Source organism: Rattus norvegicus, chromosome 4 (genome assembly GCF_021556685.1).
Source record: "Rattus norvegicus strain SHRSP/BbbUtx chromosome 4, alternate assembly SHRSP_T2T, whole genome shotgun sequence".
Lineage (NCBI taxonomy): Eukaryota > Metazoa > Chordata > Mammalia > Rodentia > Muridae > Rattus > Rattus norvegicus.
Window position 1 is genome coordinate 68,160,071 of NC_141537.1, and position 288,358 is coordinate 68,448,428.

Sequence of the window (288,358 nt, forward strand, 5' to 3'; positions counted from 1 at the left end):
CCATTCTAGACCCCACTGTGAAGAATTTGAGGATGAGACCAAGTTCATTGCAAACCCACCAGGCTCTGGTTCTGCCTGTCTCTAAAAGGTTGATGCTTCTAGAAGTTGACTGCTCTGGGGAGGGTGGACACCAAGCTACATGGCAGGCTGGAGACAATGGACATCCCTAAGCTGTTCAAGGTAAAAGCCTCAGGAACCTCATAGACCTGGGAGGATCAAGTTTTCTGGTTCTGTCTGGCTTTGTACTTGGCTGTCTCAGGCTGAACCGACCTTGTATACCCAATCCCTGGCCTGTGTCAATCCTGTAACAGCCTGTCCTTGTTCCCAGCCTCTACTGCTGCTTCAGGATAGGTGGGTTGGCTTCCTTAGATGGGTACAGTTATGAGAAGAGCCCCAAATACTGAAGAACTTGTCCAAGTGTCAGAACAGAAGATCTATTTAAAACAATTCAAATTTTAATTTATATTTGTATTTTGTATGTATCATTGTTTGCCTGAATGTTTGTATATGCACCAAGTTTTTGTGTGACAAAACATTTTCTGGGAGAGGGAACACATGTCTTATTCACCCTAGATAGGGAGCTCATGACAGACCAAAGAATCGCTAGTACCGAAGTCTAATTTGGTGAACCACGAGTTTTACTGGGGTTACTTACAGCAGAAAAGTCTCAAAGACAGCTGCATCACCAAGGTCCACCCTAGTGTGGGTGACAGTTCACAAAGCTGGGAACCTGGAATACACTGCACAGCCTTCAGGCAGGCCAACAGATTGGAGACTGCCCTTTCCAAGTGGCTCTGGTCTAAACCCCTTCCAGGCAGCTGGGTTGCTTTCTGCTTCTCCCAGGCCACTCACTGATTTGGTCTCAGAGTCTTTTTAACAATTTGACTTGCAACTCAACTCTGCCTTTCTAAGAGATATTCTCAGCTTTTATTACTTACTCTGGCAAAGAGGGACCTAGTGAATCTGCTCAGCTTTAGGGACTTCCTGAAGGTGTTTGTGTTGTTTACCTTCATGTTTAAGGAATTTCTCTGAAGGATGGAATGTTTCAATCTCAGAGGAAACTTACTCAGCACATGTGTATGCAGTGCTTCAAGAGACCAGAAGGTCCCCTAGAGCTAGAGCAGTGGTTTTCAGCCTTCTTAATGCTGTAACCCTTTAATGCAGTTCCTCAGGTTGTGGTGAAGCCCAACCATAAAATATTTTCATTGTTACTTTGTAACTGTAATTTCACTACTGTTACAAATCCTCTTGTAGTTATATGATATTTCCTACTGTCCTAGGGAACCCCTGTGAAAGGGTCATTTCATCCCCCAAAGAGGTCAAGACCTATTAAGAACCACTGAACTAGAGTTAAAGTAATAAGCTTCCATGGGGGTGTTGCCAACTAAACCCTATGTCTTCCAGAAGAACAGCAAGTGCTTTTAATGACTGAGCTGGCTCTCCATCCCCTTAGACAGGATGGTCTTACACTACTATTGTGATCTCCCAGGGACACCAACTACACCAATAGCACTTGAATGTAGAGGCTGGACTGGTATTTCAGTCTGGAGGTGTTCTGAGAGCAGGGAAATGAGCCTCACTCTTGGAGAGAGGTGTGAGGAACCAAGACTGAGTGTGGTAAAGATGCGTCAATGCCAGCCTTCCACAAGAGAGCTGACCATAGTTCCCAGACGTGTCCCTAGTGGGCAGCAGAACCTGGACAAAGTAAGTCTATCCAAGCCTAGCTAGCTAGTATCCTGGGCACTTTGGAGAAATTTCTACCTATGGAAAGACAGGGGGTAAGGGGCCTACACTGAAGCGACATTAAAACTGGAGCAGTCAGTCTGTGCCCTTTTGAAAACTGGAAAAAGAGTAAGAGTTCCTGACACACGCATCTTCTTACACACACACACACACACACACACACACACACACACACACACACACACACACACACACCAAACAAACAAAACAACCGTCATTAGAAAACAGAGCTCCTTTCTCCCCGCATAGCCTCTCACTAGCAAGTGTAGCTTTGTTAACAGGTCAGGGATGAATTCCAGATCCCCATGACCCCTCGGCCACGAGCCTTGTGCAGTGAGTAGTAACTTGTTCGGCCTTATGAGGCAGTTGCGGTGAGGTGCTGTTCACGGCTCGCTTCTGTTGATGCACTCAGCACGTCTGAGTAAAAGAGTCCCACTGCCCAAGAAAGGCAGCTGCAAGAGACACCGAGAAGATCTTTCTCGGTGGATCTAAGGAGGCAGGATTCTGGTCCTGCTGTTTGTGATGGGTGCCAAGGGGCTTGCTCTTTGGATCTGGGACAAGAGGGGGTGCTGGGTTGAGGTGACTGTTGGAGGCAGTTTTAGGGACCAGGAATCTTCAGCCTGTAATGGGACTTGGCTCAGGGAGGGTAGGAGCCCTCTGCCACCTGCAGCCCGCAGCAGGCATTGTGGTCCTCAGTCAAGGCTCTTTCAGACATGCTGAATGTGCGCCCTCTGGGCAATCCTCAGCAGGGCAGTCACCACGACAGTCACCAGAAAGCTTTATGGCGATATTTCCAGGCTTCGAGTTGTCAAGGAGGGCAGCAGGGTCATCAACCACGCTCCTTAGAAGGGTCTATCAGCTGACCTAGTTCCCATCATAAAGCTGTGTGCATAAACCAGAAAGTTCCAACCCGATAGAGGTGCCAGTCTTCTCCAGTTCATCAGATTGCAACGGTACTCCCTTCTTGTCACTAGAGGGCGGCCGTGTGCAAAGGGAAAGCCGAGAGTGCAGACAGCCTTGTGCCTGGGGACAAGGGTCTTTTCCCGATTTGGGTCCTCAAGAAATCAATGCAAGGTCATGACACTTCCTCTCATAACCAGGCCCAGTGGGGTTAGATTTTGCATAATTAAACAGTAATTAACATTAGGTAAATTATTTTACTCTAATCTTAAAATGGGCTATAGTGGTGGTGGGCTTGCTGGGAGGAGATGGTTGTGAGGTGTCTCTCGGGTCTAGTTCTTTCTTTTAATTTAAATGGTTTTACTTTTTTGAGAATTTATATATGTGTCAATAAGATAGGGATGATGTAATCACAGTTGGGGTAATTCCAGATTATTTTATATAAGGAATTTAGATGGTTACAGAAAGGATCAAATAATCCTGAATTTTTAGTTAAAAAACAAAACAAAACAAAACAAAAAACCCTAACCATTTACTTTTAGAGACAGAGTCTCGGGCAGTACAGTGTGTGTAGTCAAGGACGGTTTTAAATTCACAGTCCTCCTGCCCATCTGGAGTATTGGAATTACAAGTGTCCCACTGTGCCCTTGAAGTACCAGGGATCAAACCCAGTGCTTTGTGCATGCGAGGCAACCATTGTACCAACAGATCTACACCCACAGCCCAACCATATATTAAAGTACTTAAGGGCTGGAGAGATGGCTCAGCTGTTAAGAACACTGATTGCTCTTCCAGAGGTTCTGAGTTCAATCCCCAGCAACCACATGGTGGTTCACAACCATCTGTAATGAGATCCAATGCCCTCTTCAGAAGAAAGCAATAGTGTACTCACATACACAAAATAAATAATTCTTAAAAAAATAAAGTACTTAAAAGCCTCTATACAGTATATTAAATTAGAAAGACATTGATTTAAATAACGCATGTGTTATTTACCAAAAACAGCCTATCTACGTATCTGTTTTGTAATAAGAAACCCAGTATTTATTCCTGTTGTTAAAAATATACTTATCATATCAGATTTGAGTTTTTCCTCTGCTGGGGTGAGCTGAGCTTCCTGTCCCTTGCAGGTTCCTGTTACCCTCTGGGAGAGACTAATGCATGAGGCAGCGGTTTCTGGCAGGATCATTACTGAGAGCATCACTTCCACCCAGGAGCCGATCACTCTGCAAGAACCAGCTTTTCTGGACTGCAGACTGTCCCTCAGGAAATGCTAAACTTAGTTCCCTGCAGACCAGGCTCCAGAGGAGCTACCCTTCCTCCCCCCACTTCCTTCCTTCCTTCCTTCCTTCCTTCCTTCCTTCCTCTCTTTCTTTCTTTCTTTCTTTCTTTTCTCACTGATAACTTTTTAATTTATTTATTTTATGTGTATGGGTGTTTTGCTTGTGTGCATGTCTGATGCTTGTGCAGGTCAAAAGAAAGCATCAGATCCCCTTGAACTGCAGCTGTAGACATTCATGAGCCACCATCTAGGTGCTGGGAACTGAGTCTGGGTCCTCTACAAAAGCAACCAGTGTCCCAAACCCCAGTGCCATCTCCAGCCCTGTTCTGTGGACGGCACTCTTTCCCTTCTTAGAAGAATAACTGGGTGGTTGACTAATTTTTCTTCCTCTCCCCTCCCCTCCCCTGCTCTCTCCTGCCCTCCCCTCTCCTCCTCCTTTCTTCCTCCTCCTTTCTTCCTCCTCCTCTTCCTCTTCTCTCTCTCTCTCTCTCTCTCTCTCTCTTTCACACACACACACACACATACACACACACACACACACACACACACACACACACACACACTCATTCTTTCTTTCTCCTGTAGTGCTGGGGATTGACTTGGGACCCATCCTTATCCATGACAGGAAAGTGCTTTACCACTGACCTTGTCCCTGGTGCAGTAACCTGGATTTTCCTTGGGAACTGTTTCTTCCCACTTTCCTCCTCCTCCTCCTCCTCCTCCTCCTCCTCCTCCTCCTCCTCCTCCTCCTCCTCCTCCTCCTCCTCCTCCTCCTCCTCTTCCTCCTCTTCCTCCTCCTCCTCCTCTTCCTCCTCCTTTCTTTTTTCTTTTGTTTTTGAGAAAAGGTTTCTCTGTGTAGCCCTCACTGTCCTGGAACTCACTCTGTAGAACAGGCTGGCCTCATATCCATAGATCTACCTGCCTCTGCCTCCCGAGTGCTGGGACTGAAGTCATGTGCCACTACCGCCAGGCTCTTAGCACTCCCAATCTCACAATCAGGATGGCCCTGACCCCAACTCCAGGGCTCCAATACTTTAGCCTCAGTCACCGTCACAGAAGATGATGTATGTTGGAGAATTTGATGTCAGCTTGACAGCAGCTAGAATCATTTGAGAAGAGGGACTTTGAACTGAGAAAACGCCTCCATAAAATTCAGGACGTGGGTTGTGGATGGAGATGGCTGCATGGGGTATGATATGCTGAGCAGCCTGAGCTGGTCAGTTAAAAAGGGGCTGAGATGGTACATTTTTATAGTGTGTGTGTGTGTTTTGTGAGCATGCATATATGTGTATATATGTGTATATGTGTGTGCATGTGTTTGTATGTGTGTGTGAGTGTGTGAGAGTGTGCATGTGTGTGAGTGTATGTGCATTGTAAATGTGTGTGTGTATATATGTGTGTGTATGTGTCTATGTGTACATGTGTGTTTAATGAACATGTGCATGTATGTGTATACATGTGTGTATATGTGTGTGCATGTGTGTGTGTGTGTGTGTGTGTGTGTGTGTGTTGGGCTACAGTTTTACAAACAGCACACAGCATAGGGGAAAATGCAGCTTTGTATAAAAGGCCTTTTTCCATGCAGCTTGAAATCTAACATGGTTCAGGGTACAAACTAAGTTACTACACAAGGAAAGAGATAAATCTGGAACATAGGGCAATAATGGTCCTTATTAAAAATGTCCACATTGCCTGTGTTTCCACATATAAACTCATCTACTTATGGCACAATGGAGAAGGTATGTGCCTTGTATGTGTGTGTGTGTGTATGCGTGTGTATGTATGTGTGTGTGTGCACATGTGTGTGTATGCGTGTGTATGTATGTGTGTGTGTGCACATGTGTGTGTGCGTGTGTGTACAGTATGACTATACACATGCTTGTGAAGGCTAGAGGACAACTTTGGGTCATTCTGCAGGAGCTATCACCTATTTTTAGTGGAAGTTTTGGGAGCTGGAAAAATGGCTTTCCTATTAGAGGCTTGGGTTTACACTTAAATAGATAGTGTTTTATTATGTAGACTTATTTGTGAGTGTTCATGTGTGCATGTGCCACAACACACATGTAGAGGTCAAAGAATAACTTGTGGGAGTCAGTTCTCTCCTTCCATCATAAAGGGTGGAGCTCTTGGTCAGTAGATTCGGTGCCAAGAGCTTTTACCATGGAACCACCCCAGCAGCTCCATTTAAACACTGTTCGAAATGGAGTCTCTCACTGGCCTGGAACTTGAGAATTCGGCGAGGCATGCTGGCCAGTGAGCCTTAGTCCTTTGTGCTGAAATTACAAGGGCATACCACCGTAATGGGTGTTTTGTTTGTTTGTTTGCTTTTTAATGTTTTTAAACTGTGGGCTCTGGGAATCAACTCAGATCCTCATGCAGACACTTTATCATTTTACTGACTGAGTTATGAAGTGTTCCCCGCAGGCTCGAGTGTTTGCACACTTGGCTATCGGCTTTGAACACTGTCTTGGGGGCCGTGGAACCTTCAGGAGGAGGAGCCTGGCTGGAGGGCGCTGGTTGCTGGTTATGTTTAGAGTTAATACTCTGATTGTGCTTCCTGATCTACGGAGACGAGGACAGCCGCCTCCTGCTCCTGCCTGTTTCTGAACCTCTTCCACAGCCGTGGTGGTTTATACCCCCAAATGGCAAACTCAAATCACCCCCCCACCTCAGGTCTTTGGTCAGAATGATGAACAAAGGAGCTAATACAGCAATGAAGCGGGAGACAGGGCTGGGAGTGACCTAAACCCAGCTTCTAACGTCACAGCACTAACAGCCAAGCCTCTCTGTCTCTCTGCCTTACTCTTCCACCTGATCCTCTAGAGTCACACGTAGCCCAGGCTGGTCTGGAACTTGCTGTGTAACTGAGGGTGGCCCTTTTGCTTCCTCTTGAGAGATGGATAATATGTGCTTCCAGGTCCAGTTTATAGGACGGGAACCCAGGGCAAGCACCCCACAGATGTGCTACACCTCCCACCTCCCATAGGCTTCTCTAACCCATTCCTAGAATCCAGTCCCCCTACCAGAGGCCACAATGGAGGTCAGAGCACGGAGGCCCTGTCCAGTGGATGACATTTCCAGGAATAGAAGCTGATCCCGCCGCCGGCGTCTCTGGCTTTTTGATTGCTCCATGCTGTGCTGTTTGTGAGCTCCTGAGATGAGGGAGTAGCATCTGCCTCACAAAGGCCGGCTTGCTGACTTCCTGGCAACCCACAGGCCTATTCACCAGGGAGGAGCAGAATGTGACTTAAGACACCAAGTGTAGCAGGACAGGCTGCCTTGCCCCTCACTGGTGGCCCTTTCCTCCTTCCCGTGTCCTTTACCCACAGACTCTTCCTGCCCAAGAACAGCCTTCTGGTGCACTGAGGGAAGCATTGACTTTGTGGTGTTGCCTGCTGCTTTCAGCCCTCCTGACAAGCGTCCACCCAGCAGCTCGGCCACCCCAGGCTCACCTCATAGGAAAGGGCACCTGTGGTCACACGCATGGCCAGCTCTGGGGCTGGAAAATATCTTGGCCTCATCGATGAGAACCCCGTCCTTGCTGCTGTGGAAGATCCCTGTGTGTGCACCTCTGGGTTGCACAAGGAGGCTGCGTGTCAAGGGCAGGCTGAGCATAAATGTTCGGTCACCACCTGCATGGAAGGAAGGTAAGAGGAACGTGTTCGGAAAACTCAAATTGCAGGGAGCATGTGGCCCAGAAGAACCAGACGAAGGTGTGGTTGCTAGGGAGACTCGTTCCAGCAAGATGAGTTATGGACCAGAGAAAACGAAGGCAAAGCCTCCTGAGGCTGAAAAGGCAGAGGCAAGCCCTCCTAAGGAGAGGTCTTGACTGGAGCAGGAATTTCCTCATCAGAAGAGGCACTTCTATTTCAGTGCCTGCCCAAGAAAGGAGGAAGGAAGGACCTTGGAGGACCAGGGTTCCAAGTACTGTGTCATTCACCTATAATCACAGGGACTTGGCAATGGGCATTTGATAGTCCAAATCAATTAATCCTAAATAGACAAAGTATAGTTGTATATGTTTATGTGGTACAAATAATGTTAGAATACATATGTATATAGTTTGAAATATTTTAGTCAAATTAATTAGCATATCAAATCCCTTAATTATGTGTTCGTCTTTTAAAATTTATTTATTTATGTATTTTATGCATGAGTGCTTTGTCTGCATGTTTGCCTTCATGCCAGAAGAGGGCATCAGATCCCATTACAGATGGTTGTGAGCCGCCATGTGGTTGCTGGGAATTGAACTGAGGACCTCTGGAAGAACAGTCAGTGCTCTTAACCGCTAAGCCATTTTTCCAGACCCCTTTCACGGGGGGTCATCTAAGACCATTGGAAAACACAGATATTTACATAACAAAATTTTTACATAGCAAAATTACAGTTATGAAGTAGCAACAAAAATAATTTTGTGTTTAAGGGTCACCACAACATGAGGAAGCATCAGGCCGCAGCACTGGGAAGGTTGAGAATCATTGCTCTAAGGGAAGCTTTGTACTCTTGACCAACCAACAATTTCTTGTTCTTCCCAGTCCCTGAGAATTTGATTAGGAGCAGTCAGAGAGTATAGAATTGTCCCCACCCATGACCACATCATAACCATCCTCCGAGTCTCCATGAGGCTTCTCTTTGGCTTGGTTTCCCATCTTCCTCCTCTTCTTAACTTACAGGACACACAATAAATGATTTCTTTAGATTTTGTTACGTGTGGGCCGCTCCTGGCCCTCTTTCTGCCCACAACTAAGACCTGCGTGGTATTCTGTGGAGGAGACGAGTGTAGTAGAACAGCATCTCCTGGAAGGAAGGGCAGCCTGACGTCTCTAGCCCTGTCCAAAGGGGAAAGCCTGCAATCTTCCCACCTGCACAGTCCTCACCCAATGTGGACACACATCTCCTGATGTCCCCTTCTTGAGCATTTTCCCCAAAGCCAGTCCTTATTGTCCCTCGGTAAGCAGTGAGGTGACTTGAGGTCTCACTAGGACACGTTTGTCCTCAGGATTTCTTCCAGTGACCATTTTTCCTGAGACTTGTGCTATTCGAGGCTGTTCACACTTTGACTTGTGTGCTGTTTCAGTCAGACATTGTGACCTGGCAGTGCAGGACCTCCATCTGCGTGTTTGTTCTCATATAATATTGTATATTAAAATATGAATTATTCACCAGCAACAAAAATGAGTCATTTCTCACCTCGTCTCATCCTCTGGAAAACTGGGGCACATTGACCCCACTGGAGCAGTTGCCACCCAACGAGCTCCCCCGACCTGAGTTGACTCCTAGTGTCCTGTCTGTCCTGGAAGCTTGGGTTTTGCCAATCTGTATTCTCCATGGTCCAGCTAACAGAGGACTATCAGAAATGTTCAATACTCACAGAAAAAGATGAACCAGGCTGGTAGCAAGTTAGTGGGCCGAGATAAACACTATTCACTGCTTTTGCAGATTTGTGGATTATAAGCAATTCTTTTAGCGGGCTTTGCACGCAACTCCTTCCCTACAGGATTTTGGTGGGACAGACAACAAGACAGCATGGAAATTGGGTTAACCTGTGCTACCAATATAAGGTTCTGAAGGGATTATAGAGGTGTTGGGGAAGGAAGGGGAGGGTCCTGGAGGCTCTGCTGATGTGAGGAACGTTCATTCTGTCTGGGGAAGTCAAGAGGTCTGGGGCTTCTTAGGGTAGCAGGGCCCTCACTGACATCACACACACACACACACACACACACACACACACACACACACACACACACACACACACACACTTCATTGACATTCAACTGAAGTGGCCATGGTGCTGGGTGGCTGAGCAGCTGGGAGAGGCAGAGTCTGAAAAAGAGTTTTGAAAGTTGAAATGGAATTTCCTATCATCCCAGTAGGACAGTGACCCAAAATTATACTTTAGTTGATTTCAAAGAAGACAGGAAATGCCTTCCCCTGCCCCCAACTCTGGGTTTGTGGGCCAGGACTCACAGTTACATAACAGTGGAAGGAGACAGTCATCTTCTGAGACACAAAGAGGAACATAGGGACGTCTGGCACAGAGCCTTCTAGACACAGGGACGTGCCTCTGAATAGAGAGCAGTAGGAACCTGCTCTGGGCAACAAGGAGTGAGGCTGGGGGATACATTCCTAGTCATCTATGTGTGTGTGCGTGCAAATGTGTGTGCGTGTGTGAGTGTGCATACGTGTGTGCATGTGTGAGTGTGAGTGTGTGCATACGTGTGTGCATGTGTGAGTGTGAGTGTATGTGTGTGAGTGTGTGCATATGTGTGTATGTGTGTGCATATGTGTGTGTGCACATGTGTGCATGTGTGTGAGTGTGTGCACATGTGTGTATACATGTATGTATAGGTGTGTGTATGTGTGTCAGTGTATGTGTGTGTGAGTGTATGTGCATGTGTGTGCATGCATGTGTGTGAGTAAGTGTGTGCACATGTGTGCATGTGTGAGTGTGTGTGCATGTGTGTCAGTGTGTGTGTGTGTGTGTGTGCGCGCGCGCATGCGTGTGTATAGGTCAGAGGATAACTTGTGGGAGTTGATTTTCACCTTCCACCACATGGAACTGAACTCACATCCTCAGCTTTAGCAGCAAGTGCCTCTACCTGCTGAGCCACCTGGCCAGCCCACTTAGACTCTGCTCCCTCGGCTCACCTCATTTCTGATCAATCATGTTTAGCAGTATGTGATATAAACATGGAGACTCTGTGTTCAGTGCAGGACCCTCACATCTGCCTCCTCCTACTCCTGTGGGCCCAGGCCCACAGTATTCATACATATGCTTGCTCTGCAGGGCCAGTTGATGCTGATTTAGCCTCCCATGTCCCAGAGAACCAGCTTAGGAACTCCGTGTCTCATCAGCATCACCTCAGTGGATGTGGCCATCACAAGGTGGTCTCTGTGATCTCGGCAATCCCTCACTGGCTGAGGCCTTGTCTGAACACCCTTGTCTGAGTTTGGGTGCCTCAGAGCAGTTGATTGAGATCAAGCAGTTTTGGGGCAGTGGTCCCCAAAGGCACTGGGATGAAGGGGGTCCATTAGGGGTTGGGAGGACTCCAAAGGTTGGGTCCTGGTTTGGAAGTCTGAAAGTCATGGCTGGAATGCTGCAAAGTCAGCCCCCTGCCTCAGCTGAGCTACTCTGTTTTTGTCACGTCTGTTTAGCTCAACTATTCACAGCAAGAGCTTTCTTGCTGACCCTCTGCTCCGAAGCAGCCTTGTGCCTGGCCCCAAAGCTAACTGTCCTACAATTGTGGTCATTACCTACCCTGCTCTAATGTCTTTGGTGCTTCCTGTACCAGTGTGATGAGGTTTGCAGCTTTGAGGTTGGTATTCTACTTAGGTGCTTCTCTAGAGAAGTAGACAATGTTCCCAGGGCTAAAGTAGAGGAAATGGCCAATCTTACTTAATCCAGCAGGCTTAAGAGGCAATGGCTCCTGTGCCTGACAGTTACTCTCCACCTCCTCCTAACACAACTCCTACACCACCATCACCACCATCACCACCACCATCACCACCACCATCACCACCACCACCACCATCATCACCACCACCACCACCATCACCACCACCACCACCATCACCACCATCACCACCACCATCACCACCACCACCACCATCACCACCATCACCACCACCATCACCATCACCACCACCATCACCACCACCACCATCGCCACACCACCATCTTCACCATCACCACCATCACCTCCATCATCCACACAGGGTCTTCAGCTCTGACTGCCCTTGAACTTACTGTGTAATCAAGGATGACCTTGAATGACACTCAGTTAATAAGGTGTCAGGGATAGAAGCCAGGGCCTTGTGCATTCCAGGTATCTTAGTTATTTTTCTATCGCTTGAAAACACAACTTTTCTATCATGACCAACACAACTTAGAAGAAAGAGTTTATAGGGATCTTACATTCCAGGGGGTTAGAATCCAGGGCCATCATGGCAGAAAGCAGGGCCACAGGTAGGCATAGTGCTGGAGTTGGAGCTGAGAGCACACACACACACACACACACACACACACACACACACAGAGAGAGAGAGAGAGAGAGAGAGAGCACTAAGGTTGGCCCATGCTGGAGGCTGAGGCTATGGTACAGCACTAGAGGTCAGAGGTTAGGAAAGGTCACAGAGGGCATCTCCCTTGGCCCTTTTGATTGGTTGTTTCTTGAGACAGGACCTCGCTATACATCTCAGTTTGGCCTCTGTCTATGTAGCCTACCCAGGCTGAACTTGAATTCTCAATTCTGCTTTGTGTCCCAAGCAGCCGGATGACAGGCTTGGGTTCCCGTGCCCAGCTGTGCTCTGGGCTTCCTTAATTCCACTTTCAACTCACTGCCAGGGTGTCAGCTACTGTCCGACAAGTGCCTGCAGCTTAGCTGGGTTGTGATGACACGTAATTGTAATCTCAGCACTTGGGAGGAAAAGGCTGGGGGACAGTTGCTGGAGGCTAGCCTGGTCTACTGAGTGCTCCAGGCCAGCCAGAGTTATACAGTGAAATTCAGTCTCAAAAATCCCAGAAGAGAGGCAGAGGGAATGACTCCGTAGGTAAAGTGCTTGTGGCACAGGCCTAAGAAGTTCAGGTCCCAGCACCCATGTAAAAGTTGGGCTGGTGTCAAGCATCTAAACCCATCAGTGGGGGCAGAGACCTATCATTGGAGCAGGTTAGCCAGCTCGCTTTAGCTAAATTGGTGGACCCTAGGTTCACTGAGGGAAAAGACGGTATCTGGTATCAAGTGCAGTGGTGTATGACCTTAATCTCAGCACTTGAGGGCCAGAGGCAGGCTAGTAGCCATCGTAGGTCTACATAGAGAGTTCTAGGGCTAAAGAGTGAGATCCTAGATTTTAAAAAAAAGTGGAGAGTGAATATACCCAGTGAAGACCTCCGGCTTCCATGTGCAAACGTGGACATTCATAATAAGCCAAAAATGTGGAGAAAAGTCCCTGAACTGTAATAGATGGTCGGCGTGGCTCTCTGGTTGCAGCGCTGCTCGGCCCTGTCCCCTTAGACCATGGCTTCAGCGGTGCGGAATGTTTCTCTTAGCTGCTGAGAATCTGGGGGGCAAGTCCCAGCCCCCATCCGTCTTCTCTGCCTCCAGGGAGGGCACCCCAGGAGCAGCCTTCCCAGGGCCTTGTCTAGAGAAACTCCCCCCACTTTACAAGACTCCGGAGGAGTGCCTTGGCTCACAGCTGCGCGGGAGCGGGTGGCGGGGCTGGTGACCTGAGCTGTCCTCTCTCTCCGCAACCCCGCCCGCGGTCGCGGCTCCCTCGCAGCCCCGACTCCTCCCCCGTGCGGGGCTCGGCGCGCAGGCTGCGGCGCGCACGGCGGGGACCGGAGCGTCTCCGGCGCGGGGAGCCGGGCTCAGCCCCGGCCTGCGGACGCCGCGGCCCCGGAGCACCAAGCCGGCCTGGGGGGCCCGCGGGGCGCGCGCAGCGCCGAGTGCGCCTGGGGCCGGGCTCCGCTGCCGGGTGCAGGAGCGCGCGCGCGTCGCGGAATGGAGCCGGCCAGAGAGCCCCCCGCACGCGCTCGCCCGCCGCCCCCGGCCGCTCGCCCCGCGCCCGCTGCGCCCAGGCCACGCTCTCCAGCCGAGGCAGAGGCCCGAGGCCCAGAGGGGCTGCTGAGGCGATCCGGGTCTGGCTATGAGGGCAGCACCAGCTGGAAGGCGGCCTTGGAGGGTAAGCGCGCAGCCTTCCATCCTCCGGTCCCCGACTCAGGACCTAGGAAGTGGCCAGTCACCTTGACAGCTCGCAGAGGGGCGATGTGGAGGATTTATTCGTACCAGAGCAGGCAGATGTCGCTATGGGAGGGGGAAGAGGCCCCTGGGGACCACCTCAGGTCACTGCTTTGACAAATCTTTACTGCCAAATCCCTCTTTGACCTTGGAGCACGCTTTATGCTCCAAACCTTAGTTGGGTCCGACGTGAAGCACCTGCGTGGCGGCCTGAATCTCTAGTAGAGAAGACACTGAGGGCTTCATAAAAGCAAAAGCTTTGAATCTCGGAGGTGGTGCCTCCACCCCGTGGGGTGGGAGGGCCGCACTGCTGGTGATGGGGCCAATGGAGAAGAAACCCCGGAGGACCTTCTTAAAATGTTGGGATGCCACATTCCTTCTTGTTATCCTGGCTCAGGGAGTGACCTCAGTCTGTCTAGAAGACAGTACGGGAAGAGACTTCATTCAGTTCACCTGCTCTTTTAAGAAACTTGGATTGGTGTACCTCTGGTGTCTGGTGCTCCGGGAGATACGGGAGTTGGACACAGGGAGGGTCAGCTTCCAGGCACTTCTCATGCTCCTACCTAGTAGGAACTGGGTAGCACTAACTAGGGGTAGAGTCAGAAAAGGGCATCTCAGAGTAGGTGATCTCTCAGGGGTGTGAAACAGACAGGAGGGAGTGCACCAGGTCAATTAACAATAGGAGGTGGGTGTGGAATTAGCCAGTCCCTTGTGGATAACTGAACCCTATGGTGCTGGGTGCTGATGAGGGCATGAGAAATGAGGGATGGAGGGAGAGATAGAATACGAGAGGGATATCTGAGGGACCACCCAGGACAGGCTACAGAAGTTTGTTTTTTTGTTTGAAGGAGCTGTTGAGGGGTTAAGACAGCAGATGTGCGTGGGGAGGGCCTGCTGAGGAAGGTTGGTCAGTGAGGAAGGTGGGTGGTGGTCTGGAAGGGACAAAGCCACCTGTGCCCAGTTAGGTGATGGGGCAGCAGGGCATGAAGCACCTTTGGCTGAAGTCTGTGTGCCAGGGCCAGGTACTGTCTGTGGAGGGCAGTTCAGACTCTAAGCCTAATAGTGGTTAGGAACCATGGAGGTAAAGACAGTTTCCTTAGATGCAAGGCTTTACAAAGGACGACCAGAAACTTGGGTGAGATAAGGCCAACTAACCGTCTTCCTGGGATGTGTGTTTCTGGTTAGTGGTTGGGTTTTCCCTGTGACCTAAGCTTGCCTCCTACCAATAGTATTTCTTATATCACTCCCTCCCCTAGTCTATATTTCTTCATGTTTTGGTAAGTATTTGAAAGGGCCAGCTCTATTAACCTTTACTGGGTAGTGTTATTTCAGGGAAGTGTGGCTCGCTTGCTGGCTCTGGCCTTACCTCTGACACTGAATATATTGACTCTTGTCTTTCCCACTGTCAGTGTGGCCGACTGACCCTGCCCATCCTCTGAAGAAGAGGGCACACACTGGGATGGAGGAAAGCAAGAATGGTGGTGGTCCAGCACACCACCGTTCTTGGCATCTTCTTGTGGTCCAGTCTTGTGTCACCTGAACTGGCATGGCTCCCTACTGATATCACCATTGCTCCTCTTTTGGTCTCTGGGCACATAAGAGCACCCCGCCCCCCTACACACACATACACCATGGCTCTTGGGTGCTTGGTGTCTTGGCTTGGTGACTGTTATGGGACTTTTTAGTTCTGTTGGTGCCCGACCTCCATCCAAAGAGGAGAGCCCAGGGGTTGGGACTTGTTCTCGCCAGTGGCTACCACCATATGGGACCTTTGAGCTGACTAGCTCTTTCTGTGGTGCTAGGCCCTGTGGTCTGTGAATCACGGCATGATTTCCACCTCACAGTGCCAATCAGAGAAAGGTCCAGAGCGTAGGTTTGGTTGTGGCGGCTTTCTTTCCCAGCCCCCTGAACACAGAACCCGAAAGCTTGGGCGGGGAGTCCAGGGAACAGGGAGGACTGGCTACTCTGATGGAGTCCTTTGAGTTGAGGTTGCCCCTCACTTCAGTTCCTCTCCACCCTTAATGAGCGGAGCAGCCCTGGAGAGGATGTGGAGAGTGAGAGCTTCAAATATCTCACTCAAGGACTCCTTGGCCACTAACACATGAAACCGCCAAGGGATTTGCTTCCCTCTGCTAGGAAAGCTTGTCCCTCTTCCTGTGTGACCAAGGACACTGGGCTCAGAGGGGCTGACTGGAGAGACTCTAGTTCCCTTTTTCGAGCACACAGCTCTCCTCTCTGGCCCTCTCAGAGGAGTGTGCTATGCTCTGGAGGATGCTCAAAGCTTGAGAGGATTGGAGAGCAGCAGTCAGAAGGCTGGGGTCCAGGCGACCATCCTCATTGAGTAACTAGTTAGCAGTGCAAACAGAAACCAGATGGGTTGTCCTGGGGAAGGTTGTGAGCGTGAGTCTGTCCTTCCATCCAGTGAAGGCTGATAAAACTGACCCAGAGTGGCCTGCTGGGGTCTGAAAGCTCTGAAGGTGATTCAAGAAAGGGCTATTTCTAGCTTTGGAACTGAGAGTGGGGCACAGTGTTCTGGGTAAGAGAGGGGACAGAGTGACTCTGCATACCTCAAGGCTATATAGATTTCTCAGTGGTCGCCAACTCTGAATTTTTAATGTTGAAAGTTTTTTTTTATTAGGCACAAACCCACAACTTCCTGATCAAAACCACACTCATGCATTTGGCAAAAGCTACCTAAAATTTTAAAAATTACCAAGCTCCACATCTGAGCATTTTTAAATAGGCAGGATTACTTTGGGCAGGCTGTGTCCCAGATGGTTTAGACATCAGCTATGGGTCTTTTTTAGGATGTGGGTAGAGGGGGCGGGGGATCTATCTGGTATGAAGAACCTATGTTTTTCAGTCTTTCTTTCTAATGCTAATGCATTTAAGAACCCAGATGACCTGCACATGTAAACCCTAGATATAGGCGGGCCACTGCACGGTGGGGTGGTTATCCAGTTAGATGCCTGTGAAAAGTTGAATTATCTTCACAGCACAAGAGCCCTGGTGAGACCTAACTCCTAGAAGATCAGGATGTGCCCTTCGGTGGGATAGTAGTTCTGGCTGGCATGATTAGTTAAGAGGAAGACAGAATGGAATCAGTGGGCCCCGGCCCAGTATGAACGGGTGTCCTAAGACAATCACAGCCATGCCAAGAAGGCCGTCTGCTAAGAATGAATGAGGATGGAGTGATAAAGTCACGAGCCGTGGGCTTTCAGCAAAGCACCAGAGGCTAGGACGACTCTAGCGAGGCTTTCCTGAGGCTTCAAAGGCAGTGCGGTTCTGCTAACACCTCCACATTTGCACTTCTGGGTCTTAGAACTACGAGAGGACACCTTAATTTTGAAGCCACCCAGGTGATGGCACTTAGTTATGAGGTCTTGGGAAACAGGCACCACATTGACTCCAACTGCCTACCCCAGGCCTCAGGGAGGCAGACAGTGAACAGTGTCCAGACTCCTGGGGTGTCCTTCTGTCCACACTGCAGTGTTGAAGGAGGGAGGAGGCTCTTCAGTTGTGGTGGCAGTGGGTGTACGTGTACACACCCTCCTTTCTACTGAGTTCCTATAACCCACGTGAGTGGTAAGGCTGTTGGAGGATACTGCCTTCCGAGTAGTATTTGCAATTTCAGTCTGAACTGTGCCAAGCAATGGCCGAGTCCTACTTTAGGAACCCAAAGGGACAGTTCTTTTTTTTTTTTTAATAATTATGACAGTTTATTTTATTTAATAACTATTTTCCATATTGTGATCAACAAAGGGACAGTTCTAATACAAGGGAACTTAAGGCGGTTGTCATAGCGGTGGTATACAGAACTCACCATGTCGAGCACATCTGTCCTCCCTCAGCGGTCACAGTGTCAGTACCCGGAACCTTCATCAGACCCCGAGATCCAAGAATACTCGTGCTCGAGTTAAAATGTCATGGAATCCTCTCACATCTTACAAGCTTTAAAGGTCTCCAGATTCACCGTAATATCAAACGTAATGTAAATGTTCCTTAGATGCCATTCTGAACTGTTGAAGGAAGAGCAACATGGCGTCAAAGTCTGTACGTGCTCAGGACTGATGCCCCTTTGTCTCCTCTCGATCTGGAGTTGGTCGAGTGTGCAGTCGTGGACCCACAGATAGGGAAGGCCTTGTGATATCTCACAAAAACCCTGAGAGGTTTATTCTGGGGTGAAGAGCGTGGGACAGAATAGACGCTCAGAAACTTATGTCCACACCCAGAAGGGCAGAGTATGGGTATGAAGCCCAGGACATGGTTTCAGATGCTGTGTCCTCGTCCTCAGTACGTGACCCATGGTGCCTCCTCAGTATGCCCTTGGTATAGGTTTGAAAGAGGAGGAGGAGGAGGCCTGTGCGGCCCTGTGCTCTGCACTGTGGCATTGTATAGTTCCAGGAGGGGAGGATGTGCTGGGTTTGCTCTGAGCACCGAGAGGCAGTAAGCAAGAGCTCTGGGATCCAGGAGCCTCTGCTCTCGCACTGCCTGAAGCCACCCACCAGCCTCCCTGCGTACACGGCAGAGTTTCAGGCTGTAGCTCAGATTGGCCTCTATAGGAAACCGGTGTAGACCCCTCAAGGAATCCAGTGCAAACTCCAGTGTAGACCCCTGAAGAACACCAACGGAAAACCTAGCATAAACCTCGGAAAGAATTCAGTGTACTTCCCTGGAGGAACTTAGTGTAGACCCCAGTAGCCTCAGCATAGACCCCCCAAGAGATGTAACTTAGTCCCTGAGAGGAACCCAGCATAGTCTTCTGGAAAAACCCAGGGTAGATCCCCAATGGATCCCAACATAGGCCCCCAATGGAATCGAGAATAGATCCCAGGAGGAGCTTAGTGTGGATTCTTGGGGAAGCCTTGTAGGCCTCTAGTGGGTCCCAGCATAGAATCCAGGATACAGTGTAAACCCTGATGGATTCCAGGTCTCGAGATGAGTCCATTGTAGCCCCCTAGAAGATCCTAGTGTAGATCCCACTGGTGGAATCCAGTGTAGATTTCTGGGAGAGACAGCATACTACTGCTGGACCCTGATGTAGCCCAGTGTGGAGTGCAGAGCCTCTCCAGGAACCAGAATACGTGTTTGAAAGGAGCTCAGCCTCTGTGTGGAGGACGGACATTCCTCCCACCTCTCCTCTTGTCAACTAAGTCTCAGTAGTGTCTTCAGAGAGAGCACTACGTCACTACAACAAGAACTGGTTGCTTTAAGAGAGGACAGCCATGGCACAGCTGGATCGAACCCTAGACCCCTTAAATTATATCGCAGGAAGGAAAATCCCGGTAGGAGGGTAAGAGGATGGATTTGAAGAAGTAAAGAGACAAGAAGAGGGGGGAAGGGGATCAGGAGGACGAGGGGGAGGGAAGAAAAGAAAGAGGAAGACCAATCCAATATCTCAAACATTTGAAGACTTTGACTTTCAGAAAGAAATCAGAGAATGAAAAAGAAGGAATCACCAATAATATAATTAATTTTTCTTTCTGTCACTGAAGGATGTGAACGTCCAGGTTGAAGGGCCTATCAATGCCCACTAGAGTAGATAGAAATATCTGTGACCGACAACCGTGTGACATGCGAGATGGAATTCCTGGATAGAAGCAAATTAAGTGGTTGAAGTAAATGTCTCATGGTGAGAACAGAGCCAGGCCTTTCAAAGGAAGGTCTTTGTGACGCTTGCTAGACGACACAAACACCTTCAAAGTTCTGAAGAAACTGTAATACTACAGCCAGAACTATAATACTTAGCCCAGGGTACTATTCACCATGGGGATTAATAAAATTTGTTTGGAGTTATGGCACACAACACACACACACACACACACACACACACACACAGAGGGGGAGGGACAGAGGGAGAGGGAGGGGAGGGGAGGGGGAAAGGGAGAGAGCGGGAGCGAGCATGCACATGCAGTACCTACAGAGACCAGAAGAGGGAGTTGGATCCGCATCTGGAGTTGCTGGTGGCTGTGAGCTGCCTGACTTGGGTGCTGAAAGTGAATTCAAGTCTTTTATAAGAACATTCACACCCTTCACAACGGAGTCATCTCTCTGCCCCTGTGTACTTCCTCTGGGGGCAGGCACTAAGATATATGCTTTATCAAGATGAAGAAGCGGGGTTGGGGATTTAGCTCAGCGGTAGAGCGCTTGCCTAGCAAGCGCAAGGCACTGGGTTCGGTCCCCAGCTCCGAAAAAAAAAGGAAAAAAAAAAAAGATGAAGAAGCAAACTGCAAACTACGCAAGAGCAGACATGGGAGAGGGAGGGGGAGGAGGAAGAAGGGGAGAGGGAAGGGGAAGAGGAGGAGGAGGAGGAGGAGGAGGAGGAGGAGGAGGAGGAGGAGGAGGAGGCCCCAACATAGGATTGGAGCAGAGAAACTCTCAGGCCACTGGTTCTGGGTGAGAGCTGGCGACCAGTCAGATTAGTGCAGGTCAGAAGGGTCCAGATGCCACATCTTTGAGACAATTGCTGTGGATCGAATGTAATTTCCTCCCAATATTCATATGCTATGTTCATGAGCACCAATGTGAGGTCCACCAATGTATCTGTACACTTAATGGTCAAGACAGTAGAAAAAGCCAAGCCAAAACATTTAGAAGAGGTGACTGTACCTGCAAGTACGTTATAGATAATGGTAACAATAACTAGCCAATAGGGAGAGGACGGAAAACAGCAGGTGCTGGCATGTGGGGAAACAGGACCCCTGTAGTGTTGCTGATAGAAATGTGAAATGCTATATCCACTGTGGCAAACAGTTTGAGGATTCTTCAAAAGTTGCACAGAATTACTATGTAGCAGTTCTGCTCCTAGGCATGTACTCTCAGAGAACTGGAAGCAAGGGCTCCAACAGATTGTCCGCCATGTCTGTCATTTACTGTCTTCTGGCCTTTGCAGTTATGAACTACATGCAAACACATACACACACACAGTCAGTCAGTCAGACAGACAGACAGACAAACACAATTAATCTGCCATAACTCCTGGTGAAAGGGATTTGTTTCCCCTCACAGCTCAGGTTCTAGTGCATCATAGCAGGGAAGTCAAGGCAAGAGCTTGAAGCAGATGGTCACATCCACAGCCTAGGGCAGAGGGAATGCATGCCTGCTTATCGCTCAGCGCACGGTCTGTACTCCTGTACGATTGGAGCCCAAACCAGGGAAGAACGCCACCTATAGGGCAATGGTGAACACAGCCATTAATGAACACAGGAGGGCTGTTCCTCCACAGACATGCCCAACCCGATCTAGACAATCCCTCAGTCTCCCCAGGTGATGCAGGGCGTGTCATGTGGCCCCTTGAAGCTAACTGTCACAAATGGATCGAACATAAATGAAATGATGAACCACAGAAAGGAGTGGGGTTCTGTTCCACCACACAGCAGGGATGAGTCTTGAAACCATGTTAAATGAAATGGGCCTGATACAAAGGAGAAATGTGAGATTCCACTCGTGAAATAAGCGTGACGGCCAAATGGGTAGGCACAGAGCAGAGTAACGGTGGCTAGGACGAGGGCAGAGGAGTTACTGTTTAGTGGGTGAAGAGCCTTTGCTTACAGAGGTGAAAGTTTTGCAGACAGATAATGGCTACCTAATGCTATTCATTGAGCACTTAACTTGCTTTAAAAGGCAAATTTAATGATGCGTTATCCCACAAGATACATACCCCAATCAAATCTTAAAAAGAAGGTCCTGCGTTTTAGTTCTAAAAGCCTTCCTTTATTAAGATAGAAACTATCAGGTCAGGCAGTGGTGGCACACACCTCTAATCCCAGTCCTTGGGTGGCAGAGGAAGCCTGGTCCACAGAGTAAGTTTTAGGACAGCCAGGGCTCCACAGAAAAAGCCTGTCTCAAAAACACCAAAAAGAAAAAAAAAGATTAAAATGTTAAGTGGAAATAGATGCAGATAAGGAGAACCTGGAGGTGTGGGTGGGTGACAGGTGCATGGTGGAAAGGAGGCCAGGAGGCCTGGGGGGAGGAGGAGGACCTGGGGAGCATTCAAATGAGCATCTAGGTCAGGAAGCTGTGACTGCCATGGAAGAAGGCTGAGGCAGGGGGATGACAGACCTGGGGCCGTGGTCTTGAAACATGACTCAAATCCAGGCATCCTGAGGGCTGCTTCCGGCCGGCCCTTGCTCAGTTCCACCCTCTAACTTTTTTTCAAATCCTATTTTTAAAGATGGTTCTCAAACGCTTTAACTTCCCTTGTAACCCACCACCCACTAGAGGTAGTGGGAAAGAAAGAGGGAAGTGGACCTGTTTAGAAAGGTTCTTCGGAGCAACTCCCGTCTGTGTTGTCTGGAAATTGGCAGTTGGGTTCACAGGTTATCAGACAGTGGCAGCGTGATCCACTCTCAAACATCTCATGGATACACCAGCAGTCCAGTTTGGTAGAGTCGGGTTAGCAAAAGAGGTGACATGACCTAGCAGAGACAGCCAGGCCTCAACCTCGGCTCGAGTCAGCAGGAGGGACCAGGAGAGAAGCCAGGAGGAGTTCTGGGCTGTGCCTCTCTCAGGGAAGAGAAGATCAGTGAAGACATGAGAGCCTCGGCTTTGCACAGCTAGCCGTACCAGCAAGCCAAGCTCTGCCTCCGTCACTCTGGGCAGCCCTGTTTATACCCTCGAGTGCTTGCTTTAGCAGAACACCCTTTCTGTGTCTGCTTCAGTGAAAGGTCCCTTCAGGAGTCTGCCTTAGCCTTTCCCACTGGTGTTCACTTTAACGAACGTTCCTTCACGTGTTTGCCCCAGCAAAACACCACCCACCTGACTCTCCAAAGGACCCTAGGTTTCCACGTCCCCACCCCAGCAGGCAGTTGCTGTCAGACTTGGCAGCAGGGTGGCAGCCAATACTGATGCGTTTGTCTTCTCCTTAGACACCACCACACGCCTTCTGCTGGGAGCCATTGCAGTCCTTCTGTTTGCCATTCTGGTGGTGATGAGCATCCTGGGTGAGTGTGCATGTCAGAGTGTGTCAGAGTGTGGTCTCTGCACACCCAGTCCCTGTGTGTCTAGTTAGGTCAATCTCTCCACATATCAGGAATTTGTGTGTGTGTGTGTGTGTGTGTGTGTGTGTGTGTGTGTGTATGTGTGTGTGTACAGTAGATTAGAAATTGAGTGGCAGGTTAATAATTGTCGTCTAAAATAACACAGCCCCACGTGACTGTCCACACCCCCTTCCCCGTCCTCATAGGAAGCGATGGTACCAAGGAATTAGTTCGTCAATGCTGTGGGCATGAGGAGCTACGTTAGGCTACGGTGCCTCTTGGAGGTGATAATTTGGAGATATTTATTCAGCAAACACTTATTGAGCCTTGTTACATGTAAGATCATAGACTAATGCTGTCGGAGGGGCTAGCGAGGGGTAGGTAGGTGGGGAACAGGGTGGGAGGGAAAGGGAGCTTCCCCTGAATCTGTTGCGTATGCAGACAAATAACCGGTGACCCGTGTGCCAAAGTGGCACACTTCGGACTGGGACACTCTGGTTGCTAAACAGGAAACATTTTAAGGGGGAAAGGCTTGTAAGCGTGGGGGCTGGGCTGTCTGGTGCTGGACTCCAGAGGCAGGCAGGACATTGGAGGCTCTGAATGGGGATTTGACCGACCTTGAGAGACTTCTGGAACCGTGTGGGGCCTCTGTGGGGTTTGTAGAAGTGATGGCAGTGTTGTTGTTGTTGTTGTTGTTGCTGTTGTTTTGGTATGTGTTTTTTGGGGGAGAGGGCCGGAGGCAGGCTCTGATGAAGCTCGTTTAGCCTTGAATTCCCTGTGTTATTGTTGAGCCTCACCCTGAACTCCTGGTCTGGTTGCTTTTACCTCCCAGTGCTGAGATTAAAGGCATTCTGTGCCGCATAAGGTCTGACTACCGTGTGTCACCACGCCTGGCTTACAGAGCACTGGGGGATCAGACTCAGGGCCCCGTGCCTGCCAGGCAAGCACCCATCAACTGCTCTACACCCACACCCTCCTGCCTCCAACCTTTAAGGATTTCGTTTTTATTATTTTATGTACTGATGTGGGGTCTGGGAACCAAATTCAGGCTGTCAGCAAGAGCAGCCTGTGCTTTTAACCACTGAGCCGTCTCTCCAGCTTTCTCAGTCTTTAGAAAGCAGTTGGACCCGGGGTAGGTATCCTCATCAAAGTGGGGAACTGCAGTGACACTGTCAGTTTCTACCTCGGTCTCTCTTGCCCAGCTTGTTTGATAAGCAGAGGGCCTGAGTGTGTTTGTAAACAGATGGAGTAACCACTGGACCAGATCGACTTTGCTTAGAATAAGGCTGCACGAAGAACTACTTTTCCTTCATTCTTGTCCTGGATCAGGAGGTCAGGAAGTGTGTGCTGCCTTGGTTCTCAAATCTCAGTTGTCTCTCAGGAGAACCCAGGGAGGAAGCCACACCACAGCCAGTTTTCCCAGGTAGGCCTGAGTCAGTGAGTAGTGTGCCCAGAGAGTGTCCAGTAGCGAGTCTGTGTCCGTGGGGCGGTAGGTCCCCGGGACACTGTAGCTCCTTGGGTACTGTAGTGTGTTCTTGGCCCTATCTTACTCAGTATTTTAATTATTGATTTGTATGAAGAAAAAAATCAAACACATTCTCATGGGATTCGAAGTTAACACAACTCTATACGATGGATGGGAAAACAGTCAAGGCTAAAATTTACCTTTAAGGCCTACAGAGTGGCATACCCTGTTACCCCAGGACCGGAGATGTATATGCAGGATGATCAGGAGTTTGAGGCCAGCCTTCAAGAATGTAAAGTCAGCTTTGGCTACATGAGACCCTCTCAAAATCCAAAACTAAAATCTACCTTCAAAATTTCAAATGAGTCAGACATTGTGGCTCCTGCCTTTAATCTCTGAGCTTGGAAGTCAGAGGCAAGCAAATCTCTGTGGTTTTGAGGCCAGCCTGGTCTATATAGTGAGGTCCTGGCCAGCCTGGGCTCAATAATGAAACCAGACCTCAAATGAACCCAGGAGACAGAGATACATGTAGAACAAAGCTATACAAACAACTACTGGTTTGGGTTCTGGTCTCCAGGAGACCCAGAGAATAGGTACACATATGAGAAAGGTGTTGGAGGATTGATGAGCATTCTGAACTGCTTGAGAGGGAGGGCGGCTGTGTGTCTTTCTCTCTATATATCTTTGTGTATGTGTGTCTTTGTGTGTATCTGTGTGTGTGAGTGTGTCTGTGTGTGTATAGAGTATGTCTTTGTGTATGGTTATATGTCTCTGCGTGTGCTGTGAGTATGTGTATATGTGCTTGAGTATGTCTATGTTGTGTGTTTGTATGTGTCTGCATACGTGTGTGTATATCTGTGTGTCTATGTTTGTGCATGTGTATGTCTGTGTGCATATGAGTGTGTCTGTGTATGTCTGTGTGTCTATGTCTGTTTGTATGTGAGAGTCTATGTGTGTGCCTATGTGTACATGAGTGTGCCTGTGAGTGTGGCTGTGTGCTTGTTTGTGGGTACGTGTGTTTATGTGTATGTCTGTGTGTGTCTGTAGTGTGTATGTCTGTGGGTGTGAGTGTATCTGTGTATGTCTATGTATATCTTTATGTGTGAGTGTGTATCAGTGTGTCTATTTGTATCTGTGTCCTACTGATGCCTGAAGATGGCTTTGGGGTCCCTAGAACTAGGGTTGCAGACAAGTTTGAGCTGCCATGTAAGTGCTGGGAATTGAAACCAGATTGTCTGGAAGAGCAGCAAGCACTCTTAACCTCAGGCTATCTCTCCATCCCCCAATTAAAACACACACACACACACACACACACAAACACACACACAAACACACACACAAACACACACAAACACACACACAAACACACACACAAACACACACAAACACACACACAAACACACACACACACAAACACACACAAACACACACACAAACACACACACATTCGTATTTAGTGGTGGGGTCATGGGTGTAGAATTCAGGGGACAATTTGCAGGAGTTCTTCTTCTCCTTTCACTTTGCAGCTCAGGGATGTCAGACTTGGGGTCTCTTTACTCATTGAGCTATTCCCTGGCTCAGGACTCAAATTTTAAAAAGAACTTCCCAGAAGTTCAGTGATAAGCAGGTTTCTGCTGGGTTGTCACTAGCCAGTCAGTGAGAGCCTGGTTACGGGAGTGACATGCTATCCCACCAGGTCCTACCCTGGCGGCTGAGATATGGCTTTCAGGTCTGCTCCTGGTCTGAGTATCTAAGGTGAGGAGAGATCTTACCTTGTGTTTTCCCCTGTACTGTCCCCCATGGTGACACACTGGCCCGCTTCCTCAGGGTCCCTTCTTGTCCATTTCATCTGGAGCCCTCCCTGAGGCACAGAGACATGGCAGTGTCTCTGAAGGACATCGAGGTCCAGACAGATGAGAGAGCTGTGAGAAGAGGACTGGGGGGATGCTTGGAATATGGCGGTGGGCAGGCACACTCATGGACCTCAGCCCTTTCTATCTTCCCAAGCTTCCAAGGGCTGCATCAAGTGTGAGACGCCTTGCCCAGAGGACTGGCTGCTCTACGGAAGGAAATGCTACTACTTCTCCGAGGAGCCTAGAGACTGGAATACAGGACGGCAGTACTGCCATACCCACGAGGCCGCGCTGGCTGTGATCCAGAGCCAGAAAGAACTGGTGAGCACGTGGTCAGCCCTCAGGCCCATGGCTGACGCTAGTGGGACATCCACACCCAAGAAGAATGACCCTCTGTGGGCCTGTCTCCAGTCACTCAACCACCTCACAGCAGTATTTCTGTGTCACTTTTTGAGAAAGTTCCAGAAGTACAGGTGGGATAACCTACCAGGGGTGAGATTTGACCAGGAATCTAACAAGTCCAGCGGGCCGCCCTTGAACTCGCAGCTTCCCAGCCAAGGCAAGCTGGGGGTGGGATCCTTTTCTGGCTGTGGACATCTGTGGCAGGCTTGTTCCCGTCTCGTTGCAGCAATGTGACGGCCCAGGATCCTCATCCTCCCATCAAAGTGACACATCCTCTCTACTTACAGTATCTCCCAGTCCAAGCCTTGGTTTTGCCCCAGTGGCAAACGTTCACTCCATGCCCGGGTTTCTCTCTTTTCTTTTGCAGGAATTTATGTTCAAGTTCACACGGAGGGAGCCCTGGATCGGCCTGCGCAGAGTTGGGGACGACTTCCACTGGGTCAATGGGGACCCGTTTGACCCAGACACGTGAGCTGAGGCTCCATTTTCTAGAGAGAGATGAGCTTAGATGGGGAAGGTGTAAGCCCTAGAGGCAGCTCTCAGGGAGAGACACATGGCTTTGTGCTAGCTAGAGAAACCAGATCTCTAGGGGCAAGTAGGGTCTGGGGCTTGATTTTCCTCTAAGTCCAGCCTGGTTTGGTGGCCTTGCTGTACACAGAGCTTCACAGTGAAAGGTGAAAGGTGCAGACGCCCCCTGTCTGTGACTACCCCATCTATGCCACTCGTATTGGCTAGGACTTATTCACATGGTTGCAAGGGATGATGGGAGGTATGGCTTCTGTAGGTAGTGAGCCCCGGATGTACTGTGCTCTGGAAGACAGGAGCTCTGAACACAGTTGCCAACTGCCCACTGTGATAGCATCTTCTGGTGTAGTGCCCTGAAGGAGCCGTAGGGTGCACTGTGGTACTGTTTCTGTATTGCCCCAGTGATGCGGCCATGGTCTTGGGCGGCGGGGGTGACTGAGTAGGCTTAGGGACAGGCAGGTCACTTCTGGAGAACTTCAGCTTCTAGTCCAGACTCTAGGGACCAATGCGTCCTTGGGTACCGGCCCAGGAGGAGCACAGCTGCCAACTTGCTGGTGATGTGAGGGTACCCCCATGGCAGGAGCTGGTGATGTGAGGGTACCCCCATGGCAGGAGCTGGTGATGTGAGGGTACCCCCAATGGCAGGAGCTGAAGAGAGAAGGGGCCTGGCTCAGGGCTGGTGATGAAGGTGGCCGCTGAAGCTAGCGTCCACTGGCTTCCCTTCCTGTCACTCCAGTGCTCGGGGCACCACCCCTTCCGCAGCCTCTCCGTATCTTTTTCTCTCAGCTGCGATCATGGAAGAACCTTTCTTTGCCTTTCGGGAAACTTTCCGCTGTTAGTGTTCCAGAGAGTTCTGGAGTCTAGGGTCTCTCCAGGGCTGACCACTGGGCAAGGACCTTGCACTTGGGTCAACGCCCTCTCAGCTTCCAGGGAGCAGACTGGGTAAACATCATGGTTTCTATGTAATGCATCCAGAGCTGTGTGTGATTTGGTAAATTCTAAGCCGTGCAGCCCCTTTCTTCCAGTGTGACCCCATTACTCAGGTTGTTCTGTCAGTCCCTGAATTAAGATGACTTAATTCAGCCCGAATTTCCTGACACTGTGCAGTCAGGGAGTTTAGATGAGTAGGGTACTGAGTCTGTATCTGTTTAGAAGCTGACTGCCTTGGGGACAGGTAGGGACACACACGGCCTCAAGGGACAATGAAGGGCGCAAACAGGGTCCTGGGGGAGGTAAGGTGGGTAGTGGGTATCTCTGAACTAGGCACCTTAGAGCTGATCCTGGAAGGATAGAATTGGGGCACAGAAGGCAAGGGGCATCGGTGGGTGGGTGTGTGGAGCAGTTCCAGTGGCTGGAGCACAGAGCTGGGTCAGTGGAGGACCAAGCCAGAAAGATCCCCCAATGTCTGTCTTGGAAGATACTGCCACGATGACTTGAGGGAGGGACAAGCCAAAGGGCCCTTAGGACCACATGTGATAGGTTACATGGGAGCACCTGTGATAGCTGCATGGGAGCACCTGTGATGGGCTACATAGGAGCACCTGTGATGGCTGCGTGGGAGCACCTGTGATAGCTGCATGGGAGCACCTGTGATAGCTGCATGGGAACACTTGTGATGGCTGCACGGGGGCACCTGTGATGGCTGCATGGGAGCACCTGTGATAGCTGCATGGGAGCACCTGTGATGGGCTACATAGGAGCACCTGTGATAGCTGCATGGGAGCACCTGTGATGGCTGCGTGGGGGCACCTGTGATGGCTGCATGGGAACACCTGTGATGGCTGCGTGGGGGCACCTGTGATGGCTGCACGGGGGCACCTGTGATAGCTGCATGTGAATACTTGTGATGGCTGCATGTGAATACTTGTTCTTTTTCTACCACAGATTCACCATCTCGGGTACGGGCGAGTGCGTCTTTGTGGAGCCCACCAGGCTGGTGTCAACAGAGTGTCTGACGACCCGTCCCTGGGTGTGCAGCAAGATGGCCTACACGTGATGTGGCTCAGGCTGGAGGTGGCCCCTGTGCCTAGGCCCAAGGGCAATGTCCGTCCCACAACCTGCTTCTAACAGGAGCCGCCACCCTCTCTAAATGGAAGTAGTGGGGAGGGTGGCCTCTGCCTGTCCCCTTTCAGGCTCCAGAGCTCTGCAAGGCCTCTGCCTGTCCCCTTTCAGGCTCCAGAGCTCTGCAAGGCCTCTGCCTGTCCCCTTTCAGGCTCCAGAGCTCTGCAAGGCCTCTGCCTGTCCCCTTTCAGGCTCCAGAGCTCTGCAAGGCCTCTGCCTGTCCCCTTTCAGGCTCCAGAGCTCTGCAAGGCCTCTGCCTGTCCCCTTTCAGGCTCCAGAGCTCTGCAAGGCCTTGGTTTCTTTATCCCCAGGCAGGTCCTGTGGCCTAGCAGTTATATCTCATATGCTAAGTAGTGTAGACATCTTGCCCCATACACACAAGCACACACGTGTACACGCATGTACACACACAACACACATGCAGGCTCTTCTTAGCAGGTCACCCTTCCTTGGCTCTGCCTAGAACCTTCCCCACTGCAGCCCTGGTGCTTCTGGGCAGATGGGGGCTGACATGGGTTGTCTGACTTTTGGCCCAGCCTCCTGCCCTCCCCAGTGGCTTCTCTGAGAAGCTGGGTGAGGCAGGCAGGAACAGCTTCCCCCATGCGTTGGAGAGAACAGCCCGGAGCTGGAGGCTGCTCTATCCCTGCCTTCCCAGGGTCCTCAGGCAGGGCCCCTGCTGTGCTGTGGTGCTGTCCTATCGGTCACTAATGGAATAAAGGCTGCGTCTCTGAGTCTGCTGGCATTTGTTCCGGGGTTGCACCTCGGGGATGAGCAGAGGGGCCATCAGAAAGATGCACTTGTCCCAGTGTGACAAGTGGCACTGTGTGGGTCAGAACCTAGAATGAAAAAATAGACAACAAATATGGAACACATTTCCCAGGCAGGCCTCATTTAATGGTGGCAGTGGCTGTGTGAAGGGTGACTCCACTCTGACTTCCCTCACTATTTGACTCAACATGGCGAACGTTTACTCCTGCCGATTGTGCTGACTAGTTTTATGTCACGTGACACAGACTACAGTCGTCTAAGTGGATGAAGTTCAGTTGAGAAGATGCTTTATAAGATTGGGCTGTAGGCAAGCCTGTAGTGAACTTTCTTAATTAGTGATTCATGGGAGAGGGCCCAGCCCATTGCTGGTGGTGCCATCCCGGGGCGGGTGGTTCTGGGTTCTATAAGAAAGCAGGCTGAGTAAACTATGGGGAGCAAGCCAGTAAGTAATACTCCTCCGTGGCCTCCACATCAGCTCCTGCCTCCAGGTTCTTGTCCTGCTTGGGTTCCTGCCCCAACTTCCTTCAGTGATGAACAGTGGTGTGGAAGTGTAAGTCTAATCAACCCTTTCCTGCCCAGGTCCCTTTGGGTCTCGGTGTTTCATCACAGCAATAGAAACTCTAAATAAGACAAATTGCTACCAGGATTTTGGGGGTATTGCTGTGACAGATCTGTGTATTTAGGGAGGCTTGTGGAAGGACTACGAAACTTTGGGCTGGAAAAGCCATCAGAGGTTCAGAGCTTGGCGAGCTATTCTGTGGGAGCTCAGAAGACAAGAATGGTGAGGGTGACGCAGACAATGGAGGCACGGATTTCCCTGGGGTTAGGTCAGGAGTCCCTTAAGTACTCATTCAGGACCTTTGCCATTTTGAATTAAGAATCTGTAGTCAGCTATGCCTGAAGAGTCCGTCAGCTGGCGGTGATTAGGAAGAGACCAGCACCACTGAAGTGAAACCGTTGCTACGCCAAATTGATGCTGGTCAACTGGCGCCGAGAGATTAGCTGTGATTAAGAAGAGACCAGCATCAGTCAGGGGTCAGGTGAAATTTTCCAGGGTCAGCACACAGAAGCTGTGTTCTGACGGTGGCCAAGGCTGTATCTCTGAACTTGGACTGCAGTCAGAGTCTCTCAGGTGGTGCTGGCACTGAAGGCATGAGGAGCTGTGGAGAGCAGCTAAGCCTTGGCCCTGGGAGAGGCCAGGAGAGGCCCCTGGAGAAGGTGCAGCAGTGGCAATCCCGGGGCTGAAGCAGCCACACAGAGTTGAGCTTTGTCACCATGATAAGAAACCGTGAAAGGCCGTTGGTTAAAGTGTGGCCCAATTGCAGCTGGAGACCCCAGAATTTTAGAGACTTCAGTGCCAAGGGACAGTTGCCGAGGACAGCAGCAGCTATGGAGTGGAGGTGGCCTGGGACTCTGAGGCAAGCCCTCCGGACCCCAGAAGACTGTAAGTGAATCTTAGACATTGTGTGAGTTATTCACACTGTCAGAGTTTGGTTTTGTTCAGGTCGTGGCCATGTTCTGGCTATTCCCTCTTGAAATAAGAAAGTATTTATTTTTTTATTTTACTGGAGCCCACGGTTGAGAGTCTTTGAACTTTTGAAGAGATTTTAGAGTTTCACGGAGACTTTGGATTTTAAGAGACTAGATAAGGGGTTGGGGATTTAGCTTAGCGGTAAAGCGCTTGCCTAGCGAGCGCAAGGCCCTGGGTTCGGTCCCCAGCTCCGAAAAAAAAAGAAAAAAGAAAAAAAAAAAGAGACTAGATATTTTACAGAGGCTGAGCTCTCAAAGTAGTTGGATTTCTAAAGACTGTGGGACTTCTACAGTTATGTTTATATTGTAATAGTTTTATTAACATGTCATCTTTTTTGGGTGGTGGTAGCTTACCCCTTTATGTCAGCACTTGGGGTGCAGAGGCAGGCAGATCTCTTAGTTTGAGCTAGCCTGGTCTACACAGCATGTTCCAGGATGGCCAGAGCTACACAGAAAAACCCTGTCTTGAAAAAAACCAACCAACCAAATGAACAAACAGGAAAACAAAAAACAAAACAAAACAAAACAAAAACAAAACCAAAACCCAAGCAAACAAGTGAGACAAGAGTGGTTCTAACTGGAAAGTGTATGTTCGTGTTTCGAGTTGACAAGGGGTCAGTTTTACTGGCCAATTTTATGTCAACTTGATACAAGTTAAAGTCGTCTAAGAGGAGGGAACCTCAAATACCTTCATGGGCTGTGGGCAGGCAAGCCTATAGGGCATCTTCTTAATTTCTGATTGTTGGGAGAGGGCCCAGCCTAGCCCATTGTGGATGATGTCACTCCTAGTCTGGTGGTCCTGGCTTCCATAAAAAAGTAGGCTGAATAGGTCACGAGGAGGAAGCCAGGAAGCAGCTCTCCTCCATGGCCTCCACATTAGCTCCTGCCTCCAGGTTGCTGCCCTGTGTGAGTTCCTGTCCTGACTTCCCTTGATGATGACAGTGATGTGGAAGTGTAAAAGTCACAAAACCCCCTTTGCTCCCCAACTTGCTTTTAGTCATGGTGTTTCACTGCAGCAAAGACATCTGCCATGTGACAGATGCTAGGTGTGTGGGAATCTGTCGTTATGCCCCAGGACTGTATAGGGAGAAGAGGAACTAGAAAGTTCTAGGGCGTTCTGGAGCATCATAGAGAAATGATTTGCTTTGTTTGGGGAAGGATGGGGTGATGCATGCAAATGGGAAGATTTGGTAATGCCTATGTTGGGCTGGATGAGAGCCCTTGAGGGTCATCTGGTCTTCAGCACCCAGCTCTGCCTGGGAAGGGACTGGAGAGGCTATGGGGGAGCCTCGTAGCTCTAGTAATTTGAGAATCCCATGCAGCCCGCAGTGGAGCCTGACCTGACTTCCTGCTGGTGTCTGCAACTGCATGTGGTATGGACGGACGCTTTGCGGGCAGGTCTTGGCGTTTGGTTCCTAATCCATTTTCAGAAAATACCTCAAAGGCAAACTGCCTCCCAAGGGTTCTGTTCAGTCCTTCTGAGTGCAAGTTTCAGACAAAACTACTCATTTTTGTTAACTTTTCTGCATGTTTTCTAGGTATTTTTTTTTCAATTTTTTTTTTTGGTTTTTTTTTTTTTTTTTTTTTTGGAGCTGGGGACCGAACCCAGGGCCTTGCGCTTCCTAGGCAAGCGCTCTACCACTGAGCTAAACCCCAACCCCCCATTTTTTTATTGGGTATTTTTTATTTACATTTCTAATGTTATTCCCTTTCCCAGTTTCTCAGATGTAATCCTATCCCATCCCTCTCCCTGGTATTTCTTCAAATATGGGTAAGTTGGGTCTTCATGGGAAGTCAGTGTCAGGACAGGATGCAGGACCAGAAGGCTCGGGAACTCTGGGGGTGGCTTCCACTTACTGGAGGCACTCGGTAATATCTCGCCCCAAACCTCTGGAAGGGCATGAGGGTCAGAGGAGGAGAGCTCGTCGCCTTTTACTTACTAAACCCCCACCAAGCCGGCCAGCCAACTTGGTTAAAAGTGCTTATTCTTGCAGTCGGACCTGGGTTCAGGACCCAGCACCTACAAGGTGGCTCACAACAGTCAGTAACACTCTAGTTCCAGGGGATCTGTGGTGGTGTGAATAGGAATGGGCACCCCCACTCTGTCATTAGAGAGTGGCACTACTTGACAGGGGTTAGGAGGTGTGGCTTTGTTGGGGTGGGTGTGGCCTTGTTGGAAGAAGCATATTATGGGAAGTGGGCTTTGAGGTTTCAAGGGCCCAAATTAGGCCTAGTGGCTCTCTCTCCCCCTGCTGGCTGCAGATCCAGATGTACCATATCTGCCCATGTGTCACCATGCTCCCCACCATGAGGACTAAACGTCTGAAACCATAAGCCAGCCCCAGTTAAATGCTTCGCTTCACAAGAGTTGTCATGGTCATAGTGTCTTCCCATAGCAATAGAACATTGACTAAGCCATGATTCCACACCTTTGCAGGCACCATCATGAGATGCATAGATGTACACACAGGCAAAACACTCCTACACATAATTCAAAAATAAATAAAATTTAAAAGAGTTCAAAGTCTAATGTCTGGGGCTTTAAGGCCACTAGACAAAACGCTTTCTTGACTGGGTTTATCTTGGGACCACTGGCTCCTGAGTTACCAATATTTACGAAGAAAAATCCCCACCCTTATCTGTTCATAGCAGGGAAGAAATACTAGGTAAAACCAAACATGTCTAGCTTCCTTCAGTGGCACTGGGACAGAAGGGTGTGTGTTCCATTCACAGGCTACATACCAGCCAGACCAGGACCCCATATATATGTAAGCGATCTGAGGTGGTTCCTGTACCGTGTGCTCCCTATGGCCAAGCAGCCAGACTGGGCAGCATCAAACCAGATGCTCTGCTTCAAACTGGTGGTCTCCAACCCCAAGCTATGGGGCTTACCCACAGCCTTCCCCCAGCCCCACTTCTCACGCTCTCCACTGATAGTGGCTGACTCTCTAAGTTGAGTGCAACCATGATTGTGGGGCTCAGGCTCCTTAGGCCATTTCCAACCTAAACCCAGCCTGGGCCTCAGAATTACCAGAGCAGGCAAGGCCTCTGTGCCGGCAGATGGGCTTTGGGGTGACAGAAGGTGCCAAAGGAAGACTTTGGGAGGGCCAGGGGCAATTCTTATCTTCCTCATGGGCAGAAAGGAGTGCCCCCCCTTCACCTTTGCCAAAGCCCCACTGGAGGGGAACTCAAACTCTCTTTTGGACTTAAAAACCCCATCTGCCCATCTACCATCTTCCCCCCAATCCCCTCCAGACTGGGTTACTCTGAGTAGCCCTGGAACTGGCTCAGTAGAACAGGCTGGCCTTGAACTCAGACACAGGCATATGCCACCATGCCCGTTTAGTGTAGAACAGGCCAGAGGCAGGGTAATTACAAAAGGGAAGCCCATTGACAACCCGCTGGCTTACAGAAGTTCTGAAATCCATTCCCTGGGGTGAAGTCCAGATACGGTGGAGGCCAGGCCAGGAATTTCCTTAGTGGCTGCTGATTCTCTCCCCTTGGGTTGGGGAGGCTCTTCTTCCCTTTCTATTCTGTTGTAGGCTGCACAGCTCTAGCGACCAACCTGTCTGAGGGTTCTGGGAGCCGGAGCAAACCGCAGGAAACATTCCTAAACTGTAGTGCGGGCTGAGGTTGCCACGCAATGTTGTCCCCTCAGAGATGCGATAGGCTCTGACCATTGGCACCCCAGCAGAGTCCCTTTCCAGGTTTTCACGGCTGCCTGTTTTTTCCTTCCTCACTGGTGCTGTCTCTGCTTTGCTGTTTAACCTATTGGTACCGTCTCCAAGGATCTGGAAATGACACAGTGCTGCCATGCTGCAGTCTTGACATGTTTGCAGAGTCCGGTTCAGTTGAGTTTTTCTGCTAAAATCATTTTTAAAGTCTTTCTCTTCCTCCCCTCCTCCTCCCTTCTGCACCATCTGTCCATGGTCTTATGTAGCCCAGGCTGGCCTTGTACTCAGAGAATTTGCCTGCCTTTGCCTCTGCAGTGCTGAGATTAAAGGCATTCAATACCATGTCCAGCTGATTCCTGCTTAATCTTACCTCTTATAAAGTCTTGCTGATAAGAATAAATAAAAATAAAAACAACAAAACAACCTCCTGCCCCCCTCCCCCAGGTCCTTGTCCTTCCTCCAGGACCCCAGTGATTCGGCTGCAGTTTTAGTGTTGGATCTTGGTCCAGGTTTTATTTGAGCCTCACCTGGACCATCTTTCCAGCCTTGTAATTAATGTATTTTCCTGTTCACCCGCTAAGTCAATACCACACATTTTATTTTGTTTTTTTGTTTTTTTTTTTGTTTTTTCTCGGAGCTGGGGACCGAACCCAGGGCCTTGTGCTTGCTAGGCAAGCGCTCTACCACTGAGCCAAATCCCCAACCCCCCACACATTTTATTTTATGTGTTTCAGAAACATTATTGCATTTTAGTGCATGTGTGTAGAGCACATGAGCCTTGTTGGGCTTCTGGAGGTCAGAGGGCAGTGGGGCCTGGGGTCAAACCCAGGTCCTGAGGCTTGGCAGCCGGTGCCTTTAACTGCCCAGCCGTTCCAGTGGCCCTTCTTTTAGATTTTTTTTTTTTTAATTGAAGAAGGAAATCCCTTTCAGGCACTGATTTCTATTTTGAAATAGGCTCAGTAGCAATAATGAACCAATACGTTCAATGAAAAGGGTTTAGGGAGCTGTCTAGCCAATCCACATATATAACTTTATTCCCAGATAATATATGGAGGTACTAGGAGCCTGAAGACTTTCCTTCCAGATTTCATGGGGATAAATAAAGGACAGGTCCTGGAGTTGAACCTGATTTGGACCACCACACAGCCTGCTGTCCATGCCTCAGTGGCCCATGGAAGCTTAAAACTTGTGGCTGTTCTTCCCCCACTCGGAGGGGCTGCCTCCAGGGTCAGCGTATTCCTCTGCCTCTGGCCTTGCACCTACTAAGGGGGAAGTGCTTCCCTCACAAGCAGTCCTGGCCCATGGGTAGAGGTTGAGAGAGCTGCTGCCGCAAGACCCGATATCCTACTAGAACTATATAAAAGACACTTCGGGTCGTCAAGTGTCCAACAAAGTGACTTGGGGTCCAGCATTGTTTTAGAAGTGCCATCAGATGCAGCAACCCATAGAACAGACCTATCTGGCATCCTCTATGAGTTTTAAGTGGGGCAAGTATTTAGGAAATGGCGAACCAAGTCTGTTGGTATATGCTTGTCATTCTAGCTACTTGGGAAGCTGAGGCAGGAGGATCGCAAGTTCGAGGCCTAGTTGGGCTCCATAGTGAGTTTGAGGCCAGATTGAGTAAATTAGCAAGACCCTGTCTCGACATTCAAAAAAAAACAAGGGTTGGGGATGTACTTAGCAGTAGAGTGATTAGCATGTTCAAGGCCTGTGTTCAAATCCAAGTACCCCCCAAATAAGTCAATAAACGAATGGGGGGAGATGGTCTCAGTGCAGGGGTGAGGGGAGAGTTTGGCTCCACTGATCTGCTTCTACAAGTGGAAGCTGGGTTGCTGCTGGGCAGTACAGCTAAGTGGCCAGGCATCGAAGAAAATGCATTAGGAGAGGAGCTGGGGTTGAAGAAGCTGTAGGTGGGCTTCTCCCATTACCCTGGAGAGCAGGAATCCAAGGAAGTAAGGCACCGAAAAGGGGGCCTGTTTCTCACCAGTCCCAGGAGTCTGGAGTACAGGAGACCAGGTTAAAGCCACAGGCCACTTGTCTGCTGAAGAGGTTTGGAATCTAGTATTGAGGGTCTTCCTAGTTATGGGCCTGTTGGCTCAGTGGTCTGCTGGGTCAGTTGTTTAGAGGGACAAGAGTCTGTTCATTCAATGGTCTATAGGATTAGGGGTCTACAGTGTCAGTTGTCTACAGTGTCAGTGGTCTACAGGATTAGGGGTCTGCTGGGTCAGTGGTCTACAGGGTCAGCGGTCTGCTGGGTCAGTGGTCTACAGGGTCAGCCGTCTGCTGGGTCAGTGGTCTATAGGATTAGGTATCTGCCAGGTTAGTTGTATACAGGGTCAGCCATCTGCTGGTCTATGGGGCCAGGGAACCTGCTAGGTATGGAGGATCCAGGGCTGGGGGTCTGCTCCAACAGATCTCAGGAGCTGGGTACTGGGGCCTTAGTTGCGTGTGAAGCACGACAAGTCTTGGGCACACCGAGACTGGCTCCAACCTCTACAGGGCTCCTTTTCCTTCTCATCCACGCAACTCTACTTTTCCATCAGGTGGGTAGTGAGTGGATCACAGCAGGTGCATTGTTGGGAGCAAGGGGTGCAGCTGCAGAGGTCAGAGGTGAGAAGACGGAGGGGGACAGTTAAGGCCCAGTGGTCAGGGTGAGTGGGAGCATGTAAGAGTTGGAGGCAGGAGATCCTGGGGATACTGAAGATAGAAACCAGGATGAGGGTGCCAAGAACATGGAAGCTGCACACCGAGTCACCACGGGGGACACTATGGTGGTCCTTTAAGTTTACATACAGTTGTCACGTGATCCAGTAGTTCCACCTCTAAGAGACTTATCGGGAAGAATTAGAAGCAGGGGTTTGAAAAGCATTTTGCTCTTCAAAGTTCACAGTGGTGTTAGAAACGCCACGGGGGAAAGCAGGCAGATGCTCACACGAAGGGTGCTATGCTCCTGTAATGGAATGCTATTCAGTCTGCAAAAGGAAATTCTCATCCACTCTATAACAAGAATGAACCTAAAAACATTATTCTAAAGTAAGCCAGGCCTAAAAGGACAAGTCATGAATGGCTGCTTGCATATAAAGTACAGGGAAGAGGAAAATTCTCAAGCCAGGATGCAAAGAGTTTGATAGGCTGGGAAAAAGGGAACAGCAAGTTTTGTAGATATTGGCCAAAAACAAAACAACAAAATCACTGAAGCCAGGAGCTGTGGTGAGGGGAGGATGTGGCATCTTCTAGGCTTTCTGAGGTGGGGTGTGTGTGTGTAGGAAGACAGGGAGGTGGAGGCAGGCCTGGGCGAGGCTGCAGTGGGGACAACAGCCCTGGCAATGCGGCTGCCACACCGAGGTTGTCTGCTGTTCAGGGTGAAGAAGCAGAAGAATGTAGACCTGGGAGGAATGTTGCTAAGCTCACAGGACAGCAGTGCCTCAGGGAAGGGATGCAGGCACAGTTAGGGATCCAGGAGACACAGCACAGGATTGGCAGTGAAGTGAAGACAGGCCAACCCTTTCCAACATGCGGACAGCTCTCCTTTCAATGAGTGTGGTGTGTGTGTGGGGGCAGGGGGTGTGCGTGGTCCTGTGACTCCTTTCAGAGACAGGGAGTAGTTTCTTGCAATGGCGCCTTCTAGTTTGGCTCTGGATAAGGAAGCTGCTGGACAAAATTCAGTGATTCCAAACAGTTTAATGTAATTCCAAGACAGTGTGATCACATCGCTACACATATACAATATGCATATGTGAGTTTACAGGGTCAATTAATAACTCGCTTCACCTCAGAGACCGAGAAAATGATCAAAAAGAAACTGAGTAACAAGCTATAACAGTTCACCACAACAGGACCCCCGCCTCACCCTACAGTTAGTAATATTACAATTAAAATAACTATATTCTTCTATAATTTTTTCTGTTAAAATCATCTCATAAATTTACAATGCTATTATTAGTTTCCAAGACTAATATAAATTCACTCCATTTTTCTACAACGAAAATGATGATTAATTTAGAAGCGCACGATGTCATGATGAAAACAAGCATTTTAGTAGCGACAACTTCATCAGTTAAGAATTAGTTTTCTTGAAAAACATTCTAAAGCCAAGTAAAATACCCATCCTTATAACATACCTATAATGAGACTAAGGAACAGGTTACATAGAGTCTACGACACACTGGTTTGTCCTTAAAAAAATTAGACATTTATAAATAAAAAAAAGAGGGACACGTCACAGAGGAAAAAGAGGTACACGAGAATACTGTTGCACGCAATAATCCCACAGATTAACATGGATTAACACTTTATTACAGAAACCATACAGTGAAGGAACACGATGGGCCAGGGCTTCCGAGAGGTTTTGAGACTGAGCTGAGATGACTTGGTAGAGAAAGAGCTAGGTCAGATGACCTGGGGGAGGGAGGGAGGGAGGGAGGGAGGGAGGGAGGACGGGAGGGAGCCTCATTTCTTGGGCTGGGGGATGGGTACTGCCAGGTCTCCTTTCCATGTTCTTGTTTTGGGGAGTGTGTCTTTCTGTCCTGAGCATCCTGAAGTCACAGGCAGCTGAAAGCTAAGCACTGTGACAGACTTCTCTTGCCTTCTCTTGGAAATGTGATATAATTCATCAGGCTGCAGCTCAAAACGTGTGGTCAGAGCAAAAAGGGATGAAGAATTCCAGTCCTTTTGATCTCTGTCTCCTCTCTCTCCCATGCCCTTGTTGCTGGGGACCCAGAGAGAGCAGCAGAGCCCTCAGGGCCTCCCAGCTTTGCTGAGGTGAGGCAAGGGCTGGGGGACTGGGGCCTTAGCTGCGTGCGAAGCACAGTGTGTCTTGCTCATTGGACACACCGAGGCTGGCTCCAAGTTCTACAGGGCTCCTTCTCATCCATAAAGCTATACTTTTCTATCAGAAATTTGGCTTGATATATATACACAAACATATATATCAACATCTCTATCTACAATGCTACTACACTAGGAATCCTGCAGCCCCAACATATGCCTTTTTTGTCAACTTCATTTGGTTAAAAAACACACACAAAGGGGTGAAGGGTGCTTTGGGGGCTATAAATGATTGTGCCCTAGGTAACCCATGGAAGAAAATCAGTGTTAAATGGGCGTTAACACAAGAGAGAGGGATGTGGAAGGGCAGGAAGCCAACAGTCTTGGAGGCAGTGTGAACAGGACCTCTGCTCTGAAGGGCGTATGTGTGTGTGTGTGTGTGTGTGTGTGTGTGTGTGTGTGTTCCCCTCAGAGTCACAGAAAGCTAGAGGACGGCACAGTCAAGACGACTTCCGTGTCCTTCCTCATAACCTGAGCCAGAGCACTGACAGCGACAGCAAATCCATGGACCAGCAGCCCAGCAGGCAGGCAGGGAGTCAGGGGCCTGGCTCCCAGAGCTGAGCTTTCTGGGAGTCCTGTGAGCCTGAGCATGGATGGGTGGGGAGTCGGAAGTGGGGACAGGTCAGCAGAGTCATTTGGAAATTGGCTGAGAGGGAACTAAAGGGAACAGCAGCAGAGCCCTTTTTTAAGCTACAGTGAATTTACTTCAAATGATAATGAAAGCCATTTCTTTCCTCTCACTTTTAAAACCATGGGTTAGCTCCAAAGACAATGAGACAAAATTCATTTGGTTTATTAGTGCAAAGGAAATCACTCACGAACACACGCACACGCACATGCCCACACACTTGCGCGTACACGCACGCCTAGGATATGACGGAGGACTGTGAGGAGAACATTCTACAAGGACATCCTAACAGAACAAGAGCATGCTGTGAGCACAAAGCAAACATGGGCGGTGGGGACTCACCACTGGTCCACACAGGTCCTCCACAGTTCAGTGGTGGCAAAAGAGAAAACCAAAATCAAACAAAACCCAGTTCATGCTGTGAATTCTAGAACAGCCAGGGCAACAGGGTGGGAACCTGTCTTAAAGACACAACATAAAAAAAACAAAAAAACAAAAAACCCAATAAAGACCCAACCCAAACCTTACAAAACCGTCAGGGAAATTGACATTTCCTGTCTTCTCTTGCCTAACAATGGAGCCAGCTCTTGTGTCTAGCCTGTTTCTGTCACTGTGAACCCCTCTGTACCCAGTCTCTGAGGGCCGTCCTGCAATGCCCATCCCAGCTCCTGCAGCGTGGAAGCCACCTTCTAAACTGAGTTTCACACCTTAGCCAGGCAATGGTAAATTAATGTACACATTATTTTACATGGGTTTTGTTTTAACAACAACAACAACAACAACAAAATGACAAAAACAGCAATGTGTGGAAAATCCAGCCAGTGAACGTGGGCGCAGGGATATGGTTCTCCCTCTCCAAATGCTGAACAAGGCCACTGCGGACCCGGAACAGCAACCATGCTGCAGAGCGGCTGAGCGCCAGCACCATCTATTCCCCGGTGAGGGGCCTAGTCGCAAGGGAAGCATTCACACCAAGACAAGGTGGACGGAGCGTCACGTCTCACCACCCTCCACGGTGTCAACAAGCATTGATCTAACCCAGCACAGGATTCTGCCTATGACCCCAGTTCAGGACTCGCCCCTTCCCATTCCCTCCAGACTTCCTTTCACATTCTCTCAGGCTCACTGGGAAGCAACAAGAAGGGAAACACACGCATCAGGCTACGGAGAGCATGAGTGGACCAGGCCTGCCTTGGGAGACACAGCTTCTAACACAAGAGTCAGTCAATCGCTGTGGTTGAAGATGTCAGTTATAAACAATTTTCTTTTTAAAAAGTACCAGGTTAAATGTAAACTATAAAATACTTTAACTATAAAATGCAGCCAGAAGTATGTCTGAGTCTCCACAGTCAATTGTGTAATTTACGTGGTATTGGAGAAGTCAAAGGGCATGCCACAGGAGTGAGATGCACGCCCCCACACACTTCGACAGCATAGAGATTAGGACACGCAGAGTCGTCTCTTCTTGGTTTCACTTCTGGTGTAATGAGAATTCTATTCTCAGAATCCACTTAGACAACAGTGACCAGGGTACATTAATCCTTACTTTCAGCCCACAGAGAACAATTCATAGTCTTTTAAATCACAATCAAGCTGGCTACATGATTTCCAAAAGGCTAGAGCAGGACGAATGCCCACGTGTGAGGTAATTATTGCCATGAGGGTCACAGTTTGTATAAGGTAATATAGCTAAACCCTTCCGAAGACACTGCTAGGTGCTCTGCCCGGGCTCCAGAACACCTACTGACACCCACCAGGATCTCAGATCTACACTAGCTGGGTTTGCTTCCAATGGATTTAAAGTTCTACAAGAATTTAGAACTTGTGTAAACGACCTAAGAATTTAGGCAAACAAGCCTGGAGCTAGTCAGTAAAGACATTTTTAAAAGAAAAGAAAAACAAGAAACCCAACCGAACAGAGTTTGAAGAGGGTAGAGTGGAGGTCTAAAGCATTTCTAGATTTTGTCATCTCTCAAGTGACCCGAAACTGCCTGTATAGCACCCTCAGCCCCATGGCCCCCGCTTCCTCCTCCCCCCCCTCCTGGCTTCCTGTGGCTGCTCTGCTAGGTTCCGCTGTTGTCCCTCTCTTTGAGAAGGGGGTCTCTTGCAAGAAAACTCAATATTGTTCCTCTTCCCAAAAGTTATCTTGCTTTCATCCCCTCCTCTTTTTTTTTGTTTTTTGTTTTTTTTGTTTTTGTTTTTGTTTCTTCATAGAAAAAAAGGTTCCTGGACACAGACCCTCATGGTATTTACAGATTTGGCGTGAACCTGGCTTCTGGTTCTGTGCAGAGCTGAAGAGTGGGTCTATTACAGAGATCAGAGCTGTCATGATATTTATCAAGTACAGTAAAAAATAGCATTTTGGAAAAAAAATATATACTTTTAGTATTGCCTTTCTAGGATTAGCTATAAGAAAAAAATCATCTTTCTGTATTTATTTAGAAGAAAAGAACACGTTCCCTTCACTCTCCTAAGAGTGCAGCAGCACTGAGTGATAAAGCTAGTTGCTGGAAAGAAACCGAAAGGAATTCTAGGAGCCCAGAGAAACCTCCAGGGACCCACTCTGCTCTCCCACCTGCATCCATCCAGGCCGCTCTGCACACACCTGCTGAGGTCCACTGTCACACAGGGCAGGCAGCGCATGACACTCCGCCAAGGACTGTCCTTGTTATACAAGGGAGGCAGCTGAGGCTGGTGTCGGTGGCTCAGCTCCAGAGCCAAGCGGACAGAATGTCAAGCCCTGACTTCCCTCAGTAGCTAAGGTGGCCTGGGCATGTCTGTACAGGTCCTGCACGGCTGGGGTCCTAGGGCTCCTCAGCATTTCTTAGCACAGTGTTTGGCACAGGGAGTGGGAGCATCATTAAATGGCTCATTAGAGACAGGAGGCTGCACCCTGAAGTTAGTTAAACAGGGGAACAAAATTTCACACGAGTAAAGTCCTGATTAACAAAACCAGGATTGGGAAGTTGGGGCTCTGAGATGCATACTTCCCTTGCACACATGCCACTTTCTCAGAGGGCCAGCTTCTCCATCCTCACATAGGGGGTGTTGACTTCTTCCCAGAATGGGTTCTCCGAGAGAACACTGAGAAAGGGCTTGGCATACTGTGAATACTCAACAAACGTCAGTGAGTCCTTACACACGGGTACTGCTATTGTACAGGAAGAGACAGTCAGTACAATGGCTCCTGCACGGGTCTGAGATGAGGAAGCCTGAAAGGATTGGGGACAGGGAGGGTTCCAGCTTAGAAGCCGGGAAGGGGCTACCTCTCCTAAGTCACCCCAAAGACTCGGGAACCAGCCCTCAGGCGGTTACTGCGTGGGCCATAGTGCCAACCTCCAGGAGGTTCCTCTTGTAAGTCAGTCAGTCTTACCTTTCCACCTTTGGTTCTCTAGTGGCTCGATGGACTCGTCTGAGTCTGTCTGTGGAGACTAGGCAAGTGGACCCATAGCCACCCAAGCCCGGGATACAGTGTGGGCTCACCAGGGAAGGTCTGCTGGCTTGTTTTCTAGCTTCTCACAGTAGCATTGGATCAATCAATCACAAATGAGCACTAGAGGGCTATCAACTCCCCCGGAGCAGCAGCATTTAGGGCCACCACTCCACTCCTCTTTAAAGAGAGTGGTTTTGAAGTAAATGCAGTAAAATTAAAAAAAGAAAGGCAGGATAGAAAGGAACGGTGAATGGAAGGTCAGTGAAGTCATCATTGCCCAGAAAGGAACAGGGACTGTGTTTGCCAGTCTCTAGAGGTGTCTCAGAGGGGCTCTTTGGCTAGAGAAAGGGACAGTTTTTACTTCCTTTCCAATTTGGTAAGGACATCTCAGGCTTGCTTAATCTTTAGGCTTCTCCACTGAGAATCTGTAAAGCACACAAGAGGGAAAACAAAAGTGAGGAGCAAAGTCTGTGGGACCCTGGGCTGTGATGCAATGAGTGGTGGTGTGTGTGCACGCGCGAGTGTGTGTGTGTGTGTGTGTGCACGTGAGTGTGTGTGTGCACATGAGTGTGTGCGCGCAAGTGTGTGTGTGTGCGTGTGTGCGCACGTGAGTGTGTGTGCACACATGAGTGTGAGTGTGTGTGCATGTGAGTGTGTGTGCACACATGAGTGTGAGTGTGTGTGTGTGTGTGTGTGTGTGTACACGTGCTTATGCAGTCTCAGACTGGGCCACGAAAGGAGAGCTTGCCTTATAGATTCTGTCTGCTAGCTGAGGGCATAGAGCAATCTTTTTTCTGTCCTAGCAGCTACTTGGCAGGCCAGCAAGAGCCACACCCACATCCTACCCTCCCTTAGCCAGATGTTGAAAACCTGGGGGAGGGAAGGACAGGGCGGGGACCCAGTCACCCTTGTCATCATGAGCCACCAGCAATACTTCCCTAAGCCTCCTCAGTACCTCACTCTGTTTTCCAAGAACATAAACATCACCCACTCACAATCACCCAACCCACTCCTCCACCACACACTGTTCAAATGAGTGTTTGCAACCTCTGAGACCCAGTCTGGGGAGGTCCTGTCTGCGGTGCTAACCTCCCTTCCTGACCTGCTTCGCACTGGTTGGTCATTTCCAGTCCTTAGACAGAGAACAAAGCCAGGCTGGCTTTTACAGCTGCAAACAACTCTGTCACCAGGAAGGGGAGAAACTCAATACAGTCAGGGACACTGGGCCACCCACTCCCTTTTCCTCTGAATCACATCAAACATCCACTTCACAGGGCTAACTGGCACTAACCCCAGCCTTGCCTACTGGCCTGCCCATCCGCCTTCCTAAGACATCACCCTGATGCACTAACAGAGACATGGGTGCCAGGCCCAGTAAGAACCCAGCGAGCAGCAGTCTGCTGACCTGAGGTCAAGAGGTACCACAGACCTATTTCCTTGAGCTGACCTCATCTTCCTCATGCCAAGCAGGTGATCTTCATTGAAGAAGATGCACCAGGGACATGGTCTGGTAAGCACTGAGTGGCCCTCCTTCCACTGAGAAGCATAGTCCTAAGGACAGCAGCCTCCTTCCATCTTCTCTGCCTCCTAGGGAGGCAGCGCTGAGCGCCTTAGTGGGAGCTTAGGTGAGGATGCTAACTAGCTGGGATTCTGTGTCACACCTGATGCATCAGCTCTCAATACAGGACTTGAGAGCAAGGGAGAGGGTTGTGGGATGAGGTTTGCAGAGTGGGGAAGCTATTGCTTTGATCTTTTCTCCATTGGGGCCTGGTTGTTTCTGAGTGGTAGTGGGCTGTGTATACACACCCATCACCACAGCCACAGCTCCGAAGTGGGAGGCCTAAAAGGTCCCACTGTGCCCTTCACTTAGAAGGGTCCTGCAGTGTCTGCACGGTGGCTGCCTTTCTGTGAGACCGTCTGTGTCATCCCTGTTCCTTTATTTGGCTTCCTAGAATTGGGTGCTAGGAGGCTATGCCTGGGGAAGCAGCAGCCGAGGGAACTGTGTCACAGGAGGCCCTGGTTGCCCAGCACCCTCACTGTCTCTGCATCAAGGGAGGTAAGCCACACTCCAAGTACGTTCATGGGAAATAGTGAAGGTGGGGTGAGGCCTACGGAAGCTCTGAGAGGAGCCTTTTTATGCTGCATATCAGATGCGAGGTGGGTTAAGATCTGGTCAGTAGTTCACACCAGGAGGAGAGCACAGAGAATGTGAGAGAAGCTGCCAAAGGGTCCAAGGACATTGCACCGACAGTGGCTTTGTGTCACAGCTGGCCATGCAGACAAGAAGGCCCCGAGTATCTAAACCTCTGCTTTGTGATAGGTCTTTCTTGTAGCTCTTTGCGGGACAGAGCTAAGAGGAACAATTTTCCTAATTCTTGGGCCTTTCCATTTCTTTTCTTTTTTCTTTTTCATTTTCCTTTTCTTTCCTCTGACAAGGTTGGACATCTAATCTATATGTCCCTCCAGTCTACGTATATACACACAGCTAGAATAAAATAAATTTAAATATTATGAAGATACTTGGAATAAATGTATACTTCAAACCCTGACTAGAATAACAATGAGGAGATAGTAATCATAATTACAGTGGCAATAATACAACTAATCATACAACACTAACTTTATGAGCAGCAAGGGACACTCATTCCTGACCTGGAAGAGAAGGGGAAGGACCTGTGGAAGAATGAGAAGCTTCAACGTGAGCAGACAAGAGATGACAGACAAGGACGGCCCTCCCAGCTCTAGAGAGTGCTGCAGCACAGCAGGGCAAGTCTAGGCCCACCCTCAGTTGAGAGAGAGCCAGTCCTGTGGGAAATGCTGCCATCTAGCCGCTGGAAGCTTCTGTGACAGCCAAATTTCCATGCTGCTGGGGCTCTAGCAGCCTCTGGCTCAGAGGCTCCAAAAGCTCCTTATCCCTCTCCCAACTGTCTTGGACAGTTTTCCAGCTATCTCACTTCCAGCCAGAGCTGGTTCTGACCAGGATGAGAGATTCGGAACTCCCTACCATAGCTGGCATCATTCAGTCCACTCCCAGGAAGTCCTGGGCTGCAGTGGTCAGACCACGCCCAAGTCTTAGCGTATCCTTTTTTTTTGGCCCAAGGTGCACTGAGACACATCCAGTTTGGGGACTTGACTTTATAAGAATTAATGGGTGGGGAAGTTCCCAGAGTTTTTCACAGCTAAAAGCTAAGTAAGCTTCGTTACAGAAGGAGGACAGGTATCAGGAGGAGAGTCTTTCACAGTAGATTGATCAGGGTCTAAAGAGGGAGAAAAAGGAGGGGGACTGGAGGATGCTGGACTGCTGACCAGAGACCTCTTTGTACCTGGTGATGTGGATGAGGGGCCAGCTAGGACTCACATCAGAATCAAACAATTCATACCGTGCTACTCTGTCCCATCCTGGACCTGACTGGTCTCTAACATCCATGGCTTCAGAGTTTCTCAGTAGGAAGAGAACTCCTACCAACTCCACTGTTCAAAGCTGCATAAAATATCTAGAACGCAACAAAGGTGCAGAGGCCCCCTCTCGGCAGGTCTCTATGGAGGCTTAATTGCCCATGGCAGTGTTTGTTCAGTGCAGTGCACCCCGGCCACCTCATCAGTGCCCCTCCAGCCCTCTGCCCATTATCTCACTCTCAAAGGCAGCGATCAAACTATCCAGGGAGAGCCAGGTTAATTTCAGGAGAGAAGTGACAGCAGACTTACCAGTGGAGGTCCACAGGGGAGAGAGCTGGCGAAACCAGGAGCCTGACTAGCTCCTGAGCTGGTGGAGAGATGTGGGTTCGCCTGAGACTACTAGGCTTCTTACAGGAGGGAGGGACTGGGGAGGTAGTGTCTCTGCCCTCTCCTCATAAGGCCCCAGGAAGGAGGTGGTGGGCTGAGGCAGCTACCCAGCAAGCTGACATTCCTAAAACTCCAGCCATCCATAGCAGAGCTAGGGCAGGGTGAGGAGCTTGTCTGGATCTCTGCTCTCAAAGTAAAACTCACCGAAAGAGCCAACTGTCACCGGTGTGCCTCAACACACAGCACCCATGCTCCTCCTGAGATCCACGATTCTCCCCCTTCCATTGTGCCAGCTTCTTTGAAATCCTTCTGCTCACAAAGAGCCCAGGAAAGACAATCCACATGACATTAAAACAATGCAAAAACAAAGACCCAAGTACAATACTATACCAGCTCACACAAATGACCAGCCCCGACCAGTTTCTTGGAGTACCAGTGGAAGTAAACCCTTTGCTGTGTCTCTGTCTGTCAGTCATTAAGGCACTAGGAGGGAATGATGTAAAATCAAGACTGCAAGGGCTGTGACGGCGGTGCCAAGGGACACACGGGGAGGGTGGCAGCCCCGGTCACACCCACACGTGCTCACGCACACTCACTCACTAACCTGGACCACCACATTGGTTCCATGCCTATGTTAAATCACTTTGCTTGTGCAATTATACTGAGGAATAGTCTATTGGTATCACTGGAGTTGAACATAAGGTAGGAAACAAGGGTGCAGTGCTACATTCTTCTAGGGTGTCCAGGACAACCACTAGCCCTACGCTACACGACTAGGGGTTGATTCAAAGAGAAGAAAAAAAATCTCAGAAAAGAAAAAAATTAAAGACGGCAACATACATCATTAATGACATCTGAGGACTAACATTGCTTAGGGATTTATCCAGAATGCTCCAAAAGAGGAAACCCGCCTTTCTCTTAGGGATCTTCCACTTGTTTGCCTGACCCCACCGTTTCTGACAAACAAGCTAGAACTGGGCTTTGCCAACCCCAGACCAACCCCCAAATATGAGCCTTTTCAGACCAGGGCCTAACGTGTGAAAGGGATGTTGACCCTTTTGGAGTTCTGGGAAAATCCCTAATTTTTATGTTCAATTAATTAAAAATCTATTGGATTTCCATATCAGGTGTCCCTGACAGCAAATTCTTCAATGACACTTGCTGCCATATGAAAATAATCTTTAAAAAGTTCATAAAGTTCTTCAAAAACTGGGCCTTGCTTCCAGTCTTCCACTCCTCCTCCTTTCCAGTTTGGTGCAGAATGGGTTTGTGAGCTGTGGTTTTTTCTTTTTTTTTCCTCTTTTGTTACTAACATTTTTCTTTTTCTTTTTTCCTTTTTCTTTTTTAAAATAAAAAGCATAGATTTCCCCTCCTTAAACCCCTCCTTTTAAAATGTTCTCTTTTCCGCTCTAAGTCCTCCCACTTCCTAGTTCAAGTTTCATTTGTGCCCCAACTGCCCCCCTCCCTGCCCCATTTGCATTGTTTGTGTGCGGCACCTGCAGTAGAAATTCCCAGCTCCCCAGGTCGGTCTGGGAGCTCCTCCACCCTCCTCCCTGGCGGGCCTCCTCCAGTGTTTATATGTAAGGGTATTGGTTGACCTTGGCAGGACTCAGTGGATATCCAGTGTAGACGGTGGAGGCTGGCGAGGCGCTGATATAGGTCTGGTGGGCAAACTGGGCCGGATACTGACTGGGGTGAATGGTGGGCGAGGGCAGGACCCGGGGCCCCATGCTCACGGGGACCTGGTGGACGATGCTGGCCGGATAGGCAGTGTGCTGCACGGTGTGTCGTGCTGAGCCTTGGGATGCCACCAGGTGGGCTACAGTGCTGGTGGAGCCTAGGGCTGTGGGCGCTGTGTAGGTGTAGAGGTGAGGCTGGGCAGGGAGGTGGGCAGCCGCAGCCAGGTGGGGGTGAACAGTGCCATGGCTGGGGCTGCTGTGCGGGAAGGTGTACGGAGCCTGAGCCATGGTAGGAGTGATGTAGGCCTGCTGCCGACGGTGACTCCCAGTGCGGTCTGCAGCCATGTGCTGCTGAGCCTGGGAAGGAAAAGCAGCAGAGGAACTGCATTAGGGGGAGGAGGGGGAGAAGGACAGAAGGAGAAGCAGGAGTAACAACAGATGCTTCCCTTCAAAAGCAGAGAGCATGAGCATTTGTTTGGGTTGGGGAAGTAATGTCTGTCTGGCCAGTCACCAGGCTAGGGTGCTATCTAGAAAGCCCAGAGCAAAGCGGATACTTGGCTGAAGGGTTAGAAGGACCCTTCTCTCAGTGACTGCCTTCCCACATCTCACTCTAAAACTGGGTCTTCCAGAAACAGTCCAAGCAAAAGCCCTCTCTCCTATAAAGAACCCACATTTCTGGGTCATGCATGCAGGTCTCTGGGGTAATAGCTGAGGACCCTCTGCAGCAAGGCAACTTCAGGGATAGCCTGGTGGGTCAGGGCAATGGCATGCCACCACGTCACCTTTTGCTGGGTTGACCTAGCACCATGTGGGCCCTCTCTGATCAGCAAGTCTGTCCTGGCACCACGTTACTAAGTACTCTGTCACTTTGCTTTGGGCTGGCTCTCTGTGAACAAGAGATACCACCTTTCCCAGGGTTGGTCTAGGGTAGGAGTAAACCAACAAGGCCCCTTAAGGACACTGCCTACTGTGCCTGCTGGGGTTTACCTGGCTGAGATTGAGGGGCTGCTGCTGCTGGAAGTGGGGGCCTGGCCGCTGTTGACGGTAGGCGATGGCTCCTGACGAGCTCCCTGAAGAGTGGCCACTGGTGGAGGTCACGGTGCTGGAGGACTTGGACTTGAAGGAGGATGAATGGTGACCGGTACTGATTGCTGAGGGAGGAAGAACAGGCCATATAGGTCAGTGGCATGTCCTCGACTGTCTAGAAGGTGTGCTTCCCTCCCCTTCCAAACAGCGCCTCCCAGGAAGGACACGTTCCTAAGGCTGTCCAGGCATTAACCATGTATTCCCCAGACATAGCCATTCACTTCACTCTGGAGAGACAGCTGGGCTCTGGCCCTTGGCCACATGTGGGGGTCTATGCTAGCCCCACACTCACTGGTCCACTGAGGGAAGTGTTATAGCAATATCTGGGAGATGTGTGGAAGGAAGGAGGCCTGCCTGGTTCCTTCCCCGCAGGATCAGATGTGATCATGCTAACAGCTGAACGTAACACACAACCAGACTGAACAGCAGAAGTTACAAGAACCATGCAGCTTTCCTGACCCCAGCAGCATGAGACTAACTCTTTCAGGGGTGGCCTGACACAGCCACTGTTCCTACTTACTGACAGGGTGGAGGTTGCTCTATTCTTTGGTCACTGTGATTCCAGCTCTGTAGTTGGGGATGGCATAAGAGCCTGCATTGTAACACATTCTGGGAGCTGCTGCTGCTGTGGGGTGGGGGGACCACAGTCTTAATGGGTAGGAGATTGAGCAGGGGCAATACCCACATCAGATGGCTGTCAAGTACTTGGGCAGGAGAGCCCAGAGCTTTATTAGAGCCTGCTGCCTGCCAGGCACTGTGGCATGGACCACCCAGGAGGCAGTTGGGTGAGAGTGGCAATAAGGAAGCACCTCAGAGCATAAAGGCAAGAGGCAGGGGAAGAGGATTCAGGAGGATGCTAGTGGTTAGTCAGAATAGGCCTTAACTGTCGGTGGGCAGGGTGAGACCTTCACCCTGAGTAAGGTAAGCGCCTAAATGCACAGGTCGTAACCCTCTGCCCTCTTACCTTTGATATGTAACCCAGGCTGCCCTCAAACGGGCCATCCTCCTGTCTCTGCTTTTTCTGTGATGGTTGGTATTATAGATCACCAGACCTGGCTAAGTTACAGTCTCTACTGAACAATACCCAAGAGCCAACAATTGGCAAGCAACAGGCAGGTGCACAGTCTTGAGGAGACACTGCATGTCTCTAGCCCGCACAAGAGCCTAGGCAAATGTGTATGGGAGGAGGTTCCAGGCACCTCCTCTGTGCTCTATGGTCAAATGCCTGACAGAACACATGAGGACTATGAACTGTACTATTGGTGTACAGTTTAAAAGCCAGTTAATATATTCACTCTACTCCTTAAAAGCTAAAGAACAAAGGAGAATTAGTTGGGAAGAAAGTGGCTTTGGTTTGGAGTGGAAGGACAGCCTGCCTCCCACTGCCCCAGGTGCTGGCCTAGGTAGGAACACAATGCCAGCTGGGAGACCAGTGCACAGAGGGGTGTTGATTCTCTGTCCAAGAACATGCCTGAGGAGGGCTTTGCCCAAGGGGAGAGAGCACAACAAGAAAGGCAACAAGCCTTTCCCTCATCCCCACCAGTCCAAGGACATCTGAGAATTCTCTTGTATCATGTAGTTAAGGATTCACTTCCTTCATGGAGTTTCTGGGATTGACTAAAATAAGGTCTGTATCTTATTCTTAGGACAGATGGCATTACACACTAAGGAACATGTATAATAAAAGATGGGGCCTTTGAATGACTTGGGATAGATCAACTTTTTGACAGATTCCAGGGTTATGAAGTCAGGGTTGTGAAGCCCAAGGTAAGCCCTGACAATGGGAGAAGAGTTCCAGCAAAGATCCAGGACAAAGGGAAACTGGAAACCTTGGGGGCAGAAGACAGAGGGGAACATCCCACCTCTCAAGAAACTCCCAGCCTCAAGTAAAGGAAGATTGATTTGATGGGAAGGAGAGGGTGAGTCTTAGATGAGATTCCCCTGAGTTGGAGAGATGGCTCAGTGGTTAAGAGCACTGCCTGCTCTTCCTGAGTTCAAATCCCAGCAACATGGTGGCTCACAACCATCTGTAATGAGATTGGTGCCCTCTTATGGTGTGTCTGAAGACTGCTACAGTGTAATCATATAATAAATAAATAAATCTTTGAAAAAAAGAATGAGGTTCCCATGTCTAACTGTACACTGGCACCCATGGCCTCTCCATCTCCCCATCCTGATTTCCCTCAGGAGGTGCCTGGGAATTGGTGTATTGAACTTCCCAGGTGCCAGTGGAGCAGACTGTTATATTCAGGACCCAGTGCCCAGATTAACCAGTTAGATCCAGTTAGATTCTCAAAGCTCAGGCAAGGCCTGGGTCTTTGAGGACTCGATATGGCGGCAAACAGAAAGCCATGTGCCTTGACTGACAGTAGAGCTCTCTTTCTCTCCAGGCACCAGGAGTTTGTGTGCTGGAATTGAACTCCTCCATGCCTGGTGACAGATCATGGACAGATCTCTGCTCTCATCCAGCATCCTAGAAACTGTAGAGATTATCTCAGAAGAAGAATCAATCAGTCCAAGGGATCTACAGCTTGGGTCTGTCAAGAGACAACGTTGGAAAGACCTCAGTGTTCTACCTATTGCATTATTGTGGTGACAAGATATGGTGACTGGACTATCCTAAGGCAGAGTCTGTGGCCATGAGGGAACAGACACTCACTCATGCAGGGTGTCCATGCAAATGTGCTTAGAGCATGGTGATCTGTGGCAGCAGATCCTGAGAGTCTGGCTGCAAGCACGGCCACTCTGAGAACCTCTGTGCTCTTGCACGGTTCTTTTAATTGCAGTAGCTCCATGTTGAGTTTCTATGAAGACTAGTTATATTAGAGATAGTCCACGTGGGGTTCATTCCATGTGCACACCCCTTAGTGAGCAGCCTCATGTTATTTCTCAGCCAGGCACTGTGGGCCCATACTGCTTCTCACAGTGAGAGTATTGACTGTGAAAACTAGCATCAACTCCACAGACTGTGGGCAGCTAGGACCTGAAGATGAGCAGTGGTGGGTGCAGGCAGATGAATTTAATGAGCCTATTTTCTGGGGAGCACTGTGGTACCCCTAAAGCCACAGGTGGAGTGCTTGAAAGAGGCCCGTGAGCATACCTACCCCACATGGGCCAACCCCAGTCAGATGGTAAAGAAGAAAGAAGCCTGAGCTTGTTTCCATTTCTCTTCCTGGCAGAGTTGCTTGGTGTAGAAAGGGCCCAATCCCAGGCCTGGTGAATACTGGGAAAGTGTTGCAGGCCGGTGGCAGCAGCGGCCTGGAAAACTCCCTACGGCTCTCATCCTAATCAAACCCAGCACACCGAGCAGCAACCTCAGCAACCACCAAAGGAGAGCCCTCATCTCCCAGGGTGCCTCAGGTATCTCCTGTGGCCATGGCCACATCAGGTGACAAACACAAGGTCCCTGCCAAGGAATAATAAATAGCCTATCATGTCTAGACAAAGCTTGACAGTGTGCTCCTTTCTGACGTCACAAAGATGCTGCCCGGCCTGGCTGTGGCTGATGGCAGCATGAAGCAGAAGAGCAGGCTTACAGATCTCTCATGAGCTGGAGTGAAGGAGACGCCAGAGAGCTGCTGCTGAGGAAGAGCATGGCAAGCACTGCCTCCCTTCAAAGGCTAAGTTCAGTGCTTCCTGCCAGGGCCCAGTGTGCAGGACAAGCCTCATGGGATGTTAGTTCTTCAAGTAAAGCAGAGAGAAATGTGCCTGGCTCAGATCTCTGTGCCCAAAGAAGTCCTGATAAAGGGTCCGTGACCTCACATGGCAAGGTCAGATCAAGTACTTCCTTATTAGACACTTGCTCTACCCTGGGAAGATGTCAGGAATGTCCAGACCAGTTGATAAGAAAGTGGGGTGAAAGTGGGGTGCTTCTGTTGTTGATCAAGCATGGCAGAAGCAGGGCCACCTAGAGGACAGTCGTGCTTTCCAAATTTCAAAAGGAAAATATTCTACGTAGAATATGGTGATAATCTATGATATAGGCAGAATCCCACTGTGGCTGCTTGAACAAAACCAAGTGTGCAATGTAGACAACCTGAAATAATTAGGTATGTTCTGTTTCACTAGTACTAACATTTCTAATAGCAGAAAACAGGAAAAGCAGAGAAATGCGTGGTCCCAGGTTACCTGGCCCTAGGCTGTCACATTCTACCAACACTTCACTGGCCTGCGTCTTCAGTGGGGGTACGATGATGGTGCGGGGGTTGCCGGTGCAGTGGTTCTCTAGGCCCCCCTTGGTGTCCAAGGTGTTGGTGCCGTTGTGCCCTGTGCGCTGCTGCACCGAGTAGGGGCTGGTGTTGCTGGAGGAGTCAGAGTAGGGAGAATCATGGACTGTGACACAGCTGATGACATTTTTTCTTTGCTTGGAGACTGTGCTGCAAAGTTAAAGGGAGAGGTTAGAACTGCAGGCTGGCTGTGAGGTAAGAGAGCATGTTCTAGGAAAAGCCCTTGGTTGGGCCCTAAACCAGAGTACATGGGAAGACAGGCAGAGCAGGCTGGACTGGGCCTGGGGCACACTGATGCTTCTGGAAGCTAATTCATGAGGCAATCAACAGTGGTCTAGGCTATCCCCATGTGGCAGAGTCAGTGAGCAGGGTGCCAACCCCTCCAACCACTAGAACGGAGTCTGAATGAAGCAGGCAGGTGGAGACCTGGAACTGGAGGGATGGCCGAGTTTGGGCTCTGGGCCTCTGAGAATCAACAGAGTGTAAGCAGGAAGGGAAGAGGTGTCCAGTGATTCAGGATGCTGTTGGAGGGACAGGGGGTGGATGATGGTCTGAAAATCTTATCATTCAGAAACACTGAGAAACAGAAATTAAGTTGAATTTGAGTGATTATGTTCAGGCCACCCAGGACCCCTGGGTGCTCATTTTTAGGGATGACCTGGCCTTCCTACAGAGTTCCCACCCCTGGGCCAAGGTCAGGAGACAGTACTGTCCTAAGCTCAAAGGACAAGCCTCCTGTGTGCTAATGCCACCAGGGAGTGGCTCCCAAACCCTGGCCTTCATTTCTATCTAGAATTTTACCTAGAAACAGGGAAGAACTAGCTTGGAATGGCTCTTGGCTAGCACTTGCTTTTCATAGAGCTTTACGTTCCTGTGGTTACTCTGGGAACCAGTTTGTGGCTTGGTAACAGGCTGTTGGGATGACAGATGTGGAACTTACGCTGTATTATGCAAGGCTTTAAAGATGGATGTTCACCTATTTATGTACACTGGTCATTTATTTTTAAGAAATAACAATTGCCTAGGCAAGATGGCCACTTTCCAGCTAATCTAATACAGGAAAAAGCTAGTATTTATAGACTCTGGTGGGGTTTCCAATGACCCTCCTACCCCAGGAATATTACCTAATGCCACAGACCCAGGCCAGGATGAGTTTTATTCCTTGAGGGAGAGTGGGGAAGCGGGCGCCTCCAAGAGCAGCTAGGCAGGCTAGTAGTAGCACTGTGGACCCCCAGAGGCTGGAGTGGCAGTCAGGGGGAAGCTCTCGGGGACCCAGCCCTGCTCCTGATAGCCAGCACCAGTGATGCGAGGGATGGACCATCACTGCAGTGGCCAGGCTCCCCATTCTTGCTGATTTAGGGCAGAAGACCCTAGCTGGCTCTGTGGGTCAGAACACGGGCCTCCAGCCAGATGTTTAACTTTAGTGTGTGCTGACGATAGGGCCTTGGGAACTGGTTGTCTACACAATGACAATACGAGCAATAACAGAACCAGTATCAGGGTGCTCTTGGGACGAGGTGAGAGAATAACACTGCACAGGACATGTGAAGGAGGGCATCGATAAAGTGACACCATCATTATAGAGGAGGAGCATCCCTAACCCCAAATCCCAGGGGCCCCCAAACCAAAACTTCCTGAGTTGTGACATGGTAGCATTAGTGAGACAATCCATGTCTGACCTGATATGGTAGGCTGTGGTCAAAAGCAGCTTACTAAGATGAACTGTGTAAAATTTCCTTCAGGAGATATGTACATGGGAAAATTTGAAATTCAAACATTTTTGGTTCAAAGCCTTTAAAAATAATTTAAATTTTATTGAGAATAGATTTTTTTCATATAATGTATTCTGGTCATGGTTCCTCCTCCCTCAAATTCTCCCAGAATTCTCTCTGCTTCAATCCACACCTTTTCTTTCCCTATCATTACACACATACACAAAAGCAGCACAAAAATCCCACAAAACATACAAAAAAATCAGAATAGGACAAAACAAGCAGAAAAGGAGACAGGCAAATGTAGATACTGACACCCCCATATCCACATCGAGAAATCCTACAAAAACAGTCAGATTTTTGAAATCCTCAAAAAACCACAATATATAAGCAAATGACTTGTAAAGTACATTTTAAAAAATGCCCAGACAAATCACTAGGAAACAAAACTTCAAAAATGCCACTGAGGTCATTTTGTGTTGGCCATCTGGTGCTGGGCAGGGGGCCTGCCCATACATGTGGTTTGTAGAGCAGTGGGATTCTTCCTTAGTGGTTATCACTTGAAAATAACTTCTGAGTTAGGGACAGGGCCTTGTGTCCACTACCCCTCTCAGTGCTGGGACCCCATCTAGCTTAGAACTGTGTAGGCCTTGATCCAAGCCTTATTGAAGACAGGATTCCACTACGTAGTCTAGAGAAGCCTCAAACTCAGAGATGCGCCTGCCTCTGCCTCCTGAGTGCTAGGATTAAAGCATGTGTTACCACACTTGGCATCAAGCCTTTTGGATAAAGGACATTCAACTTGTATATATTCTTATACAACACGAGAAAGCGGCTCTGCCCAGAACCCTACCAGTCACAACGAATTTTATGAGGGAAGGACTTACTGAAGAAGTTTCTTCTCTAGTCTGTGCTAAGCCAGAAGATTGATAGGAAAGAAAAAGACAAGTCATTAGTTTGGAATCTTGGAGATCTACAGTCAGTGCCACAGGGAATAGCTGCACAAAGAAATAGAAACACGCCTCTGTCCTCGAAGATAAAAAGCTCAGTGGGAGACTGTATAACAACATGACAAGTTAAACAGTAAAAGCTTTAAAATAACCAGCCAGAATAATGGATGTCACAAAGCCTTCCATGATGAACTGTCAAATGACTCTTCCAGATGACAATTGTTAAGAACCCAACAGAAGGCAAGGAATGAACTGGTCACATAGATTTACAGCTCTTCACATTAACTTAATTTTTAAAAATTGTCTTGTGTGTGTGTGTGTGTGTGTGTGTGTGTGCGCGCGCACGCGTGCGCACACACATGTGTGCAAGTGTCTGCAGAAGTCAGAGATGTCAGGATGCCCTGAACTGGAGTTACAGGCCATTCTGGGAACAGAACTTAGAGCCACTGAAGGGCATTCTGTGCTCTTAACTCTCCAGCCATCTCTCCAAACTCTTGAGTGAAGTTCTCATATGGATCCTATACATCACATAAAATAAGCCAGATATAAACTGTATGAGTCAACACATGAAGCGTGTGGACTAGGCAAACTCATACAAAAGGAAACAGGTTACAGATCCCAGAGGTCTGGGGAACAGGGCAGGCAGAGGAAAACATACAACTATTTAGTGGGTACAGAATGTTGGGTTGGAATGACAGAAAAGTTTTGGAGTAGATCACAGATAATGGTGGCAATTCGCGCCCCTGATGGTTAAATGGTGAAAGTGGCAAATTCCATGTTTTACCATAATGTTAAAAACTAATGTGGAATCTCCCTAGTGAACTGCACAAGGCAAACTGGTGAATTGTATAGTATATGAATTATTTCTAATTTTAAAAAGCCCATAGGTTCATCCACCATAAAAAGCTCCTATGATGTAGCCTAGAGCCCTGTGCAGCACTGCCTTAGCAGACCTCAGGGGCTACAAGTAACTGTGGTTTGTCCCTAGAGTTAGAGAGTGAGTCTCCAGGGAAAAGTCCCGGAACCTGGGGCAGGAGAAGCAATGGAGATGTGGGGGCCAGAGTGAAAGCTGGGACATGAGGAGGACCTGCTGTTCTTTTCTGAGGTGGGAGTAGACACTGGTCTCTGAGCTGAACGGTTTGCTGTCCTGTTGTTGGGGGTTCCCCTCCCAGCTCACCTGCATAGGTGAAAGTGCTTCCGGGACTAGGGGTGGGGCTGGCAGTCCCAAGGGGACACAGAGGGTTGCTACTCTGTTGCACTCAGACTTCTGTCACTGCTAGTACTTGATTAATAGCCCAAGCGCTGTGGCTCCTTTCACAGTTTACTGACATGGGGATATGTTCTGCTGCAGGGGAATGTTCTGTAGCTGCAAATAGTATTCTAGCACTGGCTCTGCTGTCCCTTTCCAGGTGGGACCCTGGAGAACCACAGCCCTATACCATCCATCCAGCTCTGACCAACTCTGAAATTACGAGGGGAAGTGGGAGAGATTATCTGCAGTATGAAAGGGCCCATTTTGAATATCGCCCAGAGATTTATTATGAAAGACATTCAAGATAATCCGGTCTCCTGTTCATGTTCAGTGAGAGGAACTTACACATACACTGGGCCCTGGACATTTCCTGCTGAGCCTCCCTCCCTAGGCCATTGGTCACTTAGAGAGTGAGCAAGCAAAGCAACACACACAGTACTGACTTTGACCAACTGTAGTCTGACCTCTGACACAATTCAAACTGCGCCCACTGGAATCTGTAACTCTTATTTGCAAAGTGGGAAGAAGCTCAGTTTAATGCGGATCAAATTTCCTAGCTGCTGGAACTTTCTGAAGGCATAATACACTACCTCACGGACTAGCACACTGCCACTGAAGAGAGGCTTTCTGCAGAGTCCTGTGGGAGCTGGGAGCTTAGCTTGGAGTGAGTGCTACATGTCAGTGTCTTGTTATCTGTGAGGGAGGTGGGGAGAGAAAAGCTCCCCAAACTCTTCACGAGGCTCATCCCTTTTTCTGTAGCTGGCAAGTCCCATGACTAACAAGCAAAAATCACATGGCAGCCTAACATTGTATCCTTTTGGATTTTTATCTGACAGGTTTGGGAAAGATGAATTAGTTTGATAGCTCTGTTTCTATTCTTGTCTATTGCTAGAAGTAACTGTGCTCTAGGTAAATATACTATCCAGATCAGAGAACAATGGGGAGCTGCTGAATGGCTCACTTAAAACACCCAGCACACATTTGAGATTGACACTGATAGTTCTTCAGGCTCATACATGTCAATACTACAGGGACTCATTCCACCATTGTCTCTAATTATTATTGACAGTTTATCAATCCTATTCTGAGCTGCTTAATAGGAGAGAGAGAGAGAGAGAGAGAGAGAGAGAGAGAGAGAGAGAGAGAGAGAGAGAGAGCGCGAGCTAGGAGTAGAATGATAAGTATTTACTCAAATGGCCTTGATAGACACTGCTTCTGAACAAGAAGCAAAGCGAGAGCTCGTGACTCCATTGTGTTGTCATGGCAATAGATGATTCTCATCATTTTGAAGTGATGAGGGGAAATAAGGAGCTAGGAAGTATAGAAATGAGCCGCAGAGGAGGAACAACTGGCAGAGGAGCAGGTGCAAGCCTCTGACCCCATCCACCCCTGTAGGATCCCGTCTGCAATGGAGTTCTGATTTCTATTTGCTAATCTCAGTCAATTTCATCCTTCAAGATCAAGGTCAAAACTCATCTCCTCCAATAAACTTTCCGTGACTCCTTTGTCTCCACTGACTTCAGAGAAAATACCACATGTGAAAGCAAAAATCAAAACCCTACTCTTCATTCCAACATTGATGGCACACACTGGACACGTATCTAATATGTACCATTCAAAGTGCCGTATTTGTTATTTCCTTCAGTCCTCAGAACAAGGCTACTCGGTAAGAAATGATTACTTTCCTCTTATAGACAATGACTACAGATAAGGAGGGCTTCCGTCCTTTGCTTGCCCTAGGTCAAAGCATCTGCAGTCTTAATCACTACGCTGCGTAGGCCTCTGCACCCCAGAGAGGTTCCTAGCAAACACTGCAATAGTAAAATGAGGCAAACTCTCCCTCTGGAGTCTCCAGGGCCCATTTGTTAAGAGTGGCTTCTTTTTCCCAGCACGGGATGGTTTCCTCCCAGTTTCCCAGCTGAAGGAAATAAGACATGAGGGTTCAGCTAACCTTATTGCTTTGTCCCCATGACCGGAAATACCAGTGGATTACTTTAAGCCTGCTCCTATGAGAAGGATAAGAAGCAGAGCTTGAAGACCACAGTTCTCCTTTTGATGCTATATAGCTTTTAATTTAGCTATTAGAAGAGAAAAGATATCTTAGATTTGTTTGTTTCCTGTTCATGTATGTGTGTTTATGTGTATGCCTAGGCATGAAGGTCAGAGGTCAACCTTAGGTGTCATGCCTCAGGAGATGGCCATCTTCTTTTTTGAGACAAGGTGTCTCTCTGGTCTGGAGCTTGCCAAGTAGGCTAAGCTAGGTTAGTCAGCCACTGTGTCTCAGGGAATCTGCCTGTCTTTGGAATCCAGGGCTGGAATTGCAAGCATGCACTCCCATGCTCAATTTTTTCTTGTGGGTTCCAGGGTTCATATTCAGGTCCTTATGCATGCATGGTGAGCACTTTCACAACTAAGCTATCTTCCATTCTCCACAACTTCATTTTAATATGGTTCATATATTTCATTCAAATGATAACTGCTTATTTGCACCTGTATGTATACACTCACATGTGTGTCAACATTAAGGCCAGCCTTCACATGACTGCTTTGTAGGACATCAGGAATGGGCCTGGAAGAAGGCGCCAGGTTTCCCTCCCCATTCCTCAGTTATCTCTTCCTGAACCAGCTGGCTTGGGTTGCCGGAACATTAAGCCCATGCATTGAGCACTGTAAGCAGATCCAACCCCTCTCTGGTGCCCACAGCTCCACCTATGGAGAGTGAGGACCAACAGGAGCTTGCCATACATCAGAGTGGCTGTGGGACACCAGAGCATCAGGATAAGCTGCTGGGGACAGACAGGTTGCAGTGTTGCCTTTTCCAGATGCAGTCTTAGAGCCTCTCCGCTCCATCCCTGACCTGTTTAAATGGATGCACGTGATGAAGACACAGTGAGGACGGCTGTGTACAGACTTCCACTGCTGGGGTGACTCACAAAACTGAAACAGTTTTCAACCTAGGCATGTGTTATAGCTTAAAACAAGCGTCCCTTACATGGCACCGCGAGTCTGGTTTGTCTGTTCCCTCCCTCTCATTGGTAGTCACTGGCCCAGGAGTGTGTTCTGATGCTGGTTGTATTCTTAACCAGTATAGGAGGGCAGTGAGTTTACACTGTTGTGTCAATGTAAAGAAATTCCAATCTGGGTTGACTTTTTTGCTCAGGTAATAATAAATGGTTGCTCATTTTTCAGGCAGAAGTCATTTGAACAATAGTTTGTAAGTTTCTGACCATGACTATCTGGAACTTACCACTTTTTAAATTTAGTATAAAGAAACAAAATATCTTGTGTCAATTCTTTTTTGGGGTGAGAACTAAATCTGGAGCCTCATGCATTCTGGATAAGCAACTGAACTACAGCCCTAGTCTTGCATTTAAAGATATATGTGAACATTTGAAGAGTTGACTCAGGAAATTGCTTTCTTATCTAAAACCTCCTGTGATATTTATGAACCATTTTCTTAAGAGTTGGCACTATTGGAAACATGAGGTAAACAGCTCTCACGAAGCTACTGTGCTGTAGTGTGGGATGTAAAAGCACCCAACTTCTCTACAGAGATGGACATCCAATGAGTCAGTGATGGGCACGGGAATGGTGGGCCCTGGAGAAGAGTCCTGTGCTAATCAGCTGAATGAATCACTTTGATCACACACTTAAGTGTTTTTTCTTCATGACTGGTGTTTGCACCTCTAAGCTGAAAGCGCTAAGCCTTAGCTTCTCTAAGACCCTGTCTGCATAAGGTGAGGAAGGTATGAGGATTTGGGTAAACAGACACATCTCTGTAAACACTCATCAACAAGATTCCATGTAAAGAAGACACAGAGACAATCAAATGCTTCCTTCATCAAAAACACTTAAAATAAGGCCGGTTCTACTTAATTCTGGGAAATATAGGAGACAGTATGCTTACTGTTTAGCTTTTCTGTTTTTATGCCTAGCCTCTGGCCATGATTAGAAGAGTCCCCTAGTCTATTAGTGAACCACTGAAATAGAGAAAACATATTTATTAAAATGTTATGCAACAATGGCAAGTTTTAAATGTCTGCCCATCTCCTGAGACCTCCACAGCACTCTAGAGCACCTGGTACCCATGCTTTCAACTTCTCATGGCCCTGTCACAGTTCCCTGAACATACTGGATGCCATCATGGGACTGGTTACAGAAGGTGAAGGAGAGACTTAACTCTATAGTTATTGACTAAAGAGAAATCAGTTATTTTGTCAATAATATTATCATTTCATCAATGGTGTAGCACTTCCGGAATGAATCCCAATCCCCTTCCTTTAGTCTTTATTAATCTGACTTCATCACTTGGCTCTCTGGGACCTTAGTTTCCTTACTTATTGAATGGAAACAGAAGAGACAAGCAAACTGCAGTAAACTGTGCAGGTCTTCTGTGATTCCTTTCAGTCCATCCTGCCCCATGTCTTTACATGCTGTGGAATTCTGCTTGGCCATTTGCTTCAGCAACTAACTGCCCATATTTGTGGTCAAGATCTTCCCTTGAAATTCTTTTAACAATTCTAGGCAATGTCATCTGGTCTTGGAGATTGACTGACATTGTTAATAAGGCCTAAAAATGTGGTTTATCATTTATCCTATGTTGATGCTAAAAGACCTCCCATGGTCAGGCTGTTACCCTGTGAGTGTCCTTGACCCTTGACTCTTTAGCTGTTGTGCTGAGGCTGAGCCACACTAGGCAAAAAAACCAGCATTTGAGGACCACGCTGGGCACTACAAATGGTAGATTTGGGGTAAGTAGCGAGTAGAGAATTCAGACAGAACAATCAAGATGCTCCCTTCCCAGGAGAAATGTGGTTTGGTGACAGGAATGACCAGAGTTAGGGACTAATGGTTTGAATGAGATGTCCCTAGTAAGTCTTGAGCATACGAACACTTAATGCCCAGTAGGTTGTTTGTAGAGAATAAGGTGGTGAAACTTAATGGAGGAAGTATGTCGCTGGAGGAAGGCTTTGAGCTTTCAGAGAACTCGTATGGTTTTGAGTTAGTGCTTGTCTTCCCTTGTGGTTTGAGATGTAGACTTTCAGCTGTTCATGTTGCTTACTAATTAGCTCTGCCACCTGGACTCTAACCTTCTAGAACCATAAGTCCCAAGTACACTCTTTTGCAAGTTGCCTTGGCCATGGAATTTTATCATAGTAGAAAAGTAACTGAAAAAAAAAAAAGGAAGAAAAGTAACTGATACAGGGACAGAATGTCTCCATTGCTCTAACAGAAAGAGGGGGACCAGAGATCCTGTCCAGTTCTGGAGCCCTCAGTCAAGGGCTTTCTTGTTTAGGTGCAAATAGACCTTGTTTTCTAGGCCTGATGCTTTTCTTTGAGCTTCTTAGAGCGTTCTGACAAATCCCTCACCCCCAGCTAAGGGGAAATGCCTCAAAAAACATTCCCATGCCCAAACCCATTTCCTCCAACATTCTTCACTTTCTTGGATAAGCTTTGCTACTGGGACACTTCCCTGTTTGCTCCCCTTTGACACTCTGCCACATCAGTTACCTCACTTAAATCTGCAACTCTCTCCTAACTCCCCTGAGACCTTGCTAGCTTCTCTGGAGGAGATGCTCCGCTTCCTGTCAGAGCAATTTGTACGTGTCTTGTCACACTTATTAACTGCAAGCCTCAAGAAGAGAAAGACTGCCTCCTTATTTGTATACTACTTGAAGTTACAGACATTCTGTCTTACAACGGTGGTGGGACAGTAAATAGTCACTGTGTTAAATTTCACGGTAATTGCAATTTCCAGGAACAAGTAATCAAAAGTTCCTTTACTTTAGTTGTTAAATACAGTCACAGCTATGTGATACAATTACACAGTGTTTCTCTAGAAGAGTTACTGGCTTCGGGCAGACCTTCCTATGTTCTTGGGCACTGACCTATTTTCTAAGGCAACAATCACACACCACTGCAGTAAATCCAGCACCGCACCTTCCTCTGCACGCCTGGCACCACCATGGGTAGCTGAGGCCTCTGCGGTTGCTCTGAGGCTCCAGTCCGCAGCAGAGTCCCTATAATTCCTACTGTATCGTGCATGCCCTGTGTTCAGTTTATGGTTCCTCCCATGTCACCTCCCCCCCCCCCCCACCTCTTAGGCTGCCGTCCACCTTTACTCTGAGCCTGAGTCATTTTCATCGAAGTTCTCACAGCTGCCATACATTTCACTTAGTTTCCTCAGTTTCCTCCCAGGGAAGCAGTTCCATGTTCCACTTCCTTCCGCTTTCAGCCCTATGGGCTCCCTGCAGAGACTGCACTACTCGTCATCCTGTGCCCTATCCTCTATGCAAGTCTCTCCAGAGCACTCAGTTCAGAACTGCTGTCGATTCAGATCTCAGACGTCAAAAGTGACCTTGCAATCTAGTTGACAGCTAGGCCTTTGAATTGCTTTTGCATTTCTCCAGCTGTGCTCAAGACTGCTCAGCTTTTCTTATGTCAGCTATAAATATATGCACAGGCTTCCCCAAGCCAGGGGCCAGTCTGGGGTAGGGAGAATCTTCCTCTCTGGAAGGAGACCAAGTCCTCAGGATTCTCAGGTTTGTATAGATGGAACACTAGATCAATTTGGGAGCTATAGTCACAAAGCAAAGGGAGGCCAGTCTTGGAACGAGCAGAAGGCATGTAAAGTAATACTAGGGTATAGAAAACGCATGCCTGGTCTCACCAACCCTCTGTCACTGCAGATACCTAGCAAATGGCAGAAACAGAAGCACAACAGTGTGATATCAAATTACATGGACAACCACACTGAGCCACTCAACAGGAAAATGCTAGTCCTGTTAGTGAGAGCTCAGACCACTAAACTTCACCTGGAAGGCAGAAGGGCTGCATGCTGTAGGAACCACTAGGGTGAAACTGCACTTTAGCCGAACATTTAGTTATGACTGCAAGCATGAAAATTTATTATCTCATCAAAAACATTTGTGATTGAATACAGCAAATACAGAGGCGAATGCCAGCAGCAAACCACTGAACTGAGAATAGGACCCCCGTTGAAGGAATCAGAGAAAGAACTGGAAGAGCTTGAAGGGGCTCGTGACCCCTTATGAACAACAATGCCAACCAACCAGAGCTTCCAGGGACTAAGCCACTACCTAAAGACTATACATGGACTGACCCTGGACTCTGACCTCATAGGTAGCAATGAATATCCTAGTAAGAGCACCAGTGGAAGGGGAAGCCCTGGGTCCTGCTAAGACTGAACCCCCAGTGAACTAGACTGTTGGGGGGAGGGCGGCAATGGGGAGAGGGTGGGGAGGGGAACATATAGAAGGGGAGGGGGAGGGATTAGGGGGATGTTTGCCCGGAAACCAATAAAGGGAATAACATTCGAAATGTAAATAAGAAATACTCAAGTTAATAAAAAAAAATGGTACAAAAAAAAACATTTGTGATTAATAATTAACAGCATTATATCTAATCAGGAACCAACAATTTGGGCCTAATTATGAACAAGGAACTCTGCACCCAGTTGTAGGAGACACGGTGACTGGAAGCTCTGGCTTGGGGAGGCAGACCCCTTTCCCTGGCTTCACTCCTAATGCAAAGGTACTGGTGAGTATGGTTGTGACATTGGATTCTGTGAGGGAGGCCTAACGTCCTAGGGGCACAGAAGGATAGTGCACATCTGTCTGGGCCACCTGAGCTGGAGTCTGGTTGCAAAGTGTAGAAAAGAGGCTCTGATGCCAGAGTTAGCACTCTTGCAAAAACAATAAATATTTCTTCGCTCCCACCAGGAAGCACACACAGAGTAAAATGAATTATTGCCACTTTGGAATAAACAGTAGTGCTCTCTGGGTGTAGAGCCAACTGGTGGCAGTTTGAAGGATTGGGTTAATCAGACATAGGGAAATTTCTACTAACTGGGCAATTACGTCAAATTCTGAGTGAGCCCGGGCAGTGTTAGAGACCCTGACCAGCTGGAGTCAGTTCAGCAGCCGGAGGCTCACGCTCACAAGTGTTAAACTAAACTGGGACTGGGAGCCCAGCTTTCACAGTCTCATATTCCCAAATGTCTAGGGACTGTAGCTATTTTTTAAGGCTAAACTTGCTCAAAGTTATTTTGGTTTTGAACAAGTATGGCAAAACTATTTGCCACTCTCATGAAATAGGTTTAAGATCGAGAATGTGGGAAATGAAACCTGCTCTTTCCTGAGAGCTGAAGTGCATGTCTCACCTGGTGGGGGCGTGCTTCTGTTCCTCCTCCTCATCTGTGTCGCTGCTGATGGTGATGACACTGACTGTGGGGCTCGGGGTGTCGGGGATGACAATGGTCTGCCGCTGTCGGTCCCGGGTGGTGCTGGAGGCCCCGTCACCCCACCCACAGGTGAGTGAGGTGCTGCAAGCTGGGCTGCTGTGTACCATTGCACACCTCGGGGGAGTGTTCTCCTTGACACGCTTGGATCGCTGAGGGGAGCTGATAGCCTGGGAAGAGGTCACTTCACAGGTGGAGACATTTCTGTAATGACAAAATGACACCTAATTACAAGGAAGGTCTGTCTGGTCTTGCGCCTCCATCCAAGGGGCCCAACGTTAAAAAAGCACCAATGTCACCACATCTCCACAGGAAAAGAACCATGCCCATGCCAGTTGACCTCCCTCTGTGACAAAAGTATAGTGCCTCTAGAGGCCTTCATTCAGGACTTGAGGTTAGGACCTCAGCTGGGTCAGCTAGGCCTTCTCTGGGCTCTTGCTTTGGGTCCATATGCTTGTTTTTGAGAGCCAGTCTTCTAGGGACAGCTGTCAGATCCAACTCCATAAGACACTTGTGAGAGTTTCTAGAACCAATGGACATAATTTCAGTGTGTGTGTGTGTGTGTGTGTGTGTGTGTGTGTGTGTGTGTGTGTATGCGCACATGCGTATGTGCACCCTCATGCATCCTAGGTCTTCCTCAGGTTCATCTAGTTGTTTGAGAGGAGACTTTCCTGGTTGCCCAAGTCCCCCAGGATCTGCTGGTGTCTGATGCCAGCACTCGAACTACAGGTGTGTAGTGTTGTGCCAGCTCTCACACAGGTTCTCATGACTAAGCTCAGGCCTCTATGCCTGTGTAGAAAGCATCACACGTGAGTGATCGCCACAGCTCCCTGGTTAGCTTTCCCTTCTTTCTCTTCTGGAAGGGCAATAGCTAAGTCAGATTTGGGAATGTACAATGGAAAACAAAACAAAGAAAAGCAAAACTCTTTTTGGCTCTTGACCTGAGCTTCAGGGGAGACTTATCAATTAATCTGTAGTGCAATACAAAATTGGACAAATGCAAGAGGAAGAAGGTACACTTAAAGAAGGATTTTTAAAAATATGGAAAAGCGGGCTGGAGAGATGGCTCAGTGGTTAAGGGCGCTGACTGCTCTTCCAGGGGTCCTGAGTTCAATTCCCAGCAACCACATGGTGGCTCACAACCATCTGTGATGGGATCTGGTGCCCTCTTCTGGTGTGTCTGAAGACAGTTATAGTGTACTTACATATAATAAATAAACCTTAAAAAAATATGGAAAAGCCAAATCTGACTATTGTATCACACATAGTTTAACTCTTCTAAAATTATCTATTAGTTTTAGATTTAGTCATTATTTCACATGCATGGGTGTTCTGTCTGCATGTATGTGCACCCTGGTGCCCTAGGTTAGGAAGAAGGCATCAGACCCCCTGGGACCAGAGTTACAGATGATTGAGTTACCATGAGGGTTCTGGGAATCAAACCTGGGTCCTCTTGAAGAGTAGTCAGTGCTCCTAACCAGCGAGCCATCTCTCCAGCTCACCAAAAGAAACATTTTAATTTGATTTGATTGACCTGAAACTTTATATTAAGTCCTGGTAACTTTAGGGAACAATTACCTTCTTTTCTTCCTATCAAAAACCCTGTGCTGATCCTGCTAGTTCCGTGCAATAAAGAGCAAAGTAGGAGAGAAGAAACCTTTAGCTCTGCTATGTCCTTACAGAGCCTAGCACTTCTTAAGTAAAGAGGTGGAAGTAAGAGAACTCAGTAACTCAGTAAAGTGAACTTGATTTTGTTCACAGCTACTGCCTTGGTAAACTCCTCTGGAGCTGGTAGGAAGATTTTTCCAGTAAGATCATTCCCTTTTGTATCGGTTACGTTGTGTTACAATGTTTACAGTTCTAACACTACAATATGGCCACTTGTCACGTTAAAGAAAAAACATCTCCTGCATTACTAGACAGGGAAAGCCTTGTGTACTTTCTCACAGTTTTGGTGGAGACTGGTCTTAAAAAGAAACAAATGTATCATACGTGGTGGTGCAGGCTTTTAACCCAGCACTCAGGAGGCAGGTGGTTATATGTGAATTTGAAGCCAGTACTCTTCTAAATAGTGAGTTTCAGGCCATGTAGGGCTACAAAGTGAGACCCTATCTCAAAAACAATAATGAAAACAGAAAGAAGTAAAGTGATGATTTGCACTGTGACTCTATGGATTTTGCCCTGCACACACAGTGTGTCCGCTTGAAACAGCTGGGGGGTGAGAAGACAGGTAGGGAGTCACTGAAGAGGTAGCAGGACCAAGCGTCCTGACAACCTGCTCTGCATGGTGGCTGAAAGCACACTAGCTCAGCTCTGTCTGATGAGCATTCTAGACACCTGGCTGAGCCTGATGGCACTAAACAAAGGCAGTGCTTCTGCTGTCTCTCAATGACAGTGGGATGCAACACAGGGCTGCCACACAAAAGCATTCTGGGAAGCTGCCACTGATGTGGCAGAACTTCCTTGTTTTATCAGAAATACCCCAATAAGGAAGTATGAAGAAGGATGCCAACTTGTGGGGAGTTGGCTCCTGAATTAATTTTTGAATAAGAATGAAAGAAGGAGCTGGAGAGATGGCTCAGTGGTTAGGAACACTGACTGCTCTTCCAGAGGTCCTTAGTTCAAATCCCAGCAACCACACAGTGGCTCACAACCATCTGTAATGGGATCTGATGCCCTCTTCTGGTGTGTATGAAGATAGCAAACAGTATACTCACATTAAAACAAATAAATCTTTAAAGAAAAAGAATGAAAGGCGGCAGACCTAATTTCTAGCACTCGGAACACTTGGAAGAAGAAAAGGATCGCTAGTGTGATGGGAAAAGCCTGTGTCCATCCGCCTGGCTGTGGGCATGTCTGTGGTTGCTAACTGACTTGAGAGGGCCATGGGTGAATAAGAGGTAGACAGCTAAGCATGAGCTTGGGAACAAGCAGTGGTGCCATGGTCTCTGCTTCAGTGTCTGCCTTGGATTCCCTGGATAATGGACTATAACCTCTAAGATGAAATAAACTCTTTCCTTCCCATGTTGCTTTTGGCTAGTCTTTTGACTAGCTATAGGTTGTGGGTTTTACTCGTTATTTAGAGTGGAAACCTAGAAACCTTTTTTAAAAAGTCAGATTTACAAATCCAAGAGCACATCAAAACAATCATCCATCATGATCAAGTAGGCTTCATCCAGGTATGCAGGGATAGTTTAATATACAGAAAACCATCAACGTAATCCACTAAATAAACAAACTGAAAGAAAAAAACACATGATCATTTCATTAGATGCTGAGAAAGCATTTGACAAAATTCAACACCTCTTTATGATAAAAGTCCTGGAAAGAATAGGAATTCAAGACCCATACCTAAACATAGTAAAAGCCATATACAGCAAACCAGTAGCTAACATTAAACTAAATGGAGAGAAACTTGAAGCAATCCCACTAAAATCAGGGACTAGACAAGGCTGCCCACTCTCTCCCTACTTATTCAATATAGTACTTGAGTCCTAGCCAGAGCAATCAGACAACAAAAGGAGATCAAAGGGATACAGATTGGAAAAGAAGAAGTCAAAATATCACTATTTGCAGATGATATGATAGTATATTTAAGTGATCCCAAATGTTCCACCAGAGAACTACTAAACCTGATAAATACCTTCAGCAAAGTGGCTGGGTATAAAATTAACTCAAACAAATCAGTAGCCTTCCTCTACACAAAAGAGAAACAAGCTGAGAAAGAAATTAGGGAAACAACACCCTTCATAATAGTCCCAAATAATATAAAATACCTTGGTGTGACTTTAACCAAGCAAGTGAAAGATCTGTATGATAAGAACTTCAAGCCTCTGAAGAAAGAAATTGAAGAAGACCTCAGAAGATGGAAAGATCTCCCATGCTCATGGATTGGCAGGATTAATATAGTAAAAATGGCCATTTTACCAAAAAACGATCTACAGATTCAATGCAATCACCATTCCAATCCAATTCTTCAGAGAGTTAGGCAGAACAATTTGCAAATTCATCTGGAATAACAAAAAACCCAGGATAGCTAAAACTATCCTCAACAATAAAAGGACTTCCAGGAGAATCACTATCCCTGAACTCAAGCAGTATTACAGAGCAATAGTGATAAAAACTGCATGGTATTGGTACAGAGACAGACAGATAGACCAGTGGAATAGAATTGAAGACCCAGCAATGAACCCACACACCTATGGTCACTTGATTTTTGACAAAGGAGCCAAAACCATCCAATGGAAAAAAGATAGGATTTTCAGCAAATGGTGCTGGTTAAACTGGAGGTCAGCATGTAGAAGAATGCAGATCGATCCATGCTTATCACCCTATACAAAGCTTAAGTCCAAGTGGATCAAGGACCTCCACATCAAACCAGATACACTCAAACTAATAGAAGAAAAAGTGGGGAAGAATCTTGAACACATGGGCACTGGAGAAAATTTCCTGAACAAAACACCAAAGGCTCTAAGATCAAGAATCGAAAATGGGATCTCGTAAAATTGCAAAGCTTCTGTAAGGCAAAGGACACTGTGGTTAGGACAAAACGGCAACCAATAGATTAGAAAAAGATCTTTACCAATCCTACAAGTGATAGAGGGCTTATATCCAAAATATACAAAGAACTCAAGAAGTTAGACTGCAGAGAGACAAATAACCCTATTAAAAATGGGGTTCAGAGCTAAACAAAGAATTCACAGCTGAGGAATGCCGAATGGCTGAGAAAGACCTAAAGAAATGTTTGACATCTTTAGTCATAAGGGAAATGCAAATCAAAACAACCCTGAGATTTCACCTCACACCAGTGAGAATGGCTAAGATCAAAAACTCAGGTGACAGCAAATGCTGGTGAGGATGTGGAGAAAGAGGAACGCTCCTCCATTGTTGGTGGGATTGCAGACTGGTACAACCATTCTGGAAATCAGTCTGGAGGTTCCTCAGAAAATTGGACATTGAACTGCCTGAGGACCCAGCTATACCTCTCTTGGGCATATACCCAAAAGATGCCCCAACATATAACAAAGACACGTGCTCCACTATATTCATAGCAGCCTTATTTATAATAGCCAGAAGCTGAAAGAACCCAGATGCCCTTCAACAGAGGAATAGATACAGAAAATGTGGTACATCTACACAATGGAATATTACTCAGCTATCAAAAACAATGACTATGAAATTCATAGGCAAATGGATGGACTGGAAAATATCATCCTGAGTGAGGTAACCCAATCACAGAAAAACACACATGGTATGCACTCATTGATAAGTGGCTATTAGCCCAAATGCTTGAATTATCCTAGATGCACAGAACACATGAAACTCAAGACGGATGACCAAAATGTGAATGCTTCACTCCTTCTTTAAAAGGGAAACAAGAATACCCTTGGGAGGGAATAGGGAGGCAAAGTTTAGAACTGAGGCAGAAGGAACACCCATTCAGAGCCTGCCCCACATGTGGCCCATACATATACAGCCACCAAACTAGATAAGATGGATGAAGCAAAGAAGTGCAGGCCGACAGGAACCGGATATAGATCCCTCCTGAGAGACACACCCAGAATACAGAAAATACAGAGGCAAACCACTGAACTGAGAACGGGACCCCTGTTGAAGGAATCAGAGAAAGGACTGGAAGAGCTTGAAAGGGCTCGAGACCCCATATGAACAACAATGCCAAGCAACCAGAGCTTCCAGGGACTAAGCCACTACCCAAAGACTATACATGAACCGACCCTGGACTCTGACCTCATAGGTAGCAATGAATAGCCTAGTAAGAGCACCAGTGGAAGGGGAAGCCCTTGGTCCTGCCAAGACTGAACCCCCATTGAACGTGATTGTTGGGGGGAGGGCAGCAATGGGGGGGAGGGGGGTAGGGGCTAGGGGGATGTTGGCTTGGAAACTGGCAAAGGGAATAACAATCGAAATGTAAATAAGAAATACCCAAGTTAATAAAGATAGAGCTGATACTATATACACTAAATGTTTCCCTTCTGCAGTGTTTGAGGACTTACTAATAGATAGTTACAAACTCCACCCATAGTCCAGAGATGGAGCTTGGGAACGTGGGAGAGATTAGCAGCCCAGTGTTAGTATTTGGGAATCACCGAAGGTATACTCAAGCAATTAGCCAAATGTGTACATGTGAGAGCAAGCCTGTACATTCATGATCTAGATCCATCTCAGTAGCTAGAGAGCTTATTTTTTAAGTTAATGAGTTATGTTTCTGATCAGAAATTTCAAAAAAGTACATTTTCTAGTGATTTTAAAAAAAGATATCTTGATAATTTGTAATCAAATGGAAACTTCAGAGGTCTGCTGTTTCTAGAAAAGATGATAGAGACTATGTGGCTAAATTTAGGCAGGACTTTGAACCTTTTCATAGACTCAACTGTGTACTTCTTTATAAAATCTAGTTTTAGCTAAGAATTTTGCTAATTCGATTTAGCTAGAGGACACTCTCCCATGTCTTGATATCTAGAATACCAGACCTAATGTCTGATCAGAGTCCTCTTCCTCTTGTCCCTTAGGTGGTGGCCAATCACCTTCCGAGAATCCCGTGAGGGTTGTGTAGCTACAACCCTCCAGTTTCTGTTCTCTCCATTGTTATTTTTCTCTACATGACCTAGACACTACTCCCGGGGTACAAATTCTCAACGCCATGCTCTGTGCAGGGCTGAGCCGACCTCTGTCCTCCACTGCAGCATGCAGCATCTCTCTATCCATCTCCGTGGTCTCAAGTATAATCTGCCTTCCGGAGCTTCACTACTTTTTCTTTGACAAAAACGAGTGAAGCACACTGGAAACATTAGGTACACCATGACTCTAGGCCTCCACCTTAGAGTGCCAGAGGGACAGGAACTAGGAAAAGTCAAGAGACAAGGGCCACATTTGCGCAGAGCCCAGAGGGAGTGCTTTCAGTAAAGTTCCAGAATGTTCCTTGTGCTGTAAGATGTTCCCAGCTCCTGAAGGAAAAGCTGTTTCCTGCACCACTGGTAAGCCCTGCTTCCAAGCGGTGTTTAGCGTTTCAATCTTCCGGCGTTTCTTGCTGGCTCTCATCACCTACCTCGCTGATGATTGGTGCTGCTTACTCTTCCTGGAGGAGGTGGTGCTGGTTGGTTGCTGTCTCATCACGTGGGCTACACCCACATTTAAGGGCTGGGCAGTTGGAAGGGTCACATGACCAGTCAAGAGTGCAGGCTGCTGCATGATGGGATTGTAATGGCTTCCGTGAGCATGTGTGTTTCTGAAAGAGAAAAGGAAACATAAAGCCCCTTAGTGGTTTTATAGAACTGAACTCTTTAATAGGATGAAGCATCTGCAGAACTGTAGAACGGAAGGCCTGTGTTGAAGTAGGAGGACTGGCTGATGAGTTAGACTTTCAAGAGGGAAAGAATGTCAAGGGTGTAGAGTCAGAGTTTTCAAGCGCTAGAGAAATGGGAAAAGTAGCCTCTGCCCTGTGAAACCCCTGAACAGGTGATCATGCTGAACAGTAAGACATAGCTTCTGTTTTTGGAATTTGCACATATTGTTTTAGAATTTACAAAGCAACTTCAATGGGTTCTTTTATTCTGCTTTGTGAGGTAGACAGGATGTCTTAGATACGCCATTTTATTAATGAGGAAATTGTAGTTAATGTGAAAAACAAACTTTGGCGACTGGGAGCCATATGTTTCTGGCGTTAGGAATCATAAACGTTCTTTTGAATTCCCTCAGTAGCTAACACAATGCTCAGGCATGTAGCAGCTGATCAGTTAATTACACGCTTGCTGAATGAACAATCAGATTAACTGAAGGGTGACTAGACTTGTATAGAGTTTGTATTAAATCAAAATTAATAACAGTCATACATGCTCATAGAAGTATGCTGGCAGCTTGCACCCTGGAAATGGGTTACATTTTAAAGTCTTACTATCTAGGTTGGATGGCTCTTAAAAAAAGTCTTGTTTTCCAACAGAAATGCTTAAAGTGGTGATTAATTCAAATATTTATCTGTAAAAGCCCATTTAACATGTAATAAAATTAAAACTAAAGAAGTATTTATTTGAACTTAAAAAAATCATCACATGCCATGTTTGTAACCTGAAAGGATAAATAGGAGAGAAAGACAGACTTCTCATAGTGGTTTTGATGGTCTTTGAGATGTGTGCATGGCCTCGGGGAGAGGAATGTGGCGCTGACTTTTTGCTCTCTGTCCCCCACAGACCGGCCCAGGCTGTTCCCCAGGCTCTTTGATGCACAGTGAGATGCAGAGACTGGGAGGACATTGAGATCACTGGCCAGGACACAGGAGAGAAGCAGAACAGAAAATGTGCATCAACAGGGCATAGATACTGCTGTGATGTAGGGAGCTCTAACTGCCAAAGACAAAACTGCACTGTGGCAGGCCTCTCAGGAGCACGGGGTGGGGGTGGGGGGATAGTTGGTGGAAGAGCTTGAGGAAGAAAGGCAACCCTGCAGTGTGAGCTGTAATGATTGGTGGAGGGAGGATTCCAGGCTTACCCTGCTGTGTTCAGCACTGCTACACTGTATGTTAAAGACAGGCCAAGTACTGTTCCATTTTAACTGACAACCCTCTATCCCCCACCCCACAATCCTTTGAGGTAAACATCATGGCCCCATTTTATTGAAAAACAAACCGAGGCCATAAAAGTTAATTAAGTAACCTGCCACAGGTCTTGCACAGCCAGACTAGAAACCAGTTTTGCCAGGTTTGAAGCAGAGCGCAGCTGTGGGGCCAAGCATTGATTCTCATCCTGATACTGGTCAGAAAGTAGTTTTCTATGGGAAAGGAGAAAGCTGCACTAGACACCCGATTCCGTGAGCTTATTTAGTCACTGCCTACCTTTTCCTGAGTGAGTGAGTTAGGTAGGTAGGTAGTTTCACTATATAACTCTGACTGGCCTCAAACTTGTGATCCTTCTACCTCAGCCAATGTGTGGAGATCTCAGATATATGCTACCACACTGAACCCAGAATTCTATACTGAAAAGTAACGAGGGAGGCTCTCAGGGCAGAAAGCAGGCGATCACAGTGGAGCAGGGAGTGCTTTCTGCAGAAGGAGGTAGAGCCCACAAGGCCACAGAGCTGGGGACAGTTGGAGGGCTGTCATATGGCTCTGTCCTGGTCAAGGAGGGCATTGTGACAGTGTTGGGAGGAGGGCCAGAGGAAAACTGACAAGTGCTTATGAAAACAGCAGAGCAGGTGTCCATGAGGTGAGGTGCACGGCAGTTTTGGAAATGTGCAGGTGCTGGCAGGTGGTGGCTGAAGTGCCTGAGGTCTGTGAGGGTGAACTCTCATCCACAAGGCAGACTGTTAACTGAAGAGGCACACTTAATAAACACACCAGAGTTCACCCTTCCAAATACGTCTCATCTGTTAAGCTTTCCCTGGGGAGCTCAGACAGACAGGCACCTATGTCTCAAAACTTACTGAGAACACTTTCTAGAATTGCTTAGGGCTTTGGGGACTCTCTTCTGTATTCCTTCACTGGTGACAAATGTTTGCTTTCCGAAAGGAACTTATTTCTGAGAAAACCTAGCTGGGTTTTGTGAATTACACAGGTGTTTAAAAGATGTAACTGAGTTTTGGATAGAAAATGACAGCTAATTGTAAATTAATCAAACTGAATTTTAGGTGTCTGGTATACTGTTTAAACCACCCCCCATTACACCGTAGCCATAGCCTATATGATGTTCTCATCCCAGAAACACTGCTTGAACCAGAGGATTTACTGTTTACCTCCAGTCAGCCAGTTGCTGAGTGCCTGCCATGGTCTCGGGAATCACAGCTGCGTGCTGTACGGATGTGTGGGTAGCCACGCCAGTGAGCTGCTGCCATGCTGGAGGAAGGAGGATCTGTTGGGCCCCACCTGGCCAGGCCTGCTGTAAGACACAGGATACCCACAACCATCACATTTTGTTAATCACCTGACTGGATTGCATGAGTCCAGAATTTAATCTGTGTGGGGGCTCTGCTGGATCTTATGATAGGTGTGAAAGTGTGGACTGGTTTTTGTCTTCAAAAAACCCAAGGGAGACAACAAATGGGGAGGTCTAGGGCTACAGAGCAATATGGAAGAAATTAGGTCATCTTAAAGATGTTTTCTTTATGAATTTGTTCTATTATGCTTAAAGCTCTCTAAAAATCCATCCATTAACTTGTCCTATAAACTATGTGCAAAAGACTGAGCTAACTGAACTGGGTCAGATGAGGATAGCTCTCTGCCCTTGGAAAGCCTTCTAACAAGTGTCCTATATGTGATACTTGGGATTTTTTTTTTTTTTTAGACAAGGTTTCTCTGTGCAGTCCTGGCTGCCCTGGAACTCACTCTGTAGACCAGGCTAGCCTTGAACTCAGAGATCCAATACCTCTGTTTATCAGTTATCATGTAGATGTAGAGTTTTATCTTCTGGATTTGATCCTCACTTTTTACAACTCGGACTATCTAGTGCTTAGCCTACACATGAGAGGAAATGGTAAAAGTGAACTTAGTTGTGACTTTCAGCAGAGAGGAGATAGGAGGAACCACTGCCTCCATCTCACGATGTGAAGAACCTTATGCTGTTGTCCTTTAATAGACATTGGTGGGGTGCTGTGTGCAGTGCTTTAAATTCTCTGCTCCCACCTCTTCTCTGCTGACTTGGTCATCAAATGATTCTCGTTGAGTGCAGCTGAGCAAAGGTGGACATATAAGGTCCACCGTGAAATGCTTCTTGGATGGGTCAAGGGTCAAGAGGTTTGAGCTCTTAGTTATACTTTTCTCTGTCCATGAAGCCAGACATAGCTAACATCTATCTCACATTTTCTAACTCAGGGCTCCAGTGATTGGGCATGTGTTTAATATGTATGTTTTGGCTCCTTTATAAATAATTCTATAAAGAACTTGACTTTCAAGTCAAGACTTACTAAGCATAATGCTTAAGAAAATGCATATTTCAGATCTGCCCCATTTCCCAGTTCATCATTCTTGGGAATCACTGTGGCCTGAGAAACCTCATACACATTCTGATACCGCTTGTTTGTTTACTGATCTGCTGTGATGTAGGCAGAAAGCCCAGAGATCATGGATCACACCATAAATATCTAATGTCAGCTGACAAAATGAAAGTATTTAAGTCCATAAGTTTATTAATAATAGCAAATTGTATTTCAAGTTTACTGAGTTCACTGAAGGGAAATATAATCTAACTAGCAAAACCACTGTAAATTCAAAATATTAAATGAGCCAGGTACAGTGGTGCACACTTTTAGTCTAAGGAGGCAGAAACAGGTGGTTTTCTGTGAGTTCAAGGCCAGCTAGAACACAGCAAGTTCTAGCTCATTGTGAGACCCTGTATATAACAATTTCACCTAGGATTGTTACTGTTTAGTGATCTGGAACTCATTTCCAATTCTATAAAAAGCATGTGTCTTGGCTAATGTCATTAAAAAATGTATGTTGATACTGAGATTAAAGTCCTCTTTTTTCTCCCCTATTTTCCTGGATATTAGCATTTTACCTCAAGGCCATGAGAGAAAAACCTTTTTTTTTTTTTTTTAAACCTCTTTTACTGACTGTGAAAGTGATGCTTACAGAAACAATCAGTTCATTCTGATGATATTACGTCAAGTATCTATAATTTTTACTACTACTAAGAATGAAACTAGTATTTCTCTCACAGATATTACTTTTGTCTGTATGATGTGTGAATGCATACAAACATGCAGAGTTCTGGAGACAACTTCTGAGAGTCAGTTCTTGCTTCTCTCCTCCGACTCTGTAGTTTGGGAGGCTTTTGAGGCAAGCCCTTTTAACTGTTGAGCCATATTGCTGCCCACTCTTCCCCTTTTGAGAAACAGCCTTGCTATGCATGCCAGACTGCACTTGAACTCAGGATCTCCTAGCCTCAGTCTACCAAATGCCGGGACCATGGGTCTGCACCATGCTGGCTAGAATGTGCTGTATGTCAAGCAGTGTTAAGTCACAAATGGATTTTTGGACTTAATATTGTTCCCTGTAGGTAAGGACTACTATTTCTTCCCATTTCTTAGGAGAGTGAACTGAGACAGAGAGGTTAGATGAATTGTCTAGAAAATACGGCAAATTATTCTTTTCTCTGAACCTAACTAACATGGCAGTAAAGAAATAAAACATCAATTCATAAAAGCAAGAGTGGAGAACAGACAATAACAGTTAAAAGGATTTTAGAGGACAATTACCAAGAAAGTTAGCAGATTGAATTACTCTAAGGTAAATCCACATAGGAAACCAGGCCAGATCCCTGGTATGCATGTGTCTACGGTTCCCAGATCTAGAGGCTAGCTAGCTGATTCTCTAGGGAACTAAGAAGTTCAAGAAAAAAGAGCTGCAGGCACGACATTAGAGGATAGGGCGTCTGCCAGTGAGAAGGCTGGGCTTGCCTTTAGTCACCACACGGGGAGCCCACGTCAGTAGCTTAGCCCCTTGTTAGCTTTCTCAGTGTGCTGAGCACTTCAGTGCTCCAGTCTTAACTATGCATGAGCAGTTAAAGGCAGCCCTCAGGAACCATCTAACATGGAAGCGATCAGAGCAAAAATAAAACAAAACTCACAAGAAACAAAAGCAAGATCTATAATGGACTATAATTAAGATCCAGAGTTAAAAATGCATTTTACTTCATATAGATATGTACATATGGAGCAAGATAAGGAGCTCCCAGTAATGGAGAATTAAAAAAGACAGTTAAAAGAAGTGAAATAAATTTCTTAGGAAGTAATGTAGACAGAACACACACACACACACACACACACACACACACACACACACACACACACACACACAGAGAGAGAGAGAGAGAGAGAGAGAGAGAGAGAGAGAGAGAGAGAGGAGAGAGAGGTTGAAAGATTATGTTTGGATACTTAACACCATGTGCATCCCAGGAAGGCATCAGCCTACCTGCACTCCCAGCATTAGGGAGATGAAGATAAGATTTCTGTGGCAAACTATCTAGCTAGACTACAAAACCCAGAGAGGTGTAGATTCACAAGAGAAACAGATCTTGCTTCAATATATAATAGTATCCTGAACCACCAGTAGTGGTAGTCTCTATAATGGACTAGACCCTTCTCCAATCAACATTAAGAGTATGTCTGCTAGAAGATGTGGTGAACGTCTCTAATCCCAGCACTTGGGTGGCAGAGGCGGGTGGATCTCTGTAAACTCAATGTCAGCCTGGTCTACAGAGCTAGCTCTAGAACAGCCAGGACCACACAGAGAAACCCTGTCTGAGAGAGAGAGGCGGGGGGAGGAAGAGGGAGGAGGAGGAGGTAGGGAAGTGGAGGAGGGAGGGAGGGAGGGAGGGAGGGAGGGAGGGAGGGAGGCTTACCTACAGCCTGATTTTATGGGGGCAGTTTCTCAGTTAAGGTTCCCTTCTCTCAGATGACTCTGGCTTGAGTCAAGTTGACATAAAACTAGCCAGTATGTATGTGCACCCACACCTGCCCACCACAAACGTGCATCAACATACTCATATATCATATACACACAAAAACCGAAGTAACAATATACAGCTAATAATTTTGTGAAGAGAAAACACAGAAGATATTGTTAAAGGACCAAGGACAGCAACAAGAACAACAACAATGACTGACAACAACAACAACGACAACAAGGATACTCAGAGGGAGAGGGCAAACGGGTTCAGAACAACGTATGGAAAACAAGCATGAAGTCATAAATCTGGAGACCACTCATGAACAAAGGAGACTGCATAAAAGGCTTCATAAAGACAACTAACATAACATATCCACACCTAAACATGCCAGACACAGATGCTACTTCCAGTTTTAAAATGATCTGGGGCTGAATAATAAGATACACACAGAGTAACCCAGTGGAAAAATGAAACAGCCACTAACCCAGAAGCCATACAAGGAAGTGGATTATCATCAGCACATTGTGAACCTCATTAAGAGCCCTATTCAGCTGATAGTAATCACACAAACATTATAAAGTAGTTGAAGCACGAATTACTTGGGAGATGGGAGAATGAACGAGTGAGGAAAGAGCCTGTAGGGAAGGGTTGGAGAATGAAGGCTTCACCACACAGACAGGAAGTAAATTTCAAATACAACAAATGGGAGAAGCAATGGAAAAGCATTTTAGAATGTTACTTATATGTATTTATATAAGAATGGATGGTCAAGTTAGAGGTTGTTTTACGACAGTAGAAATGAAAGGTGGGGCAGAGAGGACTATATTTTTTAATAAATGTGTGGTATCATATAAACTAAAAAAATATGTACCTTTGGGGAAGCATGAGAATTAAATGTCAAAACAACATCCCCAAATAAGAAAAAAAAAAAAGTCCCGAAGTCAGCAGCAAGTGGTGCAGTGGTGTGCGCCTCGAACAGTCTAATCCCCATGCTGTCAGCCAATACCCAAGCAGGTTATGAAGAACACGAACAGGCAGCCCTGTTTGGAGTCTGGTGTGGGTGTTAGCTGCACGAAGGAAGCATGAACAAACGTTTCCTATCTGTTATCAGCTTCAGTGCCAAGTGAGACAGAAGTAGACAGAGAGACAAGGGCCTCAGACTGATGGCTTAAAGTGCCGTCAGGGGAGGTTTAAGAGAAAGTATCTGGTAGTTGAAGGAGGTCATCTGTCCCCAGGGAAACACAGGGACCCTGACCATAAGACTCACTGGCCAAAGATGCAAAATCTCATCTTGGAAAGTGGAGTCTAGAAGGGACCTGGCATTTGTGAGTTTCTGACTTGATCTTGATAGTGAGGGGGAGTTTTGGATACTGCTCCTTGAAAAAAAATTAAGCATAATACTATCTGACTCAAGAACTGTACCTCCCACCTTCCCACTTTTACATGCTAACTGGGGTTTGGGACTTGGAAAGGTGGCTTCCTTTATAAGGGTTTCTGTACAGGCTGCGCATGTGTGGATAACTGTGCCCTTCTGCCATATGCACATTCGCAGAGTGTGCCAGAGGCTTGTTTCTCTGTAGGGGACACAACGCATGCTACCGGGAGAAAGATGGGAAAGAGACTGAAACTAACGTTGTGGAATGCATTTAAAGGGTCACCTCTAAACCTTTACACAGTCCTCAAAAATGTTTTAAATGTTCAGAAGAAGACAATAGTAAATTTGGGGATACATTTAAAGCACATAATAGTATTCAGAAATCTTATGTCTGATAGTCTAGAAATCTACTCACAGAAAAATGAGGGCCTACATTTCAATATTTAATTATTATCCTAAAGATGACTACTACTTAGTTTTATAAGTTACTATATTTTTGTCCTTTACAAGGGATACATAAGTAGAGGTGATAACTCTATTTTAACAGGCTAGCACACTGGGACAGATTACATGGCAGAAGAAAATACTGGATAGGATATGTTCATTTTTAAAAAATAAGAAATGTGTCTTAGTACTCGAAGGCACACAGGTCTATCGTGTCCATTTTAGTGGGTATGTTCTTTGTTCTGCTCCATTCTGTGTTGTTACCTGTTGATTCAACAAATTCCCTAATGGAGAATACTCAACTTGCTTCTAATAGTTCCCTTTTATAAACACTATACCAATTAAAATCCTACACGCGTAATATTTCAGTTGTTCACAACTGTACAGATTTGGTTAAATCAACTTAAAGGTTTCTAACACTAGACTCTTATGAGGTAAGTAGGAAGTAGGACTCTTCACACTATGATTAAAGGACTGAGACAGATTTGGAAATGTCAAACCTTTGGTTCAACTGAACAATGAGGAAAGTCTCTGTTAGCTAGCACGTTGTGCTTAGTATTTCTAACAGAGCTGCTCCTGGCTTACTTGGATTCAGTGTGAAAATACAAAAAAGGGGAAAGGGGGGGGGTCCTGTAATAACCTTTGAAAGTATACAGGTGCTGCTGTTACTTGAGCAGAGTCAATTTCGACATAGAGAGATACATGTCTAGAACCCATCATCTTAGACATCTTCCATATCAGTTCTACTGCCAGGTGCCAAGGATGGCTTGACCTGTAAGTGCCAATTTTACTTTTAAGTAAGGTAGTTTCCCAAAGGATTGTCTCAAAGTGTTCTCAAATCAGAAAAGGATTCCCTAAGAAAGGGAAATCATGATATTTCTCATTTATGAACACATATGAAAAAACTACTAATCACAATAGTAGCAAACTGAGCTCAAAAAGCTTGTCATCACACCAAGCACGGCATGATCAAATAAAGTTTTTTATAAATACAAGGATAATTTAACATTACAAAATCTATTAACATAACTCGTAGGAAATAAGTCACATGGTTATTCAAATAGATGAGAAAGTATATTTGATATATAGAATATTTAGTTAAAAGTTAAAAGTCTCTATTAATTACTTAGAGGAAATATAAAATGCATTATGGGAAATAGCGTCAACAATTTCCTTTAGAAAGCAAACTGGACAAAAGTAAAAGATCCCTGATTTAATCTGTTATTAAATACCATTTTGAACTGCCCTTTCAGTCCAGGATACATATGCAATAGAAAAAGTACAAAGATTGAAGATTAAGAAACAAAACTATTATTTATAACTACAAAAAAGACTTGTCTACATGGCAAATTCAAAAGGATTCACAAAAACAGAAGGCTAGTTACATGACAATCCCAATAGATCCAAATCCGCTATATGCCTATAGACAAAAAGCAAATAAACGAGTACAAGTATAATTAACAAAACCAACAAAATGTAAAGCATTTACTGCTTATTTTTATGTGTATTAGTATTTTGCCTGGATACATTTCTGGGCAATTTGCATGTGGCAGTGCCCACAGAAACTAGAAGGGGGGAATCATTGGGTACTCTGAATGGGAGTTGTGAATACCCTGTGGGTGCTGGGAATTGAGCCTGGAGCCTCTGGAAGAGTCAGTGCTCTTAACTACTGGGCCATCTTTCTAGCCCACAAGTTAGCCTGCCTGCTTGCCTGACTGTCTGACTCCTCTCTTCCTTTCCTTTCCGTTCCTTTCCTTTCCTTTCCTTCCCCTTCCCTCCTCTTTTTCTCTTTTTCTTTCTTTTTCTTTTTATGGATAATTTATGGTAAAATGCATATGGAAAAGAAAAGAGACTAGAATACCTATGGAAATTTTGAAGAACTGTAAAAGAACAGGGCATTCCCTAGCAGATACCAAGACACAGTTGGTGAAGATTGGATATTAGAGAGGCCAATGGGCTACATGAGAGCCAGGAACAGACTTATTCAATTTGATGTCCTATAAACTAAAACAAGGAAAACCACTTCTAGAAACAAACTATTTGGAGAACAATTTGGGGAAGTCTTTTGGGACACTCCCTTACTTAGATGTAAAGCTGACACTAACAGGTCAAGCCATCCTTGATGCCCGGCAGCAGAGAGATGACATGGAAGTGATCTGAGATGGTGGGAAGTATGGACATTGGTGTTACATGTCTAGACTGAGTCTTGGTTCCGATGGTTCTGATATCTAGTTACTGTTTTTGTTTTAACACAGGTCTTACTGTTTGGTGCAGGATGGCCTAGACTCACTATATAGCCTAGCCAGGTCTTGAACTAATAATTCTCCTGCCTCAGCCAGCTGTGTACTGGTAGGATAGGTGTGTGCCCCATACATGGCTGCTCTATGGTTCTGAGCAAGTCCCTATGTCGGTCAAATAGTGACAAATATCTTTCTATGTTGTGAGGATTAAACAGATTAATTGTAAAGTGCCTGGCATAAAGAAAATATATTTGTCATTGGATCAAGTGTCTTTAAGGATTGGTTTCTGGTACTACACCAGTACTGTTAGTATAAATTGTAACCCTTTATACCTTTCCACTTTTCACCTTTGTGATCTTATTCTACAGTTAACACCTATATGGAAAGGAAAGGACAGGTCCAGCCCACAGCTTCTGCATATCTGTTTTCCCAACTCTACAAACGAGGGAATAATCTCCAGGGCTCTTTGGCTCTAAGAACCACTTCTATTTTCCAAGAAAGAAATTTGAGGCAAAGAGATGTTAACTGACTTGCCTTAGGTCATTGAGAATTGCTAGTAGATTTAGGCTTAAAACCTAGGTTTCCTAGATGAATTTGCTTTACAAAGGTACAATAATAATTTCCCTAGACTCCTAGACTATCTAAATTTCTTCTTGGGATTGTCACTAGACACTTAGTGGGTAATTCACATGGGGATCATGTGGAACATTACTAACGTATTCCAGTGTCCTGACAGACTCCTCCTGCTCATCACCAGGGAGTCAGCAGGAGACATGGATGATGGAATTCGAGCAATGCGGAGGAGACTTACCTGAGCAAGCAGACCTGGCTGGATCTGAAGAGGCTGAGCGCCCGGAGCCTGAGTGACGATGGGAACAGCATTTTCCATCCGCACTGAGTAGCCAGCGTGCTTGGAGGGAGAGGCCTGCAGGCCTGTTCAGTCATGGGTAAGGGACAGGAGGGAGGTCAATGACAGGGACCCCCAAGAGACCCATCCGGGCAGCTCAGCTAGCTTTACTGCACAGCCACGGGGCACTGCCTTTTAGCTTTTAACAAGTTAAAAGTAGTCCCCTACTCCCCACAAACACCCCCCACCCCAATATTAACGTTGTGTGGCCAAAACCAGGGCAGTTAAAATGACAAATTACAAGAGGAAACAATGGTTGCTGGCCATGGAGATAACTGAGTGTCACAGCAAAGGATGCTGGGGACATCATCCCTGCAGGGCTCCCTCTGCATTGTGTGGCTGGTATCTGAGTACCAGCATGTGTGCTTACATGGGTGCTTTGCAAAATCTGACCTTGAGCTTTCTGTGTAAAGTGTGACAAGTACATTTCATCTCTAGCTGCTTCAGGTTCACAGGAAAAGAGCCCGGGATCATGGCCAAAGGGGAGGCGGCCCTGGGAGGCACCATTCAGACAAATCTATATTCTCCACATGAAGTGTCAGAGACTGGCAATTTTCTACAGATAACGTAGGGAGAGCATTTCATGTGAGGAGAGTTGGAGCTGACATCAGCATAACAATGGGAGTAGACAATGGGCCTCTTTATAGGCAGCTGGCTAGAGCCACAGCTCTGCAGGTGCAGGGAACAACAACAAGTGGACTTGGTACTAGAGCATAAGTTGCATTGTTTCTAGGTTGGTGGCAGCGGGAGACCAGCCTCCAAATTCAGGGATAGCCACATTGCATCCTTAGGATGGGAAGGAAGAGGGCTTTCTTTGCTGACAGGGTGCATTCTGGGAAACAGCAGGGGCTAGAACCTTTAAGTGGTCCTGCAAGAACTGGTTTAGCTTACCTTGGAAGCCAGGGGGACACACGATGAGAGCTTGCTGGAAAGGGTCAGGCCGGGCACAAATTTGGGCTGTTCCCGTCTGCAGGGGCATGCTCCGCTGGGCCACTGCGGCCATGGATGCCGCTGAGGGCTGGTAGAGTGTAGATTGGTAGTTTAGTATGGAGACTTCGGGATTGGCTAAGGAAAGAGTGGCACTGGTGGAGGTGGGAGCCTAAAGGAATGATGGGGATTAAACAAAAATAAACAAAAATAAAAAATGAGGGAGGTGGTATGTTGGGAGACATGAATCTAAATCAAACACATGAATTTAAAGGAGAATAAACAAACCAAGAGCAAAAAAAGCAAAAAGAGGGGCAGGAATCCAGCTGAACTGTCATGTTTGTGGGACCCACACACCTGACTACTGAGAAGTTAGCTTGGTCTAGGAAACCATCTGGTTGAGGGGCTGGGATGTAGCTCAGTTAGTAGAGTGTTTGCCGGGCACGCATGGTACCCTGGGTCCAGTGCCCAGCACTGCACAAAACAGCTATAGTGGCAAATCACTGTAACCTCAGCACTCAAGAGGCTGAGGCTGGAGGATCAGAAGTTTAAGATTATCTTTGGCGATATACTGAGTTTGAGGTTCACCAGGGCTACAAACACCACCACCACCAACAACAAAAGAACCAAATTGTTTAATGAAAGTCTCAGTCTCTTTTCATCCTAGACAGGGAGGTTTGGGCTGAGAGTCTTTGTATTCCCCGGTTTCTACAATGGAATGTGATGATGGGGAGGGTGGGAAAAGCTAAGCCCCGCCCTTCTTCTCCATGCCTTAGCTTGGCTCCTCCAACTTGAGCGGTTTCAGATGCACTTGTACTGTGCTGCCAGCCCACAAACCCCACCCAACCTCCCCTCTGCTCCCGTGAGGTAGTTTATGCTTGGTAGACAAATCCTGGAAGAGGGTCCTCTGCCTGAGTCCTGTATAAACAGATCTTAGCACGTTAGTCTATGCACCAGAAGGGAAGCCCAGGCAGAGTCCTCAGATCTAACAGTGCTGTGTGCAGATACCCTCAGCACAGGGTAGGACCTGCTACTGTAAAAGCAGTAGATGGAAGCAGTAGATGTCAAACATTGGGATCTGTCTTTTGAAACTGAACTTCCAATGGAAGGAAACAGCTGTAGAAGGAAAGTGAATTCTTTGTTGGGAATTCTTTTGTTTCTCTCCTTAGCATTCTTCATGCTGATCTTTAAGCAAAGAGAGGCAGGAGTTAGCAGTGGCTTCAGAGGGAAGCTGTCTAGAAGGAGTTGTATGTAAGGAGTCAGTATTAAGGAGCAGGTGGGCGCTGAGTAATACTCATGTATGTTTTGGCCACACACACTTTAATAGTTTGGGGACTACTTTGAACTTGTTAGAAACTAGAAGGAAAGTGTCCCATGTAAAAGGACACACATGTAGAGAGAATTTCAAGTGGAGTTAATGTCAAATTTCATAAAAATGTCCAACCCTTGTTTTACTTTTTCTTTTTTGTGGTGCTTCAGAAATCAAACAAATCCAGAGTCTTGCATACACGAGGCACGTCTACCGAGCTATGTGGTCTTTTTATACTTAGATTCTGTGCTGGAATTTAGTTCAAGACAATACATTTATTTGAAAATGATTACAAATTCCTATGACACACTTATTTAGATTTTGAGCTGCATATTTTAACTGTGTATGCATTTTCAGCAGCCCACACAGTGCCTCCTGGAAGTATGGTGGGAGCCAGTGTCTGTGTACTGACCACAACACCCATCTCCAGTTTCCCCCACGCCATTATTCTTTCTGGCAATTCCTTTACCACATTTTCCACTGTCATTTCAGACACTACGAGCTCAGACCTCAAGGGTCTGCTGTTTGAAGTCAAGGCACCAATCTCTTCCCATTGGACTGGGCTTTCCCATCCTCTGATCAGTCACCGTGACCAATGCCTCTGCCTTCCAAATTTCCCTAGAATCAACGGATTGTTTTAGTTGTTCTCAGGTGCCCAGCGCCTGTAAGTCCCTGACTGGTGAGCCCCTGCTCTGTACTTCTTTCAGTTCTTGGGCACAGGATCAACTCTCTCTTTTAATTGTTAGAAACACGTATGTGTGTTTTACCAGCATGTGTTCCCTGAAACTGGAATTACAGAGTTATTACTGCGGGGCATTTGAGTTCTGCTCCAGGTTTAATAATAGTAAAGACACAGAGACATCTATGTAGTTTGAAGCTGTTGGCCTGTTTGTTGGAACAATCTCTCAGTTATCCTCTTACTTAAACCAACTTCTCTTCATTGTGCCTCTCTCCATGTGGCTCTCTCTGCCCTACCTCCCTGCCTTGCTCCCATTCTTCCTTCTCTCTCCCATGTCTGTCCTGCTGGTCAGTCTGCCCCAGCTCCAGCCACCAGCTCTTTATTCTGCAGAAGGCTACACTTAACTACTCCAGTTTGAAACAATCAGCAGCAGGACAACACCCAGTCCATCCTCTGAATTGCTTTTTGGCACTGAGGGCTGTACGACCTTCCTCACAGCAGTTTGCCTTTCTTTTTTTGGGCAGGTGAGGAAGAGACAAACATTTACATATCCCACTAGCCTGTGCTGACCAGCAACTAATAACTGAGAACACAGGGACACACGTTTTCATAGCCAGTAAACACAGTATTTGTGGGTCTTCCCAACAGGTTGTGAGCCACAATGTGGGTCTAGGAATTGAACTCAGGTCCTTTGGAAGAGCAGCCAGTGCTCTTACCCACAAAGTCATCTCTCTTAAAGACTACTTTGCACATTAGCACCCTGCTCTGCATTTAAGCACCTGTTTAGAAATTCCAGTAATGGCCTCATGAATGCTGTGTATGCATCTTGACCCAGTACCCTTTGCTCTCTATAGACCCTTAGGTACCCTCCTTAATAAATGAACATATCTATCTTTTCCTTCAAGACAGATTAGTCTAGTTGTTTTCCTAGCCTTCTGTGAATACAGGCTATTCATCTCATAGGAATCCTTCGGCCCAAAGAGTTATCTCTGAGCCTCTGTGCTTTGGTGCCAGCCTTGACACCAGGATTCCAAAGCAGAACTTTCCCTGACAGTAGGAATAAGCTATTTCTATGTGTTCGTGTACAGTAACCTGTGAGTGTGTGGCTCAACTTCAGCCACAGTGTGCTGATTAATCCTCCTTGGGAGACGGACTCATGGGGGAGGACTTGTGGTCCTCTGCCTGCTTGCCTTACCTGACCCTTATGTGTGCAGCCTATATCAGGATCTGATTTTAGCTTATGTATTGTTTCACCAGGAGTGGAACACATGTTATGATATGAGCACCAGTCCCCAGAGTGACCAGTAGGTACACTGAGAGTTTCCCTCAGTTTCTGATCCTGCTTAGGGATCAGCAGATGAAAGTGTGTGTGATGGTGTGGGTGACATTTTACCCTGTTCTCTGTGGTTCTTAAGAGCTGTTTTGGAGAGATGGCTCAGCGGTTAAGAGCACTGACTGCTCTTGCAGAGGTCCTGAGTTCAATTCCCAGCAACTACATGGTGGCTCACAACCATCTGTAATGAGATCTGATGCCCTCTTCTGGTGTGTCTGAAGACAGCTACAGTGTACTTATATATAATAAATAAATTAAATAAATAAATAAATAAAATTATGAAAAAAAAGCTGTTCTGGATAACAAAGAGAAATAAGAAAAAAAAAAATAAGTTCACTGTTAACCTATGTTGCAAAGACAGGCCCAAGTGGTTCTTGGATGTGATTGTAATAGATGTTTCAAATGTTGACATCTGTAAGAATAGGATGTAAGCCTGAGCTACAAATCCAGTTAAAATTATTGGTAGAAGGATATGCCCCTAAAAGAAGATACTTTGGAAATGTTAGTAAAGAGGCTGACCCTAAGGATTAAACCAAGAACATGCATGGAGGACTCCCTGTTCAATGTTACTAATAGTTTTTCAAAGTACATAGAAATTATGGTGCAATGGCCTGGTTTCCTGGAAATGTAAACAATTACAGATTAGTGGAGCACTTGGAAAAGTGCTGGTCTACTGGATAGATGTGAAGAGCAGCAAAGAACTACATCTGTGTCCTTCCACCAACATAAAACTGTAGGTGTGTTTTGTTGCTTCTAAACATTCAAATGTTTAGAATGAGCAGAAAAGTCCCAAGGATCTCATGGAGAGAACACAGCACTGGGTCACTAATGTACAAAGTAAGTTTGGTTGGATTTAGAGAGCAGGTGCCATCTAGAAGGTACCTCCTGAGGCTCTCCACAGGATTCATCTGTGAATCAGTGCATGTGAATCAGACGCTGACGCCAGACTGCTGGAGTTCAAGCCCAAGCTATCTCATATGTACTGACATAGCCTTTGTTAAGAGCATTAACTGCTTAGTATCTCAATTTCTTCCTCTAAAATGCCAGTGATAACACCTCTTCCACATGGATGCCAGGAGCCTGAATGATGCCATGGTGAGAAAAGTCGGACACAAGAAGTGCTTACTGCCAGAACTGTGGTCACCTTGTAACAGATCAGAGGAGGGAAAGCACGCCTCAGTGCTTAAGTCTGGGCTATAACCTGAATAATTTGTTTTTCTGATATATTTAATTAGGGCTCAACAATTCTAAGTTCAGATGATTGAGTTTGCTCTCAGGATCTTGGTTTTCTAGGACAACATTTCATCTCAATGCTTAGACCTACATCATACTAAATTAACAGCCTTTTCTACTCTAGTCCAACCTAGCCAACTTTGTAGGTCTCAGTGTCATGGAGAAGGGAGGTGTTCTTATTTGGGACGTGCCCTTGTGATTTCCAGTTTTGGTGATATTCTTTGGGATGGATGTATTGGTTATCCTATCACAGGAAACATAGAGGTGGGCTGTTCTGATGTGGACAGGGACCTATACAGCCCTCCAATCTGAAGGCTACGAAGATATCTATGGAGGCTGGTGGGGTGGGGGGAGTCACCTGACCTGACACATTATCTGAGGAATGCCCTTCCCTGTGTGCTGTCTTAGATAGTTTGGTATTGGAAGGGACAGACAGCTGGAAGAGGGGGATAAAAAATTGAGGTTAGGGGCTGGGGATTTAGCTCAGTGGTAGAGCGCTTGCCTAGGAAGCGCAAGGCCCTGGGTTGGTCCCCAGCTCCGAAAAAAAGAACCAAAAAAAAAAAAATTGAGGTTAGAGAGTTAGGACTAGGAGTCTCCTAGGGACTGAGGGAACAAGCCTCAAGGGAATGAAGAAAGCAGAGTGGCTCATCTGAAAAGCTCTGGATACAAAGGCCTTAAATCTGGCTAGCTGAAGGGGAGGTAAGAAAAGTCTTTGACCCTAAGTACAGTGCAAGCTTTTCACTCTCTAAGATAGCATCAGGAATACTTGTGGTCTCCAGGGGGCAGCAGATTCCAGATGGCACTGGGGAAGGGAGGGAGGGAGGGAGAGAGAGAGAGAGAGGGAGGGAGGGAAGGCGGGTGGGCGGGAGAGCTCGCATCTGGAATTGAGAGGAAACAATAGCCCAGTAAAGCCTGATAAACAGGCGCAGTATCGAAAGGCAAGAGCCAGTGACTCCTTAGGGACAGGGGTGGATCAGTCAACAAAAAGTGGGCAGCCAGGTGGTGGCATTCACACAGTAGGCTTATGTACTTATTTCTCTGCTCTGAAGGTACATGTGCCTATGCACGCAGGTGAGAACAACACAAAGGACACTGCTGTCATTACAGAGTGATATTAAGACTGAAACGTCTGGGAATGCTTCTTTGCGGGACTCATAACTGGACGATGGGAGTAATAGTTCAAGCCTCGCAGAGTGTAGAGGTGGGTGGATTGGGATGTGGAAAGTCTTCATTCAGTACCTACTTTCTGAGCATTGTCTGTATTTCAGACACTGTTCTATGTTACTGAGCCTGCCGATCTGCAGAAGGTTGGAATCTACATGACGGAAATCTCAGCTTCCTGTATCCCCTGGGAAAAGCTGCTAGGACTCTGGTGACAGACCCACGAGCTGCTCTTCTCTGACTTAGAGAATGAACAGGCACTTCCTCTCCTGAACACAGACCACATGGACACAGAGTGCAGGGAGGACTCCTGCTTGCTCTGACTCGACAATTTTTTAGCAGTTTTTTTTCCCACATCTGCTCAGATGAAAATGGGAAAAGGCACCATCTCAGGAAGTAGTCCCAGTAGCCATAACAGAGACCTGCCCTCTTGGCTTCCTAAAATAAAAAAATAGCAGACGAAGCAGGTACTTTAGCTTACAGATCCAAAAAGACAACACAGGGAAAACTGCTGGGGTTTGGTGGGGGATACCTGAGTCAGTCCTGCCCACCTTTCCCTGGTGCCTGCCACTCACCTGGTTGTGGACAGTGGTCAGCTGGTTGTTAAAGGTCATGGTCAAGTTGGTAGATGTGCTGGGGGCCACATGTGTGATGAAAGGTGTTTTGCTCTGGTTCACTGTGTCATACATATTCACCCGGCGCTTGCAAATCTCCATGTTTTGGAAACAAGATTTGACACTATTCATGCAAAAGGCAGAGGGAGAGACACATGGACGAGAAGGGGTAAGGTAGGGTGAGGTGGGGGAAGGAGAGAAAAGAGTGAGAAAAAGAGAGAATGGTTAATCAAGTAAGCAAAACAATCACTGACTATCTACATTAGTTTCAAAAATCCTGGTTTTCTCATAGTGTGCTACTGAACTGTCAGCACTGTGTGAGCGAATTTCCCATTGTCTTGTTGTCCTATCTCCTGCCCTGAATGGACAGATTCCCATATCACTGACGTACTTCGCTGTGTCTTCTTCCCCATTTCCTTTCACTTCCAATCTCATTGCTCTTTCTCAGTGCAGTGCCTGGGAACTCGACAAACTCTCCAACCAAGGACACTAGGAGCTGCTGCAACCTACTTCTGCCTTCTTCCTTAGGGCCAACTGTCTACCCCTCCCCATTCTAGCAATCCATGGGCTACTAGCACCATCTGGAGGTCAGCCAATAATTCTCCCATTCAGGGTCATGAACTTAGGCTGATGTGTCTCACTGGAACCTGCCACACAATGAAACAATGATGATGGTTACTAATTTTTACTGAGAGCAGTGATATGTGGTTGAGATCTTCTATTCTGTCTTACACCATCCACAAGATAGAATTAAGATCAGTGCTCTAATTTTATAAAGGCCTTAAAGGAGTAGGTGCACGCATGAAGGCCCTTAGTGGCCTCTGCTATTCCAGCTCCTGACCATCTGTAATGTTCTACTTACTTCATACGCTGCTCCTCATACGCCTCTGTCTCTTTTGTTTCTACTTCACTTTGCTCAAGTGCTAATATTCAAGATAAAGCCTCATTTAATCTACGATTTAAAATGTCTGTTGCAATAACTGGATATAAACAAGGTAATGGTTTTCTACTATTTTTAAAGTGGTAGAAATTGCTGTATACTACAGGTGTGCTCTATTTTGGACTAAGTGGATGTTTGTAGGCTATCCCAGAATATTATTTTTATGAAAGATAACATTCCAAATTTCAGAAATGAAATATAGTCATGAGTCCTACTTCTTTCTAAGTTAATGACTATCTGTACTGGCCACTTGGTATACAATGCATAGTAAATAGACTGACAGTCCTAGAGAGAGAAGAGAGAACATTCACTGGTAGACAACAGCATGCCAGCATGCTCTGGAGAGGACCAAGTGTTCTGCTGCATGCTTTCACACTGCGCTGAAGATGATAAACGATGCTGGATGCATTCTCGTGGAATGCATTTAAAGCATTCAATGATTTTATGATGGCTCAATATATAGTTTTCAGGTTCCAGAGTTTTCTTACTATAATGGGCTAAAACTTGACTGTTAGGATAAGACAAACACTTTTACTTTGGTTTAGTTTATAAAAAGACTGGCTTTTACAAATATGTACACTAAAATCTTGGTCAGAGAAATGGACCTGATGTTAGTGCAGCTTAGGCCCAGCACCAAGGGTGGGGTAGGCCTGAAGGCTTGCTTGTTCCCACTCTAGAGTTTTTCATGGTCTTCTGGGAACCCACAAAGATTTAGCCTATTCTCAGGTCGGCCTAGAGGGTAACCTGCCATTCCTTAGGGCTGACCTTCTAAGTTGTAAATTGCCGCTGCTCCTCCATGAAACACTCTATGGCTGCTTCCTTACTAAACACAAAGAACAGAGCCCTGCTCGTCTAAGCTCCCAGGTTTGAGGTGACTGTTTCACTGACAGTGGAGATGGCCAAGAGGAGCTCTCTGAAGCATCTGCCTCCCTGATACCCCCGTCACTGTTCCTCTATCATTAGAAAGGCTAGCTTTGTGGGGATTTGCCTTTCTTCTTGTGGGACAGACTGATATCTTAACTGCTTCCTGTTGAAAAACAGCATAGTGTTATAATTCAAGTTTGGACAGGCTGGGTGCAGAGTCCTCTTTGCACTGGAACTTGACTGTTTCAAATGTGCCCTGCATTAAAGGGATATTGTCTGGTCTTGCCGGGCCAGTTGACTTACTTCACTAACTGCTATGGAAAACGACTGACTTAAAAGACCCACTTTATGGTTGGTTGTGGTCCACTTATTAGGCTGGGAGAGGTTGGGTCCAGCCTGGAAACTCAGTCAAATCTAATTTTTGATAACAACATTGCTGACTGTGTTCTCCAAATCTCTATCTCTAGGCTCTTCTCACAACCGTCCTTATCCCACATCCTCAAAGAGCCTGTTGCTTTCCTGAGCTGCTTTCCCTGCAGAAATGCAAGGAGGTGAATATGTTCTTTCATGTTCCAGTCCATGACAGTTAAGGTTAAACTGATATAACTTCCTGTTTTCCATTCACAGAAGACCCTTCCTCTTCCTCTCATTCACTGAGACCTTTGCCACCAGGTTGGACTTCCTCTCCAAGCTATTTTATGACCATCATGAATACTTCAGTAGCCATATTGATAACCTGTCAAAACTTACACTTCCTATCTCAGGACCTTGTTCTCAACCTCACCATTCCTTCCTTGGGCTGTCAGACCTGGAACGATTTCTTCAGTCAACGCTCAAGCATCCTGTTTCCCTGGCCTCATTCTCCACCCTTCTGGTGCATTGACTATAACTATTATCATAATTATCTTTAGAGTTGAGCAGAGGACACTCATTGGAATCTGTTGAATTTCCTTTCCTTAGGTGAACCTTCAATAGCTTCCACTTGGGATTATAATTACTATATCACCAGCATCAACTTTCTCATCCACTTGTCGTTTTCTCTTACCAACTTGGCAGCAGTTCAACTAGGACAAACTCAGCTGTTTTCTCTATGCCTTCACTTACACCATCAATTTATGCTCAGACTTAAATGTTCAAAGTTCTTCCCACTCCCTTCCTTCTCTCTAAGTCTCCAAGAGCTAGGACTCAGATGTATTGCCACATACCCACCTTCCTCCTATATTTCTCTGGTTAGTTTGCTCTCATGTTCTGTTCCAGTTACCAGGATCAACACATACACATATTTTCTCTCTCTCCCTCCCTCCAATATCTCTTTGCTTATTTCTCTTTCTTTCTTAATATTCTTTTTTGCATATGTATGTGTGTGTGGTGGGAGCTTATGCTTGCTTGTGGATGTGTGGGTGTGCATGTTGAGGTCAAAAGTTAGCATGGTACCTTTCTTTGTTTAGTCTTAAAAAGATATGTTATGTATATGTGTTTGTGCCTGCATGAACTTATGTGCATCATGTGTGTGTAGGTGTCTGAGGAGGCCATAGGGCATTGGATCCTCTGGACCTGGGGTTATAGATGGTTATGAGCTGCTTGATATGGGTGCTGGGAGTTGAACCCAGGTCCTCTGCAAGAATAGTAGTGCTCTTAATTGCTGAGTCATTCTCTAGCTCCCAAGTCTTTCCTTTTTCTTATTTTTTAATTTATTATGTGTATTTTGCTGTGCACTGCATATCTGCCTGGTATCCAGACAGGCCAGAAGAGGGGAGTGGATCCCTTGAGACAAAAGTTATAGACAGTTGTGAGCTACCATATGTGTGTAGGGACTAGAACCTAGGTCCTCTGGAAAAGCAGAGCTACACAGAGCCACCTTGCGTGCCTGTCCTGATTATCCATCAAGTAGTCTAGCTAGCTTGCTGCTGGGATCCTCTTGAGCTCTGGGATTATAGGCAGACCACCTGACACTTACAGGATGCTGGAGATTCCAACAGCAGTCCTCACATCTGTGTGACAAATGCTTTATCCACTGAGCCATCTCTCCAGCCACAGTTATCATGGTCTACAATTGTAAAGCCATCTTGTTCTCAACAGATGACTTCATCATCTACTTCTGAGACAGAAGTTGTCTGACAGGAACTCCGTCAACTTTCCTCTGCTATCCTGTGCACCTGCTGACACCCACATCTCTCCCACCATGCCACCTTTTAGTGACAGGGCCCATCTCTCCACTCAGTTATAAACAGAACTGCTCACAACAGAAACTGCTCACAAGTACCTTTTTCCTTGAACCTCTCATTTGCTACCAGATCTTCCCAAGAGTATTTGCTTAAATTTCCTCACTCTTCAAAATTTCCCTCTAGTTCAATGGTTCTCAACCTTTTATGTTGTGGTGACTCCCAACCATAACATTATTTTCATTGCTACTTCATAACTGTAATTTTGCTATTGCTATGAATTGTGATGTAAATATCTAATATGCGAGGGAAATGGTCATTTGAGCCCCAAAGGGGTCTCCACTCAGGCTGAGAACAGCTGCTCTGATCTCGACACCTCCCATTTCTTCATCCCTTTCAGTCTCACTTCTTGTAAGGCTGCCATCTATGTCTCCGTTCTCACTTTATCTTTCAACCTGCAAACAAGTTTCTGCTTGGAAATGGCTGTCACTAACTAATCAAATTCTAGATTACTGATATGGCAGCAGGTTAGATCTGTATTTAATACGAGTCCAACCAGCCATTCACCAGCTTCTAAGTCCTTTGACTAGCTGCACTGTGCTTCTGATAAGAGACAAAACCCTTCCTGAGCATGGCTTGCTCTAGCTTACTTCTGTGGCCTTGGCATGTCGCCCCCTGTCCCTAGGTCTGGTGTGCAGTCATGCTGGAGAGTTCAAAAGGCAATGGCCTGACTTCTCATATGCATCTTTCCCCCACCCTTCAGAGATTTTGTTCTCGGGTCTTCTGACCGGCTGAGCAAGCTCCTTGTTATAAGGGCTCATCCTACCGCATCCCTTTCTTGGTAACAGCCATTGTCTTCTATCTTCCCCGTGAAGACCACAGCTTAACCAGCAAGTGCACAGTCTACTTGTTCCTCATTGTAGCTCAGTGCCTGGTACAGCCCACAGCGCGCCACAGAAATGAAGCAAACGAGATCAGTTCACTCTGGGACAGTTTTGGAACCAACCTTTGGGACTGATGCTAGATTGCTATAGAGCATTGCTATTTTGTCCACTTCCCTTTGTGCGTTGATATCCAAGTTCATCTGGCCCTAAGGTCCCCCATGTTCCATCATTCCCTTCTTTTTTGTACAAATCGTAGTCTTAGGCCCGATCTAGCCCCCACAAGTTTTCTAAGTGCCTTGTTGGAATGAAGATTCTCATTTTGCTTATGTGTTGTATCTACATCTGTTTTTCAGCTATAACTGAGAACTGGGACACAGCAGTAGAAACCAGAAGGCTATAAAGCCTCAAGTATTTACTACCCGGGTCTTTAAGTGTTGCCCTTGGTACAAAGCATAAGCAGGGCACTTACTGAGTACTATGAGGAAAATCCAGTAGGTGCGTCATGGTGACAAAGGGGTGGTTCAGAGTTTCAATGGGAGTGATCCTCTTATCAGCATCTATGGTCAGCATCTTCTTTAACAGGTCAATGAACTCCCGCCGGTCTGCCTTCTCTACTAACATGTCACTCCCTTCCAAATCTGTTGTCATGTTCACCTGGAAGCAAGCAGAGACAGGTGAGAAAGAGCCATAGTATATTCTGTAACCTCCTCTGATCTCAAGCCTCCCATCCTAGGTGTCAGAGGATAGACTGTGCCCATGGTCCTGTGTGCTGCTACTGTCCCCAGGTAGGGGCTGGGACAGAATGTGGCCACCATGGTTGACACCTGCAAATGCATCCCAGTGACAAGGCACAAAGCTGTTCCTGTTTTAACTGGCCAAGGTGAAATGCAGCTTTCATCACACCTTATTAAAAATAACCATAGGATAAAGGGTTCTGGAGGCAGATTGCATAACAGTGTGGATGCACTTAATTCTCCTCAACTTTATGTTTTAAAAAAGGCTAAGATGAGATGCCATATGTGTTTTTACCACAAGCAAACAACAAACACACACACACACACACACACACACACACACACACACACACACACACACACACCACAAAAGCTCTAAGATAAAGCAGTAGAAAAAGATGGGGAAAAGTGTGTTCAACCTCTGGAGGGGAAAAGAGCTTGGGTTCCCTCTTCCTTCATCTCTACGACATCACCCTTCCCATGGTCCCTAATCGGGACCAGGATGATTTAAGTCCCTGTGTTCCTTGCAGTTGCCTCTGGCCAAGGAAGGGAGTGCCGCTGACCACTGGACTGTTCTCCCAAAGGCAGGTCTCTACTAGCATAATCTCTGAAAGGCTTGCTTTCCATGCTTGCTTTTTTTTTTTCCAAGAGGGGATCTGGAAAGCAATTTCAGTTTTCACAGACCATCTGAGCTACTAATAAATGGACAAGTGTGCTTTACTAGAACCAGGAGTTCTAGTCACACTCACCCTTCCTAAGAGGTGAGCTGAGTGTTCATTGGACTACAGCTTTATCTCTCAGTCTTTAAAAGGAGCTGTTATTCTGGGTTGCTCTGAGTTTGGACTAGTCTGTAACTAAAAACACCTGAAGATCTAGAATTCTCTCTGATAGAAAGATAGGAAGGTCTGTACTCTGCTAGTGAGCTGACAGTGACTGAGTATAGTGGTTTGATTGGTCTTCCCTAAAAGCTAAATTCAAGTCCTAATCTGTGGGAGCTATGAATGTGACCTTGTTTAGAAATAGGGTCTTTGCAGATATAATCACGTTAGGACGAGGCCATATTGGATTAGGATGGTTCTGAACACAATAATCAGTGCTTTTACAGAAGAGATCTGACAGTGGGACCAGAGACGACACAGGGATAACAGCCATGTGGAGGGTAAAGCCGGGATTAGAGTGATGCAGCTGCAAGCAGGGAATTCTGCGGCTGCCAGAGCCACGGGAAGCCAAGCACATGGATGCTGTCCACTAGGGCCTTCAAAAGGACTGTGGCCCTAAGGACACTGGCACCAGACGTTTTTAGCCTCCAGAACTATGAGACAATACATGTGTGTTGTCTTAAGCCCTCCAGTTCACTCTACCTTGCTATGTAGGCCCCAGGAAACGGACACACTGAACCATGGGCATCAGCTCCAATACAGCAATGGGCTGATGCCTCAACTCCAGAGCCAGTGCCTGCCTAGGCACTGCAAGGCCCTCAGTACAGGCACTTTTAGCACTAGTAAGGTTGGCCATTGCTTAACAAACAAGAAGCAATACAATGCAACTATTTTTTCTAAAGAGTTGGTTTCCTAGACCAAATGGTTTCTCACTAGGTCTGTCATAATTGTTCACAAGCAAAGCTAATGAGCACAGTTAAGAATATCACTGCTGGTGGGTTTTTATTTTCTATTTTCATTTTTTTGTTTTTAAAGATAGGCTTTCTCTACATAGCTCTAGCTGTCCTGAAACTCACTATGTAGACCAGGTTAGCCTCAAACTCACAGAGAGTCACCTGCCTCTGTATCCCGCAGTGGCGTGCCCTGCCCAGGGTCTGTACCGCACATTCATTCACAGAGCGTACCTGGGCCATGTCATCCAAACAGTTGAAAATGTACTTTCTTGCTTCTTTTGATTTAATCCCCGTCTCTGCTTCATGGTCATCTGGTGTCTATTAGAAAAAGCAAAACCTGGTTGGTCAGATGGTATCTCTTAAGTCGCTGAATCTTGAGCTCCTGAGCTTCTACTTTGCAAAGGAGGAGACCCTGGTTTCTCCGGAAGTGTCTGCACAAGAGCTCCTCTCCCTGTCTATCCACACTAGCTCACCTTCCTTCCTCCCCAGACTCCCACTCATGCCCACTCCAATAGTTACCAAAGATTCTAAAGAGAGCATGAGAACCACCCCCCTTACTACCCTGCAGCTTCCCATAAGGTGAAGGTAAGATCCCACCCGGGAAGACCAGAGCCCCTTTTGACATACTTTGTAATATATTTCATTTTACTTAGCAATCCCTTACACCTACAGCTCTCACTAACATACAGCTCTACATTAACTCACTAAATGCTCTTCAGAACTGTGGTCATTAGGATGACTGCTCTCCTCTTTTACTACATGGAAACACAAAAATATAAAGTTTGTGGGCCTAACAAAGTTTCTTGCTTACAAGTGGCAGCTGTTTCCAGAGCCCGTATTCTATGCCGCTCTTCCACAGACATTTATCAGCTATCAGCTAGGAAACTGCTTTTTCTACTTGCCGTGGGGTTTGGACTCATCAAAGTATATAAGGCAATTAATTCTGGACGAAGGCCAGCACACTTGAAACAGCTCAACCCCTAGAAACAGCTGAACATGACGTTCCTGGTAAAACACCGAAGTAGTTACCTTGTACCCCCAACCTGGGTTCTTTCTCTTCTACCTGAAGACTTGTTACTGGACTTTGACAACTCTCACAATTACTGAATGTCAGGTGGTCCATCTGTAGCCTAAGAGCCGGTTTAGCTTTCAAATCCCAACGTTTTGAAAGTACATAGTATCTTAAAACTGTATTAGGATTTGGTTGGGGTCCTGTCAAAACCAAACCAAATCAAACCAAACGAAACCCACTAAAACCCAACCTACGGCAAAAAATGAACACACTATATACTTACGTATACTATATACTATATACTATATACTATATACTATATACTATATACTATATACTATATACTATATACTATATACTATATACTATATACTATATACTATATACTATCTCCTTCCCAGGAAAAGTATGTTAATTTTAATTACAAGACACAGTTAAAGTAAAAGCAAACTATGTTTCCATGAAGGTGAAGTCACCAAGACTTTATGGTATCCAGTAGGGCACTACACTGTCCTGGATGAAGATCTGCTCTCTTACCAGGGGTTTGTGACATTTGCATGGCTTAGGCTACTTTCACTGCCTTAGAAAATCCCTCTGTACCCTACAGGGCCCAACACAAATGTTGCTGCCTGCCTTTGGCCCTGGCCTGGCTTTCTTTTCGCTTGCTTGGGTCACTGTTTCCCACCTTCGGTCGGTCCTCCTAGGAGGAGGATAGTCCATACAGTAGCCTGGAGCTTGGGGCACCAGTCCTGTTTCCCCACAGACAGTGACCTCCTTAAGGGCAGAGTGTAGCTGCTTCATTTGCCTAGCACAAGTCAGTCATCAAGGATCATGGGATTAAATCCCCAAAATTCAGCAATCTTCCCATGGGACACAGCGTCTCCTGCAGCAGTGGGTCGAGGAAACAGGTGTTTTCAAACATTCAGACCCAGAAACGCCGTTTATTCACAACTCTACCCTACATAGCCATTTTGCTGGCCAGATTAAAGTCACCGATTTGTAAGTATTAAAAGCTCATTTTTGTCTTTCCTTTTTTTCACTATTGGGCCATCAGTGTGGAAGGGATGGAGTGTTTTTCCTACCTTTAGCCTCCACAAAGGATACGGTGAGTCTGTGTCACGGTTGAAAAACCTAGTTGTCTTTGTCCCTGCACTTAATAAATATTCAGCTGGTAAACCCTGTGTTTGTGAAATATACCGAATCTGCAAGAAAAGATGAGAAAGAGGTCAGGGCTTCCCTGTCACAGTACATATGGCATACTGATGGCTCTAGTGGCTTTGAGGAAAACGGAATTGTTAATTTTAGAGGGAAAAAGAAGTAAAAAGAAAGAACAAACACAAACACAAACACAAACACACACACACACACACACAGAAAGAGAGAGAGAGAGAGAGAGAGAGAGAGAGAGAGAGAGAGAGAGAGAGAGAGAGAGAGAAGAGCCAGGAGAGGGCTAATAAGTTGGCTCAGAAGAACATCATAGGGCAGATTCTAAGTGAAATGTTAATCTAAGGTTTTCTGGATGGAGACTACAGTCACACAGTGAATTCTTGTGTCACCCAGACCTACCTGATCATACTCAGAAGCACCTGGGTATAATGGCCAGCCCAGGAACAGCTCAGCAATGACACAACCCAGGGACCACATGTCAATTGCCTCACAGAATGGCAAACCAAGGATGATTTCAGGGGCCCTGGAGAGGAAGAATGGAAAGAACCATCAGTGATCTGGAAACATAGTAGCTATTTCTGTATGAATTCTAGCTCTGACCTAGGGTCCTATGTCTCCCTGTGTGGGGTCTGCATTCCAGTGACCTCTCAGTTCATTGGCTTTAACATCTAGTTAGAAGAGGGTGAAGTTAGCTTCCAAGTGCAGAGTAAGGGTTTGTTGGGTGGCAGTACAACAGACCTACAATGAAGCATGTCTGTGGGTATCACCACCATCACACTCTGGCCACATGAGTTCATGACCTGATAACCACACCACAGACAGTAGGAAGTTAGCTTATATAGCTGAATATCTGGAATTCTTTATAAAGAGTACCTAATATTTAAGAAGGAATTCTGAACAGTCTACTTTCAAGAATACATAAAAATAGCTGCTCTCACTTAAAATAAGGCGATTAAGTCCAATATATCCACTTACTACAATCATCTTTGTCCTAGGCATTTGTATTATGATTCCTCAAGGAAACACTGCTATTACTTTCCCATCAGTGTCTAGAAGCTTGATCTCTATAAAAATTCTTTAATGTTACAACTATAGAACCCTGTTCATGAATAGATCGTCTTGAGAGTCAACCAGAATTCCATTTAAACAGTCCACTCCTGGTTGTAGGAGCTAATGTCTCTGCAAATGACAAAGTCACATAGAAATTTCAAAGGCTTTTTTTTTTTTGTCTTTTTTTTTTTCGGAGCTGAGGACCGAGCCCAGGGCCTTGCACTTACTAGGCAAGCACTCTACCACTGAGCTAAATCCCCTACCCTCAAAGGCATTTTAAAGAGAAAGTATACATGGAACTGGAGTTAGAGGCAACACTAAATCAGGGTACAAAAGATTACAAAAATGTGTGCTATAACCCCAAACATGAGAAGGAATGTGGCACAGCACACACCATACCCCAGCACCTCCCACTTTGGAAAACAAAACAGAATGCAAGGATAAATAAAGCTAACAAACGTAAGTAAACCTTGAGCACACATCTTAGTCCTTCTCTTGAAGTGTTATCAAGAATATCTGCTTCTTCCACAGTGCCTTTCTTAATGGCCTCCTAAAAGTTCCTGCCTCTCTTCTGCATCCCAGCCTCTTAGCCTTTTCTCAGACGCCCCACACTCATGTGCCACACACAAAGATTAGGATGGCCTTCGCCGTGTCATCCTCTTCAGTCAGCGTCTCAGCTCTATGTCTTGAGAATTGCCTTTCTTCTGTACAACTGCCACTGCTCCTGTTTTGCTATTCCTGGCTTCTTAGGTGCCACTTTCCCATATCCAAATTTCCTGCCTGTCCGTACCCTTTGCTAGAGCATCCTCCTTTCCTGTCCAAATTCTCCACGTCCCATGTTCTTCTCTTTTTATTCTTTCCCAACGTAACTATCATGGTTGTGTGTTTTTTCTGAATGATATGCTGGGTCAGGGATATAGCTCAGAGGTAGTGTACTTGTCTAGTATGCACAAGGTCCTGAGTTCAATCTCCAGTATTATAAAACAGGTATAGTGGAATCTTAATTATTTAGAAATGGGGTTGTTGTAGGTTTAATTGGTTAAGATGAAGCTATATCATAGAAGATGGGCCCTAATCTAATATGACAGATGTCCTTATTTAGGACAGGGAAATTTGGGCTCACACACTGACAAGATAGCCACATGATGACAGAGATGGAGACTGCATTTATGTGTCCCAAGCCAAGGAGCAGTTACAGTCACGAAAAACTAGAGAAGGCAGGGAAATGGCCTCTCCTCCATCTTCAAGGCCCAGCTAACATCTTGACTTTGGTCCTCTGGGCTCCTGAACATCAACAGAGTAGCTGCTGTTTCAAACATTTTGTGGTCCTTGTTTGTATCTCTAGGAAACTTGACACAGCAATCATGCCAACCCCTCACATCTAAATCTCAGTCTCATCTTGGAACTGTCTTTTCAGTTCTAGGATCGAGTCTGAGAGCCTGGAACCTCACAGGCTATGTCCCACAGTCACATCAAAGTCCCCAGGTTGAGAGGGAACCCATCCCTACCTTTCCCTCATCTTCCTCATTCTATTAAATGAACCCAACACTCCCACCCCCACGCTGCTGCTTTGCAAGAGATCCAGGACAGATCCCTTTCCCTTTAATACCTCTACCACCCCGACCATCCACGGGCCCAGATCCAAAGTCTACCTCAAATCAGCCCCTCTTCTCCCTCTCCCATGGCATAACTGCAGCTTCCACTGCCTTACCTGAAGTGTCCCGTTTTTCCTTCCCCAATAGGCATGTATTTCAGAGCCCTCAGTGGCTAGCTCTGTATTTAGAATACATGAATCTTTCCCGTGGCTTAGGGATCTCCCCAGTTAAGGACCCAGTTTGTTCCACTGTCATTTTAAATCACTTTTCTACTGCAACAGGCTCTGGTGCCTTCGGTGTCTTTTCAACTTCTAAATACCTTAAGCACTTTCTGGACCTACAGTAGCCTTCAGGTAATGCAGTTGTGTCTCCCTCTGTGCTTGCCCCATGGCTCTCAAACAGCTTCCTCCTCACCCTTCACACTTCTGCTGAATTGTCACCACCACAGACAGACCTCCCCTGACACCAGACAGTTCTCATCTCCAGCACCACAAATATCACTTTACAGCAATCTCCCCAATAACATCCTTACTTTCTCTCTTCCTCTACCAAGCCCTTCATGAGGACAGCAGTGCCTGGCATTTAGTTGCCACTTGGTCAGTACATGAGTGTTGACTGAATACAGCATATTAAATATAAGAAATTGTGAAAATCTGAGTCAGGATGGGAGTTCTGAGGCAGTGCAGGCAAAAGACAGGGAAGGGCTAAGTCTCCACTAGGAACTAAGTCTGGGCTCTGGTACAGAAGGACTCAGGTAGGGATAACCAGGCACCAGGGCCCAAAGGGGCATGTGCATACCAGCACATGCTCTTGTTGCACAGACACCTGAGCAAAGGAGACAGGAGGAGAGCCTGTGTGTCTATCTGCAGACGATTCATCAAAGATTTACAGTACGAAAGGTGGAAGTGTGGAAATGTGAAATTGGTACTGAGGTCTTTCACCGTTAGGATTTCAGAGATTTGGTTCAAACCTCTTTTTTATTCTGGGGTGGAATGGGGTTGGGTGTCATTGTAACTCTGAAGTAGATTGTACCATGCTCAGCCTTCCTTGGAACTAGGAAAATCAAGTATTCCTCAATTCATGCTTCTGTGGCAGTCACTAACTCAGCTCTTGCTTTTGGTCAGCCTTTCCTCTCATGTCTCAAAGGATAAGTTCCTTTTCTCTGCACATAGGAAACCTATTTCTGATCTATTTTTTCCCTTCCTGCCCCTTCCAGTCTTCCGTACTCAAACATATGCTGCTCACTTTGCATCTGCTATCTGTACAAGCAGATTAAGATGTAAACATGAATGGAGGCCGGGCACCTGCTGCCCCCAAAGGACCTTAGATACCTCTCTGATGACTCACACACCATAACCCTTGACCATGCACAGAGTGTCAAAAAGTTACACCTAGGGAGAGAATAACTTCTTAGATCCTAAGATGACACTAAAAGTTCTTTTTTTTCCTTTTCCTTTTTTTCGTGGCAGGCAGAGATGCCTCATTATTGGCTAGCTCACTATGTAGCTCTGGCTGGCCTGAAACTCGCTACGCAGATCAGGCTGGCACTGAACTCAGACATCCGCCTGCCTCTACCTTTTGAGTGCTAGGACTAAAAGTGGTGTACAACACATGCCAGGCTAACCTCCAGTTTCCACTAAAAAGCATACACCTCTGTCATTTTTGACCCATCAACACATTTGCCTGTCTGTCTCCCTTTAAATCTGTGAGGACAAAGTCTGTGTCTAATTTATCTTAGATGCCAAGGTTGGTTCACTGGAGTGGCTCTCTCAACAGCTGTTTGAGCCCTCAGGAAAGAAACACTTGTCAGGCCAGTGAGGTAGCTCACAGTCATAGCAGTATAGCAACTTGGGTTTGAGTCCTAGAATCTAGGTAATGGTGGACAGAGAAAATTGACACAGAGTTGTCCTCTGACCTTCACGTGTATGGTATGGTGTATGTGTGCACACATGCAGCACTAATAATAATAATAATAATAATAATAATAATAATAATAATAAATAAACGTTATTTGAAAACCCCACTTTCCCCTGTGGATGCCTGTGGTCTTTGGGAATATGTGTGTACCCTGCTGTGATTCTGTACATGCCTCGTCCTGGGCTGCCAGACTCCAAGGCTCCGAGTTCATGAAGGCTCAGAAGTGAATTCTAAAGTTCATTTTTTTTTTTTCTGTTCAGCTTCCTTGACACATGCTCAGTAGCTGCCAAAGTGCACTCTTTCCACGAAGTGTACTCTGACCAGGTCATTCCACATTGGCTTTAGCTTCAGTCTCACTCACTCTCTTACTCAGATCTTCAGCCACGAGCCATTATGATTCAGGGTTACTATGTGCCAGGCACTGTGCTGGGCTCAAGAGCAAACAGTCCACCAAACCCAAGTCTCCTTGGAGGTCACTGTCTAGTTAGAGGCAGCGTCATGCAGACAGCACAGTATGCCACATGGAATGTGTACATATTACACAGAGAAGGGCAAACTGGGAGAGGAAAGACAGAGCTGGGGGCTTCCCATAAGAGGTCTGAGCTGAGTCTTGTTTCTGGCAAGGCAGGGGCAGCAGCCTCCATGCCCCTGTCACTGCTGTATCACCAGTGCCTAGACCAGGTAAGGCACCTAACACACATTTCTAGAAGGAATGACTGTCCAACGGCAGCTCCCCAGCAGGTCCCCCTAGGGGCCGGCAACATCACCTTGGCAACTACTGTGACAAGAGTCTCACTGCTTTGGCTCTTCCAGGTTTGGGAGGTTCGAGGTCCCATTCCATGGAGGTTGTTTTTGTCCTCAGAGTGGTGCCAGTACAAGAAGGTCCCTGGGCACATGGATCTCTGTTCTGTGGAGTGATCATCTGACAGCTGCTTTACACTCTCATTGCCATGGTGCCACCTCATGCGGCTGTTTTAAAGAATCCCACTACTATTTTGGGGCATCAAGATACTTTAAACACATACATGAAGTGTCAGACAGAATTGCACCTAAGAAAGAGTGACTCTTCCTTTCCAACATGACCCTTACAAGACACCAAACATTCTGTTTTTCTATGGGAGGTTAGAAAAACAACTGTCATTTTCAAAGCATCAGTGACTGAAGCTTTGATATTTAGCTCCACTGCTCTCTTGACAGTGCACATGAGAAATAAGTTATTTTTCGATCAGTCTAGACCACATGACCCTGAAGAGGCTGGCCTCCATGAGAGGTGTGAAGACTACAGCCAGCAGCCCAGTGCCCGTAGGTTCAATTCCTAGTGTTTTTAAGTACTGGCTATCGACTTCATTCCAGAAAGGGGTGCCAGAGAGGTTAAATAGAGCATGGTAGGAAGTAACTCATGTAATGTGCAGGACAATCAAACAACACTATATAACTCACCTTTTATCTGACTTAATCTATATGACAGCAACCAAACAAAAAGAACACCCCTTTTCTGGTTTCTTTCTGGTGCTCTGAATCTAACCCAGGTCTTGCTCATGTTAGGACCATGTTCAACACTGTTACTTCCCTTGTTCCTTTTCCTCATGTGAAGGACACCCTTTCTTCTTACACATTGGAACCCACAGCCACAGATCTCTCATCTCACTTTAGAAGCAGAACTTCCTACCTGTAAGCCTAGTCTTCCATTTATTTGGCCTAATGCAGACGGCAGCAGCATGCGCAAAGCTACAAGGCAAGGACTGAAAAGGCAGCACCTGCCCTGTCCTGTGGGTAGCCTTCCTATCAAGATGGCGGTTGTGATGCCAGAACGATACCCTGGGAACAAAGCCCAGGGAAGAGGTCTGAGGAGCTAAGTGAGGAGCTGATCCTGTGTGTACTCGAAACATTCATTGTAGCAGAGGTCTGTGATGCAGGAGCTGGGCACACACCCTGCTCACTCCAGTATCCTTGGCTAACCACTGGCCCACAGACAAGTATCTTACTCTTGTCCACAGTCTCTGACAGAGCAAGGGCAAAGTTCACATGCATTTCTGATATAAGTGCTCAGTCTGCAGATCATTCAGAGAGCCTGAGGGAGAGCTGAGCATTTCTGGGAAAATGCTACTCAATTTCTCCCAAGTTTTATTTCACCCTCTATAAAATGTGATTATTAATCTCACTTTTTCCTCTTGTCTGTATAGTAGCTTATGAAGATAAATTATGGCCAGTAGAATTATAAAGCAGTTTGAACTCCTTGGAAGCAGAAAACTCTATTAGTCCCTGGTATTTTATAATCACTGATATTATAAGGTGTACTCAAATTGAACTGCAGCGAAGAAGTCTGTTCCCACAAATATATGCAGATTGAAAGTAACCTCGAGATGGCTGGGGCAGAAGCAATCAAAATGTAAAATTGTATTTCAGATGGGTTGTTAAATCTTATGTTTCTATTGCAAAACTAAGGAGACCTGGCAATGCTTCCATGGGTTCTGAGCCACTGCTGAGACTGGTGGCCTGAAGTGGAAGCATGGGACTCCATCAAAGCAACATAGGGCCTGAGAAATAGCAACAGAAGTCTGAAGGAGAAGGCAGATTTGAGAGGAGTGATGAGAGATCATGTAGAAAACAGCCTACAGGGTAAAGGCTAGAGAGCTCCTTAGGCATCTTCAGGATGAGTATTCTTGGATCACAGAAAAGGCTGACAGGAGAATAGTCCTGCATCTATAGAAATGAGTTCAAACTGTCCAGGAAGTCAGGAGGCAGCACAGCTGGAGAGTTAAACAGTGGTGCAGGCCTGGCTACTCTCAGGTCAACCAGGGATTTAATTTTGAAAAAGATACAACTTCTTCAGCAAACTTTCTTTGATTAGGGGGATGAGTAGAAGGTAAGAGGAACTCATGGGTAAGTTTCTAAGATCCAAACACTGGGAGAAATCAACCTGAACCTCCCATTATGTTAGTTTATAAGGAGCCATGCTTGGACCTAGCTCAGCTGCTGGAAACCTTGAGATTTTGGTCACACTCTCTACTAACTAGCTGAAGAAACATCACAGCAGAGATCTGATATAAACAGTGGGTTTTGAGTCTAGAAGGAAAGCTGGGGAAACTCTACTTAACTTGATATAACAGACACAGAAAACACCAAGGAGAAATCTCCAGGTTTGGTCTGGGGCCACTGCTGAATGCTCATAAACTATCCAGACGAGGGTGAGGCCTTCAAGACCCTCGCTGGAAACTGTCTTGGCTCTCACCAATGCTCGAGACATTGTCCATATGGGAAGGTGACATGATCACAGTTGGTCTACATGTTGACATCTGTCTCATGCCACACTTGGACAGTCTCCAAAGGATGCTGCCTTTCTTGATCCCACTGGCCATTTCCAGCACGATGTTAGGACCAGAGGGATAACTGCTTTTTATTTGTATTGGCAGTGAGTTATCTTAGCTCTGAGTGAGATTTTCCCGAGTATTCACTAATACACAGTATTTTCCATGCTAATCCTTGATCCCTAGGGCTACTACACTTCTGCCAAGGACACCATCAAAATCAAACTTGAGTTTTGTGGCTTACATGTGGAAGAAAAAGTTGGCTCTGGGACACAAACTGAGTACAACACAAAGGCCTCTAACAATATTGGTGGACTGAAGCCAGCCCTCAGATTTCTAAGGTAGAGTCTGACATGAACCTTCCAGTTTGTTTGTCTGCACAAGAGTAGGTAAAACAAAGCAAAGAATATAGCTGGGCAGTGTGGCACATCCCTTTAATGGCAGCACTTGGAAGGCAAAGGCAGTGGATTGCTGAGTTCAAGGCTTAGTCTGATTTATAGAGCTAGTTCCAGGACAGCCAGGACTACACAGAGAAACCCTGTCTCAAACAGCACCCTCCCAGACAAACAAACAAACAACAAAAGAACATACAGCCAGAGACATACAGTCACCTAAATAAAGCTAAATTGGCTTGACAACATCTGATAAAGCAATAAAGAAGTAAAAAAAAAAAAAAAAAAATCCCGCTATGAGTATATGTCCCTGAGAACTGTTCCTAGGAAGAAAGAGCTCAGATCCTTTCCAGGAAAAGCCACCATGCTTCATCTCAGAAACACTCAGCAGCCCTGAAATTCCCAGAATCCTGCCCTTCTTGGCTGTGCTGTACTCTCATTGCCTGTTTCTGGCCTGGGTGGCCTAAACCTTCCAAACTGTCTCTGGTGTTTTACCAGGAAGTCAAAGGTTGCAGGAGAGAGCCCGTCCAGGGTACAGTGTCACCAGGATAGGCTTTATGTTGGTGTCTTTTGTCAAAGTCTATGCTCAACAAATGTTAGTGGACAGTTACTAGTCAGCCCAGGGAACTGAATTATGAGGTCTACTGGTATCCACATAGTGATTTGTTTTACACTCATAAAAGCATTTCAGGTACTTTTAACAATTAAAAAAAATACTTATTTCATTTTTGTTAAGAAAGACAGACACAAAGAAGTATACAACAATGCCTAGGAAGATGTCTGAAAACATGGAGGGCTATCCATCCTACCCTCCATGTTTGATCCCTACCACCCAGATAAAAACCCAGAAGTGGTAATCTGCATTTGTAATCCTAGTGCTTGTAGGAGGAAGAGGAGGATCCTGGGGTTTTCTAATTAACCCGGGATTTCCAGGCCCTGTCTCAAAAAAAAAAAAAAAAAAAAAGTCGGGATGAAATTTGAAGTTGATTTCTGGCCTCCATATGCACACACAAAGAGAAAGGGAGGGAGGAAAGAGAGAGGAAGAGAGAAAAAGAATGAGTAACTGTGGGTATATTCATAACATTGTACATCTACACACCCCACACAACTGCGTATGTGCACTTGCACACACACACACACACACACACACACACACACACACACACACACACACACACAGACACGGTGGGTGGGCAGGGGGAACAAAAAGTATTAGAAAGTAACGACAACTACAGCCGAGAGCATCCTAGAATGTCAGAACCCCTTGTCTTCTACATGTGCCTGTATGCTATAGGCACACAAAAATGGGTGGGGGTCACACTGGTGAAATAGGTTCCTGGCCTCAGATGTCTTCTGCTTCATGAAATTCAAGATAAGGTAGGTCTGAAGGAACTGGGAAGAACAGAGCTGAGAGACCAGTAAGTGGACAGAGCCATAGACATTCAGTGACATGCTTCTTATAGTTTCTTCTGTTGAATGTTTTTCCTTCTGCTTTGTTAAGTCTGCTGACTGAAGTTGAGGGCTAAAATCGTAAAGTTATAGATTCTAAGGGAACACCTGCTGATTCTGTGAAGGGCCAACTAAACATCTCAGTCAACCGTCACGGCTTTCTGAGGGCAACCCCTCTTTCCTCTACCCTGAAAGGGAATTTGGAACTTCAATTTCCAAGGATCAACTGCACATACAGCATCATCCCTATATTCGGCCTGCTGACACATCAGAGCTGTATGACACACCAACAGAGTGAAATCTGATGTCATGCCATGAAGAGCTAGCTCCTTCCATGTCAAACTAGTAGTCAAGGCTCACTCTCTACCCCAGATAAAAAAGCATACCAAGACAGTGACATTACCTATGTGTCACTTTACGGATTTAAATGTCAACGTTCACACTGCTTTAGCATTTAGCTTTGACTGACTGCTTCTGAGTCTCAGTAAATGTTGGTTGGGTAACTGAACACGAGCAGAAGAGTTCCAGTGCTTCCCATAGTGCCCTGCGCCTCTGCACTCCAATTCACAGACAGTGACTGCACCACAGACAAGGCTCATCTCCTTCCACCCTCATCTGCTCATGTGACTTGTGGGGTTAAATGGCAAGTCACTGTTTATTGCTGCTGATTAGGGATGAAAGAGAGGGTTCTGACAATAGAAACTTATTCTTTGAAAAGGAGGTACATTTGGTGTCACTGACTAGAACCAGATCAACTCAGAGAACAGAAGCCAGAAACCTGAGCTATGAAAAAGTCCCCACTGAGTATGGTGGCAAGCAAGCTAGAGGGTGAATTTCCATGGTAGTGGCAGGGAAAGCATCAGAGGTCTCCCTCTGTTCACTGTATATTTTATTGAGTGGAGAATTAGCAAGAGCCAAGGGCCAAAGCCCCCTAACACACTGCAGAGCAAATTCTCAGCAGAAACTGGGAGCTAGCTGATGGTGTGTGTGTGTGTGTGTGTGTGTGTGTGTGTGTGTGTGTGTGTGTACCTATATATGTGTGTGTATGTATGTACTGAGTAAGTGCAGGATATGGCTATCTCCAAGAAAGCAGGCATGTGTGGGCCTAGATGAGACATGAGGATGAGGAAAGCTCTCTAGGGAAAGTGCAAATGACCCTGGCTTTGCTGAAAAACCAAACCTGCAAAGGGGACTCTCAAGAGTATGTCCTTCAAGTCTACAGCAGTAAACACCCATAGAACAGGTTTAACTATAGTCTTACAGTATGCTCTCCTGGGATTTGCCCAGGGCCAGGACAAAGGAAAAGCTCTTGTAGCTATAGGCTGGTTGCCTCAACAGAAGTTAGGAACAGAGGGATTCTGCTGGATAAGTCGGGTATAAATTCTAGCCGAGGACAACTTATTTAAGGGATAACTTTCAATAACCATGTGTAAGCAAACAAAACTAAATCCAAATTTGCTTTCTTATGTCTTAGACCCACAAAGAAACACTCAGCTGTCTCTTTAAATCTGCCACTAGGGCAGGCAGAAGTGTAGCAGGCAGGTAATTTGAATGTCATCTGAACCATCAACTCATACAGGGATGGATGGCATTGCTATCCCCTGGTGACAGCTACTGAATCCTGAGACACACACAGCAAACTAAGCAGAACACAGAAGATCTTTCTGTTGGTGCAAGATGCTGAACTATTCTCCCAGGTGGAAATACCATTGCCCCACTTTCCCATAAACTGCTGGTTTTATTATAACAATAGGGCCTCTTTTATAATCCAAGATCTGGGGCTGCAGGCCTTTGGAAAGGAGCAACATTCAGCAAGAGATTAGAATGTTCATTTTGTTCTCATGAACACCAACCGTTCCTCTGACAGAGTGAGCTAACTGCTGGGTACTGGAACTAAGGAGTTGCTACAGTTGGGGAAAAGAAGTGAAGAGGAGGGAGAGAGGGATTGCACAGGACAATATGGAGGGCTGAGAGGCCGCGCTCTCCACGAAAGCTTCCGATTTCCTGTCACTGCCTCCAGCGCCTCCAGCACAATTTTGTATCTTTGGAAAGTGGTGTTTTGTTTCCTCCAGAACTCTCCCCTCACCACGAAGAGATGCTTTCCTCTGTACTCCCGCTTACATTAGAACTGCGCCCCACTTTCACTGGTAGGTTATATCTAGTCATCTTTGCGTCTAGACGGGAAGCATCCTGGGGCCCACAGGCTTCAATCCTGGTGTCTGCACCTTGCAGCACCCAGCAGAGTCTTCCACATAGGAAGCGGGAGGGTGAACAGAACTGCTTGACTTTGTTCACAGTTGGTTGTGATGGTGATGGTTCAGATCAGCACCTCTCTCCTATCATCAAAACCTAGTAAATGCTCTAACACACTAAAGTAACTATGTGAGGACAGAGAACGCCAAACTCTGATTATTTTTGAGGACAGAAGGGGGAGGGATTGGCATTTCAAGGGGGGAAATTGCAGGAGAAACAAACAAAAATCCTGCCTTTAGCAGAAATCTGACATAGGAAGTTTGTACACTTAAAAACATATGCATAAACTGATGGGGTGGAGAAAAGAACATGTGCTGGCATGTGTGTGCACCGCACTCACACACATCTAGAGATGAAGAAACAATAACAGAGAAAGATAGATGGAAGATTAAAAAACTACTTCCTCAGGCAATTAGATGGATATTTGAAGGAATGGCCAAAATCCTAGCATGAAGAATTCAGTTTTCTTGTACTAAAGAGTAAAAGTTTGCAATAGCATCTGCAGCAGCAAGTGGTGGCCTGTCACACATGCCTCCTGAGAATTGAAGGAAGTGTCTGCATGCATGTACTCAGGCCTGGTTGACTCCCTCGAGACCAGAACTCCCCTGGGAGAAAGAACTCACACTGATTTCCTACGGAAGTGCTGGCAATGTTCTGTTAGGATTAGCACTGTGCATAGCAGGAACTAACTGACAGAAGGAGCTGACCAGACTCAGGGGCGGCAGGTGAAAAGTTCTAACCTAGGACTGTCTAGTTTTTTCATTTGGCCTCAACAATTGACTTTAAAGAGAAAGAAAAATAACAACAGCCCCCCTAATCCTCCAAAGATTCAACTAAGAGTCAATTCCGAAGCTAAGTGAAATCTTGCCTTGTTAGAAATTTTGGCTTGGATAAAAATCCCACAGAAGTCTTCCTGGTTGATTAACCTAAGTGCTCTCTCAACAAACACATGTATGAAGAAGCCCTGGTGCTTATACACAATGAATGTTTGCTTAGTCAGAAGCAATGAAACTGTCACTGTAGGACAATGGATGGAACTGGAGAGCACCATGTCAAGCAACAGAAACCCAACTCAGGACAACGCTGCTCTGAGGCTCTTAGGTCCATTAAGTTTCCCTGTACTCTGAAGAATGTGCAACAGAAAATGGGTTTATTTACAGTTTGCTCAAATGGGTGTGTGTGTGTCTAATGTCCTCCCACCAGGCCTACAGCCATCGTACAGTTTTTACAAAGCCACAAGCCAAAGGCTAGAACACATGTGATTTAGCTGTGAGAAGTTAACAAGCTCCTTTCTGGGGAAAAGAGGTTTTGGCTCCAGATGGCCTCCATATTAAATACTCTGAGTATTTTATTCAAGTACAGATTGAGGAAAATGGGGTTTTAAATATCCCTCACTTTTTAAAGATAAAGAGTCTCAAGTTGTTGTAAGAACCCATTTTATGCCTTGGAGAGTTTCTTGTTTCTAAGTCCATTTCTACTATGCATAGGTAGAAAGGCTTTTTGTAGTGAACTCTGGAGCCTTTAAGATCTCTTCTTAAGAGCAAGTCCCCACACTGGTCACTATCCTCGCATGCATTGTCTCTGATGTAAAAGTCCCTCCTTCTCATCTCCTTAAAAAGATCCTATTGTTTGGTTCCAGGTTTGGGTCTGCCCAGCTTCCTCCTGGGTTTGGCATCATCACTGTAGGCTATTGCCTGACTGTTCTGCTTGGCAGAGCGAGTGGACGCCACTGGGAGTTTTTCTTTCCCTGTAGGCATCGTGTTCAATATGGGCAAATATTTGTGTAGCCTCTGTATTCTACATTAACACTAGGGCAGAATCATTAGTGATTAGATTTTTCTATGGGAAACAGCAAAGCATAGGAGAGAAAGTAAATCCCAGTGGAAGATAAAAAATGCAAAGTAAGGGTGGGCATCCTAAGGTATTATTCAGAAACAATATGGGAAATGGCAGAATTGTATTTCCTCTGTTCTTTAAAGGGAAGTTCAGGAAAAGGTCAGAAGGAGAACAATGCAGGCCATCTATCACACAGCCTCTCCTCTAGAAGGGTTCCTTACACACTACAGCCTCATATTTCAATTCTATAATTATACCACCACCTCCCGCCACAGATTGCACGCCACCATGGCCTTATGAATTATACATTTCATTTCCATTTACTAACACTGGGACTTTGGTGGCCACTGCCAGGGTGGGCCATACAATGTTCCCTCCATTACATATACAAATATTACAGGGCTCATACATGTTGCTAATGGTGACCTTCAAGTCTCAACCTTTGGTTTTGTTTACCAAACAAACAAGAACTAGCTATCAGTTGTGGGTTTTCCTTGGGGAAATCATATTGGGATACCTTTCCTTCCCCTTAACAGTTTCATTCAAGCCAAATCTTGTTTAAATAAAACAAAAGGTGTCTTGAAATAGTCTACAGTAGCATGGGGTCTGAAGTGTATATGTTTGAGAGCAATATCCACTTGTCATGATCTTTGAGTTGGTGGGTGGATCAGAAAGGGGGTGCCAGAAATGGATAGTGTCTTAGTTAGGGTTTTATTGCTGTGAACAGACACCATGACCAAGGCAAGTCTTATAAAGACAACATTTAATTGGGCTGGCTTACAGGTTCAGAGGTTCAGTCCATTATCATCAAGTCAGGAACATGGCAGCATCTAGACAGGCATGGTGCAGGAGGAGCTGGGAGTTCTACATCTTTATCTAAATGTTGCTAGCAGAATACTGACTTCCAGGAAGCTAGGACAAAGCCCACGCCCATAGTGACACACCTAATCTAATAGGCCACACCTACTCCAACAGGGCCATACTCTCTAATAGTGCCACTCGCTGGGCCAAGCATATACAAACCATCACAGATACAATGGCAGAAACTGGGGGAACCCCACTCCTTCAACTAACTGACATAAGATGGCACTGAAGCTTTGTGTAGGCGGCCTTGGACCACAGCCCCCAAACTGGTCATTACCCTCTCTGCTTGCTGCACTGTCTCTGATGTAAGTCCCATCACTCTTGCTCACACCTTTTCATCTCCTTAGAAAAGAAAGACAAACAAACCAACAACCAGTGGTCTTAGTGGAAGCAGCACCCTTGGTACCTGAGAGCATGTTAACAGGGAATATTCGAAAAATAACCCCATAGAACAGATGGGTGAGCTAATTAGCATTCCCTCTGGGAACAGAGGGTATTCCCCAAAACTATCACGCTAAAGCAGTGGTTCTCAACCTGTGGGTCAAGACTCTTTGGTGGTCAAATGACCATTTCACAGGACTTGCATATCAGATATTTACATTACAATTCACAACAGTAGCAAAATTACAGTTTTGAAGTAGCAACAAAATAATTTTATGGTTCGGAGTCACCACAGCATGAGGAACTGTATTAAAGGGTCACAGCATTAGGAAGGTTAAGAACCACTGCTCTAAGTGATGGTATGAGCAGGATTTTAATTTTAATTAAAAAATAAAAAGTACTTTAGAACATTCCAGAGAAGGCATCTGTGGGATAAGCTATACATTCAAGGGATTTAATTTCCAAGGGTGGTCTCAGAAACATGAGTAAACGAAACACAGATCGCTGTGATGTGTGTTGCTCACTTAGGTTTCTTTGGAAAACCCTTTTAGTGTTGGATTGTTTATAAAGGTTTTACTAGGGGTCTGCTGGGAACACAGTGGTGACAGGCAGCCTCCAAGATGGCCTGTGATAGTCTACATCTCCTTATCTGGTGTTCTTTCATATCAAGGGGAGTAAATGTGTGGAATCGATAAGATAGTGCAGAAATAATGACGTGACTTGTGAGATTAGTCATAAAAAGGCACTGTCTTCCAGCCTGTTGAGTTGAGTTTTGAATTACTGGCTATTGGAGAAAGCAGTGGCCATGTTGAGAGGATGAGTGCTTACTAGAAGGCAGTGCCAGTTTGCCGGTCGCAAGGTTGAGCTTCCTTAGGCTCCCAAACCTCAGCCAGATGTCAAGTGTTTCTAGCCCCACCTGAGGGCTCAGTGGGTAGTCTCCCAAGACTGGGCCAAGACAATCTAAGCCAAGTTGCTCTCAAGTTGCTGACTCCCAGAAACTGAAATGATAGACACTTACTGCACAAGCCACTAAGTGTCAGGGCAGTGAAGGAATGCTATGCTCCGGGGCTGGCAGACTTGTGCAAAAGCCACTCTACATTTACTCTTCTGACCAGCTTCAGTGGCACAGCCTGGACACTTGTGCTGTGCTCCACTTAGTCCCTATTTAACTGGAATCACTTAAAAACCTTCGCCTAAGGATGGCAGTGAAAGCTAGAGGCCTTCTAACAACCTTAAAGCTGGCAGGAGGAAAAGTATAGGAAGAAGGGCTGCAAATTGCTATCCTACAGGAAGAAGCCAACTGAGATATTAATAAATTGACCTGCATAAAACTTAAACTTTTTTTATGAAAAAAGTATTAACATATAGCAGTTACATATAATAATGGGTTTCATTGTGGCATTTCAATACATGTACATATTTTGACCATATTCAAAATTTAATTTATTTTTTAGTTTTTTGAGACAGTGTCTCTTGTACCCTGGCTGGTCTGGAACTTACCTGTAGATCAGACTGGCCTTGAACTCACAGAGAGCCATCTGCCTCTGCCTCCTGAGTGCTGAGTTAAAAGATTTAAAATTTTTAGCATTGAGAACTCAGGTGATATTATCTAAGGGTAGGGATTTCCAGCTTCTCATGAAAATTAAAAGCTCAGGCAATTCTAGGGCCCATATTTGTTCATGGCACTGATGTCTCGGGATAGTGGTGCTGCCCTTTCATAAGGCCCTGTGTGCCACCTGCTGCAGCTTCATCAGCTTGCAGGTGCGCCATCTGGCTCTACTGGCACTTGAATTCTGAAACCCATAGGAGAGAGACTAGATGTAGAGAGACCTGTAAAATATCTAAAAGCAAATACTGTTATTTTTGATTGGCACTTTTTGAGGATTACAAAATTAGTTTTCTTTGCTACCCCTACCTCCACAGCTGCTATCCTCCCACCTCCACCCTTCATAGCTGCTATTTCCCTACCTCCAACCCCATAGCTGCTATCCCCCACCTCCACCCCATAGATGCTATCCCTCCACCTCCACCCATAGATGCTATCCCCCACCTCCAACCCCACAGCTGCTATCCCCCACCTCCAACACCATAGTTGCTATCCCCCACCTCCACCCCATAGATGCTACCCCCCACCTCCAACCCCATAGCTGCTGCTATCCCTCAACCTCCAAACCCCATAACTGCTATCCCCCACCTGCACCCCTACAGCTAGGCTGATCTAGAACTCTGCTATGTACTTCAAGTAGTCTTTAAATTCTTGATCCTCTTGCTTTAGCCTCAGGAGTTCTGTGCCACCATCCTCTATACTTTCAAAATTAGTTTTCTTTGACTAGATCAAAAAAAGTTAATTCAACAGCTGCCCCAGAGGCAAGGGGCAATTTAGAATTTAGAAAGCATGTAAAACAACTAACGCACTATACAGTAAATAGCATGCATTTTAATAGCAACGTTTATTCATGAAGGTTTTCTTATGTAAGGTCTCTGCTGAGAGGAAGTGTGATGTTCTATCTTGCTGCAATCTGGCTTTCTACTACAACAATAATTTACAATAGCAGAATAAAGGAAGGCTCTGGCGCCACAGCTCTGTGACTATCTGCTGGATTCTTCCCTCCTACAAGGCAGGATAATATAGCCTTTTCTGGTCTTCTCCCAGTTATGTATTTGAAAAAGAATTATAATCAGGTTTTAGAGTGGCTTACTCAGGAATTAACTAGCCAGCCACTGGATAACTGTGAACTATCCTCTGTAGCTTTTACAAAACCTGGAAGAAGAATGTGGTTAACATATCATGCTCTTAAGACCATCATACCAAGTGGTCAAGGGCTCAATGGGGAAGAGAAGACCCTGGGTCTTTAAAAGTCACTCAAGGGTAGTTTTATGTGAGAGTGGGAGTAAGGGCGAGATGAACTGCCCTGTCCCTAAGCACAGTGTGCATTGTGGCAGCCTCAGTTGTCGATACTTACTGAGCTCCCAGGACACTTGAGACTCTCTGCTAGGTGGTACTAAGCAATGGTTTCTGTTTTCATGAATTTTAGCAATTGGAGTGCACATAGCAAGTGACACATGGAAGGCCAGAAGGAGTGATCTCTTTTTCACTCAGTAAGCATTTACCAAACATCTACAAGGCACTAGGTTCTTTGTATTTGGGCATCCACAAGAAAATCTGTGTTCTTGTGAAGCTTACTTTCCAATGGCCATCAGTGAATGCTGCCACTGGCTGGAGAGAACAGAGAACATAAGGAGTCATGATGGGAAGGCAGACTTCAGTGCAGGAAAAGAACAGAACTGCAGGTGAGAAAGTAGCCTAAGAAGAGGTAGAGGTGGGGAAACCCAGGAATGTTCAAGAGGACAAGGAAGGGCCCCTGGGGTGAGGGTAGTGCAAAGGCAAGTGATACCAGGGTGGAAACCATCTTGGTTATCACACCACAATCCTGGGTGGACAATAGCTTCTGTTTGTTTCCGCATTTAGGAAAAAAGGCCCCAGGGCCTCTTCCTCTAAGCAGGAGTAACTGCAAAACACAGCGCTTCGGCTTCTTAAAGCTGTACCCTGGAGTTTCTGGAGACTTGATGAGGCACATCATGCCTCCTATACCACCACACAGAGCAGTCTGAGCAGCAGACCTACAGAAACAGCTAGTGGCCTCTTTGTAAAGACAGGCTATTGAGAAGCCCAGATGATAAGTGACCAAAGACACACTCTCCAATGCTTCAGAACCAGCCTGAGATTGCCTGATGATCCATGTGATGAGATCTGTTTATGATGCATTACTCCTGGGAAAAAGGAAGTTTGTTTCTCTTTCCAAAGGTGGCAGGGGTAGGGAATACACCTGCTGCACCTCTGAGACGCTCTCTTTTTGCAGGAGCAGTGTGTCTATGTAGCTGAGTTGGCCAGATGACAAAGTCACGGAAACCAAGAATGATTTTAATTGCATTCCAGACAGGCTCATACTCCTGCAGAAGCTGCACGAGCTACACGTGAAAGTTCTGTGACACAAATGTGAATCTTCAAGTTAAATATGATTACAAACAAATCTCTGGGCGTGTTCATGCACACAGAATGGCTTTGATGTGACTGCTGGGTGTTTGGAACCTGTCACCTGGTCTCACTGTCTCTGCCTTCCACATTCATGAAGTCATCCAGGGCTACTTCCAGGTGGGGCAGAGATCATCGAGAAAGACTGAAAGCTCAGGAAGAGCAGAGAGCTAGGGTGCCCTGTGCACATTTATAAGTCCAAGAACTCCTAATCAGCAATGAGACCTTCCCCTAAACACCTGTGTTCATCTTGATATCCCCAGCAATGTCAACTCCAAACCTACTTGGACCCCCCACCCAGTGTTTTGGGGAGCAGTTTAAACAAAGAGAACAGCTGTTAGTAAGTGCTGCTGTAGAAATCACTCTGAGTGGAAAGGTGTTAAACAGGGTGTCTTTTAAAGTCCTTGCCAACAGCAGAGTTCTTGGGGCCAGGTGATGCTTCCCTCTGACCCCATGCAGCTTCTGATCCACAGGCTACACACAGCAGTGACAATGGTCTCTTTACAGAGAGAGACACCTATGCTGGGAGGTACTCACTTGGATTACAAAGTATCTGTAGAAACCAGGGTCCTAAACTGCTGATAAGCAAGGCACTGAATTCTCAGGACCTACGAGATGCTGTTAACGGCACCAACCATTCAGTTAAGTAGTGACATTTACAGTAAATGCAAACCAGGAGAAAAGTGGAGAAGTAAACACTACATGAACAGACTTTGTAATATGCCCGACCGAGCCAAGGTCCACCTTCCATTTGGGTAAAGATAGAAGTGGCAGTGCACAGGAAGCTGGTCAGCACGGCCTGGGGAAGGCTTCCACTGCCTCCTCTTCCGGGTGGCCGTGGGCGGCAGGCTCGTGGGAATTTGCAGAGTGAGTCTGTCTGCCTTGGCAGTGGCATCAGTTTACCCTACACTGCAGGGGCTTCATCACTATCGCTTGAATGTGCTCACTTTTCTCCTTCCCTCTCTGATTCTGCCAGTGGAGACAGAACTGCGTGCCCTGTTTTGGCTCTGCTTCTCTGACACACTGTTCTGGCCTTTTTTTCATCTTTGAAGGAACCCACGAACCCAACTGGAGGCATGTGGGTAGGTGTGTACTGGGGACCTTACCACCATTTACTGTTGTTAGAATCTTAAGTCCTTTGCCCAACTTACAGAGAAGGACAAGAATTGAAGGAAGAGCAGGGAGATGGGTCAGGAGGTGGCTAGCTTGGTGCAACTGAGGTAATTTAAGGACACCCAGGCTGACTACACACTTGAGAAGCTACATGACTATGCCACTATCCAGCCCTCCCCTGAGGCCCATAGACCATTCCTGGCCTCTAGCTTTTGTCATGGTCCTTAATTGAGTGAGCTGGCTCTCTACGGCCTCCTCCTGCACTCTCCTCTGGCTCCTTCTTGTGGACCCTGGCCCACCTGCCATGGTAAACTCACTCCCTGTCATCACCATCAGTTGGCAAGTGCCATGGGTTGTCTCTACATTTCTATGGGAGCCTTAAAGTGAGTTCTGCATCCCCCTTCCCTCACTGCATTTTTCCTAAAGGAACCATGATGCTCTCCCCATCTGAAGTCAGTATGCTCAACAGTGATCTGCAATATCACATTTGTCTCTCTTTCTTCTTGCACTCTACCAACTGAACTTCGTCTCCATTCTTCTGCTTTTGAAATATCTCTCAAAGATACTTGCTCCCCTATGCTCTCAAAGCCTCACTCCATTGGCCTTACCCAAATCTTAGAGATAATCCCTGGGTCTTCTGTTTCCAGCCTTCCCCATTTCCAATCAATTACAGCCTGTTGCTAGACTTGTTTTCCTAAAAGGGTTTTCACCGCCTACTTCCTTCCTCAAGAACCAACTTGCTTATCACAGGAAATCCAAGTTCTAATTACTTGGAAGTCCCTCAAACAACTGTCCCCTTATCCCAACAAGTTTCCCTCTGGGTTCAATTCCCAACGTCTTTGAGTCAGATCTTTGCTGTCTGTTTTACTCTGGTAATACCATCTTATTCCATGCTTTTGTGTGAGTTGTCTCTCTCTATCCCCTCCTCTAATGACAGCATTTTATGTTCCCTTCTAGCAGTTACTTCACGGCCTCATTCTAGGCTTTTGCATTAAATGAGAGCCTTAGAGTGAACTGCTGCCTGCCTTAATGCTGATACTCCACGGGATTTCCCAGTGCCTTCTGTTACCCTGTGAGTTTCAGCACCATGGTGTGTGAACCTGCTGTGGGAATGGCTTATGTTGGCTCCAACGGCCTTTCAGACATGGCTGGCATGAGTTTTCACTTTACTGGTTCCTCAAGTCCATATTGCACCTACAGGTGAAGATGACTTTTCTCTGAGTATAGATGAGCTCTATGCATTCTGCCTTCCACTCAATGTTCCGGGGGATATTCTCACTTGAGTGGATCCCTTTGGCTTGTTGTCCTGTATATCTATGCAGTCTTGCCCCCCTCTATCCAAGATTTTCTTTCAAGTCTCCTTTCAGAACTCCTTTCTTTCCTTCAGCTCACTTTCCAATTAACCAAGACATTGTCTTGGGCACTCTACTGTTTCTAGGAACAGTAGTTGGTCTCTTCAATTAAGCTGTGAGCTTTTCTATGAAAATCCATGGCACTATCATAGGGCCTCACCAAAACCCACTTATTTGCCTTATATCCCTTTCTTGGCTACCATGTTCCTAGATGTCCCTTAAGAGGTCTACATAAATGTTCACAGAGCTGGCTTCCAAAACAAGCTCTAACTTATCTACTTTGTGCTTGTATTCCACAATTCTGTTGTGATGAAACACCATGCCAATAAGTAGCTTATGGAAGAATTTATTTTGGCTTCGGGTTCTAGATGATCATTATAGTGGGGAGGCACACAACAAGTGTCAGTCTGGTTACTGGAGCAGGAAGCTGAGAGTTCACATCCTTAATCACAAGCAGAAAGCAGAGACAGCTTTAAACTCTCAAGGCCTCTAGTGGACGTACTTCCTCCTAAAAGGTCACAGCTTCTAAGTCTCCCCAAATACAGCTGACAACTAGAGACCAAGTGCTCAATTATCAAGGACTGGGAGAGGTGTTTCTCATTTAAAATGACATCTATCTGATGGTCTAAGTTTCCTCTACTGTAAGGTGGTCAGAATCATTGACCTTACATATTGTAAGATGTATGTATATGTATATTGTATATGTGAGACACTCTTAAGTCAAGCTCACTTGCTTGTGCAATAAATGCTGTGCAAATGGCCAGGCTAGTAAAGTAAGTGAGCGGTGATAAGCCAACCATTTTCAACTTCACTGAACTCTTTCCATAGAATAACTTCCATGTAAAATGGGAAAGCAAACTTTTTCATATAAATTAATTTAATGACAACAGCATTGGATATATATAATTTTATCAGCTAAATGTTAAAAGTTTTACAAGAACTTTGGCTTATTAAAGGCTTCATTCCTGGGAAAGAGATGGTAGAGCTCCAATGAATGGAGCAGATCTGGTCAGAGCTGTGGATGGGGAGATCTTCTTTGTACATTTCTAATTCCAAGTAGTCATTATCACAAACATTTCCTACCACCTTCTTCAGGTAGAGCCTCAGGGAGTGCTGAGATGTTGGTCGATGAACACTGATGGGCCAGAGTACCAGCCTGCCTCACTATAGACTTATTGTACAACTATAGGCACACAAAATAAGCTGGGTACTTGTGGTCTTTGGGTTATGTGGTAACAAGTTCACCATGACTGCCTTCAGGAGGTAGGGGTTTGTTCTCTCCTGGAATCCTGGCTGAGGAAAGTTGGATGCTAACATGCATATTTCTCATGGATATCAGTACCTTGTGGTAATGAGACACTAGGAGTGAGACAGACACCCTAGGAGGAAGATAGGGAGAGGGGCCATGTAATAGACTCATATACAACTTTACGTGTATAATAATATATCTAAAGTAATACCTATATTTCAACCCCCTCACTTATAGTTTGAATACCGAGAGTCAGAATTGCTCCAATTAATCAATTTTGGGTGGGTTGTTTTTCTATAAAAAGTTGATCCAGTTCACTGGCTGAGATATACTCTTTCCTCTGGGATTTCCAGAGTTTTAGGAACTTAGAGCTGGTTATAGCCCAAATGGCCGTGGTATTGTCTGTCTCTTAGGAGTTGAAAAGGGGACGGTTGGGAAGGTGGAGGCCCTAGGAAAAATGAGAAGGCCTTAGGGGTTTCAAATCCTGTAGGCATTTCAGAAAAATAAATGCAGCCAATCTCTGGTTGCTTTTGTCTTTTTTTTTAAGAGCCTAAAAACAAATAAGATGCATGACTAGGGTAGAATTTCCTACTGTGTTTAGCACAAGTCTTCCATGTACATCATGGAGACTTTTAGTCCTCTTTTAAAAAAGAAATGAGGGAGATAAACAACAGAAGTTTGCCCTCTGCCCAGGGAGCACAGAGACAGAAGTTTGTTCATCTGGGGTTAACCCAAGGATCCTTCATTGGGATGTTATTACTGTATAGACTGCAAGGCCTCCTTCTATCTGAGGGTCGGACTCCAACCCTGCAATCACCTGTTCTCAGCAGCCAGGTGTTTCCAAATCCCTTGTCTCCGGCTGAACTCATTCCCTGCTCACAGTCCTTTCAGCTGGAGCTAAGAATGGGGTGGGAGGCACCTTCTACAGAGGGCTAGCCAAACACGACATAAAACAAGGAAAGAATTATTTTGAGAAACTGAAGATAGTGAGTTTCTCTGGCAGATCCAGTGGCAGAGAAACTCACGGGCCCCAGATCTTGGCAGGAGATAGGAAATGGTATGTGCTCTAGCAGGAGTACTCCGCCCAACTTAGAAGGGAAACAGAAGCTAAAGAGACCAAAGCACACAAACACTAGTGTCCCCTCCCCTAGCCGGCCCTTCCACATTCCAGAGGATACTTGCTTTAACAGACATCTTTTAGTTTGGGCTACTGGTGGTATGTTGAGGGGCTGACCCTGGCGGGGGTTTGGGGGGGGAATCTGAAGTGAAGCTGACCATTAATGTTCGCTGACTTCTTAGGCACAAATACCACCTCTATGGTCAATTTCAAGGAACCAATAATTTAATTGCTAGCCCACAAAGTTTCTCATTATCTTATATCTAGCTCCTACAAACTGGTGAATACCAGATCTAGTTCAGTATGTAAAGTATTTACACCCTAGAAATCCTGGATACTTGCCCTAGATCCAAGGTAAGAGTCCTTGCCATGGGATCCTGGCTTATAGTCCCTTAAACCTGTTTTGCCCTTCCCTGATGAGCTGTTTGAATCCCAATGAGCCCAGCCCAGAAGGCCTGCAAGACTTTAAGCAGGCCCATTGGAGTGATGCAGAGAAAATCTGCCTGCCCATGGTATCTTTCACATGACAGCTTTCTATGTATTTTAAGATAGTTGTCATAAACTTGTGTCTTCTTTTCTGCATTCTAGACAAACATTCCTCTTCCCACTTTCTTAACTACCCTTCACATCAAACGTATGACTGTGCCACAATCAAGTGAACATAAGATGTTTCATGTGTAACATACAATGCTCATACTTGCTCTAAATTCAGTCACGGGCCATATTAGGATGTCTCAGTAAAGATAAGTAGGTCACATATGACAGAAATCCCTTGGGATTGCATTGCCTAGTGACGCTGCATTCGTTTATGAAGGCACGCTCTATGGTGCTCACAAAATCACCTAAGGACACATTTCTCAGAAAGAATTCCCATCACTAAGTGACACAGACTGTTTCTAGTACTCGGTCCTGAGCTTGCATTATCACGGTTACTTGACAACAGCTTGATAGTGATCATTAATTCTTACATAACTGACTTCCTCAACTCCTCCCCCAATCCTATAATGTACTTCATAATTCATCAGTCTCTCTCCTTAGTTGATTTCAAGGAAAACATGCAAAGACTATACTGTTATCACTAAATGTTACAAGGTTAGCCCGGCTCCTGAGCCACTGAGAACTTTTTTAACCTCGACTGAATCAACGAGGATCTTTGTTATCTTTCCAAAGGGTTTATGACCTACAAACTTTTACTTCTTTGTTCAAGCTACTCATAAAGGCAGGATAATGCGGTACACTACAAGGAACCTGGCCCCAGACCTAACAATTCTCTAATCCATGTTCAGTCTCCATTTCTCCATCTCACTCATAGGACAGGTGCCTCACTGAAATCCACCATATGCCTTTAGCTGGGAAGTATAACCTCAAGGATTTGCCAGTATCTTCCTGACAGGCCTATCCCTCAAGAAAGTTGTCAGGGAAATAAGTGGAATTCATACAGCATGCTTTTGTCAGTGAGGTCAGCCAAGCTGCTGCGGAATTTCTATAGTCACTTAGGAACTTCCTGCCAACAATCCCTATTGACGATTCCTGGGAACCAGGGACATGCCTCAGTCCTTCTACATGGGAAGCTTCCCCTTCATCTCTCTCCTTATGCTAGTTGGACTTTCCTGAAAGGCCACTTTCTTTACACGTCCTTTCCTCCCAACATTCCTGACACCCTAAATCTTTAAGTCTTGACTCTGACTTTTTGGTTGCTTTGGGGGCCTACCTTGCTTATGGCTACCTTAAACATTTGGCCCTGCTTTTGGTAGTTCCACTCTGTCCACTATTAGTTATACCAACTCCTACATCCACCTCTCTCCACCCAGAAACGCATCCTGCTTTCTGCCTTTGACATTTCCCACTGGCACTCCAAAGTGCATTCCAAGTCTCTTCCCCATGAAGTCCACTCTCCACTCTGGCCCCCTGCCTATTTTATACAGTATTCACTTTGCTGTTTATAGTCATGGGTTTTTAACAATTCGGCAAAGTGGTTCGATGATTACCCAATTCTGCTCCTTCTGGCTAAAAAAGGAGTTTATATCTACGGAAGAGGCGTAGCAGGGCAGAAAGAGCACCAGGCCTGAGTCTGAAAGACAGCTCTGCCATTAGCAGCTAGGTAACCTTTCAACTGACAGGAAGCTCTGGGTTTGAAACTATACTGAAAGTTCTTTAGAAGTGGAGAAGGGACAAAAAGCTGTCTGCTTATGGGCAGTGAAGCTGGGAGGCAAGGCCACTGTAAACAATGGCATTTCTTTTTTTTTTTTTTTTTTTTTTTTCTGAATTTTTTTTTTTTTTTTTTTTTTTTTTTATTAACTTGAGTATTTCTTATATACATTTCGAGTGTTATTCCCTTTCCCGGTTTCCGGGCAAACATCCCCCTCCCCCCTCCCCTTCCTTATGGGTGTTCCCCTCCCAACCCTCCCCCCATTGCCGCCCTCCCCCCATAGACTAGTTCACTGTGGGTTCAGTCTTAGCAGGACCCAGGGCTTCCCCTTCCACTGGTGCTCTTACTAGGATATTCAACAATGGCATTTCTAACTGGGGACCAACCAATAAAACAAAACGTTTTAAATAGCTGGGGATGGAGAAGTGGGCCCAACAGGAACAAACACGTGTAAGAATTTAACCTTAGGACATTGCTATTTGCACACTCCCTACCTTTGAAGTCTAGAGCCAGACTAAGGAACTGAAAAGAAGGAACTAGTCCAGAGCTTCCTAAATATACCTCCTGCTTCCTCTAAAGCCTACCCTGAGTCCTTTCCCGGAGCTGTCCTTCAGAAATCCCAGAAGTGGACTCAGAGCTTCTGTAAAGTAATGTTTTCCTTTCACTTATCTCCCCGGCTCCAAGCAGTCCTGTTCCCTAAGGATGCTCCCTTCACACCAGGCCACCTGTTTCCAAGGGGGCCTTCCTTTAAACTTGGTTCCATGAGGACCCTGCTCTTACACTCAGCTACCTGTTTCTACAAAGTTACATTCATCCCACCAGGCACTTCCCCTCCCTCAGGTCACTGGATTCCATGAGCCCTCCAGTTTACAGGGAACCTCTGGTCAGTTCCATCCCTCCTAGCATGTCTAAATGAAGACAGACTCAGCAGTCAGTAGTCGCATGCTGCCCTCATCTTCCCCTTCCCCAATGGCACCTTCACTTTCTTCTCAACTGCTCCAGAACATTCTCTCCACGATTTGCCTTTACTATCGCAGCATGCCTTCCATTTGTCTTGTGCGTGCAGTACTTTTCTTTAGAATATGCACATCTCAGGTTACACTGTAGTCCTAAGTCTTCTGCTGCTTTCATGCCTTCTCTACCAGCAGTTAAAGTGTCCTTTGATTTCCCAGCACTATTTCCTTTGTCCAAAGCATAAATGACTGAAAAATGTAACTTCTGGTCCTAAATCCTCCCTAATTCTAGGATGCAAGGGCATCCTAATAAATATTCTCATTGTCCCAATGCAGGCAGCTCAGAATCCCCCTCTGGCTACTCTCCAGCAGCTGCTCTTCTTCCTCATTCATATCCAGGACTTGCTTTCCAGCCTTTGCCACCAGGTTCTCCCCACATCCTTCAGTCCTACTCCATTACACTGACCTCCTGGCTGCCATGCCCCACCTCCTAATCTAAACTTAGCCCAGGTATTGGACTGGGCTTCCCCCCGCCCCCAGACCAAGCTGCCCTTCCTTGTATAATCCAACCATTAGGGTTACCTGGCTTTCTCCTTTGTCTGCCCTTTACCATCAGGCCTTTGGTCTGCCCCCCACCCCACTCTGGACCCTCCCAGACGCCCCTGGCTGTGGCTGTGCTCTACCTTTTACACACAGTGATCTTTCCTTCCGCCATCCGTAGGAGCAGCCATCTCCTTCCTTCCCTTCTTTATTTCTTTTCAATCCCAGGAGCATGTCCTTCCCTGTTTTATTTATTTTTTCACTCACTAAATGCTAGGGTTACTGGGATTCCAGGTATACACCATGTCTGGCTTAAAACATTTAAAAACAAAGCCCAGCAGGTTTCTTTTATGTAAAATATCCAGATTTACAGTGTCTCCCCATTCTCTTGGTTGATGCCTTAGCTATGCAGGCATTGGCTCACTTCTCCAGGCTGGCCTCACACTTTCTGTCTCCTGTCCATTACCAGTCCACTCTTCCATCCACCTACCCACTACCCACTGTGAACAAACTCCCGGAGAGAAGCTGCATTGCAGAGACTGATTATTAGAGTCCCAGTACTGAAATGCTGCAGGTCTAATTACTTTATCTTGGGCCACTTTTAACCTTCCAGAACAGCCCTTCCTTGCCTACCACTGTGTCTGAACTAACATCTTGTGACTAACAACCACCTTGGAATCTATTAACTTAGCAGACCACTGGCTGTTACCAAGCTGAAAGCTAAAAATGTCATCAGATAACATCTGAGGTCTACAGAAAAACCTCCTCCATCTTGCCATAACCAATTCTATAAAACCATAAAACTTCATGAAGCTGCTTCCATGTTGGAACATGGAATTTAGGGTAACCTAAGGTTGTGTTCTTGGGCCATGGCCACTCAAAAGGGCTCCAAAATAAGCTATCTCTTATTCCCTTTCAGATGAGAGATGTGGTTTGTGCCAACACCACCCACCTAGTTCTATTAAACCATTCTGATTCCAGAACTGACTTACTTGGAACTGCGAGTGTTCTTTCTTTAGATAAGAACCCCACTTTCCTGCGTGGGGTCACTCACTTAGTTAGCCTGACCCAGATGATCTTCTGGTGAGAACATCCACTCAGCTGGTTGTTCACTGTGAATATCTGCCATGGAGCTGTGCCTGTAGCTTCGAAGATGGGCTGGTCTTCTGTTTCCAACTGGTGTGTGTGTGTGTGTGTGTGTGTGTGTGTGTGTGTGTGTGTGTGTGTGTATGTATGTGTGTGTGTATGTATGTATGTGTGTGTGTGTGTGTGTGTGTGTGCGTGTGTGTGTGTGTAAAACACCAGGCCTGTCCAAATGGTGCAATAGGCTCTGGAGATGGGCAGTTTCTTGGTAGCCAGAAGCCAGTTTCTAGAAGGACCAGTAATTACATACAATAAAAACTAAATCCTAGAAAAGATGTTATGGTAAGCATATTTTTGTAGACTGTAATTTTTACAATAATTTAATGGCATCCCTGAAGAGCAGTGACTTCTTTTTTCAATCTTCCCTCCTTTAGGAAAAAAATCAAAATGAGAAAAAAAGCAACAAGAATAGAAAAAAAAAGGATAAAAGAAAAATAAACAAAGTCACAGAGCCTAGAGTTCTGGATGCCAGGCTGTTCTTTAATCCTAGCCACCATATAGCTTTAGGTCTTCTAGACTTGAAAAGGCAGAACTGGCGCAGTGTGTGTCCTCTAAAAGGAAGCAGGAGAATGGTGGGTGCATGGTGAGTGCACCCACCTGGAGAATGGTGGGTGCATGGGGAGAGCGCTCACCTGGAGAATGGTGGGTGCATGGTGAGAACGCCTGCCTGGAGAGGCCACTGAAGGCCTCTGGCTCTTCTCAAAAGCTGAGGCCAGGAGCAAATGTTAGTTACATGCTGGGCTGGCAACTACCATCTTCTTCCTTAAGGCTCTCACTGAGCGGATGAAGCAGCATGGAGCAACTGTCCTACTGCAGAGACCCTCAGCTGGGTAGGTAAGGAACACAGACAAGGATACCTTCGTATAGTGGCACAAAAATACCACAACACACCTTATTTTTGGTGCTCTTACATGTCATTATTGACCAATCCTTTCTAGTGCAAGATGTGTTTGCTCACATAAAGCATGTTAGAAAAGAAATCAAACAACTTCCTAATAAAAACTAAGACTAACACTTAGAAAACCAATATATACAAAAGCTAAAATGCGAGCATCACACAGAAGTGTCTCCTTCACGTCTTTAAATACACAGCTGTAATCACGGCATTTGTCCAGTTTTGCGGCTTTGTGTGACGGCCTGCACTTATTCTTGATAGTCTTTACACTCTCAATCCAGAGCCTATCGTGTTAACAGCTCAATTTTCTAACTTTTATCTGTCAATTTTGCCTTCAACATTCAATTTTTACTAAAAATAGAAAGAATTATATATACCCACATTTTCCCCCCCTTTCCTTTCCTTTTCCTTTCCTTTTCTTTTCCTTTTAAAGATAGGGATCCTTTTTGTAGACCTGGCTGTCCAAAAGATCCGTCCGCCTCTGCTAAGGATTAAAGGCCACCACTGCCCAGCTACTCACATGGTTTCAAAAATTTATAATACTTACAGTGTTAAGGAATGAGATTATCAGGTGAAATGGCACAAACGGACTTACAGATGCCAACAGGATTTGTTGATTTGAATCTTTTTTTTTTTAAGATTTATTTATTTATTTTATGTATGTGAGTACACTGTCACTAACTTCAGACATGCCCTTTACAGATGGTTGTGAGCCACCATGTGGTTGCTGGGAATTGAACTCAGGACCTCTGAAAGAGCAGTCATTGCTCTTAACCACTGAGCCATCTCTCCAGCCCCCTGTTGATTTGATTCTTACAAGGATCACATTATTTAGAATCCATTTAACAGTTCTTGATCTACCGTTTGTGACAACTAGTAAACTGAAAAGTGACACCACACTGTGCTCAGTCACTGCTCTAGGATGTTTAAGTAGTGACTGCTGCTTCAGAAACAGCCCTGACTCGGTGGCTTTTGTAATGAGGAGGCAAAGAGCGAGCTGTCTTAAACACAAGTTGCCAGGCTCCTCAGAAAGCCTTTATTCATGTGTAACAGACAAAGCGTATCGGTTAGCTTCTTCACACACCAGAACGACAACCCAGTGTCACAGGTAGCAAGCAGTGGGCATACTGTATTTTACTTGAAATCACCTTTTAGGTGAGAATAAAGAGAACATTTATTAACAATTGACAAATGCTAGAATCAACAGTGTCATATAATAATAGATATACAAACCAAAGAAGTCTGATCAATGTGAAACATTGTAGAAACAATGTAAGGAACATTTTTATTTATCTGGGTGTCTAGTGAGACATCTTCTACTTCAAGTACTGTTAAATACCTTAAGACTGATTAAAAAAATTAACAAAATCAATCCTATTAGAGTTTAATATCACTCATTTTGTGATGAAAAGTTTCACAAATATTATTCAGAACTGCTTGAACTGAATGGTACTAATATTAAAACTCTAAACCAAGTATTTTAATACAACACCATGCACAATGAATATATACAATGAAATCTTTCTTAAAACTACATGTTGGCTATTCTATTTAAATGAAACAAAACCCTGCTTTAGATCCAGATGGTTAAGGTAAAAAGGCCAATGAATGGATTTTATTTACCTCTCGAAACATAACCACTTACAGGTTGGCCTTTGTCCATGGGCCTTTCAAATGTCAAAGGTATTTAAAAATAACCAAATAACCATAGAAGAATTCATGCTACTGCATTGCTTCAACCTGTGCCTTATATTATGCGGTCAATTTACTGAAGGGCCAGTTCAATTTTCCTATCAAAACCAAAACACCAATGACTTGGCCTTACAAATCTCTTCTTCTGAGTTAATCTCTTTAGCTAACAACTACAGTCTCAGTGTGGAGGGCTTATGATTCCCAGTGGAGAGTGACCTTTCCAGAAGGTCACCAAACCCTCTCCCTTCCATAAGCCAAGCTTAGCCCTGTTGTCCAGAGGGCCGATGTGTATACAGTCTGTTCTTAAGCCATTTCAAAGGATGACATAAACAGAAGCCTCGCTTTCTCTTTGAGGAGTGATCTGGCAGGGGAGATAAACCAGGAGAGGAGATAAGCATATTGTGAGTGCTCATAATTAAAGACAGAGGTGACATTTTAATAAGACTATTCTTCTTTTGTACACTCAGACCTTAAAACAACAACTTAAATTTAGCCTTTAAGATTCATCTGTGGATGGGAAAATGAGGTTGAAATAAGTTTTATAAAAATTATGTTGTGCACGGTTTTTACATGGATGGCATCTGGCAAACAGAGGGCTGACCATGTAAGCATATAATGCAGAGGGAAATTCCTGTTCCACTGCAGTCTCATTACAATAATACTGTCACCATTGAGGGAAAGTGATGACGAAAGTACACACAGACATACAGACACAGACACACACACACACACACATACACACACACACACACACACACACACACACACACACACACACACTCTGACACAATGCTAATGGAAATAAAAGTCTACAAACATGACCATGTTAGAGGACTTGCTATTGATGCCAGTCATATGAAGGTGAGGTCAAGAGGAAAATCAAGCACAGTAGCACCTACACTACTGGGTGGTGGCAGTGGTGGGTCACACATTTAATCCCAAACTTGGGAGGCAGAGGCTGGTGAGTTCAAGGTCAGCTTGGTCAGCAGAGTGAGTTCCAGGACAGACAGGGCTACACAGAGAAACCCTGCCTCTTGGGGTGGGGGAAGCACCTACACCCACATTCAAAGAGAAGAATACCTTTATCTCTTCCCTGTGCCACCATATTTTTAATGTTTTATTTATGGAGATGCCAAGACAGCAAAGTAGAGAACAGTTAACAGGCTAACTTTATGCTTTCCTAGGTCTACCGGAGGGTTTGGCTGAAAAGTCTCTTAAATTGCTTTCAGACATCTGGCAAAGTGAGAACTGACACAACAAAAGCTAGACATTTCCCTCTCTTGATATTGATTTGAGGCTGGCCTTGAAGGCTGCTGGCCTCGAAGGCTGCGTCACCACACAGACGCTTTACACTGCTTGCCGAGAGCTGGACCTGTGGAGCTCCTCCAAGTTCAGAACATGGATGTCCTGCTCACTATGTGAAGCACAAGAAACATCAGGCAATTGTTGACCACTGCTGTTGTCTGCAGCAAGGAGCATCTGGCTGCCACATCTGCATTCCTGACATTCAAAACAGAGTTGTTAAAGCTGGGCCGTTAAAGTATCTTCTAGTTCTGAGTACAACTTGAAAATAAAACTTTTAAAAGCCACAGTCTGAAATAATGAACTGAAAGAGGGATTTTTCTAGAAAGAACATTAAGATTTTTTTTTATAATACTTGAAAACAAAGCATTACAGTGGGCACTCAGCAAACGGAAAATGGCTTGTCAAACAGTAACACAAGATATAAAGAATCAGAAAATTTAAAATAGTAATTATGTCACAGACGGGTTTCCAGAAAACATCACTGATGAACTCTGTGCTTACAGATTTACCTTAACAACTGTTAGCGTGACATTTTCTCAAACATGGTGACTGCCATCACTGATCCATATGCGGCTTCTATAAACACTGCTGAGTTAGAGCTGTTAAAACCATTTATATAATCTGTGTATTGGAACAGAGTGGACACTATTCCAGGACTACAGCTGATAATAGAGGTCTAAAGAAATGACTAGTGCATTTATTGGAAATAATCATAAGCAAAATCTAGGCCTGGAATGTTATCATTCACATGGAAACAGAAAGAACTGCTAGTTACTGCCATCTGTGTACTCTCTAAGTTCTGCTTTTAAGGCACATCTGAAGCTTATTACATAGTGGTCTGGATTTTTATTAATTTACTTAAATTTTAAGTTACATTTAATCATTTAGTGTACATGCATACGTGTATGCAGGTGTGTGTGTGTGTGTGTGTGTGTGTGTGTGTGTATAAGCATGCACAAGAGGAGGTACATACACACTACAGTGCAAACGTGGAGGTCAGAAGATAACTTATAAGTCAGTCCTCGTCCTTCTCCCTGGGAGCCCCAGGGATTTCACTCAGGCTTGTCCTCGGGCTTGGCAACAAATCCCTTTACCGGCTGAGCTGCATCACTGGCCCCTTGGTTAATTTCTTCTAGTTTGTTTCTATAGTTTATCTATTCACTCATTCAAGATTCTCTAGTGGGTGTGATGTGGTGTGTGCACTGATTTAGATGCTAGGGACAGCATAGAGAGAAAGGAGTGTACCCTCTTACCCTCTTACCCTCGTGGAGTCTACATTCCAACACTTGAGCATTTATAGACTTGATTCTCGGCTTACTAATTTAAAAATCAAATGCTACTTTTATCTAAATTGGCATGAAATTACAAAATATCTTGGGTACCAAACACCTGTCAAGATTATAAAAACTGGAGACATTTTAAATATATCAACCAAGAACTGCAAAAAAAAATAATAATAAAGAAAAGCAAGAAAGGAAGAAAGGAAGGAAGAAAGGAAGGAAGGAAGGAAGGAAGGAAGGAAGGGAGGAAGGAAGTCAGTTTTTGCAGACTTCAGAATGGGAGCATTTCAAAAGATATTAAAAGTAACATTTTTATTAACTTAGATGATTAAGTTCAGTGAACCAGAACCACAATTTATTTAATATCTTGAACTTGACCACCCATTTTCAACTCAAATCATAAAGAATTTATACTTTGACTGTTCTGACCAGGGTATGATTAAGTGTTCTGTAATTTACTCAGTGTCCTTGCAAAACATAATGTAAGTTGGAACAAAGCCCATGGGCAAATAAGGTTTACCATTGCTTCAGTCATTAAAACAAATACATTAATGGCAATTAAGTCCCAGTGGTTAGACCCATGATGGCCTATAAAGTGATGTCTAAACTTTTTTCCTGAGAAAGGGGGATTGGAAGTGGGCCCTAAGTTATACCCGAAGCCCACCTGCTCTGGAACAGGGGAAAGAACACAAACTATGCACTGAGCATGCACAGAAAGATGCTGGCTGCAAACACACTCAAGGGGAGTTGGCTGGTAACATGAAGGTCATGGTGGCAGGCAGGTGGCCCTGGCAATAGTGTTGTGCTCTTCCCATCTCCTCTTCTTCACAGAGTAAAAACAAGTTTTCTGGGAGAAGAGGGTCTCCACCCCTAGTTCCTGTCAGCTCTCACTGCTGTGTAGGACTAAGTGAGAAGGCATGAGGGTTGGGCAAGCTCCTGGGAGTCGGCGTTTGGCACAGCATGTCTGCGTGAGGATCCCTGCGGCTGGGTGTACCTGTTACCAAGCACCTCTGTTTCACGTGGGACCTTCCACTTATGGGGCCTCCAGTGTGGCAGGAAGTTTGGGGGAGTCTGACTTCTGATTTATTTCATTTCTGTTGTTTCCAGGAAGTTGCCAGACAGCTGCTATAGCATGCTGACTTTTGGTTTGGTGATCTTAAACGTAAATGGAGTACGAAGTTAAAATGAATCTATCTGAAGGTAATATGGATAATCATGGTGCCAATAACTAAATTTATGTGGCGCTTTACAGTTTCATTGGGTTTTCCTCTGCTTTAGGTCTTTGGATACTCAGACCTATTGGAGGTGTCTTTTTTCGTCCAATAAGGCCAGATTTCAAACAACTAATGCAGAAAATCAAATGCTTGGTTTTTTTTTTTTAATCTTTTAATTTTGAGGGCTGGAGTGCGCACATATATAAGCATGCACATGGAAGCTAGAGGCTCCTGCTGGAGACCTTCTTCTACCATTCCCAACTTTATTTTTTGAGATAGAATCTCTTCAGTGAACCTGGAACTCAATGATATAGCCACTCTGGCTGGCCAGAAAGCTCTAGAGTCACCTGTCTCTGAACCCCTAGTGCTAGGATTACAGATGTGTCCTGCTGCTCCTGGCTTTTGTATGGATGCTAGGAATTCTGACTGGTGTGGCATGCACTGTGCCCACTGAACCCCAGTTTTTTATTTCTTTACATCATCTCCCCTGTGAAGCAGTAAGAAAAGTTAAACCCTTGTCTTGTGGTATTGACCACATACAAAGCAGGAAGGACAGTTGAAGCCTTGTCTGTGCGGTATTGACTAGGAACAGTTAGGAGAGCCCAAGAACTGCAACAGTGCTGAGGCAGGATGGGCCTGGGGCAGCAAGAGCTTAGAGAAAGCACAGTCAAAGGATCTCAGAGATGAAACTGCACAAGCTACAAGAAGATGAAAAACAGATTCCAGGCAGAACGGCTCTAGTTCAGCTTAAGAAGCAAACTTGGTTTACAACACTGGTTTCTTGAAACAAATGGAATTAAAATAAGCACAGCGATCATATTAACCAATTAGTCTTCTGTTTTAAAAACTTTTGTTCCCAGAGCTAATTAACTACCTCATGAAGGAGATTTTTAAAATTTAAAACTACTAAAGAATATCACTAACCAAAACTATCTGCATTTTCAAAATTTCTGTATTTCATGCCCCTTAGACATGGACTCAGGGCTCCAGCCCCAGCCCTCTACTTCCTGCCACCCAGACTGGCTCTCCACTGGAACAGCTGTCTACTGACCAGATCTCAGAGCCTGGATGCTTCAGCATCTGCTTCTATCAGTCTTGAAACCAACACTGGCATAAACGCTCTCATCTTGAGTGTATTTATCCTGTGTCTAATTTTAGTTTTATTGTATCGAAATGACTGACATGGGTTTAACTGCTTTGTCTGATAGATGTTGGTGCATCAGACTGACAGATGCTCACTCTTACTGTTATTAGCCTGATATATTCTGACTAATTTATAGAATGAGAGAGGGTATGTTTTCTCCTACACATCCATCCTGCTCAGTGGCTGTGTCATCATCAAACATTTAGAAAGAACCAGCTATGTGAAAAACATTATGATAATCCCCTGAGAGCACAGAAAAATGTGAGCACAGTCCCCACTCGTCAAGGAACTTGTGGGGAGACAAAAACCAAATCTACATACAGATGACAGGAGAAGAATAGCAAAGGTAGGCTCAGGCACTGTCACTCGGGGCCCATATAAAGTTGATGTCACCAGGAAGCAAGCAACACATGGAGTTAAACCTGACTGTGCAGAGACCACAAGGGCAAAGCAAAGGTGTGAGAAAGAGCTTGCGGGTGGACCCCTATGTGGGTGACATAAACAGGAACATTGAGCCAAGCTGTTTTAGATAAGATTCAAAGGATATTCTGAGTTCAAAGATGCCTCAATTGGGGGTTGGGGATTTGGCTCAGTGGTAGAGCGCTTACCTAGGAAGCGCAAGGTCCTGGGTTCGGTCCCCAGCCCCGGGGGGGGGGGGGATGGGGGGAAGATGCCTCAATTGCCAGCTGCAATATCTTTATAAGAGGTTTCTTATATCCAGACCCTGTCCACAGCTCTATCCTACTCAATTACTCCCATATTAACTCTCTTAAACTACATGTGCTTGCGCATGTGCGCATGCACACACACACACACAGAGACGCACACATAGACACACACAGAGACAGACAGACAGACAGACAAACAGACACAGACACAGACAGACAGACAGACACACACACACACACACACACACACACACACACACACACACACACACACACACCATTAAGCCAGTCCTTGGTCAACAGAGCACTGAGTAGGCACTGTCGATTCAGAACATGGCTCCAAGGTAACTGCACTCATCTTTGCCCTATTCTTCTACAGAAGAATCCAGTAAACTCTGGCCAACCATTCATCTCTGCCTACACGGTACAAAGGGCTTAGGAGGCTTAGAAGGAGGACTGTGGATATGAGGCCAATCCTGCCAGCCCCACCCCATCACCACCAAAAAAGGGCACAGAGACAGTAGATAAAGGGGTGGATAGGGTCATTCAGTAGGCCACACTTCACTTCCCCTGGCATGGGAATTCTAGACTCAACCATGTCAATTCTCTTGGCTGCCCACTCCCTGCCTTGCATCCTTAAGCAGTCTTCCTCGTCATTATGGACACTCACCAGATCTCAGAACCCATCCCATCATCCTATGTGCCCAGCTGCTCTTCAAGAGGTATCTATCAGGGGCCTACTGTGTGCTAAGGACTAGTGCTGGGTCAATGGAGTTAATGACAAGTCTTTTTGTCTGAGTGTGTGGGCATTATAATTGAGGCAGGGTGACAGGAAGGGAGAAGACCTGCTGTTTGGTTTAGGACTGATGCCAAGTTCCCCTTCCTTTCAGCCACCACTGTTCCATCTCCCCACAATCAAACACTGGAAGAAAGGGCCCCGGTGAGCAGCAAAGTGCCAGAAAATGCCTCCCACAGTTCCTTGTACATTGCATATGTGCTGCATTGCACTGAGGTCAATTTAAATTATCCATGCCCTATTAATTGATATATAAGTACACATTTCACAATCTTACGTTTTATTTTTTTTGAGACAGGGTTTCTTTGTGTAGTTCTAGCAATTTGGAACTCATTTTGAAGACCAGGCCGGCCTTAAACTCAGAGATCCACCTGCCTCTGTCTCCCGAGCGCTGGGATTAAAGACATGCATCACCGTTGTCCAGCTCCTTACTATTTCTTAATGTATACATTACTACATTAGGATGTAAGGGTAGACTTTTAAGGTCTATGACCATAAGAGAAACCAGAAACAAACACAACCCTGAGGTACACACACACATAGATTTTAATATGTATTTATTAGCCAACAGTAACGACGAAATGACAACATTGTGACCACTCTCCAGCAGAATAAAATACCTTTTATCTAAACAGATAAGCAATTATGAAGATTTTAGGCTAAGGACAAAGAGCTCCTTCTAGCATATGAAGACACGTGAATGGAGCTAAAGAATTATATATAGATACACTCACGTGCTTGGATGTATCCATCTTTAAACAGCCTATCAAAACTGTCTAGCACACTGCTGGCTATAAATGTGCTATACCTGACAGGGAGAAAATTCCATGAAAGATTATAAAAGCTTGCTAGAAGCATTAAAAAATTCCAGCCATTTCATTATTTGTCATTCAGCAACTGTTAATATTACTTTTTGTATTCTTAGTGAAGCTTGAAATTAACATGGCTTTTTGTTTATTTCTTCATTTCTGCACCCTTGTCAGCTCATCTCAGGAATGCAGTTTGTTAGCTGGCTTACTGTAGTGCCAAAGAAAAAGCTCGGGGAAGCTTAAGCTGACTAGTGAAAGGCTCTGCATGAAAACGCATTTGTGTTTTAACCTCTCAGAAGCAGAGCAGTTAACTTAAAATAAATATTTAACATCTTTGGTGCTTTTATCAAGATTCATTTTGACATGGACATTAAACCCCCAGGGAACAAAGTCTACTGGAAAAAGTAGATTGAAAAGAAAAGGTGAATCTAGAATTTTCAAAGGCAAACCAATCTCCAGAAATGCTCCTCCCTCCACAAATCATTACTCTGAACTTAGTGTGGGCTTAGCATTCTGAAGTCTCTCAGGGTAGTAGTCTTAGGCAATGTCTTTTCTGCCCCAGCAATGTTTTTGTTGTGTGCTTGCCTCGCTTTTGCCCTACCCTGCTCCACCATGGCTACTTCACACATGGATCCTGGTTCACACCCAAGGCACCTTATTGCCCACATAGCCCAAGCAAAGCACAGATCTTGATAGGGAAAGCTACCTAACACTTCTCGGGCACAGACCCTTGGCAGGGTAGCAAGCCATAACAAGTCTAGCCATCCCATGGTAGGGACCATTTATTAAGTTTCTCTTGTTGACTTCAATCCTTCCTTACATAGTGCCTTACATAGGGTTTTGAGAGGATGACATTTTATAAGGGGTTGCTGGGGGCGGGGATGACTTAAAAACTACAGAGCTTGACAGACAGGAACAAGAGTGATCAGTGGTGGTAACTAAAATGGCTTCGCTAAATGGCTCAAATGTAGCAAAGTAAAATGTAAACAAACCAACAAACCAACAAAAAACCCAAGCCTCTCAGGATAAAATGGTCCAGAAATCTTCAGAGGACAGAATCCTGTCTCATTTATGACATGTGCACATTTACCTGAGCTTCCTATATTCCCCACCCAGAACAAGGTACATCTTGCAGGTAGCTCCTCATTTGGGTGTGTGGTCACCTGCCAAACCAGGCTCTGCAGAATGGCCTGAATATATTATTTTAAGTCCCCTTCCATAGGACTGTCACCTGAGTCCATCTCACAGCCAGGTACTTGGTGATAGGACCAGGGGGCTACTAAGTTACACAGGAGCTACACACAGTTTTTCCTGCCCCATAAACTTCCTGTGAAGGGCAGGTCATACTGTATTCACCCCTCCTTTTGGTTGGCACTAAGTCACTGTAGAATAAAATCACGCTGAGTCACAGCATGACACAGCCAATCTCCATCTCTATTTTGGGAGCATTTTACACACAGGAGCTGGCAACACACCTTTCCTGATATAAACACAGCTCTGCCGGCTGCAAATTTCAACTGGGTCAATCTTGCTGCATCATTTGACTACTTGAAACTTCATTTAAACTTTCAGAGTTTTTTGTTTGTGCCAATTTTGATGATAAAATTGTGCTGCAATCCTGGACCAAAACTGAGGACAGGCTGGATGGAGGTGGAGGGAGGGGGGAGGAAGTGGCCCTGCTTTTCTGGTCCCTCCAAATGGCTTTATTAGCTGATTTTGAAAGTTTGCAGTGCATTTTCAAAATGCTCCACACCCCACAATTAAACCAAACCACAAATCTACTTCCAAAGCCAAATGATGTCTGGAGTTTAAAGACAAAAACTGTACTGGTAGATTTACATGGTAACCCCAATGGTACACACTCCTCCTTCCCCCAGTTCCTCTCGTACCAAAATGTGTGCAATCAAGGCAGGACTGAACACCATCTCTATTGGATGTTGAACACTATGAAAGGACATATCTCTGTTTCTGGGAATTCAAAATCAACCTGTTTGCTTTACATGAAAACTAAGGATTGTGGTTGCTACCACCAGAGAACACCTTTAAAGATCTCTACATCAAGACTCATACTTTTAGAAATTTTCTGACTTTCCAAGAAGCATATGGGATATAGCCTGGATGTTCATGTGCCAAGCTGAGTATGCTATGCATGGTGTCCTCTTTTCTTATGGAGAGGAAACTGGAGTTCTCTGTGTGTAGTCCAGCATTTCTTCTTCATTTTGAGCTGAGGCTGCTTCTAGGAACCTCTCCTGGAGATGCTGAACTGCTCTAGACTTTCCTGCCTCAGCCCCTATCTGATACGACTTTGGATTTAGGGCAGAGCCATTGCTCAGGTCAGGTACAAATGTGGCTACTACTCCAGATTCTGATTTTACTTGCTGTGGAGTGGAGACCCGTTAGAGTTCGGTCCTAAATGATGTCTGTAGTGTTATCACCCATCACAGACCCTCCTTCACTCATGCATACACTCAGTTATCTCCTTCTACCTTCCACTGAGGACCTACAAGAAGCATTGTACTGCTACCAGAACACTGCATAAGATCCACACCCAGGCTTGAGAAACGTCTATTGGAGCGAGGCCAGATAAACATGGAGGTGTGTGAGCAGGTGTTAGAGTGAGGGTCCTGCTGGAGTACAGGACAGGCATGCCAACTCTGCCTCCTGCAGAGTCTACCCAGACTGCTACCTCTCATAGCAGCTCCCCAGTCATCCCAGGTGTGTCTGCCCAGGCAGACATGCATGGCTCTTGCCTCCACAAGAATCTGTTCCTTCCCAGCAGGGCCTGTCGCTTTCCCCTCATCTGTGCCCCCACGGTATTTAGCATCCTCTCTGGCATGTGTAAGTGCTCGCGCATGTTTATTGTTGCTCCAAGTCTACTCAATGGAAACCACAGAAGTAGCAGCCTTCTGAGTACTATACTGAAAGCCCACACACACCCATTTCCTCTGAAGACCTAGAAGACCCAGGCAGGGCCTCTGAGTGCTTGGCCTGCCAAGCTGCAAACACGCTCTTCACTCTCCAATGCTTCTGCTCCCCTCTCTAGCCTCATCCCTCACCTTTTAAACTGTGATGGTCCCTTCTCGAGACTATTCCAGCATCTCAGAGTCACAGATGGGAAAGGTGTGCAGAAGTCTCATCTTTTTAATGAAATATCAAGGCAGTGGACAGGAAAGGAAAATGTCCTTTCAATCCAGAGATGAGGCATTTCACACCATGAGCTCACTAACAACTTGCTAGTGAATAAAACAGGGCTTTACATTACTTAGCATTTCCTAAAGGATTATAGTTCCAGATATAGTCCAGACTTTGACCCTCTTTATGGTCTTTCTGACACACATATGTTGTATGGTTTAGGATGAAGATACTGTAAGGTCTGTGTTAATTATCTACTGCCACATAACCAATCACCATAATAGCTTAAAATAGTAGTTCTGTAGGTTAGAGATTCAGCAGTGGCCTAGCTGGGTGATATGGGTCAGGGTCTGTCAAAACGCTGTAATCAACATGATTCATTTCCAAGTTCACTAACACGGCTGTTGGCTGAAGGTCTCAGTGTTTCCTTGTGTGGACTTCTACAGGGCTGCTGCTCATAAGGGGAGACAAGGAACAGACACCAAGGCAGAAGCCAACATATCATCTATAATCTAATCTTTGAAGCAATATGCCATCATTTCTGTCAGATCCCACAGGGCCCACAAATCAATCCTGAACACTAGGAGGTGAGGACCACTGGGAACTGGCTTCCACAGGGACATTCATTCTAGCAGGGACATTCATATATTTTCATTATGATTGGTTATTTCCTTTCCAAGGTCAGACAGACAAAAGGACAGGCTGGTAGGTAGTTCCATAACCCTGTATTACAGATTCACCAACAAAATGTTCAACAGATAGCTTTTCCTCCTCTGTTCTTGAAGGGCTACTGATATATTAGAGAGGAGCTATAATATAAAATAGGCTCAGAACTTTCAGACGAAGATATCCAAAACTTCCTTATTGTGAGAAATGGCATTAAGTACATTCATTTCATTGTGCTTCATCTCCACCATCTACGTCTAAGTCGAAAATGGAAACATACCTATTAAATGGAAAATGGAATACATACCTATTAAGCAGTAACTCCTGTACCCTCAACCCTGGTAACTACTGCTCAACTCTCTGTGTCTTAGAATCACACTATTTGTCTATTTGTGTCTCACTTCACTTAGCAGAATGTCCTCATATTCAGAGCCCCCCTTCCCTTCTGGGGCATGTATGTGTGTGTTTTATTAATAATCAAACCCAGAGCCTTGCGTATTCTAAGTTACAGCAGCCTGATTTCCTTTCTTCTCAAAGTGTTGTAGCATTCTAAGGTGTGTGTGTGTGTGTGTGTGTGTGTGTGTGTGTGTGTGTGTGTGTGCATTCTATTGTATATATGCCATATGCTATTTCTTCATTCTCTTTTGAAATTAATTAATTAATTAATTAATTATTAATGTATATGAGTACACTATAGCTGTCTTCAGACACACCAGAAGAGGGCATCAGATCTCGTTACAGATGGTTGTGAGCCACCATACAATTGCTGGGAACTGAACTCAGCACCTTTGGAAGAGCAGCCAGTGCTCTTAACCACTGAGACATCTCTCCAGCCCCCTCACTGTCTCTTAAAACATTCTTTGTTCTACCTTTTGACTGATGTGAACGATGCTGCTGTGAGCATGTGTATTCAAGCATTCTGTAATTATAAAAATACAAACCTATTTTGACCATGATAAGCAAGAGTGAGTGAGCTGAAGGACGAAGCCCTTCCTCCTGCTGGTAGACAGTCCTTGGCCTACCTGAGGCTAGGGCCTGGCAACCTAGTAATGGTCAGCAACCGCTACAGAGAAATGCAGATTTATTCTACTCCAGATGTACTGGGGAGTGGGGGTTGAGGAGATGGTTCAATTGGTAACCATAGAACCTGAGTTAATATCCCCATGTAAAAGTTCAAGTGGTAGCCAGCATCTATGACTCCAGGGTTGTGAGTTGCGGAAGGCAAAAAGACAGGAAATCCTTGGAGCTCACTGGCTAGTCAGTTTAGCCAAACAGTGAGTACCATGTTCAGTAGAGACCCTGCTCAAAAAACAAAGTGGAAGAGTATTGAGAAAGCACTGTGATGACCACTGCCCTTCATTTGCATGTGCGTCATCATGCACACAGACACTTGAACACATACACAAGCACACATACTACCATTATTAGTTTAACTTTTCAAAAATAATGTCCTATTGTAAAATACATGGGTTATTTTTTAATCCAAACAAACAGAACTCTTGAGATAAGGAAACACATTATGAACAATGTTGACTCTTAAAATCCAACAGATACTGGCTGAACATGCTGTTACATGCCTGTAGTCCCAGTGCTCAAAAGGCAAGGAAAACGGTTGTGTTTCCCAGGCCAGGCTAGGCCACAAAGAGAGTGAGACTCTGTCTTAAAAGGTCATAAAAAATAAAACCAAATCAAACAAATAAAATGCAGCTAATAGTTCTAAACAGAGGTGGAAAATTCAAAAGTCAAGAAGTCATAAGTAGGAAACAATAACAGTTCTTCCCTTCTCTCCAGTAGGGCAATAAAGCACATCCCCTTCCTAGGAAACACTCCTTCACCTGTGTGAGCTAACGTTACCCTAGAAGAGAAGAATCAACCTCAGCCAAAGCCAAGGATATCCACAGAAAGCTCTTGCATACAGACCTTCTGCCCTGGTCAGACCCTAGAAGACTGCAGAGTTCACACGTAGCTTACCCATCTAGAGGTGAATCAAGCTGTGGATGACTATAAAGTTTCGTAAATAATTCAAATCTCTAAATTCCCATCCCTTTAAAAAGTAATTATAACTCTCAATAACATACATGCCCAGTATCTGTCCTGTGCCAGGTGTGACTGGAAGCTGGGGACATAGGAAACACTGCTCAAGAAAACAGACACATGTAATGAGCACAGAACATTTGGTACTGCTTAAGAGTTTGGGTTTTACCAAAGGGTGGGTGTGTGCCACCTCAGTCTGTCCTCAGTCTGTCCAGTCTATGTCTACAGTCTCCTACCAGGCACAGCTCACCAGGGTCAACATGGCAAATCTCTGGAGGAAATCCTCAATCTCTCATATGAAAGCCTTAAGCAACATAGGACCATCTAGAAACCAAACCCTCTTGCCCTAAAAGTAAGCAACATTCTGGTTCAAACTCTTTAGATTTGTGTTTACCAATATTCTGAAGCAACTTTGGGCCCAGCACACATATGGCTAGGTGGGAGAAGAATCAGACACTAAATGGATTTCCAAAAGAAGAGCAAACACTATCAAAGAGAGCAGATTCTACAAAGGGCGCTTCTACAAAGCTGTGGATTTGAGCAGAGCCAAAGTATACATCTGCTCTTAAGCAACACACATTTTTGTTACCCTTGCCCCACTGTAGGATGCTGCCAAAGCTGGCAAACACATGGCCCACTGGGCCTGGAGTCACATCCCACAGGGCCAACCCACACAACACCCCACCCCTCTTGCATCCTGCCAAGGTCCTGACCGAGTAGGTGTGGCGCCAAGGACTTATTTACTCGGGAGACCATCCCTCCTTGCATTGTCTTGGCCCCCAAAGTGCAGCTCCTCATTCTTTTTCTCTATTATCAGTTTTAGCCTTCTCCTATGCTGGGAGAGACTATCAGCAAGTGACATGTTGGCCTTGGACTGAAAGAGAGAGGAAGGGCTCAAAGAACTAGCCTCTCACCTCTTTACCCCTGAGGTCTGGGGATAAGGTCAAGGCTGGAGGGTAGAAGCTGGAGGCTGCTGTCTGGTGTTCTTCCAAGAGCTGAATGAGGGGCATGATCCCAGGGGAGTGCCAGAGGACTAGCTGCTGCTTCCAGTCTTCATCCACATCACATGCTAGCATCAAATCATTCCCAAAATAATGGGACTTAGGACGCATTTGTGTATCAATCATATGACTCCCTTGACTATTTTTAACACCAGAGATAAGTTCCTGTGTAAAATCATTTTCCTTCTTCTCACCTCCCACCCAACCAACATCCAGTCAGCAAACTTAAAAATATTGTCCATTAAAGGAGTATGTATATATAATATCTCCCACATGTATATATATTATCTCCAGGACCAACCAGCAACTCATAAGACATTTAGGTACATTTAGGAACTAATGCATATTAAAATATATATAACATCATTTCCAGTCTCATTAAAGCTCAAACCTTAAGTTGTCACTACAGTTCTAGCCCTGGTAGTAACAGTCACTGGAGAGAAACTTAAAATTCAATCTTTCCTAATTGTCAGTCCCCAGATGCAGAGTCAAAGCTAAAGATTATTCTTGTCAGAACCTGCTGAATGTCACACTGGCTGGGGTTCCAATGGACTCCACAGTGTCCTCCCCAAAAGTAGAGAGATGGGCCTTTGGCAGGCATCCTGCTTTGCTGTGGGGGGAAACATAGGTAACAGAGCTGTCTAATTCAGCCAGCACAATGAAGCTCATGAAGAGCTTGGGACTGAGGTATAAAGTGTGTCAGCCTCAAATTATTTTCCTTATGTGTTCTCTTACAAAAAGAAATCAGTTTGCTATCCAATTTGAAATGAACATAAATATTTCTTGTGAAATAGCTCAAAACTCTCTTCATTGGACATCATTTATTGTTAGTTTTATTATAGAGGAGCTCCTTGGAGAGAGCCTCATCATGTCCTAATTACCACGTGTTGGTGATGGGTTTTGCACTTGGCCTGCTGCAAGGAAATGGTTCTGACCCATGAGCTCCAATTGGACCTACCACCTGCCCATCCTGAAGACAAATAAATACCTCAGCTCTGAGAGTACTTTGTCACCTCACATTTAATCCTGTGGCTCAGAACTCCAGAGTCATAGCTCATACTTTGTTAGAGAAGAGTCAGGACTCATGGGGACCTAGAGATCTCCAACTTGAGAAGATGAGAAAGAGGCAAAGATGGGTAGGAGGGCCGAGTAGATAAACATGAGGAGCAGAGGTTCTGTAACAGGGGCAGGAGGGAGGGAGGGAGGTTGGTTCTCAGGTAGCTTTCCACTCAGGCAGGGTACCCACAGTTGCCTTCCTTACTGAGTAAGAGCTCTTGTAGAGGACTCTGTGAGGCTGGGAGAGCCTAAGGAACAGCTGACACCACAGGCTGACAGTAGGACAGTAGGCAAAGTACTGCAGAGACAGAGTGGGTTCAAGTGGACTCTAGACCACACTGCTGGACGACAGTTCATCAGTGACCATCCTTGCATTAAAACCTGATTTCCAGAGAGCAGCTCTCATCAATTAGTGGCATGAGCATTACGTTAGACAGAATCAGAGGAAGAAGAAGGGCCCAGAGCAGAGACATAAGAGCTGGCTTCTCATAGGTGCAGAGTTCCTTCTACCTGATACCTGGCTCACAGTCTACCTACAAACTGTTACCTGAAGCTCTGGTGGATTGCCTTGGGCCTGGTGTGAAGGAATAGGATTATGTATTGCCAAGATCTCTTTGTGGGCCCCAGTGATAGGATTCTGTGGGAACTCTTTAGCCAGGCATTATCTACTCATGTGGCTAGCTGTAGAGCTGGTTACTATTTCCTTGTAGTTCTGTAGTTTTTATTGTGCAAACATCTTGCACTATTGCTGATAAAGCTGAGTGTCGAATAACATGGCAGTGACTTACTGTTCACCATCAGTGACAACAAAGTCCTGCTTTCTTTTTACATAAGACAACATTGGTTAAGACTAATTTTCTGTTTGTCCCCATCTCTCCTAAAGCAGTACTTTGCTTAGGACCATTTAACCTGGCACTTTACACAGTACAGTGTGAGAAATTATCAGGGCCAAAATGAAAACTTAGTCCTTAAGCTCAGCAACTCTCACCCCCTGAAGGACCGAGCAGAACAGGCTATGAGCCCTAATCCTGGAAGAGCTGGCTCTAAGGACCAGCTGGCTCTACTCCTTCCTGGCTCTAGGTCCTCAGACAAGTCAGGTTCTCAACTTCTACATGTGCAAGTGGGGATGGGACAGAGCTGCTCTGATGAGCACATGAAATAGTATACACAGCAGTGCTATGCCAAGTGCAAAATTATACTTTAAAAATAAATAATAAATTAATAAATTAGTTGTTTCTATGAGGAAAATGTAGCTACAAGGAGATATGTAGTACTTTTATTTCTCCTTCTAAGGAAAATTTAATCAGTCCAAGCCAGAATATGTAGAGATGATTTTTAAAGCATATGTTTTAAATCCATAATCTGTAATAAACTCAAAGATGTCTTTGATAGATAATAATAATAACAAGCAGACAGAAGTGCATGGGCTTGACTCATACAAGCTGGCTGCAGAGTGGGTACTAAACCCTGCTGAGTGCCACTACCTCCTCACAAGAGCAAAGCTCAGGAGCTAGCGCTGGGTACCACTCGTCTCTGTTTCAAGTCTTTGAGTTACACCGTAATCCTGTTAAAAGTGCTTTTCCTGTGATGGAGACTTAAGGGACTCTGGCTCCCAACATGAAACACGAACTCTATCCTCATCTGCAGAGTGTGGAGGTGGGTGGGAGGGGTTTCATTCGCATCATAGTAACTGAGAGACGACTGTCTTCCAATTGAGAAATTTTTAAATGCCAAAAAGCCCTAGTAGTTAAATAACATTCATCACAAAAGCATCTACAAGCATTATAAAAACATGTCATGTATGTATACATTTAACATAAGTTGTCCACACATTATATCTACAGAGCACAACTGGATTCTCAGTTATTTGTGATAAATGCCAGGAGGTAGAGAAGCAAGGGCCAGAGGCTTTTAGTTCTCAGTTCTAGAAGTCAAGGACGTTGTGCAAGGATGGCCCAGTTTGGAGCTAGAATCTGGGTCTTCTGGCTCTGGCATGATTACATTTTCTAACAAGTTTGCTGACTTAGTACTACAAACATAAAGAGACGAGTATATGACATTAGAAGCCATTGACAGAGGGGCTGATTCAGACAATGTTGAGTAAGGAGAGCTGAACCCTAGGAGAATCAGAGACCAACCACTCTGGGAGAACAAACCACTTTGAGGCGGAAAGGTAGGCTCTACATCACTTAGCAGCTATGGGATTGTGGACAATTTTACCCCACCCCTTTGAGCTTATTTTCTCAGAAGACATTATCTACAAAGTCTCAAAGAACAGATAGTATAAGAAACATGTCTGGTATGAAAAAGGTACTGAACACACATAGAATGCTATGTGCTTGTTGATGAATGCACTTGTATGCCTGGAACCTATTAGCTTTAAAGCAAGGTGAATCCAATATACTATATACATATATCTGTGTGTTTGAACACATTTCATAAAACTCATAATGGCAATGCTAAGGATGAGAAAAAAATTTCAACTCGAGAAACACACCCTCTGGCAAGAGGAACAGACAGCCTCCTTGGATTCCAGTTGTACAGCATGCTAGCGACTACTTTTCTCAGCTACTAGATGGGAATGATAATTGCCACCTTGAGAAACAAATGAGGCCCCTGGCTTTGGCAGGTGCTTACTGAATGCCGCTGTCTTTCATCCTCTGTGCTGAAACAGAAGGCTAAAGGGGCCATTGGTGTCATCTAATTAAATATCTGTCTAGAAAAAAATAGAGTATTTACATTATGACACTGAGATAAATACATGTCAGGCCCTTAGAAATTTGTCCGTATCAGTACTTTTATTCTCTAATAATTCCTATCACACATGTATTCCTCATGCAGTAGGCACTAAAATGCTGTTTCAAGTTCAATATATGAAAAGAATGATAATCCAACTTTAAAACAAGTCACTTTTTAGAAATACTGAGTGCTATCTTTGAAAAACTGATCCTAAGGTGAGAAGAAACTTGGACTTAGAAAAGAAAGAAAGCATCTTTCCCACCTAATCAATAAATAATCAGAATGGGTCAGTCTGAGTGGGCTACCTCACTCAGGACTTAGGGTTTGCCCACCTAATCAATAAATAATCAGAATGGGTCAGTCTGAGTGGGCTACCTCACTCAGGACTTAGAGTTTGCCAGGCTCTCATTCATCCTACAGAAACAGGCACATGGAATTAGCGAAGTTCCTTTGCTCGTTCTCGCTCATGAAGTAAATGTGTTAAGTTCAATCTGCCCCCTCCATCTCTGAAATAATTTGTCATGCTCCACCCTGACAAAGTCATGCATGTTTTCACATTCTTCAAATGACACCAGCTAGGGGTAGGAATGTGGCTCTGTCATCTAGCCCACTGATGGACACCTACCATCACTCCACCCATGTAACTTAGACTCCTCATTCCAGCAATGCACAGCTTAGTGGTCCAACAGGTGTCTCTCCCCAAGGCAAGGAAGGTCAGAGAGATAGGCATTCCTACGTTGAGGGGTCACTTCTGCCTAGCCCAGAGCCATTCTGGTCCTAGAACCATGTGGGCACCTCTTGTTTGTCAATCTGGGTTTCAAGGCATCCCTTTTCCACTGTTCAGCAATGTGGACAAGTCTCCTTACTTGGTAATCCCATCATTCCTGTACATCCAGCCTTGCCCATCAAACCCCACAATGTCACAATGTGGCAGACTGGAGGCAGTGTCTGCTTCAGTTTGGTAGAAAGACATCAGACAGCAGATGAGGGCTGAGGGGTACAGAGTGGGTAGGTGGCTGAAGTTTGGCATGTAAACTTCAGGATCAGAACCACTTACAAGGACAGATAGCTGCCACAGTATACTATTTGCACCCAGATTATTAGAATAAAAGTTTCTCACTATCACATGAGAGATGCCCTGTAAAACTTCAGGGACTGTGGCACGCATCTGTCTAAGATTGAAGGAAAATAGGGAAACTCACAGGTTTGTTTCATGGCTTGCTAATGTTCCTCCACACTTTGCTGGCTGTCTGCTTCTCCTGCCTTGGCCTCTGACTATGAGGCTCTCCATTTTGTCAAGAAAACAAACACCCATAGCTCATGCACTTCACTCACAAACACCATCTCCATGAAAACTAATGAAAAGGTAGTAAAAGTGAAATACAGTTCATTAATATTCATACATCTCCCACTGCCAGCAGCCATGTGTGTTCTATCATTATATGAGGAGGCTGTTTGCAGCCTATATCTCAGGGAGTTGTAGTCCCATCATCAAAGTGACCATCACAGCAGGCAGCTCAGAAGGAGGGGAAGCTCTCAATAAAACTGCATGGCCATTAGGTGGCCCAGGCCACCTTTTATCATGAGCTAGCTGGGCAGCCTTGGGGGTTTACATACCATCTCCTATGGTCACACAATTAAGAGGTGGCTTGAGAATGCCAACCCAATTACTTGACATCAGTACTCTGTGGGGGAAAATGTTCCATACTCATGATATATAAATGGATGTATCTGGGCTGTAGGGCAGGAAAATGGTTCTTTAGAGGGCAGAGGGAAGCCAATAATCAAAGCAAATCAGAGCTAGTCTGTGGAATGCTTTTTAGGACAAAAAGTCTACTAAACAAATAACCAACCAGTGCAAACTTCTCTGAGAAAGAATATGTATTCAAAGGTTTGGGGAAGATGGCTTATTCAGTAAATGCTTCTTGAGAATGCATAAGCATTAGAGTTTGAATCCTCAGCACCCTCGTAAAAAGCAGGGCCCAGTTACTGCTGACCTATAATCTTAGCACAGCGAGACAGAGGCAGCAGAATCTCGGAAGCTCACCTGCCATCCAGGTTTTCCAAACTGGCCATCTCCAGGTGCTCTAGAAAGCCTGTCTCAAATACAGGGCAGAGTGAGTGAGCAGGATACTCAGCACGGACAGTGAGACAAGAACACATGAGCACACACACCTGCAAATATGTACCAAGGAAGGAAACGCAAATAAAGGAGATTTCTGTCTGCCTGTTTTCCGAGACAGGGCTTCCCTATGTAACAACAGAGCCATGGCTGTCCTGAAACTCACACTGTAGACCAGGCTGACCTGAAACTCACAGAGATCTACCTGACTCTGCCTCCTGAGTGCAGGAATCAAAGGTGTGTGCCACCACACTCAGTGCTAAAGGAGATTTACAGTCATGAAATCTACCATGGAAAAGGTTCTAGACAAACTGCCCAAAGCTATAAAAGAGGCATGACTAGGGAATAAAATGGCTTTATCAACAAAATTTTTATATCATCCAATTCAACTAAGGTCATCTTTTCCACAGTGACTTTCATCTTATCTTCCTTACTTGACGCGTTGAAGGGCAAAGTTCTGACTTAGTGTGACACAGGGCCTTGCTTATAATAGATGTCCAATTAATGTTCCTGGATGATGAAGAAAGAGAAGTAACACCAAGCTAGAATGTAGGGAGGAGCAAGTCATGTTCTTAACCCATGAGACTTGACAGCACTGGTGACAGGGCAGTAGGCACGCAGTGACTATCCATGGACTCAGGCCAATGGAAGCTCACAGACAAGAGTGGCCAGTGCTGAACTTGTTGATGATGGGGAAAACAGCAAATGTATGAACACACAACTGCGATCTCCATCTTCCTTCTCATCTGAAGGCCATGAGGATGAATATAATTATCCATGTGGCAAGGCAGGGTGGGAAAAAAATCTTTGCTGATGACAGAAGCTGGTGCTAAAACAAATAGAACTCACGTACTTCCTATATCCTCCAAACCCCAACACAAAGGAAGAGATGAAAATAGTGTTATCCCTGATTTATTAAAGGGTTTTGGGTCTGCCAACTCTGAAACCTTACACATGCATACTCACGCACGTACATACACACGCATGTGCATACACTTTAGGAATATTGGAATATAAACAAATCCCCTCCCTTTATCAGTCTTTCTAAAGCAGAGGGGCCAGCCCTGGAGGCAGCTGTGGGATTCCTGCAAACGGAGGCTGGGCGTCCAGTCCCGTCCAGTCCCGTCCAGTCCCGTCCTGTCCCGCCCTGCAGGAGGCTGCTGTTTCTAGCAGCACCAGTGGCCACCTGGGCACATGGAGCGAACAGAGGCATGCAGAGGCCCTGAATAAAGCTGTCCCTTTGTTCCTCAGGTGAGAAAAACCAAATTCTGGCTGGCATGTCTAACAATTTTAGGGTTTACCTAAAAATTAACCACAAAATGCCTAAATTTCAGTTTCTAGTAAAACATCTTATTTCAACTTCTTCACCTGAAAAGAATTTTTCTTTTTCTGCTTAAAAAATGGTTCACTGAAATAAAATTTATATACCATAAAACTAGCCATTATAAGGTAAATATGTGGTGCATTCACAATATTATACAAATCCCCACCTCTGTCTAGCTCCTAAATGCTCTCTTACTTGGAGGTAAAACCCCCTTTACCCACAAAGCAGTTTCTCCCATTGTCCCTTCTCCATGCCCCTGGTGAACACGTCTGCATTCTGCTGAGTTAATCTATTTTTGATTTCATATAATGTGACCTTTGTGTCTACCTTCTTTCCCTACGCAAGCAGTTTTGATGTATAACCTTTGGGGGGGGGGTGGCAGCTATCAGTGTATCATTCTACCCACCCCTACCCCCCCACTTGCTACTGTTGTTTTGATAGATACAATTGTGTTGTATATGTTTACTACAGTCAGTCGGAGATGCACATGTGGCCTGGCCTGCTTCTTGGCTACTGTAAATAGTGCTGTATTAACACACAAGGACAACGATTCAAGTGGCTGTCTCCAGTCTTTTATGATGTAAACCTGGGAATGGAATTCCAGGGATCATATGGCAATTCTACATTTAATGTTTTTAGTAACTGCCAAGCTGTTTGCCATAATGGCCATGCTGTTTCACATTCCCACCAGCGAGAAAGGGTAGAGAAGATTATTTTACACATAATTTATTTAAAAATTCCCAAAATAATTTTCATTAATGCTGACCCTTGTACTCCCCGAAATCTTGGGGATTTCTTTGAGAATTTTCATTTAATAAGCCTTGTGAATTCTCTAATCTCTGGCCCCACTCCTACCAAGCACAGACAATGTGGTAATTACCAGAAGAGAGCAGACACCCAGAATGTCTACCATCCAGCTGGCTGCCCAGAACTAACACCCAGACACAATTAGAAAACAAATATCTGTCTGCAAGTTCCATCAGATGCAGAGATGTCTCATACAGATTTTCTAAGAAGTAAGAATTTACAGCAGGAAAGGAAGAAATGCACAGAGGGCAGAGTGGCCACAGGAAGGTAAGCAGAGAGCTGAAACCTGTGTAAACAGAAAAGCAGATATAAAAAAAAGCAGAGAAACAGTAGCTGCGTGGAGTACTGAGTATCACATCTCTGGAGATGTTCCTGGCCTACCTTCTGCAGGAGCCCAGCCAACTCTGTTCATCCCTAGGACTTGGGACTTGGGGACCAAGAACCTGGAGAGTGAGACCCTTCATCTCGCTGCCATTACTGAGTAGCAGTGTCTCATTTCCCAAGTGCTGAGGGTAGCATATCTCCTGCAAAAGAACTCCCCTCCTACCTGCCAGGAAAGATAATGCTGTCATGTTTCTTTAGAAGTGTTCAATTTCAGTAGTAAAACAAACCTAGCAATTCTCATACTGTGCAAGCAAAATTGAAAGTATTTATGTGTGGTGAGTCTTGCCTGCAAGATGAAAAGAGGACTAGAATGAATATACATGCTCCTTCCCTGCTTCGTTATTACCTGGAGACCAGAACTACATTTGAGCCATGCATGCCTTCCTTCTGCAGCCTCCATCACAGCAAGATACTAAATTTTGACAGAGGGAATACCCACCAAAAATCAGGTTGGTGTGAGTACCTTCTGCTTGTCTGCTCAGAATTCAGAGTGTTACAGTTGGGGAGTGTGTGTCTCTCCATACCAAGCACCGTGCAATGTGGCCATTGCTGAAGCCCAGCCACCTGAACCCACCCTGTCTACACTCTTAGAATGACGTGTGGAGGTTAAGGCTACTTCAGGTCCATCCTAGTGGCAAGTGACAGTCTGTGCACACCAAGGGGCATGCAGACAGAAAGGATGCACAGCCCGGCCTGCTATCAGCATACCCAGGAAGAAAGGCATGCTCGCTATGCCTGCACAGGCAGCCAGCCTCAGACTCTCGCACTGAATTTGCATTTTAGCCAGAGTATGTGTGTGTGCACATATACAATCGAACTTGTGTTGTTTTGTCCAGTGGTACCAACATTATCATCATGGTCAGGCAGAACTGAACAATAATTCTCAGTCACACGATGTCCATGCAGATCAAGCACATGCTTCCCGTGTGACTAGAAAACAAATACTGATGGTATTCTCTAGAGGACAACTGCCAGTTGTTTGAAATAGGGGAGGAGCAATGTTACTTAAACACATTCTTAGGGCTGTTTTCAAGAGTGTAGAGGTGGTCCCACACCTCAGCAGATAGCCAAAGATTCTCAAATCCCTGCTTTCTGGAATAGGCAGGAGCTCAGAGATAGCAAACCGATAACCCAGGGCTAGGCCCTGTGGGATGAAGACAGTAAGGTTTCTGAGCTACCCTTATGGATACTGTAGAGATCACACAGAGCCTCCCTTGTTCCTAGGAACAAAGGCATGAGTTACCAATATGAGTGAAGGACTGGTCAAATACAACTATGTGTTAAGCAGAGTATGCCAGGCGGGCACCCAGCTCCATGAATGGCTATTTCCTGTGCATACCACCATATTCCCTGAATCTGTAATCAACGAGTCTTCCAGTCAGCCTGTGGAGACCTTCCTTTTTTTTTTGACTCATTTCACTGAGATTTTCTACAGAATTCTCCTATGGCTTCCCCAAGAGAGCATGTATGGCTGGCTTTGAACCCAGGCTCATTGGGTGGAGGAAGGCTCTACAAGGTCCTGAAGCTCTAATCAAATAATAGGTGCTCAGAAAAGATGTTCTTGCTCTGAAGCCACAGCAGATCCTCCGCACACAGCCTCTTTGCTTCCCTACCAGCAGGGCCTGAAGAGTGAACAGTGGGTGCACACAACACTTGCTGAGTAAGGCTTATACAGCAAAGTACTGAGGCAGAGGCATGGGACCAGGATAGCACAGGGACACAAAAAAGCCTCCAAAGTATCAAAGATGGAACAGCTTTCCAGCCAGTGCCAGTAGCTCCTCATTTGAATCACTTAACCCAAAACTGAGAGACACATGGGGCATTCCTTACAGGGGAGCCCTGACACATAAGAGTAAAGCAGCTAGCTAGCTGTGCTCTGGAAGCCATTTCTCCTCACTGTTTCCTAGCACCCGAGCATGGCAGGCAGACCCACTAGAGATGTGCCTACCTGAATTTGTTAGGGACAACTACCTTTCCTATACTCAGCAGTGAGGCGAGTCGTTTACTCTCACTGTGAATGTCTACCATTACCCTTGGTAGCACAGGCTAATAGGAAAAGAGAAAGGAAGGCCGGGAATAGGAGGGAGGCAAGCATTCAGGCATCAAAGATCCCCAGACCTCGTGGGTTAACAGCCTCTCTCAGTGATCTAGAGAGACACTGCATGAGAGACATGGAAACCTTAGGCCCAGGTTACAAACTGTCAGGATGCTGAGCTTTTGTCTCTTAACTTTCTTCCCTGCACTCACTGTTCACTGTACCTTTAAAGTCAGTGGTCGTGAGTCCCTGTCCTGGCTGGCTGGCTTTCTTTCTCAACTTGAAACAAGCTAAGGCAGTCTGGGAAGAGAAACCTCAATTGGGAAAATGCCTCCCTCAGATTGCCTTTAGGAAATCTGAAGCACACTTTCTTAGTTAATGATTGATATGGGAGGAGCCCAGCCCACTGTGGGCAGTGCCACCCTGGGCAGGTGGTGCTGGGCGGTATAAAGAAGCAAGCTGTGGCTGTTTAAGCCACGAGAAGCAAGTTAATAAGCAGTACTCCTTCATTGTCTCTGCTTCAGTTCCTGGCTCTACCTTGAGTTCCTGCCTTAACTTCTCTTGGAGATGGACTATGATCAGGATGTGTAAGCCAAATAAACCATTTCCTTCCCAAATCGTTCTTGGTCAATGCTCCCACCCCAAAAGGCTCTCTGTGTAGCCCTGGTGGTTCTAGAACTTACTCTGCAAACCAAGTTGGCCTTGAACCCAGAGATTTGTCTGCCTCTGAAGTGTTTATCACAGGAATAGGACGCAAACTAAGACAGTGTTTGATAGTGTAAGATAGTATCTAGAAATCTCTTTGCGTTGTGTGAGTTTGACATTCAAGTTTCGTGAAAGGTGTGGGGAAGGCTAGGTTTGGGGACTGAATGGATGAAAGTGAACTGAACCACCAGGGACACCAAGAAATATATACATTTTAATGACCTGGTTTCTTCCAAGGAAACAAGTGAAAGCTCTCGCAAACGAGAAAGGAGGCTGTGCTCATATTTGGCTTTGAGCTGCCCAGAAGCTGGGTGTGCGGTCCAGTGTAAGCTGCCAGGGTTATCCTACGAGACCCTGCACTGAGACTTGGACAAGACCACCTTTACACATCCAGGACAGCAGCAGGTCCTCTTACTCCACAGGTAAATGGCCTTTCCCAAAAAACTGACTACTTCCTGTTCTGAGTATGAAAATGCCCATAAGTGGAAGATTATAGGGAGGAAAGGCTGCTTGGGGGAAAGTACTGTAGAAGTGCAGGATGGTGTGCAGGCACAGCCTGCCCGTGGAGGAGGACTGCAAGCCAGATAAACAGATTCTGCTGGTCCTTGATCTCATTTGGGAATCCCAAAGTCTGGGCATTTCAGTGTTCCTCGCCTCTCTTCTCTAGTGATCACTATCCCTGGCTCTGTGAGGACAAGCCTGTGACCTTCTCATGGAATAGCACTGAGAGAAGCGGCCTACTTTCGTCAGCAGCAGCAGCTATTTATCCCCAGCTTGTTTTTGTAGGCTCCCCCACCCAGCCATTTCCAGAAATGACTGTTCCTCTCTTCCTGACCCTTCTGTAACAGAATAAACAAGACATCTTTTGCCCAAACACCACAGGGCAAAACAAAAACAGGAAGAGAAATCAGGCACACTGAAGCTTTCAATATAAAATTCAAGTGCTTTTTAAGAAAATAGATTTAAAATGTTAAATTTTAAAACCTTTTAAACTTAAATGCTCTTTTGTTTAGCTTTAGCACATGCAGACTTATGTTAGCGCCCTCCACTCAGACTCCACTAGACTTATGTTAGCGCCTCCACTCAGACTCCACTAGACTTATGTTAGCACCTCCACTCAGACTCCACTAGACTTATGTTAGCGCCCTCCACTCAGACTCCACTAGACTTATGTTAGCGCCCTCCACTCAGACTCCACTAGACTTATGTTAGCGCCCTCCACTCAGACTCCACTAGCCTCTGACTCTTGCTGCTGATCAGGGCGGATGTCTGATTCTATATGCCAAATCCACTAATGTTCCGGGGTTCACACTTGACACTTTCATATTTATATTTGCCAATATAAGTTCTAGTTTACAAAAAGAAGGAGGCTGGCGCCTTTCTTGGAGGTAGGTAGAGGACAGGAGAATGACAACAGCAGTTTGGTCTTTAGTTCTGTCTACAGAACTTTTACTTCCATTGCCAACATCTACGTTAATAAGGACGCCACTGGAGGCTGTTCCCCAGGCACAAGAGCAGATATGAGGATGCTGGGCCAGTCTACTGGCTGCCACTGGAGACATATACCCCCCAAGTCAGCATGCACAGAACAGTAAACACATATACACAGCACATCTAGCACACATAGCCCACAGTGCTGTCTCTGTGGGGAATCTTCAGCCTCCCTCTTGGCTCTATGTCCTTTGGGTTGGTGGGACTGAATGAGAAAGACTCACCAGGTAGGAAATGCAAATGTGCCCTCCATTCTGTTACTCTCCTCTAGCCCTGCACCTAGTCACAGGACACAGTACACTAGGCATCACTATGGGTACAGCAGCAGTAGTGTGGCAGAGAGCCAAGCTTTCAAGCTAGATGGTTGCATCCACCTTCCCCCACCAACCACGCCCTCCACCGTTACTCTTCCTGTATGCTACTCCCTTTGCATGGTTTTCTGTCCATTCTACTGGGAAAGAAGCCACTAGCCATCTCCCTGACCTGCAGGCTTGCTCCTTGAACACTTCCTGACTTACAGTGCTAGAGATGGAAGGGAAATAATGCATGATGCCTCATGCTTGCTGGGTGGGACAACTTGTAAACTGCTAACCATGTCAGATCAGACACCTCCATCCATTCTACAGCAAGAAGACTTATAGAACCTGAGAAAGATAGTGGGTACTATGACCCAGCAGCTGAGTTGCACCCATGGAGTTGTCTCCTTGGTTTCTTATGACAACATCATGAATTACTCAGGTTCCTGACTTAAAAAGAAAAAAAAAATGCCTTAGAATGGTTTGGAAACTTGCCTGAAGTCACATAGCCATAAAGGAGTAGATCCAGAATCCAAGCCCAGGTCTGTCTGCTACATATAGCAACGATGACAAAAGTAATGACAACAGTGCTAACAGCAGCAGATTAAAATAGCAGCTAGCATTTATGAGTACTTCCTCTGTCCCAGGCCCACAGAGCAGCCTATGATGAGCTCTATTCTCTCCAGTAAGTCTTTGTTCACTCAGCTTTCTAGTGTGAAGACAAGATTAGAGGGTGCCTGAGTAGCATATCCATAACGCCTCAAAACCAGAAAAGAAACAAGAGGCCTTGGGGCCCAGGCACCAGCTCTGGCTCCTTTAGGGGCATTAGTCAGGCTTTGCCTGTTACCCCTGGGGTAGTCCTCTCTAGCTTTCTAAATAGGACAAAGCAGATACATGATGACTTTGGAGAATTGGCTGGTTAAACATTTGGACCATGACTTCAGGTCTTAACTGCAGTCTGACCAGCACAGAAGTGTGTGTGTGTGTGTGTGTGTGTGTGTGTGTGTGTGTGTGTGTGTGTGTGTCCCCAGGAGGAAGAAGTTGGGTCCCTGTGATCCAGGGCTCAGAGAAGCCGAATGCTATGGAGTCAAGACTTGTTTAAAAGGAAGACCTTGTCTGGTACATAACAGAGAGTGGTCTTCTGAAGCACAGGAAGCCATTACCCAGACCCCGTTCCAGTAGCCCTCCCTCTCCACAAATGACTGTCAGAGTGCTGGGTTCAACCTGCACTATACACAAACAGAGAGAGTTTGGAAATAAAGTGGCTGACTTCCATCCCCCTCTGCCATTCTCTCTGCAATTCCCTCTGCCATTCTCTGACTGCCTTGTGCTCCACAGGTGGGCATGCCTCTCCTTCTGAGCACCTCTATAGACCACCTCAGAACCCAGATCCACACTATTCCTAGGAAGACTACAGGGGTTAAAGTGAAGGCAAGATGCATTAGCTTCAGGTCCTCACCTCCCCCACAACACAGCACAGAACTCTGCTTTGAACTATTAGTCTATAATTCTTAAACCTGCCTACAGAAGCATTTTCCCTTAGATCCTTTTCCACTTACAAATGCCCTACCCCACTGTGACTAGTGGGGAAAACAGCAGCCAACAGCACAGACAGTGCTGCAGCTCAACTTTAGGCACTGTGGCTTCAGTATTCACTGTGCTTAAACTCCTGCCTTGGCGCAACCCTCGGAAGTGTTGAAGCCCATTCAGGCTTCACACACACTCAGCTCCAAAGAGTGCAGTCTAATTAAAGAGACAAAAGCAACCCTAATCTCAGGAACCCCTGCTTTTTCTAAGCTCTGCTCAAAAAGGTCTTGTTTCTGCAGCATCTCACAGGGGAATGGAGTCCTATATGCTTCTAGCATCTGTCCACAATGCTGGTCAGCATCATTCTGCTAGCCCATAGTCCTGATTCTTAAATCACCTCCCAAAGAGACCACCCGAACACAAGGCTTTGCTTGTCTTAGGGATCTGCTAATGGGGAGCCCAAACAAAGACAACTGTTCCTTAATGTCACCTCTCAACTTTTATCCAGTACCAATGGCCACTCACTTGGGTACCCCCCAAAACACTGATCCCCATGCAGCACAAGCTGTGCTTGGCTTGTTTTGTTTCATTTACCCTCCTTTACAACTTCATGTGCCATGCACCCTATTTGGCAGGGTGGTGAGCTTGGAGCCAAGTGAAGGGGCCAAGAGCAGCAGAGACATGCTGCCATGGGGGTAGACTTGACATGGTAGGACCCAAACACCTGAGAGAATGGGGAAAGTGACTGGGGGGCAGCACAGGCCACTCCTCAGTTTAATCAGGAGGACAGAGGGAGGGAGAGAGAGAGCTCATTCCACTTAAGGTAAGAGACAGTCCTTGCATAGATGAGGACACTCAGCACAAAACATAGTGTCTAGCACATACTTGGAATTCAAAAAAGTGCTTATACAATGCCTGAATGGGAATTATGGCCCCCATCATAGCCGGGGCTACAGGGAGTGACCTGGAGCCATCAACAACAGATGCCATTTCTATTGAAATTATACTTAGGTCACATATCTCCTCTACTGGGCATCTGCTTTCTTATTCCTACCCCATTCTAAGCATCCTCCTCTGATCACCCACTCCCTCAGCTTGCTAACCCTCATGACCTCTCCCATCACACCCAACAATCTTATATTTCCACACCCTCACCCCTGATTTTTAGGGGTTTAATCACAAGACATTTAACCAATGGACCCTCACAGGAGCTACCAATCACTCAGGAGAAAGATCAATAGCTGAAGGCCAGACTGGCACCAATGACCCCCTTCTCTAATCTTGACAAGGTACACTATACATACCATGTTAGATGAGATGAAAGCCCAAACCACCTGCAGCACATTCACAAAGAGAAGATGGAAGCTTTAGAAGTGACTCCGGTCTCACTGGTGGATCTTTATCTACAAGCTCTACATCTGCAGCTATAACTTGTCAACAGCTTTCTGAATGTCAACGCCCCGTTAAAATGTGTGAAGAAAAAAAGCAGCCAGGCACAGGCCTGTAATTTTAGCTACTCAGGAGGCTGAAGCAGGAGGATTATAAGTTCGAGGCTAACCTAGACTGATGGGGGCGGGGGGCAGGGACAAGAGGGAGAGAAGGGAGAGAAAAGGATAAAGAAGAGGAGGAAAGCATTTGCTGTGAATCTTGACCAATGTCTGTTTCTGTCCCACTCCCAGCACACTTGCCTATTAAGTTGGCTTGGCGTGGTAGATGTCTCCAATTTCTAACAAGGCCCATGAGAGATTCTGGAGTGGCAGAGTCCCTAGAGCTCGTTTTGAAAACAACTGGCCTATAACTTGAGCCCATGAGCAGTTCTGCCCCTCCCATCTTTAGGCTTAAAGACATGCAGCTGGCAGCCCTACAAGGCAGAAGCTGAGCCAAGTAACCAGGACACTGACACTTTCTGTATCTGGACCCTCAGACAGCATGGACACAGGAAAGGCTGCTGTTTTCTGAGGTGGACGGTCATCCCTGTCTTGAGCACATGCATGTGTCCTTCCACATATGTGCACTCCCCTCCTTCTCTGACTATGCACATGAGCATCCCTGCATAAAGGGCTAACCCACCCTTTCTCACGAGCATACCCATGCCTCCATATCACAGAAGGGCTTCACTGTGGTACTTAAGTCAGTGTTCATGAGCATGCACCAGACCTTACTCTCTTGTGTATGGCAAAGTTGCAGCAGAGAGCTGCTCAAATACATGCAGACTATCACACTGGGAGTTACCAGGTACTTATGAACATGAATTAATAATTACTAAAAGAAAAGACTAATTTCAAGATGTATACTATGTAACTGAAGGTTGCAGAGACAATGGAGATTTGAAAACAGCTAGCCAGCCCAGGTAACTTATTGATCACATTTGTATAGAAACAGAGCAGTGGCTCTGCTTGTTTTCATGTGTGTATTAAGTTGGCAACTGAGACTGTCAGTAAGCTGGATAGTTTTCACATACTATCCTCCAGTGTGAGCTAGCACATACCTCTCCTCCTGTTGTCTTAGTAACAAAGGGCAGATTTAAGAGCTAATGCTTGCCATGCGTAGCTGTTTGCAGAGTTCTGTTTTTTCAAAGCAGGCCAGTCACTTTTTAAATATTATGATCTGCATAAGTTATACTATTTTTGGAACTTCTGTATGTGGCAACCAATACCCTTTATTGGAGTGACTTACACCTTCAGCCTACAGTCTGGCAGTGTGGAAATATGCCCTGTTCACAGTTCATGGGAAACTAGGAAAGGTTCCCAGTGTGGGTTAACAATGCCAGAGTCACCCACAGGGGAAAGACTCCTTCCTCCACACAACTAGAATCTCCAACCTGCTGAGCACAAGTCTTGGTCACAACACAATCCAGATGGGACAGTGGGGGTGGTTCACAGCTAACAATCTACTCAATGAGTCAGGAAAACAGGTGGCGGGGCAGGACCAGGACTGAGGCTGGGGTGACCTTCCAGAGACTATTACTTTGCAGTGGTGGTGGGATTTGAAACCAAGCCCTAGCAGAGCAGAGCTTCAGAATCCAGTCTCAGAGAGAACAATGTCACCAAACAAAAATGAAAAACAAACCCCATAGTGTTCTCTGGCAAGTCAGTTCTGAAATCAATTATCAGAAAAGCTAAATGCACTAACAGGTCCATAGTCAGACTATGGGGGTGCGGTCACCATATAATCTAGATCCTCTGTTTTCATTCCTGAATAAATAGTTATTTCCGATCTTTGTGTCTCCCACCAACTTTCTGTCTATTTGTCATCTTCCAACAGATATATCATCACTAACCACTTCTTCGAGAATTCACAGAAGCTTCCAACATGTTACTCTGACTACACTACAGCTCCTCACGCTGCACTGAAAGATCCCTACTGTCAGAGCTCACATCTCTACCACTTGCTCCAACCTAGGCCTTCATCCACTTGCACGTCTGTTTCTCCCATCTCTCTTTTATTGCAATCTCCACAGCCCCAGATTTCCCAGCCTTTATCCCAGCTCAGACTCACTACAGGTCTCACTCTCTACTCAGCCGATCATGCAAAATTCCTTCACTGACCCTGAGCTAGCTCTGTGGCTGTTTTATTCACTTCTACCACCCACTTCAATCTGGTAGACAGTGGGTTCATAAGAAGTGTCTGTTGAATAATCACACACTTGGAATGCCAAATGTCAGAATTATATTTCTAGGAATTTCTTTTTGAATCTGAAAGAGACAATTAACTAAAAATTTGAGAATGTTCCTTTCTTCCTATACCATTTAATATGTAGATATTCAGAGCTACTCAATCATTGACTGACATAATGAATGGAACTAAAATTAATTTCCATCTCTACCCAGTAACCATTCCAGAATCATCTGGAAGACAGCTTCTGTACCCAAAAGAATCAACTGAAAGAGTATTTTAAAAAAAATCCCGTGTGTGTGTGTGTGTGTGTGTTATGTATATGGAAATTCTTATATGCCCTGGCATGTATGTAGAGGTCAGAGGACAGAGGTCAGTTCTCTCCTTCCACCATATGAGTCTTGGGGATCAAACTCAAATTACCAGGATTAGTAGTGTCCTTTAGCTTTGAGCCATTTTATCAGCCCTTATGTCCAAGTTTTTATGCCCCCTTTTGGGGATCTTAGCAATGGTCTAAAAGATCTCAAAAAAGTTTATACAAAATATTTTGAACAGTCCAGAGCAGAAACAAAATTGTACACACTGTCACCTCTGACTCTCTTTTGCCCAACAATGAATTTTTTGTGGTTTTTTTTTTTTTTTTTGAGTTTAATGTTTGGTCTTGTTTTTAGTTTGCTGGTCATACTGACAGCAGAAATACCCTAGTACCAGTTAACTGCTTGCTCAAAAAGCTAAAACCTTGGCATCAATGTAGAATTAAATAATGACCTGGCAGGGACTTCGTTAATGAGGTAACATAAGTAAACAGGGTCACCTTCACTGTGCTCTTTTGCCACCTTAAATGTGGCACCTTGGAGGAAGCATGCTCTCAGCTAGAACAGGGTTTGTCAAGAATCTCTAGGGTAGAGTAGGGTAAAGGGCAGAGACTGTAAATGAAAGGCCTCCTCCCCCACAGAGGGCACAAAAGCTCTAGGACAGATCTAGCACAATTCTGTTCATATAAGCTCTCTAGAGTCTTAGGTATGAGCAAGCTTGAGAACCAGCACTGCTGATAGTTACCCTCAGAGCTGACCTTCAGGACAGGTTGGAAGACACCCCTACACCCCTCCATTAGACCATAAAGACCTGACAAAGCAACCCTGTTTCCTAAAAGCCACACATCAGGCTTCCTCACAGAATGCCAACAACAACTCTGTGGTAGGCTAGAAATACAGGACAATTAGCTGGTGAGTAGAGGCAGAAGCTCCTCACTCTGAAATCTAATTTGCCTTTCATACTGATCGAGGATCAAAAAAAGCTCAATACAACTAACAAAGCCCAAATTGCCCAGAGAAATAATCATGTCTTTCTAAAAATACCTCAAATAAGATGTTAAAAAGTAATGAACGAGATCCACTTGGGGTCAGAAGGTTTGAAACTTTGTAAGTTTTATCATTTTAATGTACACCTCTCTCACTCCTAAATCTAGGGTTTTTTTTTTTTTGTTTTGTTTTGTTTTTGTTTTGTTTTTTCCTCTTCTGGAGCTGAGGACCGAACCCAGGGCCTTGTGCTTGCTAGGCAAGCGCTCTACCACTGAGCTAAATCCCCAACCCCTTCACTCCTAAATCTAAACAATGTACCTCATACAATCCTCACTTTTTCATCTACAAATGGGAAATCTTCAATGTCAGAGAAATAAGTAAACCTAACCCATGTATTTTGATTTGTTCGAAACTTTAAATTTTAAGCTTTTCTTACTCTTTAAACCTAGTCAGTTACAACCTTTGAGCAATGTATACTGACTCAGTCATAAAAATCTTGTATGTAGCCAACTGTGGCATTCTTGAGAAGTCTACCCTGTGTACTGAGTGCACACCATCCTTTTCCTATGTCTCTCTAGCTAAGTGCTTAATAAACTCACTAACTTCACTTTATCCTGGCCCTGAAGCTCTTTCCTGAGGCCTTGTTGAGGATCCAGATGAGTTGGAGGACCACTGAGAAGAAAGGGAGCTCCGGGGCTCTAGGAGGCAGAGCTGATGCCAGCTCTCTGCCACCACTCATACTTCAGCCAAGCACATACTAAGCTTCAAGGAAAACAGTGTCTTCCAGCAGCCATCTTCCTTCCTATGTCCCTAAGGATGGGGACAGCAAATTCACTTCCTATTACTTTTGTTTAACCATACCTGATGGGGGCTATGGGAGGAGCACTTAACACAGTCCTGTTTAAAGTGTAAAAGGACAGAAAGCATTCATCCATTTTAAAGTAGAGTGTTCCTATTGGCAAATCTGCCAGTCTCCACACAGGGGACTCCTGGGGAAAGACTGATCTAGAGCAAGTAATGACCTCTGTCCAGGCAGTGTGAAAGCATCCTTGCTCTCTCAAAATGTCTCTGAAAGTATGCTTTTTTAAGGATAAGAATCTTAATGATAAATGATCAAAGAGCTTCTCTGTCCACTCTCCCCAAGTAAAGGGTGTAGTTGGGAAAATCAACCTGAACAGTTTCATCTACACTGACTGTCCTACACAGCCAGGATGAACAGGGTCAAAGCTGAACGCTGTTCTTATAAGCTTCTACTGACCTATGTGGCAGAAGACTGACCACTTCAGGGCTCAGTTGAGGCCTTGGCAGGCAGAAAATTATGACTAACTTAGAAATGAAGTTATCATTCTAGGACTCTGTGCCCTTGACTCTAGTCGAAGGCTGCTTAGCAGGCCTTGAGGACCCAACACCATGAAGACCCTGGCAGGAAGGAAGCCATTCTGCCTAGAATCTTAGGTAGTAGTCACTTAAGGCCTAAAGAAGGGGTGCCCTGACACCCAAAAAGGTGTCTCAGATGGCAGTAGGAACGCAGGAAGTAGAGGTGACTGTGCCGGTTGAGAAATGAGGCTGACAGGGGGGCGCTGCTAACTGTAAACCAACAGCTTTACCACCCCACGAGGTGCTCAGTGGACAACTGGGCTATAAAGCTGTGAGAAGGGACATCAACTCTAAGAGGATTCAGACCTGCCCCAATTCCCATGGAAATGTCACTTCCATTCATGGCCCTCCTGAGCTAGGGTTCCTGAAAGCACAGTACACTGGAGAGTCCTTGGCAGGAGGGGCACACAGTGGGCAGAGTGACAGGGGCACAGAGGGCAGGAATACAAAACAGGCTTCAGAATCCCAAATGTAACTTCTTGAGTCAAGTTCTGTTACAAGGATACACTGCTTATTAAATATAGTTTTAAGCCTTTTTACAAGCCTCCATGCCTAGCTTTGAGCCAAACTTCAATGAAGCTGTTCACTAAGAGCAATACAGGTTAACTAAATAATAAAAGCTCGCAGAGCCCTTTGCTTGGCACAGTTTGCCCTAAATTCAGGCCAAGAACTGGCAAGAAATAGCCATTGGCATCCTGAATTTGTAAGTCTAAATATAAAGTGACAGCAAAACCTCCATTTTGCAGTTAACTAGAGAGCAAGCCCCAGCAACAGCCACCTCTGGGGCAAGCTGTCTCTCTATGATGAACCATACAGAGTTGTCTTTAAGGAAGAGCCAGGCACTCTCCAGAGAATATGGGTTGTCAGCCTCCCTCTGTACCTCAAGGAGAGGGTACAGTTCCCCACTGTCCAGGCTCCAACTTCCTGGATGGCTCCATCAATAGGCACATGGCTCCCCTCCAGGCTGAATGGAGGGAAGAGCCAGCTGAGGAAGATCTATCCTCATGAGTATAAAGAAGTATGTGAGAGAGAACTCCTTAAGAACAGAGGGCAGTATGTACACCTTAATGCTCAGAGGAAGGCATCACTTTCCCATATCAGATTCCAGAGCTAGGGAAGGGCTCCTTTAGCTCAGGAATCCCTCTTAAAAGGGATGGACAAGCCCCGAGCGTCATCCTTTGAGTCAGATGGATCACCCTATGTTCTCATGGGAGTTTTGAATTTCTCTCCTTGCCAACTTCTGGCTCTGTGGGACTGGTTACTATTACTTCCAACACAGTTCTTTGCCATTCCACAACCCTGAATCTTGGTTTCTATCTCTACTGCCTCCTGATGCTGTGTCTCCCACAGGCCAGCCACTGCTTGTAGCACTAGATTGTATCACAGTCTGTTACAACAGCACCCTGGAACTGGTATAAAAACTCCAGCTTCCTGCTCACAGATCAGGAAATGAGAGTATATAGAAGTTAGGCAGTCAGCACAAATCACACAATCTAGTGATTTTAAGGATCGGTTCAGTTCTGAATTTTACTAATGCCAAAGCCTGCAGCATGCTGGAAATTCTGGGATGGCCAGGACCATGTTTATATCCTTGGAGCTAGCTAGTATTTTTGTGCAAGGCCCATATTAGAAGCGAGATAAACACATGTGTGATATTTGAATGTGCAAGTTCTCTTGCTAGAGTGTAGGTGTGTTTTGACCCCATAAGGTCATTAATTCCAAGAATGGTCCTCAGTGTGGTGATGTTGAGAGGCGGTAAGGCTTTGTGGGAATTCATTATCAGTGCTGTCCTTGGAAGGAATTAAGGTTAGAAACCCCTGAGTTAGTTCTTTTCATTAAAAATTGTCTTAAAAGCTTGAATCAGATCTTGAGCCAGTGTATGTTTTCCTATCTAGCCTTGTGATCTCTTACTCCTATGTGTGCCCCCACCATTGTGGGGCCATCTACCATAAGGCTGAGGAGAGCAACATGACATTGAACAATAAACCTCTTTTTCTTCACAAAATTATCATGCCTTGGTTAGTTCCTTACAATTAAAGGGGGGATAGGAATAGTTAATGTTTCCTATTATAAACTTATTCCAGGAAGGAGCAACTGGCCCCAGGGCCAGTTCTTCCCTTCTTCCAGCATCTTCCACATGATTATCATAGTAGTCTTTTAAAAAAAATGCTACTGGGGGCTGGAGAGATGGCTCAGCAGTTAAGAGCACCCGACTGCTCTTCCAGAGGTCATGAGTTCAATAAAAAAAATGCTACCAACCTATTACACCCTCCCATCAACCCCCGCTTGTTCAAAGTTTCCAGGACTTCTTCCAGGTACTATTCATAAATCTTCTGATCTGGCCAGGTAGGTCATCCTGATCTCCTAAATGAGTCCTGCACCTTGCTACCCTGTACCTGCTATTGGCACACCTCTTCTTGCTCTAGCTGTCTGGATCCTCTCCCATCCAGAAGGACCTGGCTTCTCCGCTCTGCTCTTTACCCAGCTCCCCAAAGTCCTTTCCAACTCTCAGCGTCCAGACCAAGAATGTTACTCAGATGCCTTCTTCGACAGCTTCTCACCAGCACACCAGTCTCATGCCTTCTCATTTTTCATCACATCAAGGTCTCTGAATGTATGTATGTATGTATGTATGTATGTATGTATGTATGTATGTATGTATGAATGATACACATGCGGGTATAGAAGCCGTAAGAGGGAGATGGATCCCCTGGAACTAGATTTACTCACATCTGTGAGCTGCCATGTGGGTGCTGGGAAGCAAACTGAAGTCCTCTGTAAGAGCAGCCAGTGCTCTTAACCATGACATGGTTAAGAGACAATGGGCCATGTCTCATATCAAGGTCTCTGTCTGGTAACAACCACAATCATTATCCCCACCATGGTGATTCTCTCTGCACATTCCCCGTGGATGCCACTGGACCTCCTGCATCCTGACTATCTCCATGGAAAAAGTCTTACCTGTAGTATCTGGATTGCAAGTACGTAGAACAGACAGCTTTGGACACATGACTAGCTGAACCAAAGTCAATGACCTTCACTCGGTATGGTTGTCTGGATGGATCCACCAGCATGATGTTTTCTGGTTTGAGGTCAGCATGGATAAGACCCAGGCTTTTGAGTTTCATCAGGGCTGTGGCTACCTGCTGGAGGACTGGGCGAATATACTTGAGGGGCAAGGGACTAAACTTGTTCTGTTTCAGAAAGTCATAGAGGTTCTGCTCCAACATCTCAAAGACTAAGCATGTGTGATTCTTGTGCTGGAAGCACTCATAGGCCCGCACAAAATTGTAGTCATCAGCGCTCTCCGTGCTCAGCCGGGCCAGGATGCTCACTTCAATCTGGCCTTGCCGGGCATAGGATGGGTGGTTCTTTAGGATCTTAATGGCCACAATTTCATTGGTGCCCCGTTTCCAGCACTTGACCACTTGCCCAAATGTCCCTCGCCCCAAGAACTCTAAAACCTCATAGGTGTTTGTCATAGAGCACAGCACTTCATGCTGCACCAGCTGATAGTCACCTTCACTGTTGGAGCCACTGTTTTTGGAGGTGGCAGTGGATGTGGTGGCAGTGGCGACAGTGGCCCCGCTGGCATTATTCTGAATCATGGGTGGATGCTCCTCAATGATCTGCACGCTGCTTGTGTTCTCAATCTCCTCACTCTTGCGCTTGAGTCCACATTTTTGGTAGGTGTCAAGGAGGCTCACAGTGCTTCGACGCATTAGGTTATGTGGTCCACCGAGGACTTGCCCGGTGACAGAAGTGCTACTTGCTGATGTTACAACTATGTGTCCAGTACTTCCTGGGAAGATGATGGTCTGCTCGTAAGGTAGGCTTGGGTTTGGGATTGGCAAGGAGGTGCTGACGGTTGTGGAGGCTGGCTGAGAAGGTGGTATGTTCTTGCTCTGGCTGTACACTTTGCTGTGGGAGCCGTACCCAGTCATGTCCCAGTTGGAACTTGGCTCTACTTTTAGTTTCTTCACACTACAGAAGGCACTTGATTGAAGGGTGTGAGGGGAGAAAACTTGCACATGTGAGGCCATACCTATAAGGAAAGAAAAGGAAAAATAAATTCTTGAGTTACTCCTCCAATAATAAACTCAATTAATTCACTAAGACTCAGATTGTTCTTCCACTTTGAAAGAAGCTTGAGAATGGGGGAGGTAAACCAGTGAGTTAAGCATTTCTGCGAAAGTGAACTTGAGTTCAGATCCTAGAACCCATGTAAGCTGGTCACAGTCACAGGCAACTGTAATCTCAAAGCTCCCATAGCAAGACAGATAACAGAGACAGGAAAATTTCCAGGAGGTCATGGGCTAGCTACCCTGGCATATGCAGCAATGGACAGCTAGAGACCATCTCTCAAACAAGGCAGAAGGTAAGGACTAACACCTAGAGATATCCTCTGGCCTCCACACATTTCTTGCTCATTTATACATGCATAATGATTTAAAAATTCAGCAGCTTGAAAAAGCAAATCAATTCCACCAAGAAGCACATTCAAGTCTCCTTGTTTGTGAGACCTATGGTTCCCTTGTTCTGCCATTAGATCTACCAGCTTTAGGAGGATAGAAGACTCCCAAAACAGAGTCAAGAATAGTCACAGATCATTCACTTATTTCTTGTAAACCAATTCTCCACTCCTATCAGGTTGTATCATGCTAACTCTGAAGACTATATCAAGTAACCAGGTAAGTGTTGCATACTTAGCACCTCCATGTAGTCAGCTTAGCTTGTGAACAGATGCTAATAACCAGGTTCACTGCTCTTAAGAAATATGTCCTTGCACAAACCTCATCACAGGGGCCTGTCAAGATCTTCTGTGTTCTGAATGAGACATACTACATACCATCTGGTATCCTGGTTATCTTGAATTCTATAAGGCTGAATTGATGGATGATTTGGTGTTTGGTTGGCTTAAAACATGTGTCCCCTTTAAGATAGGGCCCAGTAGCAACATTTGTGGGCTCCTTGCCCACTTGTTTTGTCAATCCAGACAGTAATAAATTTCTCTCAAAATCCTGAGATTTCAGGTGCTGGGGAGATGGCTTAGTTGAATAAATTGTTCACCATGCAAGCTAAGAGACTGAACATGATTTTCAGCATCCACGTATGCAGATGGGGGAGGGGAGAACTGGACACAGCTTTGTGCACCCAGCACTGGGGAGGCAGAGATGGGTGGATTCTTGGGGTTTATTGGTCAGCCAGTCTAGCCTAATTGGTGAGCTCTAGATTCACTGCGAGACCTCATCTCAAAAACAAATCAGATGGAAAGTGATTAAAGGAGACCCAGATGTCAACCTAAAGTCTGTAAACACACAGGCATAGTGGAAGCTAAGAGAAAATAGCTATGATTTCATACTTGCAACTCAGATAATCTTAGAACTATTTAAGACTTTTCTGGAGTAGATATATATTCTCTCTCTCTCTCTCTCTCTCTCTCTCTCTCTCTGTGTGTGTGTATGTGTGTGTGTGTGTGTGTGTGTGTGTGTGTGTGTGTGTGTGTTTTCATATACATACATGTCTGAGTATGCATGCACTAGGTGTACAGGGGCCAGAGGTTGATAACAGGTTTGTTCCTCCATTACCATAGTTTCAGAGATAAGGTCTCTCTGCTGAACCTGTGGCTCACCAATTCAGCAAGGCTGACTGGCCAGCAAGCCCCCGAGATCTTCCTATTTCCACTTCCCCAGTGTTTGGGTTACAGACACCTGGCTTTGTAGTGAATGCTAAGGATGGAGCTCGGGTCCTCATGCTTATGTCATACTGAATGAGCCACCTCCCTGGCTCCATGGCCATTTCTTACAATAGCACTTAGAAGGTGAAGAGACTGCCAAACTTTACTGATGCTTAAGCATCTAGAAGCTGCTCTCTGACTCCTAGCATTGTCTAGAGTGGTACTTAACACCTCTCTCGTAACACTGTCATTTGTCCCCCAATCCTCCCTCTCTTCAGTGGACCCCCACCTATCTTGCCCAGAAACCTGAGGTCAGTCTCCCATTCTGCTAGTTTCCTAATCCATAGTCTCCCATTATTCTCTAGAATCCTGTTTCTGCCACACCCTCCCCTTTAAGCTATTTATTATCTCTGTTAATAGTGGGCCAAAGTCTTTAGCTGGTACTGGACAAGGTTGTCCAAAGGCATCACAGACCTAACCTCTCCCTCCTGCCTTCAAGTGTGTGTGCAAGCACAAGCTTCCAACTTACAAGACAGGAAGAGTAACAGTCATAGCCCCCTCCTCACTCCTTCCTTCTTACCTGTAAATTGATGCTTCATGGACTCTTTTCTTCAATGCTCACTCTTAATCCTTCTTCTCCAACACATTAAATATCACAGACCTGTGTTCTCAAGGTAAATAGCTTCCTAATTGCCTAATCCAATGGCTCTTTCAGCCCTTATTCTCCTTAACCTCTCTGCAACATCTGATACTGCTGACCATCACTTCCCATCATCACTTCCTTCCTGATGTTCTTATCTGCTCTAATGTGAATCTGTAACTGCCTTCCTCCTCCCAGTGGCTTATTACACAGGGGTGAAGGCAACTCCTCTTCTTCCTCCCCTAAAATGCTAGTGCTCCCAGTACTCTGTTTCCTCTGGAAGGCACCACTCATTCATTCAGTTTAGGCAGTCATCTCTACGCAGGCAACCCCCATCTGCTTATCATGGGCCAAATTCCCACTTGAATGTTCCAGTAATATTATTTCTGTCTCCTGCTACATCAAAAATGATCTTCAAAAGCTGAACTCCTTGTCATTCAGAAAACACAGCCATCTAATGCTCTATTCTAGCATTTCCACTCTGTTGATAAAATATTTATCTAGTTGCTTGGTTTCCAAAACTATGGACTTACCTTGATACGTCTTCATTACCTCAACAGACAAAAGATACTTAGTCTTGGTTGATTTCTCCTTCCTTTAAAATGCCTTTTTTAAAAAATTAAAAGTATTTAAATAACCATATAAGGTAAAATGTCTCATTTCCAACTCTTTAATTTGTTCTTTATGAAACTCCCATAGCTGAGATCCTTATTACTTTTCAAAAGTAACCCTAAAGTAAATATAGGAACCTGGTCACTGGAATGATCATTAACGTGCCTGTATCTAGCCAGCAAATTTGTCTTACTACATAAACCTCCAAGCCTTGTCTCTGTTCAAAAGCTTCTGATGACTCCTTAGTGCCCAGAAGATAAAGTTGAAGAGTCAACATACATCTTGATTCCCATTCAACCATTTAGCTTCATCTTCAACCACTGATTTTCCAGAAGTCTCAACTCTAGACTGGTTCCACCCCTGTTCCTAGAATAGAATGTCTGCTGCACTTGCTTCATCCACTCCCCAGTACTTCTTGCCTTCTGCCATGAAGTACTGCTTCTTTCAACTAATCTAAAGGCCATGCAGTTTAGAGTCCTGAGCTTGAGCTTTTGAGACAAGGTCTCATGTATTTCAGGCTGGCCTCAAACCCACTATGTAGCCAAGGATGACTCTGAATTTCTGATCCTCCTACCTCTTATCTTTCCAGTATTAGGGACACAGCTGTGTGCCTGCACATTTGGCAAGTTGTTTCTCTTTTATACTATTTGCATGTTTAAGTCATGTTTCCACAACTAGACCATACTCTTGCAGCAAGGACTACAATTATACCTCACCCCTCTGTGTTTTTGCCTCATACGTCTTCATGTCTTCCCATGGCAGGCCAAGCTAACAGTGTATGGTGACCACTGCTAACAGAAGCAAACCTTAACTGCTTTGTCACCAGTCACTCACATCTAAAGGAGCAGACCTAACTGTAAATTAAAGACAAATCTCTAATTTAACCCAAACAATGACTTTTTAAAAATCGAGGGAGAAGACCAGATATGGTGGTACATGACTAAACTTGCAGTGATTGGAAGGCTAAGACAGATTTAAGAACTGAAGACTATTCTAGACCACATAGTAAGACCTTGACTCAAAACAAACATGCTATCCTAAGCACTACTCTGAATCTGCCTTTACTGTGACCCCATAGGTCAAAAAAGACTTCCCTTCTGGTTTAAAAACTGATTCCAACCTTGACCTGGGTACTATGACTAACATGCCTATGTATGTCTGACATGATTATTTTGGTTTGTTATAACCATACTTTTCACATACTTTTATGTCAGTATCTTACTAATATCATGGCACAGAAATATTCTCTATTTATTAATATCACTTAAATATTCATATAGTTTATATATGCTATAAGCCAGACAAGTCCAACCTGTAGCCGGCCAGCCTCATGTTTCTAGTACACTAACGAATGGGTCCAACATATTTGCAAATGGCACTTTGTACCCTGGAAGAAATACAGAAAAGAGCAGTCCTCAGCTTTAAGCTACCTATCCCCAGAAGAGACGAAGCAAAACCCATCTGCTTCAGCTTCTGTCCCTTGACTATCTCTTGCTCCTCACTCAAGTTACTAAAGGAGAAGGGAGAGTAGGAGGAGAAAGAAGAAATAAGCTGATCCCGCACAAAGCTTCGGAGGCATTGGTCCCTGTCCTCACTGTTTCAGAAGTTCTTGGTAGAAAGGCCACATTGCACAGTGGAATTTTACAAAGGGGAAGAGGGTAGCTTATGACTTAATTGTTATTGGGATGACAGCCAGGGGTCACAAAACTGTGGAAATAATCACTGGTTGCCTTGGGTGACAGATGCCCAGGATCAGCAAAAAGACCTGCATGGCTGGAACCTCTCTATACCCATCATTGGCCAGCAAATGCCTCAGATTCTGGCTGGGGCTGCTGTGGTCACTGCTGAGGTCCACAGCCACTATTCCAAGAACTAGACCTAATGTTTCCAACAACCTTTTTACCTTTGTTCTATGGCACAGTCCATTTTCCCTTGGGAAGAAAAACGTTCAAACAAAATATAGCTAAAGTGGGGTTGGGGATTTAGCTCAGTGGTAGAGCACTTGCCTAGGAAGCGCAAGGCCCTGGGTTTGGTCCCCAGCTCCGAAAAAAAGAACTTAAAAAAAAAATATATATATAGCTAAAGAAAGTCATTAATAATTTTTAAGCCCTAAAATCTTTATAAGAAATAAAATACTGGTAGTTTTGTAGCTTCATTTTAAAATAGTCTCACATTCATAATCAAACTTATGCATAAACATTACTCTTTGGAAGTAATTTCTGGAAAAACCTTCCTGATTAGTTTAGCTCCCTCTGAGTTAAGTCCACAACCTTTGCCACTCCATACGTTCAGATCCCTAAGGCAAGGGGCAGGGAAGGGGACGGGGAGACCTGCATGTTTTCCACTCTAAGGAAAAGCTAAATGTTTCCTCTCATTTCTTTATGGTCTGACCCCTGTACTCTTCAAGGTCTACTGACCTCCTGTACACACAAAATAACAATAGTAACAACTTCCCCCCAGGAAATGGCAGGGGGCTGACTGAACATCTTTAGTTTGATCCTATACAAAATTTCAATCTCTGTGTCTTCTCTTGGGCTCTTAGAAGAAAACTTGGCTTTGACCCTCTTTTAGCAGAGGATAGGTTTTAACTCCCTGGAGGGCAGTATGGAGGACCCAGGGAATAACACAATAAATCTACAATAATTACACCTGCTCCTTAGAAGCATAGCTCATCCAGACCTTTCTATAAAAGCCTTGGTGGCCTCTCAAGATAAAGCCCTACATAATGGTTGTGTATCCATTGATTGCTGAGGTACAGGGTGAAGTATCTACAAAGGAGTATTCTTACTACCATGCCACTGGCTTGTGAGCAAGCCAAAGGCATGAGCACTGAACACATCTTTCCATGTTTCTGGGCTTATGGACAAATGACCAATAAAAGAGATTTACTTACAAATTCACTAGAAATTTAGCTAACTTACATCTCAGCTGTATGTAATAGATTCCTCACCTCATGACAAATAAAACATAGTGCCTATAAACCTGATTAAAAACAGTCACACAGAATCACAGTGAACAATTTAAGTCATTCCTTATCACTACAAAAAAGACAGAATGTCTCATGTACCAAAAAAAGGTCCCAAAGGTTTTAAGTGCCTTTTGATAACTTGCATGTTTAAACAATGAAGATTAACTGCTCATTAGGCCCCCCCAAAATGGTCATTTCACATGAAAACTTATGTACAGCCTGTGTTTCAAAAATAAAATAACTATTTCAAAGCATTTGCTCTATAGTCTTCATATGGATGCCATGTACACCCACAAAATTCCATCACACTTGATTCCAGCCCCTATAGAAAATCATGGGCCATTCTCAGATTGTAAATTACCAAGCACCCTGTATACACATGTGTCTCTGGGAGGGGTGTCCTTGGGAGAGTGAGTGAGCACCTTTGCCTGAGATAGCCTGATTGTAGTGGTCTGGTCATCCCATTAACACATGCTCCCCACACTCTCCTCCTCACACAGGGATGAGATGGAGGCCATGACGTCAGACCATGGTGTGGGCTCCTGGAATAGGAGCAAAATCAGATCCTTATCTGAAGCTCAACCCTGGGTAAGTCTATGTGGTTAATTGTCTTTCTTAGTTTTCAAGGTTCGATGAGAAACTCTTCAAGAGTTATAGACAATTTTTTCTGCCTCTTTGAGTCAGGGTCTTGCTACCTTCAAGTAGGACCATCCGGCCTTCAACTCAGTGTTGGGATTATAAGTGTTGGTCGTCATACTCACCTACAAAGCTAAAAGTCTTCATGATCTCGAGTTTTTAACCTACTATTTTTTAAACATGACATTTGTTAAAAGATTGGGTCATTTAGTGTATTTTTCCTAATATATTTGCTTAGTTTTCATAACTTTTTATTTCACAATTGGATGAACTAAAAAGTTGCTTCACATATGAGTACATTTCCTTTCCATTTCACCACCCCAAATTATCTACTGGAAGATCAGACTCTGGTGAAACTACAGGGATAAGTGAGAGTTACATATGATTAATTTTTTTTCATTGAACTCGATTTCATTGAATTCAGCAAAGCTCAAGAGAAGGAATTATAAGTAAAAATAGGCATCATATTTATCAGTATTTAAAGTTTAATTTAAGCTTGGCAGATATGAAATAGATTGCCACTCAAAATCTGGTTATATAGTTAAAGAGAGTAGAGTCCAGATCCGCACAGAGGTACCAATCTCCTCATTTCCTAAAACCTTCTAGGCATATACTGCCTGAATGACAGGTATCTGATGGAAGTTAAATGTTATTTTGTTTCCCCATAATACATAACTCAAAGAATTCATTCCCATACTTAACAATATACCCCGTTGTCTATATCACATTTTTCACATAAGATATAAAACAAGTTAAAATAAATCAATGTTAAAAATATGTCTACGGCTGAGTATGGTGGGGTATGCCTTTAATCTTGGCACTTGGGAGGCAGAGGTAGATGAATTTCTGAGTTTGAGGCTAGCCTGGTCTATAAAGATAGCCAGAGTTACACAGAGAACCCTGTCTCAAAATCTCCCACTCCTCCCCACAAAGGAAATATGTATCTAAATGGAAATTTTTAAAATACCTAGAGAAGGATAAATTTATATAGCCCTTGATAAACTTGTGATTATTTAATGCCTCAGAGGATTGAAGAGTATTAGAAAAATTCTTCATTGATATACTACAGACTATTCATAACTGTAATAATTATTCTGTGTGTCAAATTTGTGTTTTAAAAGAGTGTGAGGCAATTTCAGGTTGCCTGTTTCTAAGTGACAGATTTTCAAAACAGTGTGTACTAAATATCTTTTGGGACTTTTATATCACTTTCAATCAGAGAGTGTTTATGTACTAGTTGTAAATGTTAAATACATGATATAACTCCACCAGAGCAGTATAAAGTTAGCTACAAGCTCTTCAGAATCCTGGCTAGTAATGACAGCAGCAACATGACTGTAGCAGCACTGAGCACTGGGAAAATAAACTAAACTAAACCAGTCATCAGACTGTGTCACTGCTTCTCTATATAAACTAAACTAAACCAGTCATCAGACTGTGTCACTGCTTCTCTATATAAACTAAACTACACCAGTCAGCAGACTGTGTCACTGGTCCTCTATATAAAATAAACTAAACCAGTCATCAGACTGTATCACTGGTTCTCTATATAAAATAAACTAAACCAGTCATCAGACTGTATCACTGGTTCTCTATATAAAATAAACTAAACCAGTCATCAGACTGTATCACTGGTTCTCTATGTAAAACACTGGCATGGGGTAGAAAGAAATTACAAAAAACACATATGGTATCACCATTAGTTGGGTGTGGTAGCACATGCCTTTAATCTAAGCACTCAGGAGGTAAAGGAAGGCATATCTCTATGAATTAGAGACCAGTACAAAGTAGGATCCCATGTCCAAAAAAAAAGACCTCACCATTGACCTAAAGGAGCTTAAGAATCTCAGTGCACCATCGAGTCCTATGCCAGTTTAAAGAACAACTACCAAGGTAAGCAGCACAGGACAGTGTAGTAGGTCCACTCAGTGTGTTACAGTCAGGCAAGATTTGACAAGATGCGAGCTGTGATTAAAAGATGGATGACCTTTCAAAAGGTGAAGCTGGAGTTCCAGATCCTACTAAGAGGATATAATTCATCAGTCTTACAGTGGGGAGCAACCTGCACTGTGTCTCTGTCCTCAGAAGCTTCTGCTCTGCTTGCAAACAGCTGAGGCACATTTGCATCTCAGTAATATATTAACAAATGCCAAGGCAATAATCAGCCTGCAGCGGACACTGCATACCAGCTGCCTCCTTACCATTCTGGGGGCGCTAATAGTTTAGAAACACTTCTAAACACCAAGGCTGCCGGGAAGAGCCAGCTCGCCCTGACCCATCCTCTGGCTGTCACTGCTACCACACATGTAACAATCAAGTTTCTGAGACTTTCAGGACACACCTGTTCTTTCCTGCACTCCAGGTGCTTACTCCTCAGAACTGTCTGGTAAGGTGCATTTCTCCTAGTGAACAAATGGGGAAATGTGCTTAGGGAAATGGCATAAGTTGCCCAAAGTCACTTTACTACTAGCAGGGTTGAATTTGGAATTAAGGTCTGCCTAGACCAAATTCATGTCATTACTCAAGCTTCCGCTTCACTTGTTTGCTTCTTGAATTAAAAGAATCAGACATGAGGCCAGGCAGAGTAAAGACAGACAGATGAAAGCCAAAAAGAAGAGAAAACAGATCTAAACTACAAGGCAGAGCTGACTACATCAACCATAATGGATACCCATAACAACGACCATGGTGTTTATCATTTGTGTCTCCTCTGGTCAGGATGACATTTGAGAAATGCTTTAAAATTATTTTAAAATATAAATGTCTCTTTTAAGAGGCAATTATCGGGGCTGGGGATTTAGCTCAGTGGTAGAGCGCTTACCTAGGACGCGCAAGACCCTGGGTTCGGTCCCCAGCTCCAGAAAAAAAAGAACAAAAAAAAGAGGCAATTATCTCTTTTTTTAATGTGCAGTGAAACAGTGGCCAGAGCACTGGTCTTGAGTAGGAAGACTTAGAGTAAGTAACCTGGAGAGGTTGCATGGCAAACAGGAAGGTTGTCACAATAGCCCAGAGGTGAGGGAGGAGGATCTGAACCAAGGAACTGTCTGAGAAAACAGAAAGAAAGGGGGAAAATATAGGGGTTCACAGAGAAAAAACAGTAAAATACTGACCAGTTTCAGAGCATAGAGGATAGAAAGGAATCAAGTGTGTTTGAGGGATGAAAAGTGGGTCCGCAGGTGGTTAACAGGGGAGATGAAATATGCTAACACACTTTTATCTTGAAGAGAAGAGGAAAGAACAAGTTTCCAACAAGTTAAATAACAAGCACTAAATAGTTAGCTCAAGTACCCAGGCATTAACTTCTATTAAAACATGAAAACAAGAAATTGCTTGATTTAACTGAAGTTAGCATCAGGAGGTACTGGTGTTTGACAGGCAGCATCTGGCACCTCTATGCAAAGTTGCTGTGGGGGCGGGGTGAGGTGGGGTAGTATAAGGTATCTTCCTCGACTGCTCTCCACTTTATCTATTTTTGGAAACAAAACCCAGACCACACCCAATTCAACTAAACCGGCTGGCCAAGAAGCTTTAGCCGCTTTCCCAGTGCTAGGACTGCATGTATGTGCTCAGCTTTATGTGGGTACTAGAGAGCTCAGGTCCTCATGCTATACTGCAGGCACTTTACCAACTGAGTCATCTCCAGTCCCAGGTTGACTCTTGAATGAAGATAAACCATTTTGAAAAGAGAATGAAAATCAATAGGATGGCTAAGCCTGCACAGGATTAACCAAAAGGAGAAGTTGGCAAGGTCACCCTAAACTTATTCATGGATAAACCAAAGACAATGGAATAGGTCAAAATACTGAAAGACAGAATGTGAAGAGATATCTAGAGAACAGACACTGCAAAGAAAGGCTCCTGTGCTGAGACTCTGTGTTACTGCTGACTGTGAGAACCAGAAAAGGCTCCTGCGGGGTGTCAGCTACAGCAACAGGCTATGCTATACATCAAGGAGAAAGTGGGGCAGAAGAATGGACAAGACGTTATGAATGTAGGTGTTGAAATCTTGATGAAAATGGAATTCACAGAATAACGGTGTTTCCCAGGAAAAGCAATGCTGAAAGCATAACAGACGCCTTGGAGGGTACAGACAGTATGTCAAATAGCATGCGGAGGACTCATGAGTCATGGGGAAGGCCAAGAATGAAGTGAAAAAACACAGGACAGAAACAGGAGGAGTGGCTGGGCCTCGCAGGGAATGTGTCAACAGCCCTCCTCTCTCTCAGAGGTCAGAGGAGAAAGGAGGAGTTCCCTCCAGGGAAGAGAAGCACACACCACATGTGCCCCTTGCTTTTCCAAGAAATGTAATTCTCTTAAGAACTTTCAAAGCCTTCTGTATTATCTGCCATAGGCTATGATTCTTTAAATTTTATCATAAGTTCAGAATGATATTTAATTCAGAAAATATCTTCTCCCCGCTATTTGAAAATTCCTCAGACATTTACCAACTTACTCATTCACTATTTGTCAAAAACCAGCCCTTCTTGTTCAGACTCTTCCTTTCTCTTTCTAAAAGTTGTTAACCCTACCCACAACTCTAAGCCTCTAGTGACTTTTTGTGACTCCCCTATTACCCTGAATAAAACCAATGTTGTGCTAAGCCGGCACTTCCAATCAGTGGATGAGTACCTGCAGTCTAAAATGATTATGTCTAAACGTTGGTGTTCACAAGCAGTCTGAGTCTCTCAACTTGGCAAGGCCTGGGAAGGTAGCAGAGAGAGCATGGGTCTCCTACCTAACTGGGTGCCATGCCCAACACTGACAATAGTAATGATACATTCCCAGCAGTACACCCAATCTGCATGACTACTGATAAGATACACGTTTCCCAGTCTCTAAATATGCACCAACAAGAGAAGGAAAACAAGTTTGTGCAGAAACAACTCCAAAACCCCTTTTAAAACTAGAGTTGCGGGGCTGGGGATTTAGCTCAGTGGTAGAGCGCTTACCTAGGAAGCGCAAGGCCCTGGGTTCGGTCCCCAGCTCCGAAAAAAAGAACCAAAAAACAAAAACAAAAACAAACAAACAAACAAACAAAAACTAGAGTTGCAATGGAGACTTATTTGAAAACAAACAAAATGAAAGAATAATGGCAACACTCAACAAATCCCTTTCCTAGGTCTTCTAGAAGTACAGGCATGGATCACCAAGCCTGGCCAGCTAATAGATGCTGGTGGCTGCTAACACAGGCATATCCGTCTGGTACATACAGCTCCTTAACAAAGCACTGCAGCTGGTTGCTGTGATGACAAAATAGCAGCTCACAGTTCTACAGGCCAGAAGCCACATCAAGGCATGGACAGAATTGGTCCTTCTTAGAGAAGGATGGGAATGAGGTATTCCAAGCCTCCCCAATTGGCTTTTATCTAGCTATCTTTTCCTTGTGTCTCCTGTCCTCCCTGTATGTATGTATATTCGGATTTCCCCTTTGAAAAGGACATTTGTCATACTGGATTATGGTCCACCCTAAGAAAGCTACTTCTGAACACCAAGGGCTGGTGTTTGACAGAAAGGACACCAGTCAGTCAGTAATCTCTGCAAAGCTCTCTCTAAAGGTGGTCATCTTCTGAGGTTCTAAGGGTCAGGAAATCTACATATGAACTTAGGAACACAAAATCCATACAGTAACTGTAAGTTTAAGAAGGCCAAAAGCACTTTACTAAAATGTTGTCAGTGTGACATTTAAAATAAAATAAAATAAAAATACACCCTTTGCTTTTTATCCTTTGAGGTAAGATGTTACATTTTGTGCTTTCCCTGAATCCTGCCTTAAATAACCTGCAAATATATTTCAGTCACATATATGGAAACAAGTAAGAGCAAAGTGGTTACACCAAACTGAGTTCTGCCGAGTTTGTCACTGCATGTCTAGAGGTGGCCACACAGAACTGAGACAGCTCTGTATGTGCATGTGAAGAAACCACTGCCCCCATCACTGTATCAAGGCAACAGTAAATAGTAGGTTAAAGACATCAAGAGGTTTGGTTTCTAAATATAAACATGTGGAACAAGTCTGAGGCCTCCATGAAGAACCTTTAATGGACAGCCATGACAATGTTACAGCTGTTTGTGGAGTAGACTGAGGCTAGGAGGGCCCCTTTTCATGCCCACTTTGGTGCTAATGATAATAAGCCTCTGAATTCTCACCTAAATTGTTCTTTTTGTCCAAAGCCTAGTAGGTTTTTCCCCCAGCCTTTCTTTGTTTCTAAGCAAGGCTTTCAAAAAGATAAACTATCAATTAGACAAAAAGCTGCAAACATCCACAAACTGTAAAAACAAAAGTAGCTTCAGTTGAAATCCATGTCCATGTAAGTACCACCTCCCAAACTCCAGAAGGCTTTTGCCCCAGAATGTTCTAAATCAGAACGACCACACTTGCAGTGGGCTAACTTCAGGTGCTGAGTCCCATATCTTCTCATAAGTTTCCTCCCTGATCCCTTCAGCCCTTCCCTGACATTGGCAGGTGCATTGTCCTCTGTGTGACAGCAGCTCTCAGTCCTAGTGACCACCTCAGCAAACCAGACTTACAGTAGTCACTGAGGAGGCCGAGTAGTTGGCTGGTAAAGTCAGTCAGCCTCACATGAATTATGCTATCCCTTAGAAATGTCTTATAAATAATAAACTGAGACTCATAAGCTGGTGTGAAGAAAACTGGATATTCCCAAATGTTTGCTTATTCCTTGCTCAGTTCCCCCCAAAGCTTAGCCAGGAAATCTTTTTTTTTTTTTTTTCCGGAGCTGGGGACCAAACCCAGGGCCTTGCGCTTGCTAGGCAAGTGCTCTACCACTGAGCTAAATCCCCAACCCCCTCTTAGCCAGGAAATCTGATACACTCAGAAACAGAGCTGGAAACGTGGTCTACACATTCCCATATTGGTGTCTTCACTATGGTAGATTTTTTTTCTATTATCTGTTCATCAAAAGGGTGTGTTAAACTCCCTGCCCCCAACAGCTGTCTATGAATGTGGCCTTATTTGGAAACAGGGTCTTTACAGGTGTAATCAAATTAAGATGAGGTCACTAGGGTGAGTCCTAGTCCAACCTGACCGGTGCCTTTATAAGAGAAGAAAAGTCCACATAATGACACAGGCAGAAACTGAATGTAGTTGCAATGTAAGATACACCAAAGACTGTAGGGGCTAACAAGACCCTAGAAAGAGAAGAAAAGGGCTCTACATAGTGACACCTTTATTTCCCATCTGTGGCTCCAGAACTGCAGAAGCTTACATTTCTGTGGTTCTCAGCCACCTGGTTCATGTTACTTTGTTACAGTAGCTCTAGGAAACAAATATACTGCTCTGTAATACAATTCAGGATGTATTTCACCGAGAAAAACACTCTGCACTCAAAACTATAACAAAGTATTTTTAGCTGTCACTTAGGCCAAATGGCAAGTTGTCCTCATGGTCTTACAGCCTGTATTTGTCACCTCTAGGCAGAAAAGCTGCAGAGGCAACCACAGAGCTTTCCTCCAACACTGTTGCTCCCATTCCAGTCAGGACGCTGAACAACTAATTCTTGATGCAAATACATTCATGCATCATGATTGAGGTTTGACTTCAAAACAATATGAAGACACATGAAACTTCACTTTGTCATAACAGGGGATACTCAGAGCACAGACAAGAACAATAACACTTCACCTTTCCTAATCTTGGGTTCTTTCTGTGGTAGAAAAGGGGACCAGAACACAAGATCTGCTGTCACTGCCATACCCACTTACTACCTCTTGTCCTCATCTTTGTATGTTCCTCTGAATACTTTCTCAGATGCTGCCAGCCAGCTGCTCAGAGAATTTGTGAAGGGTGTTGCCTAGGCACAGTGAGGCTGATGATGGGAAACGGATAGGCCCCTCCTCCCCTGAGAAGTCTCTCAAGGTAGGGTTCATTTTACCTTCTGTCTGAGGGTATAATAATTGCTACTCTTGCTGCTCTATGTGGCAACCCTATTTGCTACAGCAGCTCTACCTTCCGTTTTCTGTTCTCTGGAGAACTTTGTCATTGCTCTCACCTGCTTTAAACTATCATCTGACTGAATTCAGTTACAGGTCACTTTAGGGAAGCAGAAGTGTCACCTACTGTAACTGAAAGGATAGGCAAGAGCAATAGGGAGTGGAAACAGAGAAACAGTTAAGGAAAGAGGAAAAAAAAAAAAAAAGAACAAGGCAGGGGTGGCCTATGCCTTTAATCCCAGTGCTCAGTAGGCAAAGGCAGGAGGATCTCTGAGTTCAAGGTCACCTGGTCTACCGAGTTGAGTTCAAGGACATCAAGTGCTACACAGAGAAACCCTGTCTTGAAAAACAAAACAAAACAAAACAAAACAAAACAAAACAAAACAAAAAGAAAATAAGGATCCCTGAATCAGGAGCACCCTCAGAATAATGAACACTGCCATGCACTTTGGAAATGTGTGTCTGTTTGTATATGTGTGCGGATATAGACGTCAGCTGGGACCCCTTGGTCATACATCCAGCAGCCCAGCAGTCTATGCTCACTGACATGTGCAAATCACTTCTCCTGTGAGTCACTGTCATTGAACATATCCCTGATGCTATTTCTCAACAGCTCCATAATTCTAAGCCATTTAGCCTATTGTTGGCAGAAGTGCTTGCTCGAACATGGATCCCTTCCTCTCAGGTCAGGGCTGAGATGACAGTGTTCATGTGCAATGTGTGGTAGATGGGATGGCCTCCCAATATCAACCATCTCACTTCACTGTGCTGTGGGCTTCAAGAATTTGTTTTAGATCATTTTTGTGTCTCTGATAGCTATGTCAGAAGCAGTTCTACCCCAATGTATCCAGCAGGCTACTTAACCTCTCTGTGCCTCAATTCCTTCATCTAAAAAGTGGGGATAATAACATTATATCACAAGGGCTTTGTGTAAATTAAACAAATGTATGTGTTTCTATGCTTACAACTCTGGCACACAGTGAACCCTAAAAAGATAAATAGTGAAAACTGAGGAGTGTGAGGCTGGCTAGCTCACCATAGCTATCTAATACATGAGAATAGGTTGCACTAAAAACTGGTACTCACAATGCTCAGCGGCATGCCCGGCAACAGTGAGGGATGCAGCCTGCAGGTTTTTATGAATGAACAACAGGACAGGAAAAAATGAAGTGGGACAATTATAAAGGTGAAACATTTATTTTTATAAATTTTCATGTTCCGTGTTACTATAATGCCTACTGAAAGCACGAAAATTTAAAGTCTTAGAAAATTATAAATGTTTGGGTTTGTTTGTTTGTTTGTTTGATTTTACTGAATCTTAGTAACTTTTCTTGAACCTTTCACTCAAAGTTTCTGCTAGAACTTAAGAGACTCAAGTCATATAATACAAAAGTTAGGGTTAGCCACAAGTGAGCCTTTACACCAGTTTTTTGATTTTTGTTTTGTTTTGTTTTGTTTTAAAGTGTATTGTTTCTGGGCCAGAATTTTGAAGCCAGGGTGAGAATTTGTCTTCTTCTCCTTGCTAGGTAAGCTGCTCTGATCTAGGGAGGAGAAGCTGTTTGGCCTGGGCACTGGAGGAGGGTTGAAGGAAGCAAAGACCTCAGTGGTCCAGTGGAGCATGCATGTGTTGCTGCTGTGTGCTACAGTGCTAAGCAGCACTACAGTTTGCCTTAATGTTCCCACTGTGGCTGAATGTGGTTATGTTGCAATACACAAGATGCTCAGCCATCAAAACCAGAGCATACATTTGTCAGGATGACTTTAAAACTTCTAAGTAGTTTAGTCTCTTTCTTCCTTATTGTAATGTAAGAATGTTACAGTGAGATTAAGATATAAATAATGAGATGGCACGGCCATCACAAGTGTTATGACTTCACGTATACACACAACAATTACCAACTAGAAGTTTTTTTCTGAATAAGCAGAAAGTAAGCATTAAAAAATGCCTTCTGAAAAAAAAAATGCCTTCTGGAAACTTAGAGGCAAATCACTTTCTGATGACTAAAATGAGAAGCTGCCTTTCAAACTGGCCATAGGGACTAGATACTGTTGATCACAGGTCCAAGTTCCTTCAGGGGAGTATCTGTTTTTGTCATGTGTTGGTGTTTCTTTTGAGAGGAATAGGCCTTTCTCATCCTGCTCCATGATGTAATGGTTATCTTTTTGGTAAAGAATATTCAAGTTCTGACATCATAGTGGTAATGGATATTACTCATGGTATGCTCTCAAGCCCAGCAAGGCACATTCTGTACCCTCTTTATCACTGAAGTAAGCAATGGGTTTAAAAATAGCGGTGTTTACACACCCAGAGTACCACTGATTCATTAACAACTGAACAAATACTGCCCTGGACTCCAAAATTATACAGGATTTTGAGGCATAGGTATTTTCCACTGCCCTAGTATAAGTATTATTTTGTAGAGACCTATAGATCTTAAGAGAAGGAATCCTTAAAAATCTACAAATTCAGGATTTAACAAGTCATCTGATTCATGACTCCAAAATTACCAACCTAAAGTGTAATTAATGATAATATCCATAAATTTGCCACCCCAATATATGAAACATTCCAAACTAAAGTCCTTTCAAGGATAGTTGACAGTGGTCATGGTGCTGTCTAGAAATGAGAGTCCGTGACTCCCCACTGATAAGTTGGGGGTGTTGGTTTGGAGTCTTACTCAGATTCTTAAAAGACAAACATCTCCACAGCAAACATTCTGCTTAGACATCTATATGCCTTTTGGTTAACTCTGCTCAACGAGCACCTTCTGTCCTCTTGAGATCCCAGAAAAGGCCTTGGACCATGGAGGTGATGTCCTCCCGACTGGCTGTCAGGATTATCTTCATCCAAACAATCCAGGGTGAACAACTAACCAGTCGTTCAGAAGATTAATTAGCTTGTACCTGACTTTCAGAATCAAATAATCCTAGAATTTCTAAAGTCAGATGTTCAAATCTGCCAAACTGAGGATTCTATAGGCCACAGTGAATAGCCAAAACTATCTGTTGAGTTTGTATATGTACAAGCAAAATGATACAAAAGTACTGCTTACTTCTGAAAAGCCAGCATGCTGTGGAATAAGACCAAAAAAGATAACTGACCACAGAAAGCAGCTGTGACTCTCACCAATCAAATATCACTGACTCAAAGACAGGGCACTCCCAGTGGTGGATAGAATCTTTATATGAGAGAGAGAGGGGCCCAAGAGGAACTGAAGTATCAGGGCTGTGGACCTCACCTTGTGGGGAGGGGACAGATTGGATCTATTTTTATTTATTTAAGATGTATGAGATATCTGCCTCTCACAGGACCAGGGATGGTTTGCAGATACAAAGTGGAGATGAGATGAGGCAGGACCAAATCATCTATGGGGTATATGGAAAGATGCCGAAGCTGAACATAGCTGAGCTCGTCAGGACAGCAGCAGGTGGCTTTGGAGGGACAGGCTGGTATCTGAGTGTGGCATCTCTAGCACCTGGTTTTGATTCTGTCCTGGAGGCATAATGGATATGGTAGAGAAGGGAGTGGGGTTCCTGAATGGGAAATGGATCATGTATAGCCAAAGATAGATGGCTGTGGTGCTAACAGCCAGAAGCCCTCCATGACAGTGTCTATGTGTAGAGACAACTCATTGGTTAGGAGCACTGGTTGTTTTCCAGAGGACCTGAGTTTGACTCCCAGCACCCATATGAAAGCTTACAACTGGCAGTTCCAAGGGGGTTATGAGGCCTTCCTATGGCTTCTATAGGCAGCAGGCATGCATAGATAGCTATGTAGGCAAAACACTTGCACACATATTTTTAAAAGTGATGCCAGCAGAAGAGTAATGTAGTAGCTTGTGTTCTCATGCTAATTGTGTTATCCCCAAAACCATTTACAATGTCTTGCATGTAGACTAAAGGAAGCCTGCTCCCAGTTGGCACTGACTGGGAAATAAAGTTGCCAACTTGTGTGTGTGTGTATGTATGTGTGTGTGTGTGTGTGTGTCTGTCTGTCTGTCTGTCTGTCTGTCTGTCTGTCTTTCACAAATCCAGAGAGCTCTAGTAGGTGGCTAGAAGCCCATGCAACCTGCCAGGAGCTCAATGCGGCTTAACTATTCACTGCTACAGGGTAAGGCCTAGCCAAAGACAGGAGATTGAGGACCTATTTAATGTCTTGAGACTGATGGCAGAACAGAGCAGGTGGGGGAAAAAAAAAACAGGCTCAGATGGCTACTTCAGGCAAACAGCTGCAAGGAGAAGGAAGCATGCCCTGGAGTTCAAGTACCAGGCTGAACAAAGGCACTCTACTCTGCCACCACAAAGAGATGAGCCACAGCCTGGCCAGTTAGGTGAAGTACATCCCCGAGGGACCATAGGCAGCAGAATGCAGAGGACACACACTTCTGGCTAAGCTTCCATCCAGCCTGCCCTCATTCTCCAAAGGCCAAAGCTGACTGGAAATTAAATCAGCTCTCAGCCTGGTCCCCTGAGTTACAATGACCATGTTCTCAATCAAAGCTGGGAGACACTACAAAAGAACATAAAATTCAAGTCCTTAGTAGGGGTGAGATTTAAGGAAAGCCACAATATTGAAGGGAAAACATGACAACTCTAGCCCTACAGGGTGAATCGAAAAAAACTGTGCCAATCAGGGTACTTCTGTTTCCCCTAAAATATAAAGAAAATATTCTAAGTCTGCATGTTCCACCTAACGGTGGATACTGAAGTGGCTTTGTGGCACTTCACCTGCAGCAAACAAATGCATTAAGCTGGCTGCTCCAAGGCAAACCGAAATGTCAGGGCAGTCTTGTGCTCTGCCTATGTGGCTCTCACAGGCTAGCTCTTGGTGGTCCTGGGCCTGCTGGCCAACGTTTCCCTTCTGTTTTACTTAGGTACAAATGAGGCTATAAGCCCCATTCCCACTCTCCCTAAGGAAACCCATTCCCCCTCTCTGCCCTGACTCAAATGATTTGGTTCATACAATAGTCTGGCTGATTTCTTCAGTAGCCCTCACCTTATTAAATAGTTTCTTTTCTAAAAAATTGCTAAATCAAAACAAAAGGTGAGAATAGGTATGAAAATAAATTCTAAAAAGAAATAGAAAAGAGTAAAGAATACACATGATGATGTCTTATTTCCCAGCTTTTACTCCACAAAATCCTGAATCTCGAGGGCAGAAAACTTCCAAGGCAATGAATGGTCAGCAGCCAGGAGCCTCCTCACAGCCTCAGATCCCATGGAGTTACCAGGAGCCTCCTCATAGCCTCCTCATGCCAGTGAGCTCTAGGAGAAATTCATCTCAGCAGGAGCTTACTTTCCTGTCATTAGTGAAAACTATGGTATAAACCTGCTGGGAATGCATACACTCCCTACACTGCAGGAAAGGAAGCTGCCAACCAAAGGCTAGATGACAATGGCCAGGTAATAATTAGTCCAGGGTCCTGTGACTTTTCAGTTTTTAAGTTTGAATTCCAAATGAAAATTATTAAGTGTTTATGGATGGACATTTACCCATTAGCCACTATAGTCTAACAGATTCCAGTTGAAACTTAGCTGTAGGCAGAGGATGGCACCAAGGATGAATCAAACACCTTGGATCATAAGGAACCGTCCACGTTGCCCCCCCCCCTTCCCCATGTTGCTCTTCCACCTGGCTCCCCTCTTCAGGGGTAGCATCAATGCTTGTTCCTTCTAGGGCGCACTACCTCACCTCTTTCCATTAGGGCCTCTTCTCTGAAGAGTTTGCTAGATGTTTAGGGTAGTTTTAAAAATAGTAACCTTCTTGACATTTTATTTGCATGTCACAAAGATTGTCCTCTTAAAATGTGCAGTTTGGTGATTTCAGATAGGGCTGTGATTGTCATCACTAATTCTAAAACATTCCCATCACTCTGAACAGAAATCCCAGTCACCTGTCCCATCTCTCCTTCCTGCAGGCCCTGGCAACCACTGATCACTTCCTGTCCCCATGGACTTGCCTATGCTAGACACTCCTCAGCATGAATAGAATGAATGACACAGCTTGTGGGCTGTGTTGTCTTCTCTCACTCTGTAGAAGTTTCTCAAGGTTTCTCCATGCACGTGTCCACAGTTCATTCTCCTTTACAGTCACAAAAGAGTCCATTAAATAGATATGGTACAGCTCGTTTCTACACTCCTGGTGATGGACGTCTGGGTTACTTGTGCTTTCTGGCTGTAACACACAATGCTGCAATAAACTTGAGCCCAAGTATGTGTGAGCAAATGTTTCCATTACTCTTAGGTTTATCTGTTGAGTGGGGTTGGTGGGTCATGAGAGAACTTCATGCTTAGACTTTTAAGGAATTGTTACCCACTTTCTAAATTAGCCTTCTGAACTCCCCAAAAGTCCCAACATACATGGTTCCACTGAAAGCAATTCTATAGACAGAGCAGGATGTAGGATCTGCTCAACACAAGGCAAATAAGCAAAAAAAAAAAAAAAAAAAGTCTGGGAGGCAATTGGTGTCAGCAGCAACACGCCTGGCCTGTATCCTCCCAAGAGCATGCCAACACCTGGCATGGCACAATGTGCACCAGGCCACCAGATGAGGAAGCACCCTGTGCAAGGAGCAGCTGCAGTGGGAGACAAGCTGACATGCTCTCACCGTCTCATCATGGCGGCTGGTCAGAAAGCCAGGAGAGTTGTTTACTGTTGGTGCTTTAAAGTGCCTACTGAGAAGCTAGGAGAGAGATGGAAAAAGTCAGAGGGCAAGAACACTGAACAGCAACCAAGGAATGTACTAGGAAGACTGGTGCTTTAAGGTTTGAAGTCTCTTAGTCCAGGTGTATTCCAGAGTAAATAAAGAAACTGTACCCGTATGGTCTGGCAACTAGGGAAGAGACTTGTCCACCACCAGTCCAATTGACGATCCAGTACTGGGCATGGGTCCTCTCAGAGCTGGCAAATGCCAAGGCTCCATTCTTGTTCCAGAGCTAGACAAGCAAGCAAGCTTTGAGGCTGGGGTAGATCAGGCTGATGAGGTAAGGAAGTCATCCTTCCACAGGAGAGGGAGCAAGGAGCTATGAGTCTGTGAGGCCTTTCATGTATCTACCCAAGAAAGACTCAGCTTTAGCACAGTCACTGCCTCGGCCCCATTCCTGGGCCATCATGCCCCTGGTCTTCTGCAAGGCTCCATTTGCCCTTTAGCCCACTCTCCTCAGCACAGACTTTATTGGCAGGCCTGACATTATTTTGCTTTTAAATTGTATTCCAAAGGCGTACTGGTCTCGGACACATTTTAACCTACAGTGGTAAAGAGAGGAAGGCAGGTGTCTTGTGAGCTGGCATCTGTCCCACCATACACAGCTGTTCACCTGGCCCCAGCTAATCTGCCCTGACCTGTTACCTTCTATGTTACCTCCAATCCCATGATTCGCTAGCAGTTTAGTACAGCTCTACATTGCCATAGACAGTCATGCCATCTTGTGTGCTTTCATTCTTGTAGTTGACATTCAATAGATACCCACTACAATTATTGTTATTAGCTTTTAGCATCTGGAATATGCTCAGCCTTTAAAGTGCCAGATCACTGAGCTCAGCCCCTGATGTGATGAAAAAAAGTCAGAGGAAACAAAAAAATAAAAAAATAAAAAATGCAGTTATGATCTTTATAGATACTCTCTCACCTAATCATCACAGCACCCCTGTGAGCTTGTCATTGTCATCAGCCTCTCTGCAGAAGGAACAGATTCAGGGATACCAGCAGGCCTAGCTACCCAAGGTCATGAGCTGGCCAAAGGACAGGGACAGGCTTCAAATGTTTCCCAGTCTGACTCTAATGGCTGTGTTTGTTATTAACAATACAAATGAGAATATTTAAAAAAAAAACCCAGCTAGTTCACACATGTGCTGTGATCCTAGCACTCAGAAGACTGAACTGGGAGGATTGGGCGGGCAAGACCAGCCTGGGCTACATGATACTACCTGGAAACATAAGACACAAAATCTACACATGTATTCAAACATGGTGGCTATATATTTGATGATGGCAACCAGCTGTAGAATAAGCAATAGAGTAAGAGATGGGGAATATAATTTAGATTTTGACTTTGTGTGGATTTTACAGAAGTCAATATTTACAAACAGGTTTCCTTGGCTATAAAGGACAGATGGTTTCTAAAATGTGCTTAGTATCCTGTAGAGTACTAATACTTATGGGGGGAGGGACTGAGGTCAAATAGTTTCTGAAATGTCCAATGAAATAATATTAAGCTATTGTCTTTACTGTAGAACTTCATAGAGCTGATAATATGGTTGTGCTCACTGTGAATCACCAAGAGAGCATGTGATATACTTTATGGCCCAAATTTGTTTATCAAAGAGAAACTTTTTAAACCACACTGAGTATTTAATTTTTTTTTAATCAGGAAAAAAGTCTGGAAATAATGGATTGGATAGTCCACGGTATCTTCTAGCTACAGCCCAGTAATTTTACACCTTAGCATTCTAATTAATCAACAACCTTCTGGAGGTTTTTCTAAGATTTCAGTAAAGTAGAGGCAGGTCAAGATGTTCAGAGACGCCAGGGTAGTCTGTGAACAACTATTCCTATGATGGCCTCATGCGTGCAGAGGTATTTTCCCACCTTAAATGAACAACCAAAGGTACCTGGGTTAGCCTTGACCTCTGAGATGACACATCTCCCAGGCACCAAGGATCACTTAACTAACTTGGGAGGAATCATTCCATCTGTCCATATCCCACCAAATCCGTTTCCAAGGAAAAGCCAAATATTTATATCAGGGCTGTGCCTTCACAACTTTACACCTTCTCAAAGTGTCAGGGACAGATAGCTCTCAGGAACAAGAGAGCCCACCAGGACCACAGGCCCCTTCCTCTGGCAGCCATGAAGAGGCCCTAGCAACAGAAGTCAAGGGAACTTTCCAGAAGAGCACAAGATCTTTTTTTCTGAACATTGAGAGAGCCAATCACACTGGCAAAAAGGGAGGGTGCACCTGTCAGAAATGGGGATGGGGAGGGAAGGTATGCAAGGCAGAGAGTACACACTGGGCCATGGAGGTGTCAGTGTCAGTAGCTCTGAAGCCTTCCCATACAACTCGCTCCTCAACAAAGTAGACACATGATTTCCCTTGAGCTGTTTTTGTATGTGACTTAAAATTGCCAGATCACTCCTGGAAAAAACATTACTCATCCCTGCAGTGGCACAGTGGAAAAAAGTCATCATCCCAGATGTAAAACCCAGTGTAACCCCTATCCCCAATATCTGGATAGCCACAGAACAGAATGAATGACTCTGGAAACAACAAAAGCTATAGAACTGCACTATAACAGCTCCATCTAGAAACTGAGGCATAGTAGCATCCTAATGGGTTCAGCCAATCATCATCTCTAGACTCCAGCCATCCTGCTGCTGTGAATGCCAGAGCCTGTTGCAGGAGCAGAGTGGCTCAGGCTTGGAGTTAAGAAGAGCCACAACATGGGGGCTGGAGAGATGGCTCAGTGGTTAAGAGCACCCGACTGCTCTTCCAGAGGTCATGAGTTCAATTCCCAGCAACCACATGGTGGCTCACAACCATCTGTAAAGAGATCCGATTCCCTCTTCTGGTGTATCTGAAGACAGCTACAGTGTACTTACATATAATAAATGAATAAAAAAAAAAAAAAAAAAAAAGAAGAGCCACAACAGTATACAAGATGAAGGCTTAAGAACAGTCAGTATCAGGAACATTAGTCCTAGAGATCTCCTAGAAGCTCCAAGACTTCTGTGAGAAACCTGAGATGAGGGTCACACACAGACTGAGGGCTGGCTGCAAACCCAGGCACAGTAACCATGGCATATACAGAACTCTTACAACTCAACAACAAAAGGGTAAATACCCAATTTTTTAATGAATAAAGAATATATTATTTCTACAAAAAGAATATAGTCATTAGGTAAATATAAGTCAAACAATGACATGCTAAGAAATTTAAAGCCATATGTCCATACAAAAATGTGTGCACAAATGTTTAAGGCTAAATTATATATAACAGTTCCAAAGTAGAAACAACTCGTTTATTTGTGGACAAACAAAATAACAAACAGCTATGGCACAAAGTATTATTTGCAAGAAAGCACTGATATATATCGTAATGTGGGGGAAATTGACAATATTGTGCAAAGGAAAATACACCAGGCACAAAAGGCTACACTTCCATTTACATGCAAAATTCAGGACAAACAAATCCACAAAGAACTCAATGGGAAGTAACATGGAAATGAGATTTCTTTGGGGGATGAGGAAAATGTTCAGGAATTAGACACTAATGAAGAACACCTATGTGAAGTCTAATAACGAATGTGTTTGTGGTATACTTCAAGAGGGTAAACTTCATGATGTATCAATAAAACAGTTTTAAGGGCTGGAGAAATGGCTCAGTGGTTAAGAGCACTGACTGCTCTTCCAGAGGTCCTGAGTTCAATTCCTAGTAATCACATGGTGCCTCACGACCATGTGTAATGGGATCTGATGCTGCCTTATGGTGTGTCTGAAGAGAGTATACTCATTCCATAAAATAAATAAATCTTTAAAAAACAAACCTGTTTTAAAAGATAGGCTACAACAGCAGCCTTCCCAGTCCACTGTTCTGCTTCCATAAATTTAGCCCTCTATGTTGTGCCAAGATATGAAAATATTAAACATAAAATTCCAGAAAGAATCAATCCATAAGGCTTAAGTCATATATTATTTCAACCATGACAAAATTGAGTTGTCCTGTTCCAATTCTTTGATCAATATTTCACATGGTATATAATATCTGCTTTTAGTCACATGGAGACCATGTAGCCCACATGACTGTCCCTAATGCTAAATCAAAGGGTCATTTACCTCAGCAAACTCATCAGGTAAATGTCAGATAATCTCACATTGTAGATATGATAGTCATATTTTGAGAGAAATAAAGACTGCATTCATATATCTTTATTATAGCATATTCTTTTATTACTGGTTATCACTGGTGACCTCTTATCATTATCATGGTTTGCATGTAGGAGAAGCATCATTATATGTAAGATTCAGAGCTGTCTGCAGTTTCAGGCATCTATTGATCTTGAAATCCTAGATCCTCTGTGGATAAGGGGAAATTGCTATAGTGCCTAGTACACATTATCTCCAATGAACCTGAAATTCAGGTTATCCCTCATTTTACACATGAGGAAACTTGAGAATTGGTGAGGAACAGATAATTGTCAAGGGCCACAATAGAGCCACATTATGGACAGACAGACACACAGACAGGGTGGATTTAAACTGGGTTTGCCAACTCCCGAGGCCACATTCCATTCGCCTTACCATGCTTCTTCTTGCTGAGATAATAAGCTAACTAGCAACTGTGGAATGGTCTCTGGAAAAAAAAATCACTCCCTAGATGAAGGGTCACTGAGCAATATAAAATCTGAGTGTTAGAAGTCACATTAAAGGCTGTCCTTGCCAAATTCCCCCACTTTCCAGATGAATAAGAAAGTACTAAACTGACTGGCCCAACCACAGTGGCCAGACTGGTAAGCACACCCACCCTCTTGAATCAGCAAGGCAGCGGTACTGCTCTCTGCAATTAAAGTCTAAGGGAAGCCAGTTCACTGCTCAGCAGGCCTTCTGCAGCCTTCAAACTGGCCATCCTTGTCTCCAGGTGCCCACAAGAAGACCGCTCAAATGTCCCAAATCAAGCACTGTGTCCCCACATTCCACAAGCCTGCTCTTCCTGTCATTTTCCCTTTTTACCATCACTACCTTGGTTCTCTCCAAGGGTCCAAGTTTCTCTTCTGGTTCCCTTCAACCTCAATTTCCAGATAAGTCTGAGGCCCTTTGACACCTAGATCCTACCTATTTCCAGTGCCTGTTCACTATAGGCAGAGGCCTGTAGACCCAATAAATGTACATTCTACCCAGAAGCCAATCTTGCTGACAATCAGACATGACCCTGCAAGTCATGGCCAGAACTATTTAAACATAGAAGAGATGACCTCATGCAAACAGGTGACAGGAAAGTTATTAAAGCACAGATTAAGCCTGGGAGCACAGGGCAGATGGGGTTGGGAGCCTCCTTCAGTGTGCATCCTGCTGGGACAGAAAGGCACATGGAGGCACCAAGGCTGCCAACTGTACTTGCAAAATTATTCATTATTTTTGTGTGGTCCCTTACAGCACTCCATCTGCGATGGCTACTCCAGTCAAATAACTGCATTCAAGTGGAAAAACCTGTAAGTGAAATATTGGTCCATTCATGACAGGCCACTGTCCTATGACCATTTGAGGCAAATTAAGGCTCCACTGTTCAAACCAAAGCCATCCTTCAAACACTAAACAGAGCATTCTCCTGGACGTTTGAGACCTCAGTACTTTCTCTTTGTGCCTCTCTAATTGTACTCACTGTATATTACTTGGCATCACTTCATGTCTTTTGTTGCTTTGTTTAATCCAGTCTGCAATGAGTTGATAAATTCCTGGAGAACACAGAGCTTGTACTTTAAGTAGAGTAATGTAAGTAAAGCAGGATAGAATGCTTAGAGCCTTCCTGGCACATTGCAAGCAGTAACCAGATAAGAACTAGCTACTATCTATCAGCTACTGTTCTATACTGACGTCTCTCAGGTGCCCCAGCAAGAGTTCTCAGGGCTAAAGCAGCTAAAGTTGAAACCAGCTTTTCTTCACCCTCTTCTCCTTTCCTAACCTCTTCTAGAACTAAAATGTCTGCCCTACCCAAGACCCAGTGATTCTAGCTAAACATCATCTCCTCCAGTGCTCCTTCCAAGCCACCCACTCTGCTGCCTAGAGTCTAGTCTGCCAGAGGGGGGTGGAGCCAAAGAAGAGCAGGTCCCTCTCTAATATACAGCATTTCCTCCACATGACACTGGCTGGGCTCAGGGTTCAGAGAGAATATAAGACTTGAGAAGCTATTTGTTTCTCTATGAATCAGAAACAATAACTATGTAGAGCTGGAAAAAGAAGCAATTTTTAAATTATACTGGGCACTAAGCCAAAGCCAGAAGTGATACAATGACAACAGTCATTTGTCCAGGATGGCCAGAACAGTCACAAGGACTCATTCTTTCTCAATGTGAAACTGCATCTAATGATGCCCAGTTGGGGGTTCCATTTTAGATTCCGAAATATCCCACATGCAGTTGATGCAGCAGCTTCTTGGGCTTATGGGGTGGGGTGGGGTAGGAGTGGGGGTGCACAGCAGAAAGGCAAACCCAGCCAGGGCTGGGGGCTGAGCTTCAGCTCAATTCTAGCTCGGCAAAACTAATAGCAGAATGAGCACAGGAACCTTACCACCTCCTGAAAAGTGATGCAGCTCAAGACCCCTGCCTTTCTGATGCTGCACCAGCGGGCCCTCGAAGCCCAGCAGGAGCTGCCACACAAAACCTGAAAAGAAACCTGCACCCCACTTGCTGCCTCACTCCTTCGGTCTGCCACTTTATTTCATATTTCTATGAAGCACTAGGCTGCATAGGACATCTTTGGCTTGGAAGAGGAACAGCAAAGCCCTGCTAATCATTGTTTTAGTCCAACACTGAGAAATTTGCTTGAGTTGTTTCCTTTCCCTCCCACCATCTCCTGTACCTGAGGGCAATTCCACACACATGCCAGGCATGTGTGACCTTCCCAGGAGCTCCATAAAGGGTTCAGGCACCCTGGGAGTTCTCCTAGGCCTTATGCCAGTGCTATTCTTATGTTCTAGATCTGTAACACCTAAGGCAGTAGCCATTAGCCATCAGTGACTACTCTTTTTTTTTTTTTTTTTTTTTTTTTTTTTTTTTTTGGAGCTGAAGACCGAACCCAGGGCCTTGCACTTTCTAGGCAAGCACTCTACCACTGAGCTAAATCCCCAACCCCTTGACTACTCTTAAGTTAAATAGAACTCTTGGCTTCAGTAGCCACATTATTTCTAAGCATTTTGATGGTAAGAGGCTACTGTTCTAGAAACTATAGAAAGCAGACTTCTATCCCTGCAGAAAGCTCTGTTAGATTAGTTAGTATTCAAACTACAGGTGGCCAATTTAAAAACAAAACAAAACTAGCCAGGTCTGATAGCAAACATCTATAATCCTAGAGGCTGAGGTAGGGAAGAGAGATCTCAAGTTCAAAGCCAGCCAAAGCTACAAAGCCTGCCTATGCTTTAAAAATTCATTCATTCACTCAAAAACTCTGTTCCTTGTGATCTTGAAGAAAATGTATTTCTATCTCTAACAACAACAACAACAACAACAAAATACTGATTTGTGTAATGAGGTAAAGGTCACCTCAAAGCAACACCTTCACATAATAAGCACTGGTATTCTTTAGACGTTGTTCTATTAGTCTGGAACGTCCTGAAACGTCTGCCTTCTGTCCAGACTCCCATGCTGCACGGAAAACTTTAATCAGGGCACATCAGGGGCTCTCTTTTCTCTTCTAGAGTTTGCAAATTACTATTTCTCCAGGGATCTGGTATTAGTCTGCAAAGGCTGAAGCAAACAGTACTAAGAACTGGGTGACTTAAGCAACAAGTTTACTGCCTCACAGATGTGGAGGCTAAAAGTTCAAGAACAAGGTGTTAGCAAGACTGTTCCTTCTGAGGCTATCAGGGATGCTGTGCTAGGCCTCTCTCCCAGAGTCTGGTGGTTGATGACACTATTTGGTGCTCATTGGTGAATAGATTTATTACCCCAATCTCTGCCTTAGTGTTCATGTTACATTTTCCCTGTGGGTGTGTCTATGCCCAAATTTCTCCCTTTATGAGGGCACCAGTCATATTGGATTAGGGGCCTACCCAGCTTCAGTGTGACCTCATCTTAATATAATTGCATCTGCAACAACCAAATTTCCAAATAAGGTCACACTCTGAAGTGCAGGGAGTCAGGACTTTAGCATATGAACTGGGGGAAGGGGTGCAATTTGCCCCATAACAGGCCCTCAAAGCCTAAAAGAAAAAGCATTCCTCCTGGCATACCATCTGCCTTCCATTATTCTATTAATATGAAAAGAACTGTACGAAATCATTGGCTACTCAGCTTTGCAGGAGCAGGTGGTGACCCCAGGCAGAAGCTTATGCCACATAAGGCTATTTCCATTAGACATCGAGCAAACTCAAGCCTATTGCACTAGTTTCCACAAGGACCAAAACCAAAAACAAAAACCTGGATTGGACAAAAGTGAAAGAAAAACCATTCCTACCAACAATCACAGTCACAGTGCTGGTGTGTCCCTCTACATTTGCCCCTTGGAGCCCCCTCATGGGACAGGGATAGTCTCTAAGCAGATAAATGAAAACACAAGTGGGAGACATCTCTCCTGAGGCTCAGGGAGGCATCTGTCACAGTGCTCATGGAAAGCCCTTGCCTGAGCTCAGCCAACAAGGTCATAAGAGACAGAAACTCCCCACCAGAACAGTGAGCACCAGGTGTTATTTATGCAGTAAACTTCCAATGAGGACACTAGGAAAGAACTGTGATGGTTTAGTTTTTCCTCTGCTGTGGCGACACTGATCATCCTGACTGTCGGAATCAGTCTAAGATCCATGTGAAAACTCCAACTGAAAAGAGATAAAGAAATGCTTGCTTTTCTTGATGACTTATGTATCTCCTCTACAGCAACTCTGCGAGAGCTGCTTTGGTGCATGGTACACTCTTGAGTCACAAGGAATAAGAGAATGATGGTGCAGGTAACAGGGAAGACCAGTGCCCTTAGGTAGTAGAAAGCCTAGTTTCAACCCTCTCTCACACTTACAGGAAGAAAAATGTTGACATCACTTGTCCAATGTTTTGAATGAGGAAACAGGCTGAGAGCCCATGACCAAGTCTCTGAATGCAAAGCTACATAGTCCTAGCGTTTCCTGACATTCTCAAAGGAGACCAGCAGAGGAAAGGTGCCGAGGCACAGCAGCAAGGCTATGAATGCCCTTCCCACTGACCCCATCCCTCCTTCCACTGTTTATGCTGTATAATGGCTCACACTGTGCTAACACTGCTCATTCCCCCAAACCCTTACAAAGACAGAAGAACATCAAAACTCATCTAGATTAAGTACTCTGACAGGATACAATCACCATCTCCTCTGACATTCCTCCTGAAGCCCTCTGCCATGTCTCTTCTGAGTAAGATTCACATCAACTTGAAGCACTGCTACCCCTGACTCAGCTGCCTTTGACTCCCTGTTCATCGCATCCTTGCTTACTCTTTGCTCAACCCGACAGTCTGGCTTTTGACTTCTGTACTCCTTTAAGTACTTGGCCTGTATAGAGATGACAACGAGGCATCTCAGTTATGGCTCCATGGCTCTAACAGTTAGACATCATCCCCAGGAGTGGTTAAAGATAGACATTAGCACAGTTTTCCACCCAATTATCCTATTTACTAAAATAGAACTCTCCTCTGTGAGAGTTTCAAATAGAGGCCTTAATTCCTTCAGATGTCAACCTTAGCAGGTCGATTCCTAAACCACACCAGTGAGCTGGCAAGCAGCATGGTGAGCAATGGGACATCACTTCAAATCATCTCTTCAGATACATTCTCATATAGCATTAGGAATCAATACTCCTGTGCATACACATGTATTCTCTACTTCTAGTGAGAACTGTGTGACAGACACGGGGCAACTGTGAAGGGTAAGTGGGCCCTAGTGCATGAACCACCACCAGCAGAACACCAAGGGCAAGTAATCAGACATGTTATTTCCAAGTTACAGAATATGAATTTGCTCAGGTACATTTTGATGTTATATCTTGAATTTTCAGTAAAAACACCACGAAAGAGAGACATTCTGTTGGTTTTTTTTGTTTTGTTTTTTTGTTTTTTGTTTTTTGTTTTTTTTTTTGCTAGGAAGACACTGAATACCTTATTCAATGTTGCACTTACTGCTTCCCAGATCAAGGTTCTCATACAAAATACAGTGAAAAGTAAAGATGGCCTTGCTTTTCTTTAAAAAAAAATAGTTTTTTTTTTAATTTCATATGTAGTCTTTTGTCTGTACTCATAGCTGTGGACCATGTGCATGCATTGCCCTTAGAGGCCATAAGAGGGTGTTAAATCCCCTACAACCAGAGTTAAAGAAGGTTGCAACCTGCCATGTGGGTGCTGGAAATTGAACTTGGGTCCTCTGGAACAACCAGTGCTTTTCATTGCTGAGCTATCGCTCCAGCCCCTTGCTTTTCTTGAGTGGCTGATATGTCTTCAATAAAAGTAGAACTTACAGCATTTATCACAGCAGCTTTTTATCTCTACTGCAGTGACACTCCGAGACAATGTGAAGCTCGACTAAACACGTTTGCAGCCTGCTTGTCTAAGATTCTTGTCCCTTACATCTTTAAACTACTGTAATTGTTTGTGTTTATTATGATCATTTTCCTAAATTATTCTTCTGTGTTGTATATAACAGCACATAGAGACAGTGTAAAACAAGTTAAAACTTAGAGAAAGGGGTTGGGGATTTAGCTCAGTGGTAGAGCGCTTACCTAGGAAGCGCAAGGCCCTGGGTTCGGTCCCCAGCTCCGTAAAAAAGAACCAAAAAAAAAAAAAAAAACTTAGAGAAAAAAGTATGGTATAATTAATCGACTAGAACTCAATTAAAATAATCGCCATAGTAAATAAGGCCATTTAGAAAATGCATTCCATACCCAGATTAACTATTTAAAAACTGACATGTTGAAGCAGATGCTCAAAGTTGCCTATCTGACAGTCTTTCCCTCTTTCTTACCTGACAGACCTGACTTGATCCTGACTGCAGAGTCAATCCTGGTTAGTCTAAGCAAATCATTGTGTGTTTGTGAAAAACTGACCCAGGCTGGGCATGTTACTCTATAAGAAGAGAGAAGAGAACATGTAGGGCCTTCAAGGAGGGGCCCTTATTTGATGAATGAATGGACGGACAGATAAACATGGAAATGTTGAGACAACCCATGCATACTAATTTGTTCCATCACAGGACGCTGCCACAAAACTGTCCACTTTGAGAGCTAGGAATGGGGAGCAACAGAGGGCTAGAGAAGGTGGATGCTACTGGAGCCTTAACACGCCTCAGAAGGCTCCTCTGAGATGCTTTTCCCCAGGCTCTACCCAGAACATGGAGGTGAACGTAAGAAGTTCATCTCTAACAAATTACATGCAAAAGCTCTCGATTTTCTATAAAAGAATTAAAAAAGGAAGAAAGGGAAGGAGAGGGAGGAAAGAAGGAAAGAGAGCAGGCAGCCTGGGCAGAATAGCTGACTGCCCCATTTCATAGTACACTCCATATCCCTCAGGATTAGAAAAAAAATCTTTTTATCTGTGATTGTAATTGTTCACAAGCCACCAACATCTTGCCTTATCTACTGGCTCTCTCTTTTTTTTGAGACAATTTCTAGATATAGCTCCTGCTAGCCTAAAACTCAATTGTGTGGACTGGGTAGCCTCAAACTCACAGAGATCCACCTACTTTGCTTGCCTCAATCTCCTGGGCAAGGACTAAAAGCATGCATCACAAGGCTCAGCAGCCTTCATCTTAAAGAAACACACTAGACACACACGCACACAACACAGGTACAGATATGCCTATGGCTCACCAACAACTCAACTCCAAGCTGCCTATTGAATCTCCCTGCTGCCCCTGCACTTCAGAGGCCAGGCACCAACCATATATATATATATATGTATGTATGTATGTATGTATGTATGTATGTATGTATGTATATGTATATATATACATATACATATGTATATATATATATAAAAGATGCAATATAGCACAGAACTACTCTTCAAACTCCCTTATTCCTGGCAAATAAAATAATACACTTTTAATATTTTAATATTCTAGTCACCCCCACCTGCTGGACTCTGCAATCCTCTCCCAACTATACCACCTCTACCTCATGCCTGCTCATTACTTGAGTTGTCTACATATAACTTTCCCACCCAGCTCTCTCCCTTCTGTACCAAGTCATGGCCACATCCCTTCTAAGAAACTGAAAAACAAACTTTTTCAGAAAGCCACAAAGCACACATTTCTTGGGTTTGGGCCCACTGTATCTACTGCTTGCTCCCTCAGACTTCTTTTCTTTTTGAGGGCAGAATTCCCCAACGTCAGCTTCTGGGAAGCACATCCTGCTTCTCTGCCTACTTTATCAGATGCAGCAGAAGACAATCAAAGCAATACGCTATGCTGAAGCCCCTGTCCTGCTGCAAGAGGAGGGACTGTCCTTCACCAAAATGTCCAGGTTCATTCCTAAATTCCCCACATTCATCCAATGAACTGCTATCAGCCGAACTATACACATCAGACCTCATCTCACTGTGGACTCAGGTGACAAACAGGACAGAAACAAGTATATTATCTTATTGCACAACTTGTCCTTATTACCATGGAACCAACTCCAAGGGCAGATCCCACCATAGGTCAGTGTCTCAACTTGGGCACAGGTGTGCATCTGTCCAAGAATCTCCTGTGACTCTTTAAAGTTACTCAAGAGGACACTGTGGGTTCCCTAGTTTGTTCTTGGCTGAACAACTAACCTTGGAATTCACATACAGTGAGTGTGCCCCAGTGCACCGGCTGCAGAAAGTAAAGACACAGAGGCCAGCTGCCTGTGGAGCAGAGGGCAGAGAGGCACCAGAACGCCCTGGAAAAAGACTGGCGAAGCTGAATGAGTCAGTAAAAAGCCAGCTTCCCCAGGAGCTCGATGGAAGGGGCTGGCCAGGTAGTCATACTGTAATCTGGGAAGAAAGTAATCACTGGAGACTTCCTACATGCCATACTGTTCACTGAGAGCAGCACTAACTCTAAGGATGAACACTAGCCTGGCACATACCCACAGCATAAATGCCAGAGGAGGGAGAAACAGTAATGATACCCAATATCACGAGTGGCAGAGAAAACCTTTCCTGGGACCATACAGAAAGAATACATTTCTTTCAACAGCATGTAAGTTTCTCCAATAAGATAGATAAAGGTTTATGTATTGTCATATGTATCATCATAGCCCGCTTGAGACAGACAGACAGACAGACAGAGGGACACACAGTTGGATGGATGGAGCGAAAGAGGAATGGCACGGGAAATGAAGTATGTTGGACATGTAAGAAAAATCCAAAAGTAAAGCATCTAGAAACCTATTGACTCGTAAAGCTTGTTAGATGACTGCAGTGTGAACAACTGGGTATTTCTGCACGTGTGTAACATGTACACATACCCCAACAGGCACTGGGCCACACACCCCAATCCAGTACAGTACAAACAGTTTTTTAAAAACATTAAAGTGCACCTGTCCCTTTAACTATGCCAACTGTGAGATGGGGAAGGCGCCAGTGGAAAAGGCATTTAAAGCAGATTGCCCCATTTAGGGAGATATGATTCTTGGAAACGAAGACTGGCATTTTTCCTAGACTAAAGGTTACAACAGAATAACCAAAGAGAAAGAGGGCAACAGCCTCACCTGTTGGGCTTTCACCTGACTTCAAAGGCAGGAGCCACACAGGAGCCAGACATGGAAACAGAGAGACCAGGGGAAAGCTCAAGGCCCCAGGCTGCTCTCTGCAGTAATTCAGGATAGTTCTGGTTACGTCAAATCTGTTTGCCTAAAAGACACCCTTAGAGAGAGGATTAGGGGGGCATACTTTTAAGCAGTCAGGTCTGAAGGCAAAGAAAAGAGGAGAGCCTGTCCTTCAAGCCCTTGCCCCTTGATTGCAGAACCATTTGAAGAATGCTAATTATTTTACCTAATCTCCTATGATGGACGGTGTGCTAACAATAGATGACTTGTAAATATCATCTAGCTTAGTATGAGAGAAATAGACAGCTCAAAACCTTTCATGTCAGTGGAAGCACAGCTGGGTGTGCCCAGACCATTTTGAAGATATTGAGGGAAGAGCTAAAACTTCACACTGCAGACACATTCTCTCACAACACAGCTAAAACTATCAAGAAAAAGAGGAAGACATCTATATATTGAACAAGAAAACCAGCTCCGGGGTTGGGGATTTAGCTCAGTGGTAGAGCGCTTGCCTAGCAAGCACAAGGCCCTGGGTTCGGTCCCCAGCTCCGAGAAAAAGAATAGAAAAAAAAAAAAAAGAATTCAAAGAAAACCAGCTCCATTAAAAACAAGGTCAGAAGGTACACATATATATAGGCATGTACAATTACACAGCATGCATGCTAATATAATCTAGAGCTGCTTAGCTATTCCTGGGTTATATAAATGGCTATGGCTGAAGTTCACTAGAAGATAATTTGTCTATCATTCAAAGCCCAAGGGGTTTGACTCCTAGAACTGAAGAAATAAAGAAACAAGAAACTTAAATTTTCTAAAAGTTAGCCAGTTATAGTACTGCACACTTATAATCCCAACACTTGGGAAACTGAATAGAGAAATCCCATGTTTGAATCATTCCACATCACATAGCAAGACTATGATTAATGTATATGTATATTGTCAGGGGTGTGGCCAAATCCTCTCTTCTGTATGTAAGCCCACAAATTTCCTGGGGAAGAAGACAACGGTGTAATGGGGAGACGATGATGGAATTCCAAAACCAAACAGGACCAAACACTCTCACTGCCCTGGATAGGAAATGTGGGAGTCCATGATTCTGTGACTAGAAATGGAAGATCACATGGGTGATAAGATGCAGGCATGGAGATGTCCCTGACTATGCAACGACAGCTGGCCTTGGAGATTGCTCTGACCAGACCTCCTCAGACCTTGTTGGCAGTAAGACAGTAATCTTTCCTTTATGTTAACACTCAGAATTTGATTTATGTCCCTTAAAGATAAGGGCACCCCAACGAATAATCTAATAAACAGTATGTAAAACCCAACAGCTTTCTACACTGTATGATCTCTAAGCTGATGTGCCTAACCAACAAGGCAGCCATGAGTCCTTCCCACTTCCTCCTGTCCTCCTTGCAGTGGCACACGGCACAGTCCTAACTAGGAGGCCAGCTTCCCAAGAGTCTGTGACGATCACCTAGCCCACCAGCTACTTTATGCATCCAAAGGTGCTCACTCACCTTGAACACCAAGGACCAAACAAAGCTTGTCCTCCGGGCTGCTGCTAAGAAATTTCAGCATGCAGCCCAGTTCCAGTCTGATGAGATGTTTCCTGTGCTTTTCAAACCTTTGGTTCAAGTTAGACCCACAGCTAATCTTTTTTTTATCTATCTGACCTTCAATATTACTTCTGTCCTTGTTCCTTTCAGACAGGTATTTTCTTACAGTAAATGCATGAACCATGTTTTACTTTTGCCATCTCTCAGGATAAGACACTTTGGGGAATTCAATTTGTCTCATTTAACCAATGAATGATCAATTAGTCAATCTCTACCTCTCTCTTCCTCCTTCCCTCTACTGCTCCCTCCCTCCCTCTTTCCTACATGCCTAATGTGTAATAATCTCTTGATCTTTGGACCATATCCAAAAGTCTCTGCCAACCTCTTACACATATAATCTGACCTAATTAAAACATCTTCTTCAAAATATTTATATTTTTATAAAGTATTTTTTCTGACAATTATTTCTCTTTCCTTACAAACTATATGTGTTTGAGCTATGATGTGTTAAAGATGTACATGGAAGATAAATGGAACAATATGCCCCCTGTCTACCATGTGGATCAGACAATACTCTCTCATATATTCCTTAATTTTTATTTCTATTTTCACGTATATGAGTATTTTGCTTGCACATGCACATGCAAGCCAGAAGAGCACAACATCTCCCTGAGTTTGAAGTTACAAGTGGTTGTGAGCTGCCACAGGGGTGCAGGGACCCAAACCTAGGTCCTCTGGAAGAGTAGCCAGTGCTGGCCTGGAACTCAGAGATCCACCTGCCTCTGCCTCCCAAGTCCTAGGATTAAAGATGTCCAGCTTCACAACTAAATCTTAACTGGCATCACTTTTTTTCTATAAACACCTTATAAAATAAATTTAGAAAAAAGTTTATAATACAGTTGTTGGTAAGCTTAGGACTTCTTAAATACATATAAGCTGATCAATCAACAAGCCCTATTCCAAACCTCAGACCAATACTTTTACCTAATTTCTCTCGTTGGTTTTTTGTTTGCTAGCAGCTTGCTTAGTAGCCATAGTCTAGAGGTAAAACCATCCTCCTGAAAAGACACCGAGACTCTTAGACATATGTACCAGCAACTCACAGGCATCTGTTTTAATGTAAGAAAAAGGAATGTTGATTATCACAAACCATGCATCATACAAAATTACTTTTGCCAGGCTGTTGGATATAACACATGACTTTCCCAGAGGAGAAAAACAACCTCCCTCTAATTATGTTTTGCCTGGGGAAAAACAGAAATTAATTTATATGTACTAAAACAGATTTTAACTTTAAAAAGTAGAGGTGGCCCAGAAACATAACAGATCCAATCACTGACTCAATAAGCATTTATTAAATACCGAATATTTGCCAGCCATTGTGTTAGCATTGTGGTTTTAGAATTGAAAGCCTATTCTCTGCTCTCATGAAACCTTACCTATGTGAAATACAAGTGAGAACTAATATATAGAGGAACGGGGGTGGGGGGAGTGACACACAGCCCCTCACAATGAGATATCATTACACACAAGAATAGCTAGCATAAAATGCAAACACATGCTACAACATGGGTGATGCCCAAGAACATTATGCTAAGTGAAAAGGGCCAGCTGCAAGAGACCACACATTTTATGATTCCATTTATAAGAAACGTCCAGAATACCAAGCACACTAGTGGTTTCCAAGAGAAGGAGGAGGGTGAGAATGGAAAAGGACTGCTAATGAGTACAGGGTTCCTTCTGGGGATGAGAAAAATGTAAAGACTCAAAGTAGTTAAGACACAAAAGTCTGTGCATATACTAAAATTCATTTAACTATATAGTTTACAAAACCAACTTGTGTGAATCTCAATAAAGCTGTCAGAATCACGGTTAAAAATCAACAGTCTAGCTATGCAAATAACCAGTTAGAATAAAAAACTCATTATTTGGAAGAAGTAGATTGAAAGTTACATAGCCTATAAAAATAAAACTTTCAAAGTTACTAAAGTACACAAGAAAGAACACATAGGGGAAATGGCATTAGCAAGGAAGACTCAACTTCAGAAAGATACTGGTCCCTCCTAAGTACTTTATGAATTTAATGTGATCCCAATGGAAAGGTTAACAGGCAGGCTTATGTTTTCCTGGAATCAAGTTACGTTGATTCTAAAGTTTTAATGGAAAAACAAACAGGGAGAATAGCCAGTAACACTCTGAAGAGGAAGCACAATGAGAGGGAACTAGTCTTCTCAGACGTTAAAAGCCTCAGGCTTCAATAATCACCAACCAGTGGAAACATACACAGAGTCCAAATGCAGAACCCAAAATTTACAGAACGTTATGACATTATGATGGCATGGCAAAAATAGAAACCTTTAGCAATGGTGTTGGGACAACTGAGTACTGGAAAATGTAAAGCTACATTCAAACCTCAGGACACATACTATCCTAGTTTAAAAACCAAATGAACCAACATATAAATGGAAAAAATTAGATATCAATAATACCCAGAAGGAATTTAAAACAAGACACACAAAAAAGGTCTAACTCTGAATCAAAAGACCAAAGCTATTTTTAAAGATATATATTTGACTACATTAAAGAGATGGGTTAAACATCATGACCAGCTAGAAAAAGAGTTTTTACAACTCACTTCAAATACAATATATAAAGAACTATTAGAAAAAAGGTAGAAAAGATCAACAAAATATTGAGAAAATATGTAAAGTTCAGAATACAGTTTACATAAAAGAAATATAAGATGCCAGTTAAATATATGATAATATTTTAACTGAAAACATAATCGTATTTATGATAAAAGAAATATAAATTAAAATTGAATTGAAATGTTAAGTCTCAGTTCCAACAAAGCTCCAAAAGTTTACCCTCAGGTAGTGTGGGTGCCACCTCAGGTAAGTAAGTATCTCAGTGTATGGCTGTGTGTGGGGGGTGTGGTACAGCCACGGCATTGCCAACTGTGGGTCCTTCCAGAGCAAAACTACAGAACCAGCTCTGGTGCATTCCAGTCACCCTGACCCTAACAAAACCTTAGGCACAGGAAATCAGAGAATAAAGAAATGCCCTGATCCCCTCTACAAAAACCTCAGCCTATCATCCGCCAGGTGTAAGAGTTATCCAGCAATTGCACAGGGTCAAGGGACTATATGGAAGTCCACAACCAGACACGGGACATCAGCCTGGAGTGAATGCTGATCAGTGTATCAGATGCAAAAGGCATTTCAATTATGGAAATACAGTATGAACAAATTACTAAATAAGATAAGCTTTGCTGAAATATAAAATTAGTGGGAAAAGTAGATTATAAAATGACTAACATTATTTAATTTAAATTTTTCATATTTCTATTTACAGAGAAGGACCTGAAAAGTCTAACCATGGTAATGTCTAGGAAGAACGCTATTTTAAAAGCATGAGGAAATCTGTAGCAGCAGCAGGAACATGCCTTGTATGCTTATTGCTTATTTTCTAATGTTCCATACTGCACAGTGTGTCAAAGGAGCTAAATAAAGCTTCAAGATTCCCGTTAACCTATAAAAGCCGATCTGAAGGATTATTTTCCTGGTGGATGCAGGATTCTTGGAATAACAGAATAATCTCCACATTGGAACAGCAGTGCTTAGATCATTCTCTGACAAATCAAAGATTTTTTTTCCTAGATGGTAAGATTTCAATAAAAATAAAACACCTACCAGTTGAGGTCTAAAAGGGATAGAACTGGGGCAGAGTTAATTTTCACAGGGCCAGCTGAAATGCCTCCACCAGCAATACTGCACCTCCACCTCCCCACCTGAAAACCTTGCCAATGGAGCCCAAAAGGCTCAAGGGAAATGGAAACTAACAAGACTTCACACAGCACTCCGTCTCCGAGCCAGGCCTGATGGCAGGGCACCTGCCTCCAAATCACCCCTTGATAATAAAGGCACACCCTCACAACCTGACACCGCCATTTTTGTTTGGAATCAGCACTGTATTCTCTCTACTGCGGCAGCATATAAAATGCATGTGAACACACCTATATTGTGTGACTGTCATCTCTGTAGTGTGTAAATATAATATGGTAGAGACCACAGACACTGTCACAACACACTCCTCTCCTAGTGGAGCCTGCAGCCTCATGAAGGAAGAAAATGGAAAACGAGGTCACCCAAACTGAAAATGTTACATGCTATGAATGAAAAACAAATGAACAAAAACCAAAACAGGGTGTTCTGACATTGGAAATGAGCATGTGACTGACAGTGAGGCTAGGGGATGTCAGGGGCTGGCAGTGACATTTGGACTCAGACTGCAGAGTGGATAGGAACTTGCCAGTACTCCATGCAGAAAGACTGTACATAATGGCATGGGAGCAGCAAACACGGGAACAGCCACACATGGGAAAGAGCCAAAATGGGACTGGCATCAAAGGAGACCGGAGAAATAAGCAGGGGGTACTGTGACCTCTGCCATTCATACCGTGGAACTGTACTGAAGTGAAAGGGGAAGCACTTGCATATCTGAAGTGGCAGAGTGACGGGATCTAATATTCACTTAGTATCATTGTGGCAAAAGCTGGCAAGACTCAAGACTGAGCATGAGAGCTAGGGATGGTGGCACACGTCTTTAATCCCAGCACTTGAGAGACAGGGATAAGCAGATATCTGTGAGTTCGAAGCTAGTCTGGTCTACATCACAAGATACAGAACAGCCAGTTCTATGTTGAAAAACCTGTCTCAAAATAAACAAAATGAACTTTAAAAGAGAAAGAGAAGGAGGAGGAAGAAGAAGGGGAGGAGGAAGAGAAAGAAGGAGAGGGGTTGGGGATTTAGCTCAGTGGTAGAGCGCTTGCTTAGGAAGCACAAGGCCCTGGGTTCGGTCCCCAGCTCCGAAAAAAAGAACCAAAAAAAAAAAAAAAAAAAGAAAGAAAGAAGGAGAGAAGGAGGGCAAGGAAGAAGAGGCCATGAAGAGAGCCAATTTAGAAAGCTAGATCATGGGGCTGGGAGATGGCTGCCTGTAAAAGGCTAGCGGCACAATTGTGAGGACCTGAGCTCATCCCCAGCATCCACATAAAATGGGTGCAGTAGTGCATGCCCACGACAGCCCCTGTGTTGGGGGGGCTGAAATAGGCAGATCCTGGAGATCACGGGCTAGCCAGTGCAGCCATAAGTGAGATCTGTCAAAGACTATCTCGAAAAAAGCACAATATTTACCCAAGACACCTGACATCAACCTCTAGTCTTCAACAGAGGCACATACATGCATATACACGTGTACACGCACTGGCACACACACACATGCACACACAAAACCAGTCAAAATAACAGAGTATGGTAGGTTAATGGTGCCCAATTCAGGCCAAAGTATACTTTTGCAAATAGAATATAGCCCAACCTTTCTGTTGCTTCCACATGGTACAATGCATTGTTGCCCAAAGTCCAAAAGATATATTATCTGGACCTTTATGGGGAAAGTTTGCCAGCCCCAGGGTAGGTATGGCAGCAGGGAGAACTGGGTTCAATTTACAGTTCACCTTTCTTACTCAGGATTCTGTGCTGCAAATTCATCTGTTCACTAAAACTGGCTTGCAACTTTCTCTCATTCCTATGCTCGAGCAGAGCACTGAGGGCCATGCTGCCCTTATGTGTCCCTAGCTGAAGCTCAGCAAAGTAATGCTCTGACTCCTTACTTCAGCTCTCACATCGGGAACAATTGCCCTAAATGCCATATATGGTATTTTGTCTTTTTGTGTTTTCTTATTTGTTGATTTTGCTGTTTAAAAATGCTAAAGCTTTAAGCACTGTGATGAGGTGTTCATATGAGCATCAAGATATAAGACAGATGTGCTGTCCTTTATGTGAAAAAAAAATACATTTGATAAGCTTCAGTGTCAGTCAACAGCAAGATAGCTCAGCAGTTAAAGCACCTGTCACTGAAACTGGTGACCCAAGTTCAATTCCTGTAACCCATGTAAAGGGAGAAGAACAAAACCAATTCTAAAGTGGTCCTCTGACCTCCACACAAGCCATGAAATGCATAAATGCATATGTGTGTGTGCGCGTTTGTGCGTATGCATTCCTCCTCCTTGTCCTCTCTCGCCCTCTCTCTCTCTCTCTCTCTCTCTCTCTCTCTCTCTCTCTCTCTCTCTCTCTCTCTCTCTCACACACACACACACACACACACACACACACAAAAACCAGCATGCAAGCAGGTGTGCGCGGGCGCATGCGCGCACGGGCGCATGCGCGCGCACGTATGCACGTACGCATGTAAGCACACATAAAAATACAAGTTAAAAGGGGGATAACATTTGAAATGTAAATAAATGAAATAACCAATAAAAATTGTCTGTAAGCAGAAACAAACAGAAACATTGTTAGACAAATGTATGTACCAAATTACATCATTACATGAATGTCACTTATTTTTCCAACTTAAAACACCAATGTTAATAATGCCATGTAGAGATCAATTAAAAATATGACCAAAAACTCACAGGAAATTAGTCCTATATTTTCCCTACCAATAATGGCTCACTGTTCATTAATTCAGGGTTTACAGCAACTTTACAGAACATAACTACAGCTAATAATGAGAATGGCTATATTTGGGAAGCAAGAAAATAAAAATAAAAAAAGCAGTGATGGATTAAATAGGAAGTAAACAAAGGCATGGGCGAATCCACTGTTTCTGAGACCCACTACTGTGTGGAATGGACTGGGTGGGAAGTAAACAAAGCATGGAACTGGGTGTACTTCACATAGGTGTTTTAGATGTGTTAAAGAGATATCCAGGAGATCTCTACACAGAGATGTCAAATAAACTTCACGATTCCAGAAATCAATAAATAAATTAATTTAAAAAAAAACCAGTCAAGTATTGATGGAACTTTGAGAGTCATGGACACACTGAAGTGGTATTCAAAGTCTGGGACACATGTCACTCTCAGAGAAAAGTTTTAGAGAACAGGGTCCAGAACCAAGTACAGCAAGGAACTCTTTTCCTTCCACAATAAACGGGAGGGCTCATTTAAGTCTTCATCTTGGTAGTTTGATTGTTTAGTTTGAAAACACTTTGAGGAAGAAATTAATCTATTTGGTATATATCTAAAATATGACAAATGTTCAAATGACCTGGTAAATATAATTTAGAAAACAGATCTTAAAATTCAGACAAACTTTAATGTTACAGGGAATTATCCTAAGGAATAATTCATGATGGTAAAGCCAGAAATAATCTTAACATTTGGGGAATGTTTACTCTGACAATATTAATGATATTTTCCTGTGATTTCATCTATAGATTCTAATTTTAGAAATTTCAACCTTTCCAGGGATTTAATAAATGTCCACTTCTATTTCTTTCCAGCTTTCTAAAAAAAAAAAAAAAACACTAGATTATTTGCTTTCATTCACTGTAACACAAGCTGCTTCAGGGACGTTTGATCCATTTGGTGCAATGCTGTCCAGTAGGCACCTAGAGCAGTCTCTGACATGCTGAGTGTGTTCAATTGATATTGGTTGGCTCACATAAGACTTATGAGAATGTGGTGTAACACCATATGACGTGTCAGCTTTCCTCTCCCTGTTTGGGGATCCTCCTCCATCATTTGCTGAACACTCTCAGGCAGCAGAGTCTGGCTCGCCTAATTTTCCCCATAGATAAGAGATGTCATATGGCCTGCTAGGGGCCAGCCAAAGCTGTATCTCATGATAGAGAATTGCTTAAAATGTGGAAGACCCTGGGTTTGATTCCAATATTTGACTGCACTCACGAACACATATATAATTAAATACACACACACACACACACACACACACTCACTCTTAAAGTGTGACAACGTAAGCCTGAGATTATAGCACTCAGAAGGTTAAAGCAGGAGGATCTTGAGATCTAGGCTAGCCTTTGTTACACAGAGTCTGAGACCAGTATGGGCTACATAGAAAGATCTTGTTTCAATTAAAACAAAAAGTCATATGTATACTTGAAGTGAGTGGCGTGATTTGTTTTTGTACTGGGTTCACTACTCTTTCCTTTCAGACCTAACTTCTATTCCTACCACTTTATCTGTCAAGGAAAGCAACATAAACCTGTCTCTGCTTTAAAATACTCAGACTTTGATGGAAACAAAGTCATTTATGTCTAGAGAGGAACCAACGTTATTTACTAATTCCACTTCCTTATCTACAATTGTTGGGAAGTCTCCACTACACAGGCATAACCTGACAATAAAAGGTGCCAGTGGGATCTAGGCTGCTTTGTATTGATCGTTCTGCAGGATGGGCCGCCTCACCTTCCTATGTCATCTGCATAGCAGCAAAGCCACAGGGATCCAGTAAAGTCTTACTATGCAACAGGCAACCTCATGTGCTTGATAAATCTGTGTGCATCAGCTTTTCAAACACATCTCCTTGCTCAAGGTGGGCTCATGGCTTGGCTGTCCTGATCCACACCCCTCCTCCACACCAGCCACTGCACTGTGCTTCGCTCTCACGCTCTCACTACCTTGTCTGGCTTGGGTGTTGAAGAACATTTGTGTTGTGGAGATTAACAATCTAGCACTAATGGTCTTAACTTAGTTATTTCTTCTCTGAGAAGGATTCTAGAACCTTACTGTGTGTTTCTGGGCCACTCTAACAAACCTGTGAGAAGGAGAGCAGACAAGACAAGATCAAGACAAGAACAGGCTGGTGTCAGGTGGACTCAGGTTCGAGCTCTAGCTCTACTAGGACTAGTCAGAGGCTTTAAATACATTAATTATTTAATTATTATAATAATTATTATCATTAATTATTATTTAATTAATACTGTCAAGCCTCAATTTCCCCTTCCATAAATTGAGAAGATCACAGAGCTTTTAAACATTAGCAATAATAATATGTTACTATGTGAATGACGACTGTCCAATCTGTCCCAGGGTCCCAGGGCCAAACTGTACCACTGCAGACTAGTTGGCTGTGGAAGGCCAGAGGATGTAACTCCTGCAGACACTGACGTGCCAGAGGGCACCGGAAGGTCTATGAGAGGACAGAGGCAGCCTTTGCACATTCCTGAGCCTCTCGGGAAGTCATAGTCACAAAGGCAGCAGGACTGCCAGTCCTGCTAATGCTATGTCACTCCCCCACACATCTAAGAAAAACTTTTATCAAAATACCTTTCTGATTTTAAATGTGCACCAATTCTTCATTAAGAATGCATTCTTCTGGGGCTGGAGAGATGGCTCAGTAGTTAAGAGCACTAACTGCTCTTCCAGAGGTTCTGAGTTCAATTCCCCAGCAACCACATGGTGGTTCACAACCATCTGTAATGGGATCCCATGCACTATTCTGGTGTGTGTCTGAAGATAGCCACAGTGTACTCATGTAAAGATCATAATGAATCTACTAATCAAAAATTTTTTTAAAAAATGCATTCCTCTAAAACAATGACTTTCCACCACTGGAAATGCAACTGGGGTCTATCACAGACTTCACAACTTAGAAACTCTAGGGGCAGGGCCACATATTTTAACAAGCCTTCTAAGTGACTGATGGTTCTCCAAAATAGTGCCCCACAAAGATATACTTCAGAGAGCTCTATGACATCCCTTGGACCCTCCCACCTACCAGGAAACAAGGCACAAACATACACAAGATCCTCAGCGTCAGAAGGATAAATAGGTAGGCAGAGGGACCCTGTGGGAAGATAATAAGCACTTAAAGTGGAGAGGAGAGATACTGTCAAGGATGAACTGTAGGGGAGGCCCCAACTGCCAGTGGCCAAAACTCACAGAGTAACTATCAGATTTACTAGGTCTTCCATGAAGTTTCACTGAGGGGAGGAACATGCTGACTATTGGAGCTACCTTAGCAAGCCATAGGACATGGGTCATAGGACGTAGGACTCTTATGCTTTATGAAGCAACCCCAAGCATGAGATGAATAGGAGGAGGGAAGAGAATATAAGGTAACATGATAACAGCTGTCATTTACAGAGGAAACATTTCAAATAGTCTTCATTACTGAAGTGTTCGAAACACAAGGTACCCCCCCTATTAGCACTGCCTTTAGGCAAGATTCAGAACACCTAGAACCCCGAGCTATGGCTGAGGGGTCTCCAGAGCCAAGGGGTGTGCCCATCCATAGGCTGAGAATCCACTATCTCCTACTTCCCCAGGGCTGTAGGCTCCCTGTCCATAGGTCTCAAGCCTTCTCAGGGTCTGTGGGTATGTACTCCTAGGCCTGACAAGAATCCACGGGACATCCCAAGTCCCAAGAGGAGGTGGGATGGTTGCAATTTGAACTCACTAACCAGGAAAACAAAATGGCATAGGTAGTTAGATGCACTCTTGCCCCAGGATCTGCTAATGTCAAAGCAAACCTGCCCTTAGTTTTGTACTCTCATCAGTGTTAAATAAGTCTGTGTCCAGACAACATGGACATGCTTCTAAGCCAGGTCAAAACCAAGACCAGTGCAAGTGTGCTCACAGGATCCCAAGTAGGGTCATGTTGTTATTGAAAGCAGGGGCAAGCCTCAAGTTTGTGGTCATGTCAAATGGCAAGAATGACTCAAAACTGGACCTTAAGAAGGCAAAACTGTTTTAAAAGCTGCTTTATGACTTAAAAGTACTTTGAGGTTCTGTGAAATTAATCATGATTATACTGGTCCCTGGCCTGTGATTTTTCTGTTGTTAATAAGTAGCTCACAGTGGCAAGCTGTAAACTTGCTCACATAAGGAGTGAGCTCCTAACAGACAACTGAGGACCTTGCTCTCCTCAGGAAAGAAAGACACAACCTTTAGGTGCTGGCCTCACTGCAATACTGCAGGCTGCCAGGCACCCTCAAGGACTGGGGATAACAGGAAGTGGTTCTGATGAGTCCCAGGAACCTAGAAGACAGACATTCTAGGCTGTTGTGAGCTTCTGTGCACACTGCCATCACTCCACCCCACTCCCACCCTGGCCTCCCTAGGCAGCAACTGTAGCCTCTTCTTTGATCTGGACTTTAGTATCCTCACGTGTCAGAGGTAGAACACTAACTCATGAAGGCCCTACCAGGTTGTTCTATGGTCCAAGAAGGCTCTGTACAATATAAAGAAGCCTACAAAAAGAAGAGAGTCTTAAAAGAATTTAAAAAAAATGTTTTATCCAAACCAGCAAGTCTCCCTGATCCTCAATCCTGATCCAGAGGTACAGGAGGAAAGCAAAACAGAACAAATACTTCTTGAACCTCTGGGCAACTCAGGCACCAGCCACCTCCAAAGCACTCACACCTCCTTTCCCAGGATCCAGCCTCCTGGCAGGCTCTCCCAAGTTCCCTCCCTCCTCCTATTACATCCAGGCCACTAAAAATCACCTGATTCAAGTATCGTTTTGATACCAGTCCCCTTCTCCACACCGTAAAATGTCTCTTAAATTGGAACCCCTTTTAAGCTTTTGACAACTGATCCAAAACACTTACTGTCCTCATCTGCTGGTCTGTTTTGTGCTTACCACTCCAGCCAAGCAAAAATTACTTTGCAAATGAATCCCATTATGCGCTCTGCTCATTCACCTTGTTAAGCCAGCACCAGAGCTTCGGCTGTTTCTGTTGTCTTTATAAAAGGACTACCTCATTTATCCAGCTTCCCTGGAATTGGCTGATCCACGAAATTGATCTACATAAATTAATTTTCCTCCCTACCAGAAACTTAACTCTTTATGTGGCTTTAAATCCTTTGTGGAGTGAGTCATGGTGTAATCAAGAGAAACTTTATTTTGACCATTTTCATTTCTGTAATACATTAGAAAGCCTTCTCCATCTCCGTAAGCAGAACATAATGAATATGAATTAATCTTTTCCCTATGGTTCAAGTCGTACTTAGACTGGAACTACAGTGATCATTCCAGGCTGCAGCTGCAGATATAAAAGACCCAAAGTGAAGGAAACTATAGTGTGCCCCCTGGGCGGCCTTTCGCTCTCCCTGAAACAAGACTCTCTAAAGCCACCTTCCCACCTCAAGTCCCTGCTACCAGCATGGGCTCTGATGACCAGATGCAGGTACAGAGAATGAGGAGGGTGAGTAAGCTCACTGTCTTTCTGCAGAATTCCAGGAATCTGCAATCTGGTTCTTGACAGAGCTCTATAACTTCTTTATTGGAGGGTGGAAAAAAGTGCGAAAAAACAAAAACAACAAAACAATCCAAAAAAAAAAAAAAAAAAAAAAAAACCTTCCACAACTTGTAACAAACCAGTTTTACAAGTCTTTCTTTTGTGTTATTTTTACAGGCTGCAGGTACAAGGACCACAAAAATGGACTTCTTAAATAGAATGATATCAAAGGTCTATACAAAACTGGCATGATGGAGTTTGACAAATCCTTGGAAAAGTCACTTTATAATTGAAAAATAATTCACAGATTGAATAAAGAAATACTGGTTGGAGGGAAATGTCCCATTGTCACAAACAAGTCTTTGTAACCAAGAGGTGATCTGTAACTGTAAGGATGAGAATGGCTGTTTTCATCCCACATTATGAAGTGCTTCGCAGAGATTTCTCACTGCAGCTGGACAGAACCACCAAGGAATGGGGTGCCTTATTCTATTACGTATTAGACGGCATTCTTTGTGACAGAGGTTTTTATAATGTCTACACATTAGCACACAGAAGAGTCTATCAGTCTCAGTTCTCTTTAAACATGGGACTTAAATGATCAGAATGTACTAGGGCAAAAGTAGTTCGGCAAGAATTGTAAAAGACAGCATACTACACACTTCACTACGGATATAGTCAGTAGCATATTCACAAGTAAGTGGCACCACAAAACTATTTTTTAGTTTTGAAGGTTTGCTACTTTTTTTGGTAATGATTTCCATAAGTTACTTTTTTAATAGCAAAGCCATCCATCAGAAAATGACATGGTGGCTGTGAGACTTTCCACTATATCTTTGTCCTTTCTACTGGCTCTAGGCTGTCAAGGAGGAGGATACCCTCTGAAGTTGGCCTTGTAACCACTATCACAAACACCTGGCTCACTGACTGGGAAAACAGGTTTGGGTTTTGCTGACTCAGAATCTATAAAGAATTTGACAAACTGTCCTTTCTAATCTGGGTGAAGTAATATTACACTGAGTCACAGAGTCTCTGTGCACTCTTTTTTTCAAACAGGAATAATCTGCATTCTGTCTGTTCTGTAGCAGACACTTAAAGACTCAAGAGCTAGAAATAGATGAAATTCAAAGGGACATGTAGAGTCAAGCAGAAGATGGCATCTTCATTGGGGGTAAGGATGTTAGATAAAAGTATAAAAAATACTCAGCAGGGTAAGGCATGGTGGCATGCATCTTTAATTCCAGTACTCTGGAGGCAAAGGCAAGTGGAGTTTCAGGCCAGCCTGGTCTAGTTCCTGGCGAACCAGAACTATTAAGTCAGATCTGATCCTATCTTTAAAAAAAAAAAAGGCTCAGGATCCAGTTGAGTGTCACGAACCCTGGGCTGTTGTAAAGAAGTCAATGCTACAAACATTTATAAAGCTCCTTCTAGGGTTAAGGAACCCTGGGCTGTTGTAAAGAAGTCAATGCTACAAACATTTATAAAGCTCCTTCTAGGGTTAAGGAACTGTATTGCTACAACTGGGGGCACAAAGATGGGTCAGGTATGGTTCTTGCTCTCCAGAAGTTTTCCAGGAAGCAAAAATCCTAAAGTCCCTTTTCTTGCAGTTTCATACTAATAAGACTATTATTAAGAATTGCGTTTAGATTTGATTACCGCCATCTTCTTAATGGAGAGCCACTAGAGAGTTCACAACAGGGAAAGGAGATATTTCAGAGGCAAAAACAGGCTCTGCATGAGGTGGTGGGGGTGGCAAAGGAGTCCAATTATTATCTTCAAATATATGAAAGGTTTTAGAGAAACAAAGTAAATGAAAACAAGTTTGATTGAAAGCAGATGAGATTTCTAGCAGGCCCTGGGATTCCTGGACCATCAGATTCATGAAATACTAGAAGTGGTTAATGAGGAATTGCTAATGTTCTTTCCTGAATAAGAGCTACCAGTAAGCTGAAGATTCAAGTCAGGGAATGAGTCCTTGCTAAGGGCGAAGGTCACCTTGCATTCTCAGGGTTACCTTTCAGGAACACAGCTGCAGGAAAAAGAGAGGGGAGCGTTGTTTCCTCGGTGACTACAAAGGGAATAGAAAGGATGCCATCTCCTATATGACTAGACAAGGGCATATCCCCATCACCCCCACCCAGGTCACTCTGCTGAAGGCAGGGAGGAAGCTCTCACCTCTCAGAGGCTCCTGCAGAGACTCTAGGTTCCCGACTTAAGGGCACAGCTTGTCTTTTCCCAGAATGACCTGCTCCAGGAAAATAACTACTAAAAGCTGCTGTGTGATGACCCAGCTATGTCCCACCAGTGAGTGCCCAGCACATGACTATCTGGAGTACAAGTGAGCCAGTGAAGACAGGAAGGAATTCTCCAACAGGCACACGCGGAGGGGAGACCACTCACAACACAACCTTCAACTCTAACTGTAAAAAGCAAAACCTACCCAGGCAGCAAGCATGTGCATGTGAGACAGTATTTGCACTGATGAGGATACACAATAGAAGTTAAGTAAAGAAAGAGGAAAGTAGCATCCTCTGCAAAAGAGATAGTGATGATTAAGAAATTACAGAAATCTGTAATGAGGGGCTTTGATATTCATAAAAAAAATGTAGTTCAACTAAAGAAAACATTTTGATATAAAAGGAAAGTTGGGGGTCTTCCCTTTACACTTAAGAAAACAAGAGCATGTAAAAACTGTCACGCACAAAAACAAACAAACAACCATTTGCATCTGGGTCAGACACACCGCCCAGTGAATCCGTATGAGTTTAAATATTTTGACTTTCACTTCCCCTATTCCTGAACTCCTAGGTCAGAGGCCAAGTCTTTGTCATTTCTCTAAACACAGAACCTGCCATGAGTCCCAGGACACAGCAGAGCCTTTGTAAATGTTTGCTGAATGAGTGCATGACAGATGCACCCTGGTCTGCCGAATGAGGGGACATCAGGGAGTTCAGAGAGTAGAGAGTGTGCAGAAAGTACATGATCCAAATCACGTTCCAAGTCATAATCACCATCATCAACCTTCAAGATCCTCAGTTTCTTTTAAAGAAAAAATAATAATAAAGATCTTCCTGTACTCTGGGTTTTCAATTTTCTGGGTTTTTCTTCTTCTTCTTCTTTCTCTTTCAACAAAGTATTGTCGCATGAAATGGAGCTATTATGAGTGTGGGCCTTCCAAGTTCACACTCTATTAGTGGTCACACAAAGTCTGCTGGCATTACTCTGAATCTGGCCTTTGACTGCAGCCCCAAGCAGCTGAATCGTCATACTAGGACTACCAGAAAGCACTAGCAAAGCATGCATTCTGAAAACAGTAATAAACGCACACGCCCTACCCTCCTGATCATCAGTACTTTGTTCCATACAAGCCTGAAGGTCGAGCCTTAGGACTGATCTCTATGGAAGAAAGGAAGAAAGAAATGAAGGAGCATGAAACAAAGTATGAAGCATGTAAGCTGCTATAATTTGCATAAAGCCCTCAATTTTCTTTGGTAAGAAATTCATGTTTAATTGCCTAATGAGCCAGGCCCTGCCATGTGGCTCGGTAGGACCCTCTCCTTGAAGAGGAACCAGTAAGGAACTTTTGGAGACTCCTTACCCAGTCTGCCACCTTGTATAGGAATGGGTCCTTGCTAAGGGCAAAGGTCATTGTTCACTCTCAGGGATACCTTCCAGGAGCACAGCTGCAGCCCCTGAAAGTCTGCCTTACTAGTTGTTTGCACATTTTTAACATAGCACAAAAGTGCTGCTGTGGAAGAAGACATTCTGTACTTGAAACCAGCAGAAGCTTAATGGGAATAAAGACTCGGGAAAGGTCACAGAGGAGGAAAAGAAAAAGGTTCTTTCTTCTGTGGCTATGGGGGTTTATTGTTGCTGGTTCCCAAACTAGAAAAGGAATAGCAGGAGATTAATAATTGAAATTGAAATGTTCCTAGTGCTGGTTTTCTAAACTATTTGAGGGTTATGCTTTCCCTGGAGTCATCATGCCTGTAAACAACTAAAGACAGAGGGATTTGGGGCTGGGGATTTAGCTCAGTGGTAGGGCGCTTACCTAGGAAGCGCAAGGCCCTGGGTTCGGTCCCCAGCTCCGAAAAAAAGAACCAAAAAAAAAAAAAAAAAAAAAAAGACAGAACAGAGGGATTTAACACAGAGTGAGAAAATGCCTTCTCTAGGCAAGAACTCTACTACATAGACTGGGATCTAATAGTATTCTCACACGATCCAATAAAGGATAAATGTTCTGAAAAATGAGATACCAAAGTCATAAGCTAGATTCAAACTCTACTTTCTCTGATTTGAGTGTCCTGCCATCCTGTCCAGTACCAAAGATAAAACTAATGAGTTTTGATTCACTATTCAGATGTAACAACAAGGAAAACAATAGTTATGCTTTCTTATTTAAAAATTTACAATAAAAACACGGGCAAAGTTATTATAGATGATGCATTATAAAATTCATTTCAGGGAAGATGATGATTCAGAGTCTTGTTTCCTGGTTTGCATCTTGGTGGCCGTGTGTCTTCAGGTCCATCTGATGAGGGATTTCAGCATGTCAGTGTTTACAAGTCTGAATGTGGAAGGTTCTTTGGTTTCCTCCATACTGATCAACTAGCCTAAACTCGGAATTTAGGTCTCTCTAATTGGGAACCCATAGAAATACAAACCCCTGTGGTTGACCTTTGCACTACATACTGAAAAGACCTAGGTAAGCAAGTTGATGGAGAAATATAATCATAAGGCAAATGTTTAACCTTCTAAGAAAATACCCCCCTTTATTATAAGAAGTTTAACTTGATCAGAACCAAGTCACTGAAAACTACTGTGAGGTTTACAAAGCAACTCTTAAACAGTACTAGAAGACTGTTCACACTTTGCCACTTATTAGTTCATATTATCAAATGTGCTTTGTTTCAAAAACAGCACACCTGTCTAAAGTCCACATTCCAGCCTTCACTGGGTATTCGAGTCACACTCCATTTGAGAAATTCCAGTTAAAAAGTCTCATGTGTCATTAGACTCCTAAGAAGAATCATGTGGAACTATTAGGAGGAGAAATCCCTCCTTTGGAGAAGTCAGTAAGAAAAATCCTGTTCATTTAAGACACACAGACACACACACACACACACACACACACACACAGACACACACACACACACAGAGAGAGAGAGAGAGAGAGAGAGAGAGAGAGAGAGAGAGAGAGAGAGAGACCCGGGTTCTGGTTGAAATATAAAAATCAGGTTCACTGAATCCACAGATTGTCACTGGGGGTCAAGGGAGAGGTCACTGTAGTCTTGGATACACTCAGCACTGTGAGTAAATGTAGGTCCTCGAAGCATAGACCTTGACTATGGAGGTCATTTCTCTGTCTCATAGCATGCCTAACAGAAGTCTCTTTCAAAAAGACCAGTCAGGCCTGACTTTGGGGCTAAGTGACTCTGGGTTGGTGGAGAAGCAGTGCTGAGCAAGACTAGGAAATTCTAAAGATGTGAAGAGATGCTCTCCTGAAGAAGAAAAAAATCTACAAACAAAACAACAATTAAGAGAACCCACAGACAAGGCTAAAGAAAACCCAGGGTTGAAAGGAGGTGATGAACTAGGTTGCCTTGGAGAAAGGAGGGTTGGAAAGTAAAACTATGAGTGGAGACCTCTGAGCTCCACAGTTCTACATTGAAACACTTTACACACCTGTAATTCTTTTTCCGACATAATCACTAAAAGAACAATGTTCTAGGACTAACTGTGCTGGGTCTTACTTAGCCCCAGGGGGGTAGCCTACATTCCTCACGGATTTCAAATGAAATCAACCTGATAAATGAAGTTCCCTGGGTGGTTTTGTTCAAAGTTGACAAAATATGTCCCGACCCACCTACCCCAGCCTCCTGGAAGAGGAATTTTTATTCCTCTATTACAGTTGTGAATTCAATGCCAAGTTCTTTCTAAAATGCTCGCCCCGAGTGTCCAGCAGAGGGAGTCTCAAGGAGGTACTTAATAAAGAGAAAACTGTTTCATTTTAACACTCTAGACAGTGGGAGCTTTGACTGCAGCCCCCCTCCCCTAGACACAGATGAACAATGAATGCCCGACATGGGCTCTCCTACATGCTCACGTCCCCACTGGCATGTTCCTATTCTACGTGGTGGAGTGACCCGAAATTTTGTTTTGTTTTGTGGAACGGTTAAATAGACCTTGTGTTCTTCGGAATCAAAGAGGAAAGCCCCTGGAATAACATTTCTCTGTTGCTTTCTAAACAGCCCCTTTGTCTCTAAGAGACTCTGGAAAAAATATTTACAGTCCATAGGTTATTTACAGCCTCGTTATTCAGAGCCTGACTGGTAACTTTATTCCGTGCAGAAACCTAATTCATTCAGAGCCCTGGAACTAATAACAGATTTTCTTTTCAGATAAGTTTTTTTTTTTTAAATCAGCCTCTCCTAACAGAGATAAAACTATTAATGAGATCCCTGTTTCACCCGGCCCAACAGTTCCCCGGGTTTAAAGGATTACAATCTCCCCTAGCCCCTCCTCTTGGTTCCTGGCGAACCCATTTCCCTCTCATTTGCGATTTCATCCACAGAATATCTGAACAAAACCGAAAGAAAGCCAGATGGACCCACGCTAAAAGTATGTAAAAGGGCTGCTATTTCAATGATTTCACGAAAGAAACATTTTCACGATGAAATAACTGAAAAAAATCTAGCACACTTTGGTTGAAAAATACCCCGTACTACAAGCACACAAAAACACATAGAAGTGTAAAAACTTAGTTGATTCCGGCTTGATTTTTCTCGCTGCAAGCTGACGGAACTGACTGAAGAGAACCGAAAGAGTGCGCGAGGCAGCTGTATCGCCTTACCTTTTCTTTCTTCTGAAGACAGCCAAATGGGAAAAAAAAATCAGCCAACGCCAGGTGAAGGTGCACAGCACCGATCTACCCAGGCCGAGCCAGAAAACCTTCTTTCGCCCCTCCCGCCCCCCCAAAAAAAAACCAAACTACATTTTCCCTTCCACACGCCAACTGCGGGGAGATTTTGAGCCTATTTCATTGTTCTGCCTGGGTCTGAAATGGACTTTTCATCTCAACCCTCTCTCATCGCTTGGCCCCTTTCAATCGGATTCCACAGCCACTACCACCACCACCACCACCCCCCAAAAAAATCGGAGGCTCGGGAAGAATAAAGGAGTGTGGGGTAGGAGTGGAGATGTTTGGAAAGGGGAGCAGAGAGGACGGACAAGTAGAACGGAGATCGTTTAAAGGTAATGGGGGAGGACCGCATCACCTTCATTTATCGCAAATAAACAGAAAGCAGTCACGGATCCGTCTTTTCCCACACGCCGCCCCCATTTCTTTTCTTTGGGCAGCAGCCCACCGGCACACACCCCCCAGCCACCTTCTCTGCCCTGGAAATAAGATCCTGCTCCAGGCCGGCTCCGGTCCCGTCTGGGCCCGGGATGGGAGCACCCGGGAGGGTCGCGAGCCCCCAGGACCAGGGCCCGGGGCTGCGGTCCGGGGCTGCCGGGCAAGGGGCCGCGGGCAGAACAAAGCTACGGGGGCCGCGGCTGGTCGAGCGAGCAAGGAATCGCGGGCTGGGCGCCCCTTACCTTCGTACACGGGGGCCATCGGGGCCGGGGTGTCCGCGGTTCATGGCAACGGAGAAGGGAACGCGGCGCGCGAGCTCGGCCCCCTCAGCCTCAGTGGGAATCTGCCATCTTGAGCCTGTGTCTCCGCTCTCGGCGCAGCCCAGGCCGCCAGCGCCCGCATCACCGCCTCACTTGGCCGGCGCCGGGGGAGGGGGCCGGGCGGGCGCGTCGCCGCCACCGCCGCCGCCGCCGCCGCCGCCGTAGCCGCGGCCCGGGCCCTACGCGGGGGGCTCGGCCGGCCCGGGGCGGCTAGGGCGCCGAGGCCAAGGGCCGGGCGGGTCCGCGAGGGCGGGAGCCGGGGCGGGCTGCGGCGGCCAGGGCCCGGGCCGGAGCTCAGCTCCGCATGGCTGTGAGGCGGGGGCGCCGGCAAAAGTTGCCCGTGAGGAGCAGGGGGGAGGGGGCGGGGGCGGGGCGGCGCGGCCGGGCGCGAGCGGGCGGGCGGGCAAGCGCGAGCGAACGAGCCGGGAAGAGCCCCAGGGAGTCCGCGCGCAATCGAGCGCCGATGGCACGGATGCGAGGCGGGGAGGGCCGAGCCGAAGGGCAGAGCCCGGCGTCGGCGGGGGCCGAGCGCGGCCCGAGGGGAGCCGAGCGGCCGTGCGAGCCGGGCTGTGCGAGAGCGCGGTGCGCTGGCCCGTAGCCGCCGACCGGAGCTCCGCGGTGGAGGCGGCCACAACTTTGTGTGTGCGTGCTTGGGAGTGCGCGCGTGGGTGTGCGCGCGCCGGCCGGGCCGGGGAGCGCGATCCGCTGCCGCCGTCAGCGGTCCCGCTGCCGGGCAAAGTGTCTTCGCCCCAGCGCGTGCGGGCTCCGTTCTAGCCTACAGGCGAGGGAAATGAATGGAGGGAGTGGGCGCGTCGTCCTCTCGGGAGAATGTCTAGGGAGCCCCCTGAACGCCCCGGGAAAACGCAACGTCAGGATGAACGCCTGACCCCGGTGTTTGGGGAGCCCTCTTCTCCATCATCCGGGTGGAAGGGTCCCACCTAGCGGTTCCGGGGTTTTGCTTTTTTCAACTTACTCGGGCCGGGGCGAAACGTTCTTTAAACTCTCAAAGCCTGAATCCCTGCCCTGGTTTTCCTCCCCAGTTCGCTTCTGAATGTCAGCACAGGACGCCCTGCCTCTGCCTCCAACTTACGAAAACTTGTTGAGTCTTGATACATGAATAGATCATAAAAGAAATTAAGTGGGTGACAACAAAGCTTTTGAAAAGCCAACAAAATGTAAGAATCTAGCAAAAAATATTAGAGCCCATTGCCCTTAGGGAGGTTGATTGTTGTCTCATAAAACCTTTACTTTCAGGTATGAATACTGGACACCTGATGTAAACTGTATTTCCTACCTGTAGTTCATAGATCAAAAACAGTTTAAAAGCTATCTTGAGGGTGGGGGTGTAAAATGATGGCCTATAACTCTACAGAACTTTCTGTAAAACAAGCCATTGTTTTCCTTTCTTTTTAAGACCATTGTTTTCTCACTATCTTAGCATCTTCTGGATCCCGTGCTCATCCTCCTACCAAAATGGAAAGACAAGCTAGCTCCTGCATACTCTTAGCTGGCTTTGTTACTGGAAAGTAATTTTCTCTTCATTTTGGAATGGTCCTTGACGACCATCTTCTTTGCCTCAATATTTAGCAGTGCTTTCCTTAACCTAAAGTCACTCACATTTGTAGACTCTTAGAGGGGAGCCTCAGAAGTCATCTGGGTCTGCCTTGCCTTTTTGTAGTCTAAGGAAAGAAGCCCGCAATAGAAAAGATATTGTCCAGTGATACAAAGTATTGAACCTTAACCTGGGTCTTTAGGTCTCCCATGCTGATCTTCCCTCGCATCCTTCATTTGCCCCTTCCTTTCTATCTCCTTGTAATCCTTAAGTGGTCTCCTGAGATTTGTTCATGGCCAGTTGCTCCTAAACACTGCCACTCTCTTGTATTGAGTGGTTCTGGCCACTCCATCTTCCTGTTCCTATCCTCTAAAGACTTGCCTTCATCTAGTGCTAAGTCTCTAAGTTCCTTGGCTTTTAGTCAAGACAGACAGGTTCCAACTTACCTCTCCTAGGACATGATTTCAACAAATCACTACCTCTCCAGCCTGACTGGTTTACCTGTGCTCCTCTGCCAACCTTGCTCATCTATGCCTTTGCCCAAAATGTCACATTCCCACACGTGGCGCCGTCTCTCTTTAAAGAATTCCTACCTGTGGGTTGGCTCATTTCTTTCACAAAACAACCTAAAGAATACATGAAGAAGACAAGCCTGAGTTCAAATACCAGCTCTCCACTTGGCAAGTGTATAAACTTGGTCTCATTGCCTGACCTCACTGAGTCTTGGTTTCCACATCTTAATTATAATAAGAATATTAGTGTAGATAGTATGCTCCCCTGCACCCATCAGTTTCTACTCCACCTTTACCACATAGTATGCAATTGCTTGTTGCTTCCTTTGCCTCTTCCCATGCTGGTCAACAGAAATTTCTGCAGTGTTGGGAGTTTCCATCTGCTTGTGGCATTGAACACATGATGAAATGCAGCTACTGACTGAAGATCTAAGCATTAATTTTAATAGGCACACGTGGCCAGTGGCTACCATGTTGGGCAGTGTATCTCTGCCTATACGCTCAATGAAGGCAGAAACCACATAGGTCTTAACATCTTTTTTTTTTTTTCTATTCTTTTTTCGGAGCTGGGGACCGAACCCAGGGCCTTGCGCTTGCTAGGCAAGCGCTCTACCACTGAGCCAAATCCCCAACCCCAGGTCTTAACAGCTTATCCCTAGCCTGATACATGGTAGGCAATGGGAGATAATGGCAACTTACTTCATCTTCACCTCTATCAGCACATCGATTAGGAAGTTGATTTTTTTTTTATAAAAACGTGTTTCTTATAGCTCTCACCACTGCTTCTGAGGTTAGATTCAAGAGAATTTGTTTAAATAGTAGGGGTTCAAGAAGTAATGATTATGGGGCTGGAGAGATGGCTCAGAGGTTAAGACCACCGACTGCTCTTCCAGAGATCCTGAGTTCAAATCCCAGCAACCACATGGTGGCTCACAACCATCTGTAATGGGGACGGGTATGTCTGAAGACAGCTACAGTGTGTTTATATAAAAGAAAGAAAGAAAGAAAGAAAGAAAGGAAGGAAGGAAGGAAGAAAGAGAGAGAGAATTAGTATTCTAAACACCTCCCTATGACCAGCCCCACTGATTTTCATTCCCTGGGATGACCCTCCTTTTGGTGTAAATATTCTACCCCACACTGTGCTGACAGCTCCTTGGGGCAAACTCACCAGCACACTTCCTTGGATAGCCCCCACCTAGTACTTGTTCCTGATTAGTGATGGTCTCTAACTCCATCCAACATGCTGGTGAGCAGCAGATAATCTGGGTAGTCTTATTTGTTATTTTCTGGAATGCTTTCCAGATACACACACACACACGCACACACACACACACACACACACACACACACACACACACACACTGCAATAAAATGAAAGCAGTAAAGAAATAGAGTCTCAAGAAGGAAAAGAAAGCATGAGGGAATCCTATGGGTAAGACATCCACCTCCTTTTTAGGCCACTGTGAGCAGAGCTGTCCCTTATGGACACATAACTTAAGTTGAAGGAAAAAAAAAAGCCAGTTGAGCTAGCATTCTTGGTATCAAATAGCTGGGAAGTTTGTATTGAAATGAACTTCAATTTTTACAAACTTCCAGGCTGAGGAGAGCTAATCATCTCCTTTCCCTGTAGTGACTGTAGTCAAGTAGGTACCAGGCATAAGTTAACTGTAAAGTGTCACTCTGGGGAGGCCCAGGGACAGGAGGGAGATGGCATGAGATGGTGGCCTAGGGAGCAACAGTGTCTAAATGGTGTGGGAAGGAGAAAGACTGTCTGTGGATGAGAGGGCAGAGAGACAGGTGGATAACCAGGCAGACAGGCAGGCAGACAGGAGGACTACAATACCTAGACAAAGGGTAAGATGATGTGCAGTGCTGCCTGGTTCTAAGAGCACCATGAGAGAAGATGGAAAGGCCTGTACAGGTCCATTTGGCAAACACCTTAGTGTTCTGTGCTTTGAGTTTATTAACCCATTTAATAAGTCCAACTATTTATAATCCATAGAACTCTAGTGGCCGAAATGCAAAGCAACTTCAAGATGTTTAGGAGAGAAAAAATAAGAACCCTCCCTCCCCCCCCAAAAAAAAAAAAACTAGCAAGGAGTTGGTAATCATCTTCTTTTAAAAAATACCCTTTTTTTCTTTTTTTTTTTTCTTTTTTCGGAGCTGGGGACTGAACCCAGAGCTTTGTGGTTGCTAGGCAAGCGCTCTACCACTGAACTAATCCCCAACCCCTGTTTTGTTTTGTTTTGTTTTGTTTTAAGTTTGTTGTATTATAGTGTTTGAGCAATTTCCCTTTGTGTGTGTGTGTGTTTGTGTGTTGTGTGTGTGTGTGTGTGTGTGTGTGTGTGTACATTTCATTTATGCCTGATGTCCAAGGACATCAGAGGAAAGGGTCTGTACTGGTTAGTTTTATGCCAACTTGACCCAAACTAGAGTCATCAGAGAGAAGGGAGCCTCAAATGGAAAAATGTCTCCATAATATTGAGCTGTAGACAAACCTCTAGGGTATTTTCTTAATTAGTGATTGATGGGGAAGGCCCAGCCCATTGTGGGTGGGGCCATCCCTGAGCTGGTGGTCCTGGCTTCTATAAGAAGTCAGGATGAGAAAGCCACAGGAGCAAGCCAGTAAGCAGCATCCCTCCATAGCCTTTGCATTAGCTCCTGATTCTAGGTCCCTGCTCTGTTTGAGTCTCTGCCCCCATTCTTTTTGATGGTGAACTGTTGTGTGGAACTGTGAGTGAAATAAACCCTTTCCTCTCCAAGATGCCTTTGGGTTGCCTTTGGTCATTATGTTCCATAACAACAATAGTAACCTTAACTAAGACAGAGTTAGATTCCCTAGAACTAGAGTTATGGATGGCTTCACCCACAATGTGGCTACTGGGAACTCTGGGTCCTCTTCAAGAGCAGCAAGTACTCTTAACCACTGAGCATCTGTCCAATTCACAGCTGTGTCTTCTAAATTCACCTTTCAACAAAATGGAGCAAGCCTTTACTCTCTTGGGAGCTAGAAACGTGGGTAAGCCTTGGCATCCCTTTGCTTACGTGACAAATAACAAGGGATCTCTTTCTGTATTTGTGCCTACAGTTGTGAAAACACACATCCCAGGATCTTCAAGGCCACCAGAAAGGGATAGTGGTCTTTAGGGTACATATACTAAAGGTGTGGGTCTTGTTATTCCCCACAAGGAGCTTGGAGCAGGGTGGTCTGTGTAAGTTGCATCTTGTTCTGACTCAGTGTCTACTATTCTTGTTTTCCTGACAGCTTCTTATTTCTGCATCTGAGCTTGTTCTGTCCAGTGGAGATGAGCCTAGAGGAAGGAGGTCACACTCTCAAAATCACCTCTGTGAGCAAGGGAGATAGCTTCATTTGTAAAGTGCTTGCCTTGCAAGCATGAGGACCTCAGTTAGATCCCTAAAGCCCGCAAAGCAAAAGAAGCTGGGTGTGGTAATACTCATATGTAATCCAGTCAGGCAGATCCCTGAGGCTCATGGGCCAACACTAGTCTGCTTGGTGAATTCCAGTCAGTAACAAGAGAACTATCTCAAAAAGCAAGCAAAAATAGAAGGTAGAGAGGACTGGAGGGAGGAAGAGGTGGAGGACTGGAGGGATGAAGGGAGAAGAAAAAGTTAAGGTAAGGGAGAAACTTCTGAGGAATGGCCCCCGAGATTGTCCTCTGACTGTACACACTCATATGGGCACACTCATACAGAAACACACAAATCAGACCCCTACTTTGGTCTTGTTTGTCTCTGTTTTCTTTCTGGCGTCATGCCTGTCTCTTTTTCTTTCCTCACATTCTTTTTTTTTTTTTTTTTTTTTTTTTGGTTCTTTTTTTTCCTGGAGCTGGGGACCAAACCCAGGGCCTTGCGCTTCCTAGGCAAGCGCTCTACCACTGAGCTAAATCCCCAACCCCCTTTCCTCACATTCTTAATTTCATCTGCTTCTCTTTCCTGTTTTGATTCTGTTTTTTAAAATAAATCATAATGTGCTCAATTTTGTTTTTACCATTGTCTTATTAGGGTGTTTTATTCTTAATAAATTCATTTGTATTTCTGCTTTCAACTACTGCTTGGTTTCAATGAGAGTGGTATTTAATAATGACACTTAAGCGACAAATATCACACCCACAGAGAATTCCAAAGAGTGGATAGTGCATTCAAATGAGCAATGATAGCAGCTATAGCTTTAAGGGGAAAGGGCAGAGCAGAGCAAAGACTTGGCAGGGCAAAGGGATGTGACTGCAGAACAGACACAGCAGCCTCAGAGGACTTGCATGGACAAGGCCAGGGTGACAGAGAAACAGCATTCATTTTCTGCTCTGTTTATAGGAAAAACAAAAACAAGCAGACACCCGGGCAGGGGTGTGGATAAGGCAAGGGGATGCCCAAAGAGCACCCAGCTAAAAGGAGTTAAGGCATGAGAAAGAAGCTGAACCAGAAGGTGAAAGGTGTGGGGAAGGCAGGGCAGTTTTTTTGCTGGAGGTTGCAGGAATGATGGGCTGGGGCAGACTTGTCCACAAGAAGCACTTCCGAGAGCTAACAGGCCCTGTGGAGGACTTCCTGTGAGGGTGGGAAGGCAGGTCAGCTCCTTGCCAACATGTAGTTCTGGCCGAACTGGGGCAAACTAGGCAGAAAAGGTACCCAGAGAAGTCTGGAAGGAGGAAGTAGTAAGAAAAAGAGGTTAAAGAAAGCTCTTTACAAGGTCAGCACATCCTGTTAAATAAAGCCAACCTGGCCCAGGGGTGAATCAGAGGGGCTGAGCATGCCAGCCTGAACATGGCTGTGCATCATGTGTATATTGAAAGTTTCCCCTACTGACATGAGCCTGCCCTATGAGACAGGCCCCAGAGGGGTTGGCCTTCATGGCAGAGGACTGTTGGACTGTCACTGACCTGCTGTTTTTAGTGACCTCTTCAGTGCCAATCCTAGCATCCTTCCTCAGTTCCTCCTCTGCTGGATCTCTTATGCAAACTTCAGTTAGACAGTCATTTCTCTTCAGTCACTCTTCTCCCTGCAAACCATTTCAAATTTCCCTTTAACTTTCCTGGTGTTCTCTCTCTCTCTCTCTCTCTCTCTCTCTCTCTCTCTCTCTCTCTCCCTCCTCTCTCTCTCCTTGAGAAATTCAATTCATTAGTTGTCCTGTGACTGCTTATTTTGTGCTAAATCTCTAAAGCAAGAGGTGGGAGTATAAAAGCCATGGCCCTGGCTTTTGAGGTTCAAAGAAAAACCATCAGTGAAAGAGCACAATACCATACGATGAGCACAGTCCTGACAGATACCTGTGGGCTAAAGCTAGCTCAGCGGGATAAGTGGCAAGAAGCGTGTTTGGGGGCAGGGGTGATGGCACATCTGTGCCTAGTCTGTGGATTCTGGCAGAGGACAGCAACACAGAAAAGTCTGTGCGTCCAGGATCTGTACAAAAAGAGTACCGCCAAACAGGAACCTGGAGGGGTGGGGCTGTGGTTGAGAAGGACACTGGGGACATTGTGCCAAGCTGGGGATCCTGTACTGGATCAGATATGCACCAGGTGTGGGGAGAAAATGAGTGTGATTCTGAACATGTTGAGTTCAAGGTTTGTGGGATGTTCAGACAGAGGTGCTCAGATGCAGGTGGGTGTTAGTTAAGAGCCTGGAGTTTGCAGTGGTTAAGAGCACCCGACTGCTCTTCCAGAGGTCGTGAGTTCAATTCCCAGCAACCACATGGTGGCTCACAACCATCTGTAAAGAGATCCGATGCCCTCTTCCGGTGTATCTGAAGACAGCTACAGTGTACTTATATATAATAAATTTAAAAAAAAAAAAAGAGCCTGGAGTTTGAGTTTGGCCAAGGGATTTTCAAGGGAGACAGAATGTTTTGAGTCATGTATGTGTAATATGTTGCTAATCCATGAGGGGGGTTGGGTGTGAGATTACACAGTGAGGTTATATCATTGTGATTGTCAAAGTTGTGGCCCTTGAGCCACCTGCATCAAAACCCCACAGGAGATAACCAGAGATAAGGGATCTAGGCCACGCAACCAAACCCACTGACTCAGGAATCCAGAAGTGGTACTCAGATTAGCATTTTAACATATTCCTTCTGGTTTAGATTTACCTAGTGATACTCTGTAGCCACTTCCTTTGCGGGGAGGTGATGGTTGCTTCCTTTGCTCATCCTTGATGGACTACCTCTATCTAAGGTCTTCTGCTCTGCTTGCTCTCTCTTGACTAGCTCCTGCTTTTGTCCTTTAGGCTGATCTTCGCATTGGTGGACCGTTCCTAGCTCTGGCCCGTCCTTTCTAGAAACCTCTACCAAAATGGAGCTCATCTGCTTGTCTTGGAGAACCACCCTCCTCCCGTGCTTCTGCAGCCATCTCGGAGGCACGGTACCACCCCACTGTTTCTCTTCTTACAGGTCCTCCCCCTAATTCACACCCCACCACCACTGCCAGTGTCCAGCCAGCCCCACTTAAACAGGCACTTGACTCCAGGCATTTTTCTTGTAACTTGTTGATAAAATTGTCTTCCTGCAAGCTGGTTCCATTTTTGCCATCCCATGTAGGAATAGAGTTCTTCGTTTCACTTCTAAATTCCTTTACGTTTCCCTCTCTGAAAACATCTGCACGAGAATGGAACATGGGTGGGATATCTAGGGCTCCATCCGCTCGTTCCCAACTAGATGACAATATGAAATTTATCCAAGCCTCAGTTTTCTCATCTATGGAATGAGATAATGATGTCTGCACTGGTAGAAATCAGCCGAGGACAAAAGCACTTTGTGAATGCCGCTGTGAAGTGCTGTAGTGTCAGATATGCAAGAAGTGCTTAGCATGTGAGGTACATTTCTGGGCAATCTTTAAAGTGTGACCAGTGAACACAAAATGTAAGTGACTGAACGCAAAGAAGAATTTAGTCTTGGTTTCTGTTTTGCTAAGGTTCACATATTTCCACAGCTTCAAAGTTTCAGGGTTCTTTTTGCTTAGTTTCCTGCAGCTTTTTCTCTATGGAGCAGACCCAGGAGGTATGCAACTTGGGTTGTATTTGAACAGCAGTGTGCCTGTCCCAGGAGTGATGATCTAAGTCACTTTGATAAAGCAATCATGTTGCAGTGGCAGCAGTACGGTGGCCTGTTTCCAGCCAAGGAGGGAAAAGGTGAACATTGGGGCTACTGGGAAAGCGGTTTAGTTTTGATAAGAATATTCCCTAGGAGGAGACTACCTTCCCCCCTCCCTGCCCCCCTCCTTCAGCTTCTCACACTAGGATGGGATACTAAGCTGCTGCTGGAGGATTAAGGAGTCAAAGAGGTGGGGGTGAGGAGATGAACCAGCCTTGAAAGTGCTGACCTCTGATCTGATCGACAGAAGACACCTCTCCATGAATGTTCCTGTCACAGGACAGCCCATGCTCACAGCTAATAGCATCTTAATTTACATAAGAAATCAATCTTGTCATTTCTTGATAGCATTTTTTATCACAGTTGACATGTAGCTCTTTAAAAATATTTCTACAGCCTCAAAGTGTAGAAAATAAATAAATAAAAAGAATTTTTTTTAAAGAAGAAACAAAGGATCCTTTGTCACAGAATCCTGAGGATTTTTTTTTTCTGTATGTGTGAGATGAATTGGAATTTTAAATAATTTGCAATATGGCAATATCTTCCATTCACATTCCATTTGCCCTGGGTGGTACCTAATCAGCAGTCAGAGCTGCCAATTTGCTTATCTTTTCGTTAGGAGACAGACACTGCCTGGATGATTTGAGCTAGTTTATTTTATCTCCTTGAGGTGGATGCTTAAATAGAAAGCAAAACAACAAAAAGATCTCTCTCTCTTTCTCCCCACCCTCTTTCTCTTACACGCACACGCACACACACATGCACACACCATACTTTCTTGGTCCTTCTGACATTAACTTCATTGATCCCTGACATTGGCTGCATGTCACCAAAGCAATCCCAGCAGTCATGAGGAAGAGAAAGAAAGATTAAGACTCTGAGGCTAACAGGGCTGGGGTGGTAATGCTGAGGGAGAAGGGACTGCTGCATATACATGATGTCCCAGGTTCAATACCCAGTACCACCTCTATTTCACCTCCTCCTCTCCCACAAGAATTTTTTTTTTTTTTTTTTTTTTTTTTTAGTCTAGGTTGTGCTATGGAGAGAATTCCAGGCCAACCTAGATGATATAGTAAGATCTTGTCTCAACAAAATGAAAACAAGCCTTTGAATGATAAGTACTTTGAGAGTAGAGAAGGTGGGGAAGCTTGAGAGGTGAAATGGGCTGGTAAGCAACAAGATGTCACCACGGGACACCTGACTCTGAGCATTAGACAGAGCTAGGCAATGGCTTGAGGATGGCCAGGGAAAGAATGTGCTAGAAACTTCAGCCCATGGAGCATTCCAGATGATGCCTTTCCTTCCCACCCCATTTAACCTGTTTTATCACCCCTGCTATCCTCTACTTGAACCCATTTTCCTTTCCCTACTATTTGTAACCCTTGTTTTTGTTTGCTTGTTTTTTGTTGTTTTTGTTTTTGAGAGAAAGGGTCTCAGAGCTCTGTCTTGAACTCTGTCCTGATCTTCTGGGTTCTGGGATTACAAGCTTCAAAGAGACACTTTTTTCCCCCTTCGGAGCTGAGGATGGAACCCAGGGCCTTGTGCTTGCTAGGCAAGCGCTCTACCACTGAGCTAAATCCCCAACACTCAGAGAGACACTTTAAGTGAGGGAAATAGAAGGCATAGTATAGTTGCAAAAGAAAGTAAGTCTATTGACATAGTTACTAAGTATCTGTTTATTGATACACTAAAGAACAAGATCTAACCAGATGCCCAATAGCTACAAAGTAGCAATGAATAGAAACAATAGTACAAGATATCTGTAACAGTTGCCAAAAAGATTTAAAAAAAAATACCTGTAATTGCTGGTAACAAAGTTACAGTTAGTCTGCTCATAGAATCCCAAACTCAACCTTAAGTCTTTAAGGTCAATGAAAAGAAAAATGTTCCTGCTGTCTGCATATTCAAATTCATAGGGCCCCCTGATTACTACTCTATGAGCCAACCCTTGTGGATCTGGGACTCTAAGATAAGAATTCTCATTCTACATTGCAATGCCACACACCTATAATCCCAGCACTTGGGAGCCTGAAGCAAAAACATCACTTTGCGTCCAAGGGTTACATAGTGAGTTCAAGGTGCCTAGGATATATGTGCCAAGACTCTGTGTCAAAAAAAGAAAAAAAAAATCTGTTCTTATCCTAGTTCCCTGGGTGTGTATTTGTTTGTTTTGGGTTCTTGTTTTGGTTGTCGTTGTTTCTTGTTTTTGTTTCCCTGCATTGACTTACCTAATAGTCTTCTAAAATCATAAATTGCTTATTTCTTGTTTTTAAATTTCATTTGTTATTCTTCATCTTGAGATGTACGTTCCACGCAGTACCTGGCTGTTCTGCTCGCTGATATGTGATGACCACAGAGAAGGCTCTGTATCATCCGGCTCATCCGGCTCATTTGGTAACTTTTCTGTGACTTGGGTGTTTATTTTGCTTGTTGTTTGTTTTATTTTACTCCCTTCCCCCCACCTACACACACTTATTAGTCAATCATTAGAGGGTTTACTACATGCTTGGTCCTGTGTGATTTGTATGTACTAGTGTTCCAGTGGGGGCTTGTGGGAAGACAAGTAAACACAGCTTACAGGCTAGAGAGCATGACCATGCTCTGATGAGCTGATGACAAGGTGCAAGACGCAGGGGATTCCGGCCGCCCACCAAATTCACTCTTAGCATACTGCCACAGTCAAGAAGGAAATAGGTCATCCCACTAAACTTCAAATAAATCTCTCCCCTCCCTCTCTCCCTCTATCCCTCCTTTTTCTCCACATCTGGAACAATACCAAGGAGCTCTAAATTCACAATACATGCCAAGAGTTAGGAAATCTCCTTTTTTTTTTTCCACCCCCAGCTATCCCAGGGCTTCCTCCTGTGGATTAAATTAAACTCTCACCTTCTTTCTAGGGGTGAAGAAACTGGGCAGGGTAAAGATTTCAGGGTTCTCTTTGGTGGTTAGTGGCAAAGAGGGCTGTGGCCACCCTCTTGGGCTGGCTTTGCCCACACCCAGGAGCACACAGGATAGGGACACTGTAAAGGGAGTGACATGAAAACCAAAGTCTTAGTGTTAGGGAGGAAGGGGATTACTTCCACCAGCAGCCCTGTGGAATGAAAGATCACAGAGCTCAGCTGAGGGACATTCAGTCTGACTAGAGTATAAGGACTGACCAGGAGGCTGGTGAGAGACTGAAGGGGAATGGGGGAGGGAGGGAGATCAGAGAGGAGCAAGGTGTATCAGGCAAGGCTTCCTAAACAGAGCCAATGAGCTGGGATTTGCTCAGAGATAATAGGAAGTTAAGGAGCCACGAGATCTGCTACAGGTGGTTAAAAACTTTTATCAGCTGCAAAGAGGCCTCCATGAGGAGATGACATGAAGGGGCCATTGTGATGGTAAGGGACAGTAGAAATTGCTAGTTTCAAAAGACATTCCGGAGTTGACATCTATGTAGTTAATGACTAATGGTGTGTGTGTGTGTGTGTGTGTGTGTGTGTGTGTGTGAGAGAGAGAGAGAGAGAGAGAGAGAGAGAGAGAGAGAGAGAGAGAGAGAGAGCTGTGGGGGTTTGTAGAGCAAGTGCCTTTACCTGCCGAGCCTTTTTGCCTCTTCCTGTATACTTTAAATCATCTCTGAATTGCCTACCCTAATACAATGTAAACGTTGTATAAAGAGCCATTATACTAGACTGTTTAGGAAAAACATGACATGTTCAATATAGATTCAGTTTTAAAACTCCTAATCAAGGATATAGGGTCCTTAGGTATAGAAGGCTGACTGCCTGCACACACAGGCCACAGAACAACCCAAATGCAGTGCACTGGTGCTCTCCTGCAGAGAATGGGCCTTCCTTAGGAACTCCATACCCTCCAGAGACCAAGGGTACAGCACAGAAACAGAGCTAGTGCTCCTGGCCCATGCCTTGGTTCTCTACCTTGCTGCAGAACCACTGAATATGTGTCCCCAAACCTAAGGACAGTAGGGCTGGAATCCATTCTTGGATGTTATACCTGTCCCCCTTTCCTCTTCCTTCTTTCTTCCTTCTCTTTTTTTCTCCTTCTATCCACATCATTTTTTTTTTTAAATTTTATTTATTGGATAGGGTCTTCCTCTGTAATCCAAGATGGAGTCAAACTCGTGATCCTCCTGCCTCAGTCTCTGAGTACTAGGATTGCAGTCACGCACTACTACATCCAGTAAGACCAATCATGTTCGAAGTGACATCTAAGGACTTCCTGCCTCAGAAATGCCTCCCTACATTTCAAGACTGCAAAAGAGCACGTGCATGGTCCCTAAGGACTGTGGACTCTCAGGCCAGTAGCCCCAGGAAGCTGCCTTGTCTAATCCACTTGCTCTTTTGAGAAGCAGAGAGGCAAGTGACTTCACAGAGGAGGACTAGGATGCTGATCTCAGCAGGCAGCACTGCCAGGAATGGCTGGGGGTGGGGATGAGAAAACTAGGAGGATTTAGGGTTTAAGGCTGGGGATGCAGAAATAAACCTGACATCCAAACACCCATGCCCAGACAGCAAAGAGTTGTTAGGCAATAATGGTACAAAATAGGACTGGATAATATACTGGCCCTGGACTGGGGATACCTTTAGTGCCAGGAAGAGGAATTTGAATTTAATTCAATAAAGCGAAAGAAGGACAGTAAATATTTCTGAACAGGAATACAAGTTGAGAGAGACACAAAACTGGAAAGGAATGGTTGGGAAAACTTTAATGCTTTAAGTCTGAGTAAGAAGTCATTTTATAAACTATCATCAAAAGAGACGTCTGACCCGTTCTCTGCTTCCGTGTAGTGACAACCATTGACTTGCTCATCAGGAGTCCTAATGTGATAATGTGTCCTTCCTTCCTGCCTCAGTACCCACCAGGCATGCACTTTTGTCCTTTCTTTTTTTATTTTATTTTATAAAGATTGTATTTATTTTATGTATATGAATACACTGTAGCTGTCTTCAGACACACCAGAAGAGAGCATCAGATTTCATTACAGATGGTTGTGAGCCACCATGTGGTTGCTGGGAATTGAACTCAGGACCTCTGGAAGAGCAGTCAGTAAGTACTCTTAACTGCTGAGCCATCTCTCCAGCCCCCTTTCTTTAAAAACAAAAAACAAAAAACAAACAAGCAAACAAACAAAACCCCCAAACCAATGCGTTTTTAATCCTTTTGGGAATTTTATACTTTTGATCACTTTTACTCTAACTTCTCCCAGATCCATTCCTCCTCCCTGACCACTCCCAACTCTGTTCCCCTCCCTACCAAATCCTATCTGTACTACCCCTATACTCATGGACACAGGGCCACCCACCAGAGGATAGTCAATTTGCCAGGGACCATAACCTTAAAAAAGAAGAAGAAAACAAAACAAAACAAAAACCACTCCCAACTCACCCAGCAGTCCTCAATCCAATGGCTCCTCAGTAAGGGGTGGGACCTTGTTAGTCCCCTCCCTCACACTAGAATGTGAATGTCTCTATATCTCGAGACCCTGTCCCCCTTACTTTCTGGTTCCTACAGCCCTTCCGCCCTCCTCCTCTGTAATGGTCCTTGAACCTTAATGGGTGGTGGTGGTCATAGGGATGTTCCATTTGATGCTGAGCGCTCCACGGACACTTATTCTCTGTACTTTGATTACCTGTGTATCACAGTAACTGCCATCAGCAGCACAAAGAAACCTCTCTGGTGAGGTCTGAGGGCTGCGCTAATCTACGGGTTTAGAGATGGATTTGGACGGCAGCCTGATTCCATGTCTACTTACTAAAACAATCATAGTCAGTTCCTCTCTGGGGGGCTATGCACACTCTACCTTCCAGGCTTTTGTAATAGTTTGAGACATCACAAAAACGCCTATAGTTTTCACGTGCTTGATGGACCAAGGAAATATATGGCCCAGCGGGTGTGATTTGATGGTCTCTTTTGTACACCCTCAAGTCCATGTGTCCTAAATTGTGTTTTGCCTTAGAACATCTTTAGGGCTGGGTCAGTTTCTCCATCAAGCCTTACTGATCCTAACTGTGGCGGTGGAGCTGAGCAGCTCTGTTGAGTAAGCCCATGGACGAATGCTGATGTCCCTTTATGCTCCTCTATTTCCACCACAATCATCTCTCTACCCCTCAAACTTGTGAAAATCAATTCTACCCCACACCATTGTTTCATCAAGATCTTGGGTTTGTCTCAGCCATGAAGCTGATGGAACTTTAGTTTGGAACATGTGGAGGGGGAATGAGGCTCGATTAGGTTTAAGACAGAAGCATCCACACCACAGATATGATTTCTGAAGTCCTGGTCATTCTGTTTCATTTCTTCAACGTCTTTTCATTTGTCCTTCACCCTAACGTTAAGGCAAAAGCAAAACAAACAAGCAATAAGCAACAAGCCAGGTCCCATGCCTAATCCCAGAATTCAGGAAGTTAAGTCAGGAGTCAGACTTCAAGGCCCACTGAATTACATAGTGAACTCCAGGCCGCCCTGTATAGAGTGAGAATCTGTCTCAAACACAAAAGGAGGAAAAACCCAACACAACCCCACAAACAAACAAAAAGCCCTCAAAACTGGAATAATTATTTAGAAAGGTTCTACTCTTACGAGAATAACAGAAGAAAGAACACAAAATGGCACTCAAAAAGAAAACGGGCCCCTCAACTTTTGAACAAAGAAAATTAGAGTTGTACTTTGACTAAACCGAAGTTCTAGTGTAATGAGTAAGGCACCTGAACATCGGGCAACCTTTTTTTTCTTGTGCTTATGTATTTAATCTCACGGATAAGTAGCTGGACTCCAGATTACATTTGTATGAATTCATGGATCCTTTGAAATTGTGTGAATGGCTACTACACAGTTAAATGACATATAATCTGGATTATACCAACATCAAACACAATGGAAGTTTCTGGTTTCCACAGTAGACCCAGGTGGGTGATTCTTACAGTGCACCATTTCCCAGACAGCAGACAGGAGAAGAAATGAACCCCCTTCCATGGGTAGAATCTGTGGGCCAGGCCTAGGAGTGGTGTCCTATCTTTTGTCCACACTACTTGGGCAACACTCAGTGCTGTGACTCCATCTAACCACAAAGGCGGCTGGGGAATGATCAAATATGATTTGACTTCTAAAAATAATGAGTTTGCACCACCTCTGTTGACCAAGGGGAAGTGTCCATGATACATTAATGATGAAGTAAGTTTCACAGTAAGATGTATCATATGATATTTATAAAAGAAATGTGAGACTTCCCCGTGGTGTTTTGTGCCTTTGCACAAGCCCATTAGAAAGCTTGGGAGGCTGACACACACCAAGCTCTGACTATCTATCCATTTACAGGCTGGGTGGGGATGTTGGCAGAGATGTGGCACTCTGAATCTTTCCTTCTATGTCTTTGAGATCTGGCATTTGTTTCAATTCTACTAGTGATCACATACTTAATTTGGATATTTTACTATGTGTGAATCTAGATGGGTTGTAGTGGAGGACTCCTTTCATCCCAGTAATCAAAAGGCAGGGGCAGGTGAATCTCTGTGAGTTCGAAGACAGCTTGATGAACATATGAAGTTCCAGGTCAGCTGGGACCACATAGTGGGATTCTGTCTCAAACACACACACACACACACACACACACACACACACACACACACACACCAAATAAAAAACCCAAAATACTTGATTTAGAAACATCAAAACAGACACATTTTATAATGGCTCATATAAGCAGTGGTAAGCACTGTGAAATGTAGCAAAAAGAAGGAGGAAACAATGTGTGTGTGTGTGCGCGCATGCGGGTACACACACGCACACACACACTCGCTCCTCTAGGAAGATACTTTTTTTCACAGTGCAACAGGGTACCTGAATGAATCAGGATGTAGTACACAGATGCTGATTCCACATGTAACAAGTTAATCCCTCAATATTTACTCTACTAGCAGCTAGTATATCAAAGGTTACTAAATAGTCTATGCCTAAATATTTGGGCCCTAGAATTAATAGGTCCTTTTCTCTCTGCATATTATTATTATATCTACCCTCTGATTTTGAGGGGGGAAATAATGCGAATCTCTGGCTTGGTTGGAATGGATTGACTTGTTAGGTCTTGATAACTCTTGGTAATTCATAGAATAGACTCACCTAGACTATAAGGCTGAGACCTGGATCCTCCCCATGACCAACACACAGAGATTCTTCTAAAAGACAACCCCTAGAAGTCAAAAGTGTTATTGGCCTCAACCACAGCCTTTTTGCTCCTGGCCATTTTCTTTTCTGTGCTTTTCCCTTCAAATCTCAGAGGTTAAAGACTCTGGCTATTAATCCAATTCCTATGGAATGTGGCCCAGCCTCTGGGTTGGGTTCGTTGTTAATAAAAAACAAGCAAGCAAACACATATAGTGATCCATATCTCTAATTCCAGCACTTGGAAAGTGGAGACAGAAGAGTCAGAGTTCAAAGCCATCCTCAGCTACATAGTTAATTTGAGGCCAGTCAGGGCCACATGAGACTCTGTTTCAAAAAAATAAAAGGTCTGGAGAGATGGGTTAGAAGGTGGAAGCTCTTGTGAGAGCAAAAGCACTAGAAGGTAAATTCCACAGAAAAGTGGGCACTGAGTACAAGTTCTTATAGCATTAGGGTAGTAGTTGCTGGGCAGAAGCAAGCATGTCTCGAGAGCTTTAGCCAGCCAATCTAGCCAAAAGGTCCAGTTCAGTAAGAGACTTTTTCTCAAAAAATGAGGTAATGAGGGCTGGAGAGATGGCTCAGAGGTTAAGAGCCACTGGCTGCTCTTCCAGAGGTCCTAAGTTCAATTCCCAGCAACCACATGGTAGCTCATAAACCATCTATAATCAGGTCTGGTGCCCTCTTCTGGCATGTTGGCAAGCATGCAGGTAGAATGCTGTATGCATAATAAATAAATAAATAAATCTTTTTTTTTAAAAATGAGGTGATAAGAGATAGAAGATGCTCAAAGTTCTGTGATGGCAACTCACAGAATAGACAAGGGCTCTGATTAAAAAATAACTGTTCAAACGGACTGAGATTTATCCAAACCATCTAATACTATCCAGGGACCAAAGCAAGTGAGATAGCAAGCCAGCCACAGAAGGAGAACATTCACGAGTGCTGCAATGAAGAGGAAGAAGCCAATGTGAAAAGCCAAGGTACTGGATCCTTGTAGCTGGGACGTTTAAAGACAGCCAAGGACATAGAAACACCAGACCAGTCCCCAATTGTCAGGGATGAGTGGGCAGGAGAGAAGGACAAAGTGGTGGGGCACAGAGGGCTTTTAGCACAGTGAAACTATTCTTCTTGTTTACTGTAGTTGATCCATCACTGTACCTTCATCAAAACCCCAGACATACGTGTAACAGGAAGAATGAGCCCTAATGTAAACAATGGAGTAGCACTCTGTCAATATTGGTTCATCAGTTGTAACAATGTACCACCTTAATACAAGACATTAATGGCAGGGTGAAATCTGCATGAGTGGGGGAGGGGGACACAAAAGGCCGTATGAGAACTTTTTGTGTTTTCTGCTCATTTTCCTGAAAAAAAAAAATCTGCTACTATTCTCAAGATTTTGACTTAAACCACTAATGACCACGGGGATAAAGAATGTTCTATCTGAGCCTGGTGTGTTGGCTCTTGCTTGTCATCCCAGCAGGTGAAAGGTGGAAGCAAGAAAGTTACTGAGTCTAGACTAGCCTGGGCTACACGGTAAGTCCTTGGCAAACCAAGGCTCATTTACTTCCTTAAAAACTGAAAACAAAAATAAAGCTTTTATAGGTCAGAGCTGGCCCTATTCCAAAACAAAGCAAGACAACCCCAAACTAAATATGTCATGTCTTCATGCAGCCTGCATTTCTATAGCTGGAGCCACTGTTTTAAACTCACTTAAATTTGCTACTTGGTAGAATGTTGATACACTATCTAGGGGTTTAAAATCAACCAACTGAATTGAGCAGGACATATACAAAAGAAATATACGTTCTCCTGATGCAGGCCCTTCCCAATTCCAATGTTAAAGAAAACCTCAGCACTTAGCACACAAATTTTAGTAAGAAGAAATTCCATATAATTGTAGAATCTTCCCATTAGGAGCCTGAGTGTACACAGGCTTGGGTGTGTGGAGGTGAGAGATCAAAGTCAGATGTCTCCCTCAGTCATGAGGGTGCTGGGAATCAAACTTAGATCGGCAGGCTCACCCAACAAGCCCTTCATTAATGGGGACTTATCCCCAGCCCCACCCTTTTCTCTGAGACTTGAACTTAACTGCATGGATCTAAGGATGACTTCAAACTTCTAACACTTCTGACTTTACTTGATTAATTACAGTCATGCTCCTCTATGTTTGAATTATGCAGTACTGGGGATTGAACCCAGGACTTTATGCATGCTGGGCAAGCACTCTCCTAACTGAGCTACATCCCCAACCCCCAGCTTTGCTTTCATATTCTTTTTTTTTTTCTTTTTCTTTTTTCTTTTTATTCGGAGCTGGGGACCAAACCCAGGGCCTTGCACTTACTAGGCAAGCGCTCTACCACTGAGCTAAATCCCCAACCCCTGCTTTCATATTCTTTGTTGTTGTTTTTGTTACTTTGGTCTGTTGGTTTTTTTAGAGGGTTTGTTTTAATTTGTTTTTGTTCTTGTTTTTGAAACAAGGTCTCTCTATGTAGTCCTGGCTTTCCTGGAACTCACTATGTGGGTCTACTACTCACTATGAGACCAGTGGGTCTCAAATTCACAGAGATTCTGCCTTTGCCTCTGCCTCCTGCCTCCTGCCCCTTGCCTCTGTCTCTGCCTCTGCCTCTGCCCCTGCCCCTGCCTCTGCCTCCTGCCTCTGCCTCCTGCCTCTGCCTCCTACCTCCTGCCTCTGCATCTGCCTCCTGCCTCCTGCCTCCTGCCTCCTGCCTCCTGCCTCCTGCCTCCTGCCTCCTGCCTCCTGCCTCCTGCCTCCTGCCTCCTGCCTCCTGCCTCCTGCCTCCTGCCTCCTGCCTCCTGCCTCCTGCTCCTGCCCCTGCCCCTGCCCCTGCCCCTGCCCCTGCCCCTGCCTCAAGTGCTGGGACTAACTGCATTTACTACCATCACCCGGCCCTGTTTTCGTCTCCTTAATATGTACTTTGAGGACAAGCCACATTTACCTAGAATGAGATAAGTATTTGTAGTCAGAGGCAATCAGCTCAGTTAGTAATGGAGCCCAATTCACAGTGTTGTCTTCAACTTTGAAAGAATATGCTTAAAGTAACTGACCAAGGAGACATCTCCCCTGTGACTACACCAAACTGTTCTTAACCCCTGTCATCAACGCTTCCAAATCTATGAATTCAACTGACCATCAAAACCATTCTTTAAATCCATACTAAACATGTCCAACTTTTCTTGTCATTACTTCCTAAACAATGTAACATCATCCAAGGACTATTTGCTTAGATTTGCATGGTATTGGGTATTATAAGTAACCTACAGGTGATTTTAACTATTCACAAAAGATGTATGGGGAGGCTCATCTATGCAACCACTACACCATTTTACACAATGGACTCCGATGTCTTGGTTTTAGTATCTGAAAGATTCTGGAACTAATTCTTTGAGGATACCAAGAAATAACTATTGAAGGCAGGCAAGGATTTGGGCCACAGAATTTGTCACCTCCCTCATCTGATATCATCTTATGTGACAACTAAGATGGCTGAACTGAGAGGCAAAACTTTCCTCTGTGCCTTGCCTAATGACCATGGAGAACCCAGCTGGCTGCTAGAAGTTGCTTCATTATAGTGAAGAAGTGTAAGGCTTTCCCCTCCAGTCGACCTGTATTTTCTGTCCCAAATAAACAGCGCCCACCCGCTCTTTATTTGTTCAGGAACTCTTTGTATTTGGAAGGGAGGCAGAGAGATGGGAGGGTTAGCCAACAGAGGTGGCAGATGCTGCTGGTCACTCTGAAGTGTCCACTTGCAGCTGGGACTGTGTCCGAGCACCGTAAAAGGGCCATAGCGACTCACAGAATCCCCCTCAATCCTGAGCAATGCTCTAGCCGAATAAAGTTTATTTGATTCCATCTATCACCTTCTCAAATAATTATGAACAGCGTGTTTACCAACTAAAGCAAAGAGACGCTTAAACTCTTTCCAGAACACTCATGCTCTGCATTCCAAGTGCTTAGCCTGGGGGTCGCCATTGTGTACACACAATAAATCTTAGTGTATCAGGAATCCAGGCCGCCTTGAAGCTCCGATGACACAGATTTTTTTTTTTTCTTTAACAGACAGAAGTCAGGGAGGGCAGTCAAACAATGAGACTCAGGCAAGGGCCGCTCTGAATCTGTGAGCTGTGTGGGGGAGAAGACGGATGAAGCAGGAATTCTGAGGAAGATAACAAGAAGCAAGCAGAGAGGAAAGAAAGAAGTTGGTGAAGCAGGAAGACAAGAAAGCACTGAAATAAAGCAGGGTGAGAGGTAGAAGCTCATGTGTCCCTGTGTGCCTCTCTCTCTCCCCCTCCCCTCCCCCTCCCCCTTCCCCCTCCACTCCCTGTGTGTGTGCCTCTCTCTCTCCCCCTCCACTCCCCTCCTCCTGCCCCTCCACTCTCTGTGTATGTGTGCCTCTCTCTCCCCCTCCACTCCCCTCCCCCTCCCCCTCCACTCCCTATGTGTGTGCCTCTCTCTCCCCCTCCCCTCCCCTCCTCCACCCCTCCCTTACCTCTCTCCCCTCTCCCCTCCCTCTGTGTGTGTGTGTGTGTGTGTGTGTGTGTGTGTGTGTGTGTGTGTGTGTTCATCACAAAAGGAAGTGTACCAGGAGGAAACCAGGGAGCACTGGGTGGGACAAGCCAAGCTTTCCCTGCTGGGAAGTAGGTACATTGTTCAAACTGCATTACTTGCTGCCTGCCATCTGGCTTCCAAGGTGTGTGAGGAAAGCAGAACAGAAAACAAAATGCCGGTCAGTAGCTCTGACAATGGAAACTTGTCTTCTGTGGAGGTTTTGAGACGTGTGAGCCTAGAATCCTTCGGTAGAGGAGAACAGCACCTTTGTAAATGTCCCTGCATCCAACTCGCAGAGGGTGGTGTTGGCTCCCAAATCCTGGTGGTTACGTTCCAGATAGTTTTTACGTACCACCGAAAATGCAGGATCCGAACTTTGCCCCTGAAATGTGACCAAACAAATCTTGAAGGAAGCTAATTTTTAAACAAAGATTGATCGTGTTGAGTACAACAGAGTAGGCTTCCTGACCCTGCCACCCTTTAATATGATTCCTCAGGGTGTGGTGACCCGCAGCCGTAGCATCATTTCATTGCTACTTTATAGTAGCAATTCCACTACTGCTATAAAGTGTAATGTAAATATCTAATAACTGACCCCTGTGAAAGGGTGACTCAGCCCCCGAAGGAGCTGAGACCCACAGGTTGAGACCCACAGAGTTCTCAACACACGGAGCTTAATGAATGTTGCTAGATTCCAATCCTCATTGTTGCTGTCCTCCTCCTCGTCATTTCCTGTTACGGGGTATTAAACCTAAGCCTCGCATATGCAAGTGTTCTACCACTGGGCTACATGCCTGGCCCCTAAAAACTAACACGGTTTTACATTTTGAAGACAGGGTCTTGCGCTTATCCAGGATGGCCTTAAACTTACTATATAGACCAAGCGATCCTCCTGCCTCAGCATCCCTAGTAGATATAACTACAAGCCAAGGATGACTGAATTCATTATTGGAAAGAAAGATTCATTCTTGGTGACACAGGATGTGGTCCGTCTGCCGGCCAGGCTGGTTCCAACACTTTCATTCTAGTCCTAGAGGATGATTGTCATCTAGGTGTTTGTACCTGGGAGCCTTGCCATCACTGGAAACTGTGAGGAGGGCTGGCTGGCATCCCTCTGCCTGTATCCTTCTACCTGACCACTACCCTGACATCAGCATTATCATCACGCCCCCCCCCACACACACACCACCGATTCTCTCTCTCTCTTGTTGACCTCCATAGCCTGCCACCTTTTCTTCAGATTATCTTTTAGTTCCTCCTTTGCCAGGTCCTCATTTACTAGACTCACTGTTTCAGCCTGCACATAACCTAGAACAATATGCTTAGCACAGCATTCAATCCTAGAACCTCCCCCTGCTCTCCACAGCAGGAAGCCCAGCCTGCCTCATGCACCTTACAATGAAACGATTTCTACTGATTTCCTATGGTCCTCTAAAAACATGAGTTTGCAGAGACTTGGGATCATTCTGTGTTCCCTCCTCTTCCTTAGACAGTTCTGTAGGTTGTACCTCCTCAGTACTACCTTGTCCCCTCTCATCATCTCCATGGTTACAACCTTCACGGGAGCTAGCCCCACACCTTATGATAACTATAACCTACCCCTATCCTCCCTGCCCCTCTCTATCCTTCCAACTCTTTCTCCACACTGTGGTCAGAAGCAATCTTTTCCAGTGCAAGTCAGGTTGAACCATTCTGCCAATGACATCTCATTGCACCAGAATAAAGTCCCATATCTTTGTGAAAGCTTCCAGGGTCCTTCCCAGCTCATTGCCAACCTCCCTTTACCTGGATGTCTGTGGGTCCTACACTGGTCCCACCACCACTGTTCCTGGCTTCCTGACAGGCTCTCAGGAGAAGCATCCATTGTCCATCCTCTTTCTGCTTCTTGGCTGGCAGACCCCCCAGCCCCTCTCTGGTCTTGGCTAAGTATCTCCAGAAAAGCCACTTTCCACCACCATTCTTATTACTGTTTTTTATTCCTTTCTATATTTTAATCGCCATTTGCAATCACTGTGTTTGTTTCCTGTGTCTTATCTGTCTCCTCACTGAACTCTCAATGTCAAGAGGGCCTGGACCATGTACATCTTGGAAACCATCCTTTATCTCTTAGCACAAGGTTCAGTGTTACTGTTCTTTAATGGTTCTCATATGAAACCCTCTCCCTTCAATGTCCAGTTCTCTGTGCCTTTCTCATGTCCTCTTCTGCTCCCTCTAGTTGACATCTCATCTGCTGTAAGGTTTCACCATTTTCCCATTGGTTGCTTAATTTCTTCTTTTATTACAAACAAAACCAAAAACCAGCCTATTAATGGAATTCAATCATGCTTTTTCATATATATGAGGAAATCTATTTTTACCCCGTGCGCGCGCGCGTGTGTGTGTGTGTGTGTGTGTGTGTCTGTGTCTGTGTGTGCATGTGCATGTATGTACTGAGGACTCTGAACTGGAGTACAGGCAGTTGTGAGCTGCCCTCATGGGCACTAGGAACTGAACTCAGGGCCTGGGCTTCCTCTTCTCCTAGCAATGTGCTGTGGGGATTGTCTCTGGTGTGTCGTGCTGTCTTACTGACAGTTATTGCTTCCTTACACTTCCCCTCCTGGTTCTTTTTATTACTCCAACTTAATTTCAGAAATAGTTCTAGCAGTCTTTGAAACAAAATAATCCTATAATGCTGGCATTGAGGAGAGCGGGCAGAGACAGGTGGGTCCTTGAAGATCATTGGCCAGCCAGGCTAGCTAGATTGAAGGGCTTCTGTGAGAGACCCTGTGAGAGAGCCTTGAGCCTTGGGCTAATAGATAGAGAAAGAATGCTTTCCAAGATATACATGGTCAAGGCTTTCTTGACATTGAGAGTTCAATGGGGGAGACAGATAAGACACAAGGAAACAAGAGGTGGAGAGCAATCGAGGAAAGACACCTGGCATAGACTCCTGACCTCCACTTGTCCATGTGTGCATGTGCACATACATCTACAAGTGTGCACACACACTAATAAGTATATACACATACCATACCACATATGCACATACTCCATACACATGTACCATACCATGCACACATACCAGAACTGAAACCAAAATTAACCAACCAACCAACTAACCAGCCAAACCCTTCCTTTGCTGCTTCTGTAAGTTCCCTCCCTCTCACCACCCTCCTTAGTATATACCCGTACCTTGGCTCCTCTTTGCTTTGCTTGTCTGCCCACTCTCCACACCGTCCTAAATAACATTATGTCTCTAAAGATTTCACTGACACCTGAAGACCTGGTGTCTTGTTCAGAGGCACAACGTAGACATCTTCAAAGTTGCCTACGTACCTAGTTGTAGGATATTGTCAACCAAAGTTCTCCCAGATCAGACACCACAACTCCACACATCGACAGCCAACAAGGCCTCCTCTCTCACAGGACTTGTCCCCTGCATGCTGACTGAGTGCATCTAACCTCAGTGTTACCTTTAGCTCCTGCCTCTAGCTCAGTTACTCTCTGACTAAACGACCCCACCCCAACACTCCTCCCACAGAAGTCTGCAAAGACGATCACTTCTCTCCTAAAGTCCTTCAAAACCACAAGCTTCCGTTTTCTCAAAAGGTTCCCAAAGGGCCTTTTGGACCTCACCTAGCCTGTTTCTGCCTTAGGTCCCCAACTTCCTGCATAATTTAGGGTTCCATTTAAACTGGGCCTGTCTGCTGGTAAATGGATGCGATGGTTGATCTTCATTACCAACTTGATTTGGGTTTCGATCTGTACTGTCCCATGGGCTGGACTTCCAGACTGAATCAAAAGGAGGAACCAAACAGCACCAGAGCCTGCCTCTCTCCTGGCTATGCACACTGATTGGCTGCCTCACACTTCTGTCTCCACAGTTACAGCTGCTCTTAGCACCATGCCTTCCCAACCATACTGGATTTTATCACCTCAAACTGTGAGCAAAAGAAACCCTTCCTTCCTTCCTACCTTCCTTCCTTCCTTCCTTCACTTTTGTCAGGGTAAAGATGAGAGGTACTAGCAAGGTGATCTCCTCTGCAGGGGTTAATTCCTGGTTCTTTGCACTTCCTGGTTTCACAGGTGAAAACCCTCCCACCATGACCTGTCTTCAATCTAAGCATGGAGTGCCTTCCTGTGGACTTGAGAGAGATATCATTAGATAATATTTCCTCCAGGGGCAACAAACCTAAAAAGATCTCCCCAGAGCAGAGATAATGGTAAAATGTAGTAAAAATAATTAGGGCATTATAATATTTATCATCTCTATTTCTCCACCTAATTATTTATCCATACAATTTAATTTTTTAACAATGGCTACACTTAACCACCAGCTGGTAAGATTCCAAAACATAGAGTAATCGTCTTCTCTCAGCCTGTTCTGGACAGTTGTGGGTGTGTTTCATCTCCTCTCTTACCTGGAAGATCCCTGGTTTTTGATGGTCGTCCTGCCCTTAAGCCGGCTCAGCTACACTGGGATGTGCCCCTCTCCCACTCTAATAGAGCTCTCGCCATGCCCTAAGGACAAGGATCTGTTGTTCCTCTTGTTACAAGAGCATCCTGAGATCAGAGGCCATGTTTCCTCCTTGCCACCCATTACAATGAGTGATAGGTGCTACAGTAGCCACGGAGTGGGTATTCTATGTTTGTAGCATCTATCTTTTGTTATCTCTGTCTAATCACTTGAGAAACTGATATATGACAGACCCTTGTATGAGGCAGGCATCAATGAGGGGAGCAGTTTACCTTTATCTATTTGGAGTAGGTTAGGGGTTGCTCTTCTAGCTGTTTCCCAAACATGAGATCTCTATGCTCATGACTATCATGGCTTAGGCTACAGAATACAAATTCGTTACCTGTGGGAAAGCAGTTGTCTTAGGCAGGGCTCTTGTGAGAAATGGAGTCAAGAGTTTGGGTGGGTGTGTAGGTGGATGGATGAAGAGTAGACAAGAGGAGCTCACTATGAGGACTGGGTCACATAGCCATGGAGCTAGAGAAGTCCCATGATAGGTTGTCTGGAACCTGGAGTCCTAGCAATGGCAGTTAGTTTGCTCAGCCCAAGTCTGAAGATCTCATAAGCAGGAAACCGTGTGATAGAGATCTCAGTACAGGGCCAAAGGCCTGATGGCTAGAGTAAGGTTGGGGTAGACACTGAGTCCAGAGTCTAAAGGCAAAAGACTTTGGAATTCTGAGCCTAAAGGCTAGATGAAAGAGCCCAGCTCTGAGATAGAGAATATCCATTTGTTTTTCCTCTGCTCTGTGGTAAGGACAGCAGATTTGGTGGCCCGCCCACATTCAGGGCCAATCTTCCCCACTCATGTCATTAACTCCTATACCGGCTTCTTCTGGGCATGCCCAGACATAATGCTATACCGGCCAGCCAGGTAGTCCTTAGCCCAGTCAAGCTGGCACCAGAAAAAGAACCACCCCAGTGACCAATTAAAGTGGTTATCCATCTGATGTTATGTGGTACTCTAAGCCGTGGCCTAGTCTTTTTCGTTGAGTGAAAATTGATTTCAAAATCAGTTTCTGATGGACAGAAAGCCAGAATAGTCCGTCAGGAAGAGTCAGTTACCTGCTGGACAGAACAAAACCATGACTGGGCATCCACTGTGTGACAGTGCTGTCTTAGTCTCTGCCATGGAATATAATTCACAGATGACCGATATCATTGATATCAATTAGATACTTGCTATTATGGTGACATAGACTCTAATTTCCAAGCCTTTTCCATGAGACTCACAGTTTTTCAGTCAATAACTGCACAGGATGGTATCTTTGGGCTCTTAAGTTGTATGACATCTACGGAAATTTAGCTCAGATCTTACCATGGACGAGTCATCATGCACTGGCTAGAATTGTTTTACCCCTTACAAGGATGACTTGTTTATAAAACAGAATCTTTTCTTGTTTTCTGAGCAGATTCAACAGCTCCATTAAGCGACGGCCAAAGTTGCCGTCACTTCTCCAGAACAGATTTCCGTCTTAGCAAGATTTATATTTCACAAATAAATATTTAAAAGCAAACCATAACAAAGCTAAAACTAACCATATCACATAGCCTCAAACTACGCCAGTTCATGTAGACCCAGATCTTGAAACTGTGTGTCACCGAAACCTGAGAGAGATCAGAGTTTTTCCCTTAAGGAAGAGTTTGTCGCTTTTAAGATTCTGTATCTGCACATGGCCTCAGTCTGAAAGTCAAAATCCAAAAGTGGATTTTTTTTCCAAATTTCATTCAAATTTGAGTAGCATCTAAAAAAAAAACATATCTTAGAGTTGGATTCAGCCTTATCCAATTTTGACTTAGATTTGTCAAAAATCTCTCCATATGTGGAAACATTATTTCTCGCTTCCGGTAGGTATACATAGATCTACGTAACATCTGCATTCGGCCATCCTTTGTCAGCTCTGCCTCTGTGGTCACGTGGTAGTTAGCAGGCATTTCCCAAGAATCAGATTCCTGAGCTGGCAAGATGGCTCAGTGGAGAAGCCATTCGCTGCCAAGTCTGCGACCTGAGTTTGATCTCCAGGGCCTACATGGCAGGACAGAACTGGCTTCAGCCAGTTTTTCTCTAACTCTCATGTGCGTGCCACCATGGCACATGCATGTGTTCTCTCTCTCTCTCTCTCTCTCTCTCTCTCTCTCTCTCTCTCTCTCTCTTTCTCAAATGTGACACAGATTTTTTAAAGAGAAATGTAAGCTTCTTATCCAAAGATGAGGTACATGGAAGACTTGGGAGCCTCCCCATTGTGACTGGTTCTTTGCTTGCCTGTGCACAGGTATTAGCATACTCACATGTGTGCATGCACACGGATGCCTGTGGACACAGATGCTTGTGGGTGCCATGTGAATGTGTGTGTCCATGTGTGTGGAGGCCAGGTATTAATGTCCTTCTCAATCACTCTTTAATTTGTCTTCTGAGGCCAGGTCCCCTCGTAAACCTGAACTCACTATTGCTCCTCTAAGTATCCAGCTTACTCAGGCACTGTCCTGCCTCTGCATCCCCAGTGCTAGGCTTACAGACAGACCATTGCAGCAGCCCAGCTTTTACATGGTGCTGAGGCTCTGAACTCGGGTTCTCACACTGTTGTGGAGAGCCCTTCATCCACTGAGCTGTCTTCCCATAGATGCTCGTTTACTGCACGAGACAGAGTCTAGCATAGCCCAGGCTGCCCCGAGCTCACTATGTAGCTGAGGATAACTTTGAATCCCTGATGTTTCTGCCTCCACCCACTCCGTGCTCACATCACAAAAGTACAGAGTTGGCTAAATGAGATCATTCAGAGCCGGACACAGCCAGATTGTCCCCGCTGGAGAAGTTAAAGGGGAACCTACAGGTTCTCCTGTCTTGGAAGGGTGTTGCTTGGGAGGATTATCTGGGTCTGAGCTTGCTGACTGTAGGCTAGTCTGTAGATTCCGTGTACAGCCAAATCTCTTGAAAAGAGACATGGGGAGCTAACTTCTGATATCAACATCTAGATTCAGGGCAAAGACTGTACAGGATGACGGATGGCTTGGTGGTATATCACATGTGGCTCTCACACGGGGCTCAGGTTTAGTTCCTAGCATCACACCAGGAGGCCTACAACCAGCTGTGACTCTGGGGATCTGACACGCTTGTGGCCTCCTTGGGCATTTGTATGCACATGGAATACACACACACACACACACACACACACACACACACACACACAATCTCAAAAAGGCTGTTCAGCAAACTGCTTGAGGGAGAAAGAAGGTCATAGAATAAAAACAAAAAGGAAACTAGCATTCCTTTCTGACAAGAGTCACACAGGAGCCACTTCAAGATGGGGTTGCCAGGGACCTCTGGGCTGGGATATTCCAGAACACATGAAGCCAAATATGACTGCTTACTAATCGTACATATAGGTCCTGGAGGACACTCTATCGTGATGAAAAAGGCCTCCATAAAGGTAACAAAGCCTGAAGCCGGCCCATACAACTGTCTCTGACAGGTGCGTTGTTTGCTTTTTTCCCCCCAACCTTCCTGGCCTGTTCTGTCCAGAGCAATTGCCTTTCACACATTTCAGGTACATGCCTGGAGCAGATGGTTGAAATGTAGGAATGGTCATAAATCTAGGCCCAGGGGCTTCCAGATTTCATATTCCAGGCTCTCAGATGCTGGCCTCAGTATCGCTGTCACAGAGCAGTCTTCTACAGGTGGCAATTCAGTGTGTTGCACTCGTTTCTTATTACCATCCTTGGAAACGGCCATGCAGGGGAATGCCAAAATAGCTGATGTCTCTCTCTGGATCATAAAAGGCTGGTGGGAGGTCTCTCAAAGCAAAGGCGACCAGGCTAAAACATTCTGCACTGTGTAGCCAAGGCCAAATTCCTACCAAGCAAGTATGCATGAACGCTGACACGATGTCAGCCCCGAATTGTGGGGTAACCTTTTCAGCCATAGTCTAGGGGGAGGATGTACAGCCTCAGAGCAGTGGTCTTCAAATCAGACGCATTGACCCAAACCAAAAGACTTTCCAGGACTCTCTTCCTATCAGAATAGTAATACATGCCAGGGGCAGGAGCAATGGCTCCATCAGTAAAAGATTTGCCTTGCACCCAGAAGTCATGTAAAAAAATAAATAAAATATCCAGGTAGAGTGATACATGCTTGTAATCCCAGTGCTGGGGAGGTAGAGGCAGGCAGATTCTTGGACTTTCTGGCTAGCCAGCCTAGTCTCCTTGGTGAATCCCAAGCCGGTCAGGGACCCTGTCTTGAAATAAACATGGGAACAAATACAACAGAGTGAACGTTGTCTGGGGAATGACAGCTAAGGTTGTCCTCTGGCCTCTGCATGCACACACATGAGCACATACTTGTATACCTGCTCACACAGGAACACACACACACACACACACATACACATACACATACACACACACACACATGCACGCATGCACATGCACACACGCATGCACTGGCACAGAAGCAACACATGTTTTAAATGTTAAATTCAGACAGATGTAAGGAATAAAACACCTTTTGCTTTTGCCGTGTGTGTGTGTGTGTGTGTGTGTGTGTGTGTGTGTGTGTGTGTACGTGCACACATGCACCAGAGTGTCTTTCACCCTTTGGTGTACCACTGTGTGGGTTGTGCTTTAATGAAGAAAGAACAGTTCTCAGAAAACGAGAGTAGGAGACGAGTAGGAAGGGCAGGTAAGAAGTGGAGGTGGAATAGGTTGGCAATCCCGACTCCACCTTCCCATTCCTGCTTGGAAAGGACAAAGGGCTGCAGTGTCCTCGTGTGGATAACTAGATACCTGCTCAGTCTCCCACGGACAAAGGATGGACATTCCACTCCCACCCCTCCAGACTGTGCCTGCAAAGTGAACCCCCTGGGGAGGCCCCTGTGTTATCTGAAGCAAAAGTGGAGGCAGAGATTATGGGAAGTGGACAGGGCAGGGGCAGGGATGAATCCTTCTGCCCAGTATTCCAAAGACCACCCAGATTTGGCTTAGCACTTGGGAAGCTGATCCAGAAAGGTCACGAGTTTGAGGCCAGCCTGAGCTATGTAGCAAGACCCTATCTCAAAAAACAAAACACAAAACACAAAAACAAAGAAACGGGACTGGGTGTGGTGACACACTGCTTTAATCCCAGCGCTCAGGCAACAGAGGCAGGTGGATCTCTGTGAGTCTGAGACCAGGCTGGTCTACAGAGTGAGTTCCAGGCCAGTCAGGGCTACAGAGGAAGACCCTGCCTAAAAACAAAGTATTCCCCTCAAACAACAAACAAAAACCCCCAAAGAAACCAAAATCCCTCTGGACCTCTGGCCTAGGGGTGGCGAAATTCTGTTCTACTGAGCTGATTACGACTTCCGGAAAGTCTGAGGATAGAGACTAAGTCCAGGGTCCTTGGGTTTCCCAGAGGTTTCTTACTTACAGCCAGTTTCTTGGGGAGAATACCCACTGTAGACTTATGTCCCACAGTCTCCAAACTGTCCACAGATACCCAACTGGGTGCCTGTGACTGCCTATTTGCAAGTATGTCCCTGAAGCCACCTTCTCTGTGGTTCTAGACTGGTGGTAACCCTAGAACTCAAGGACTAGGGATTTTCTAGATTATTATGTTCCTTATTCCCATTAAACCCTGACAAATGCTAGGTTCTGTGAAGACAGACACAGAGGGTTGTGACATTTGGGATCCTAACGGGAGATGAATCGGATGAAGGGTGTGGACCTCCTGGTTCCTGCCTGTTCTCCACTCACCAAAGAAAGTGTTTCCTTTTTTTCTGTTGTCTGTGTATTGCTTCAATCCCTGTCTGTCTCCCTTCAACTGTTTCTTTGGGGAAGGTCATAGGACTCCATGCTACCTTTACCAGCACCTCTCTGGGCTTCCTGTCTGGCCTGGAGGAAGCTCCGTTCAAACAACGTCAGCCCCTCACTGCTGGAAATCATCTGTCTGTCTTGCCTTTTGAGAAGCCATAGTTAGACTTCTGCTTGCATCTTGTTGGCTCAGCCACAGCCTGGGCTGTTGATTTATTCTTCATGAAGATTTAAGTTTGAAGCACATGGCTCTGTCCCTCTGTCACTTCCCTTCTTCCCCCCTCACATTTTTTTTGGGGAGATCACCAGTGTGCGTGACTGGACTCTGACTGTTCTCCCCACCATGACAGCCACAATGGACACTGTCAGGTCAGAAGGCAGTAACAATTTCTAGCCTTGTCTTCACTTTGATCACGGGGCTGGCCTGTTAACACCCTGGCAGAGCGGTCTCCCATCACCGCTGTGCTTGGATCAGGAGATGGCGTTTGCCATCAGGTGAAAGAGTAAGTGTGGATGTCCTAGTATAAGACAGCATGGAGGGCTCTGCAGAGCTCCAGTGACAGTCCTGGCATCTCACTGACTTAGGGCCCTGGAGAAAACACCACAGATGACAAAGCCAAGCAACACAGGGACTGTTGCTTTCTGAGGAGGTGGAAGCAAGCAGAGAGCCAGCAACCTGGTGTCAGGGATACTCAATGGGAATAGACAGCTGACTCAGTGCGCAGAGTGTCTGTGTGGTCCCCAGGTGTTTCCCAGGACTGCCATTGTTACCACTGACCACGTCCTCACACGGTTGCCCCATCCTGTGATCTCCTCTTCGGGTCCTCCCCTAGCTCTGTCCTCCCGCCTGCCACCCAGTGGATACTCCACAGCTGATATTCCATGTATCTTGGTTGGGTTAGGTCCTTCAACTCTAGATACAAGCCCAAGTTCTGCCGCAAATCCACCCTGCACTACTGTTCTACGGCTGTACGAGAATCACAGGGGAGAGAGGGTGTGTGAGCGGACAGAATGCTTGATTCATTTTGCAAAGCAGCCCTTCGAGGCTCCCAGAACTTACCTTGGCAGTCTTCCTATTTCTAGGTAGCCTGACCAAGCAGACATAATAATGTGGTCCGCTCCATGGGGGAAAGGCACATCTCTTGACATGAATTATTCTAATCGACAGCTTATTTCAACGAGTAAATGCAGTTAACACACCCCAAACTGATTTTGTTGGTAAACATCACCCAACTGTTTTCTTATTAATTTACCTTGGCAACACCTCTCCATCATGCAATTATGTGGGATTTTAGACCCATATTTACACCCATCCCACACACACCTTATGCTACCCCGTCTTCTACTACTGTGTTGAGGGAAAGGACACTCTCTGAGGTTTCTGCCGAACTTCGTATAATGCTATTGGGACTTGTTCCCAGGAGTGTGGTGGCAGTAAAGGTTAGGGGCCACCCAGGGCTCGGGGAGAGGCCACCCCGAGGAGAGAGGTGTTCTTTGGGATCTGAGGGGAAGGAGAAGAGTCTCTGGGCCAGGCGTTTCCTAGATTTCCAATGAGTTGCTGTGAGCAAGGCCAGACTTTAGAGTTTTAAGATGTCTCCCTCAAACTATGAGTACTGGGAGACAGGCAGGGATGAGAAACACAGCGTCCTCCCCGGGAGCCCAGATCATCACCCTTAGCCCCTGGAAAATTGCTAAAAATGCAAGTTCTCAGGTCCCAACGTAGACCTGTTGAGTCTGAAGCACTGCTGTACAGCCCAAATGTCACTTTGCAGGGAGGCCCACGAGATCAAGTTGAAGAACCCGTGCACTAGAGACTAGGAGCCTCAGATACTCCCCTTAGAAATAACTGTCCTCTGGGTTGGGGGTAGCTCAGTGGGTAAACACTTGCCGATCGAGCTCTACAACCTGAGTTTGGATCCTCGGAACCTGTGCAAAGATGGACCCAGTTGTGCACACATCCAGAATCCCCGCACTTCTGTGAAAGGATGGGAGACAGACCCAGGAGAACCCTGGGGCGTTTGAATCCTGTCTCAACAAATAGGCACCAACAAGCCAGGGGCCTCCATGTGCTTGCTAAGGTTCACACTTCCACCTGTGCATGTGTGCTGTGCACACAGTGCCACATCGGACCCCTCTGACCGCCAAACACAAGAGTAACTGGCCTCCGTCTTCCCCACGTCCCTCAGAAGCCCCATTTCTGGTTTCTGCTTGCAGCCTCAGAGCTTTGAGGTCTTCCCCTCAGGGTTGGGTGTCCGCACAGGTAGGGTGGGACTCAACTCCATAGCATCCACCAGGAGCAGAGTGGACAGGATAAAAGTGGAGTCCCAGGAAGCCCAGGAAGGCCTGTCATTTTCTACTGTGACAAGTAGATCTGTGTCTTTGTCATTTACACAATGTTCTCTTTTATCCAACAGCCAAGGCTTCTTCTGGGGCACTCTTGTTTTGGTCTTCAGCCTCTCCAGTTCTATTTGAGGAACATTCCAGAACCTTCCCAAGACGGCTGTCATACATTGTCTCCCTTGTGTTTACAGCCTCAGCCCTGTTTATGAGACTCCAGCTGTGTGGGTCTCCCGTCTGTGAGTCTCTCTCCACAGCCTCTAGCTATTTAGCACATGTCTAATCAACACCACTCAATCCCCGTCCCTCCCTCCCTCTCCCCCTCCCTTCTCACATGTGCTTGAACACATGTATACCTGCCTGCCCACATAGGCACACACACACACACACACACACACACACACACACACACACACACACACACACACACGCCCACAAGAATCTTAACCAGAAGTCTGGCACTCAGGGTAAAGTTCATGCTTCTTGGCCTGGTATCCAGAGGCCTCCATCTGCTGGCACCTCCCTGAGTCCAACTTTATCATTCATCAGCCTTCCTTGTGAACCCTGCCTGGAGTCAGAAGGGTCTACTTGGGAACCCTTGATAAGATAAGCAGGCAGAACTAGAGACAGTGAATCCAGAAAATGGACCTGCTGGTTGGGTTATAGGAGCATACCACAACCTCCTGGAGTGCTACCACCTACCCTCATAACCCAAAGAGCACTACTGCCACCTGGTGGCAGCTACCTAAAACACAGGCAAGGGTTCATTTCATTCATTCCTTCACTCATTCAGTATTCTGTGAACCGTTACTGAGTGACAAGCAGGCATCTCCTGGCCACTGGAGGGACAACACTGGATGAGATATAGTCTTCACCAGAATCCTAACTTATGCTTGGAGTGTAAGTATATAAAAGTAACCTCGGTAGTATGTTTGGGTGCTATGGTAAGAAAAAATGGTCAGGCCCTGCTTTCTGGGATGTCCTGGGGGCTTTTCTTGAAGGGGGTATCTACTCTTGAGTAATGAAGATATAGAGGAAAGAACCTAGCCTATTAAGGAAGGGTTGGGTGTAGGTGACCCAGGGCCTGTCATAGGTTCATGAACTAGGATGCCTGGAACCTCTGCAAGTATGCCAGCACAGACAGGGTGAGGATACATACCAGTACAGACAGGATACATACCAGTACAGACAGGGTACATACCAGTACAGACAGGATACATACCAGTACAGACAGGGTACATACCAGTACAGACAGGATACATACCAGTACAGACAGGGTGAGGATACATACCAGTACAGACAGGATACATACCAGTACAGACAGGGTGAGGATACATACCAGTACAGACAGGATACATACCAGCACAGACAGGATACATACCAGTACAGACAGGATACATACCAGCACAGACAGGATACATACCAGCACAGACAGGATACATACATACCAGCACAGACAGGATACATACCAGTACAGACAGGATACATACCAGTACAGACAGGATACATACCAGCACAGACAGGGTACATACCAGCACAGACAGGATACATACCAGCACAGACAGGATACATACCAGCACAGACAGGGTGAGGATACATACCAGTACAGACAGGATACATACCAGTACAGACAGGATACATACCAGTACAGACAGGATACATACCAGTACAGAGAGGATACATACCAGCACAGACAGGATACATAGCAGCACAGACAGGATACATACCAGCACAGACAGGGTGAGGATACATACCAGTACAGACAGGATACATACCAGAACAGACAGGATACATACCAGTACAGACAGGATACATACCAGTACAGACAGGGTACATACCAGCACAGACAGGGTACATACCAGCACAGACAGGGTACATACCAGCACAGACAGGGTACATACCAGCAAAGACAGGATACATACCAGCAAAGACAGGATACATACCAGCACAGACAGGGTACATACCAGCAAAGACAGGATACATACCAGCAAAGACAGGATACATACCAGCACAGACAGGATACATAGCAGCACAGACAGGATACATACCAGCACAGACAGGGTGAGGATACATACCAGTACAGACAGGATACATACCAGAACAGACAGGATACATACCAGTACAGACAGGATACATACCAGTACAGACAGGGTACATACCAGCACAGACAGGGTACATACCAGCACAGACAGGGTACATACCAGCACAGACAGGGTACATACCAGCAAAGACAGGATACATACCAGCAAAGACAGGATACATACCAGCACAGACAGGGTACATACCAGCAAAGACAGGATACATACCAGCAAAGACAGGATATATACCAGCACAGACAGGGTACATATCAGGACAGACAGGGTACATACCAGCACAGACAGGGTACATACCAGCACAGACAGGGTACATACCAGCACAGACAGGGTACATACCAGCACAGACAGGATACATAGCAGCACAGACAGGATACATACCAGCACAGACAGGGTGAGGATACATACCAGTACAGACAGGATACATACCAGTACAGACAGGATACATACCAGTACAGACAGGATACATACCAGTACAGACAGGGTACATACCAGCACAGACAGGGTACATACCAGCAAAGACAGGATACATACCAGCAAAGACAGGATACATACCAGCAAAGACAGGGTACATACCAGCAAAGACAGGATACATACCAGCAAAGACAGGATACATACCAGCACAGACAGGGTACATATCAGGACAGACAGGGTACATACCAGCACAGACAGGGTACATACCACCACAGACAGGGTACATACCAGCACAGACAGGGTACATACCAGCACAGACAGGATACATAGCAGCACAGACAGGATACATACCAGCACAGACAGGGTGAGGATACATACCAGCAAAGACAGGACACATACCAGCACAGACAGGAGCCTGCCCCCCCCCACACACACACAGCACTGAGGATTAAGCCTAGGGTCTATGCATGCAAGGGCTCTGTCACTGAGCTCCAGCCACATCCTTAGAGCAAATCTTTTCAGTTCCCACTGTTCTTAGGGTGTGGGGATCCGAGCCTTGGTCCAGGCAGTACCAGGTCCCAGAGGGTCTGCGAGATGGGCTAAGATGAATATCACATGCAGGCAGACCCAGAGTCCCCGTGAGGCCAGGAGCGGGCTCCTGGGAGTTGGATAAAACAGAATCCAGATCTCAGCTGAGCCTCCAAGTAGTTGGGAAGTTGAAGGTTGACACACCATCCCCTTAGGAGCTAGTTCCTCTCCACGCCTGTCTCCTGAACTGCCTAGCCAGATGTAACCTTGGGGAGGCCTTGGTTGCTAACCTGTTCTAATGGCTTGTCCCACAGAAGAGTTTCTGGAATTGACTGTGTAGCTCATGGGCCCCCTACCAAGGACCAGAATGCTCTCCATCTCCCAACCATCTGTACTTCTTCCAGGCCTGTCTTGCAAAGATCCACCTCCCAGAATCCCCTTCTCCTTTTTCCCATTGGCTAGTTGGCTGTGGTTGATCCAGCAGGGTCATCTGACGGTCTGTTGAGTGACAAGCTTATGGGATGAAGGGAGCCTGGGTCTCCACACACTGTGTGGAAGCTGCTCACAGCGTGCCTTCTTTTGGACCATTATGTGAATAACAACTTTATATCTACTTCCTTACACCATTAGGGATTAGCAGATCTTTGTTACAACGTTATTCTTCCTATTCTTCCCCGGGGACCCAATTCTAATTCCCATGTCATTCTCTGGGGACAGCAGAGTCCTGCTATGCACTGATGATTCTGCCTACCCTCCTGACTGATAACCCATCTTCTGCTCTATGAGCATTGGTCCTGTGTAGATGTTATGGTGCCCTCTTCACCCTGTGGTGGGATGTTCCCGCGCTGACAACATAAGGAAGGCCACTGTGGTCTTGCTGTCAACCCCTGTAGAGTCTGCATTCTGCTTTCTAGGCATGCAGTCTGTTTCCTCAGTGCCTGGCCTGCCCAGTGACTGGGAGGTGACAAATGACTGTTCCGGGCTCTAACTTGCTGAAAGCGCTCTGACTTGCCGCAAGGCAGGTGAGCCATCTGCTGACTCTGCATGTTCAGAGGCAAAGCGTGTCTCATTGTCAACATGTGGCCACACTCAGCCATGAGACATGCCAAGAGAGAGTCTCTGACAATTTAGGAAGTGCCAACAGCTCACAGGCTGAGATCATGGGTGACATCTATTGATGTCACCTGTCTACTGCTTTCTGATGACATACACACAGTCAAAACCTACATGACCGTGTCACTTCCACCTCCCTGAGACGGAAGAATCTGTGTGATGTTGACACGTGGGTGTTAGACTCTCATCTGATGAGCCAAATTTCATTTTAAACAATGAAGCCAGACAGGATACAATTGGTCTCACTAGCATCTCCCCGCTGCCCTGCTTGAAGCTCTTTAATGGTTCATCCCCTCCTCAGAGGGAAATTACCTGCTGTCTCACATCTCTCCAACAGCATCCAGTCCGACGTCCAGCCTTGTTCAGGGCCCCAGCATTCTCTAACATCTTTCAGGCACACAAAGCAACGGCAGTCAGAACCTTGTGCAAATCCACTGAGCCATGGTTGAGGGAATGAATGAGAAGGGGGAGGCCAACTAGAGATTTGCGAACGCGTAAGAGAGCGCAGAGCCCAGACCTGGCGGAGGAGGAATGGATGTCTAAATACAAGCTCAGTGGGATCAGAAATCCTGTTCAGTTATTATACCAGGGTTATCATGGCCTAGGCTGCTGTCTGACAGAGCAGCTGCCAAGGAACCAATGGAATGAACTACAGTGGGTGAATGAGGGGAGCTGTGGGCATACTGAGGGAGGCTTGGTAGGCAGAACCTGCAGGGATTGGTGCTTCCCTTGTGGTGAGAGGTGGGTGTGTAGGAAGAGGCAATGTCAAGGGTAAGCCCAGGTTTCTGGCTTGGAGTGACAGAGACTGACTGTGGGTGAGGTGAAGTGGGGATGGAAGGTATAGCCATGAATCTAGTTTTAGATATTTCCAATCGGCAGCATCTGTGAGATGGTTGTCAGGGGGGACTCAGTGGGCAGCTGGAAATACTGGTCTGAAACTCAGGAATGAGAATGGAGCTGGAGAGGACAGACTGGGGAGCGGTCGGCCGGAGGATGCTAATGACAGGCAGGGAGGAGAGACAGCAGGCGGTGCGACAGGCGGTAGGCTTGTGCAATGAGATCGAAAATATGGTCCCTGCCCTCACAAACCAATACAGAATCAAGATTTGACATAGACCTTAAAGCTGTTTATGCACCTGTCCGTATCTCCATAGCAACCCTGAAGCAGAGAGAGAGAGAGAGAGAGAGAGAGAGAGAGAGAGAGAGAGAGAGAGAGAGAGAGAGAGAGAGAGAGAGAGCTGTGCCCTCATCACAGGCAGGGAATTCACACAGATGGCTGCTGTCTTTCACAAGTCTACAAATGCATGCTACATCCTCATACCACATCAGGCACAGACAGTGGCACCTGGTTCAGCCCTCTAAGCCAACTTTTCTCTAACTCTGACTCTCCACACACTCCACTCCCAAAGACTTCATGGGGGTAGTACCAAATCCAAAGACATGTTGGGAGCCACTCCACTTGGCTGTCAATGCCCTTGACCATGTCCTGTTTTGTGGCTTCAGTGAAGGCGAGCAGAGATTGCTTGTGTCAAGTGCTTGCTGTGGTGAAGTTTTGCTAAGCCAGCTATACAAAGTACACCACTGTCCCTGCAACTCTGAGAAGTGGGGGGGGGGGGGATTGAGATTTGGAGGAATCGTGTAACTTTCTAAGACCATCAGAGTTAGAGAGCTAGAGTGTGAAGATTTAAACTCAGGACATTAAGAAACCAAAATGTTTGTGTCCCTCAGCCCCTGAAAATGGTTTCTCTTTGATTTTCTTGCTCTCAGGAATCCTCCTTCCTCTCTTTTCCAGACTCTCTGCCTTTTCTTACAGCATGCTTTCTCTCTCTCTCTCTCTCTCTCTCTCTCTCTCTCTCTCTCTCTCTCTCTCTGCATGTGTGTGTACTGTGTATACATGTGTGTGCATGTACACACATGTACTCTGTGTGTATGTATGCATGTGTGCACATGTGTATTTGTGCACATTCTGTGTGTGCACATGTGTATGTGTGCACATGTGTGTATATGTATGTGCATGTGCACCTATGTGTCATGCATGTGAGAAGGTCAGAAGTCAATGTTGGGTGTTGTTTCTTGGGATGCCATCTACCTTGGTGTTTGAGTCAGGGTCTTTCGTTGGCCTGGGGCTTTCTCAGAAGGACATGTTGGCTGCCCAGCAGGCCTAAGGGATTCACTTGTCTCTACCATTCCAGCACTGGGATTTCATTTAAGCTTGTGCTACCACAGCTGGCTCTTTTGTGTGTGTTCTGGGTATTAAAATTGGATCCTGTTGTTTACACAGCAAGCATCTGACCGACTGAGCCACCTTCATGTTCCTTCCACAGCCTGCTTCTCACTGCTGTCTGGGTTCGTGTGTGTAGGGTGAGTTTTGCTTTTGTTTTTAACGGCTCTCCATTCCATCCACATGGAAATGTCTCTGAAGACAGAAGCCGCCTCTTGCCTCAGGTCCTTCTCCCAACTGCTACAGGTCTGCCTTCTTCTTCAGCCTTGTTACCTGCGAGGTCCTTTATGTTCTTATGCTCAGCAGGCAAACACTGGAGCCACTGTCCTCCTTCCTGGACCCTGTCCCCATGTCCTCACTGTGCTGCACCATTCAGGACTCGGGGGAGAAGTCAGAAGGTCAGGCATTACCTTTGACATCCTTCATCCTCTCAACCTAGTTCACAGAATGTTATCACCCATTATGCCGTTCCAGAGTCTCAAAGCTCACTCTCTGAAACAGTTTCCATGCCTCCCTACTCACTCAGAGCACCGTCTCCTACCTTGATGACCCACAGCCTCTTGGCTGGACTCTTCCTCAAAGGTATAATCCGTCCTATCTACCTCCTGATGGATATTTCTAGAAGCAAATGTGGTCATGTCGCCCCCTAATTTTACCTCCTGTGGCAGGTTATCTCTGACTCTAGAATGAGACGTAAGCTTCTTGCCTGGCCCACAATGCCTTGCATGATCTGGTCTGAGAGTGTCTTGCTGTCTTTCCCATTCACCTCCACCTTCTGATGCCTTGACTCAATCTCAGCTGTGTTCCTGTGTGGGGCATGTCCCAGAATGCCCTTGATGGTCGGTCTCATTGACTTCAAACATTTCTCCAGCCTCCCTCCCCCTGATTTTTATCCCCCTCTCTGCTCTGTGTGTATTCATGTCACCAAAACTGTAATCCTGATGGAACGTAGGCACTAGGGCCTCCTTGCCCCTCCTTGGAGATGAACTCGTTGTTGGCAAGACCTGGCTCTTGGATGATGAAATTCTATTCCTGGTGCCTAATGCCTAGGAATTGCCAGTGCATTCTCCAAAACTGGCCAGAGTGTCTCTAAAGTATTAGAGGGCAATGAGGAGTTAAGACTGAATTGGGGCAATTGAGGTTCTGAGTCTTCCCAAGGGGCCCTGTTGTCTTCTGCAAGGAGGCAGAGCAGGCCGTTTTCTGTAACTGTCCAACTCTGCGTTCCAAAGAAGACAGCCTCACAGAAAACCAAATATCCCACCATAACTGACTACACAAACAGGGCGAGTATTCTAAGGCCCAGACTGGACATTAGCTTTTTTTTTTTTTTTTTTTTTTTTTTTTTTTTTTTTTTTTTTTTTTTTCGGAGCTGGGGACGGAACCCAGGGCCTTGCGCTTCCTAGGCAAGTGCTCTACCACTGAGCTAAATCCCCAACCCCCTGGACATTAGCTTTTGTGGGAAAGAAAGAAACCCTGATGGGCTTAGCGCCAGAAGACTAAGGTTTAAACCTGTCCTTTAGAATCTATTGAGAGCCTGGTTTTCACAGAGGGTTAGGGGCAGGTTACCACTGACTCCGAGTTTCTCCAGCTTAGAGCCAAGGAATGGAAAACATTGCTCACCTCTTCCTAGGGTTCCTCTGAGGTGATGTCTAGAGGCGCTGGCATAGTGCTAAGGAAACCCCTTTGCTCAGGGCTGGCCTAGCGTTAAGTGTTCCCTGAGGACACCTGTTTTTGCCTCTGTCTTGCTTCTCCTTGCTTTTCTGTCAGAGACAGCCAAGCTTAGCACTGAGCAGCTGGGAACCTTCCACTGAGAAGGAAGGCACCTCTTATCCACACATGCAGTTTTTAAACACAGGAATATGGAGGAAATACCACAGCATTTATGGAGGAAAAGCTTTAAAAAGAAACACACGACTAAGTTAAAGCAGTTGATTCAGCTTTGGGGAGATGTCTGCCTTCAGGGTAGGAGGGAAAGGAGACATACTTAGAGTGCAGAGATGAGAGAAATGCTCCTTGGGGTTGCCCACTATGTGGTCTCAGTGGACCCCTTCACACAGCTCTCAGGATCAGGGGTCGGGAAGCCATGCTGCCTGGACAGAGGGTAATGCTTGCTTTGCATCCATCTATCTCACTTCTGAGAGATCCTTTGAAGTCAAGACACTACCCCTCTACAGAGTTGGCTAATTGACTCCCCCAGAATCCATGGTGTAGAGCCATAAGTAGCAACAGATACCTTGCTCTGGGTATAGCAGTGACACACATTGCAGAAGTGCAGAAGTGAGTACATCACAGTAGGTAGGTAAAATGGCATGGATATAAAATAATTTTTTCCCACATGGAAAAAAATTGATATTTAGGGGCAGTACTTTACTGTCAACAGAATGTCCCGATGTTGCTTCATGAACTTCAGGATTCTAATAAATCCCTAATTTTGTTACTTTCCCACTGAAAATCCTATAGGTCAATTATTTCCAGCCCTTCCACTTCATTTTGGCTAGCTTACTGTCTCTGTTCTTGGTTATTATCTCTCTCCTGCAGCAGACAGAGAAAGGGTGTGGCCATCCGCCTTAGTTCTCCATGGCTGTGATAAAGACCACGACCTAAAGAAACTTGGGGAGGAAAAGGGTTCTTTCACTTCACAGTGTGCAGTCTGTCATCCAGGAAGGTCAGGCCAGGAACTTGAGGCAGGAGCTGATGCAGAGGTCATGGAGGAGTGTTGCTTGCTTGTTCAGCCTGCTTTCTTATAGAACCCAGGAGCAGTGAGCTGGGTCCTCCAGCATCAATCACTAATCAAGATAATACCCCACCGATTTGCCTCGAGGCCAGACCTGTGGAGACATTTTTCAAGTTAAGATTTTCTCTTCCCAGGCACATTTAGGTTTATGTGAAGCTGAAGGAAGTCACCAGGACACCATCTCTCCAAAGCATTTGTAGTTTCTATAGATCGCGGGTCACTTAGGGAGACCTCCAGAACTGTTACAGGGGTGGGCACATGAACCTAGTATACCTAGAGGAGTGAGACGACCCTCAGAAAGCCGGGCGTCTCCAGATGGCCACTTGCATTCCAAAGCAGTGGCAATGAGCTTTGAGGGGTGTGGGGCATGGCAGGTGTGAGCATACCTCATTCATAGAGTGATATAACAGACACATTCAGGGGGGAACGGACGAGCTAGTTTATGCCATGACAAAACTATGGGACCTTATTCTAGCCCCTCTCCCTCTCTGAGTTTCTGTTTCCCTCTTTGTAAAGAAGACTTTGGCACGATTAACATTTCTCAGAGCAAGTTCCTTAGAGTACTCAATCCAAGCTATGTTAATAAACGCCCCTGAAGGAGGGTTCTGTGGTCAGAGGCACTTGGGCTGTGCTGCTGGCCACATCCCACTCAACATTCCCAGCATTATCAGCTGCTTCATAGCTCTGAGCACTGCTGCAGTAAATAAACTTACTGATTAATGTTTAGACCAGCCTTTCTCACGCTTATTTCACCTCAGACTCCTTAAGGAGCTCTCTCTCTCTCTCTCTCTCTCTCTCTCTCTCTCTCTCTCTCTCTCTCTCTCTGTGTGTGTGTGTGTGTGTGTGTGTATTTATGTATGTCTGCATCTGTGTGCCTCTGTGTGTGTATGTATGTCCGTGTCTGTGTCTGTGTGTCTGCCTGTGTCTCTGTGTCTCTCTGTGAGCCTATGTGTCTGTGTGTGTATGTATGTCCGTGTCTGTGTGTCTGCCTGTGTCTCTGTGTCTCTCTGTGTGTCTATGTGTCTGTGTGCCTGTGTGTGTATGTGTATGTGTGTCTCTCTGTGTCTGTGTGTCTGTGTATGTTTATGTGTCTCTGTGTATGTCTGTGTGTATGTATGTATGTCTGTGTCTGTGTCTATGTGTCTCTGTGTATGTCTGTGTCTGTGTATGTCTGTGTCTCTGTGTATGCCTGTGTGTCTATGTGTATGTTTATGTGTCTGTGTGCCTGTGTGTGTGTATGTATATGTGTGTCTGTGTATGTATGTCTCTGTGTGTGCGCACATGTATATAATGCTGGGTTTTTTCCTTCTGAGAGTTGCTCTGACTTGTGTGCTGAATTCAGTCACATCTGAGGTCGTTCCTCCTGCCCTGAGCCCATGGCCATAAACCCGTGCTGCTCCTACAGCACTAGCTGTTGTTCTGCATGGTAGCTCCTTAAGTTGCTAGCAGACCATCTGACCCTGTGGAGGAGAAGCCTGAGAGAGAGAGAGAGAGAGAGAGAGAGAGAGAGAGAGAGAGAGAGAGAGAGAGAGAGCACAGTATGGATACTGATGGGATGGGGCATAGGGAAAGGACATCTAGAAGTGCAGGAGGAATACCTCAATGAATCCAGGTGGGCCACTGGATTGGGGCTACAACACAGGCGTCCAAAATGAGAAGGCAGGGCAGTCTGAGAATGGGGGAAGGCTTTGGTGCCTGTAAACTACATCCTCTCACTCCCCATGGCAATTCAGGGATCCTTCTGCAATTCATAGCCAGGGTTGTGTGGGTGACTTCCACATCAGACTAACACCATCTGATGAGGAGCTTTTAAAAGCACATGCCCATGCCTCAGTCTATTGTCCTGTAAAATGGGACTGATCCCCAGGCTTTCTCTGCTAAGCCTGAGCATGGGGGTTGAATGAGTTTAAGCACATGAAGTCTTGAGGACTAGTATAACTGGCCCATATCAGGATCTCCACAGACGCTGTTACAGGGACTGACCCTTGTGGTTTCTATTCTTAGCCAAGGTTCCTTTCTGACTTGACAGCCCACTCACATGCCCCCGAGCATCTTCCTTTGGTTTTCTCCATCTCTGTATGTCACCATACCACACTAGGGGTCCGGAAGTTAGGGATGGTCCTTTCTCATCGATCCTCCTAGATTTTCCCTAGTGTTCATTTCCAATATCTCGTTCTCACTGATCAGCTCTGCCTTAGCTCCCCAATCTAGGCCAAGCTTCCACATCCTTTGGATGAAGTTAGTGGTCTCTACAGTGACCTCTCTGCTTTTCTTTACCACTCTTTCAGCCACAGCCTGAGGGATCTGTGATGAATGCAAAAGTGGGACAGGACATAAAGTGAGGATTCTGACTAAGACTCTGTAGGTGTCTGGCCTCCCCAGTGGGCTTTGTGTTCTCTAGTCTCATGGTCTTACGTTAGCACTTAAACGGCAGAGTCTCCCAGCACCAGGCCTCCATCCAGTTCTCTTCATGCTGCCCTACACTCTCTACAGGACAAACTGCTCTTTCACAGGCAAATCTCAGCACATGGCTTTCCTCCCACAGTCTTCCCCACCGCCTAGCGGACCATCCCACAGGCTGTCCCTTGTGGGACAACCCCATTTGTAGAACCTTCACAACACTGTTCTCCACTCTCCTTCACTTGTAGACTGTTCATCCATCTGCAAAGAAAATTCTCCAGAGTTGGGGGCCAGCATCATTTGTGAATATGACAGATGCTGACCCCATATATACTCCATGAATGGCTGAGTGATGTCATGGTGAGCTGTTTCCCTGCACACCCAACCTTCTTATCTATTTTTCAAGATGAAACACACTGACTAATAAGCAAATAAAATCATTCAGTGTCTTTCATCAAATCAGGTCAGAGCTAGAAGAGCCAACCCACACTGGACTATGGGTAAGCCTTTACACAACCAAGAGACCCGCCAACTCATGCTGATAGCGCTCACCCAAGGCAAGATCTATGGTTGACCCAATACTCTGCTAAGCATGCCTCTCATCTCAGTCCAGTAACTGAGGGACTTGGAGGTAGCTGGTGACAAAGCAGACAGTGCTGTCCACCTGGCTAATGTCTGGCCCCCAGATTTTGTGGGACACCCAGAGTGCCCTGGTCTGTGTCAGATTGACAAAGGTCTAGAGAGGCAAATCCTGGAAGAGGTCTTTCTCTGAGGAATGGTTATTAGAGGAGCAGTCAATGGTTACAACCATTTTGTTTCTTGATGACCACAAGGCCCATCTGTCTGCTCCTGTTTCCAGGGAAGCTAACATGAATGTTTATTGACAACACAGTCATCAAGAAAATAAAGTTGCTGATTCATTGCCTTGCCCTGAAACCCTTTGTTCTCCCTCTGCTTCCTTCCTCTTTATAGAGAAAGGCACACTCTAAGAAAGAGCTCTTTTGGGAGACTCACTGGATGGGATGTTTGCTCATTACATATTCCTTCCTTCACTGCCTACACACAGCTCAGGACTCCTATAAGGGCAGGAGATCAACACGCTCTCTCCTCCTAGGAAGAACCCCTCTGGGGTCTCAGAGGAAAAATGGAAGTGTTGGGGCTTCTCAAGTTCGAAGTCAGTGGTACCGTAGTGACTGTGACTCTGTCCGTGGTTCTCTTGGCCCTCCTGAAATGGTAAGTGCGGCCAACCACAGGGACTGTGACACTAGAAATGTCAGCCCAGGGGCCTGTGGTGCCAGGTGGGGTACGCCGGCGTGTGTTTTTCTTCTTGTCTAATCTAGAGGGAGTTGAGTATTAACACAGCTTCGGAATTAAAAGCAAACAGCCAGGTTAATCTTTTGCTAAAATGCATGAGATTCAAGTGTCAGGAAATGCTAGTGACTCAGTGGCTGGGAACGCTACACATAATTAAGTCTGAAAGAGATGGAAAGAGAAGCGGATTGGAAAGGCATTAGGGATGGCTAGAAGGACTTCCTCCAACCCTGACATACCGGCTCATCTTGTTTTTCAAAATCATTTCTTTATGTTGGGTTTGCGACGGATTCAGCCTCTTGGTTCACATGGAGTTAAAGACGCGGAAGCTCTTCAGCTAACAAACGTTGCTGGTGACAGAGGTGTCTGCAGGTTTAAGGACAAAGGGGTAGAATAAATTTCCTAATTTTCTAATATGTGGTTGAAGGGAACGGGTGCCCAATTAGGTGCCATGTGCCGTGCCCATGAAGCTCGGGACCCAGAAGGAAACTTGAAGTTAGCTACACTGTCGTTCCCTGTGGGTTTGTTAATTCAACAGCAGACATTTTTTTAAAAGCTGGCCCCAGTGATGGCTGTGGAAGAGCGAGCTCACAGTGAGCTACATTTGTGTCTATGCAGCGGGGTCCTTACATTTCCCGGAGTTACCCATGTGTTCCCAGACACCTGGATTTAGGTGTCTCTGGGTTTTAAGGGGAAAGTGGAAAAAAAATGATAGAGCTGGAAAAGAGTTTCAATTTATGTTTCTAGTAGTAACAAAGCCTCCTGTAGATTAATAACTGGGAAGGCACTTTGAAAAACATCAAGCATTATGCAAATGCAAGGTATTATTCTTTTGGAATTTGCATAGCTGAAAAATGGAATGTGCGTTTGATGTTCTCTGACAATGAAATGACTTCTTGGAAATTGGCTCTGAAGCCCAGCATCGGTCCCAGTGCTCTTTTGGTTTTTAACTGGTTTAATTATATTTTTTTGAACTTTTCTGTCACAGCAGTTTATCTGGCATTGGAACCAGCCACGTGTGAAAGCAAGGGCAAAGGGTGGCCCCATGCCCCAAACCCTAACGATGTGGCGTAGGCTCTGTGGGATCCAACACAAAGTATGTGACATGCAGTAGGTGCACAATCGATGTCTACCACTCTAATTTCCCACTAAAAGCAGAGGAAAGCATGTTTGTGGGTGGGAGGGTAGCCCAGGGGAAGAACGCATGGGGAGTGCATGCAAAGTCCTAGGTTTAACCCCCACTCTGAAGAAGAAAAGCCTTTAGTGGTTTGCTTTGTGCGTGTTCTCATTTCTTATTAGCACTCTGATTGTGGGCTATAGCTCAGCTGGTAGAGAGCTTGCCTGCACGCACAAAGCCCTGGGGTGGATCCCTGCTACCATACACTCTGGGTATGCTGACGGTAGTCTGTATGTGATCCCAGAACTGGGGAGGTAAAGGCAGGAAGATGAGAGGTTCAAGATCATCCTTAACCCAGACTGTATAAGATCTTGTCTCAAATTAAAAAAAGGAATGCTTATTACCATTCATTTCTCTTCATCAGCTATGTCCTGTGACGCTCAAAGCCTTAGCCACATGCGTCTTCCAGGGGTTCCTGCAGCACCATACCTCCCTTGTACACATCTCTACCTTCCCTCTCTGTGTCTTTTTTCATTTCTATATTCTTAACTCTCAGCTCTGCGTCTGACGTATAGCATGGCCTCGATAAATGTTTGATGAGCAAACGAGTGGGCCTCGTATGTTGCCGTTGCTCTGATCATGGAAAGGGTCCGTGTCTTGCCTGAGAAGCTAAGTATCCGGGTGTTCCCAGTCGGCAGAGACTCACAGACACACCACCCAGCAAGGCAGCTGTGCATGTGTAATCTACTCCCAGGCCCTGCTAATAACTCGGTTCAAAGACACCGAGTGAGGAGAGAGGCGCGGAGCACAGGTGGTGACTAGGAAGTAACAGCTTCCGTTTGCTATCACGGAAATATTTATCGTCTTGTTAATGTGTGCCAGCATGGTGGGAGGCCCGAGGATAAGGTCAGGGAATGGGAGATTTGGATCAAATGAGCCAGGGACTGGGAGACATGGCTGTGGTGGGGGTGGGGTGAGAAGTGAGCTCAGTGTCCGTGGTATCCCTGTACATGTGCCTCCACACGACTTAATAACAGTCATGCTTGGGCTCCTTATGTTCCTATTCTAGGCAAGACTCTAGGCAGCCATTAGAAGCAGTCCCAGCTTGGCTTTGGCAGGGTTTCCCATCCTCAGACTACATCTCCTGTAAGCATCTATATATGTGTGTGGGAGGGGCTGTGCCAAGGCCAGGAATCTGAGGTATAGAGAGGCCACCATGGTCAACTTGTCCTAAGAGTATTTGTAGAGAGTGGTGTGGTCTATTGGGCTGTCTTCCAGGGGGTGGCAGCCTTTTGGTACTTGGCACGAAATGTTGTCATCTGTAAAGTTCATAATTGAGAACTATGCAATTCTGTTACAAAAGAAAATCACAGACCAAAAAAACTCATGTTTTAAGTAAGTTTAATGTTTTCTGTTGTGCTGAATTCTCAGATGATCTTGGCCATTTGTGGCCCATGGGAATGGGGTTGGGTACACCTAACTGGCCTGCTTTAGGAGTCCCAACAGCCAGGGAGATGGCAACGGAGAGTCTAACGGCTGAGCAGGTAAAGGCACCAGGGACCTGTCACCAAGTCTGTGACTTCAAGGCCTTGTGCAGGACCTCCTCTCTCATTGTGATTCCGGAAGCATCAAGCTCCTGGCACACAAGCACCGCTAATGTTTGGCTGAATTACATCAACTTGACAAGTCCATATTAATCAGCTCCGGATTCCCAGTGTGGCCTCTGTTAGTGCAGCCACTCCATCTCTCCCAACACCCTGTGCACTGGTCACACGGAACTGTGCAGTGCTGGCTGTCCTTGCTTAGAAAAACCTGTCCCTCTGCTCCCTCCTTCCACACTAAGCTTGGAGGTGTGTTCTTGGTGGAGTATTTCCTTTCTTCCTCCAAAGCCACTGAGAAGGCCCCTCTTCTTCTAGCAGCCTCTTCACCCGTCTCTTTTGCTCACAATGCCTGGCACATAGATGTCTAATAAATATTGGCAGACGGCCCCAAGTCTCTGCTAGTCCTTTCCCCCTTGGCCTTCTGTTAGGCTTCACAGCTGTGAAAGCCAAACCTTTTATTATGAGCCTCACTCGCTTCCTGAAGACCTCCCGTGTGTGGCGTGAGGCAGCGAGGTGTCTTGCCTTTATAATGATGTCAGCTGCATGGTTTTTACTACTCCACTTACCTTCTAGAGCAGAGACCGTAGTAATAATAAGCAAATGACTATTAAGTAGATGAGTGGGTTTGGAAGAAAGACAAAAACAAATCCATTTTATTTGAGAGACACTGCTATAAGCCAGGTGTGATAGTTTTTGATCATTTCCCCCAAACTGAATTGGCATGATTTTTTTCAATGATGTTCATTTAAATAGACTGATGATTGATTGAGTGGAGTGATCTGGGGCATCATGGGGTTGGAGCTGCTTCATCTAGGACTGGAGATGGAGTTGGGGACGTTGATTATATTAGTGGCAAGGATATAAAGCTTATGTCACAGTGATTAGTACACTGTGTAAGGTGTGTGTGTGCATGTGAGTGTGTGTATGCGTGTGTATGTGTTGTGTATGTGTGTGTCTGTGTGTGTATGTGTGTGGTGTGTTTGTGTGTGTATGTATGTGTGTATGTGTGTTGTGTATGTGTGTGCATGTGTATGTATGTGTGTGTATGTATGTGTGTGTATGTATGTGTGTTTGTGTGTTGTGTATGTGTGTATGTGTGACTGTGTGTGTGTTGTGTATCTGTATGTGTGTATGTATGTGTGAGTGTGTGTGTATGTGTGTGTGTATATGTGTGTGTGTCTGTGTGTTATGTATGTGTATGTGTATGTGTGTGTGTATATGTATGTGGGTATGTATGTGTATGTGTTTGTATGTGTGTATGTGTATGTGTGTATGTATGTGTGTATGTGTGTATATATGTGTGTGTATGTGTATGTATGTGTATGTGTGTGTATGTGTGTGTATGTGTGTGTATGTGTGTGTATGTATGTGTGTGTCTGTGTGTTGTGTATGTGTGTGTGGCATGTGTATGTGTGTGTATGTATGTGTGTATATGTGTGTATATGTGTGTGTATGTATGTGTAGTGTATGTGTGTGTGAATGTGTGTGTATGTGTGTGAATGTGTGTGTGTATGTGTGTGTGGTGTGTATGTGTGTGTATGTGTGTGTATGTGTGTGAATGTGTGTGTGTATGTGTGTGTGTGGTGTGTGTGTGTATGGTTGTGTGTGTGTATGGTTGTGTGTGTGTGTGTATACATTGGTACCATCTTATATTGTTCTCTACCATATGTTTTGGGACAGGGTCTTTTACTCAGCCTGGTTGGCTGCCATACCAGTTTTCTGATGTTTAATGCTAGCGATCCAAACGCAGATCTTCATATTTCCCCAGTAAGCTCTTTACCCACTAAACCACTGCCTTACCCCATCAGATTAAACCTCCCTTTTCTTCTGGTGATATAGCAGAGGGCTTGTGTAGCATGAACAAACCCTGGGTTTCATACCCAGCATAGAGACGCTAGGGGCTGTGGAGGAAGAACATCATTTTGTGGAGTTCTTACTCCAAGAAGTAAGTTGGGTTGATATTGCTTAAGGCACCCCTAAGTACTCCTAGTGTGTTTCAGCTTTCAAGCAATGCCTCAGGGCTGGCAGCTGGGCTCCTGGGGTAGATAAAGATTTCTTTATCCTGCTAGGAGGAGTGTGAAGAAATAGTCTAACTATTAATAATAGGCTTCTTTCAGCGATGGGTTTAGGGGAGATTTTTTTCTTCTTTTTTCATTCTTTCTATAGCTTTCCTATTTCTTAAAGGACTGTGAATACTTAGCCAAAAAAAAAAAAAAGTGGGAAATTGCTCCTTTCACCAAGTACAGGGTGACACAGGAGGCAGATGCGTACTTTGGGCACAGAGGGGTAGAACCTGAGGTGTCACAGTTTTGTGTGGGGGGATTGGAGGGGCGGTGTACTCAGCATGGAAGGCAGTGTGAAAACGGAAGAGCAGCCCAAGCCCTCACGCATGAAACGTGAGGTGGAGGAGGTCTGAGGTGGAAGAGCTTTGATGCCAGGCTGTGTGTAAAGCTCTGGCTCCAGGGTTAGAGTCAGTTCAACATTTACACAAGAATCTGAGTGGGATGGTGTGCTGATAAATGCTTCTAAGACTAAACTCAAACGTGTTTGAGGATTATTAGGACTTGAGATTATCGTGGGAAACCCCACCCCTATGCTCAGAAGTTTCTTAGACGAGAGCTTGCATTCTGTACGGGAGAATGACTTCCAATTCTAGAGCCTTATCTACCACCAGGACATATTCAAGATAAGCCACTGGGGTAGAATGTGGGTACCAGATAAGAAACCTGGAGCACATCAGAGCAAGAAAGTGTCAGCGCTCCATATGTGCGGCTCTGTGTCCATGCATTTGACCAACCACAGGTTAAAATATTAAAACAAAGATGGTGGGAACTCCAGGAAGCAAATTTGACCCGGCCACATGCAGACACTGCCTTGGACCCGCCAGCACAAAGCGATGCTGTGGTACTTCCTGCTGTGCCTCCCTGCCATGTCCTCAGCCTCTGCCCATCGTTGGACTAAGCTTTGCCTGCCTGGTATATCATTTGCACACGATGGAGCTGGGCCTCTGATGCATGCACCTGTACTGAGCATGTGCGGACTCTGCCTTCCCACCACTCCCTAACGAGAAAGCACAGTAGCTATTTTTTTTTTTTTTTTTGGTTCTATTTTTTGGAGCTGGGGACCGAACCCAGGGCCTTGCGCTTCCTAGGTAAAGCACAGTAGCTATTTAGCCTGTCCTTCCATCAAATGGGCTAGTATAAGTCATCTAGGGGTGATTTAAGCACACAGTAGGACGTGTACTGATTATATGCAAAGCCTGGATCATTTTCTGTGAGGGACTAGAGAATCTTGTGTTTTGATGTCTGTTGGGGGTTCTTGAAAATCAGGCTAGGTGGATACCGAGGGACAACTGTGATTTCTGATATAATCAAAGGTAGTGGGGAAAGATGTCTAGGTTCATGATGTCCTATTTACAGACTGAAGATTGGTCACCTCCCACTCATAGAAGACTCATAGAAGATCATGGGCCCTGGAAAGTTCCACAGGGGAAAAAAAAGCCTATTTGACTTCATGTACTCCAGGATTCCCACATTCATTTGTTGAAGTAAGGCCGTGTATGGCCAAGGTAGGAGGGAAAGCCACGCTCTTCCCATGGGAAAAATGACTAGATGTATTTGTGGGCTGGCGGAGAGTGAAGACTACTACAGAGAGGCTGAGAGATTAAAGTGACTCTTTTTAGCCCCCGAGGTTCCGAGGGTTGGTGTATTGTTCCCCACAGGACAAGAAATCTATGGAGTGTAGTGGCAAAATTAGGGTCCACAATGAGCTCTGGATCCAAGTTCAACATCAGAGGAGCAGCAAGCAGAATATTTGTGCAGTAAGGCGGCAGGAGTGTCACCCTGAGAAGGAATGCTACCAAAGCATGTGGGCATGTTGTAGCCAGCGGCAAAGGAGGGCGCCGAGCCTTCTGGATCTGGATCTGGACTCAATGGCTTCAGTGTTGTTTGATGTATGTGTATGTGGACCTAGCTACTGCTCCTGCAAAATTAGATAAACCCCAATGACCCACAAATGATGATTCTTTCTTTCGTTTGGGTTTCCTTCGGGTGTCAATTGGCATTGACAGTGCCCTGGGCTTGACAGTGCCCTGGAAGCCTGGAAATACACCCCAAAAGCAGTTTGGGCCTCCTCTGGAGCCTCATGAGTGAATGGCTATCACTTCTCCTCTCCGAGGCCCAGGCCCTCAGCCTTTTCTTTTCTCTTCTTTTCTTTCCTTTTTCTCTTCTTTTCTTCTCTTTATGAGTGTTTTACACATGTATGCAGTACAGGAGGAAGCCAGTAGAGGGAGTCAGATCCCCTGGAACTGCAGTTACAGGACATTGTAAGTAGCTTGTGGGTGCTGGGGATTGAACCCCAGTCCTTTGGAGGAGCAGATGGTACTCTTAACAGCTGTTCTGTCTCTCCAGACCCCCAGCCTTTTGCTGTTATTGTTGCTACTTTTCTTTTGGTTTGTTTGGTGTTTTGAGACAGGGTCTTACATGTTGCCCTGGCTGGCCTGGAACTTGGACTGGGAACACTTGAAAAGCAACTGCTTAATTAAGGGTGCCCTGGGTGGACGCTGGCGGATTGCCCAGCTAAACCTGCCGCGGTGTGGAGCAGTGGTGTCACGCATGCGTGTGAGCGAGCACAATGAGGCTATGGACTGAAAATACTAAGCTCACAGATCTCCCTGCCTCTGTCTCCTGAGTGCTAGGATTAGTAGCATATACAGCCATGCCTTGCCTGCTTTGTTTGCTTGTTTATTTGATTGGTTGGTTGGTTTTTGAGACAGAGCCTCTTATAGTTCAAACTCAGTAGGATGATCTCAAACTTCTGATATTCCTGCCTCTGTCTTCTAAGTGCTGCCATGACAACTATGTACCACTATGCCTGGCTTTACATGGTCCTGGAGATCAAACCTAGGACCTCCTGCTGCATGCTAAGGAAGCATGTTTTCAGCTGAGCTGTATCTCCAGCCCTGTCAGTCTTCCTGAATCACCAGTCAGACATGATGTTGGTGGCAGACGCAGGGAAGAACAGAGTGGGCAGTGGAGAGGAGGGAGAGCGTTGCAGGCAGGACAGGATCCCAGCAAGGGCCCGTCAAAGGTGCTATGAGTCAGTGGAAAGCACAGTAGGAGTGTGCAGAGTGCCAGTTTAGGAACACGTTTCAAAGGATATTTCCCAGTGTCTCAGAGCACACAGAGAGGGACGGGCACTGCTCTTTCTCTCTGATTTCTTGCATCTGTGCCTGGGTACTTCAGGTCAGTGTAACTAACTCAAGATAGCCGGTCTAAACGGGATGAGGCTGGAAGACCGTCATCGTGGCTTCCTTAAGACCAAAGGGACCCCTGGCTCCCTCAATTGTTGCTCATAGAAGGAGCTCTTTTCTGTCTCTTCTGTATGACACACATGCTTTGTAAGCACCATTGACTTGAATTCTGTAGCTTTCAGAGCCCCACTCCGTCCTGACTTCAAGTGGCCTTCAGGTCTTGGATCTTTAAAAGGTGGCCGGGCTGTGAGATCTGACTAATACCACAGCGAATCCACCATTTCCTGGGCATTTGTTGTTCTGTGGTACTGACTTGGGCCCCCAGGAACTTGAGTTGGCATCTGAGGTGTGACAAGGTGTCAACAGACACTTGAGCTGCCTGAGGCCCTGGATGGTGGAAAGAGGGACAATGTAAAGCATCATGAAGCCTTTCAGGAGGCACGAGGTGGTTTTGTCTGAGTGTGAACAGGACCTTGGGAGAGAAGGCCTGGAATCAGACGTCAGGAAGCACTTATCAGGAGGCTGGCTTCTGAGGTGCTGTCTGGGAAGGCTGTCTCCACAACTTGGGGGGAGGAAGGAAGTTTGATGGCTGCAGAGGTCAAGCTCAGGGCAGGAGGAAGTGCTAAAACTACCAGAGTCACCCTCTATGATTAACTTCCTCAAACTTAGACAAAGACCACTCTGACCTTGTGGTCCACTAACGTCTCTAGATCTCTTTCCGTGAACGTCAGGGGAGCCAGGGACTCATTTTCCTTGTACTCTAGAAGCTTGGGAAATACCTGCTCTATCCATATTTCCTACCGTTCTCATGAAAATAAAGCATGTGAAAGTGCGTGCCTGAGCCCCTTGATACATTAATTAAGATCCCCATAGCTTCCTTATTTAACTGAGGGCTGCTACCTCATTCATCTGGGATTATTAGCAAAGCGAGAGGGCCTTTGTTGAGCTTGACAACGTGATTAATAAAGACTCTAGGTGAATTTTGGCTTCTCAACAGCTTTTGATGTGCTAAGATTCCCCAGTGAGGACAACATCATCAATTACCTAAATAAGCCCCTACCTTCAGGCCTTATTTATCTGTGAGGCTAGCCTGCTAATTGGCAGACAGCATAAACCGAGGCCATGATCTGGTTCTGACCTTTTTTGGAAGAACGAGGTCCTTGAAGTAGCTCCTTGGTGATGTCACCTCTGATCTGAGGAGACTGTACTCTTCTTCACTTTTGCAAAGCTCTGTATCCTGCCTTCTGTTCCCTGCACCCTTTGTGTGTCCAAGGTTCTGTTACCTTGGCATTTTCTAAGTGAGGCTGCAGAACTCAGTGCTGGAGGATACAGGGAGGTCCGGGTTCTTAGATACTCTTCTTGCTCAAGACTTCAGCTCCTAGAATCAGCCAGGTGTAGTCAGGGCTGCACACAGGCTGTTCTGGGATGCCACGTCTGGTCTACTGTCTGCTGACCCATCAGCTGCCCAGGTGCAAGAGGTAGCTTTTAGAAAGCTAATTGTAGGGGCTGGAGAGATGGCTCAGCAGTTAAGAATGTATAGATCTCTTCTAGAGGGATTCATTTCTCAGCACTCACATGGTGGCTCACAACTATCTGTAATTCCTGTTTCCGGGTGTCCCATGCACTCTTCTGAGTTCTGCATGCACATGGTACACATAGACTCATGCAGATCACACAAATATATACATAAAAATAAAACATTTAAATGAATACAATTATAATCTATTCATACAAGGAAGCAACTTCCTGTGGTGTGTGTGTGTGTGTGTGTATACACGTGCACATAAAGGTGTGTGTTTGTAGGTGCACATATGCATGTGCATTGTGGCAGTTAAAGGACAGATAACGTGTTGTCATTTCTCATTCAGTGAGTGATTTCTAACCTCTTGACATTGTAAAATGATGTTGTCATCTAAAGTCCACACTTGAATACCACACAATTGAGTTTAAAAAAAATCAAATAAAACCTTACAATGCTTTAAGTAACAACTTTGTGTTGTGTTGTGCTCAATTAATAGCTATCATCCACCAATCTATCACTTGTCTGTCAACCTATCATCTGCTCATCTATTTATGTAACATCTATCATCACTGGTTTTTCTGGTCGATGGAGTAGTTTAGTCTAGATAAAGTTAGATAAATAAGCAATACTTTAAAAAGCCACCCTACCCACCCCAGGAGTATTTCATAATTAAAACCTCTTAACTGGTGCGCTGACACCATTGATCGCTTTGTTCTGCTTTTACACCAGAAACAAAGTACTCACACCACGGCTCCTCTGTTTGACTCAGTCTTCCTCAGTTCTCACTGCACGGAAAGGCAGGACAGTGTCCCAGGATCCTTTAATGGCTGAATGTGTGATGTCAGAGAGCTCAGACTGAGACAAGATGGCTGGCTCAGGCCTCCCTTGCCAGTCCCTCCTGTGCCATCCAGCTCACCCCATACCTTCTGTCCTAGTGGGTGTTGGGTGAATCTTTTCATATGGGGCTGAGTTTTAGTGGGGCAACCAGCAAAGAACACACTCATCGGTCAGGCTCTCTTCCTGAAGCTTTTCTGACAATGTCTTGTGGCTCCTGCATCCCATTCCTCCTCAGGCACCTTTATGTTGTGTCCTTTGGCTATAATGTAACGCTCACATCTCTTGGTTTAGGACACCCTAGAGAGAGGGCCTCCTTATAGAGACTCTGAGGTTTTGTTTTGTTTCAGTTTGTAGGAAACAAACTTAGCACTATGAATCATACTTTCTGATTCCTAACCACAGCTCAGTAGTCAGCAGAATGACTGGAACAGACATGATAGATTTCAACTGAGGATGCACCCTCTGACAGGGGCCACTTCTTCCCAATGCAAATGCTTAACTCACTTTCGCTATCTGCTGTTGAGTTTGTCTATGCTGTGAATGCCTGGGCTCGGGATGTGCTGGTGGGAGTCTCTATGATGGCCTGGCACCCAGCACCCCTAACAGTGCTGGTGAGTGGGAACACACAGAGAGCCACAAAGGGAGCCGTTACCAGCCTGGTAGCTCTTTTCATTCCTAATGTGCTTGATACATTAGCCCCAAGGGCCACACAGGCCTTCATTCCTGCATTTCTTCCCTCCCGGAGGACAAACTATGACCACAGCTTGGACTAAACCCAAGGCCAAGTGTAGATATAGCAGCTCAGCTCTTTGAGGTAGTGACACTATGACAGGACACAGAGGTTCATCCCACCCATGATAACACATGAGCTTTGAGAAAGGACTGAGATCTCGTTAGCCAGACTCTAGCCATCAAGTCAAACCATCAACCAGGCCATGGCAGATCCATAAATAGACCACATTTTACACTGTTGCCTTGTTTGGACCAACCTGAGAGTCCTGTCATCTCAAAACAGTGGCTGGGGACCACAGCTGTGAGGTGAGATTCTAATGCATGCCTCTTAAGTATGTCACTGTACAGAACTTACCAGTGTTTTTGTTTATGGAAGCAGTCCTAGTTTTCACTTACGGTCATAACCACATAAATCTTCCTTTGGGGGGAAAAAGGCACAAAAAGGGAATTGGGAGGTGAGACAGAGATATGGCAAAATTTGCTCAGGTTTCTCACTCTCTCTCTCTCTCTCCCCTTTTCTCTCACGCGCGCACGCGCGCGCGCGCGCGCGCACACACACACACACACACACACACATGAATACATTTGGAAGAGTAAGATGATTAAGCTTGTGAGTGTAAATTGATTCTATTGGCTTTCCTTGCCTGAAGACTTAGGGTTAAAATGGAAAACTGTTACCCCTCTGGACTCATAGCCATTAGCTAGTGACTTCTCTTAGAATTATGACTGTTTCTGGAATGCTATTGAGAGGCCAAATCCATTTACAGTTGAAGAAGATCCTGGCCAGCAGGAGGAGAATTCAGCCTCAAGATTCCCTTCTGTCTCTCATGGATGGGCCCTTACCCATGCCCCAGGGACCTCACAAAGACACAGCCCTGTCACTAACTGTTTACATGAAGCTTCAGGAAGTCCCATGACTGAGCCTTTTAGTAACAAGAGAAATGGGGGGATGAGAGGCCAAATCCTTTAAGTTCAGACTTCATTTTAGAGAACCTGACCTAAGTTTGAATTCAGATAAGCCAACAGGCTGGTACCTAGCAGTAGTTTCCAAGTTGCCCCCCAACAAAACCCGAGCCTAGCTAGTTCCAGTCTCTAGGCTAATCCCCAACAAGACCAGCATCTCCAGGTTACTCCCTCAACAAGACCAGCATTTCTGGGTTATTCCCCCAACAAACCTGCACCCAAGGTTACAAGCCCACCCCCCTGCCTAATGAGCACTAATACAGAGGGGAACAGAAATTAAGTTTATGATATGACTCCCAACACCAGCCAATTATGTTAAAGGCCATAGAACTTTCCAATTAGACACCTGCACACATACTCCCTGCTTGCTGCTTACTAGAAAGCCTTGCCCCGATAGATATTCAGGGCTCCCCCACCACCAAAACTGTGTTGCATAATGCTGGTACACTGGGGCGGGGACGAGCTAGTTCAAATAGAATGTAGACCCTGCTGTGAGTTGCATCAGATTGACTCCTGTCTCGTTTTGGGGGGATCACTACCATTTCCCTGGCACTACACTATTACCTACTTGGCTGTGTAGATCATGGGCATCAAAGCTGGCTTTGTTTTTTGAGACAGGGCTTCGTTGTGTAGCTCTGACTGTCCTAAAATACCATCTGTAGAGCAGGCTGGCCTCGAACTCATAGAGATCTGCCTGACTCTGCCTCCTGAGTGCTGGGATTAAAGCTGTGTGCCACCACGCCCTGGAAAAAGCCCGTTTTCTCCCCAATTTCCAACTATAGGGGAAGCTTCAAATATGGTAATGAGAAATTCGTCTCTTCGCATGCTGTGAAGGTGATGCCGTATGCCTCAGTTGTTTTGAGCTCATGCATTTAAATATATTTGATGTTTTGAGTCACTGCAATTATTACTGAATTGCTCAAATTGCTCATCTTTGGCATAGTCATGCCTTGT

General features: G+C 45.3%; 3 protein-coding genes and 3 long non-coding RNA genes across 17 annotated transcripts in view; 4 read left to right on the plus strand and 2 right to left on the minus strand.

Moving 5' to 3' along the window:
• Positions 1 to 13,422: 13,422 nt before the first annotated feature.
• On the plus strand, positions 13,423 to 29,672 carry Clec2l (C-type lectin domain family 2, member L). Its single transcript, NM_001044233.2, has 5 exons — positions 13,423 to 13,603; positions 22,527 to 22,601; positions 26,110 to 26,276; positions 26,725 to 26,825; positions 28,767 to 29,672. The coding sequence occupies exons 1-5, from the start codon at positions 13,423 to 13,425 to the stop codon at positions 28,876 to 28,878; spliced, it is 636 nt and encodes a 211-aa protein (NP_001037698.2). The 3' UTR covers positions 28,879 to 29,672.
• An 8,904-nt stretch (positions 29,673 to 38,576) lies between these two features.
• Positions 38,577 to 228,379, minus strand: Hipk2 (homeodomain interacting protein kinase 2). Of its 11 annotated transcripts, none has more exons than XM_087658024.1 (16): positions 227,990 to 228,373; positions 170,813 to 171,896; positions 102,142 to 102,265; positions 101,658 to 101,777; positions 99,795 to 99,881; positions 97,687 to 97,871; positions 92,329 to 92,491; positions 86,003 to 86,129; positions 85,016 to 85,137; positions 76,493 to 76,632; positions 73,818 to 73,997; positions 66,674 to 66,955; positions 54,480 to 54,727; positions 50,253 to 50,416; positions 49,185 to 49,622; positions 38,577 to 47,895 (listed from the first exon to the last, which is right to left on the minus strand). In XM_087658024.1, the coding sequence occupies exons 1-16, from the start codon at positions 228,006 to 228,008 to the stop codon at positions 47,806 to 47,808; spliced, it is 3,573 nt and encodes a 1,190-aa protein (XP_087514150.1). In that variant the 5' UTR covers positions 228,009 to 228,373; the 3' UTR covers positions 38,577 to 47,805.
• LOC147994812 (uncharacterized) lies at positions 130,328 to 134,612 on the plus strand. Its single transcript, XR_015686493.1, has 3 exons — positions 130,328 to 130,472; positions 131,205 to 131,270; positions 134,208 to 134,612. It is a non-coding gene; the product is annotated as an uncharacterized LOC147994812 (long non-coding RNA).
• LOC147994813 (uncharacterized) lies at positions 227,432 to 236,644 on the plus strand. Its single transcript, XR_015686492.1, has 2 exons — positions 227,432 to 227,644; positions 236,366 to 236,644. It is a non-coding gene; the product is annotated as an uncharacterized LOC147994813 (long non-coding RNA).
• A 34,152-nt stretch (positions 236,645 to 270,796) lies between these two features.
• Positions 270,797 to 277,186, minus strand: LOC147994814 (uncharacterized). Its single transcript, XR_015686495.1, has 3 exons — positions 276,903 to 277,186; positions 275,621 to 275,747; positions 270,797 to 271,764 (listed from the first exon to the last, which is right to left on the minus strand). It is a non-coding gene; the product is annotated as an uncharacterized LOC147994814 (long non-coding RNA).
• The window catches only part of Tbxas1 (thromboxane A synthase 1), a 159,944-nt gene continuing 146,671 nt past the window's right edge, over positions 275,086 to 288,358 (plus strand). The window contains 1 exon segment of one of the 2 annotated variants that reach the window (NM_012687.2): positions 275,086 to 275,303. In NM_012687.2, the coding sequence (NP_036819.1) occupies positions 275,215 to 275,303 (89 nt within the window). In that variant the 5' untranslated portion in view covers positions 275,086 to 275,214. 2 annotated transcript variants of the gene reach the window in all.

Excerpts from the sequence above, each read along its gene's own strand:
- Clec2l (NM_001044233.2), top strand. The coding sequence starts at position 13,423 with ATGGAGCCGGCCAGAGAGCCCCCCGCACGCGCTCGCCCGCCGCCCCCG. Across the intron at positions 22,602-26,109 it reads GGTGGTGATGAGCATCCTGG|CTTCCAAGGGCTGCATCAAG; the intron begins GTGAGTGTGCAT and ends TATCTTCCCAAG. Across the intron at positions 26,277-26,724 it reads TCCAGAGCCAGAAAGAACTG|GAATTTATGTTCAAGTTCAC; the intron begins GTGAGCACGTGG and ends TTTCTTTTGCAG.
- Hipk2 (XM_087658020.1), bottom strand. Across the intron at positions 101,778-102,141 it reads GTGCTTCTGAGTATGATCAG|ATTCGGTATATTTCACAAAC; the intron begins GTAGGTCTGGGT and ends CTTTTCTTGCAG. Across the intron at positions 49,623-50,252 it reads AGCCCCTCAATCTCAGCCAG|GCTCAGCAGCACATGGCTGC; the intron begins GTAAACCCCAGC and ends TTTCCTTCCCAG.